Genomic DNA, 269,011 nt, shown 5'->3' with positions numbered 1-269,011 from the left:
TCTCCTGTCTGGATGTGCCTAAGCAGGAGTGGGTGTGGGTGCACAAAGCGGCCAGTGTGTGGTGTGTTGGCGCACACGTGCTCATCAGTGTCTCCTGCCCTGGCTCCTGGCCCAGTCTCTTAAAGTATGCATACCAGGTGCCTTCTGTACTCAGCCTCAGTTTCCTTATCTGCTATACTCCTGGGGTGGGGAACATCAGAAGAGACTCCCTAGCAAGCATGGGTGTTCCCTTTACCACCCTGTCACTATTACTGTGAGCCTGGCATGTCCTACCCAAGCTTGTTTGCTTTGCCTAAGAAGGTTCTCATGACCTCTGGACCCCAAGGACAAGCCCAGGTGAGCCACAGCTCCTGCAGCTTGCAGACACAAAGCCTACCTGTAGGCACTTGTTCTCCATCCCAGGAGAGGGCTGCAGGCTCCCGTTCACACTGGGCTGCAAGGGCAGGGGGCATATGAAAGTGTCCTAACAGAAGCCAGGCTAAGTGCCCTAACCCAGGGGCCCTCAGGGCCCTCATGGGGCCCAGCCCCCACACCTGGCAGACCTGTAAGCCTGGCTGGGCTAGACCGCCCCACCCACACACTGGCCAGGCAGGCTGGGATGGAGGTCCCACCTGCCCCTGGGGGCCTGTTCCTGCAGCCAGGGCAGCCTGAGACACACTGGTTCTTCTGTGTACACAGGCAGCCCCCAACCCGCAGCCTCCCTCCCTCTCCCAGCAAATTCCTGCCTCCTTCCTCATCCCTCATCTGGATCCTTACTCTCTCTCACACCTCCTGCCCTATGAGACAGAAAAGCCCTGATTATTAAGCTTGGGGGTGGGGATGACTTAGAAGGTTTATAGGTCAGGGGTGTTGGGGGTTAAGTTTGGGGGAGCCAGTGAATTCCCACAAAAGTCATCTGCAAGATTTTTGCTTGTGTGTGCATTTTTTCTCATTTAATCCTCCCTCAAAATCATGGCATAATAATTTAACTCTTGAAACAGGCTAATGGGATGACTTCCCCCCTGGAGCTGGAGGGACTCTGCTGGGAGTGTAGTTCAGCAGGTGGGGTGCTGGCCTCACATACAGGAAGCTCTGCACTCTAGTGTCGGTACCCTATAAAATGGGCATGGGGGCACACTTGTCATTCCAGATCTTGGGAGGTAGGGGCAGGAGGATTACAAGTTCAAGGTCATCTTTGGCTATATAAATTTGGGGAGAGCTGAAGAGATGGCTCAGCAGTTGAGAGCACTGGCTGCTCTTCCAATTCAATTCCCAGCACCCATGTGGCAGCTCACAACTGTCTGTCATTCCAATTCCAGGGGATCTGACATTCTCACACAGACTTACATGCAGGCAGAACACTGATGAACATAAAATAAAACATTTAAAAAAAAAAGAATTGTGGTCAGCTTGGACTCCATGAAACCCTACCTAGGACGAGGCTGATGGTGCACACCTTGTACTCAGGCGCCAGAGGCAGAGGCAGAGGCAGAGGCAGAGGCAGAGGCAGAGGCAGATAGGTTTCTGTGAGTTCTAGGCTAGTCTGGTCAACACAGAGAGTTCCAGGCCAATCAAAACTACATAGCAAGACCCTGTCTCAAAAGCAAAACTAAACTAAACTAAACATGGAGATACTAAGGTGGTTCAGTGTCTAAAGGACCTTGTCACCAAGTCTGACAACTTGAGCTTAGTACCAAGACCCCACATAGTAAAGCCCAGCGAAAATGTAGTTTTAAATATTTTTGTTTTCTTTATTTTTAATTATGTGTGTGTGCATGCATGCAAGTGCCCACAGTACTCCAGGTCCTCTGCAAAAACAAGTATATACTGCCTACTAAAGGTTACCTCTGGCCGGGTGGTGGTGCACACCTTTAATACCAGCACTCAGGAGGCAGAGGCAGGCAGATCTCTGTGAGTTCGAGACCAGTCTGGTCTACAAGAGCTAGTTCCAGGACAGTCTCCAAAGCCACAAAGAAACCCTGTCTCGAAAAAACAAAAGAAAACAAAACACAAAACCAAATAAACAAATTTTACCTCTGCTGGCACATTGTCAGGGGAAAGCTTCCTGGAGGGATGGAGGCAGAGCAGATGCTGGAATGATGGTTGGTAAGAGTCATAGTCACAAAGAACATTCCAAACAAGGGACCTAGAAGGGCAGAGCCCTGGGGCAGGAGTGAGCCCTACAGGAGAAGGACTCAGAGCCCTGGGGCAGGAGTGAGCCCTACAGGAGAAGGAATTTAAAAGGAGCTCCCAGGCCAGGAACATGCCTTTGATCTCTCAGCACTGGGAAGGCAGAGGCAGGTGGATCTGAGTCTGAGGCCAGCCTGGTTTACAGAGAGAGTTCTAGGACAACCATGGCTACACGGAGAAACCCTGTTTAAAACTCCCTCTTCCCCCAAAAAGGAGCTCCCATGTTTGCTATCTCTGATGATCTCATAGTGTCTCCGGTGACTGTCTCAGTCTTCCTCTAGCCTGGAAAACACAAGACGATGTATCTGCTGGGCATGTAGGGGAGCTGAGGCAGAGGATCACTTGAGGCACGAGTTCCAGACAGTCTGTAAAAAAAGACTCAAAAAAAAAAAAAAAGAAAAGAAGAAGCTAGGTGACTAGCTGTGGTATACACCAGTAATCTCAACCTAGGGTAGTTGAGGCAGGAGCATTGCTAAGAGTTGGAAACTAGCCTACCATACATAGTGATAGTCTGTCTCAAGAAAAAAAAGAGGGGTGGGAGAGAGAAGAGGAAGATGATTTATACATGGAAGAGAGAGAGGGGAGAGAATTTGCCTGCCATTAGGGAATTCCTGGATCCCATCACAGCAACCCCCAAACCCAGCGTACGGTAGTGAAATAAGGGCTAGAGGGGCCGGAGTTCAAGGCCGTCCTTGGTGACTGAGGCCAGCTTTTGAGACTCCAGATCCTGTCAAAACGAAAGAGGAAGAGAGAGAGAAACAGAGACAGAAAGACAGAGGGGTCCTGCAACACACCCTAACTTCATTCCAGTCTGCCAAGAGCATCAGACAGGAGGAGAAACTGTTCCAGTCAAAAGGAATCTGAGGAGACTTGACTATGTGACATGTGGGCCTGTGAGTATGGCCCAGCTTAGCCTGTTTGTGGCCCCAGGTTTCACACAAAACCCATTTCGGATCCAAGGTGGGCCCTGAAATAGAAAAGGGGCATTTTTGGGAAAACAGAGACAATCAAAGCAATGAGTGGACTTGAGCTTATAATGCAGAGTTAAAAGTAAAATTAATATAATGCTTCCTTATCCTTTTTTGGGTTTTTTGTTTGTTTGTTTTTTATCAAGACAGGGTTTCTCTGTGTAGCTTTGGAGCCTGTCCTGGAATTAGGTCTTGTAGACCAGACTGGTCTCTAACACACAGAGATCCACCTCTCTCTGCCTCCCGAGTCCTGGAATTAAAGGCATGAGCCACCACTGCCCAGCTGCTTCCTTAATTCTTTTTTTTTTAATTATTTATTATGTATCAGATCTCAGTATAGATGGTTGTGAGCCACCATGTGGTTGCTGGGAATTGAACTCAGGATCTCAACAGTCAGTGCTCTTAATCTCTGAGCCATCTTTCCAGCCCCATGCTTCCTTAATTCTTAAAAATTGGGTTTTTATTTGTTTAGCATGTGTGTCTCTCAAAGGACTGCTTGGAGAAGTCAGTTCTCTCCTTCCACCATGTGGCTCTTGGGGATCAAACAGAAGTCATCGGGATTGGGGACAAGACCTGCAAGCTGTCCTCTTCCCTCCTCTGACCGCCACACCTGTGTGGCAGCATACACACCCGCACTCATGAATACAAGCTCTCTAACAATAAATAAAAATCTTAAAGTACTCTATAGTATGAGGAGTGTGTTTTGTTGGGAGAGCCTCTAAACTGCCAGGGAGCTGGGGTGGAGCTCAGAAGACTAGCATCTGCCTAGAATCCACCCCTGAGACACTGGGGGCGGGGCTCAGCAGTGGAACGCTGACCTAGCACGTATGAGGCCCCAGGTTCAATCCTTTAGCACAACGAGGGGAGGCAAGGAAGGGGGTGTGGCGACCAAACGTGAGCTAGTGACAGAGACCAGCTGAGCATCTGCTCCAGGAGTACCCATGTACACCTATGAGCTTCGAATTGGCCCTAAGGGACCCACCATTTCTAAGACATTCCTACGGGTACCCAGGGAACCACACAGGCTCCATTAAGGAGGCCAACCTTAGGGTGTGGTTTTAGGGCCAGAAAGAATGCAGGGACTCAGCATTGACAGAACTTGCCAATGAATGTACACAGGAGGGCAGGAGTGGGAGGGTGGGGGTGGGGCCTTGAAAATACATGGGATCTCTCTGCCTTTCACAACTAGGAAGCTGAAGATCCCAGGGACAGAGATGGGAACACTTGATGAGGGCCTGGATGAGGACGGCTAGTGTCACTTTGCACGAATTCAGTTTCAGGTCTCCAAAGGATATCAAGGAGGCCAGAAGTTTGTAACATACAGATACAATGACTAGTAAACCACCAGAAACTGGGTCCTGTTCAGTTTTTTTGTTTTGCTTTTGTTTTTTGGGTTTTTGTTGTTTTGTTTTGTTTTTTGACAGGGTCTCTCTGCATCTCTACATAGCCATGACTGTCCTGGTACTCTCTGTAGACCAGGCTGGCCTCAAACTCAGAGATCTGCCTGCCTCTGGAGTACCGGGATTAAAGGCGGGCACCACCACCCAGCTTATTTATATGTGAGATGGGGCGTTACAATGTAGCTCTTGCTGGCCTAGAACTAACTGTGTAGATCAGGGGACCTCAAACTTAGAGACATCCACCTGCCCCTGTTGCCCAAGTGTTGGGTTATGTCATCAAATTTATTATATTTTTTAGGTATATGAGTATTTTGTCTGCATGGATGTCTGCCCCCCACTTGTATGCAGTGCCTAATGAGACCAGAAGACATTGTTGGATACCCTGGAACTAGAGTTACAGATGGTTATGAGCTTCTCCTTTGGGGGCTGGGAACCGAAGCCCAGTCCTCTGAAGAGCGGCCAGTGCTCTTAACTGCTGAGCCATCTCTCCAGCCCACATTCCCCTTGTTGTGGGTCTTAGTTAGGGTTTCTCTTGCTGCAATGAAATACCACAACCAACAAGCAAGTTGGAAAGAAAAGGGTTCATCTGCCTTACACTTCTACATTGCTGTCTGTCACTGAAGGAAGCCAGGAAAGGAACACAAAGAGGGCAGGGACCTAGACACTGGAGCTGATGCAGAAGCAATAGAAGGATGCTGACTTGTTCATCATGGACTGCTCAGCCTGCTTTCTTTCTTTCTTTTCTTTTCTTTGGTTTTTCAAGACAGGGTTTCTCTGTATTGTTTTGGACACTCTCCTGGAACTCGCTTTGTAGACCAGGCTGGTCTCGAACTCACAGAGAACCGCCTGCCTCAGTCTCCTGAGTGCTGGGATTAAAGGCGTGCGCCACCAACGCCCAGCACAGCCTGCTTTCTAACAGAACCCAGGACCAACAGCCCAAGGATGGCCACACACACAATGGGTTGGTCCCTCCCCCATCAACCACTAGTTAAAAAAATGGCCTCTAGGCTTGCCTACAGCCTGATCTTCCGAAGGCATTTTCTTAATTGAAGTTCCCTCCTCTCAAATGACCATAGCTTATGTCAAGTTGACACAAAACTATCCAGCCCAGAGATACAAAATCATGTGGGATTTGGAATGACCCAAGACACCTGTCAGTAAGTGAATGAACAAGGAAATTATGTAGCATTCAGTGCTAGAAAGAAGAGAATGGAGGTGGGTGGTAGCGACACAGGTGGATCTCTGTGAGTTCGAGGCCAGCCTGGTCTACACAGTGAGTTCCAAGACAGCCGGGGGTATGTGGAGAGACCCTGCCTCAACACACAAAACAAAACAAAAAGTGAGTGGGCCTACAAGGGGGCTCAGTGGGTAAAGGCACCTGCCACCAAACTGGTAATCAGAGTTCAGTCCCTGGCACCACATGGTGGTAGAAGAGAACCGATTCCTGCAGACGGTCTTCTGACCCCAGTACACAGGCACCATGACACCTTCCCACGCCCCCCAAAACAATTTTTTTAAAGAAGTGACCCATGACCAGGTAAGGTGGCACATGACTATCATCCCAGAATTGCAGAAGCTGAGGCAGGGGGATCATGAGTTCAGGGCCACCAGGGCTACATAGCAACACTTGGTCTCGGAATAATAATAGGGTAGAAAGACAGCCCAGTTGGTAAAGTGCTTGCCTTTACCTCCCAAATGCTAGGATTACAGGTGTGCACCGCCACAGTGTGCTTACAGGCTGTTGCAGATGGAATGCACAGCTTCTGCCTACTAAGCCAGGGCTCTATTGAACTGATCTGGGTCCCTAGCCTGACTTGAGAGCTTTGAGACAGGGTCTCATGCACTCAAAGCTAACCTCGAACTTCCTGTCCTTCTGCTTCTGCTTCTCCAGGGCTGGGGTGACAGGTGAGTGCCACCACACCTGATTTATGTGGTGCCGGGGATTGAACCCAGGGCTTTGGGTACGCTAGTCAAGCATTCTACCAGCTGAGCCATGTCCTTGGCCTGAGTTTAGTTTTTGAGGCAGTGTCATGCTATATGCTCAGGCTGATCTCAACTCATTTTGTAGCTCCGGCTAGCCACAAATTCCCCCAACTCCCCCTCTTCTACTTCAGCCTCAAGAGCGAGCAATTGGGCATAGTGGCACACACCCTTAATCCCATCACTCAGAAGGGAGAGAGAGAGAGAGAGAGAGAGAGAGAGAGAGAGAGAGAGAGATTGATTCCATGATTCCAGACCTGTCTCCTGTAGACTAGAAACTATTTCTAGATGCTTGATTTTCTTTCTTTCTTTCTTCCCTTCTTTCTTTCTTTGTTTCTTTCTTTCTGAACAGGGTTTATCTGTGTAGCCCTGGATGTTCTTGAACTCACTCTTGTAGACCAGGCTGGCCTTGAACTCATAGATATCCACCTACCTCTGTTTCCCAAGTGCTAGGATTAAAGACGTGTGCCACCGCTAACCAGCTCTAGACGATTCTTAATGGGGTGCAAATGGATGTTCAACTGTGCTTGCAAAGCAGTGATAACAAGGAAGAAAAATCTGTACATGCTCAGTGCAGCATCCGTGGGATCAGCGGGCACAGGGGTAACAGGATCTGGAGCATCCATGGACACAGGAGTAACAGCATCTGTGGGATCCGTGGACACGGGTAATCTCTAAAGGGAAAGGTGATCTGAAAGGCTACTCACTCTGGCTGGGGTGAGTCCAGCTGGTGTATACCAAGAACTGGATTCTACCCTAGGGCCACACAGCACCAGCATGGTGGCTACATGTCTGTCATCTAAAAACTCAATTAATGGAGGCACAAGAGTTAGGAGTTCAAAGTCATTCTCAGATACACCAGAAAAGATAGGATAGCCTGGGCTTCACGAGATCCTATGTCTATATAATAAGAGAGCTGGAGAGTTGGTTCAGTGAGTAAAGTGCTTGCTATAAAAGCATGAGGACCTGAGTTTGAGTCCCAGAGCCCACGTGGAAAAGGAAAAGGAAGGTGTGGTGACATGTGCTTCTAATCTCAGTACTGGGAAGACAGAGACAAGCAGATTGGTAGGGCTTATGGGCCAACTAGTATAACATAACTGGCAAGTTCCAGACCAGCAAGAGAGCATCTCAAAACACAAGATAGGACAGGCAAGATGGCTCAGGGGGTAAAGGTGCCTGCCACCAAGACTACCAATCTGAGTTTGATCCCTGGGACTCATATGGTAGAAGGAGGAAACTGACTCCTGCAACTTTTAATCTAACTTCTGGACATGCGCACATATATAAATAAGTAAGCTGTAATAAAAGATTAAAAATGGCTGGGTGGTGGTTGCACACGCCTTTGATCCCAGCACTCAAGAGGCAGAGGCAGGAGGATCTCTGTAAGTTCAAGGCCAGCCTTGTCAAAAAAACAAGTTCCAGGACAGGCTCCACAGCTACACAGAGTAACCCTGTCTCCACAAACAAAAAGATTAAAAACAAGGAAGATGGAGTCCTGAGGAATGACACCTGAAGTTGGCTTCATCCGTGTTTGCATGCACGTACACACACAAATATGTAAAATAAGCATACATACATGTAGTGGACATACTACTGAAATACTGTCAACCAACGCATCCTTGTTTATCAATATACCCAATAATTTCACCTGGTTTCTCTCATGGACACAAATACCTTTGTGCCCCTCATACACACATATGCTCACACACACACACACACCCGTACTCACACACATGTATTCTGTGTGTCATGCTCATGCATATTGTCAATCCTGGAACAGCTCAGGCAGGGTACGGCACTCCCCTGGTGTGTCCTTGGTCATTTGTGTGTCCTTGATGAGAAGAAACATTTTGTCCTCTTCAACGCTTTCTCTAGCTCCATTCCTCTGGTGGGAGGAGGTGTCTGGGCAGAAAAAAGCAAGCAGTGACTTAGTAACTGTGGAAAAAAGCAAGGTCAAGGGCTGTGGCTCAGTAAAGCATTGCCTAGCCCCACACGAAGCCTGGGTTCCATCACCACAGACCTACATAAATCCAGCTGTGGTGGTGCACACCTGTCAGTCAGCATGGCACTCAGACGTGGAGACAGAACACTGGAAGTTCAAGGTCACCCTCCAGAGTATAGCAAATCTGGGGTCAGCCTGGGGGTCGGGGAGATGAGAGTGCAAATTCCCCTGAAGTCTGATGGCCCCTCCTAGTCTTCTCTCCATCCCATTAGCACCCTCCTTTTCTCCCCGAACCTGTTCTCTCCGGCTTCACTTTCTGACCTTCTACATCTCCCTTCTCTCCCCCAAAATGAACGTCCTCTGGGGATTTTCTAAAACATATTTATTTTATGTGTACTCGTGAGTGTCTAAGTGTATATGTATAGGCTGCCTGTGTTCGAGAGCCTATGGAGGTGAGGAGAGCACTGAATCCCTGCAACTGGACGTACAGACGGTTGTAAGCAGCCACCTGCGTGCTCTGGAAAAGCAGCCGGTGCTCCCAACCATCAAATGTCTCTCCAGCCCTCTGTTGCAATCAGATATTTAAAAAAAAAAAAAGGAACCTTCAACACCAGAGAGTCCAAAGCCTAAGCCAGGGCTCAAAGAGCCGGGTCTGTCTTTGGTTTCTTCCTTGAACAGGAAGCTCACTACCGAGAGACCCGGTCTGTTAGGAGTCCGCTAGCTACAAAGTTCTGCCTTTGGCAGAATCATGAGTAGAATGGTTGACGTTTGTGGAGTCTGTTTCTGAGCTGTGGTAGTCAGATTAACTGTCAGTTTGGCACAATCTAGAATCACCTGGTGTCCTGGCGTCAGTGTCTCCCCAAACCCCATCAATGTGATAAACTGGAGTTATCACAGAGGATAGAGGCACAATTGAGAAAATACTCGCGTAAGAGTGTCCTGCAGGCTAGCCTGTGGGGGCATTTTCTTATTTAGTGATTCACATGGGTGGGTGGGTCCAGCGCACAGACCTCTTGCTTGCACTTATGTGTATCATACATACACACACACACACACACACACACACACACACGTGCATAATGAGTACCTGACTAAAAGCAACTAAAGGAAGGAGAGATTTATTTGGATTCACAGCTCAAGAGCACAGTCAATTGTGGGGGCGAAAGTGGGTGGTGGGAGTGGACAGATTGCACCCATACTGGGGTTTAGCTCCACTTCTCCTTTTTATTCCACCAGGGACCCCAGCCCATGGGTCAGTGCCACCTGGGTTCAAAGTGGCTCTTCACAGCCCAGCTAACTCAGTCTAGAAACTCCCTTACAGACGTGCCCAGAGATTTTACCTCCTAGACCCTGTCAAATTGGCAGTATTAACCCTGTACTCCCTTCCGTTCTTTCTGCCTAGTAGTTTGTCCCAGTAACATGAAAGTAACTAATACACTGTTATCTCCTTCTGTGGAGGGGCACATGGGGGCCCTGAACTCAGGCTGCAGACCTGGCAGCAAACTGCTCTCCCTGCTGATCCAGCTCGCTGACCCCACTGTGTAGACTCACAGAGCATGTACTATGTGCTGTGAGCTAGGGATAAAGGCAGACAAGAAGGCAGATCCCATCCCATCATCACAGAGTCTGCATTCTAGGGACACAGTCACAATTATCAGTGTTGGGAAGAGAAGGGGACTTAAGAACAGCCAGGTCATCCATACAACACAGCAAGAGGATGGTAAATTTGGGGCCAACCTGAACTACATAGTGAGAGCCTTTGTCAAAGGAACAAGTAGGAAAAGATGTCTCGGGCTGGGAAAGTGGTTCAGTCCATGAAGTATCTGTTACAGAAGTGTAACAACCTGAGGTGGATCCTCAGCACCCATATGAAAGCCTACTGCTAGCCATGGTGGTAGGGCAGACTTTGATCCCACACTCAGGAGGCAAAGGCAGGCAGATCTCTGTGAGTTCAAGGCTAGCCTGGTGTACTGAGTGAGTTCCAGGACAGCCAGAACTTGAAAAACAAACAAAAAATAAAAAAAAAGAAGAAAGAAAAAGAAGATTTAAACAACAACAAGGAAAATGACTCCTGAGGAGCTATACCTAGGTGGTCTCTACACACACACACACACACACACACACACACACACACACACACACACACACACGAGTACACATGAACACACATATACATGAGCATACACAATATATGTGTATGCTCACACACATACAAGTGCCGCTCACACACACACTAATGAGTACACATGAACACACACATGCATGAGCATACATAAAAAAGCACACACATACAAGCACACACACATACTCATGAGTACACATGAACAAATACATACAAGCATACACAAACATGAGCACATACATATAAGTTCACATACACACACACTCAACACTCTTGTTGCACGGAGGTAAATAAGCCGTCATGCAAAAAAAAATCACCACTTATGAATATGAACAGACAAGAAGCAGAAACTATGAGGCAGGGAGGCTCACATGGTAGATTGCTGCAGTAATGACTCCCAGTGTGTCCACACCTTTGGGGAGTGTCGTGTGGTTCCCCACCCCCCACCACCTCACCCTCGTCCCATCCCCCCTAGTCCTGCATCCACCCCCCAGGACCAATCACCTTAGAACCAATATAAAAACATCACAGAAGCAGAGGGTTGGAAAGCATTTGCACACTACAGTGAGACATTAAAGTGAGGCAGGGGATGGAGGGCTGCAGAATGGCTCAGCTAGTTAAAAACAAACACACAAACTAAGAAGGCAAAGGCAGGCTGCTGCCAAGCCTGATAACCCAGATCCCTGGGATCCACATGGTGAGAGAGAACTGACTGCTGCAAGCTGTCCTCTGCATCACACACACACACACACACACACACACACACACACACACACACACTAAATAAATAAAGGTTGTGAACTAATATAAAAAGTGAATTGCTTTACTTTTTGGTGACTGGGTCTCACTATGCAGCCCTGGCTATCCTGGAACTTGCTGTATAAACCAGGTTGGCCTTGGACTCATAGAGATCTACCTGCCTCTGCCTCCTAAGCCTTAGAAATACAGTCATTTCTCTGCCGATTAAAGAATGAAAGGGCAGGAAATTCTCTAGCACAGCAGATGGCATGGGGAAATCTCCAGCACTGGAAACAGCAGACAGACCGACTCAGCAGTGAGTCAGGCTTGAGGCAACACACACAAGCAGGGACACAGGAGAGAAGGATGGAGAGGCCCCAAATTCCAGCCTCTCCTGGGAGGGCTGGGCTTGCGAAATCCCTGAAGGGTCTTCCTGCCTGATTTAGGGTTGGTCAGTTTGAAGGAAGACAGGCTGGCTGATTGGTCCACAACCGTTGCTCCTGTCCTGCACAGGCCTTGAGTTTTTTGACCCAGCCCAGCAGCAGCAGCAGCAGCAGGGTCCTGCTGGCCAGAGACAAAAGCCCGAGGGGCCTTTGTTTTAAGCTGCTAGGCTTTTGTCTCGGGTCAGTAGGGTGAGGAAGAAGCTGACATCTTGGAAACTTGCCACCTTTACTACCTAGCCCTGGCTCCTCTCCCTATCTGCTGTTTATCAGGGAGTCTGTCTAATTCCTAGTCTTTCTTTAGGATTAAAAGGTGTTCAAACCACACCCAGCCCCATTATTTTTTTTAGAAGCCAAACAAAAAGTGTGTGTGTGGGGGGGGGTTCAAGACAGGTTTTCTCTGTGTAGTCCTGGCTGTCCTCGAACTTACAGAGATCTGCCTGTCCCTGCCTCCCAAGGGCTGGGATTAAAGAGTACGCCACCAAGTCCCACACGGAATAGGTTTTATCTTGTGTGTTTTCCTGTGAAAGTAGGCATGCACAGCACATGCCATGGTCTCTCTCTCTCTCTCTCTCTCTCTCTCTCTCTCTCTCTCTCTCTCTCTCTCTCTCTCTCTCTCTCTCTCTCTCTGTGTGTGTGTGTGTGTGTGTGTGTAGGGCAGATACTAATTTTGTGGAGTCCGTTTTCTCCTACCATCAGTTCTAGGGATTGAACTCAGGTCCTCACACTTAGGTGACAAGCGCTTTACCCACGGAGCCATCTCTCCAGCCCTAAATTTGGGGGGGGCAGGCAGGGTCTCATGTAGCCTAGGCTGGCCTCCAAGTCACTAAGGGTGACCTTCAACTTCTCATCCCCCTGCTTCTACCTCCTGAGTGCTGTAGTTTGTGGCTGTTTGATTGCGGAGGGGTAATGTGCTTGTGATGGAACCTTCACACATCCTCGACATGCTCTGTGTCCTCCGTAGCACGTCAGCTCTCCTGTCTAATAGTTTCCACCTGTGCTACAAAACAAGGCCTTCCACCCATGGCTGGAGGTGCCGTTAAACTTTTCCAGAACAACTTAGCCAAGTGTTCCGAGCACTACAATGAAACCACTCAACTGTGAGCTGCTGTTTTCAAGTTCAGTGCTTGTTTTTCCTAAGAACGGGAACAGAGGAACCGAAAGAATGGCCTCACTCATGTGTTTCGGTAGCACCTTGACGGGAATGGGAAGCAATTCCCAAGGGCTTGGGGCTGTGGCTCAGTTGGTAGAGCGCTGGCCTAGCCCGCAAGGAGACCTGGGTATTGGATAAGCCAGGCATAGTGGTGCTGTGGTCCCAGCACTTACGGGGTGGAAGCTAGAGATTCAGAAGTTCAACATCACCCTAGGTAAACAGGACTCTCAAAGAGCAGTCACTGCAAAGGTCTGATGCCCTGAGCTCAACACTCATGAACCATAGTGAAAGGAGAGCAAACTCCCATAAATTGTTACCTGACTTTCACGCACTTGCTGCTGCACAGATATCCCCCAAAGAAATCAATGTAATGAGTTTTTTTTAAAGGAAGTAGGGAGGAAGACAGGGAAAGAGGGGGAAGAGAGAGAGAGGGAGGAAGGGAGGGAGGGAGGGAGGGAGGGAGGGAGGGAGGGAGGGAGGGGGGAGGGAGGGAAAAGAAGTTGGTGTGTATGGTATACACCTGTGATTCTAGAATTCCAGAGGTTGAGGCAGGAGGATCTCAAATTCAAGGTCATCCCAAGCAACATATTAAGAACCCACTGGAGCTGGGAGGTGGTAGCACACACATTCAATCCCAGCATTTGGGAGGCAAAGGCAGGCAGATCTCTGAGTTCAAGGCCAGCCTTTTCCACCAAGTGTTCCAGGACAGCCAGGGCTACACAGAGAAACCCTGTCTTCAAACAAAACAAAACAAAAACCTACCTGAAAGAGAGAAGAGCAGGACGGGAAGGAGGAAGAGAAATCTCCACCCCAATTTCATTTAAGAAAGTGAAACACTAAAAACAACCCTGGCGAAGACTGAGGTCACAAGCTCAATATTTCACCTCAATAACAAGACACCTCCTGGGGCTCTACACGTTCTCCTAGATAGTGAACAACCTCGTTCTGAAAGGGGCAAAGAGGATGGCAGTGAAACTGCAGACTTCCCTCCTTAGACGCCCCTCCTGCGGTTAAGTTAGCACACCTGGCGCTGGCGAGCCCAGCACAGGGAGTTCACTGCAGCGAGCTCTGCATGCTCGGACCTCATTCACAGTCCTCACCTCTGCAATCCACCCAGACTCGATGTCCCTGCAGCTTCCTTTCCCACAGAACAATATGCTGACTAATATTTCCATGTCAGTAAATACAGGTCTGCCCTGTTCTCCCCATAACCCCTATGCTGTCCCCACACTTCTATGTGGACAGCCACTGGAAGAAGACAGCTGACTGACCTCTGGCCTCCACAAGCACTCACACATACCTGCACACACTCATGCAACCTACACACATACCTGCACACACTCATGCAACCTACACACATACCTGCACACACTCATGCAACCTACACACATACCTGCACACACTCATGCAACCTACACACACACACCAAGACAGATAACTCCTGAACGAGGGCACCCAAGGCTGACCTCTGGCCTCCGTACACACACGTGCCTGCCTCTACATACATTTCCCATATATACATACCCACACATACCTACATGCACACACATACACACAGACCAGATTTGAAAATGATTGTCATCTTCTGGTTCAATAGCTTTTTTTAACCCAATTCTCAGTAAGGCTGGATTTGTTAATATTTTTAGCTTTTTCCCAAATTAAGGAGTCAGAATAAAATGTGTGAGAGTGTTACTGAAGAGGGACACTCGGCTATCTGTGAGTTGCTTTTAAGATTCTAGAACCTGGGCTCATCCAAAGCAGTGTTATTCAGTGCTAAAAGTCAGTGATCTATCGTCGGATGTTGGGGAGGGAGGATGGGCACTCAAGGTCAGCCTGGACTACAAGAATCCCTGTGTTAAAAAAGAGGAGAGGGATACGTGGCTGAGATGGCAGAGTACTTGACTAGCACCTGTGAAGGCCCGGTTTCAGTTCTCAACACCATTCACTGACTGGTGGCACAGGACATGTGGAGACAGGCAGACCTGAGTTGGGTGCCTAGCACCCATGTGGAAAGCTGGATTACATTTGAAACTCCAGTGCTGGAGCAGCAGAGAGAGGTGAGCAGGACTCCCTGGGACTCACTGGACAACCAGCCTAGCGTACTGGGGTCCCAATGAGATCATGTCTTAAAAAGAGAAAGGAAAGGAAAAGAAAAGAAATCGGGTGTTGGTGCTGCATGCCTTTAATCCCAGCACTTGGGAGGCAGAGGCAGGCAGATCTCTGTGAGTTCCAGGCCAGTCTGATCTACAGAGTAAGTGCCAGGATAGACTCCAAAGCTACAGAGAAACCCTGTCTCAAAAAAACCAAAACCAAACCAAACCAAACAAACCAACAAACCAGGTAGGCCAGACTCTTGGCATGCACCTTCTTTTTTTTAATTTATTTTTTTGAAGATTTTATTTATTTATTATGTATACAACATTCTGCCTCCATGTATGCCTGCAGGCCAGAAGAGGGCACCAGATCTCATGATAGATGGTTGTGAGCCACCATGTGGTTGCTGGGACTGAACTCAGGACTCCTGGAAGAGCTCTTAACCTCTGAGCCATCTCTCCAGCTCCCAGCATGCACCCAAAGTCCCAGCATCCCAGAGGTAGAGGCAGGAGGATCTCTGTGAGTTCAAAACTTGCATAATGAGCTCTGGACATGCAGGTCTACCCAGAGAACAGGTCTCAAAACAAAAACAAAAGAACAACAAAGAGGTCCAGGAGGAGGAGTGGCACCTGAGGTTGATCTCTGTTTTCGAAGAAGAGAGAGGTTGGAGGGGGACGAAGGAAAAGGAAATAACGGAATCATACAATTTAAAACATTAAGTCCTTTAAAAGCTGTAATGTCTCCAGCTCTGAGGTCTGGTGTCACTCGGGCCTCTGGATCTGTTTCTGTCTCTCAGACAGAGTAAGAACAACACCTACCACATAGGGTGAAGGCTGAGATATACAATCCACCGCGACTCTTAACAACGGTAGAGCCCAAGGCATAGCTCAGTGGTGCAGTGCTTGCCTGCTGTGTGTAAGGTGCTGGGTTCTACCCCCTTATATAGTTAAATTAAAATGTTTCCAAGCAGGACAGAACTAAAACGGTACAAATATCCCCTGCATGTCTTCTTTCTCTGGCATGTTTTACAGTCCTCCAGCTTTTCCTTTCACAGGGCTGAGTTTCAGTAACAGCAAAATCAGAATGTTAAAATCAAGAGGCCTGCAAGATGGGTCAACTAGGAAAGGGGCTTACCACCGAGTTTGACAACCTGAGGTCAACCTGTGATACCCACATATGAAAGGTGAGAACCGATCCCTGTAAGTTGTCCTCTGACCTTAGAATGTGTGCAGGCCCACACATACAGTAAATAAGTTTGTCTTGTTTTTTGAGATGAGGTCTCTCTATGTGCCCCTGACTGTCCTGGAACTCACTGTGTAGACCAGGCAGACTTCAAACTCAGAGATATCACTGCCTCTATCTCCTGAGTGCTGGGATTAAGGGCACATGCCACCACCAATAAATAAGATTTTTAATATACAAAAGAATGTTTAAATTAAGGGCAGAGCAAGAGGATGGATATGAAAAAATAGAATAGCCTGTTAGCTGAAGTTTTTGTTTTGTTTTAAGAAAGGGTCTTAAACTGTGTAGCGTGGGCCAAGCCTTTAATCCCAACACCGGGGGAGGCAGAGGCAGGAGGATCTCTGAGACCAGCCTGTCTACAGAGTGAGTTCTAGGTTGGCCAGGGCTATACAGAGAAGGGGGGGAAGGGAGGGATGGAGAGAGGGAGGGAGGGAGGGAGGGAGGAGGAAAGGGGCTTACATATCCCAAGCAGGCCTTGAACTCCCTATGTACCTGAGGATGACCTTGAACTTCTGATCTTTCTGTCTCTACCTTCAGGTGCTAGAGTGACATTTGTGCATCACTGTTCCTGGTTTATGCAGGGCTAGGGATGGATCTGAGGACCTTCTGCATGCTAGGAAGCACTTCAGCAATGGGCCTCATCCTCAACTCCTTCCTTCCTTCCTTTCTTCTTTTATTCTTGAGACAAGGTCTTACTACCTCTGCTTCCTGAGAGCTGTAATGATCTCAAATCATTTTTGTTTTGTTTTATTTGGTTTTTTTGTTGTTGTTGTTTTGGTTTTTCGAGACAGGATTTCTCTGTATTGCTTTGGAGGCTGTCCTGGAACTCACTCTGTAGACCAGGCTGGCTTCAAACTCACAGAGATCCACCTGCCTCTGCCTCCCGAGTGCTGGGATTAAAGGCATGCGCCACCATTGCCCGGTCAGGTCTCAAATCTTCTATCACTGTTCTTCAGTCTCTTGGGTGCCCTGCCCGATCCTGTGTCTCCAGATGTGCCCCCACAGCTGCTACTTTTGTTTCGCTTGTTTTGTAAGCTTATTTTAACTACACAGCAGTTTCATAATAACTTTTCTCCCCTCCTCTCCTGCCTCCAATAAAATAAAATCAAGGAGATACCCAGTTCTTTCATATTAATTCTTACAATTTCCATTTCCAGAAAGCTGCATCCTTCCAGCTGGATCACTGAACACTGCAATGGGAGCCCCCTAGTGGCAGAAAATGAAGGAAGACGTTGGTAAAGCAATAGTATAGTCCCTCCCAACTGCGGAGCCTATGGTCCCCAACAATGACCAGCATGGCAACATATCTCAAAGGGTGCTGCAACAGTGACACAACTTCCCCGAGTCAGGTGAGATCATGGATTTTTTTTTTTGAGGCAGGGTTTCTCTGTAGCTTTGGAGTCTATCCTAGAACTCTCTCAATAGGCCAGTCTGACCTCAAACTCAGAGATCCACCTGCCTCTGCCTCCCAAGTGCTGCCACCACTGCCAAGCCCAAAAGTCTTCTTTTAACCTCCACACTTGTGTGCGCTAGTGTGCATACATGAGCGCACACACATTAAAATAAGTACCAAATATAAATGATCCACACAGAAGTCAACTGTGAAGAATGAGCTTGCTTCAAGGCAAGGAGACAGGACTGGTAAGAACAGAGAAGTTACTTTAGATAGTGGCCTTGGGGGCTGCAGGGGTGACCATTGGTGACAGAGTTATTTATATACATAGAGAAGAGAGATTAGGGAACTTTAACAGTGCTGGTGAAATTCTCAGATCTCAGGTGGTGAAGGCTAGAAGATTAAGAGGGGTTCAAGACCAGGCTGGAGAGATGGCTCACTCAGTAGTTAACAGCAGCACTGGCTGCTCTTCCAGGTGGCCTGAATATGATTCCCAGCACCCACATGTAAGCTCACAGCCATGTAGAACTCCAGGTCCAGGGACTCTGATGCCCTCTTCTGGTCTCTGAAGGCAAAGAGAGACATGCAGGCCAAACACCCATAAACATAAGGTGAAATTAAAATACATAAAGTACAAAGAAAGGGTGCTGATGGGATCGGAACAGCAAGAGAAAAAAAGACGCTAGGTTATTAGGGTGGAGGCAATACCATGTGGCATAGCTTGGACTGAATTTTCATTTTCTAAAAATAATTTGTTTTGTATGTAGCAGTGTTTTGCCTGCATCTAAGTCTGTGCACTGTGTGCATGCAGAAGCCAGCCAAGGCCAGAAGAAGGCATCTGAACCCCTGGAATTGAAGTTAGAGGTAGTAATTAGCCAGTGTGTGCTGGGAATTGAACCCAGATTCTCTTTGAGAGCAACAGGACTCTTAGCCACTGGGCTAGCTCCCAGGCCCTCTGACTTTTCATTTTCATCTACTTCCTCACCCCCGAATCCAGTGGGGTTCAGAGGCAACAGCAGAGGTCTCAGCAGCGGTTCAGATTGCACTCCTGCTGTCCATGGTCCTGATGTGCTAGGCCCCCCCCCCCCCCCGCCCCTGTAGGTTGGAAGTCATCCAAACGTCCTTCAGTGGGTAATGGGTAAATATGATGTGGTCCAGTCACATGATGGAATATCACTCAGCTCTAAAAAATGAAGGAAAAGTGAAACATGTTCCATTCTAAACAGATGGAAACCCTGATGCTTGGTGACTAAGCCAGACTCGAAGGGACGCACCCAGGAGGATTCTATACACAGAAGGTCCTCAGAGTTGTCAGACCTACAGACAGGAAATCTGGTGCTGGGTACCAGGATCTGGGGAGGACATGGAGATTAATGGGAACAGAGATTCAGCTTGGAAAGATGAGCAGGTTCTGGAAATGGATGATGGAGAAGGTTGCACAATTCAAATGTAGTGAATGTTGCTAAACTTTACATTTCAAGCATGGTTAAGAGGCCGGAGAAATGGCTCAGCAGTTAAAAGCATTTGATGCTTCTGCTGGCTTCTTTGTCAACTTGACGCAAACCTAGACACACCTGGAAAGAAGGAATCTCAGTTGAGGGCTCGCCTCTATCACATGGGCTTGTGGGCAAGCCTACAGCACATTTTTGTTAATTGATGTAGGAAGGCCCAGTCCAGCCATGCCTCACCCAGATAGGTGGGCCTGTATAAAAGCAAACTGAGGAATCCGTGAAGAACAGGCCTGTAAAGCAGTGATCCTCCATGGTCTCTGCCTCTGTCCCTGCCTCCAGGGTCCTGCTCCGACATCCCTAGTGATAGAGTGTGACCTAAGGGTTGTGAGATGACACAAACCCTTTTCTTCCCAAGCTGCATTATCAGGTGTTTATCACAGTGACAGAAACAATGTCTTGCAGTTCAGTTCCTGAGTTCAGTTCCCAGAACCCATGTGGTTCAGGTTACAATCGCCTGTAACTCCAGCTCAAAGGGGGGGGGTCTACCACCCTTTTATGGACTCTTCGGTTACCTGAATGCATGAACATTTACTCCCACACAGACATATGCACGTAAGTAAAAATATGAATACATCTCTTTTAGAAAGATTAAGATAGGGGCCGGAAAAATGACTCAGTCAGCAAATGAAGGTGCCTGCAGCCAAGTCTGATGGCCCAAGTTTCACCCCCAGCCCCACAGGTGAAAAGATAGAACTAACGAAAAGCCAAACCAGGGCCAAAACCAGCACTATGTGAGAACCGACAGGCAGTAAGGGGAGACAAATGGCCCTGGCCCCAGGGCAACCAACCCAAAAAGTTAGAAACAACTTTTATGGGCACAAATGGTACAAGAGATAAACCCCTGGAAAGTCCCCAACCCCCCTAGACTCTGCAGCCAGTCAGCTTCGAACCCGAACCCCTAACTCTATTCTTTGATCTTTGCCTTTGCAAATCCCTCGCTTACAAGGCTCGGGGCCTACTCCTGTGGCTGCTGTGCCAGTTTGTGAGACGGGGTCCCTGCCTAGGCTTGAATTTAATAAAGAAACCTTGTGCGTTTACATTCGGTGAGTCGGCTCCTTAGTGGTCTCTCTGGAGGTCTTGTGGACTGGGCATAACACTAACCCCTGAGACTGCTTCTACACACAGATCATAGCTTGCACACAGCCCCAGCACAATAAATGAAAACGAATACGTTTTTTAAAGAGACAGTTAAGGGCTGGAGAGATGGCTCAGAGGTTAAGAGCACTGACTGCTCTTCCAGGGGTCCTGAGTTCAATTCCCAGCAACCACATGGTGGCTCACAACCATCTACAATTCAATCTGGTGTCCTCTTCTGGCATGTAGGCAGAACACTGTATATGTAACAAATAAATCTTTAAAAAAAATAAAGAGACAGTTAAGATGGTACGTTTAGGGCTGCCCAGATGGATCAGCAGGTTAGGAGCGTTGCTGTACTAGCATAGGACTTGGATTAAAATCCCCAGAAACCATGAAAGACGTGGGGAAGGGGCAATGGAACACGTGTAACCCCAGTACTAAGGAAGTGGAGTAGGAGAATTGCTGGAGCTTACTGGCCACCAGCCTAGTCTCATGTTCCATGAGAGACCCTGTTTCAAGAAAATGGGGCAAAGAGCAATAAAGTAGGACATCGTGTGTCCTCCTGTGGCCTCTGTATGTGCACAAGCACCACAAGTGCAAACACACACACACACACAGCTGGATGGACACACACACACACAGACAGACAGCTGGATGGACACACACACACACACACACACACACACTCACACACACACACACACACACACACAGTTAATTTGATGCACTGTGTATTTTCCAAGGTCTTTCACCAGCCGGTGGCAAGGCCTTGACCTGAGTGTCAAGGGACCCAGGTCCAGGCTGTGGTCCTATACAAGTAATATCCGATGAGGCCTGTGCCATAGCCCCAAGAAATTTGTGGTTTCAGTGTGAAATGCCCCCTAGGCCCATGTAGGAATACTTGATCTCCAGTGGATGGCACTGTTTATCCAATTGTGGAAGCTAGGAGGAAGGGAGTCCCTGGAGAGGACCCTGAGGGCTTGGTTTTTTTTCGAGGTTTATTTATGTATTATGCATACTGTGTTCTGCCTGCATGTATGTCTGCAGGCCAGAAGAAAGATGGTTGTGAGCCACCATGTGGTTGCTGGGAATTGAACTCAGACCTCTGGAAGAGCAGTCGGTGTTCTTAACCTCTGAGCCATCTCTCCATCCCTGAGGGCTTGGTTTTTTAATTTTAACTTTATTTCCTGTGCATTGGTGTGAAGGTATCAGATCCTGGGGAACTGGAGTTAGACGTGGGAATTGAACCTGGGTCCTCTGGAAGAGCAGCCAGCGCTCTTAACTGCTGAGCCACCTCTCAGCCCCCACCTTGAGTTGTTTTTTTGTTGTTGTTTTGGTTTTTTATCTCAACCTTATTTCCTGCCCCCTCCCTGCTTCCTGACTATGGATACAATGTGACAAGCCAATCTTCCACCACTCGATGGACTATATGCTCTGAAATGGAAATCACCCCCAACTCCCCTCCCTCACAGGAGCAACTAAAACCTCTAGAGCTCTACAGTCACTTTCCATGGCTACCTGTTAGAGGTCAGGCTGGGAACCCATCTTGCGCCCAAGGCAGTCTGGCTCCATGGCCTAAGCTGGAACAGTAAGCAGGAATCTCAAATATCAGGGTTCGTGGGGACAGGCTCATTTTGGGTAGCCATTTCTGAGCACACAGGAGGAATCATGCTTAGGAGTCACATTTAAGAAACAAAAAAACAAGAAACATTTTCTTTTTGACTGGTAGGGTTGAAACTCGGGGCCTTGCTCATCGCAGAGCAATGCCCTCAGACCCTCACTGGGGGTTGGCTCTAGGCAGGCTCTGTACTGCTGTAGACCTACCCTCTTGACTTTTTATCTCAGTATAAGGTTTCAATAAGGTACCTAGGCTGCCCTTGAGCTCCCGCTGGAGTCCAGCCTGGTTTTGCTCTTGTGACTCCCTGAATCAGCCTCCTGAGTATCTGGGGATGACAGGCCTTCACCACCAGGCTAGGCTGCAAGGAAACTTCCAGACAGCCCTGTGTATACCCATGTCTTGAGCAGAGGTGGCAATCTATCCTTTAGGGTTTAGTTTGTAGTATATACCGTCACATAGAGCCCCTGAACACAGTAGGACTAGCTGAGGTGCAGTGCATAGGCCGTGGGAACTTTTTATGTTTCACTTTGTGTAAGTGTGTATGAGAGGCAACAGGCACACAAGAGTGCAGAAACAGGGGCTAGAGAGATAGCTCAGAGGTTAAGCACACTGCTTGCTCTTCCAGAGGTCCTGAGTTCAATTCCCAGCAACCAACATGGTGACTTACAACCATCTATAGTGAGATCTGGCGCCCTCTTTCTGGCGAGCTGACATACGTGCAGGCAGAACACTATGTACATAATACTTAAAAGAAAAAAAAAAAAGAGTATAGAAACAGTAGGAGGACAGAAAATGCCACCAGATCTCCAGGAGCTGGAGTCAACCAGTTGTGAGCCACTAGGAGTCTAACTCTGATCCTCTGCGAGAGCAATGCCCTCTGTGCCCCTTCAGTGGCTGTGGGGATTTAATAGGAGTAAGGGGTGCCTGAGACACCCTGACAGCATCCACAAGTCAGGCAAGAAGAACCAGCTTGTCTAGAGCCAGCATGCAGAGGACTCACAATCAGTTGTCACTACAGTGGGATGAGCTACAGGCCCTTCAGGCTCAGCTCTGCATACTGAGTGCAGTGTGGTGAGGAGCCCCTGAAACACAAAGACGGACCCAGCTGCTTCCAAAGGGGTGATAGTTTATTAGGGGTTAGGTAACATAGTTGGTCAATGGTCATCAGTGCAGTTCTGCCCTCCCCTCGGGGACAGGGCATGTCAGTCCAGTGTGTGGGCCTTGGAGCCAAGGGGGAGGGGCCCAGGGCGTGTCACAGTATAGCAGCAGGAATATAAGAGTGTGAGCTCCCCCTCAGGCCCACCCACAACCTGGTCCAGGAACAGGGCTCCCCTGGCGAGGTCCCCAGGCGTCTGCTACTGAGCTGGGGTCTCCTGAGGCAGAAAGCGTCGCTGCCGAAGCATGGACTTCTCCTCCTCCTGTAGGGACAGACGATTTATGTGTGTTACCCAGACTGGGTGAATGCCACCCACTTTGTGACATCTACATGATAGCCCCCAAATAGACCTGTCCAACCCTCACCACTCAAAATCAGTCTCATCTCAGGCCTTGCTTGGTAAATGTCACCTTAGAAACAACCAGTTTGTGCATCATGACACACTGCCTGGTCCAGGGACAAACACACGGTGGCAGTTCGTTTTATTGTCAACTTGACACAACCTGGAATACCCTGGGAATGGAGGGTCTCCACAAGGGAGTGTCTAAATCAAGTTGTCCTAGAAGCACGTGGTGGGGGTGTCTTTATTAAGTTAATTGTCTCGGGTGGCACCACTCCCTACTCAGGGCTGTAGCATGGGGAGGGGGGCTAAGTGCAGGCGCGCATACACCTATTGCACGCCCAATGTCACCTGTTCTCTCAAACTCCTGCCTCCCTGTCTCCCCTGCAAAGATTAAATGCAGCCTTGAATTGTGAGATAGATAAACCCTTTCTCACCTGAGCTGCTTTGAAACGTATTTTGTCATAGTAATAGATACGAAACCAGTGTAGGTTTGGTCTGTCAGTCCCAAAACATGAATCCCCACATCTTCAAACTTGTGTTCCCATGTCACCCGCATCCCCACTCTCCCCAACCCCTCATAGCCAAGACTTTAGTCGGTTCTCTTCCATCAGTGGCTGGGGACTTCAGGGGTGCTTGGACTGTCCATTCTTACCACCTCTGAGGCAGTGCTAGGGCTGGCGCCCTCGGGGGAGCCCCCTTCATCCCTTGAGCACTCAGGTCCTGCTTCTTCCTCATACTCAGTCAAGCAATCCGACTCCTCCCCTGGATAGGAAGCGCAGGGCAGGGTAAGGAGACATGGACTGTGGTATTTGCAGTTATGCATGCTCCCTCATCTCCAGGCCTAGAACTCTCAAGGGTCCCTTCAGCCCCTCACCATCAGCACAGCCATCGGAGACGTAGCTTGTTGGGGGCTCAATCCGGGACACGATCTCAGCCAAGTCAGTGAAGCCAGAGCTTGGGAAGGCGAGTATCTGTGGGGTGGGGGTGGGTGAGGCTTTGGAAGTGCGGACAGTCTGAGAGTCTTAAGAGCTCAGAGGGGACCCTGAGGTGGTGCCTAAGACCAAGGGGCTCAGTAAAACCCAGGGATGTACTGGATCATCTGAGGTTTCCAGAATACAGGGGCTTGGGGTTCTGGAATCTCTGAATAAGATTGGCCTTAGCAAAAGCATCATGAGCTTACATCTGCACGGCGGCTCTCATTAAGGTCTGTAGACCGCCGGTCTGTGAGCATTTTCTCAATGACTTCCCCACGGGTCCAGCCTCCAAACACAGCCTTCCCATATTGGTAGCCCACATCCTGTAAGAAACAATGAGGCTGGCTGGGACTATGCATGACATCATTTCCTGCCCCAGCATCTAGACACAGACAGCTTCCTGCAATATGCCCATTATGTGCTTGACTTCCGGGAGAGCAGGCACCTGGCTTGAATCTATTTCAGAGTGACATGCAGCACGCCTCCCCACAGATTTCTAGTTGGTATCCCTGTCAGACATTACCAACCACTCTCTCCACAGTCTTTCCCCCTCAGCCCCATGTGGTATTTCAAGTGCCAAGTGACACAGATGGTAACATGCAAAATCATTTTCAAGGTCTGCAAATAAGCAGTATATCTGTGAATAGTGTCATGTCCCATGTCCACAACAGACATTAGTGTATTATGGTACATGCTTCCAGTGATTACAGAGGGATATCAGACATTTTAACGTGGGGCCTCTCCATGGGCATCAACTGCTGACCAGTTTCAGGTCATGCCACATCCCTCTCCAGATCTATGGCAGACATTACTAACTGGCCGTTGCTTTCATTCTCCATGCATTAGAGATGGCACTGGAAACCGCCACACAGCGCTTCAGGCGGTGCTGCTGGCACACGACAAACGTAGCCAAACCCAGAGCACACACCGCCATATCCACATTGTGTCTACCGCAGACGTGACCGTTCAATCACCGATCTACTTCCCACAGCCCACCTACTCACATAGATCTGGTCGAACTTTCCAAAGTCCATGGTCTTGAAGCAGTCAATGGATGGGCGCAGGTACTCGCAATAGGAGCTGGACTTGACAACTTCCAGCTGCCGCACACAGGACACATACGCCAAGCGGGACTGGATCTCAGCCATGTCTGGAACCTTCACCTTGTCTGCCCACGGGTTTAGCCGTTTCCACAGCAACCACCAGCCAGACAGGCTGTCCCCATAGGTGCTGAGATCTGTCTCGTCCTGGCTTCCCACATCAATGGCAATGACAGTTTTGGCTCCCATGCTGCGGGCGATGTCCGCTGTGGAGCCAAGATGTCAGCAGCCTCTCCCAACAGGGGCCCAGCAGGGCAGGGATGCCCAATCCAGTCCCACAGATACCAAAATACAATACAGGGGAGGGGGGTGTGGAAGGATGCATGCAAACATCACGGTGTCATGCAAATGACATGGAATTTATGCAAATGAAGCCAAGAGAAGCTGGTCCAGTGAGAATGGCAGTTCCGTCTGTGTACTCCAAAGACTGTGTTGTAGCCAATCCCAGCCCAAGGAAATACTTGTCTATTCAACTTTGTGTGGCTATCCTTGAGTTTCTGTTTCTGGGTACGCATGTCACCCGCACATGCCTGATCACAGCCCTCTTGTCTGAGTCCCTGCGGGAAGCAGTAGGTCTGCCTGTTGCCTGCATTTCTCCCTAGGCCTGTCTGAATATGTACCGGCAAATGTCCATCTGTGTGTGCTGTGTGCAATGCTGGAGGTCAACACTGTGTGTCTTCCTCTACCACTTGGCACCTTAAAAATTAAAGAGATTAGGCTGGGTAGTAGTGATGCATGTCTTTAATCCCAGCACTCAGGAGGCAGAGGCAGGTGAATCTGTGTAAGTTCAAGGCCAGCCTGGTCTACAGACTGAATTCCAGGTCAGCTAGGGCTACACAGAAAAACCAGGGGTGTGTGTGTGTGTGTGTGTGTGTGTGTGTGTGTGTGTGTGTGTGTGTGTGTGTGAATGTGCATCTGCCTGTGTTTATGTGCATCTTTTGTGTACAATGCTCAGAGCCAGAGAGGCATTGGGAGACCCAGGAGACGGAGTTTCAGGCAGTTGTGAGGATGTGGGTGCTGAGAACAGAATCCAGGTCCTCTGCAGGAGCCGTGCGCATTCTTAACTGCCAAGCCGTCTATCCAGCCCTGTGCCTTCTTTATTGAGTCAGGCTGTCCCACTGGAGCTCATCCACTCCACTAGATTAGCCGGCTGGCAAGCCCTGGGAACGCCTCCTGTCTGCTCCACCCCACAGTGCCAGGGTTATGGATGCTCACCACTGAGTCCATCTCTTTTATGTGGGTGCTGGGACAGAGCTCAGGTTATTACATTTGTGTCATCAACAGAGCCATCTTCCCAGCTTGTATGTGTCTGCACATCCAAGTGTGCTGGTCTCCTGTAGGTCTGTTAACAGGTGCTCCACCTGATGGCTGTGGCAGAATTTATACGCCTACACACTTACAGCCCTGGCCACTGTTAACATGTGCTCCATGTGAGGTGTGGCAGAGTTTATATATCTACACACAGCACTGGCCACTGTTAACATGTGCTCCATGTGAGGTGTGGCAGAATTTACATGTCTACACACAGCACTGGCCACTGCTAACATGTGCTCCACGTGAGGGTTGTGACAGAGTTTATATGTCTACACACAGCACTGGCCAACTCTGCAAAAGACCATGAGAAATGCATTCAGCTGTGCCCTGAGTTTTCACTCCTGCTGCCGTAATACGACAGAAACTACAGATAAGAGATTGTGGGGCACGGCTATCCCAATAAAACCTTATTTTAAGGCAGGCTCACACCCATAACCCCGGCACTTGAGAGGTGGATGTAGGAAGATTGTAAGTTCAAGATCACCCTCAGCTGTGTTGAGGGCCAGTTTGGTTTTTTTTTTTTTCCTTCTTCAGTTTAGGTTTAACAACAGCAACAAGAAGAAGCAGCAGGACCAGTGAGATGGCTCAGCAGGTAGGGTACTTATTAAACCATGATGACCAGAGTTCAACCCCCAAGGACCCACATGATGGAACGAGAGAACTAACTCCTGTGAGAAGTTGTCCTCTGGCCTCCACATATGCTGTGGTATGTGCATGCATGCACACATAGAAAATAAATAATATGTAATTATTGAAAAAATCCTTTATTCATAAAGTCAAACACAGGCCCAGATGCACACTGTGTGCTATAGCTGGCTATCTCCTGGTCTGAGGAAGAGGGAGAGGGAGAGGGGGAGGGGGAGGAAGAGAGAAAAGGGGGAGGAGGGGAGAGAGAGAGAGAGAGAGAGAGAGAGAGAAATCTGGGGCTGGCATGTGAGTTTTTGATTTGGTTTGGTTTTTCTAGATAAGGTTTCTCTGTGTAGCCCTGGCTGTCCTGGAGCTCACTCTGAGACCCGCCGGCCTCTGCCTCCTGGGTGCTGGGATTAAAGGCGTGCACCGCCACCGCCACCACCGGGCCAGAGAGTGGGTTCACTTTTAGAGCTGCCCACTCATCCACTTCCCGTTGCACTCGTGAAGTCAGTGGACACACTGGGGATGCAGCTCAGGTAGCACCGTGTCTCTATGTAGCCCTGGCTGTCCTGGAACTCTACAGACCAGGCTGGCTTCAAACTCAGATATCTACCTGCCTCTGTCTCCCAAGAGTATCACCACTGCCAGGCAATCTTGAACTTCTTATCATCCTGCCTCCACCTTCCAAGTGCTGGGATCAGAGGTGTGTGCTACCATGCCTGGTATGTGTACTTCTCAAATGTTCATGTTACTGTCCACATATACTCACACATCCGTTTGTATGCATGAGTCTAAGCATGCATGTGACAGTCTGTATCCCTGTGTAGGCTGTGTGTGTCCGCCCGAGCTCACCCATCTACATGCACCGGCCCCTTCAAGTCTGCATGTGCAGGAGTCAGCGTGGGCATGAGCCTGTGACAAATGTCCATGCAGATGTGAGTGGGCAGCCACTTGCCTGGCAGGTTGTTGATGTAGCCACCATCCATGAGCAGGTGCCCATCCTTCGGGTCGCACAGCGGGGGCAGGTAGCCTGAGAGCGTCATGCTGGCACGCACATACCGCCACAGGGAGCCTGCCCGGTGGGATACACAGACACAGACACGCACAGACACGCTCAGACACACTTGGAGGCCCGGCCAGCCCGTGGGCTCGCTGACCTGGAACGTTGTTAACATAACACCCGTCCACCAGCAGGTGCCCGTCCTTGGGGTCGCAGAGCGGGGGCAGGTAGGGACAGTAGGAGGCACTGGCCCGGACGTAACGCCACACGCAGCCTGTGGGGGATGGTGGGAGGGGGTGAGGTGCCCAACAAGCCTCCCAGCTCCCCACCCCTGAAAACGGACATACCTGGGGCCTTCGGGACGTTAGTGGGTGATGGTTAGTGGTCGGTGGACGGGCCCAGGTGGACGGTCACTTGTGTTAACAACGTCCCAGATGCTCAGCTGCCCCTCCCCTACAGCCCACCCCCACCCAGCTGGCCAGCAAGGTTGTAGCAGAGCCAGGCAGGATGCTACCCACCATCTTTGTGGACACGCATGGCCGAGGCAGTAATGTCTGTGGTCACATTGAAGTAAGGCAGCCACAAGTCCTGAGAAGGGGAAAAACTGAGGTAGAAGGGGGTCGAAAACCCATGAGAAGAGACAGGCAGGGCCAGGTGCGGGGGATGGACATACCTCAATTTGCTTATCCTGGAAGACACGGTGGATGCTCCGGTTAAAGGCGGAGCCAGTAAACATGGAGGTGACAGGGTACGTGAGGTCCAGTACAGGCTCCATTACAGAAGTCATGCTCTATGGATCAAGTTCTCAGAATGAGCTGCTTAGAATCACAGAGCAGTGCTCCAGGACCAGTCAGGCACACACAGGGGTTGTGACTGTCACTCGGTACCATGATTGCTCTAGCTGGGTTTGGGGATTAGAGTCACTGGCTAAGAAGGCACAGAAGGGTCATCCCAGGTCCCAGTGATATTTCCATGAGGATCTAGGCAGAATCTCCAGAGCAACACTGCTCCCACTACCAGATCAGGCTATGGCATCATCACAGGTCTCCCTGCACTTCTGGGAGGCTGCAGCCCCATCTCCTTACATCCACAAAACACACCTTGGCCCATTCCCGGGCTCGCTGTTTGGTACGGCTGGCGCTGCGTTCCTCCGCATACAGGGCCCCGATGAAGGAACCGATGGACGTGCCACCCACAAGGTCGACTGGCACCCCTGCCTCCTCCAATGCCTTCAGCACCCCAATATGCGAGCAGCCTCTGCAGAATGGGGGGTCCAGTCACAAACTGGGGCTCTGCTAGGACCGGCCCCCAGGAAGTCTCCTGCTTCCACTTCCCCTCCTGGCAAAGAACACCGTGGCCAGCTACCAGGTGGTAGGGTCTCTCCCGAGTAATGAGCCTCACCCACTGGGCATCCTGGCCTTCCCCTTAGGATGCCCCAGCAAAGAAGCTGTGTCTGTGAATAAACCCCGCCTCTCACCTGGCTCCGCCTCCACCCAGCACCAGGGCAATAGTGTTTCCAGTGAGCACCCGTGCTAAGCGGGAGAAGTCGCTGTGCCGGTCTGCACGCCTGGAGAAAACCTTCTCATACAGCTCATGCTGGGATCCAAGAGAGAATGAAGACACATTAGACTCAGGTACAGCACCAGGTCCAGGGGATCACTCGGGCACAGGCTGATTTTTGCCACCAATCCTCCCTCCCCCTTGGGCCAGACTGGCTCAGCTCCCTAAGTCCTGCTTCTAGTCAGAAGAGGGTGGCCTCCTAGGGGCTCTCTCAAGACCCTGCCAGAGCCCTGGCCCCCTGGGGAGCAGTCTGTATACCCAGATGAGACTTGGCCACCAAACTTCACCCACAGGCAGAAGAGTGCGTAACATCAAACTATGCCCACAGGTGAACGGGTGCCTCCCCAAACCCCAGTGGGAAGCGGCAGAGGGCATGCTGCTTAAGGGCCCTTCTCCAAGCCATGCCCAAACCTCAACTTCAGACAGAAGGGCAGTTCCCCTCAAGGCCTAGTGCTGTTGGAAGGGAAGCAGCCCCCAAACTATACCTGCAGGAAGAAGGTGTGCCTCCCAGGGCTCTTATTTGTGCCCCACCCAAGCCCCACCCCTAGGAGGTGGGAGTCCTCCTCCAGGTCCCAGCCCTCACCAGTTTGGCTGGGCTGCGGCGTGAGAAGAGGCGGCGGGGGCAGCGCAGGTGCAGGTGCCCTGAGCACCAGCTGCGCATGTTCAGCCACTCCACGGTGCGCGTGGGGCCTGGGCCCTCCTCCCGGTGTAGCAAAACCAGCTGCTTCAAGGCACGCACGGCAGTGTTCTCCAGCATCTGCTCCAGCTGTGGAAAATAGACACAGGTGGACGTCACTGATACCTTCCTACCCTCACCTGGCCAAACTCAGCTCCGTCACAGAACATGTGAAGAGCATACATGACCTCATACAGGCACAGAGGGGCAACAGATCAGATCCTGAGGGGAGGATGGGAGGGGGGTTATTACTGTACATGGTCTCCAGACCTGACCGACGGTGGGTTCCTGGTCACCCAGGCCCACGATGAGGATGCAGTCAGCCTGGCGTAGACAACGCACGGTCCAGGGAGTCAGCGATGTATCGGTCTGGTAGAGCACAATGCGATGGGCATCTTCCTGCTGGGCCAGCCATCCTGACAACCGGAATTCTTGAATGCTGGGATGAGACAGTGTGTATCATCTTGGAGCTGGCCTGGAATCCCACAACCTCTCCCAATATACAGATAGGTGTAATTCTACTGCTGGGAAAGTTAAATAATCCCAGATCCCAGCAATTAAAGTTCATGCCAAAGCAGGGATGGGGGTGTGTGTGCAGAAATGGGGACTCAGGTATTGCAAGGGCACAAAGTATGTTTATTTTCACATATTTGTTTTGCATTACTTTGATATGTGACACCATCTACAAAATGCCAAAAACCATGTGACCAAATGATAATAATAATAATAATAATTAAGTATGTCTTGAGACACTCATAGCTATGAGAGCTGCATATGGCCCCTGGGTTTCTGGTTTGACACCCCTACTACAAAGAGGGATTTGCCCATATTGTCTCCCTACTGACTCACAGATGGGACACCTTGTTCAGAAGCCTAGCTTTCCAACCCAATCTGAAAGAATCTCCAATATATACCTTCCACCCTTCCAGCCCCAACCCCCAAAGCCCCACACACCTATCCAGTGCTGAAGCCCCCAGGCGTGCCCGAATGATGTCACTGTTTAGGAGGAGTGTGGGACCTAGAGGTAGTTGAGGAATGGAAGTCAGGAGCCTAGTTCAACATTTGGGAGGCCTCTCCTCGAACAGATACTTGCCATCCACCGCTGTGGCTTAGGATCCTTTTCCATCCCACCCACCGGGGTACATCCACTAACTAGGGATGACGGGTGTGTACAGACATGGTCCCGCTGGACACACTCCCCCTCACCAATGGCTTGCAGAGCATGCTGAAGTTCCAGAGTAAAGGCCATCATGGGCACCTCAGCACACACGGGGAGGATGGCCACAGTGGACAGATTGCTGGCTGGGTTGGTCAGTTCCGAGTGTTGAGGGACACTGAGCCCAGAGCCTGTTGAAACACCAACAGCAGGCTGGCTGAGCAACTCCGTTTGGAGAAGTAGATGCCCCCCCCCTCCTATCTCTACTTTATCTCCCTTCTCCATCTCTTTTCCACTGCCTCTTCTTGCCCCAGTCCCCGCCCCATGCCGCCTCTACTTCCTCTTCATCCTCTACCTTCTCCTCTATCCCTGCTCGTTGTCCCCTAGCCTACAGCCCCTCGCTGCTCTGAGCTATGAAAGCACCATAATGAGGCCATGGCTGTAGTACCTAACATACAAGTCCACCCTTGGGTATTTCCTGTTAAGACGTGGCCAGTACCCTTTACCTTTAGTCTTTTTTTTTTTTTTACGAGACAGGGTTTCTCTGTATTGTTTTGGAGGCTATCGGTCCAGCCTGGCCTCGAACTCAGAGAGATCCGCCTGCCTCTGCCTCCCGAGTGCTGGGATTAAAGGTGTGCGCCACTACCACCCGGCTACCTTTGGTCTTAATCTCAGTGAGACCCAAAATACAATTTTTTCCCCTCAGAGTTTTTTTAATTATTATTTTAATTTTAAATAGCTTGTTTCACATGTCAATCCCAGTTCCCTCTCCCTCCCCTCCTCCCGCACCCCCACCATCGCCCCTAGCCTCCCACCCTATCCCCCAAAATGCAATTTAAAAAAAAAGATTTATTTATTTATTATGAATACAACAGCCTGCCTCCATGTCTGTCTGCATGCCAGAAGAGGGCACCAGATCTCATTATAGATGGCTGGGAATTGAACTCGGGACCTCTGGAAGAGCAGTCCGTGCTCTTAACCTCTGAGCCATCTCTCCAGCCCCCCCCAATATGCAATTTTGTTGCTGCTGTTCTTTTCTGAGACAGGGTCTCATGCAGATGAGAATGACCTAGACATCCTGCCTCCTTCCTTCAACCCCCAAGTGCTGGGATACCAGACATGTGCTACTATCATGCAATGGTAGAACCACTTGGGTTCATTCCCATTCTGACTTGGGCTTCTGTGTCCAACATCCAGCTAGACAAGACTATTGTTTTGATTCATCTATGGCTTCCCTGTTTCTCAGCTAAAGACTAGATGGAGATGTCACTCCTATCCCTTGCCCAGGTCTCACGTCATACTTTACCTGCTGGTTGGTTCTTCTCTCCCATATAACAACCTAGTGAGCTCAAATGCTTTCCAAGGCCCTTTGCTCCTGACCCCATCTCTCCCTCTCAAGTTGTACCAAACCCTGGACTGCGGCTATAGGTCAGTTGGTGGAGTGCTTGGATTAGCATGCACAACACTGAGTTCCCTCCACAGCGCCACATAACCCTGATGTGGTGGCATGTGCTTGTCATCTAAGCACTCAGAAGGTGGAGGCAGAGACAGGGGTGGTGGTGGGGGATAATATCTCTGTGAGTTCCAGGCCAGCCTGGTCTACAGAGCGAGTTCCAGGGCAGCATCCAAAGCAATACTGAGAAACCCTGTCTCAAAAAACCAAACCAAACCAAACCAACATAAAAAAACAAAAAAAAAAGGTGGAGGCAGAAACATCTTAAATTGAAGGTTATCTTTGGCTATACAGTGAGCTCAAGCCCAGCCTGGGCAACATGAGACCCTGTCTCAAATCAAAACAAAACCTCCAAGCCACCAAACCTTGTGTGGACGTACCTACTTCCTCCCCACATCTAGCAAGGCTCAGCCCACAGTCCTCAGAAACTGCGCTTCCCCCCTTCTTTCTCGCCCACTCTCAGCCTGCAGCCCTGCATAATTACCTTGCTTTGTTTCCCTCCCTGCACTTACCAGCTCCTGACACTGGGATCCTTGTGTGTATTGTTTAATTATGTCTTTCCTACCTACATGACCTTGATTCCCTGAATGTCAAGGCTTACGTGGGGAAAAGGTTAGCATACATGTGGAGGCTCAGGCCCATTTTGTGTCATGGCTAAAACAGTCTGCATTGTCTAGCTCACGGAAACCACACTCCAGTACCTAGAACCACAATTCTAGCAAGCCAGTTTGACTTCAGAAGCCATTTAACAATGTGCCCCTAGTGCCATACGCCATAAGCTCTCACTATTATATTTTGATTCTTTCCCAGGATGCTCAGGTTGTCTATTGGGACCAGGAACCAACCTCCCTCCTGAAGAATCCAGCCCCATGGACCTAAGAGATGGCTAGCAGGTAAACTGTTGCTTCGACAGGAGGATCTCTGTGAGTTTGAGTTCAGCCTGTTCTACATACAGAGCAAGTTCCAGGGCAGGCTCCAAAGTTACACTGAGAAACCCTGTTGCTTTGAAGCCTACCAGCCTACCTTAAGCCCCTGGACCCAAATGGTGGAAGGTAGAACACTGATTCCTCTGATCTTCACACATGTTCAGACACGCACACACGTATGTACACACACGATAACAAAGTGTATTACTTACTTAAAAAAACAAATCTGCCCATTAGCATATTTTACACCAATCAACAAGCTGCCGGGAAACAAGGACTACATTTCCCAGGATACACTAGATGCCGGTGTGGCAAAGGCAGGCCCCATTGGGACAACTTCTGGTCCCAATCCCGCCCCCAGCAAGATTTATAGTCAAATTCGGTTTCCCATCACGCCGTTTGATGGAATGCTCTGGGCACACCAGCCCTAAATCCTCCAGTATTCCCCGGGGTTGGCAAACTCACCTGGAAAGGGTCCTTGCAACTGCTGTAGATTGCCCAGAATCTTCTGACTCAGCAGATGAATAAGGCGGGTCACAACCTGAAGCAGGGTTGGGGAAGGGCAAGGAGAATGGTGTTGTGTGAGGCAGACAGAAGGGACCCACCTTTGCTTCCTTCACCAGGGAGACTAGAAACCCTGTTACTTGGGCTGCACCCCGACTAGGGCAGCCTGGCACGCAGAGACCCCGCCCCTGCTCTCCACCTCCCCAACCAGGAGATGCACCTGTGGGTACCGACGTTTGATGTGGCCTAAGGTGCCCTCCGGGAGCTTGGCCAGCTCTGTGTCTCGCACAGCGTGCACAGTGGTGGCTCGTGGCTGGCGGGTCAGAGCCTCCACCTGGGATACAAAATAAGAGAATTCACCACAGATGATAATGGGGACCTGAGAAGGCGTTCGGAGGGTGGAGCTCAGACTCCTCACCCACTGGGACTGATTGATCCCGACTCGCAAGAACGAGCCAGGGAAGCCGCCTGGGTTGGGGCTGAAGTTGGGGATGCATTCTCCGCTTCCATCGTAATACCCGGATGATGTGCATTTAGGTGAAGGGCTGGCTATGCTTGGAGACAGATAGGGGCTGCCCTTACCACGCCGATGAGATCCCCGCGGCCGTATTCCCCCACGAGCTCCTTCTTGCCACTGCCTCGTTGGATGACACTGCGGAGACGCCCATTGAGCACAATGTAGGTGCAGTCTGAGCGGTCACCCTGCCTGGGGAGGATGAAGAGTAGAGAGTCAGGCAAAACTGCAGGCAGGGGCTGAGCACTGCGGTGGGATCGGGACGGTACCTGTAGAGCGCGCGACCAGCTTCCACAGCTGTCCAGTCGATGGCAAAGTCCATCTGGCGCACGAAGGGGGACATCCTTGCAGCCACCGTGTGTGCTGCGCTCAGCACCACACTGGGCTGTGCACGCATGATCCTGCATGCAAAAAGAAGGGGTGTGTAGAACCAGGCTCTCTTAGAACACGTTTAAAGGGGTGTCGGCTTGGGAGTTAAGCAGGATGGATTCGCACCTGCCCTAGAAGGGGTTGGGAGGCCCAATCTGGGGGCTCCTTCCTACCTTCTAGAAATGGAGTGGGGGAATGAGGTCTTGATCTCTCCCCGCTTAGAAAAAAATAATTGGACTGGGGTCATCCAGGTGCCAGGCCCAGCCCAATCCCAGCCTTACTCGTAGAAGTCAGATTTGGAGATCCGCAGGAAGGTACAATCTCTCTGGGCTCGGAGTGTGAAGATGAGGGGTTCCCCAGTGAGCACGGCTAGCTGCCCCACCAGCTCCCCTGGCTGTGCCACAAACAGGCACACTTCCTCGGCCTTGTCAATCATGCGCTGGTACACATGCAGGCAGCCCCAGAGCACGAAGTGCAGGCTCACATCCTGTTGGGACAGAGGTCGGGTGATGAGATGAGCAGCCACAGCACCTCTCCTCTAACTCAGGCTAGTGTACCTCACAGGAAAGCTTAAAGAAGAGTGAAGAAAAGGCTGGGGATATAGCTACTGGGGCCCAGCTTCCATCCCCAGCACCACATACAGACATGATGGTGCACCCTATAATCCCTGGAAGCAAGGCAGAATGCATGTGGAGGAAGGAGGGTTCAAGGTCACCCCTGACTACAGAGCAAGTCGGAGCCCACCCTGGGCTCTTTGAGACCTTGTCTCAACAACACAAGAAAAAGAGAAAGAGAAAAAAGCCAGCCAGCCAGCCAAATGTGCCTCACAATTCTAGCTATGGTGAGGCTGAGGCAGGAAGACAGCTTGGGTGTGAAGGCAGCCAGAGCTACACAGTAAGGCCCTGGAACAAGACGGACTGCAGTACAACAGATAAGGAGGTAGCCAGGCCTTGGTGGAGTACACCTTTAATCCCAGCACTCAGGAGGCAGAGGCAGGCGGATCTCTGTGAGTTCGAGGCTAGCATGGTCTACCAGGTTCCAGGACAACCTCCAAAGCAATACAGAGAAACTCTGTCTTGAAAACCAAACCAAACCAAACCAACAACAAAACCAAACAGATAAGGAGGTAGCACAGTTGGTATAGTGCCTATTTAGCATGTGATAGCCCCAAATTCAATTCCCACCACCACATGAACTGGTCCCAGCCCTCAGGTGGAGGCTGAATGTCAGCCTCAGCTACAAACCCAGTTCAAGACCAGCCTGGGACATGTGAAACACACTCGTAATTTAAAGTGTAGCTCACTAAAGCACTGTACTTGTCTACCGAAGATGGAGCCTAGACTAGAGTTCTATCCCGCCTCGGACAAACAGGTGCCCCAGTGCATATCAGTGATCCCCACACTCAGAGAATGCAGAAGAAGTAGGGAATGTGAGAGACTCAGTCTTTTTTTTTTTTTTTTTTTTTTTTTTTGGTGTCCAACATAATTGTTCCCAGGGACAGCTTGTGGATACCAAAACTCACGATGCCTTCACCTGCACAAATGACTGTCAATTTGGATAGAGCCTGTACACACTACACACTCTCCTGTAGACTTTAAACTATTTTTAGAGCCTGTACACACTACACTCTCCTGTAGACTTTAAACTATTTTTAGAGCCTGTACACACTACACACTCTCCTGTAGACTTTAAACTATTTTTAGAGCCTGTACACACTACACACTCTCCTGTAGACTTTAAACTATTTTTAGGCACTACTTATACTGTCTAATACCATATAAATGTTGCTCTGTGGTATTGCTTAGGAAATATTATACCTGTCCATACAGACACACTAGTCTTAGACCTACCTATGTTTTATATATATGTATATATTTTTTTTAACATAGGCTCCCACTATTACTTGCCTGGCCTGGAATGGCTATGTAGACCTGGCTGGCCTTGAACTCTAGAAATCCACCTATCTCTGTCCCCCGAGTGTTGAGATTAAAGGAGCATACCACCATGTCCAGTCTTTTTTTTAAAGATGTGTTTTTGTTTTATGTGGTAAGTGTTCTGTTTCCCTGTAGATATGTGTGCCATGTGCCTGCCTGGTGCCTCCAGAGTCCAGAAGAGGGCAATGGATCCCTGGATCTTGAATTACAGGCAGTTCTGAGTGTGTGGGTGCTGGGTGTTCAATCTGTGTCCTCTGTGTAAGGAATCAGGCGTTAATGCTGGCCTGCCCCGTCACCTGACAGAATGCACTCAGGCAGTACCCTGGTCGGCCCAGGGTTCCATGAGTACTAATCTGCACTCAGGTGCAAAGGACCCCTTTAAAAGACAGACCCCGCCCACTTACACTCTTTTTGCTCTCTCACTCTCTTGTTCTCTCACCCTTTGTCCCCCCTCTCCCCCCCTCTTGCTCCCCCCACCCCTGTTAATAAACTCCCCGTGGTTAACGAATCTCTTGGTTCATGTTCCATCGTGATTGCACGCTCTAACTGAAACAAAAGAACAACACTCTGGACAGCAGCAAGTGCTCCTGAGCCATCTCTCCAGACACACTAAGTACATTCCCAGTCCTTGTTGGTTGAATTCTGCAGGTAGGATGATCCTATGTATGTATCTACATCAGGATCTGCACCAAGGACAGGCATTGCTAGTGGATCACCAAACTTTTAGGCCAGATTAAGGCCCACGAATTCCTTACAAAAGAAACCCAGCAGGAGGCTGCAAAAACACAGAGCCAGGCCTGAGGTAGATGACTGTAATGCCAGCATTTGAGAGGTAGAGAAAGGAGGATGAGTTCAAGGCCACTCTCAGCCAGATAGGGAGTTCAAGGCCAGCCTGGGCAATGTGAGATCCTGCCTCATAAAAATAAAGCAGACACATTTACGGAGACAGAAAGATTAGTGATTGCCAGGCCCTGGGTGGGAGGTTAACAGCTAAGGAGAGCTTTCCAAGGTGATGACATGCTTTAAAATTGATCCTGCAACTCAGTAAAACATACACTTTGCATAGGCAACAGTACGAGTCATGGACTACTATTCCACAATGGGATCCCCCTTGAGAAGACCCTCTTGGGGCTTTTGCAGTGGCTCAGGGTGAAGGCACCTGCTCCCAAGCTTGACAGTCAAATCCAACCCGTGCCCCACATAATGGAAGGAAAAAACTGACTTCCAAAAGCTGTCCTCTGACCAACACCCATGCTTGTGGTATGCATGCCCACGTATATACCCAGGTTAAGAAAAAAAAGAATAACAACTTTAAAGCAATAGGTCCCCTTTGTGTTCTCGTAACTACTCCATTTGATCCCCCACTGCTTTTGTTTCCTGCCTGGAGCAACTCCTTTCTACCTCAAGACATTTTAAAGCAGTTCTCTTGTTTCACACCCCTCCCTCAAGTGCGAGGACACAAACAGGCCTTGAGTCAGGTGTGGTGCTGAGGTCAGCACTCAGGAGGCAGAGGCAAGTGGGGCTCCAGGTCAGGGCCCCCTGAACTGCACAGTCGATTCCAGGTTAGCCTGGTCTACGTGAGACCTCCCAAAAGGAAAAGTAGGGACAGGCAAGACGGCTCCGATGGCAAACGTACTTGTTGCCAAGCCTGACAACTTGAGTTCAATCCCAGGTCTCAAGAATGGGTTCCCCCAAGCTGTCCATTTCATTCATGCACGCACACACACACACACACACACACACACACACACACACACACACACACACACATACATACGGAATAAAAAGAAAAAGCTATCCCTGGCCATTCAGAAACTAGGCGGTGTCCCCCCAGGACTTTTGCACAACTCGCTATCTAGACTGACCTTTCCTCCATCTACACTTAACTCATTGCTCCATCCTTCTTCCTTCTTTTCGGGTGGTCACATCCTTAGAGACACTGCCCTGTTTAAGCCAGTCTTTGTAGTGCCAAGAATGTGACCTTTGTAGCTCTAAGCCCTAGGAGTTTACAAGGGTTCATGTGCTCCTTTGAGTGACAGTCATCAGAACTGCCCGTTTACCAAAGGCATACAGATTTTTCCCCCTTCCTGTCTAGCAAGCAGGACAGGATCCTGGACGTGCCACACGTTCAGTAAATGGTCGATCCTCTCTTTTGCGGTTAGCTTGAGCCGTCAGACACATCCCAGCCCCACCCTTCTATAAAAGAGGAACTGAAACCACCTAGAGATGGGAAGAGCTTTCTCTGTCCATCACAGCAGCCCGTCTGATACCAGACAAAGCACCAAGAGTGATGAGGGGGCAAGATGAAGCATACACACATGCATATTCCCAGCTAGTGCTTGGACTACATGTAGGCATTATTGAAATCACGCTGTGGAGTGTTACTAGGTTGGGAGAGTGTGTGTGTACACGCAGGTATATGTGTGCATATGAAAGCCAGAGGGACAGCCTTGAGTGTTGCTCCTCAGGTGCTGTCCATCTTCTTTCTGCTTTGTTTGAGACAGGGTCTCACTATGTATCCCTGGCTGGCCTAGAATTTGCTGTGTAGATCAGGCTGGTCTCAAACACACAGATATCTATCTGCTTCCATCTCCAGAATGCATTTGCCCCTTAACCTGCCTCAATTGTGGGTTTTTTTGTTTTGTTTTGTTTTTCGAGACAGGGTTTCTCTGTATTGTTTTGGAGGCTGTCCTGGAACTCGCTCTGTAAACCAGGCTGGCCTCGAACTCACAGAGATTCGCCTGCCTCTGCCTCCCGAGTGCTGAGATTAAAGGTGTGCGCTACCAACGCCCGGCTCAATTGTGTTTTTTTTGTTGTTGTTTGTTTTGTGGTTTCTTTTTTTTCTTCCCCCAGACAGGGTTTTGCTGTGTAGCTTTGGAGTCTGTCCTGGCACTCGCTCTGTGGACCAGGCTGGCCTTGAACTCACAGAGATCCACTTGCCTCTGCCTCCTGAGGCATGCACACCACCACTTGGCTTCAATTGTGTTTTGAGACAAGGTTTAACCCGGTGCTTGCTTAGCTTAGGCTGAGTGGCTAACAAGCCCCAGGTCTCCTGCTGTCTCAGCCTCACCTCTGCTGAAGTTACAAGGAATACCCTGGTTTTTTCATGTGGGTGCTGGTGACTTGAACTCTCGTCCTTGGGCTTGCACAGCAAGTACTTTTACCTACTGAGCTGTCATGATTGCCAGTTCTAGATTAGGAACTTTTCTTTTTTGGCCAGTTTTTCCAGACAGGGTTTCTCTGTGTAGCCCTGGCTGTCCTGGAACTCGCTCTGTAGACCAGACAGGGTGGCCTCACAGAGATACGCCTGCTTCTGCCTCCAAGTGCTGAGATTACAGGAGTTTACCACCACCACCAGGGAAGCTTAGGAAACTTTTAGTGCAGGAATTCTCGGGACCTGGAGCATGCTAATGAATTCATTCAGGATTTCCAAGAAAGGATAAAACAGCATTTCTCAAAACCTGTTTAGATACATCCATTGTTATAGTATGGACTGAGTGTTCCTTATCCAAAGTGCTTGGGACTAGAAGTGTTTTGTATTTTGAAATTCTGCCCTCTGGACTTTGGAATGTTTGCAGAAGTAAAATGAGGCATCTTGATTGCAGGATGCAGGTCTAAACAGATGTCATTTTTGACTCATATACATCTTATATGTATAACCTAAGGCTAATTCTTTTTAGTTTAGTTGGTTTTTTTTTTAATTGGTTTTTTGAGACAGGGTTTCTCTGTTGTAGCTTTGGAGCCTGTCCTGGAATTGCTCTGTAGACCAGGCTGGTCTTGAACTCAGAGATCCACCTGTCTCTGCCTCCCGGATGCTGGGATTAAAGACATGTACCACCACTGCCCGGCCTAATCTTTCTTTCTTTCTTTTTTAAGAAATGGCCTTATGTAGTGTAAACTGCCCTCAAACTCTCTATGTAGTTGAGGAGTACTTTGAATGCTCCCAATCCTCCTGTCTCTACCTTCCCAGTGCTGGGATTACAGGCAAATACCACTATACCTTACCATGTCCTGCATTCCAGTGTGGGAATATGAGTTTTAGGGATCAAACTCATGTGCTTGTGCTTGCAAAGCACACACCTTACCAACTAAACCTCCTTCCAAACCCCTTAAAGGTTAACTTCATGTACTATTTTTACTGCTTCTTGTTTGAGTGCACTCTGTCTCAGGAAAGGTGTGGACTTCACTGCTTACATCATGATGACACAGGGTTTTAGATCTGGGAGCACTGTGCACTGGAGATTTTCCATTTTAGATGCTGATTACACCTTAGAAACAGTGCAGAAAACTCACTTGGGAAGGTGCTGTGTACAGCAGGGTTTCTCAATGTGGGCACTACTGACACTTTAGTCTGGATGACTCCTTGCACAGCCTGGGGATTCTGTATCCTGGTCTCGGGGCCACACATACACTTCCCAAGTCATAGCAATAAAAAATGTGGCATTTGTGGGAGGGCACTAGCAAGATGGCTCAGTGGCTAAGAATGCATATTGCTACTGTAGAGGGCCATGTTTGCTTCCTAGCACCAATGCTGAGTACAACCACAACTGCCCACAACTCCAGCTCCAGATTCGATGCCTCTGGACTCCACAGTCACCTGTGCTCACATGCAAATACCAACACACATAATTTTAAAAGTTAAAAAAAAATTTTGACACAGGGCGTGGTGTGGTGGTTTGAAAGAAAATGGCTCCAAAAGGGAGTGGCGCTATTAGGAGGTGTGGCCTTGTTGGAGTAGGTGTGGCCTTGTTAGAGGAAGTGTGCCATTGTGGGGGTAGGCTTTCAGGTCTCCTAAGCTTAAGCTATGCCAGGTGAGACAGTTCACTTCCTGTTGCCTGTGTATCAAGATGTAGACCTCTTAGTTCTTTCTCCATCACCATGTCTGCCTGAATGCTGCCATGATGATAATGGACTAAGCCTCTGAAACTGTAAACCAACCTAATTAAGAGTTTTCCTTTATAAGAGTTGCCTTGGTCATGGTGTGTTTTCACAGCAACAGAAACCCTATAGAGTAAGACACAGGGTCTTCCTATGTAGATCATGCTGGCCTCACACTCATAGAAATCCACCTGCCTCTGCCTCCAGAGTGCTGGAACAAAAGTTGTGTACTGCTAACACCCAGTTAAAATATGTATATTCATTTTTAAAATGCTGGAGGGGGGAGGGGTGGCTTAGTGGTAGAACACTTGCCTAGCATGTTCAAAGGCCCTGGGTTATATCTCTAACACACACACACACACACACACACACACACACACACACACACACACACACACACACAATTTCTTTTTAAATAAGCGCCAACGCCTAGAGAATAATTGAGAGGTTAAAAGCACTGGCTGCTCTTGCTGAAGATCTGGGTTCAGTTCTCAGTACCCACATTAGGCAGTTTACAGTCATCTGTAACTCCAGATCCAGGGGCTCTGTTGCTCTCTTCTGGCCTTCACAGGCACTGCACACACATGGTGTATACACATACATGCAGGCAAAACACTCAAACACATAAAAAGAAATAAGACTAACCAGGCAGTGGTGGTGCACACCTTTAATCCCAGTACTTGGGAGGCAGAGGCAGGTGGATCTCTGTGAGTTCGAGGCCAGCCTGGTCTACAGAGTGAGTGCTAGGACAGCCTCCAAAGCTACACAGAGAAACCCTGTCTGGAAACACCCCCCCCAAAAAAGCACTGGTATGAAATGTTAGAGATAGGCAGAGCAACACAGCTATGCCCAACAAAGCCAAGAAGACAAATAGAGCAAAGCCTCCTGCAGGGACTACAAACCAAGATCTTTCTGCAGACCAGGGCTGGGTTCAATTCAACCATCTTCCTGATCAGCCAAGCCTGGTGGTGGGGGGTTGGGGGTGGCTCGGCCAGCAGCTGTGTCTCTGCACTTCCTCAGCTCATCCACCCCGGGGCCACACAAGACTGACATCAGCCTCATCTGACTTCCTCTCCTCAAAGGAGCCTGCACCTGCTGTGAGCAGCCAAGGGGAAGGTAGAACGCCCCCATCAAGTGACGGGACCTCTTAACTATCACTAGGGTGCACACTCCACCTGACCCCCACCTCCAGCCCAGGTTCTCAGCGCCTGGACCCCATTGCTGCCTTCAACTGTCACTAGAGATGCGCTGGGCTGCAAACAAGCCCCTGCAAAGCTTTTCCTGAGCTGTCACATTTGCACTGCTGCAAGGAGCTGATGGGTTCTGCTTATCATCTCCCTGCCCACAGACGGAGGAAGCCAAGGACTTTCTAGACTCTTTGCCTAGAGTCACACAAGGAACTGGAGACAAAGTGTGGGTATCAACTCTGGAGCTGAGAACTGGCTCAGCTGTTACAGCATTTGCTGCTAAAGTGTGACAGTCGGAGTCCAGACCCCTAGGACCTACAGTCACGTCAGGTGGGTGTGGCAGACCACTTGCCATTCCAGCCTAAGGGGAAGACTGGATCCCCAGCACAAGCTAGCCAGAGACTGAGGGTACTGGTCAACTCTAGGTTAGATGAGAGATGTGGATGGAGGATAATTTCTGACAGCAACCATGAGCCTTTAAATTCATATATCCACGTACACATGCATGCATTCATACATGAATCCACACAAATGAAAAAGTATGCGTACGCACACACACACACAGGAAAACTGAAAAACAAAAACCAAAACCAAAAAGGAATGTAGATTTCAAGCCTCGCTCATTCACTGCAGATTTCCCTCCTCCACATCTGAATATAAGATCCTAGTCTCACAGCTTCTTCCCGTGGTGGGCCTCAGATTCCCCATACAGAGGATGGGGGGATGGGGAGGCTCTAAAATGGTGCCTCAGACTTACACGGGAACCACCCTGCAAGCCTGTCAATCAATGGAGGCAACAGAAGCAATGCAGGTAGAGCTGGCGTGTTGCTCAGTGGCGAAGCACTTGCTGTGAGGTGCTGGGTTCTATCCTCAGGCCCAAATTACTACAACTAGTCGCAATAATTATAAAGATGAGTAAAAGACCAACCTAGCTCCATGCCACAACCATGGCTGTCACAATTGATGACTGTACCCTTCCTTTGTATCCTTCTCAGCACAGGTGAGAATTTATGGTCTCCGGGTCAATTTTACTTACACACACACACACACACACACACACACACACACACACACACACTCTTTTTTGTGTGTGTGGTTTTTCAAGATAGGGTTTTTCTGTGTAACAATGCTGGCTGTCCTGGAACTCACTTTGTAGACCAGGCTGGCCTTGAACTCACTAAGATCTGCCTGCCTCTGCCTCCCAAGTGCTGGTATTAAAGGCGTGCGCCACTACTGCCCTGCTGGTAAGAAATTATGCTCAGTTTATGTTGTGCTGGGTGTGAAACCCAAAGCTTTGAGCAAGCTAGGAGAGTACTGTTCCAATTGAGCCATATCCCCAGCCCTATTCCTACCTACTTAATAAGCACCTAACCTAGCAGGCAGTTACCAAGGTTGGAAGCAGGACAGAACATGGAGGTACATCACAGAATCATGGAGGCCACAAGAGGAGAGAGTTAGAGGCTGGGAACCACAGAGGAACTCCAGGAGAAAAAGTTCAGGGACTGGGGGTGAAGGCTTGGTAGGTCAGTTGGACTTGCAGTGAAAGTAGATGGTGGAGATCATAAAACCCAAGGGTAGGTCATACATGGTGGCGCACACCTTAAATCCCAGCAGTCAGGGGGCAGAGGTGGATTTCTGCGAGTTCGAGGCCAGCCTGGTCTACATAGCGAGTTCCAGGCCAGCCAGGGCTACACAGTGAGACCCTGTCTCAAAACAATACAATACAAACTTCCCAGGGTAGGAGGCTAAAAACACAGATAAAGGTCAGGGATCAGAGGTCAAAGGAAGAGCTCTGGTGCCACAGGTCAAGGGTCAGGCTTACCTGGTCTCCTTGGCGGGCTATGATGGTGCCGGCTTTGGCATGATGTAGCAAGACTCTGCTGTTCAGTAGAGAGGGGTCCTGGGAAGGGAGGGGAGTTGAGATGGACCCAGTCAGGCATGTCCCCTGGCTCCCTCATACCCTGCCCCCTCCACACTCTGCCCACCTCAATCCTCATCAGCTTGGCTAGCTCTCTCTTCGCAGCCTCAAAGATGCTGCTCGTCTGGCGGCCCTGGTAGGGCCCAAAGGGACAGCCACCGGTGGCTGACTCATCTTCACAGTAGCTGTATTCACAGGCCCCGGCCGGCTGCTCCCGGAGCTCCTGAGTGGGGGTCTGTGTAAGGCAGGAGGACCTGTAACTTCCTGCGAGCCTCCCAATTGACCTTTCAAATGACTCACCCACTGGCCAAGGCCAGAGTTCTGAAAGGGGGGGCTGTGGTGAGACAGGAGTAAAGACAGGGCCTCACCCTAGCGGATGCTGTCTGAGGTCCCCCAGATGCCTCTTCTTGAAGGGAAACAGATATCCGGCCACGCTCATAGGCCATGTCAAAGTCAGAACGAGGGCCTCCTTGCAAGCCTATATGCATGGAGGAGAGGCAATAAAGCCAATATGCTGGGGTGGAGCTCAATGAAGTGTCTGCCTAGAGTGTGTAAGGTCCTGGTGTCCACCCTCAGGCACAAAGCTAATAAGTAAACAAATCAGTTAGTAACCATATCTATAACCAACCTTAATTCCATGCTAAAGCTGCAACCATGACAGACATGACTAATAGATAACCACACTTTACCCCTGAATCTTTCCTGACACAGTTGGCAGGAGAATGATCTTAGAACGTACCCACCAAAGTAAGAACCAAGGAAATAGGATCTATATGCCCATTTTGTAGGTAGGAAAACAAAATCAGGACTGAAAAGCGGCATGTCCTGGATTCAAATTTAGGCCCCTTGGACAGTCCTTTCCATACCATCCGCCCCTTACTCCCCCCCACCAGGCCTCCGAACCTGAGATGTCTACTGGCATGGAGATGCATCGGCTCAGCAGAGGGGCTGAGGGGGCTTCTAGGGATGTGGGCTTCACAGGATCCCCTGGGGAGACAAACGCTCAGGATCAATTTAAACCTGCAAAACCAGGCTCAGTGAGTAAGGGCTTGGGGCAGCAAGTTCTAGGCCCTGGACTCACAAGGTAGAAGAGAGAACTAACTCCTTCCTGCAAATTGTTCTCTGACCTCCACTGCTTGCTATGGCATGTGTGCACCCCCCGAAAATAAATACATATAAAAAAATACACAAAACTGAGGGACTGAAGAGCACAGAGGCCAGAGATGGGGCTGAATGGGCTCAAGTCCTTGGCTGGGAAGAGCTGTAAGGAGTAGCCCTGGTACCTGCTGGTCCAGGCAGTGGGGCTCCGGTGGGGTCAGGGGGCCGGCCAGAGGTCTCCTTTGAGGCATCCTCAGTACCTGAGGTGCTGACTACCCGTTTAGAGCCACGGACAGGGCTGGTGCGGGTTGGGAGGCCAGGGCTGGGGAACAGGCGTAGGGGCTGGATCTCCTGGGGTAGAGGAGAAGAGAGAAATTTACAGCATGTCTAGGTGTCCCCCAGTGTGTCCCCACATCCTCTTGTGCGTGCGTCCGACTCACATGGCTGAAGAGCTCATTGGTCAGACCCAGGTAATTGTGAAGCGCCAGGAAGGTGACTCTCTGTAGCCTCACCATGATGATCTGCAGGGGTGGGGGCAGGGAGCAGGAGAGGGGCGTGGTCAGGCGAGTGAGCAGTCAGCATCCGCAGCCTCCATGGAGGTCTGCTGCTCAGTAGTGATAAGCACCAAGTACGCCTATCCACCAAGCACTGGTGCCTGGGACAGGTGGGGCGGGGTGCTCTGCCACCCACGGAGGCCGTGAAGGGCCAGCTGACCTGCACCACTCGCACCAAACTCTCAGGGTACTTGGTGAAGACCGCGGAGAAGGCTTCCACCGGGAGTCTCAGCACTGTAGAGTCCCGGGCAGCCCTAGCTGACACAGTCCGCTGGGGATGCTGGTGACCCTGGGGAACACACACGTGGGAAGAAGAGGTAAAATCAAGACGTGTGAGGCCATACCGCTCCTTGCACCCTTCCTGGTGCCAGTGACCATGAGTACCATCAGAGCCAGTGAGGTGGGGCCTCCCACCTTTCTACCCCGCCCGGGACTGTCACTCACGGTGATGACGTCAAGGATGCTCAGGAGGCTGTTGACGCTGTCTCCAGGGACCACTTCCTTCACCACACACTCCTTCCCGTCCTGAGACACAGGGGCCACTGACCAGTGCCAGCCTCCTCCCAGTGGCTGCCACGCGATGTCACATCCAACTAACCGAATTCCTAACCTCCTAACCAGTTGTTTCCTGCATGTCACTCCCTGCCCATCTGTGTGAACCTCCCCAAATGGTCACTCTGATAGTTTTATAGCACTAGAATGAGAACTCAGAGCCCTGCACATACCAAGCGAGTACTCATCAGGGAGCACCTCACTGGAGGATTCTAGGAAGGGGCTCCACCACTGAGCCACGCCTGCTGTCCCTCACCAGGCAAAGGCTCTACCATTGAGCTCTACACTAAGCCACCATTAACCTGACTTCTGACTACACATCCCCCCAAAACAGTGTCTAACTCCAGGAGAAATGCCCAGCACCCACCCTCCCACAATGGCTCCCCGAGATCCACTCACAGGCCCTGGCAGACAGAGTTCCAGTAGTCCATCTTGAACCACGTAGATGCTGGCATCTGGCTGCCCAGGCCGGAAGACGTAGTCCCCCTGCCCAAGACGCTGGAAAACCATGTGCCGACAGAGCTCCAGGAAGAGCGGCTTCTCGAAGTGACCCAGCACCCTACAGGGGGCATCGAGGGAGGGATGGAGGAGGTCAAAGCAGCCACGGCTCTGCAGGAACCTCAGAACAGCCACACCCCAACACTTACCGAACATTCTTGAGCATGTAGAGCACCTCAGAGGGCAGATGGGAATTGGCCAGGTCGCCTTCTGTGAGGTCAGCCTCCAATACCGAAGGCGGGGGTTCCTTGCGCTGTAGGGTCGGAGTCTCCTTCTGGATACGCAAGATTCTGATGGGAGGAGGGGTTAGAGCGGTGGTTCTCAACCTTCCTAATGTGCAACCCTTTAAGACAGTTCCTCATGTCGTAGTGATCCCCCAACCGTAAAATTATTTTCATTGCTACTTCATGACTGCAATTTTGCTACTGGTATGAATTGCAATGGAAATGTCTGTGCTTTCTGGTGGTCTTAGGAGGCCCCTGTGAAAGGGCAGTGTGACCCCCCCAAGGGATTGCCACCCACAGTCTGAGAACTGCTGGCCCAGGTGCCCATTTACTCCTTCCCTCTGGTTTATGCAGAGCAGATTAAGCTCACTGCCCAGATCAGGCCCTCTACTCACTTTTTATCATTAAAGTTTTATTAGCACACTGCATGTTAATTCATTCATGTATTACTTATTACCTTCTCACTTCAAAGGCTGAGTTGAATAGCCTACATAGAGACTGTATATACCCCATAAAGCCTAAAATGTTTGCTATATATCCTTTTACAGAGTAAACAAATGGTGTCAACTTCAGAGACACCTCCCTTACTCCCCAACCCCATCATAGGGCTCTGGAATGGACCTTCTAGTTTCTCAGGAGTTTACTTTATTCATTCACAAATTCACACATATATCTAACATATTTTAATTATACCCTCCATTACCCTCCTTAACCTTCTCTTCTTTCTGCCAAACCCCTTCTTTTTTGGGAAGTCCCTTTCCTACTTTTGTGGGTGTCTTGTCTGCTTTTGTGGCCCACTGCTTTAATTAAGGGGTGCCTGCATGAGCATGAGTTGGGGGTTATTTACTTGAACAAAGGCAACTTCCCAGTGCCTACACCATTGAGGACTATGGCTCAGAGCAATCACTGATGGCCCATACCTCCTCAGGGAGGGGTGGAGACTCATGAACCCCTCCCTCTGGACTCTGTAGTGTCAATGACACACTCCTGATGGCAATCTGAGATCAGGCTGAAGGCAGAAAGAACACTGTATTTGTCACTGAAGTTTATAGAGTCCTGAAAGGGACTTGGACATGAGCATACTCTAAAGACCCCAGATGTAGACTTCTGTTCTCTGTAAAAACCCTTCAGGCTTGTTTTCTTTCTTTCTTTCTTTTTTTTCTTTTTCCCGGAAGCAGGGGGTCAGGGAGATGGCTCAGTTGATAGTACTTGTTGTACAAGCATGAGAGCATAAGTTTAATCCCCAACACCACTTAAGAAGTCAAGGAGGGCCGGGCATTGGTGGAGCACACCTTTAATCCCAGCACTCAGGAGGCAGAGGTAGGCAGATCTCTGTGAGTTCTAGACCAGCCTGGTCTCCAGAGCTAGTTCCAAGACAGCCTCCAAAACAATACAGAGAAACTCTGTCTCAAAAAACAAAACAAAACAAAACAAAAAACGAAGTCAAGGAGGATCATGCATCCATGTGCCCGAGATCTCGGGGTAGGTGGCAGCGGAGACAAGCAGATCTCTAGGCTACCTGGCCAGCAGTCTAGCCAAAGGCATGAGCTGCAAGTTCAGTGAGAGACCTGTCTCAAGGGAATAGGGCAGAGAGCAATCGGGCAGGACATCTGATGTTCCCCTCTGTCACCCTCACTTGGTACACACATCACACATACCTTTAATTAATTACTCAATTAATTAAAAAGAAAAGGCAGGGAAGCGAAAGAGAATGAAAGCAAGAAAACAAAGCAAAAGAATGAGGAAAATAAAAGGCCCATGAGAGAGCATCCTCTTAGGTCGTAATGAATGAACTCCACTATAGCTTTTCTGATGGAGACAGATGCCCGAGCTAGCCCTCTTCCAGTGTAGAGAATTCAGTTAGAGCCGTCTGCTAAGAACTTGGGGGAAACTCCTGTGAGTCACAGAGGCTGTGGGGCAGGCCCCTTTATTAGCACAACAGTCTTGAGATAGACCCTCTCATACGAGTTAAATTTAGTGATGCAGAGAAACCCAGATAGAACTCTTCTGTTTTGTTGGTATTTTTAGATAGTATCTCTCATGTAGCCCAAGCTGGCTCCAAACTTGGTTAAGGAGCCAGTGCTAACCTTGAACTGCCAATCTTACTGACTCCACCTCTTGTATATAGAGACAGCAGGTGTGCACCACACCATACCAGGCTCAGATAGAATTCTTCTATCAAGGAGATCTTACACAAGTCTTTCCCTGGCTCAGAGTTCTGAGATAATCATCCTGAACTCACAAAGACACCAGGGTAGATTCTTACCAGTATGTAGTTACCACAGACAATCCATGGTGCAGAAAAAATAGATACCTGCGTGTGTGTGTGTGTGTGTGTGTGTGTGTGTGTGTGTGTGTGTGTAGGCCAAAAGAGAACCTTTGCTCCTTAGATACTAGTCACCTTGTTTGTTTGAGACAGGGTCTCACAGTCTCACCAAGCAGGCCGTGTTGGCCAGTCAGGGAGACCCAGGGACCTGCCTGTGTCCACCTCCCCAGTGCTGAGATGACAAGTGAGCTACCATCTACCATACCCAGCCTGTTTTTTTTTCTTTTTTCTTTTTAATGTGGGTCCTAAGGATCACACATAGATACTGACGCTTGCAAGGCAAGTATTTTACCTACACAAGCCATCTCCTCCAGCCTGATCATAACAAACTAGACACAAACAGCCCTTCTACCAAAATCAGAGAAAGCCCTGTAATACCATGACTTGTCACAAAGTTCAAGGAGTCTCCCCCACCCCCAATTTTAAATACATCCTGAGAAAGACCTTCAGGTAGACCTCCTGGTGCAAGAAGATCCCAGAACCATTTCTCTGAAAGAGCCTTCTCAAAGACACTGACAAACCCTGAGATAACTTTCCTATGTTTCTTTTCTTTTCTCTCTCTCTCTCTCTCTCTCTCTCTCTCTCTCTCTCTCTCTCTCTCTCTCTCTCTCTCTCTCTCTCTTTTTTTGTTTTTTTGAGACAGGGTTTCTCTTTGTAGCCCTGGCTGTCCCAAACTCACTCTGTAGACCAGGCTGGCCTCCAACTCACAGAGATCCGCCTGCCTCTACCTCCCAAGTGCTGGGATTAAAGGCGTGCACACACCACCGCCTGACAGGTATTATTTTCTTAAAGATTATAGCTTATATTTGTTTATCTATTGTGTACGTATAGGTCAGAGGACAACTTGCATGACTCAGTTCTCTCCTTGCCCCATGGGGGTTCCGGGAATGGAGCTCATGTCTTCAGACTCGGCAGCAAGTGCCGTTACCCACTGTGCCATCTTGAAGGCAAACATAACGGGCACAGGCCTGTCGTTCCAGTTACTCACAAGGCTGAGACAGAGGATCACAAGGTCAAGGCCTGCCTGGGCTACAGAGAAAACTCAAGATAAACCTGGATAACTTGTTTTCAAACAAACAAACGAAAAAGTATAGGACTTGAGTTTGGCTCACTGGTAACCCAGTCTCTGAGTTTTATACTGTGCACCACAAAGCAAATTAAATAAGCTCAATAAAACCGAAAAGGAGGGCCAGCAAGACGGCTCGTGGGTAAAGGTACTTTCTGCCAAGCCTTATAACCTCAGTTCAATCCCTGGGATTCACATGGTAGAAGGAGACAACCAATTGTTATGCAGCTATGACATGTGCACTCCACATATAAACACATACATAATAAATAAACAAATTTTAAGTAATGAAAATTTTAAGTAAAGCAGGGGCTAGGGATATAGTTCAGTGGTAGAATGCTTGCTGCAAGAATAAATGAATGAAATGAATGAATGAGGATGTAGCTTAGTTGGTAGAGTGCTTGCCTGGCATGCACAAAGCCTTGAGTTTAGGTCCCTGAACCACATAAACCAGGCACGGTGACACATACCTACAATCCCAACACAAAGGAGAACCGGGAGTCAATGTTAGTCTTGACTGTATACAAAGTTCCAGGCCAGCCTGGGCTAAATGAGACCTTGTCCCAAAAACCACACCAAACCCAAGCAAACAAAACACACACACACACACACACACACACACACACACACACACACACACACACTACATAAGACAGCTCACAGGGGAAAAGAACTATCCAGGGTGAACAACACAGACAACTCAAGAGAGACTCTCTCCTAGAGAACAGAATCATGAAAAAGGCCCTCCAGCTAGCCACGCAAACTTCTGAGATAACTGCAATAAGACACCTTGAAGAAACTCTCTAGGCAAGACACCAGGTGTAGATACCTAAACATATGGCAGATAGCCTTCAGGGACAGGGGAACATTATTGAAACAAGTCTCAAGCCACAAGCGTGCCCACATCGTAAGCATCTTGTCTGGGTTAGCAGAACTCTGAGATAGTCCCTGCCAAGTGAGAACCTCGCGATGGCCCTCTGATGTGGGACATCCCAAGACAGTCCATACGTTTAAATAACTCTGAGGTACAGGGGTGAGTTGACCCCTGTCCAGCACTTGATATTATACCCAGTGGCAGCCTTACTTCTTGGCAATGTTAAGCATCTTCAGTTTCTTCTTCATGCGGGGCCGGGAAGTGGTGGAGACTGATGTGTCCACCAGGGAAGAAGTGGATTGTGATACCTGGGAGAATTAAGAATATGAGGTCAACTGGAGAAACAGGAAGGGCAGATCCAAGAGGATCTTAATAAAGGCAGAGGTGTTCACTAATAAGTGTAAATAGGAAAAGGGCCTGGTCTCTGTAGTCAGCCAGGCCAGCAGGAGGTCCTGGAACTCACCTTCCGCATAATCTTCCGGCCATAGAAAAGCACTTTGTCCCGCTTCCGGAACCGATACCTTGGGCCCTCCGGGGCTGGAGTTTCTGGGGGTAGGTGGGAGGGAAGGGAGGGAGCTTTGAGCTCTGCGAAGGCTCCAGCAAATTCCCCGCCCCGCAGCTTGGGCTCTCCGGGTATTGGAGCTCCCCCTCCATCCCTACAGCCTTCCCCCAGAGGGGCCCTTCGAATCCTCACTCTGCACCCGCAGCCTCCGCACCACCAAGAGGATGAGCACAGCGGTGACCAGCACCGCCACTCCGGCCCCGATCATCACGCCCAGCACCTGCGGAACGAACGGCACAGGCTGGGCACCGCATATCCGTCTCGCTAAGCCCTCCTCCAGGGCCTTTCGAATCACCTCTGCCCCGGAGGAGGTCGTGTTCAGCTCATGACTCGGTGTCCCCATCTGCAGAATGGGTCACTGCCGGTTCCCTTCCCACCCCCCCACGAGGGGGAGCGACGGACTCTTCCCTGAGGCTAGGTGTCCCGCGATGCATGCCGGGAAACGTAGTTTCGCCTGCACATACATTCTCGAAGAGAGAATCGCGCGGCGCACAGCAAGCCCGCCGGGAGTTGTAGTCCGGTGCACAAATTCCCCAACCCTTACCATTCCAGTTTGCAGTGGCGCCTCCATTGGTTGTTTCGGACTTGGTAGCAGGTCTGATAGCCTGCAGTCCTGGAAATCGAGGAGCAGAAGGGACCAGAGCGAGACGTCAATCAAGCCTACCCAGCTCGGCCCACAGGCTCTTCCCCCATCTCTTCTCACAAGCCACACCCCCTAGATACCTTTGGCCTGGATGACATCTCCATTCGCCGGGGTTGGGGTGGGACCGGCTAGAGAGGTTGCTGCTGGACAGAGGGATGGGGACGAATTGACCTCCCAGTCTGGATCTAGGGGTGAGACCAGCCCCCAGCTCTTTGTCTGACCCTCTTCACTTACACATAAGGCCGACCAGACTCCCCAACATATTCATCTGCACGCTATGGTAAACCGGTAGTGGTCCTGGCCCTCACAGTTACATGGCAGGTGGCTTAGGCCATGGTCTCTTCTGAAAGTGGTTCGTTCCTTCCTTAGCCTTGGCTTTCCGTAGGTCTGACTAGTCTTGATTAACCAACCCTTAGGCTGGACGCCCTCCTACACCCGGTAAAAACTTGATGTCCCATTCGAGGAAAAACCAGGACTCGACTCGTAAGCGACAATTGGACTCTGAGCTCCTGACTCAAGCCTGCCCTATCGAGGAATCTGGAAGCTGGGGCGTTGACTCTCTTGGAAAAAAGACCCCAAAGCCCTCGGGGTGGGATGAACTCCCAAAGTGTTATAAGCTTGCAGATTTAACTGTCACGAAACAGGAAAGCCACCGCGCGGAGCATCCCTGGGATTATTGGAATGATGCAGGAGGTGTAACCAGGGACGCCGGAATTAGGGTCGGGTAAGAGGGGGCGGCGCACTGGAAAGTTACTGAGAGATTTGGAGGTATTTAACTACTAACGAAAAGTCTAGGTGTTTCGGGGAGCACCTGAGCTTCCTGGAAGATACTGAGGGAAGATGGAATGCTACCGGGACTCTTCTGGGACGCTGGAGATTTTTTGATATCTTAGACTATTAATGGGAATTTAAGGGGATCGCAGAGCACTGAGATGTTACCTGGAAAATTGTTAAATCGACTAATCCCGTTCCGTACTCCAAGACGCACCTGGCTACCGAAGCGGAAACACCGGGGCAAGGAACTCAGGAATGGGGGTGGGGTGGGAGCATCAGAAAGTCGGGACCTACCCGGAATCAGAGGACAAATCGATTCGGGGCAAAGCTGAAGCTCTCTAACGGCCCTCGAAGGGACACCCTTGCTCGGTCGAAGGAAACTCGGATCACCCAGGAGCTGCAACCAGTGTCCACCCAGCGTTGGCCAACACCCCGAGTTTTCCGTCCGCAGCCGCAGACGCGGCACCTTTAAATTATTCCACTGCAGAGCACGCCCCAGCTCCGCCTCCCGCCATGCTTGGAAGGTCGCACTGCGCCAGCCATGCCAAGTGTGGCAGTCTCTTAAAGGAGCTGATTGTGGTGTGAGGGCTGCCCCTCCCACTACAAATTAAATCATCACATTTATGTTCCCTTTTATTTAACAGCCATCCTACATGCCCTCCCTTCCCCAGTGTCTAATTCGACCAGCCTGAGACATCACTAGGCCTGTCAGAAGCAATCTTTAAAAGCAAATTCTTTTTTTTTTTTAAGATTTATTTATTATGTATACAGTGTTCTGCCTGCATGTATGCCTGCAGGCCAGAAGAGGGCACCAGATCTCATTACAGATGGCTTTGAGCCACCATGTGGTTGCTGGGAATTGAACTCAGGACCTCTGGAAGAGCAGGTAGTGCTCTTGACCACTGAGCCCTCTCTCCAGCGTGCCCCTCCCCCTGAAAAGCAAATTCTAAAAATAAATAAGCTGGGGTCTCAGGAGTACAGGGGATAAAGTCTAGTGGTGATCATCTTGCAATCAGTTTACCAGCAGTGAATGGTCCTCTGGGGAGTCCCTGGAAGAGAGAAGTGGAAGGAAGCGGCATTGGATCTCTCCGGCACACGCTCCTTCCCCTAGGGTCTATCAATCCACAACCCAGTCCTGGGCTCCAACCTTCCACAGCAGCAGAGCAGGCTGCAAGCTGAGCCACTTCCGCGACGGAACTTGCCAGATGTGGGACTATCCTGGCACTGTTCAATGTAGATCTGGAGCTCACTCTTCTCTGTGCCAGTGCCTCCCGGGTGCTGGGGAGAGATGACCCCTGGGCATGAAAGCTGGTCCTGACCTCCAAAGCTCTTAAGGTCCAGTCAACTGGGTGTCCCACTTTTCTCTGATGTGACCACCCTGGGTCTCCCTTCTGGACCCCTGCCTTGTGGCTTGCTTCACTGTAGAACCCTTTCCCATTCCTGGATGTGGCCACAGGTCTCAGGTTTATTGGTTTAGTGCCCTCTACTGCAGACCAGGAGCCTAGACTGGGTACTTAGCAATCTCTCTTATGAGCTGAAACAAGGTAACTCAGGGGCCTGAACTACATCCAAGGGTGCTGCATGTGTATGATATCTGAGTGCTCCAGCAAGACTCAAGGTGGCTGCCTGGGGCCTGGGTGACAGTAATATACCTGTGGGCGGCTATAGATCATCCATGTGGGAAAGCCTGCCTACAGCTGCTACCAGTGACAATACGGGGCAGGGTCCCAGGAAAGTCTCCCCACGACTTCTGGACCACCACTACTGCTCCAAGCCCTTTCTGGCTGCCAGGTCTTTGGATCTACAAGTACATTCTCCCTTGGGCTCCCGTCTCTCCAATCTAGAAATCTTAAGTGATGAGGGAAATGCTCTAAGCAGCCATCTAGTCACAATGACTTTGAATACTTAGGTATATTTGTGTGTGTGTGTGTGTGTGTGTGTGTGTGTGTGTGTGTGTGTGTGTGTGTGTGTGTGTGTTTAGCTCCTGTGCCTTCTGGGGTGTTTTTAAAAAAAAGGCAGTTGTCCTGTAGGCTGTGGGAGGCTGACTGAGAGGACAAGAACACTTATGTAGGGTGGCAGGGACGCAGGATTCACACTCAGAAAACATGTCTTAAGGAGTGTGGAGTGCACTGGGTATCAAGTGATCACTGTCTATCTAGCGCTAATGGGGACTATGACCAGTACATGGGTTACTAGCCACCAGCAATAGGTATAATGGAAGCACAGAAGGTTCCAGAAGGACCCTGATGTAGGTGGGTATTAGGGTAGGTCTGGAAAAGCTTCTAAGCCTGGAGAAGTGATTGCAGAGCATTCAGGAAGCACTGGGTGAGGTAGTAAGCATCCACCTAGAAGCCCAGCACTCAGGTGGCAGAAGCAGAAGGACAGAAGTTCAAGGTCATCCTCCAAGGAAAGCTCTTAACAGGCCTGTAAGATGGTTCAGAGAGTAAATAAAAGTGTTTGCCTGCCAGGCGGTGGTGGCGCACGCCTTTAATCCCAGCACTCGGGAGGCAGAGGCAGGCGGATCTCTGTGAGTTCGAGGCCAGGCTGGACCGACAGCCTCCAAAACAATACAGAGAAACCCTGTTTCATAAAACCAAAAAAAAAAAAGTGTTTGCCACCAAACCTGATGACTCCACATGGTGGAAAGAGAGAACTGACTTCCACAAAATGTTCTCTGATCTCCAAACACTGTGTTGTGTACAACCCCACCCACCCCAAATAAGCAAGTGTTTAAAAGAGATCATACAGGAGAGGGAGGAGGCCCGTGGGATGGCTCAGGAGGTAAAAGCACTCAAGTCTGGGTCTATGATCCATGTGCTGAAAGTAGAGAACTAATTCCAGCAGGGTGTCCTCTCCCTCCACACATGTAACAAGATGTGTGTGCACGTGGATGCACACACACACACACACACACACACACACACACACACACACACACACACACACACACTAAAATGCACGTTTTGGTTCCCTGGCAGGACTGCAGGAAGCTGTCCTTTCCTGCCATCCAGCTGAATCAGCTGTGGTATGTTCCAGGTTTCTTTCAGAATGACCCCGACAACACCAACTACCCTTAAACCCAGTTCCAGCCCACTCTCTCCTTGAACTTCTTAAAGCCTCTGGGTCTTTCCTGCTCCACCTTCTGTGACCCCAGGACAACTCTGTGAAGCTCAGGGCTTAAAACGTTCAGGGAGGGCGAGGGAAACAGGGTTTCCAGGGAGGAGGTAAAGGCGGCTGACCTTGATGGTGTCATAGGCGCCGGTGATGAGAGCAATGAAGAGGCTCAGCACCATGTAGATGAAGAGGCTGATGAAGGAGTAGAGGTAGAGCTGGGAGAAGAGCCACACCAGGCTACTGCGACCCTGCTGGGCCTGCATGGCTGCGAATGTCACAAACATGTCGTCCCCGTTGATGAGCGAAAATAGACACTCGGAGACCATGGACAGCGAGCGGAACTGTAGGCAGACAGGTAGGGTAAGAGGATAGGTGTGGCCGGAGGTAGTCAGGCTCACCAGGGGTCAGCGGGCAGAATGACTGGCAACTGGGCCATCTGAGGGTCATATCAGAAAGTCACACCCAGGGACTGGTTCCTCAAGAGTCGAAGGGGCTGTTAGATGGAGTAACTCAAGTCCAGTCACCAGTGACCACAAGAATGACCAAGTCACAGGGCCAATGTCAGGATCATTGAGGGTCACAGGGCACAGAATACAAAACTGCTTCAAGGTGCAGGAGTGGCTCAGCTGGTAAAGCATGAGATCCCAAGTTTGATCCCCAGCATCTACATAAGAAGCCGGGCGTGGAAGTGTGTCTGTTACCCCAGCACCGGGGAGGTGCAGCCACGAGCATCCCTTGGCGCTCAGAGTCAGATCATTGATCCTGATCATAGGCTACAGGCCAATTAGACCCCATCTCAAAAGAAAAACCAAGGTGTGGCTGGGCATGACGACACATGCCTTTACTCCCAGCATTCTGGAGACAGAAGCATACATGTCTGGGAGTTTGAGGCCAGTTTGGTTTATATGGTGAGTTCCAGGACAGTCAGAGTTACACTGTGAGACCTTGTCTCCAAAACAAAACTATTGGGTGAATAACTTTTTAGAAATGACAGCAAAAGCTGACCTCTGGCTTCCCCATACATGTGCATACGCACACAGTACATGTACATATGCACTCACATACAGGAACACATTTACTTACACAAACAAAAAATAAATAAAACCTAAAAGTCTGTAGACCAGAGGTCAAGGTGGGTCTTTCAGGTCCTTTGGTCAACAACTAAGAGACCAGAGGTTGGGAGGGGTGTGGGAGCCTTGGGCCCTTTGAGGGTAGTTCACAAATACCCGCAGCACCCAGCAGCCCATATACCTTCACGTGGTAGGGTCCCAGGACAATCCAGCCACAGAAGCAATAGCCTAGGTAGATGACGGCCACACAGCAGCAGAAACGCATCACACTGGGCAGTGCCACACGGAGCGTGGCAATCAGGATCTGCAGAGGGGAAAGGGACCGCAGTGAAGGCAATGGCCACAACCTAACTAACCTCTCAGATGGAAGGGAGGACCTCACCAATGTGGCCAGAGGGGCTGCTGAGAGCTTAGATAGGGCAGGACCCACCTGGGAGGAGCCTAGGACATACCACAGCTGGACTCAGCTGGAAGGACAGGTATGGACAGGCTCCCGTGGTCCTGCCCAGGTACAAAGACGAGTGTGTCTGTGGTAGGTGGGTATAAGAAAGAGATTTGTGGTTTGGAGAGTGCCTAGTATGCACAGGGCCTTGAGTTTGACCCCTGGTACTACATAAAAGCAAGTGGAATGGCATACAGCTGTCATTCTACCACTTGGGAGGTGGAAAGCAGGAGGATCAGGTGCTCATTACCCTTAGCTATGCAGCAAGCCCAGCCTGGGCTACACAAGACCTTGTGTTAAAAAAATTTTTTTAAAGCTGGGCAGTAGTGGTGCAAGCCTGTAATCCCAGCACTCATGGAGGCAGAGGCAGGCAAATATCTTGAGTTCAAGGCCAACTTCTAAAATAGCCAGGGCTACATAGAGAAGCTCTGTCTTGAAACACCAAGAACTAAAACTAAAAAATAAGCTGGGTGGTGGTGGTGTTCACCTTTAATCCCAGAACTCTGTGAGTTCGAGGCTGCCTGATCTACAGAGAGTTCTAGGACAGCCAGGACTACACAGAGAAACCCTGCCTCAAAAAATTTAAAAAAATGAAGTAAATAAAGGAAGAATAAAGAGGCTTGTGGTGGGTCACAGATTGGCAGGAATTAGTGACTGCTCTGTGAGCTTGGGTTTGAGAGGCTTGGAGCAGATAATACCCGGGCAGCTCAGGGGCAGAGGACTCACGTTGTACTTGTGGAAAAAAGTCAGGTAGCGGATGACACCAACCCAGACGAGCAAAGTGGAGGTACCCAAGAGGATGCTGCAGACATCATAGCTGGCTAGGTTCTGTGGGAAGGAGTGAAGGATCAGCCCATGGGCATACACCACCTGGAGGGAAGTGGTCCCCAAACAGGCATAAAAAAAATGGAGACAGAGAGACACAGGGTCCCGAGATCAGGGCACTGGCAGGACTCATACCTTTGCCTCAATGCCGATCTTCATGACAGTCCCCGAGATGGTAAGCACATCACTGGTAACCAGCAGTATGTACCAGCCATTGACGAACTCCAGCCGTTCCCACAGGCTGATTTCCCGACCCCGCCGCCGCCATATGAATGCAACAAACTCCTATGGGAGGAGCCCAGGTGAGGGTCTGTCTAGAAACCACTAGGCCAACACCCCCACCACAGCCCCAGGGCTGGGCAAGGCGGGCACCAGCGCTCGTGACACCAGGGCCTCACGTTCTGCAGCAGGAAGCCACGTAGCAGTGAGCGGGCACACAACAAGAAAGACAGGGAGCAGGTGAGGATGACCACCACATCAAATAGAAGCCGGAAGCTGTTGTCTCCTGCAGGAAGGAGGGTTGTCCCATCAAAACTCACATGGGGCCATGAGAGGCTGGGGCTAGGGGCTGGACCAGGGGAGCAGTCCTGGAGGAGAAGGTGAGGGTGTGGGTACATCTGGTTTAGAGGGTTAGACTTAGAGGTTCCCTAGCATGGAGTGTCAAAATTCCTTATGAACACTGGCATGGAGCACACTTTTTTTGTAGTGCTAAGCCAAGTACTCTACCAGGATCTCATATATCCCAGGCTGACTTCAAACTTACTATGTAGCCAAGGTTGGTCTTGAATTCAGCCTCCAGAGTACTGGGATTACAGGAAAACTAATTAAAAAAATTTTTTTCAAAGCACTGAGAATTGAACATAGGGTCTCATATCTGCTAGGAATTACACTGCTACTAAGCTACATCTCATTTTGCTTTGTTTTATTTTGAGACAGGGTCTTGCGTAGCCCAGGGTTACTAGGACTTTACTACATAGACAAGGATGAACTTCAACTCCTAATCCTTGTGCTGTGAGTATAGGAAGATATTTACTTATGTATTTATCTGCAGTACTGGCGACTAAACCTAAGGCCTTGAGCATGCTAGGCAACCGTTGTACCGCCGGGCTACATCCCCAGCCATCACTTTACTCTCTGTTTTAAGGCTGCCTTTGAACTCGCTCTGTACCCAGTACCCCAAGCAGATTTTGACTCTGTGATCCTCCTCCATCAACCTCCTAAATAGCTGGGATCACAGGCCAGGCTCCTTGTAAAGGTCTTGACTGGGCCCAGGATACTCCCAGGCAGGAAAAGGCACGTGATCGACACCAGTGCTCACAGACAAGGCATGGAAGGTACTATAGGAGGCCCAGGAAACACTCGGGAGGAAGGGTAGCGTTGTTCTGGGGTGGTGAAGGGTCTGAGGGTAGGAGGATTTACCATGTCTGGAGACACTGGGGTGTTTACACTCCTGGATGTGGGTCTGGGTCTCCAAGCGGATAGGGATTCGCCCACTGTGCGCTTTATTGTCAAAGGTGATCTGAACAGGTAAGGGCAGAGTAAGCCTGAGCAGCCCCAAGCATCAACTCCCAGCCCCCATGACAGATGGTCCAGGTCCTAGGCTCTACCCCATCACTCTCACACCATGTTGCCCCTTAACCAGGGAGTCCGGAGGACCGCCCGCTGGCTCACCAGCACACTGAAGGTATAACAGTCTGGGATCTCATTGTTGATGAGGCTCTGCAGGTTAATTGTCTTCAGCTGGAAGTGGATGGTGACGTTGATCAGCCTATTAGGGGAGGCTTGGGTGAGCGGCAGGGGCGCAATGTCACTCCTATCCTGGGCTGACTTTGCAGCTACCAGGGGAAACAGCTGACTCAGCTGCCCATCGGGTCACTGTGTGGTGGCCTCACACCCCGCCGACTCCATGGAAGTGGCCTCAGATGGATGTCTGGACTTGACACCTCCACCCGCCCCACCTTCAGCTGGACCCTTGAGCCCCTCAGGAAATCAGCCCCCTCAAAAGGAAAGGGCAATACTTGTGGAATTTCAGCGTGAGGTTCTTGTAACTGATGCTGCTATCCAAGAGATCCAAGTCCTCACTGGGGATGTCGGGGGGTCTGTCAGGAGGGTCCACCTGGATACAGTCTGAAGACAGGTAGTCACAGAAAGAACTCAGGGAGCAGGGGAGGCCCAGGTCCTGAGTCTCCCAGAGTCTCCCACAGTCCTGTCAGGTTTTCGTCACTCTTTCATGCTTTATTGCTTTTTTCCAGCACTAGGGATCAAGCCTAGAATTTGTATGCTGGGCCAGAGTCCACCAGAGCTACACCTCCAGCCCTTCCCTTCACACCTAACCTTTTGCTGCCTCCACCCAAACCAGGGTGTGATCTACCTCATGCTCTGTAGTGACCACAGCATTCCACAGGCCCTCAAAAGCTTAGAGGGTAGAAGGTATTAAAAACAACGCCTGGCTCTTCCCGTGGCATGCACTCCACTAAGCATGCTGCACATGTCAAATTATGCAATCTGATCACACAGACGGATGGCTGACAAGGTCAGGGTTTTAGATCTTTCTTTCTGCTTCTCTATTTTCCTCCCCCCCCTCCCCGCCTTGCCTTTAGTCTCTGACTGGGGGATTCTAGGCAGGCTCTCTATTGCTGAGCTCTCTAGCCCAGAAGTCAGGTTTTAATCCTGGAAACCTAAACTCCCCAAAGTTAGACCTTGCCCTGGCTACTCACCAGTGACTACCCTTGGGTCAATGTCAAAGGTGTCATTGGCTGGGTCCACATGGCCACGGTGGTAGTACCGCTGGCAGAGAGCCAGAGCCGAGCCATTGGCCCAAGGGCCACCCCCACCACGGACATAGGCATACCGGCCCAGGGATATGTCAGGCAGTATCAGGTACTGTGGGTAGAGGAGAAGAGGGTCTATCAGGCCCACCTGTTCCGTATGGTACTCCCCTAACCTTCTCACACCTGCTCACTATACCTGGTCCACAGCATAGAAGATGGCTTGGTAGAGCTGTTCCCGTGTGTAGGCAGCAAAGGTGTCATCCGCCCCATCAGAGTAGCCCAGCAGGAAGAGATGTCGGAAGGCAATAGTGTTCTCTTCCCGGAATGTCACCACCAGCTGGTTGCTGAGCCCAAAGAGAATGAGCTGCCAAGAAGAAGCTAGAGGTTGGCCCTGAGAGTACAACTCAGGAAGGCCCAGGTAAAGGAAGAAGGAAAAGAGAATCCAAGATATGTCCCCTGGGCTGAGACAAGGCCCTGGCGGCACTGCAGAGGGGAGCCTGTAACTTGTTATTCAAAGATAACCTTGACCCCTGATCCCCCTGGATCTACCTCCCGTGTTGGGACGACAGTGTCCACCACACCCGGCTTATGCAGTACTGGGGATGAAACCTAGGGCTCCATGCGCACCAGGCAAACGTTCTACCAGTTGAAACACATTCCCAGTTGCTTTAGGGTTTCTATCGTGATGAAACACCATGACCAAAGCAACCTGGGGAGGAAAGGGTTTGCTTGGCTTACACTTCCACATCATAATCCCTCATTGATGAAAGTCAGGACAGGAGCTCAAACAGAGCAAGGACCTGGAGGCACGGGCTGACGCAGAGGCCATGGAGGGTGCTGCTTACTGACTTGCTCCCCATGGCTTGCTCAGCTGCTTTCTTGTAGAACCGAGGACCACCAGCCAAGGGAGGGAACCACCCACAGTGGGCTGGGCCCTCCCTCAATGATCATGAATTAAGAAAATGCTCAAGAGGCTTATTTACAACCAGATCTTACGATTGCCTTTTCTCAATTGGGGTTCCCTCCTATCCGCTGACTCTAGCTTGTGTCAAGTCATATAAAAACCAGCCTACATACTAGCTCCTTGTACTTTTCCTTTTCTGCCTTGAGTAACGCAGTCCTCTTCACTTCTCACTCCTGAAATTCCATGCTACACTCATCAAAGCATCCCCAATGCACAGCACAAGGTGGGTACTAGTACGTGAATGGTCAGCATATGTTTACTGATTGACAGGTAGTGTGCTAAACTCAAGCCTCCAAGATAGGTACCATTGGTCTACTTTGTGATCTATTTTTGCTGAGAGGAGATCAAGATAGCATCAGATTTGACTACCTAGAGCTCATCTACCCAGAGCTCAGCCACAGGGTGACTTCACACAATTCTTAACCTGTGTGAGCCTCAAGGGCATTTGGGTATACAGTGGAGGGAAGAGTGTGGCCATGTGGCCAGTGCTTCTGGGAAGCTACAAGGAGTTATTGAGCACAAATCTTAGACTCCTTCCTAACTGGTCAATACCCCTGTCATTGTCATGTGACAGCAAGGGGTCATTTTTTTTTTTTTTTTTTTTTTTTGGTTTTTACGAGACAGGGTTTCTCTGTATTGTTTTGGAGGCTATCGGTCCAGCCCGGCCTCGAACTCACAGAGATCCGCCTGCCTCTGCCTCCCGAGTGCTGGGATTAAAGGCGAGACAGGGTTTCTCTGTATTGTTTTGGAGGCTGTCCTGGAACTCGCTCGGTAGACCAGGCTTGGTCTTGAACTCACAGAGATCCTCTGCCTCTACCTCCCAGGTGCTGGGATTAAAGGCATGCGCCACCACCACCCAGCAGCAAGGGGTCTTTCTAAGACTAGAACAGTAGCAACGGTGGCATTTGGCAGAAACCCTGCCTGGCTGGTCTTACCTGCACAGTGACCACCAAGATCTTGACCACCTGTAGCATAAGCTTGCAGGGCTTACGACCTTTGGCCCGGAACTTGTCACAGGGGCTCATAAAGAAGTACTTGAGGCGTCGGCGAAGGTCTTCATCTTCTGGGGGTGTTGTTGGGGCTGGTGAAGTTCCCACCTGGGACCCATACCCAGGATTGGGGGTCAGCAGCCGCTCAGTCTCTAAAAGAATGGGAAAAGACAGTAGAAGATCAGGGATGGACAGTGCCCTCTGCTTCCTTTCCCACGAATCCTACAGGCAAGGACAGACACAGAAGAAAAAACGACAGCTTGGACCTGGAGGACGGCTCAGCAAGTAAGGTCTCTGTCATTAAGTCTGACAACCTGCATTTGGTCCTCTGAACCCACATGGTGGAAAGGAGAGAACCCAGAAACTCATGCACACACATACACAATAAGGAAGTGTCATAAAGAATATTTTAAGAAGAAAGAAAATCCAGGATTGGGATATAGCTCAGCTGGGAGAGGGCTTGCCTAGATGCATGAAGCTCTGAGTCTGATCCCACAGAAAAGAAATTGCGCACGGTGGTGCACATCTGAAACCCCAGCTCTCGGGAGCTAGACGCAGGAGGGTCAGGAGATCAAGTCCATCTCTGGCCACACAGTAAGTTTGAGGTCAGCTTGACCTACACAAGACCCTGGTAGGAAAGGAAGGGCAAGTGCAGAAGGGGAGCAGGCACAAACTCACAATTCCAACAATGGCAAGTTGAGGCAGGAGGATTACAAGTTCTAGGCCAGCACGGGCCACACAGTGAGAGAAAGAAAAAGGACCCTGGCATGCCACATGCCTACAATTCTAGCACTTGGGAGGTAGAAGGAGGATGAGGAGTTCAAGGTCCTTCTCAGTCTGGGATTCTGTCTCAAGGAGAAAGAAAGGGTTGGGGAGTGCAGTAGACAGTAAGATAGCTCAGAGAGTGAAGATGTTCGCTACCAAGCTTGACGATCTAAATTTAATCTCCTCAACCTCATCTTCCAAATGAAGCAACAATCACCCTCCATAAACTGAGAACTCAATCCTCAGACAGTCTTTATCTCAGAGCCTGGACTGAGGCTAGCCAGACAAATCCACCAGTCTTCTTGTGTGTTTGGGGGGGGGAAGGACCAGCTTGGGCTGGGCTGGCTTCTTGGAGGGTTTGGCAAGACCCACACGCTTATCCCAACTCTAGCCTACAAGTAATTAGCATAGAGCAGAGCCCACATTCCATTGTTCTCAGGACAAATGCCTCAAGAATAACCTTTGAACCCATTAAAAAGCAGCCCATCCCAGGCTACTAGTCTGGCCCTAACAATAATAAAGGTTGGTATGATTCATGTCTGTAAAGCCAGCACTCAGAGGCGAAAGTTCAAGGTTTGCCTGAACTACATACGGAAACACAGGCCAGCTTGGCTTAGAGTCTGACTCAGAAGAACCCCATACGGGCTGGCAAGGTGACTCACTAAGTAGGTAAAGGTGCTTGCTGCCAAGCCTGATGACCTGAGTTCAATCCCTGGGGCCCACAGGATGGAAGGAGAGGACCAACTCCTACAGGTTGTCCTCCGCAGTCAGCTAACTCACTTATCAGTCTTCAGGGGATCACACAGCCAAAAGTCAAATTACAGCCCCAGTCCACTTCCCCAACTCTTCCAGGAACTGGAAATTAAAACCATCTACCCCTAAGGCTGAGATCCTGAAACTGCTTTGAGAACCCTGCCAGATCCAGCAGGGAAAAGCCCATTCTTCCGTGCACAGCTAGGTCTGAGCATAGCTAGGTCACAGCCCGGTGCTCACACTGCAAGGCAAACACTTGGGAGCTGCAGGCAGGAGAGCTGTTGAGTTGCAGGCCTGTGTGGAAGAACCAACTCTGAACACAAGAACAAAATTCCCAGGTGGTAGCAACTGCTGGAGTCCCAGCCAGTCCTGGTACCTGGTAGCCTAGAATTGTCTCTAACAGCCTAGTCACCTCCACTGGAAGACCTTTCAGGTCTCGGTCGGTCTTTCTCATACTCTCTCTAAGGAAAAAAATGAAACAAAACAAATGAACAACAACAACAAACAGATGTAGCCTGGTGGTGGTGGTGGTGGCGCACGTCTTTAATCCCAGCACTCAGGAGGCAGAGGCAGGTGGATCTCTGTGAGTTTGAGGCCAGCCTGATCTATAGAGCTTCCAGGACAGCCAGGGCTACCCAGAGCAACCATGTCTTGAAAAACAAACAACAAACAGATATAGCCCAGGTGGCTTCAAACTCATTAGAATTGAAGATGGCCTTGCGGGGCGGTGGTGGCGCACGCCTTTAATCCCAGCACTCGGGAGGCAGAGGCAGGCGGATCTCTGTGAGTTCGAGGCCAGGCTGGACCAACAGTTTCCAAAACGATACAGAGAAACTCTGTCTCATAAAAACCAAAAAAAAAAAAAAAAGAATTGAAGATGGCCTTAAACTCTGATTCTCCTGCCTCCACTTCCCAAATGCTGGAATTACAGGCATGCCTCCGCTCCTTGGCTTTCACCCTCTACGTGACAAAGCCATGTAGATCCCCCCCCCTTTAAGACAGGGTGTCGTGCTCACTTTGGCAGCATATACTAAAATTGGAATGCTACAGAGAAGATTAGCATGCTCCTACACAAGGATGACATGCAAATTTGTGAGGCGTTTCATATTAAAAACAAAACAAAAAAGACAGGATGTCACTGGCTAGCTTGAACTCACAGAGATCTACCTGCCTTTGCCTCTTAGGCCTGAGTATTGGGATCAAAGGCATAAACAATCAGGCCTGATGAAAACAAATTATTCTATTTGTGGCGCTGGGGATGGGACTGCTTGTACATGCTATACAAGCACTCTATCTGTGAGCCATTCTTTCAGTCCTAAAGCTGCCAGGATGAAGCTGGCCCATGTACCACCTGTGGTTCCTCAGGTTTGAGCCTGGCTCCTCCCTGCTTTGTCTAGGCGAGCTTGTTTACAAGCTAGTAGGGAGGAAAGCCAGAGAGGCAGGCTGTAACTCCCTAGCTAAGAGCACAGCTAACCCATCCCAGGCACTACTGGCCAGGATTCCCACAGGAGCGTCTGCACCAGTACACAGTACAAGAGATTCCACCCCAGATTTCCCCATTACAGGCCTGGAATCATACAACTGTTCAGTTTAGGAAGGCAAGACTGCACAGGCTATGAGGAGCTGTAATTTGAATTAGTTCCCTAGACTCATGAAGGCCATCCTTTGACTCTCTTCCTGCCTGCATTTAGGGAACCCGAGCATTAGAATCTGGCTGTCAGAAGCAAGCTGCCTTGGAACTCATGTGAAAGTTACTGAGTTCCAGCAAACTGAGCAACTGGAACTTTGGCTACAGCTGGGGACACAGCTCAGTGGCAGTGTGCTTGCCTAGTAAGCACGGCCCTAGGTTCAATCCAGAAGGAGGAAGCAGAAGAGGAGGGGGAAGACTTGTTTAGGCCTGTAATCCCAGCGCTCAGAGGCTGAGGAAGGAGGATCGCACATTTAAGTCTGGTGTGATGGCGCACTCCTGTGACTCCAGCGGTCTGGAGGTAGAGGATGGAAGATGTCAGAGTTCCAGGCTACCGGGAAAGCCCGTCTTAAAACAGGTTCAAGTCTGGCCTACAGAATACATCACTGATCCCAAACGAATCAAAACAACCACTAACAAAATCCTTGGGTTTCAAATACTGTCCTAATGGGGATGCTGGCAGTGGGCCTGCTGCCTGCCTGGGCTCACAAACTCTGAGCAGAGACTAGGTTGGGGAGGGCAACAGTCATAGGTCATATACAACTTGGAAAGAAATGCTCCAGAATAGCAAAACCATCCATGGTGACACACTCGAAGAATCCCAGCACAATCGAGGTGGAGTTATCAGGAGTCCTGTTGTCTGAAGCTGGAGAAACATGTCCATCCACAGTTCAAGTTCTCCCGACTATCTGCCTCTCTCTAATAAGGCAACTAAGTTTCTACTGGCCTTCAGGATGACAAAAAAAAAAAAAATGTTCTCTGCCAGAGGTTTGAAAGGCTGGTGCCCACCCACTGCTCTAGAAACCATTTGTCCATGTCTCCTCCATAGTGCAGCTAAGAAGTCGGAGCAGACTTTAGGGGAGAAAACTGAGAGCTTAGTATCAGAGGTTGGGGAAGACAGTGTCTACCCACCACCCAATCCTAGGAGCTGTGCACTGCTTGAGACCAAGCGAAGCTGGCACCCATCTACTCCCTGGGTTTTGGGTACTAGGCAACTCTCCACCTGAAGTTAGAGATGCTGGTACCTACCCACCACCCGGGTTCCCAAGGGGACTCTGAAGAACTTCAGAACTGGAAACTGGGAGCCCATCGCTCAGGATCTATGAGCCTTCTGCCATTCTATCCCCCAGGGAGCAGATGAGAAGTCCGCACTGGACTTGACGAACGGGATGCTGGGCGCTCACCACCCAAGGTCGGGGATGTCGATGCGCACCCGCTGCCCAGGTTCTAGGAGGCATCTGTCAACCTCTCTCCCATAGGAACGCAGAGAAGTCCTCACTGAACTTCAGAACCTTAAGTTGGATGCTCCCCGCCCAAGGTCAGATATGTCAATAACCACCCGACACCCAGATTCTAGGATCTGTGGAAGCTCTCCGTCTAAGGTTGGAGATACTGGTGCCCACCCGCCGCCCAGGTTCCAGAAGCCGAACGCCCATTTCTCCCGCACTGGGCTTGAGGAGCGGAAGGTTGGGTGCTGGAAGGCTGGGTGCTAGCCGTCCGAGGTCGAGGAGCCGGGCGCGCCCTCCCGCCGCCCGCGCTCACCTGAGCCGCGCCGGCCCGCCGCGGTGGCCATGGCCGCACGGTGAGCGCGGGACGCGGGCGGGTCCCAGCGCGCGCCGCGGTCACTGCGGCCTCGCTCCCTCCCGGCGCCGCTTCAAACCCGGTCGCATCAGCTGACATGCGCTGCGGTCACGTGAGCAGGGAGCCTGAGCGGAACACGTGACGAATTCTGACCCAGCCTAGGGAGCCAGGGCAGAGCGTCTAAACCCCCCCCCCCGCAGTGCGCATGCGCCCCCTCCCACTGGTGACTCACGTGCAAAGAGCATTCGCGCGGTCCTAGCACCGACCTGGAAGACTAACAAAAAAGGTCTGGGAGGCATGCTAGCTGCTAGTGTGTGGTAGGGGGTGGTTCCGATCGGGCTCCGCGTCAACCTTGTTGCCCTCCATGGTGTCTGTGATGACCCTACGTCCTAAGCTGAGAGTATCATTTCCTCTACTCCCAGAAACCTTTTCTGTCTCCCATGCAGGCTACAAACTGTATTTCCTAAGCCAAATAGAAGCATTTTTCTAGCAGCCAAAAGACATCGGCCCTTTGTTCACTATTCCAACAGCCTCAGTCCTGCCTTTTCCTGCCAGCCTCCGCCTACGAGCAGCGTGAAGGACCTCCAAAGAATTTCTGTCTTTTAGAACCTCCTAGTGGCTTCCTACAGCTTTGCAATGACCAGAAAACTTCCCGCTTAAATAGTCTCCTTACCCTACCATTCATCTCTTTATGACCTCAGGGCATTGGCGATCTTGCTGCTTGGAACTCGATAGATTCCGCAAAGCAGGTAATTCGAGTTTAAATCTAAGCACTTCTAACCTTCCCAGAGTACCTTAAACTCTGTGATCTATTTCATTTTATTATTAATAATAATCAAAATTTCCTTGCCAGGCATGGTGGTGCACACCTTTAACCCCTGGCAGAGGCAGGAGGATCTCTGAGTTCAAGGTCAGCCTGGTCTACAAAGGTAGTTCCAAGACAGCCAGGGACCCCTGTCTTGAAAAAACAAAAACAAAAATTTCTCCTTTTAAAATGGGAGTCACCCACAGTTACCTGCCCCTCAGCTGTACAAAGGATTAAATGAGAAAATTCAAGACCATTTTCCAGTGCTGGTAGAGTGCTTGTTCAGCCTACACAAACCGGGTCACTCCTCAGCACTTAAAAAACAAGGCACGACAGCCCATGCAGTCAGTAAGACTGGTAAGCATAACAATACTTTCTCAAAAGCCAGACATGGAGGCTGGGAGATGGCTCAGTGGCCCAAGTGCTTGTCATGCCAGCATGAAGATCTGAAGTCAGATCCCTAGACTACATGTAAAAACCATGGCCTAGTACTATACTCCCAGCACTGGGGAGGCGGAGATGAGAGGACCCTGGGGCCTGGGGCCAGCCAGTCTAGCCAGTCTGTGAGCTCCAGGATAAAACAGATGAGGGACTGGAGAGATGGCTTAGCAGTTAGAAGCACTGGGTCCTACAGAGGACTAGAGTCCAATTCCCAGCACCCACATGGCAGCTCACGACCATCTGTAACTCCAATTCCAGTAGATACTGACCTCCATACTCTCCAGTTGTGGTGCTCACTTACCTGAAAGCAAAACACAGGCACTTGCATCCACACCTACAATTAGCGCGTGTGTGTGCGCACACACACACACACACACACACACACACATAATCAGGCATGTTTGGTCATGTAGAGGATGGATTTTGAGACCAGCTAGGTCTGTGTAGTGATATCCTACCCCTGACACTAACACACACACACATATTCCCCCGCCCCCACTCAGGAAAAGGGATCTCTCCATCTAAATCAGAAAGCTTGCTATGCTGTAGAATGTTCCACCCTCTGTACTTAGCTCTGAAATATTTCTAAATGAGAAGTGTCCAAGCTTCGATGGTCTTGCCTCCTGCTGAGGCCTCAATGAGTGTTAGAAGTTTATTTGGGCATGATGGTTTGCAGCTGTGATGCCAGCACCCAGGAAACTGAGGCAATCCTGGACCACATCAAGTTCCAGGCCGTCCAGGGGTACAAAATGAGAGAAGAGACGGTTCAGTTGTTAATCACATGGCGGTTCACAACTGCCCGTAGCTGCAGTTCCAGAGCATCCAGCACCACTCTGGCCTCCCTGGGCACCAGGAATTCACTCGATGCACTTGCACATCAGCAAAACACTCATACACATGAAATAAAATTTTTAAATAAAATCAAACAGGCTGGTGGATGGATCACCAGGTAAAAGCACTCGATGCCAGCCCTGATGAGTTTAGTTCCCAGAGCCTTCATGGTATTAGAACCAACTCCTGAAAGCTATCTGACCTCCACACAAAATGAATGTACTTTATAAGTATATAAAAGACGGCTCGGTGGTTAAGAACACTTATTGCTCTTACAGAGGACCTGGGTTCAATTCCCAGCACCCAGATCATGGTTCATAACCATCTGTAACCCCAGTTCCAGGGGATCCAATGCCCCCCTCTTCCTGACTGTGTGGGCACTCTATGCACATGGTACACAGATATCCATGCAGGCAAAACATTTATACACGTCAAGTAAAAACCAATATTTTAAGATAAAAGACAATCACCAAGTGATAGCCTAACTTTTTGTGACAGTCTCACGACACAGCCCAATCCTCCAGCTACTGTCTCCAGAGTGCTGGGATGGCAGGCCCACACCTCTACACAGGCTAACAAACAGGCAACCACATAGGTGTGCAGCATGGATATGTCACCTCTAATCCTCCAGTGGCGTTTCCAGGGCAAGGAGGCTAGCTCAAGGATCCAATGGATTGTCTTTAATGCCCTTCAGTAGCTTCCATGGTCAGCCCACTACAACATCAGCATGCCAGAAATTCCGGCGCCGGAAAACACCCACAGAGGTTGAGTGACCTGACCACAGTGGCCAGACCCAGGAGAGCAGAGACATGAGTGGGAAAGACGCTGTGTGGGGCCTTGTATGGGCAGCTAGGAAATCTAGAGGGTGTGACTACACAGGTCTCGCTGGCTCTGACCACACCCTCCACCCCTACCGGCAGTTGGAGAAATCGCAAAAGGCAAGCAACGACACAGAGTCAGGAGGCAGGAGGATTTTACTATGAATATAGCACACTTTCTCCAAACCCCCACAGATGCCAGTGACGGCTTTATCCATCAGGCCCCAGCAATGCCCCTTCCTCCTTTGCCCACTTGGGACTCTCTCCAGTTGCAAGGGTTGAGCTGGGACTGTCATGAATGGGAGAGCAGGGGTCAGTTTGGGGCTTGCGGCTGGGGTCAAGACTGGGGACAAGATCGGGGTTAGGACTGGGATCAGATTCTTGGTCAGGACTGGGTACCACATCAGGGTCAGCATCATGGCCTGGCTTAGGGTCAGAAGATAGAACAATGTCAGGACTCCCACTCGCAATAGATCCCGAGTGGGCCTGGAGGATGGGATTTCGGAGGGAACCCAGCACAGAAGTAGGGTCAGGACTTCGGGCAGAGCTGGCACCAGAGCTGAAGTCCAGGCCAGATTCCAGCACAGAAACTGCTTCAGGACCCAGGAAAGAGATCTGCCCTGGCCTCATCAAAGATACTGGACTCAAGCCAGACCCGAGACCCAGCCCAGCTGCTGCAGCAGCGGCTGCTGCAGCGGCCGCAGCTGCAGCTCCCTCATGCACCCGCTTATGCTTGGTGAGGCTGGAGGCTTGGCCAAAGGCCTTGCCACAGAGCTGACAACGATAGGGGCGCTCTCCAGAATGCACGTGGAGGTGTTGCAGGAGTGCCGAGCTCTGCCCAAAGGCCTTGGAGCAGTGTGGGCAGGCATAAGGTCGCTCACCGGTGTGGATGCGGAGGTGGTGCTGCAAGTTGGAGCTCTGCCCAAAGGCCTTGCCACAGTGGGGACAGCGGTAGGGACGCTCAGCCGTGTGGGTGCGCTGATGCTGGAGCAAGGCTGAGCTCTGCCCGAAAGCCTTGCCGCACTGCGGGCACGGGTAGGGACGCTCACCAGTGTGGGTGCGCAGGTGTTTAAGCAGCGCAGAGCCCTGCCCAAAGCCCTTGGCACACACCGGGCACTTGTGGGGACGAGGGCCGCCGTGTGTGCGCAGGTGCTGGGCCAGCAACGAGCCATGACCAAAAGCCTTGCCACACACAGGACAGTGGTGTGGCTTCTCCCCGCTGTGGCTGCTGCGATGCTTGAGTAGCGTGGACCGCCAGCCGAAGGCCTTGCCACAGGCAGCACACTGGTAGGGCCTCGCACCCGTGTGGATGCCTCGATGTTGGGCCAGTGTGGCGCCGTGGCTGAATGACTTGCCACAGTCGGGACAGCGATAAGGCTTCTCTCCACTGTGGGTGCGTCGGTGCTGGCTCAACCCAGAGCTTCGACGGAAGGCTCGCCCACAATCGGGACAGGAGAAGGGCCGAGGTGGACTGGCAGGGGCGGGAATCACCTCTGGGCTGGTGGCCAAGATTTCAGGCGTGGCAGTGAAGCCAGAGGGAAGGGAATCCACATCTGGGGCAGCCGGGCTGAGGGTGTCATTACTTGGGTCGAGAACCAGGGGCACCGGGCCAATGACATCAGGATCAAGGTCGAAACTTGAAGACATGGGATCCAGATCTTGGGAACCCGAGTCTGGCTTTCCCAAAATGGATCGTGGAGCTTCTTCTGCCTCAGGGTCCGGATCTTCAAAAATAGCGTCCCCATCTTCTGAGACAGTATTGAGGTCTTCCGGCTCTGGCTCGGGGCTTTCAGAAACAGGGTCTGGATTTTTGGGACTGGGGTCCAGGTCTTCTGGGTCTGAATGAAGGTCTCCATAAAGTGGCCTAAGGCTCTTGTGGCTCGGGTTCCTAACCAGGACTGAGCGCCTCATCCTAGAAGTAGAACTGCTTGCGGCTTCTGGACCAGAATCTGCAGTAGGAGCACAGGAGGTTGGTGGAGGAAGGTGCTGGGGAAGGAAGGGAGAGGGGCCTGGCCATGCCACACAAAAGTCCCTGTGAACCACATACAGATTTTGTCCCTGTCTTTACCCACAGGAAGAGTCCTAACTGGTGTCCTAGCCAGGGTTTAGAATAGAGGGACCACCAGCGGGACACCCTGGGACACTCCCTTCTCAACTTAAACCTGGATGGGATAAGAGGCCACTTTAGATCTTGTTTTTTAAATAGGGTCTTGTGCAGCCTGGGTTGTCTTTCAACTTGTTAGATAATCAAGGATGCCCTTAAATGTCTTATCCTCCTGTCTCAGCCTCCTGAGTGCAGAGTTATGGACTGTGTGCACAACATTCAGCGTATGCAGTATTGGGATTCAAACCCAGGGTTTCCTGCATGCTGGGTGATCTCCAGCCCCATCCTGAGCTCTCGTGGAGGGCAGGTTGGGTCTCATGGGAGACAGTTCTAAGGCCAGACACCCTTAACCGGGGGTAAAAGGGAGTCAGGGTTCTTTGTTCCTCGTGAGGTCACGTCTGAATTCTTGCCCCACCTTGGAAAGTTCCCTGGGGGAGAGGGGGAACTTGTGTGGGATGTCCTGGAGAAATAGAATGGGCACAGGGAGGGCTGCGATGGTAATGGTAGCTGATGCCCCTTCTGTGTGTGTCAAGTGAAAAGGGCAGGGGCCCTCGTTTGCTTCCAGGGAAGAATTCTAGACCTCACAGCTTGGGTGGGATATATTCTCTCCTAGACAGAAGGGCCTAGAAGATCTTTGATGTCTACTCCCTAAACTAGAGGACATGAGAGAGGGTAGCAGCTCAGTGCACACCTGTCATCCCAGCATTTGTGATGCTAAGGTCGGAAGATCTGCACAATTCAAGGACAGCCTGGGCTACAAAATAACATACAGTTTTCAAAATTAAGTAGAGTGCATTCATGGGCCTCTCCTGGGGAAGAGGGTGCCAGGGTCACTAAGAACTCCACAGTCAGAAAGGTGGAGAGAGCACTTGATAGATCTATTTTCCAGTTGGCTAGAAGACTGCAAATTTACAGCCTGTGAAAACAACAGCTAGGACACTGTGGGTGGGGGTAACAGCGAGAACTGGGGCAGGGGCAGAAAAGGGGAGAGGAGGAATGTCTCCAGGGAAGGGAATTCCGGAGTCACAGACTCCATGATTAGGCTATGGAGACTGACTGCGTTAGGGGAAAGGCTAGAGGGGACAGAATGGGCGAAAGAAATACAGCTGTACCTTGAGGCTGAGGGAACTCTTTGTTTGTTGGACTGGGCTTTGGGCGATTAAGGAGACCTACCAGGCCCCAAGCTCATTCACAGGAGACAGTACACAGAGGGGGGCTGAGTTCCCCCAACAACTTCTCTATCCAGGCCCTACTGTTGGAGATTAGTGGCCAATACTCCCAGGTGTCGTCCCAGGTTTCTGGGAGACAAGGGACTTTTAGATTGCTTTCGAAGGAAGCAGCCTCATGAACTCCAATCGTAGATGGAAACTTCCATCTCTTGGATGGTAAGTGGGAAGGCAGGTGCACCCCATTGTACCCTCTTGGGAAATCCTCTTGGGAGAACGGGTTTCAAAGAACTCCCAAGACTGGGAGGTGCGAGATAACAATAAATGGGATTTTTTTTTTCCTGGGATCCTTGAGGTAATTCTACACCCTCCCTCCTACACACACACACACACACACACACACACACACACACACACACACACACACAATGGAGTAACAGGCCCAAAGTCCCACATCGGAAGAACAATACCCCAGGCTTCTCTTGGTTTCCAGAAAGAAAGCATACTCCCATCACCTCCTGAAGCAAGGAGGCATCCTGCATTGCAGGACCCCAGAACTAGCAGGAGCCTCCACCCATCCCAATCTCAGGCTCACTGTGGGGAGCTTGGGGGTCGTCCCGGGGGTGGCGGGATAAACGCACTAGGCCTGAGCTCCTCGGGACCCCCCTTTCACCGCGTCTGCCACCTTGATGTCCCAGTTCGAGAGCTGGTACCATGCACTCAGCGAGGGGTGCATATAAGTAGCCCGGAGCCGCGCCCCGCACCCTGCTCTAGGGTGGGGGCCTCCTTCCAGCCACCTCCCCCTTTTGCCCAACCTTCCCCAATCCGGCCCGATTCGCTCTCGGGGTCACTCACCCGATGCCCCTCGCCCCTGCCCGGCCTGGCTGCACCCGCGCTGGCCAGCCGGCGTCTCCCCGCCCCGGGCTTGCAGGAAACCCCACCGCCCGCCAGCCCCGCCAGCGGCCCCCTCGGCCCAGCGGCCCCGCCAGGCGCTCCCGGGGAGCGAGAGGGGCCGGCCGAGGGCCGCTGCGGGAGCTGCTGGGACTTGTAGTTCGCCCGCGCCCTCGGCGGCCGGCGCCATCGCTGCCCCCGCCCCCCGGGCCAAGCCTTTGTCCCGACCAGGGCCACCCGGGTCGGCGCGCGTCCAGCCTTTGTCTGCGCCCTGCCAGCCCGCGCCACCCTGGCACGACCCTTCCATTCACCCATTTGCCTCTTTCGGCCCCTTCTCTGACTCTGATCTTGACTCTCTCCATTTGTATCCCTGTCTCCATCTCCATCTGTACATCTCTCTTCCATTCTGTCCTCTTCGTCTCTTTTGCCTCCAGCCCCTTAAAATTTTATTTGATTTAGTGTGTATGCGCGCTGTGTTGTGTCTGGGGATGTCAGAGGACAATTTGCAGGAGTCGGTTCTCTCTTTCCACCCTATAGGGACGGTGTACTTGTAGCTGAATCCTTTCTCTAGTTCTTTCTTTCTGTGTCCCTACCAGAATCTCTTTTTCCTTTCAATTTCTTTGCCTCTGATCCCGGTCCTTTTCTCAGCCTCTGCCCTCTTTTGTCTCTGTCGACCTCTGTCTTGGCCTTTTGCCCATTTCTCTATCTTGGTTCAAACAACGGCTATCATGAGGAGTCTTTGAGAAGCCTTGCAATTTAAAAACGGATCTGTATTATCTCAAAAAGTTCAGGGCTATCAAAAGGGCTTGTGGTGAGATTGGTGCGGTTAGAGAGGTGACCCAGTCCATGAACTGCTTGTTGCAGAGCAGCTTGGTGACCTGACTTCAGACCTCTGGCGCTCGCTCGTGTGGAAAGGCACCTGTAATACTAGAGTTGAGATGGCTGAAACAGGAGGATCCAGGCGCTCACTGGCCAGCCAGTCTAGCCAAATCAGTGAGTTCGGGTGTCAACAGGGTGGTTCAGTGGGTGAAGGCACTTGCCCAAAGGCCAAGGACCCGAGTTTGATTACCTAGGACCCATCCACAGGGTGGAGGAGAGAACTGTCTCCTACAAGTTGTCCTTTGACCCTCACATACAAGCTACGTATACCCCACCACCTAAGTAAATTAAAAATGTAGTTTAAGAAAATCATGATAGTTGGGCTGTGGTAGCACACGCCTTTAATCCCAGCACTTGGGAGGCAGAGGCAGGTGGACCTCTGAGTTTGAGGCCAGCCTGGTCTACAGAGTGAGTTCCAAGACAGCCAGGGCTACACAGAGAAACCTTGTCTCAAAAACAACAACAACAACAAAACTAACAAAACAAAACAAAACCCCGGCGTGGTGATGCATACCTTTAATCCCAGCATCTCTGTGAGTTCAAGGCCAGCCTGGTCTACAAAGTGAGTTCCAGGACAGCTAGGACTATTATATAGAGAAACCCTATCTCGAAAAACCAAGAACCCAAAACAAACAACCCACACACACAGATAAATAAATTCAAGATAAATACATAAAAAGGTGGGGAACAACTGAGGAAGACACCTGAAGCCAACCTCCGTCCTCTACATACATGTGTGCAGGTCCCCACCCCCACACATGCAGAATCCCTTACTATTAGGTAACCTTTCCATCCCCTGCCCCCAGTAGTAAAGTCTGACACTTCCATCTGCTCAGCCTCCAATTCTAATCGCAGTTCAAGAAGCCGATGCCAGGGCTGGTATCAGGAACACTGACACATTCTGTTAGCCAGGGTTGAGGAGGGCTCTAGACCAAACATAGAAGCGCCTCCCTCCACCCCAGAGGGAATGAAAACAAGCCCTGGGCAGCTGGCAGCTGGACCCGGACATTCTTGCCTGAGCATAAACAATGGCCATGGACTGAAACAAATGGTACAGCAAGGCCACTCTGTCCATGTCTGAACTAAGATTGACACAAGAATAGGCTGCAACCGGAACAATGACCACAATCCCTTTTCTCCATAACACAAATGACTGACCCTCTCTGCCAGCTACAGCCCACACTCCACTTTCAACCCTCCTACATCTCTGAGAAAAAAGTTCTGGAATCCCAGCGACAGACTGCATCAACCTAACTGCTTCAATTTTCCCTAAAGCCACCCAGCACAAGTCCATGCCCAGCCCCCAAGAAACCTCCCAACACTCTCTGCTAAAGAGCATCCTTGGGATCTTTCTTACTGAACACAGAAGCTAGTCTCCTTCCCTCCTTTTTTCCCCTCCCTCTCTCTACAAGGTCCTATGTAGCTCAGGTTGACCTCAAATTCACTATGTAGCTGAGGAAGGCTACCCTGGGGTAAATGAGATCCTTTTTTAAAAATACAGAAACAAAACAGACAAAAAGAAACTAAAACAAAATGTCCCCAAGCAAAAACCAAAATAAAAGGAATCACCTTGGGGAAGAAAAGGATATTGAGATGTGGAGATCTCTCCTTCCGTCATATTCCATCTCAGGGTGGAGCTCAAGTCGCCCCAGGTGGCCACAAGTTGGACCTGCTGGGCCAACTCACTGGCCCCTCCAGTGAGTTGTTGTCTTTTGTTTTTGTTTTGTTTGTTTGGGTTTTCTGAGACAGGGTTTTTCTGTAGCTTTGGAGGCTGTCCTGGAACTCCTATCAGTAGACCAGGCTAGCCTTGGACTCACTGAAATCTGCCTGCCTCTGCCTCACGAGTGCTGGGAGTACAGGCGTGCACCACCACTGCTCAGCTTCAGTGAGGTCTTGAAAGACATAAGCTTCTTGCACACTTTCTTTGCCAAAGAAGAGATTGTTTCTTCTCCATGTGAAATTCGAGAACTGAATTCTCCATCCGCACTAAACGAGGAAGGTAATGGGGTAGAGATAAAACTGGGATGATCAGAGATAACCTAGGGGGGTTCTAGATGCCTCTTTCTGCTGACATATTAAACACTCCCAATCCACAGAGCCCAAGCATCCCTTTCGGGAGTCAGAGCTCACTCCAGGCTTTTATTTACCTTTCAGTTAGGTTACGACTTTAAACTAGATGAATGGTGGGGGCAAATGTAGGACTGTTGCTAGGAGACAGGATCCAGCAATATAAGACCCTAGATGGAAAAGATTGTGGTATGGCCAGGCATGGTGGTGTACACCTTTAACCCCAGCACTCAGAAGGCAAAAGCACACAGATCTTTATCAGTTCAAGACTGACCAGATCTACTCAGTGAGTTCTAGGCCAGCCAAGGCTATATTATATAGTGAGATCCTTTCTTCAAACAAACAAACGAAAAACAAAACAACAGAAAAATAAAACAGCATTGTGTTGAGAGCCAGAAGGATGGCTTAGTGGGTTAAGGTGCTTGATGTCAAGCCTGAGTTTAACCTCCCCCATCACCCACATTGCAGAGTGAGAAAATCAACTCCTACAAGCTTTCTTCTGACCTTTACCCAAGCAACAGGACCCAGGTGCCCCACAGCAACCTGTACTAAGTAAATGAATGTTTTAAAAAATCAGTAAAACTTTAAAATGTCTGGCATGCTGGTGCCCACCTTTAATTCTAGCACTTGGGAAACAGAGGCAGGAAGATCTCTATGGATGTGAGAGCATCCTGGTCTTCATAGAGAATTCCAAGCTAGCCAGGCTACATAGTGAGAGGCTGTCTCCAAAAGAAAGGGGTGGTGGTGCCCTGAAGAGATGGCTCAGCAGTTAAATGCTCTGGTTGCTCTTATAGAGGACCAGAGTTCAATTCCTGAGAGTTCACCAATGCCTGGAATTCTAGTTCCAGAGGAGAGGATGCCCTTTTCTGGATTCTGTGAACATAGCAGACACACATAAATAAAATAGTTTTAAAATTAAAAACAATTTGACCCCTGAAGAAGTCTAGATTGATACTGTCTCTGGAGCCCCTGGTCTCCACCACACTCAACATTCCTGCCCAATGCCTTTGTCCAATACTAGCCATCTTCTCTTTTTTGTGTTAACTACCTTAAAGATTTAAAAAAAAGGTTTACTTATTTTTTTGTGTATTGGTGTTTTGTCTGCATATGTGTCTGTACTCCACATAGAAGCAAGTGCCATAGGACCCAGAAGAGGACATCAGATCTGGAGTTATGGACAATTGGTTTAGGTGCACATGGGCACTGGGAATTGAACCCAGGTCCTCTGGAAGAAGTCAGTATTCTTAACTGCCAAACCATCTCTCCTACCTGACTTTTAATTTTTTTTTTTGAATCAGGGTTTCTTTGTGTAGCCCTGGCTGTCCTGGAACTCATTCTGTAGCCCAGGCTGGCCTCGAACTCACAGAGATCCACCTGCCTCTGCCTCCTGAGTGCTGGGATTAAAGGAGTGCACCACCAACACCTGGTGATTTTCACTTTTTTATTTTTATTTTTTCTGAGACAGGATTATTCTGTGTCTTTGGAGGCTGCTCTGGAACTAGTACTTGTAGACCAGGCTGGACTCGAACTCACAGAGATCCAGCTGCCTCTGCCTCTGAGTGCTGGGATTAAAGGAGTGCACCACCACCACCTGGTGATTTTTACTTTTTAATTACGTGCATATCTCTGTGAGCTTGTGTGGGTGAGTTCAATGCACTCTGAAGCTAGAGCACTGGGGTCTGACTCACAGGTGGGTGTGAGCCACTGGACATGGATGTTGGGAACGGAACTCTGGTTATCTGCAAGAGCAGCCAGTGCTCTTGACCCTCTCCAGACCCACTATTCGTATACTGTCTCATTCAAACATCAGAAGAGCTGGGTGGTGCAAGTCTTTAATCCCAGCACTCAGGAGGTACAGGCAGGTGGATCTCTGAGTTCGAGGCCAGCCTTGTGTAAAGAGTGAGTTCCAGGACAGCCAGAGCTACACAGAGAAACCCTGTCTTGAAAACAACAGCAAACCGTCATTAAGAGCTGTAAAACTGGTACCCAAAGTGTAGCTCGGGAGGCTCAAGCTCTCCATCCTCTTGCCTGAGTCTCCAGATGTGCTTCACCACACACAGCTGCTCAGGTGTCTTGATTACGTCATTGTCTCCAGTACAACCCTCAGCATTGGGTACTTGTCTAATCACTATGGGAAAACATCTGATAGAAGCTCACAGTTTGGGGACGTGGAGATGGCCCAGCATTAAGAGCATAAGCTGCTCTTCCAGAAGACTGGGATTTAAATCCCACAATTTACATAGTGGCCCACAACTGTCTGTAACTCTACCTCCAGGGGATCCAATGTCCTCTGGCTTCCATGGGCACCAGGCCTGGGTATGCAGACATACATGTAGGCAAAACACCCACACACTCTGGAAGAAAAAAGAAAACCTCACAGTTGGAGGGTACAGTTCATCATGGTGGGATGTCCAGGTGACAGGAGCTAAGGCAGCTGGTCACGTGACCTCCACAGTTGGAAGGTGGCCCTCAGTGACGACTGCTGGTGCTTAGGCCATTTTCCCTTTGTTCTTCGGGCTGGAACCCTAGTCCATGAGATTGCGCCACCGACATTTAGGGTCTTCTCGCCTTAATTGACCTAATCTCGAAACTCTCGGGTAACATGCTTAGGGATTTGTTTCCACGATTATTCTCAATCCTGTCCAGGGCAGCCAAGACGGTTCAGTCAATAAAGGTCTCACCACAAAGCTTGGTCCTTGGAGGCCTGAGATCAATTCCCCGGAACTCATGTGGTGAAAGGAGAGAGCCAATTTTGTAAGTTGCCTCCTGACATCCCTCCCCCACTGTGGCACGCCCATGATCGAGCCCATACACAAACAAATCAATGTAACAAAAAGCAAAGATAAAGCCTGTCAAGTTGACAATCAAGTGGTATTTATTGCTGGCTCAGGCAGGGGTACATAGGGATCTGGGGACCCTGAGGGTCTACTCTCTGTCCCCAGCAGCCAAATTTTTGGGGCGTGCCCAGTGGTACATGGCTCTCCTGAATGTTACTTAGCTTCAGTACCAGCGGGCCCTGGTACTTGAAAGGAAACTGGTCTTGATACTGGGTGGAGAAGAAGCGCTGTCCACCCAGCGGGGGCTCTATGTGGCTGTATTTGCACTGTGAAGTCAAGGTAGGAGGTCTGTCAGACAGCCTTGCGGCTGCTCACCCATCCTGGCCACCTCTAGACCTCTCTGGGGAGGACACTGGATGGTGAGAAGGGGCTCAGCATGGTGGTCATTGTACCCTGTGTCAAGGACCTAAGTTCCATCCCTGGGGCCCACGGTAGAAAAGAGCTGACTGCTGCCCTCTGACCTCCCCATGTATACCATGGCATGTGTGTGCTCATGCATACGCACACAGGCACAGACACATACACACACAGACACAGACACACACAGACACAGGCACAGACACACACACACACACACAGAGAGTGAGACAGACACACACAGACACAGGCACACACACACACACCCCACTAAAATAAAACACCATAAAACCACTGGGGGCTGCAGCACTGGCTGCTGCTCTTCCAGACGTTCTGAGTTCAATTCCCACAACCACATGGTGGCTCACAACCATCTATAGTGAGATCTGGTGGGTGCCCTCTTCTGTCGTGCAGGCACACATGCAGACAGAACACTGTATATAAAATAAATTAAAAACAATTTTTAAATAGTCCCTAGAATGACCCTAGGATTGTGGACAGTCCTAGGTGTCCTCTGTGTAAACCCTTCTTTAGGGATTTAAACCCTGTCTAGTGATAAATGTATCTGAATTGGTGTGGATCTGAGAGTGGGGAGAAACTAGGGATAACCTTGAAGCTGGGTGGTCATTAACTTGGCCCCTAAATTCTGAATGGTGGTGCATGCCTGCAGCCTCAGCATTGGGGAGGTGGAGGCAGGCGTTCTCTCAAGAAAAAAAAAAGACTTTTAGTTTGATCCTCAGCACTGACAAAGTTACTTCCGTCCCAGGTTGCCCCTCGCCAGCTTGACTGTGATCTGAGACTGGAGTTAACATTACTTTGAGGGGTTGTTGATGAGGGTATGCATCCGGTTCCTAGGGCTCACCTTCTGCAACAATTCTTCTGTCATGGTGGCTCGAACTTTTCCATGCGGCTTCATCATCTTTTGGTTCGTGGTTAAAAGATCTAATTCTGGAGATTTGGGTTTGGGGAAAGTTGGGGGGCAGAGGAAATGAAGGAAGCAGGATATGAGGGATTAAGGGTGGTAGGTTCAGTGCTCAGGCACCTATGTGGAGTGTGGGTGGGATCAAACCAGAGGCATCTGGAGGGTGGGGCCAGGAAGGGCACTGTGCAGAGCTAGAGTCTGACAGAGAAGGGCTTAGAGATGGATGAGGAAGAAGAAGAAAGGGGGAGGGCTGGCTCCACTCTGTGAGTTCGAGGCCAGCCTGTTCTACAGAGAGAGTTCTAGGACAGCCTCCAAAAGCTACACGGAGAAACCCTGTCTCAAAAAACAAAAAAGAGAGTTTTGCTTTAATCCCAGCACTCGGGAGGCAGAGGCTGGCAGATCTCTGAGTTCGAGGCCAGCCTGGTCTACAGAGCGAGTGCCAGGGCAGGCTCCAAAACAATACAGAGAAACCCTGTCTCGAGAAAACAAAAACAAAAACAAAAAGAAAAAACAAAGTGGGAAGGGTCTTGGCCAGACTATAGGATTGAAATTACCATAGTGCAGGAGATGAGAGCTGTCAGCCCAAGGGAAGAGTTAATTCGATGTAGGTGGTGGTAGGCACTTTGAGGGGCAGAACTTTGGGAGGGAGCGGGGCTTCAGGAAGGGGAGGGACTTTGGGACATGGGCGGGACTTCCAGGGAGCTGTGAATCTTAAGAGATGGGCAGCAGGTCTTTGGAGATGGGGTGAGGCTCTCAGTTACAAGAAAAGTTTCCAGACATAAGAAGCACGCCTTTAATTCCAGCACTCAGGAGACAGAGGCTGGTGGGTCTCTGAGTTCAAGGTCATTCTGGTCTAAAAAGCTAGTTCCAGGAAAGCCAAGGCTACACAAAGAAACCATGGCGGGGAGGGGGCAAAGGAGGGGGAGAGAAGCAAGTATTTGGAGGTGGGGATGGGCTCCTAGAGGCGGAGCTTTTAGTTATGGGTAGGGCCCATAGGAACATGAGCAGGGGACTTCAGGGATGGGCAGATGTGTAGGGATGAAGAGGGAACCGGAGCTGGGGGGGAGTGGGTGTGGATGTGGGTGTGGGTGGGCTTTTAGTACTGGTGCGGTGCTTTCAGATGTGGGAGGGGCTTTAAGAATGGGGCGGTGTTTTCAGCAATGGACAGGGCTTCGAGGGACTGAGGAAGGTCTTTAGAGCGGAAGGAGGGGACTGGTTGCAAGGCGGGCTTCAGGGAAGGACAGACAGGTTTTGGGTGAGGTGAGACTTTCCAGGAACCAGGGCAGACCTTTGGGAATGGGGCAGGGCTCTCAGGGATGGGTAGGTCACACTCACCACCTGTGCCCTCAGGCAAGCTACTCTGCAACAAAGAAAAGTTAAAAACTCTCCGTCTTCTTTTGGTATCTGGAGGGCGGTAGTCTGAGCTCATGGAGGTTTTGAAGAAGTCTCGGAACAGCCTTGCTTCTCCCAGGGTTACGTGATCCTTCAGTTTCTCGTGGGACGCATGTCGTCTTGGAGGCTGAGTCACAGGAGGCGACTGTAGGAATGAATACAAGTTTCTAGGGATCTCCAGTCCCGGGGCTCCAGCACTGAGAGCCAGTGGTGCTGCTTGGATAGCTCCCACCCTCTGAGTTCCAGATGAGCTTTGATTTAATTCGGTTATTGTATTTTACAGACAGAAACATTGAGGTTGATATTGGTGTGTGTGTGTGCGTGTGTGTGTGTGTGTGTGTGTGTGCGTGTGTGTGTGTGTGTGTGTGTGTGTGTGTGTGTGTGTGTGTGAAACCCAGGACCTGAGGTCTACACTGAACTGCACCTCTTGCTCTGCCTTTGAGACCCTCCCCCTCTCACCCCCCCTCCCCGCTGAGGGCACACTGGCACCTTCTCCCTCTTCCTGCTGACCTCACCATAGAAGAACTTTGTGGAGGTATCAAGGCTGCCAGGGCCAGGGCACCAGTTTCCTTTCATGATGTGCGACTCCGGGGTCTTATCGTGGTGAAGAACAAAAGGTTCTGCCAGGGGAGGGGTGCGTCTGTGTTGAGCAGCCGAGACAACGTCGCAAAGGGAACTCAAGTACACACACAGTGGGCTCTCACCTGGCTCTCGGGGGTAGAAGTGTTTGTTCATGGTGGTCCTGTCATGGAACAGGCTGTCTCCAGGACTAATGCTCACCTTGTGAATGCGGGCTGCAGTCTGGGCCTTGTCATACCTCAGGCAAAGTAAGATAGGGTCAAGGTAGGTCCTCAGAGTCTCAGGAAAAGCGATAGGGACGGTGAGCCATGGTTGAGCCTGGGGTGGGCTAGCTAATTAATATTTGTATACATGTTTCAGACTACGTAGCCCTGGCTGGCCTGGAACTCACAGAGATTTGCCTGCTCCTGCCTTGGGAGTTGTATTGGTTAGTTTTTGTCAACTCAACACAAATTAGAATTACCTGGAAAGAGATACATTCAACTGAGGAATTGTCTGCATAAAATTGGCCTGTGGTGCCTGTCTGTGGGGCATTTTCTTCATTAATGATTGATGTGGGAAGGGCTGGGCCCCTGAGGGTGGTGCTCTGGGCTGACGATCCTGGGTTGTATAAAAAAGTAGGCTGAGCTAGCCCTGGTGAACAAACCAGTAAGCAGTACATCTCCATGGTCTCTGTTTTAGTTTCTGCCTCTAGGTTCCTTCTTGAGTTCCCTTGACTTCCCTCAATGATGGCCTGTAATCTATAAACCAATACTTTCCTTCCAAAGTTGCTTTTGGCCTCTGTGCTTATCAGAGCCACAGAAAGTTGGACAGGAGTGCCAGGATTCAAGGCCTGTGCCACTATACTCAGTCTTATTTATTTATTTTTGTTTTTGGAGACAGGGTTTCTCTATGTAATCCTGGCTGCCCTGAAACTCACTTTGTAGACCAGGCTGGCCTGCCTCTGCCTCCTGAGTTCTGGGACTAAAGGCATACGCCCCTACCACCACCTGGCTATTTTTAAAGATTATTGTTTTGTGTGTATGAGTGTTTACCTGTATATATGTAAGTGTACCGCATGCTTCTAGTGTTCCTGGCAGCCATGAAAGCCAGAAGATCTCCCAGAACTAGGGTTACAGTTAGGAGACACCACATGTGTACAAAGAATCAAATTTGGGTCCTCTGCAAAAACAGCAAGTACTCTTAACTGCCGAGCCATCTCTCCAGCCCTTATTTAATTAATTAATTTTATTTGAGACAGGGTCTTAGTATGTAGCCTTGGCTGGCCCAGAACTATGTAGACCGGCTGGCTTCAACCTCACATTGAACCATCATTCTCTGCTTTTATTATTTTTTTTTTTTATGTGCACGGGTATTTTGTCTGCATGTGTATCTTCACACCAAATTCATGCCTGGTGTCTAAGGAGATAAGAAAAAGGTGTCAGATTGGGCTGGAGAGATGGCTCAGAGATTAAGAGCACTATCTGCTCTTCCAGAAGACCTGAGTTCAATTCCCAGCAACCACATGGTGGCTCACAACCATCTGTAATGAGATCTGGTGCTCTCTTCTGGCATCTAAGCAGAACAGTGTACACATGATAAGTAAATAAATCTTTTTTTAAAAAGGTGTCAGATCCTTGGAACTGGAGCTATAAACAGTTGTGAGTCACCATGTGGGTGCTGGGAATCAAAGTTGGGTCCTCTGGAAAAGCAGTTCCCTCCCTTTTCAAGACAGAGTTTCTTTGTGTGACCCTGGCTGTCCCTGGAAGTCACTCCTGCAGACCAAACTAGCCTCAAACTCAGAGATCAGCCTGTCTTTACCTCTCTAGTTTTTTCTTAAGATTTATATCTTATTTTTACTTTATATGTATGTACATGTGCTACGTGTGTGGGTCCTGGTAGAACTAGAAGAGGGCATTGGGTTCCCTAGAACTGGAGTTACAGGCTGTGAGCCGCCATGTGAGCACTGAGAACCAACAAGTGCTCAACTGTGGAAACACCTTTCCTTCTTTATTTTGGTGTGTGTGCTGGTATACCTTGTGTGTGTATATGGAGTGTGTGCGAGTGTGAGCCTGGCTTTGCCTGGCTGTGTGTGTGTGTTCAAGCATGAGCCTGGCTGCTCATGTGTGTGTAAGCGTGAGTCTGGCTGTGTGTGTATAAGTGTGAGCCTGGCTGTGTGTGTATAAGCGTGAGTCTGTGTGTGTATAAGTGTGAGCCTGGCTGTGTGTGTGCAAGCATGAACCTGGCTGTGTGTGTATAAGCGTGATCCTGGCTGTGTGTGTGTGCAAGCGTGAACCTGGCTGTGTGTGTGCAAGCGTGAGCCTGGCTGTGTGTGTGCAAGCGTGAACCTGGCTGTGTGTGTGCAAGCGTGAGCCTGGCTGTGTGTGTGTATACTTGTGTTGGTCCCATGGTGCTCAAGTGGCAGTCAGAGGATTGCTTATGGAAATCAGTTCCCTTCTTTCACTACGTAGACCCTGGGGACTGGACTCAGGTCATCAGGCTTGGTGGCAAGCACCTTTATCCATTGAGCTGTCTCACTGGCCGGTACCTTATTCTTTTGAGACAAGAGTCTCACTGAACCTGGAGTTAGACTGGCAGCTGACACGCCCCAGGGATCTCCCTGTCTCACAACACCGTGAGGATGACAAGCACATGGCCATGGCCACCTTTTTAGGTCAGTGCTGAGGATTTGAACTCAGGTCCTCATGCTCATACAGCAAACACTTTAGCCTTCCACGGGGTGCTTTCGTAGGCAATGTGGCACTGTAGTGGAGCTTGGATGGGATGTTTTCAAGGCAAGCAGGAGTTCCAGAGCCCCGTGTGATTCACCCACGCACACTGTGGAAAGCCTACTGTGGGCAGACTGTGGCCTTTTGTACCTGTGTGGCGGCAACTCCTGAGGCTCGTACATCTGTTTCATGTATGAGCAAAGGTCGCTGTAGCCCACCCTGCAGTCTCCCAGGTTGACACTGGAGGAGGCCTGTGGGCAAAGGAGGGTGAAGAGGTCAGAGCCACCCTAGCTGCCATGCAAGCCCCCCCCCCAGCAAAGCCAGAGCCTCCCTGCTTTACCCTTTTGCACATCAAGGCAGGCGGGCCTGGGAGGGCCTGGAACTGATTCTTGTAGGAGGTGCCTTCCTGTCCCTTGTAATTCCACTTCAGGGTGTTGGGGCCCCCTAAGGAAGAAGAATGGGGGATGGGGAGGAGACTAGGACTGATTTTCTCTGCAGCCTGAAGGCCACCTGGGATTCTATCCATAGGAAGGTAGGCTGAGCAGCCCAGAGCATTCTACGCTGAAGGAACTCTGCAAACTATCACCAAAAATAATTAAAAAAAAAAAAAAGAGCTGTTGAGATGGGTTGGTGGGTCAAGTCTGATGACCTGCGTTAGATCCTCCAGTTTCATACGGTGAAAGCAAAACGTCTCCTGCAAGCTGTCCTCTGACCTGCATACTTGAGTCCTGGAACATGTACACATGCATATAAACACAATAAATGTAGGGGGAAAAAACTAGGGAGTTGGAGAGATGGCTCATTGGTTAAGAACACTGGCTACCCTTCCAGAGGTCCTGAGTTCAGTTCCCAGCAACCACATAGTGTCTCACAACCATCTGTAATGAGCTCTGATGCTGTCCTCTTCTGGCATGAAGGATCTATGTGTAGATGTACAAAATAAATAAATATTTAAAAAAATCTACCAAGTATTGAGACAGGCCCTAAGCTAAGTCCATTCCCCTCCACTGCCCTCTCTCTTTCCCTCCCCCAGTCCCTCCCTCTTTTCTTCTCCTCCCTCCTCCTCTGAGATGGGGTCCCATGTAGTTCAGGCTGGCTTCAAACTTTTTACATAGTTGAAGATGGCCTTGAACTTGCTTCTGCCTCCCTGCAGTGCTGGCTTTACAGGTTTGGCTACTATGCCTGGACTCCTTCCTTCCTTCTTCTATATTCTGTTGTTTCGGGTGGTTTTATGTGTGCATGGTGAGACAGTATTTTGGTCAGTAGTCCTAGCTGCTTAGGATCACTCAGTTCTCAGCCTTCTGAGTACTGGAGTCATAGACCCAGCTCGGGCTGGGGACTTGGTATTCATCTGATACCCTTGAGGCCCAGAGACTCGAAGCCACCTGATAGAAATGAGGAGCACAGTAGCTGGACAGTGGAAGATCACTTGCCTGGAGTGTCTGAGACCCCGAATTCAGTCCCCAACAGGAAAAAGAAAAGGCCGGGGAGACACAGCAAAACACTTGTCTCACAATCATGAAGACCTGGGTTAGGATCTCCAGAATCCACCTAAAACGTCAGGAGTGGAGGCCCAAGGTGGGAACCTCAGCACTTGCCGGCCACCAGCACAGCCTAAGGAGGATGGTCCTGGCCAGTGACATGACCCGAGAAGCTGGCTCTGGCTCAGGTCCCCTCTCCCATTGGAGACCTGAGCATGTATGTACTAAATGTTCTCCATAGGCCCTCATCCAAGGGTGGACTGTGCCCCCAACTCTGTGACAAGGAGGGAAGAAAATGGCGAAACAATCCAAGAGTGACTACATCATGTCTTTGAGAACAGCCAATCCCAGCAGACGTTACTCTTGCTCATCCCATGATGGAAAAGCCCCTGTAGTAGGAAAGGGAAGGAATTCAGCCCTGGGAAGCTAAGGACAGAAAGACAGCTCAGCCAGGAACTCCACCTGCCGGCCTCAGCTTCCACAGTCAGTCCCCGTGTCGTTGGCCCCACCTCCGGCCAGTAGACCAGGCCATCCTGGAGTTTGCTGTGCAGAACAGGCTGGCCTAGAACTCACAGAGATCCATCTGCCTCTGCCTCCTGAGTGCTGGGATTAAAGGCATGCACCACCGTGATGTCAGTTCCTGCTGCATGAACACCTGTTCTATGTCATTTCTACCTAATGCTGGTTTTTCTTTTACTTGGAAACCTCACCTATGAGGACAGCCTCGCAGCTTTGCCTGGGCCTGTTTTAGTCAGGAGCACTGGGGCTCCCACAGGTGGTCTCTGCCGGATGCTCTGAGCTCCCAATATGAGGATTTTTAATAGAGAAGGCTACTTTCTACTGTGTCGTCACTTGCTTTTTCTCTGTTATCCTGGCTTGCTAAATGACACTAGTAAACTCCCTCATTCAAAACTAAAAAGCATGGTTATCATAGCTCCTTCTCTTGACCCACAAAACACCCTTTCAAAATAAAAAATGGAAGATGCCCCAGCTATGATACTCAAGGTCATCCTCTAAGTTACAAAACTGTACCCAAACACACACAAGAAACTAGAAACCCAAAGCACAACTCAAAGGGAGTCCTCTTAGTGACTGCAACTACAACTGCACTGGAGTCATTGCCAGACAATCCCCCTCCCCGCAAAAAAGTAGAACATCGTACACACTAGGCCAGAGTTCTGCCCCTGGGGTATATTCTCAACCCCTATTATTTGGGGAACCCCACCAAGTCACCCAGACTAGACTTGAACTCATGCTGTAGCCATGGCTGGTCTTGAACTTCTGTCTCAGCCTCTGAAGTGCTATGATTACAGGCATGCACAGCGTTTTGTTATAGTGGTGTGTGTGTGTGTGTGTGTGTGTGTGTGTGTGTGTGTGTTGTGCAGGTCTGAGAACTTGGAGGAATCAGTCCTCCTCTTCTACCATGTGGGTCCTAGGGATTGAACTCAGGTCATCAAGCTTTGCTGCAAGTGCCTTTCCACAGTGAGCTAGCTGCCTCACAGTTTCTGGAACCTATGTTTTCTTGATATTTGGAACTGGCTGATTCTTTTGTGGGGTAGTGCTTCACTGTACATGGTAGGATCTGGGGAGTAAGCCAAGAATTTGCAACAGTTCCTTCCCCTAGTTCCTGAATGCTAGCCTTACAACTGTGAACCACCATTCACACTGTGGTGTTTTTGTTTTGTGTGGTCATGTGTACATGGGTACATGAGAATGTATGTGCATGTGAAGGCCAGAGGTTAATATCAGGTGTCTTCCTCAATTGCTCTCCAACTTACATTTTGAGATAGGGTCTCTCACTGAATATGGAGCTCTCTGATTTAGTTAGACTGTCCAGCAAATGAGGAGGGGTGTGTGTGCGTGGGTGTGCCCGTGATCCTCCTGTCTCTTTCTCCCAAGCGTGCATTGCCCTACCTGACTCTAACATAGGTGGGTGGACCTCGGGTTCTCATGCTTGCATATCAACAGTGTACTGACTGAGTCATCTCCCGAGCCTTGAACTCACTATGTAGCTGAACTCCTGATCTTCCTGCCTTGCCTTCGGCAGGTGTTGGCCACCATGCCTACTTTATACAGTGCTGAGGTCGCATACCAGGGCTTCATGAGTGAACACTCTTAACAAGTGAACCACATCCTCAGCCCTAGCATCTTTGGTCTCTACTGGTTGGCAACTAGAAGCGTTTTCCTCTGCAAGATGACAAGTGGCCATGGGCGGGAGTGGGGGGTGCTTTGAGGAGTCCCTGAGCATCCTTAGGTGCTCGAGGTCAGGGCGCGCGCTCACCCAGGTGGCTGCTGGGCACACGGGGCTGAGGCGCGGTGTCGTGTGGCAGATAGTGTGCCTGGTACGAGGTGGGAGGGATGCGCAGATGCTCCCTGTCGCCTGAGGGCACCGAATCGCGGTCGAAGTTGAGGCGCGCGCCTCGGATGTCCTCGCGGGCGTCCGGCGGGAGCTCAGGCCAGCGGTAGGCGGTACGTGCGGTGGACAGGTTGAGGCCAGGACGCGCGTCCGCGTGCACGTGCAGGTTGCTGATCTGCATGGATCTCGCGCGCTCCATTGTGCTCTCCCGCAGCTCGTCCAGCGACTGCAACTCGGGCGGCGGAGAGAACGCGCGGCGCACCTCGGACACGCGCTTCTGGGCGGCCCAGCGCCCTTCCCTTTGGAAGACTGTGGGGTGCGGTGGCGAAGCTGGGCGCTGCGCCGGGGTGATGCCGGAATAGGCCGGGAAGTCCCGGTGCGTCGTGCACTGCATAGTGCCGTCGTGCAGCCGCAGATCGGGGCCCAGAGAGAAGTGGGAGGCCTTGAGGAACGCCCGGGACACCGGGCACACGGGCATGGTGAGGCCTTGGCGCCACCTGCGAGGGTCGAAGACAAAGGCCTAAGCTTGTGACTACCGACTCCTCCACCCTAGGACAATGCTGCCTTTCAGTCCTTGGCCTGACCCCAGGAAGAGGAAAGAGGCAGTCTCCTCTTCTGTGTAGGGAGTATTGTGGTACTGTGCCTGCTAGTTTTATGTCAGACACAAGCTAGAACCCTTTTAGAAGAGGAAAAGTCAGTTGAGAAAATGCTCCACTAAACTGACCTGTGGCACATTTTCTTCACTGATGATTGATGTGGGAGAGCCAATCGACTGTGGGTGGGGCCATCCCTGGGCAGGTTCTATAAGGCTGAGAAGGCCATGTGGAGCAAAGCAGTAATCAACATTCCTCCATGGCCTCTGCATCAGCTCCTGCCTCCAGGGTTCTGCCTTGAGTTCCTGCTCTTGACTTCCCGGGATGATGGATGAAAAGCTGTAAGATGAAGTAAACCCTTTCCTCCCCAACTTGGTTTGGATTGCGGTATTTCATCACAGCAATAAAAACCCGGACATCAGTTAGCAAAAGTGGTCAGAACCCTCAGCGTTCATTAGTTGATGATGGGTCTGGAGACCACATACATGCACGAATGGCTATTGAAACACTGTGATGGCCAGTGAATCTGACATCACGTAGGGAGGCAAACCTCCAGGCAGGCCTGCAAGGAAGGGATGGTGTTGGAGGTTAATTGGGGTAAGAATTGACCCTGAGCTGGGTCCTGGACTGTACAAATCAGTAGTTCTCAACCTATGGGCCGCCCCTCTTTGGGGGTCAAATTATCCTTTCCCAGAGGTCCCCTAAGAACCATCAGAAAACACAGAGATTTACATTACCATTCATAACAGCAAAATTACAGTTTTGAAGTAGCAACAAAAATAATTTTGTGGCTGCAGGCCACCATATGAAGTACTAAGGGTTGCAGCACCAGGAAGATTGAGAACCTCTGGTATAAATGCTGAAGTCAGCTGAGCACAAGCATGGGTAGCTTTGCTTGTTGAGTGCAGATGTCATGTGATCAGCTGCTCAGGCACCTTCTGCCTTCAGTGTTAGACAGCACTCCGCTGCTCAGCCAGCTGGGACTTGGAACAGAGCTGCCTCTGCCATCTTCCCTGATGCTCCGTAGAGACCCTGTCCACTGACATTCCTGGCTTCCATGTTCACCTCCTCCAGAAAGCCCTCCCTGATTTCAGGCTGCTATGTGATCACATTGAACTCTTTAAAAAGCATACATTAGCTGGGTGGTGGTGGCGGTGGTGGTGCACGTCTTTAACCCCAGTACTTGGGAGGCAGAGGCATTCAGATCTCTGTGAGTTTGAGGTCAGCCTGGTTTATGGAGTAAGTTCCAGGACAGGTTCCAAAGCTACACAGAGAAACTGTGTCTTGAAAAACAAAACAACAACAACAACAACAACAAAAACAAAAAAGGGAAAGAAAGGAAGGAAGGAAGGAAAGAAAAAGCATACATTAGGTGCTTGATTCTGCAGCACATGAAAATAAACACTGGCAGAATGCTTGCCCAGCATGCTTTGGGTTAGAGCCCCAGACTGCATAAGCCAGGTGTGGAGGTACAGGCCTGTCACACCAGCAATCTAAAGGCAGGGGCTGGAGGATTAGAAATTCAAGGTCATTCTTATCTGCTTAGAGAACTGAAGGTTAGACTGGACTATGCCAGGTCTCAAAAAGAAAACAAAACAAGAGCTGAAGATTGATCAGTCCATGAATTTGATATCCACCACCTTTGTTAGGTAGCTCTTATAACCCCAACATTGGGGTGGCAGAGACGGCGATTCCTGGGACTCACTGGTATCCAGCCTAACTAAATCAATGAGCTCTGAGCCAGTGAGAGATTGTGTCTCAAGGCAATTTTGAGAATGACACCTGAGCTGTCCTCTAGCCCACACACACACACACACACACACACACACACACACACACACACACACACACACGGAGTTGGCTTTGTGTCAGTGATCCCAGAATTTAGAAAGTAGAGTCAGGAGAATGAGAAGTTCAGGCTCAAATCTGAGTGTAAGCTGAGATGAACCTGGGTCAATGAATGAATGAATGAATGAAATAAGGGACACTGAACTGCAGCCAGCTGGTAGTGTTTGCCTAGCTTGCATAAAGACCTGGTTTCATCCCTAGCATGGCACATACCAATCATGGCAATCCACCAATAATCCCAAAATGGGGAAGTGAAGGACGGATGATCAGAAATTCATGGTCACCCTGACTGCACAGCAAGTTGGAGGCCAACCTAGGCTACCTGCAATCCCTGCCTCAGGTTAGAGCTTCAGCTTAGAGGTTGAGTGTATGCCTAGAATATATGAGATCTGTGGTTCAGTCCCTAATACTGAGGGGCTCAGGGACAGAAACACAGACATACCTCACTGTGTTAATGAATCTTAAACTAAGCACTCTTCTGGTCCCTCAGACACCCTCTGGCCCTGGTCATTCCGGGAGATGGTCTTCTGGTTCTTTCTAAGAGGTAGTCTAGCCCAGCTCATTGTGACATCATGACCTCAAGAGTTCTCCCAGACAATGCTGTCACAAACGTGCCTGCTACCTGTGGGGGCAGCTTGGAAGACTTGAGGTTGAAATCTGTCAGAGACTCAGGCATGAATTTGAGCCTTCAGAGCCTCAGTTTTGTGATCTGGGAAATAGGATGGATAATAGAAGAAGCTGTGTATCCAGGGCTATTATTTTTAAAGTTTTTCTTTCCTCTCTATCTTGACACTGAACACGGGGACTAATGTCCTTCAGTTACCAGCCTTTCTTGTCATTACGGGGCTCACAGACTGCCAAAGAACCTTTTTAAAATTTAATTCCTTTTGAAAAACTAGTTATTATTGGTTTTAGAGACAGGGCTTCTCTGTGTAGCCCTGACTGTCCCAGAACTCACTCTGTTGACCAGGCTGGTCTCAACTCACACATCAGCCTGCCTCTGCCTCCTGAATGCTAAGATTAAAGGTGTGCACCACCTCTGCTGGGCTGTAACTGTTTAAAAATTAGATTTTGTGAGGGTTAGCATTAATTTTCAACTTAATTGACACAACCTAGAATCACTTGTGAAGAGTCTCAGTGAGAAGCTGCGTAGATCCAGTTGACCTGTGTATATGTCTGTACCGATTGTCTTAAGTAATCAATGTGGAAAGACTCAGTCTACTGCGGGTGGCAACATCCCCTAGACAGGGTCCTGGAATGTATAATAGAGTGTGGAAAAACCAATGAGCACATTGGGCAAGAAAGTGAGCAGCCACACATTTAATTCTCTCCTCTGTCAACTGCAGATGCAATGGTAGTAGCAGTATGAAGCTCCTGTGTTACCTTCACAATAACGGACAGTAGCCTGGAACTGTGGGCTGAAAAACACCCCTTCTCCCCTAAGTTTTTTTTTTTTCAGAGCATTTAAACCACAGCAATATGAATGGAACAAGAACACATTTATTTGTATATATTTGGGTGTGTTCCATGGTGGTCTGTGGCTATCAGGGAACAATTTTTGGGAGTCCTCTCCTTATACCATATGGATCCTGGGGATTAGACTATACATGGGTTGTCAGACTTGGTGGCAAGTGTCTTCCCTCTCTGCACCATCTCGCCAGATCCTCTTTATTTTCGAGACAGGTCTCATATAGCTCAGGCTGCTCTCCAACTTGTCATATAATCAAGAATGACTTTGTACTGATTCTCCTGCTTCTACCTCCTCAGTGCTGGGATGACAGATGGGCACCACCATGTCCACTTTGCTAGGGATGGGACTGAACCCAGGGCTTGATAAAAGCTAAGCAAACACTCTACCAACAGAGCTACTGTCCCAGTCCCCCAAGCTACCTTTTAAATGGATGTTTCCCTACTACCCAAACTACCCAAAGGTTGCTTGGAAACATACCCTTGATTAAATGAATTCTAATTTGACTTGTCACTCTGTGTGTGTGTGTGTGTGTGTGTTTGCACGTGCACATGCTAGGGTGTTTTAGAAATTATGTAGAGGATTTGTTTTGTTCTAGTTTTGCCTAGAATTTTTTTCTTTCTTTTTTTCCATTGCTGTGGATGGAACCCAGATTCTCTGCTGGTAAACCAGGCATGATGGTAAATGTGCCTATAATTCCAGCATTGTAATATCAACAGAGTTAGGAGGAGTCACCACAAGTTCGAGACCAGTCTGGTCTACATAGTGACACCTTGTCTTAAAAAAACAAAAAAGTGATGTGTGGGGGCAAGATGGCTCAGCAGGTAAGGGCACTGCCAGCAAGTCTGATGACCTGAGTTTGATCCTGGGGCCCCACAGGGTAGAAGGAGATGAATGAACCCTGAAAGTTGTCAGGTGTTCACAAATACATCATGGGATGCATGCATTTCAGTGTATGTAAATTATGCTTCAATAATGCCTGTTAGAAAGAGAACACACACACACACACACACACGAGTGTGCGAGAGAGAGAGAGAGAGAGAGAGAGAGAGACAGAGAGAGACAGAGAGAGACAGAGAGAGAGAGAGAGAGAGAGAGAGAGGGAGAGAGAGGTCTTTTTTTTTTTTTTTTTTTTTTAGTTGAAGGCCAGGCTCGTGTTGCATGTCTTTAATCCCCGAATTCAGGAGGTGGGTGAAGCAGAAGTAGGTGGCTCTCTGTGAGTCTGAGACAGCCTTGTCTAGATAGAGGGTTTCAGGCTAGCCAGAGCTACTTAATGAGACCCTGTCTGAAAAAGTAAAAGTTGAAGCTATAATGAACACCAAAGCCATTTGGATGGTTTTCTTCTCACAAAAGCAGCTGCAGCCAATTGTGGCTTTTGTCCCCTGGGTTGAGGCCAGCTCAACCCACCCCAGGGCTTTGGTCCAGCCAGTCAGACACAAACATTTCCTCCTCGTTCTCTGCTTGCTGGAAATGCAGGCTTTGGAGGGCAGGTCTCAGGCTGGAGTGGAGGGCAGGTCTCAGGCTGGGGTTGGGGGGCAGGTCTCAGGCTGGGGTGGAGGGCAGATTTCAGGTTGGGGTGGGGGTAGAAAAGGGGGTACAGCTCACCAATAAAACACATGAAGCTCAGTGTTCTTGAGTCACTGAATTGTTTATGGAAGAACCACAAAGAAACGAAGCGGGGATGAAGCTGTGATGGGTACAGGCTATCAGTTTCTCTCACAAACTAGGAACAGGGGTGTGGGGTTTGTGAGGTGGCTTACGTGCTGGTCCCCAAGCCTGGTGATTGAGTTAGATCCTTAGGATCCTTGTGGTGGAAGGAGAGGACCACCTGAATGTTGTCACACAGCTGCCTGCACGCCCACCCACCGACACACACAATAAATAAATGAAAAAGAACAGAGGGCTGGCCCCTCCCATCTGTGCTCAGCTTTGCACACTGCCTGTGTTTAGAGACACGATAACAGAGTGGCCTTGTCTCATGTGGGCATTCTGTGTTGGGGAGGAGGACAATGGCTGGAGACCAGCAGTGATTGCCAGACTGTGCCTGGCAACTCCAAGGCCAACTAGGAAGGCCAGGGCAGCCTAAGTATTTTCTCAAAGGTCAGTCAAGCACAATTCTTCCCCAGCTGGTTGGTAGTTGCTGGGAGAGCCAGGCATGGCCTGCAAAACTCAAAGCTGTGTCTCAGGGTGGAGAATGGCAGCAGTGTGTGTGTGTGTGTGTGTGTGTGTGTGTGTGTGTGTGTGTGTGTGTGTGTGTGTGTGCAGAGAGCCTGGCTGCATGCAGGGAGTTCAGAGAAAAGCATCATTCAGACACAAGCCATTGGGGAGAACACATATTCAAGGGATCTAGCTTTCTGGATGGAGTAAGACCCTGTCACAAATAAGTAAACAACCACAAAAATCCCAGAGTCACGTGTAGTTGTACACACCTGCCATCCCGGCTCTTGGGGAGTAGGGACAAGACGAGGCCATCCTCAGCTGCATAGCAGGTTCCAGTATAGCCTGTCTCAGTGGCTGGGGAGGTGGCTTGGTGGATAGAGAGCTGGCTATGCAAGTCTAAGAAGCCTAGTTCAAACCTCTGGACTCGTATTTAAAAAGCTGGGTGCAGTGGCACACTTATAGTTCCAGCACCAGGGAGGCAGAGACATGGGGACTCTTGGGTGAGTTCCAGGCCAGTGAGAGACCCTATCTCAAAAGTAAAGTGGAAGACATTGCTGTCTGGGCTCTACATGCCTATGCACACATGGGTATGCCCACTCACTGTGGCTCAACCCCCCCCCCCCAAAACCAGCTAAGGAGGAAAGCAAATGCCAGGGAATGTTCAGAAGTGTGAACCGAAATGCCACAAGATGATGGCATTTAGGCAGAGACCCAAGCACCACAGATGTGAGGTGAGACCCTGTTTCAAACATGTAAGTGGGTAAGAAGTTTAAGAAAATATGGAGAGGAGGTCAGGGCAGACACCATCTAGGTAGCTAGAGAAAGCATTCCAGGCAGGGGGAACAATGGTGCGAAGGCCCTCAGGAGGAAAGATGGTTCTACCCCCAGCAGCACAGAGGAAAAAGATGTGTTTAGCGGGGGAGGGAAGGGGAGAGAGGAATAGAGGTTGAAATGGGCAGGAGATGCCTTTCAAAAGTCAATCAATTATTCAGGAAGAAAAATGCAACCTGGGACCACTTCACCTCTCCTAGGCTGGCTGTTGCAACAGATAAGAGGCTGCAAAGGCACTGGTGAGGCTCCCGTCCCAGCGCTGTGTGGATGGAGATGGGGAAGCTAGCACAGTCTGGCCATTCCTCAGAAAAGGAGCCAGTGAGAAAGCTCGATAACTCAACCTCACCACGTTCGACTTGAGTGAAACTGTCCCTCTGTTCTAGTCCACGGCTTCCCTCTTCCAGCTGAGCCCCACCCCAGCCTCCTACCCAATAAGCTTTACTAACCAGCCTTTGTCTATCCTTTCTCCACCCACTCATACGTCACCTCCCCGAGAGACTCTCCTTGTCACTTGAAGAGTACTGTCCTTGGGGCTGGTTGGGAATGTGGCTCAGGCGGTAGGCAGAACATGAGCTTGTCATGCACAAAGGCAGGGCTCCACCCCAGCGCTGCGCAAGCAGGACTTGGCGGCGCACACCTGTCATCCCAACACTCTGGAGGTGGAGGCAAAAGGATCGGAATCCAAGGCCAGTTTAGGCTACAAAGTCAGTTGGAGGCCACCCTGAATTGCGTAAGATCCTGTGTGACAACACTCAAAATACCTGTGTCGTACCCTCTACCTCTGCCCCAATAAACCCCATGTTAAGTTAAACCCTCCTTTGCCATCTCCAGGTGGATATGGGTCAAGCGCCTTTATGTGATCACCTTTGTCCTTCCTGGAAGAGAGAAATCTTTGTATGTTTTGTTCTCTCTCTCTCTCTCTCTCTCTCTCTCTCTCTCTCTCTCTCTCTCTCTCTCTCTCTCACACACACACACACACACACAGTTTGTCCCTTCCACCATGTTAGTCCCAGGAATGGAGCTCATGTCATCATGCTTGGTCCACAAGTACCTCTATCCATTGAGCCATCCTGCTGGCCCTATATAGGTCTTTTTTTTCTGTTTATTGTTAGTTTTTTTCTGAGATAGGGTCTCTTTCTATGCAGTCCTGGCTATCCTGGAGCTCCCTATGTAGATCTGACTGGCCTAGAACTCACTGAGACCCTCTGCCTCCTGAATGCTGGGATTGAAGGTGCAGGTCACCACGCCCGGCTCATTTTCTTCTAATGATGCCTTGTAGCCCTACAGATGCCTTGCAGCCTTGTGTGACATGCCTGCCATTCCAGCACTTGGGAAAGTCAGGAATTTAGTGTCAGCCTTAGTACATAGTGAGTTCGAGGACAGCTGGAGCTACATATGGTCCTAAAAAGACAAGAAAAGAAGAGAAAAAAGATCTGAAAGCCAAATAACGAAACAACCTCAAAGAAAATGAAAATCAAAATCCTTATGAGAGTACACTGGTCACACATACTACAAGCTGACAAAGCAGGCCACAAGCGCTGCCCAATTTTAAAGAGAAATCCCTTTTGTGTGGGTCTGATACATGCTTTTGCTTGTTTTTTTTTTTTTTCAGTGTGGACAATAAGTTAATTTTGAAACATTTTGTTTGCGGAGTTGCCTAAGCAGCCAAGGAGCGGATTGCAACAGGCTGGGAAGGTCATTCTGGGTGCCTGGGGGCAGGGAGTACAGGGTTAGCAGCAATACCATTTGCACACTGGGTTCAGGTTAGCTCCCCGGACTGGGACAAAGGGCCGCAGTGCGCCTGCGCCAGCCTTCCACCCTTTCCGGAAGGAGTTTCGATCCGCCCCGGGTGACGTCACGACCGAGTTGCCATGGCGCTGCTGAACAGTCTGGCTTCCTCGCTGGAGTCTTACAGGGGCCGGGACCGCCTGGTGAGAGGAGGCTTGGGTCCGTGCTGGGTCGGAGTGACCTGGAGTTTGGCCAGAACTCAGAGATGGGGAAACAGGCCAGAGAGGGGTTCCGGTATCGGTCCAAGACACCCCAAGACCAAGTTCTCAGCACAAAGATTCATTTGCCCCAGGAAGACAAAGCGACAGAGAATAAGAGACAAAGACAGGAGCTAGAGGCCGAAAGAGAACAAGGACGAGAGAGGGGCAAGAGAGAGGGGCAGGGGTATTTTGTCCCAGAGGGGGACAAAGATCTGCTTCTGGATAGAGAGGAGATAGACGTGACCCGTAGACAAATGGCAGTTTCTAGGGGTAAAAGGGAAAACCCCTTGTTAGGGTGAAGCGTTCGATTTTAATTGGACATGTTAATTAGGGTAGCCAAAGGGAGCTTTTGGTTGCTGGACTTCAGTACTTTGAAGCTGAACTTTGGTAGTCAGCCTCGGGAGGAGGAAGTGGCCAAATAAAGGAATAGACCTTGGGTGCTGGCTTTGGGAATGTATTCTAGTGATTTTTAGCAAGGCAGAGGCTTGCCAGCTAGTCCCTTCAGGTCCATGTCTCTGTGGATCCCAGATTGATTACATCGTCATCTTGTGTTGGACATTTGGGGTCAAACCTGCCAATCCAGCCCTGCTGAATCAAATAATGACCAAGATCTCACCAGTGTTCTTGAATTGCTCTGAGCAGCCTCAAATCGGGTTTAGCACATTGCTTCCTCTGTAGCTGAACATTTATGTTATGACAGAATCGCCTCCAGTCGGGCACTTGGCTTATTTCAGCCAAATGTGGCCAGACTTCCAGAACCGAACCATGGTGACTCTGAATGAAATCCACTGTCTGGACATTGAGATCGCTTCTTGGATGAACAGGCAAACCAATCAGATCCCTGTATGCACATTTAACAGTTGCCTAGTCACTATGTATGTCTGAGCTGCTGCAGACATCTCACGTGGGGATTTTGGATGTTGCAGCTGAAATATTTTGGTAATAGTAAAATTCCCTCCACATGAGCATTTTGGTTGATCCACATAGGCTTCTGAGGTCAGTTGTAGCTTTCCTGGCCAGCTCCTTATAAGGAGGCAGACATTACTGGTGGCTTCATGTTTAAGTTCAACCCAATAACAGTGTTCACCATTACAGCCAGGCTGAAAAGAGGTTATAATCAAAACAATATATGACGCAATAGGAACAAGGCCTCGCTGGAGCTCACTGTATCCCAGGTTGGTGTCTTACATGGGATCCTCCTACCTCAGCCTCCCAAGTTGCTGGGGTTACAGGTGTGCACCACCACACACAGCTTAAAACCAGCAATTTCTGGCAAGCAAATGAAATAATAAAAGAGCTGGGTCTGTAGCCCAGTGCTTTCCTAGCGTAGACAAAGCCTTGAGGTCCATCCTCAGCACTGTAGAAACCAGGTATGTTGGCACAAACCTGTGATCTCAGCAATCAGCAGGAAGATCAGTTCAAGGCCAGCCTGGGCTACATGATACTCTGCTTCAAAAACAAACGAAACTTAGATACAAGGGTGGTGAGCCCTCTGAATCTCAATGATCTAAGTCTCTTGCTTAATGCCTTCCTTCTCTCTAAAAGTATTTGCAACAAATTACTGTTTTGTCTTTTACACTGCTCTTTCAGTCCTGCTAAGGGCTTTGGCTGGAACACGAAGGGCAAATATGTTTCCTTTCAGTCGGATGCCCCTGCCTGTGGACAAAGGGGAACCCAAGAGGCAGAAATAGTTTTGTTTTCTTTGTCCCTGTCATTTCTTTTTTTTTTTTTCTGTTTTGGTTTTTCGAGACAGGGTTTCTCTTTGTAGTCTTGGCTGTCCTGGAACTCACTCTGTAGACCAGGCTGGCCTTGAACTCACAGACATCTGCCTGCCTCTGCCTCCCGAGTGCTGGGGTTAAAGGTGTGTGCCACCACTGCCTGCTGTCCCTGTCATTTCAACCATTGGTGACACAAGATAGCACTCCTGTGGGATTCTCCATGGCAACTCTCCTTTTCTTCCCTCCTCTCTTCTCTTGTTATGTAGCCCAGGCTGGCCTTGAACTCTCTTGTCTCCCTGCCTCAGCTCTCCTGGCACTGGGATGACAGGTGTGCTCACCACACCTGACTGTAGCGCTTTCTGTATTTTGATGTCAAGCTCTCCTCTAAACCTCTTCAGAGCCTGGGGTGTTGGCAGAGTGTTTGTCTAGCATGCAGGAGGCCTTGGATTCTGTCCCTGGCACTGTGTATTCCAAATATGTTGCACACCTCTCATTCTCGCACTTAGAAGGTAGAAGCAGGAGGATCAGGAATTCTAATCATGATCACAGACAGTGTCTGCCCAGCCTGGGCTACATGAGACCTTGTTTCAAACTGACAACAACTACAATAAAGTTACATCTTAGAAAGAAAGAGAGAGGGAGGGAAGGAGAGAGGGAGGGAGGGAGAGAAAGAGAGAGAGACAGAGAGAGACAGAGAAACAGAGAGAGATGGAGAGACTGAGAGACTGACAGTTTTTAGCCAGGTAAAGTGCTTCATGCCTGTTTTTACAGCACTGGGGATGCTGAGGCAGGGGGATGACAGTGACTTGCTAGGCTGTGTGGTGAGTGAGACCCAGCCTCAGCAAGCCAAATAAGGAAACAAAAAATGCAAACACAAACTTTCAGTTTGGGATGGAAGTTTGTTGACTCTTAGAACTTGTTTTTGTTTTGAGACACGGTCTCATTCAGTAGCCTACACTGGCTGTGAACTTGTGGGTGATCCTCCTGCCTCAGTCTCTCAAGTTCTGAGAAATGTAGGCCCGAGCCACCATGCCTGGCAACTCTTAGAACCCTTTCCGGGTTCCATCCTAAAGGGCCCATGGCTGGGCGTGTGGTGGGGATTGCAGTTCAGTCCATGACTGGGACTGTGGTAACTGCTTCTGGTCTCCCACAGATCCGGACACTGGGGTATTGCTGCCAGCTTGTCGGCGGGGTCCTAGTGGAACAATGTCCCAGCAGGTCTGAAATGGGAAAGCGCTTGCTGGTGGTGTCAGCCCAGCTCAGCCACTGCAGGACTGTTTTGCGACTCTTTGATGACCCGGCCATGTTTGTCTACACTAAGCAGTATGGCCTGGGGACAGAGGTAACAGGGTTAATGGGGCTGTAGGGAGAGGGGATTAGACCTTCCCAAGGAGCCAGGAGCAGTGACTTCTGTGGGTGTTTTAAGGGTTTCTCATTGGGTGACTTTAGTTTTTATGGCAGCATTGGCCATGGAACTGGGGCCTTGTGTGTTATTTAAGCACCTTAACTGCCCAGCCACATGCAGTGCCCCTCGGTGGGGGTTTCTAGGCCAGAGCTCTGCTGTTGAGCCACAGCCCCACCCTCAGCAGGTAAAATTTCTTACCATCCAGACTCCATCACCTGAGTTTAGGTATCCCACACTGGAGCGCTCACAGCTGTCTGTAACTCCATCTCTGCAGAATCCCACACTCTCTTCTGGCCTCCAAAGGCACGTATACTCATGTGTATATAACACACACACACACACACACATACACATACACACACACACACAGTTCAAGGTCATCCTGGGCTACATAATGAGTTTGAGACCACCTGGGACATGTGAGACCCTGTCTTTAAGGTAAAATTCCTGGGGCCAGGCAGATGGCCCAGCAGTAAGAGTGCTTAGTCAGGAGGATGAGAGTGGGTTCCCAGCACCCGTGTGCAGCAGCAGCTCAGAAATGCCTCGACCTCCAGCTTCAAGGGATCTTATGCTGTTCTGACCTCAGGGTACTGCACACACACTCACGTGCGCATACACACACACACACACACACACCAAAACAAATAAGTAAAAATTAAATAATAGCAACAGCAAACCTTTGATGTCTATCCCAGCTCAGGGCTGGTGTGGGGCTTTTTTTTTTTTTTTTTTTTCTTTTTAGAGACAGGGTTTTTTTCTGTGTAGCTTTGGAGGCTGTCCTGGAACTCTTTCTGTATTCCAGGCTGGTCTCAAACTCACAGAGATCCACCTGCCTCTGCCTCCTGAGTGCTGGAATTAAAGGTGTAAGCCACCACTGCCCGGCTGGCTTGAGGTTTTGACAGCTCTCCGGGGAATTTCATTGCCTGAATTGAGACCCAGTGAGTGTCCAATGAGCCAAGGAAGCCAGGCCTGTATGGGCCCCCTAGCTCTCTTCTTGTACAACTGTTAGAGATGGGCTGTGCTGCCCAGACTCTGCTTATGGGGACGTCTTGTGGCCCAGAATGGCACCATCCTCAATCAGGCAGTGGGGAGTCTGACTTGCAGGCCTGTCCCCACCTCTTGGTTTCACAGGAGGAGGACATCTTCATCCGGTGCTTGTCTGTCCTGAGTAACATGGCTGACCAGCTGTACTATCCATGTGAGCATATCGCCTGGGCTGCCGATGCCAAGGTCCTCCAGGTGGACGCTACTCGGTGGTGGACACTGAGTACAGCCCTCTGGGTTCTCTCTCTACTCCTTGGAGTTATCAGGTACGTGACATCTGCCAGAGGGGACACCTGAGGTTCCCAAGTAGTGTTACCTCAGCAATAAGGGGTGCCAACCCTTACATATTTCTTTAGGAGGTTCAAAGGAGAGGGCAAGTCTTCACGTATTGGAGTTTCCTTCTTTAATTTTTAAGAAAATTTTTATGTGTATGTGTGTTTTGCCTGCACACGCCTGTGCACCAAGGGTGCAGTGCCCACGGAAGCTAGAAGAGGATGGCAGGTCCCCTGGAACTGGAGCTACAGACAGCTGTGAGCTGCAGTATGGGTGCTGGGAACAGAACCCAGAACCCAGGTCCTTTGCCAGAGCAGCCAGTGTCTCAGCTGCTGAGGGTGTCTGCAGACCTCCCTCCAGCCCATTTGACCTTGGGTGTTTGTTTTCAGTAAGGTAACTACTGTAATAGTTAGGCACAGATGTGCTGTTTAAAACAACACAGATCTGCTCCTCACAATGCTGGAGGTCAGAGACTTCCAGTCAATTTCACAGGATTAAGTCCAGGTGGGGCAAGATTGGTCCTTTCCTGGAGGCCCCACAGCGTTTCCATTTCTGCCTTTTTTTCAGTGTCTAGAGGGTCCACATCCCTTTGCTTGTGGCCCATCCTCCTTCAAAGCTAGCACAGCAGAGTCTTAGTGTGTCTCTCTGCTTCCGATCCCTGCCCCATCTTTCCTGTCTCTCTCTCTCTCTCTCTCTCTTAAAAGATGTATTATTTTTGAGAGCCTTTAAATATTTTGTTTTTAATTATGCTCATGGATTCATGCATAGGAGTGTAGTCCCTGTGCCAGAAGAGGGTGCTGGGTCTCTGATGTTGGAGTTACTGGTAGCTGTGAACCACCATGAGTGCTGGGAACGCATCCACTCTCTGTAAGAGCAGTACACTTCCTTCTGACCATCACTAGTCCGACAAAAATGAGTTTATTCATTGTGTTTGTGTGTGATGTGGTGTGTGTCTGTGCAGAAGCCAGTTGGGAACATAGAATGTTCCCTGCCATTATTTTTGCCTTTTCCTTTGGGGGGGTGTCCTGGTCTGAACCCAGAGCTTGTGTTTTGGCTAGTTTGGCAGCCAGTAAACCTCAGTGACCCTCCGTTTCTCCTTCCCTTCCTCAGCCCTGGGATTACTGGAGTGTGCAGGACCATGTCCAGCTTGTCATGTGGGTGTTGGGATCTGAACTCAAGTCCTAGTGGTTGTATGTAAGTGCTCTTAACCACAGAGCCATCTCCCTTGCTCCTCCTTGCTTTTCTTTTTAACTTTTTATTATTATTATTTTTTATGCCTGTATGTGTGAGAGGGCATGTGTGAACGTGTGGAGGCCAGAAGTCAACCTCACATGTTATGACTCAGTCATTCCCCTTTAACTTTTTTTAATTAAAATTTTTTCGTTGTTTGTATGTGGGAGCATGTGTACACTGTAGTGTACACGTGGAGTTCACAGGCCCATTTGGGTTCTGGGGATCGAACTCAGGTCCTTAGCTTGGTTACAAGCACCTTTCTTGCTGAGCCATCTTGTTGGCCCTCTTTTTTTTTTTTTTTTCCTATTCTTACTGGCCTGAGCCTTACTCACTTAGCTAACTAAGCTGGCTGCCCAGTGAGTACCAGGTCCCCTCAGCACTGATTTTTTTTAAGAGTTATGTCTACAGGCCTTTTTTATATATATACATTTATTTACTTCATTTATTTTTGTGTGTTTGTGTATGTGCCATGGCCCATGTATTGAGGTCAGAGAACAAATTTGGGTGGTGCCTTCCTTTTACCATGTGGATGCTGGGATCCAACTTAGAGCACCAGGCTTGGCTGCAAGGGCCTTACCCACTGAGCCATCTTGCCAGCTCCTCCTTTTACTTTTTGTTGTTGTTGGTTTGTTTGTTTTTTGGAGATAAGGTTTTTCTGTGTAGCACCTGCTGTCCTGGAACTTACTCTGTAGACCAGGCTGGCCTCTAACTTACAGAGATCCACCTGCCCCTGCCTCCAAGGCATGTGCCCCCACCCCCAGCTTCATTTTACTTTTTATTTATTAAGTATCCCCTCCTGCTTCAATCTCCCAGAAGCTGGGATGACAGGCCTGTGCCACCAGGCCTGGCTCTGGTAATTCCTTTCCAGCCTTTGGATGTGTGCTCCTCCCCATGCTTGGACTGTATCCAGATGTCCTTTCCTGACTATGGTTTCTTGCTGACCTCAGCTGACCTCCGAGGTTCCATCCAGCTTGCTGTCTCCACATGCACACTGTTGGCTGTGTCCCGGCACTGGGCAGCTCCGCAGCGTGGTCTGTCCTGGTGGGATCTGGGGGAAGGGATGAGTTCCTGGGCTTGGAGTGTGGTTCCTGAGCACACATTGCATAAACTGGTGGTGGTGGTGCCCGCCATCCCAGAACTCAGGAGGCAGAGGCAAGAGGATCAGAAGTTCAAGGTCATCCTACACAGCAGGTTCAAGGCCAGCCTGGGCTACAGGAGAATCTGCTGTAAAACACTAAAAGCAACTCAAGGAGGAAAGGGTTTATCTGGCTTATACTTCCAGGTCACACTCTGTCATTGAGGGAAGTCAAAGCAGGAACTCAGGGCAGAGAACCATGGAGGAACATTGTCTGCTGGCCCGCTTGAGGTGCCATGACCTGCATCGTTTGGGAGGTGGAGGGAATGGAGAAAGGACAGTGGCACTAAAGAAGTGACAGAGACTTGGGTCCATGTGCAGGAAAGCTGGGACTCTGGTCTATATAGTGAGTTTCAGGGAAGCCAGGTTTTTACATAGTGAGATCCTGTCTCAGAAACAAAACCAACAACTACCACCCCCACCATCCCATCCCCCAACCTCCCCACCAACCCCATCAGGACCACCCCCTCCCCAACAACAACAGAGTAAAGAAAGAGAAAAGCTGAGGTCAGGCAGGGTGTGTGCTTTTCTAATGGGGAGTGGTGGCACCCACACTGCTGCACCCAGGAACCTCAGTTTATTATGTGCAGCATGGGGTGGAGGGGTCAGACGGTCTCAGAAGGAAATGTCTGTAGGCAGCGCCTCAGACTAAACAGCTTGAGGAGGAAGCTGCAGTTGCTGGAACTAGTTGTTTTTTTTTTTTTTTTTTTTTCGAGACAGGGTTTCTCTGTATTGTTTTGGAGCCTGTCCTGGAATCAGCTCTGTAGACCAGGCTGGCTTCCAACTCACAGAGATCCACCTGCCTCTGCCTCCCGAGTGCTGGGATTAAAGGCGTGTGCCACCACTGCCCAGCTGCAGTTGCTAGTTTTTTGTTATTTTATTTGGCTTTTCGAGACAGGGTTTCTCTGTGTGACAGCCCTGGCTGTCCTAGAACTCACTTTGTAGACCTCTGCCTGCCTCTGTGCTGGGATTAAAGGTGTGCGCCACCACCGCCCAGCAGCTGCCAGTCTTTGTACACACTGTCAGTCACTGGCACTCAGATCCTCTAGGGAACCTTTGCCATCCTCACTCTTCGGGGAGGCTTTGCCACTCCCATGGGTCCAAGGCATTGGAGGTCCTGATAGGGACGAGCCCTAATCAACACTAAACGTGTACTCAAGGCTCCTCTCACTCCCCCACTCCCTATGGACCCCTCCCACCCCCAGATATGCCCATAGGCTAAGCTGATCCTCCATCGAGGCTTTTCTCTCAGATGACTCTAGGCTGACTCAGTTTGACAGAACCCCAGCCTTCGCCCCTAAAAGCGACAAGTATCTCTTCTTCAACGCACAGCTAGTCTGAAGCTCTGTGAAGGAGGCTGCAAGCGGGACGACTGCTGGCCGAGTACGGGGGATGGCTGGTCTCAGAGTTCCCTAGGCCGAGGGCAGTAGAGGCTTGCTGCCGCAGCTGCTTTAGAGAGCTGGCCCCTCCATCCCCAGCTTGCCATGCTGCTCGGCACAGGCACAGGGTATTCCCATGGTCTCCTGTATTGCAGGTCCCTGTGGACAGCATTGAAGCTAAGACAGAAGCTGTGGAACCCCACAGGCGCCTTCACCAGGTACCACGTCCTAATCTCTCCTGCAGTTGCCCAGAGTGGCCACCTCTGCTGGCCTTTGCAGGGCTAATGTGGGAACCCTTTCCCTAAAGGTTGTAATAGATGTCTGCCATCCTTCATGGGACACTGGTGTCAAACTAAAGTATGGTTTAGTCAATTCCAACTTGCAGAACCAAACAGAGTGGGGGGAGTGTGGATTACCCCAAACAGCGGTATCATTGGAAAGTCTCACCCCAGCATGGGTGACAACTTCCTCATAGTTGCATAGCACCTCCATCCAATTAGGGTGGAATTGCATACAGCAGAGTCAGAAGGAAGTGACTAGAACGTCAGATGAGTCTCTGGTGACCCTCCCCACCTCTCTATATATCAAAGTCTGTTAGGTTCAGGGGATGAACTACTACAAAAGTACGTGTGTGTGTGTGTGTGTGTGTGTGTGTGTGTGTGTGTGTGTGTGTGTGTGTGTGTGTGTGTGTGGTCAAACAACATTGCTTTAGCCTCTGGGTGGAAAGTAGTGCCTTTCCCAGGTAGGGAACAGGCTTGCTGGAGTGAGGACTACAGGCTGAGCCTTCATGGCTGCATCCATGACAAGGATGGGTTACATGAAGTTGAGGCCAGTGGTCATAACCCCTATACTCCATGTCCAGGGCCTGGAAAGAAGGTATGGAATTGAGGCTATGGGCCATTCTGTGCTTGCTCCTTTCTGGGTGTCACAGGAAGGGCAGGCAGTGAGTGGCTCCTTTCCCTTTCTCTCTCACAGCCAGCTGCCCAGAAGCAAGCGGAGGGCCATGGAGGCAAGGATGTGGTCAGAGGTCTTAACTCTACTCAGCAACCTGGCTGACCTGGCGAATGCTGTGCACTGGCTGCCCCAAGGTGTCCTGTGGGCTGGCCACTTCCCTCCTTGGTTGGTGGGCCTCATGGGTACCATCTCCTCCCTCCTCAGCATGTATCAGGCCGCCAGGGCTGGCGGCACAGCTGAGGCAGACAGCTCTAGATGAGGCCCTAGAGTGGCAGGTAGAAGACACTGTGGTTGTCAACTAAAGGCTCCGATTCCCAGAGTGGAAGCCACTGGCCAGAGGTGCATCCACAGCTGTGCACTCCAGTAGCTGTCCCCCGGATGGGGTGGGAAAAGGGCCGACAGATCTCAGTCCCAGCTAGGGTTTCGGGGAAGCTGCTCCTTTGGGAAGTGGGGAGTACACGAGGAGGACCCCAGGACTCCCAGAGCCAAGGCCAGGCTTGCCAAGTCCCAGGAGGACTCTGCTAGAACCTCGCGCTTGATGGCATGCCTGCAGGTGGATGGGAGAGACGTGCCCTGCCTCAAGTGCTGGGCTTTGGGGAAGCTGGAATACTGGAGTGCCTATTAAACATCTTGGTGTGGTGCCAGTCTGTGTGTGACATGATTAGTCACTCTCTGGCCGTCCCTCCTCTAGGCCTGAGTCACACGGTTTGCACAAACAGGTGCATGAACGGTAAGTGGGAAACTGCTCATCTCTAGTCCATCCCTCAGGACTCCCTCAGCCTACTGACCTCTCAGTATCTGACTGACCTCTGCCCAATGGGCCCAGGCCTGGGAGAATGTTCTCTACTTCCTGCAGTCCTGGGAGGGAAACTGTAGGTAGGTTGCTGCCTCCAGGAAAGCCACACCTAAACGAGAGACCAATCATGTGAGTCATGGCATCTTACTGTATCAAGGGCCACAGAGGGCCTATTTAAGCTGGGGCCAGGCCATGCTTCTGACCTCTCTGAAGAAATGCGTGGATTTGTGTCCTGTATCAAAGAGACTCTAGTGGGTGGAGCCTTTTTTTAAAGGTTTACATTTGTGTTACTTTAGTGTATGTGTTACTATTTCCATGAGTGAGTGGTGGGGATTGGCTTGGCGGCAAGCACCTTTACCCATGGAGCCGTCTTACCAGCCTGCATGTAGGACTTTTAATCTGGAAGCCAAGGATGACATTTGGGAGGTGGTGGCCCAGCCTGGGAGACCAGACACAGCTGCCTTTGGACTGCATATGATGCCAACCTTTTGTGTGCATATGCATATATATATAATCTATATATTATATATAATATATAGATTATATATATATATATATATTTTTTTTTTTTGGTTTTCGAGACAGGGTTTCTCTGTGTAGCCTCCCAAGTGCTGGGATTAAAGGTGTGTGCCACCACTGCCTGGCTGTGTACATAAAGATTTATTATGTGCGCAGAGTTTTGCTCACATGTATGCCTGCAGGCCAGAAGAGATCACTGGATCTCATTAAGGATTGTTGTGTATTGAACGCATGCTCTCAGAAGAGCAGCCAGTGCTCTTAACCTGAGCCATCTATCTCTCCAGCCATTGTGTGCGTGTTTTGAGACAGCCTTGCTACATAGCTCAGGCTTCCCAAGTGCAGAACTTTCTTTTCCTTCCCTTTCCTCCCAATTTTCTTTTCCTTGCTCTCCCCTCACCCTGCCTCCAGTTCTTGGTTCTAGGGATGGATGAGCCAAGCCCTACTGTCAAGATACAATGGCCCCTAACTCCACGCTTTGGTGCTAGCTAAAAGTCCAAGAAACTTTGGTTTTACAGAGAAGACAGATGTTTGTGAGCCACTGGGAAGCTGGGACCACTTGGGGTTGTGGGGTATGTGAGGAACCCCGGCATAGCGCTCCAACCTTTCACTGGGATGCTGGGACTACTTGGGGTTGTGGGTACGTGAGGAACTCCAGCATAGCGCGCCAACCTTTCACGTGTGGAGCGCCTGCAGGGTTCATGGCTGGGCCAGGAGCACGCTCTTGTCCTTGTGGCGCTCACTCCTGCTCCAGCTATCACAGGCATCATGGTGGCATCCTGGTACCGGTTCCCCACCTGAGCCCATGCCCTCGGAGCAGTGGCTCACCTAGTCAGGTACCAGGGGCCAAGAGTGAGGTCCATTAACCACATGTGGTACAGACACGGAACAAAAGGACAGACACTTCCAGAAGAGCTGAGCTGTCCCGTGGTCTGGATGGGGATGGAGCTAAGATCTAAAAAGTACTAGCCTAGTCCCCCGCCACTGAGCTGCAGCCCCCACCGTTGCTTATTTATTCTTTCTGTGCTTGAGACAAGGCTTCATGTGAGCCAGGTTGCTTGAAACTTTTATTTATTTTCTTGAGACAGGGTCCTATGTAGTCTTGACTGGCCTCATACTCAGAGGTCTGCCTGCCTATACCTCCCGAGTGCTGGCATTAAAGGTGTGTGCCACCATAACTGACTAAACTTTTATTTTTCAAGAAAAGACTTGTGTATGTGCCCTTGTGTATATATGTGTACCGTATACCTAAGAGGTTGGATGCCCTAGAACTGGAGTGACAGATGGTTTAGAGCCACCATGGGAACCAAATCCAGGTCCTGTCTGAGAGCAGCCAGTGCTCTTAAACACTGAACTCTCTGTCCAGCTCCAAGCCCTTAAACACAAACATGCACGTGTGAAACAGGCATGTGGAGAGGCTAGAGGACAACCTCAGGTTCTAGCAGCTTCCATTGCTGTGTACACTAGGCTAGCTGACCAGTGCATTTCCAGGGATTTCAGAGGCATGCTTCCATGTGGGACTTGTGACCTGGGTTCAGGCCCTCACACTTACATTTACCCGCTGGGCCATCTCCCCCGCCTCGCCTCACATTTCTGACCCTTTACACCCACCTCCTAAGTGTACCACCGTGCCAAACTGGAGACAGAATTTAGGGTTCCACGTATGCAAGGCAAGCTGACCCACATCCACGTGCCCACACCCACAGCACCAACTCGGCCTTCTACATTCATGCTCCCTGTCACCACAATCTCAGCAGGCGACAGCTTCCTGCTGCTCACCCGCCACCCCAAAGAAGGTCTGCCTCAGCCTCAGGTCCTTTGGATACTTTTATTGCTAGAATCTGGTCATATGTTCTAGGGTGATTCCAGAGTACCCCGTGGCCAGGATGCTCTGCCATCACTGTGAAAATAATCACGGGGTAGACAAAGATCACAGTCACAATGGACAAGGGATGCCACTCAGTCTCACCGGCTTGACAAAGGAGATCCGCCAGGAGGAGCCCCCAGCTGCTGGTGACAGACACACTGATGCTCTGCTGTGTGCAGTACACAGCTGAGGTACAGCTGGCCGCCAGGCAGGGATGTGATAAACCCTTCCCAGGGCCAAGTGGAAATCATTGGAACTTCTAAGTCCAAAAAAATCATGGTGTCTAGGGTGGGGCCAGGGCATGTGAGCTGATGGAGAGCCCCCCTCTCAGGGGCGGGGTCCTGGAATGTTCTTTTCACAGAGTGGGAACTTAAAAGTCAGCTTTCCTGAAGTGCTCTGACATACCTCAGTACAAAACCCACAAAACACTTGATAGCAACATGGCACAGATGAGGCCTGGTAGACAGAGTACTCGGGATACAAGACAGAGATGGACCAGGCCCACAGCTTTCTTGGCTCTTTGAAGTCATCAGGTACCACAACTTTCAGCACCCTGTTGTCCACCAGCTTCTGCACTCTTGGTCACCACACCCATCGTCACCTCCTAAGCCAATGGGTGCCTTGGGAACAAGACCAGACCAGCTGCTGACCATTCTCTAGCCTTTGTGGCAGGACACTGAAGGGACCAGGGAAAACCTGCTCATTTCACAGGGATCAAACACTGTCTGTCTGGGATATGTTCTGTCCTACTGGACCCGGTCAGGGTTCTGTGTCTCGGATGGATGGATGGATGGGAGGACAGGCAGGTGCCCCTCCAGAGGCAGAGTAGAGAAAAACACGCCCCCCTACTACAAGGAGTGACAGCTGGCTGTCCCTCTTCAGATTGATTTCTGAACCTACAGACCCAGTCCATTGCTCCATGGGCTGCCCAAGCTGCCCCAACCATGTGGCCCTCTGTGGCCAGCATCAACTGCTGCTTTAGAAGAGAGGAGTCCCTGGACTCTGGGTGATTCTAGGGCCTTCTGGTGCCTGACTCAGCTCAATCCAGAGACTTCTTGGGGTTATGGAACCTGTCCCTGAGCCAGTGTCGTCTTAGACCTACCTGTTCTTGTGTCCTGGCTCCCCAGCTCTGTGCTGTCTACCTCAGGGTTTAAAAGTCTGTGGTTAGCTGGGGTTCGACTTTCAGTTTAAAAGAACTTTGTTTACATGTACATACATAAAAAGGTTCAAGAGGCTACCCAGACTTTACCATTAATTCTACAGAGAGCTGTGAGACCCGACACCAACAGGGCAACCTCGGATGAGCAACTGCCTGGGGTGCTCAGGCAGGGGAGGGGGTGGCCGGAGAGAAAGTCACCCATGGGATCCCCAGAGACAAAGGGTTATCAGGACAGGAGATCTGCTCTTGGGCCATGGCCCCCTCAGAAGAAGATGACATCTTCCTTGCCAACTTCATCCTTGGCGGTGAGTGGTGTGGTTGGCAGTGAGGGGGATGGGGATGCAGGTGGCAGGGACGTGCTTCCGGACTTGAAGAAGGCCTCAGGGGGTGTGGCAGCTGGGGCCGGGCTTGGGAGGCAGGGGTCTGGAAGAGAGGTGGGGCACACTGGTGTCAGAAGTCACCACAAGCAGTGGGTGGCCCTAATGCCCAGTGGCTGGGCTTACCTGGGGCAGGTGCAGATCCATGGGTGGCAGGCAGGATGGGACTCAGTGACCGGCGGTTTCGTGATGAATTTTCATCCTTGCTTATGAACTTGCTGAGAAGCAGCGGCTGCTTCAGGTCGAAGGATGCTGGAAGGGGGAAGGTACCTGAGCTGGACTTGGCCATCTGGGTGGGAAGTGGGCCTACCCCCTACCTGCCACTTCCCTGTGGGCAGCCAGATAAGCACTTTGAAAGGTGGCACAGAATCACTCAATGTTGGGATAGGAGAAGGGTGTGGCTTCCAAGCAAACACCCTTTCCCCATAATCAATAGGACATGGATTCTGCTTATGGAGAAGGTCCCATAACACCCTCTGTGTCAACAGGAGATAGGGAATCTAAGGAGGAGGGACACAGATACTGGGTACAGCCCTAGTGCCTGTCCTGTGACCCGGCTGTGAGGTTAAGTAAATGGGCATGGTGATTAGTTTTGTCAAAGACACAGCCTGGGACAAAGGGCTGTGTCTACACAGAAGGATTGTCTACATCAGGCTGACCAGTGGGCATGTCTGTGGGGGATTGTCTTGTTTGCCTTAATCAGTGTGATGACCCAGCCTGAAAGGGGGTTCTATCGTTCTGGATAAGAATGAGAAAGCTGACTGGGTTCTAGTCAAACATGCATCCGTTTCTGTGCTCTTGACTGTGACGTGACCGGCTGTCTCAAGTGCTTGCCGCCTTGACTCCTCACAATGGTGGCCTGACACAGGAACTGTGAGCTAAAACACACCATTTCTCTACGCTGCTTTTTGTCAGGGTGTTTCACCACAGCAACAGAACGCAGCTGGAGCAATGGACATCTGCTTTCTTGCCACGCTGCTTGCCCATGCTGGTGCCTGGTTAGCTGTCCCCCTTGTCTGAGGTCTGTCAGTTCTGCGGCTGGGACAGAGGACTCCATCGGGAGGGGTGTGCTTTTTCTCTAGATGCTATAGGGGTCCTGATTTGGGACTTCTAATGAGGCTCAAGTAACATCTCACCAGCTTCTCCCAGGACCCTTCCACAGGGGTTTTTGAACTTTGGGGGTGGGGGTGCAACTCACCTGAGCTCTCCCAACGCTGGGAGCCCCTGCTCTTGCTGCTCTTGTCCTTGCCACCCTTGGTGGAGGCAGCCAGCTTGGTGGGGATCTGCTGCTGCACAGCTGTCTGCCTCTGAATCTGGTTGGTGGCACTGAGCAGCTGGATAGGCACATCACTCTTGGCTTGCCGGCTCTCAGCAGGGACACTGTCCCAGCGGGCCATCTCAGGTCGCTCTACGTACTCAGGCCCTGTGCCAGGCAGTAGCATGCTTCCTTGGGTCCCTGGTGCTTTGGCTAGGGCCAAGCGTCCCTCCAGTCCGTCCCCATTGGAACTGGGAGGGTGGCTTGTGGGCTGGGCCTGAAAGTAACAGAAGACACAGCCTGTTGCTGCTGAATCTTCCCAGCCCTCTGGTGGCTCTGGCGTGGGGAGGACCAAACACTGCTGGTAAGTGCTGAGAGACGGTGGTGCGCCCACCCCGCTCTGGATCCAGGTCACAGCTGGGAAGGTGTATCTGTGTTCTGCAGAGCACTGCTTCAGTCTAAAGTGCTTCTGGTGACGTACGATTCATGAAACACACAGTACACGCACACCCATGCTCACACTGAGTCACAGGTCCATGCTTTCTCTCTCTCACACAATTTATTTGGGCTACTCACAGAAACTTTTCTGGAGACAAGGTTTCTCTGTGTAGCCCCTGGCTATCCTAGAACTCTATGTAGACCAGGCTGGTCTCGAACTCAGAGATTCCCCTCTGCCTCCTGAGAGCTGGAATTATAGGAATGTGCTCCTTTTAACAGCACCTGTCCCCTTGCCCCAAGCAGGGTATTACGTAGCCCAAGTGACCTAGAACTTGCTAGGTGGCCAAAGATGATGTAATTCTCCTGCCTCCACCCCTTAAATGCTAGGATGACAGGCCTGTGTCACTACGTTTTTGTTTTTTGTTTTTTTTTTTTTGAGGCAGGGTTTTCTCTGTGTAGCCTTGGCTGTCCTGGAACTCGCTCTGTAGACTAGACTGGCCTTGAATGCAGATATTCTCCTGCCTCTGCCACGAAGAGTGTTGGGATTAAAGGCTAAAGACACGTGCCACCACTGCCCAGTTTTTTTTTTTAATGCAGTGCCGGGGTTGGAAACGGACTTCCTGCACGCTGGACAAGCACTAAACCAAGCCACATTTCCAGCTTAGCCGTCTGGCCACACAGGCCCGCTCACCTCTGCCAGCCCCTCTGGGGGCAGTGCCCCCGGTGCAGTGTTCTGTTTCTTGAACCTGCGCAGCAGCTCCAGGCGCTCACGTTCTCTGTCTACTGCTCGCTGGGCCTCGCGTAGACGCTCCAGGTCGTGCTGGTAGGCCTGGCGCTGCCGCTCTAGCTCCGTGCGCTCCTGGTCCAGGCGCTCACGCAGCTGGCGTGCCTCGCCCTCTCGCTCCTGCAGTCTCGCACCTGCCAGCTCCAGTTCCTGCTGCTGGCGCGCACGTTCCCGCTCCCAGCGCTGCTGCTCCTGGCGCAGCTGGCTCTGGAGCTTTTCCACGCCTGCGCGCTCCTCGCGCTGCTTCTCAAAGTTGCGCTGGCGCTCTTGCTCTAGCAGCAGGCTCCCACGGGTTGATTGCAGTCGGAAGTGCTTCTCGCGCTCCTGGATGGCCACTCGCTGCATCTCCACATAGCTGTCTTGTTGGGCGATGACCGCCTAGGCACAGGGACAGGGAGAGGCCGATGAGAGTCATGCCCGTGACTAGACCAGCCAACCAGCGAAGGGCAAGGGCAGCCCGTCCCCTCCCTGATGCTGCAGGTACCTGGAGACTAAGAAGCAGCTGAGACAGTGTCTGGACCCGGTGGACCAGCTGCAGAGAGAAAGCCAAATTGGTCTACCTGATTACGGTACACAGGGCACGTGGGCATGCCATCCCTGGGGGAGATGGACCAGGGGCGGTACCTCTGACTCCAGAACAGTGGGCAGACATGAGCTACTCTCTGTGCTGGGCATCTCCACCTGTAAAGAAGATGACAGTATCAAATGGGACTGGCCCAAACTACCACAGCTTCCTATGGGAGGAGACATGTTCTTGGTATGGGAAAAAGGACCCAGGGCTGGGTTGTGTACTGTATGCCCATCTGAGACTCTGGAAAATGAAGGTCTGGGGAAGCCTGGGAGGCGGGTGGGTGCCTGATGTCCAGCTCTACAGTAGGGTGGGCTTGGAAGTGAAGCTTTATGTGGCCACGATAGGGGCAGGTGAGGTGGCCTTAGCCTCTGGAAACCTCGGCAACCATGAGCAGGTGTTGGGTGTACTGAGTCAAAGGAGAAATGCCAGGAATGTGGACAGAAGTTACTACACACTCTGGATAGCATGTGGTTCACCAATGTAGCCTTTTGGCCTGTAGAAGTGAAGCAACTAACGTTGTGCCCATTCTCTCCCCTGCCTCCCTCCCGAGTCACTGTGTCTGTCCCCAGGGGTCTGCAGGATTAACAGGACAAGGCTGTCTGTACCCAGGCAGTCACTTACCGTCTGAGGTGATTCCTCACAGCCACTGGGGGTGTGGCTGTCACAGGGTTTGGAGTCTGGGTTGCTAGCAGGCCCCTGCCAGTCTTGGGGCCTGAGGTCGTTGCTGCACATCTTCTTTTTAAAGCTGCCACCTAGAGATCCCAAATGGACCACAGAGGGTGCAATGAATCCCACAGGGTCAGGGATTCCTCCTCTTCACCCAGACCCTAAGTGTAATAAATACAGGCTAGGGAGCTCCCGGAGGCTGGCTGCAGAGCCCTGGTCCACCGGCACCCAGAGGGCTAAGGGCTATTTTCAGGAATTACAATGCTGGAGAAACAGCTCAGCTGTTAAAGGCTAAGACTCACAACTAGAAACTGAAGGAATCCCACCGTACAGAATACTGGATCTGCTACTCATGAGCTTCCTGAGGCACAGACTCAGAGCTAGGTGACGTACTTACTTTTGCTGGGGCTGCCCACACTGTCATAGCCACCAAAGGTCTCAGCCCTCCGAGGTAGGCCTGCAGAGACACCTCCATCCTCTACTTGGCCACTGGTGCTGCCCAGCTGCCGGCAGATCAGGCTCTGGATGCCCTCGACTGTGGGGAAGAGGTGGGGTCATGAGTTAACGGGCAGTGCGGGTTATGCCAGGGGCAGCAGGGAGTCCAGACCTGAGCCAGGAGCAAGTGTGGCAGCGAGTACTGGCATGACAGGTATACACTGTTACCTCGGCTTAGACGGAGCTGGGAATAGAACTCAGTGCTAGGCAAGCACTCTAACAACAGAGCCCTGTCCCGAGCCGTCATCCTCAGCGTCTAAGGGACAGGCCAAGAAAAGCGGGCAGCTTGAAAACAACCCATCTAGGAGGCAGGCTCCCTAAGTTCAGGAACTTCTGAAGGGTGGCATGTTAAGACTCAGGAAGTCAACAATGCACAAATCTCAGGAAGTCCCTGAAAATTACCAGAAGTTACATAAACAGAAAGGTCGGCTGGGGAAAAGAGACTCTACCTGTCCAGCCAACTTCGCCTGCAAGTCATGAAGGGAGCTCTAGGGTCCCAGGGTTCATTAGTTGTCACCTAAGCTGGGGCGGCTTTCAGTGATGCAGCTACCTTTAAGTTGTAAGTAATCCCTCATTCCTGCTTGTAAGTGACCCCAACAAACTTACTGATTCATCTAGTAGGACTGGTGTTATTGCTACTTTGGTCTGTCATCAGTTCCCTATCTGGCGTGAAGATGTATGGGATCATGTCTCCTCAAAAAAAAAAAATGACACAACATATAGAGAGGAGCCATATGGGCTCTGTGACTTTTCTCTCCAGCTCCTCAGGGTACCTGCTGCAATCTAGGCCCCAAGCCAGTCACTACCTAGGTCTAGTAGTAAACACATAATGTTAAATGAGAGCAGGACAGGAAGGCTGCCCACGGGGGTAAGGTGGTCTACAAACCCTTCAGTGACCCTCTACCATTCTAAAATCTCTAGCCAGGTAAAGAGGCGAGGAGAACATTCCTAATCCATGTACCAGATTTGTGAGTGTCATCGGAGGCCGAGAACACGGGCCTCAGGAGACAGGTGGAGGGCAGTGCAGATATGACTGCAGGGAGCAAGACACCCACCGGGTCTACGTTAAGCTGTGCGGCAAGGGGTTGAGGGTCTGACTGGCTGATGGAAGAGCCACTAAACACAGGCCGCCCATCCTGCTGGACACACAGGCCTGCTGACTGCAATGGTGTTGTTAGGAGCTCCTGTATCACTGAAGGCTCCCCTTACCAGGTCTAGCCTTGAGGCTGGCAGAGCGATCTCTGCATGGTCAGGGTAGAAGGTGTGTGGAGATAGCAGGTTATATGTACCCAGTGGTTTACACCAAGGCTGTTAATGCCTGGCAGCCCGCTAGAGCTAGAGGTGGTATTCTGGTCCAAGTTTAAGGTGCATTTCTGGACTCCAGAAGTCCCTCAAAATGTCTCAAAGAGTATATGCATTTTGCTAAGGACATTATTGGGGGCTGTCCCAGAAAAGGAGGATCTTTATCAGGGAATTTTATTTTACCAAGAAAATTTAGATTGCATTTTCCTTATTTACTTATTGTGTGTGACTGCACACCTGTGACAGTCAGAGGACAATTTGCATGAGTTGGTTCTCTCCTCCTAGCATGTGGATCTCTAGGACTGAACTCAGGCTGTCATGCATGGAGGTTAGCAACCTTACCTGCTGGCCATTTCTTAGGCCCAAGCTTTGTATTTTTCCCCCCTGAAGACAAATCTTTCACGTATCCCAGACTAGCTTCAGATTCATTATGGAGCTAAGGATGACCTTGAACTTCTGGTCCCCCTGCCTCAGTCTCCCAAGTGCTGGGATTCTAGGGTTTCCCACATATTAGCGAGCACTATACCGAGCCACAGCCCTAACCATTAGTCAACTTTAGACCTCTGGGGTTAACCAGGCCACCCAGGGAATGCAGAGAAAGTGCTTAAAGGATCTGGGTGTAGCTTAGTTGTAGAGCTCTTGCATATGCTGGGTTCCCTGAATCACAAAAAGCAAAATGACCATGATCCTGGGCCTGGTTCTGGTCCCCCATGCAGCCCACCCTTACAATATCCTAACATACTACAGTGGGGTGGCTGACTTACTCTCGCTCATGGCTGATCTAAGAATCTGCTCCCCTCGAAGGGTCTCAGAGGGGTCCCCGCCTCCTCGGAAGAGGCCTCGGCAGTGAGCTGACTCCTCCAAGCCACTCAGCTCAGCCATCTCCAGGTAGATCTGCTGCTTCTCCAGAAGGCTCTGGGCGATCATCTGGTCCTTCAGGCTCAGTCGCTCTACAGAGGACGCAGAAGTGGTAGTCAGCCTCAGAGATGTGCCCTGGAGCCAGATTGTGAGGGGGAGCCCCATTGACCTGTAGCCTCAAAGGCACACCCCCAGCTTCCCTGCGACACCCTAGCTTCACAACGTGGTTCTGTCCTCTCGACTCCTCCTCACATTCCCACCAGGAACACCAAAAGGGCAGGAAAGGATAAACAGGCAGGAGTCGGGAAGACAGAACCTTGAGAGACAATAGACTTTTTTAATGAAAAAATTTCACTACATCTGTTTGTGTAGGTGTGGGCACATGCATGTGGAGGTCAGAGGACAACTTGCAGGAGCTGATTCTTTCCATTCTGTAGAATCTGGGTACTGAGCTTGGGTCATCAGGCTTGACAGCCAACTGTCTACCCACTGAGTCATCTTTCCAGTCCAGGGTTTTTGTTTTTTAAGATTTGCTGGAAGTGGTGGTGCATGCCTTCAATCCCAGAACTTGGGAGGCAGAGCCAGGAGGATATCTGATCTACATAGTGAGTTCTAGGACATCAGGACTACAGAGAACAAGGTTCTGTCTCAAAATAAAACCAAAAACACCCCCCCAAAAACAAACAAAGGCAACCCATGCTTATTTGTGTATATGAGTGCACATGAATGTACTTGGGTGTGACATCTGTGTGCATGCATGCGGGCCAGAAGATGACGCTAGGCGTCCTTCTCTATCATTCTCCATTTCATTTGAGGCAGAGCCTCTCTTCAAACCTGGGGCTCTATTTTCTCAGCTATGCTAAGTCAGCAAATCCTGGCAATCCTCCTGTCTCTGCACTTCTCAGACCTTGGGTTACAGGTGTTCATAGGACATCTGGCTTGTTATGTTGGGGCTGGGTCTGAACTCTGGCCCACATGGTCATGCAGTGAGTGTTCTTAGTGGCTGAACCATCTCTCCAGCCCGTTTTGTTTTGTTTGTTTGTTGAGACAGAATTTTGCTCTTCCCCAGGCTGGAGATCCCCGACTTGGCCTCCCAAGTACATGAATTATAGATGTGACCTACCTTAAAAGTTAAATTTTTAAAATTTTATGTTAGAAAACCAAGGTGTTTTTTTATTAATTAATTAATTAATATATATGAGCACTCTATCTGTATGTATGCCTTTATGCCAGAAGAGGGCATCAGATCCAATACAGATGGCTGTGAGCTACCATGTGGTTGCTGGGAATTGAACTCAGGTTCTCTGGAAGAGTAGTCAGTGCTCTTAATCACTGAGCCATCTCTCCAGCCCCCTAATAAACAACTTTGTTTTGTTTTTGTTTTTCGAGACAGGGTTTCCCTGTGTAGCTTTGGAGCCTGTCCTGGAACTTGCTCTTGTATACCAGGCTGGTTTCCAACTCACAGAAATCTGCCTGCTTCTGCCACCCAAGTGCTGGGATTAAAGGCGTGCGCCACCAATGCCCGGCTCGAGGGCTTGTTTTTAAACTTATTTCCTTTTTTGTGTATTCCATGGCAAGCATGCCATGGAATGGTTTGTTTTTAAATAATTGTTTCCTTACTTGTGTGCTACGTGGCAAGCATGCCATGGATTGCATGTGGTGGTTAGAGGACAGCGTGCAGTTGTTGGTTCTCTTTCTTTCACGTCAGGACCAGGAACTGAAACTGGGTTGTCAGGCTTGGTGGCAAGCTACCATTACATGATGAACCATTCTGTCAGGGTTGTTATTAACTAATGAATTTCTTGATGTTGAGACTCTTGGTTCACCTGGCCATAGTTGTATGACAAAGGCTGGCTCTGAATTCCCATCAATCCTCTCACCCCAGTCTCAGTTTATAAATCTTGGGGCTAGTGAGATGGCTCAGTGGTTACGAACACTTGTTGTTCTTGCAGAGGACCCAGATTTGATTCCTAGCATCCACAGGGTGGCCACAACTGCCTGTAACTCCTCTTCTGGCTTGTGCATGTATTGCATGCATGTGGTGTGTAGTCACACATGCAGGCGAATGTCCACTGCCCATACCCAAAATTAAAAACAACAAGGAACCCTGTTTCTTTTGAGAAAAGGGTTTCTTTCTTTCCTCTGAGAAGCCCTGGCTGCCCTGGAACTCACTGTGTAGACCAGGCTTGTCTTCAACGCAGAGATCCCCCGCCTCTGCCTTCTGAGTGCTGGTACTAAAGGCATGTGTCATGATACCCAGCTCCATTTACTTATTTTTTTATTGTGCTGTTTTATTTTTAATCATTTAGTCACTCACTCAACTCATTCATCTATTTATTTATTTTTGAGGCAGTCTTTAGCTCTGGCTAGATTTGCTCACCACATAGCTGAAGATGACCTTGAACTCCTGACACATATCTCTGTGTATGTGGTGCTACGGCTGGAACCCATGGGCCTCATGCAAGCTGGTCAACCCATCCTGCCTTCAGAGCTGTATCCCTGAACTGAACTCTTGAAGTGGGTGAACCTTATAGTATGTGCATTAAACCTCAGTGAAGTGGCGTAAACTTGACGCGGGTCTACGGGTTACAAAGGGACCTGACCACATGCTCTTACCTTGGAAGTCCCGGAGTCTCATGGTGCGGGCTTCAGTCATCTTTCTTTCCTCAGTCTCACTGAAAGGGCCCTCCTCCTCGTCAGGACAGCTGCAGGGAAAGGGGACAGCTGCCATCAGTGCCCTGACATCAGTGCTGCTGAGCATTCTTTTTCTTTTCCCCACACTGGCAAGAAGGCTTGGGGGAAAATGGAGCCCAGATCTACAAGATTGTCTCAGCAGAACAGGCAGAGTGACAGAGGACATCTGACACCCTCTCTGGTCTCGGTGCCTGAGTTCAATCCCCAGGAATGATTGAGAATGATTGAGCCCCACCTTCACAGGCATGCCATGGCATCACCTTTTCCCCAATAAAGAAATGTAACTGAAAAAGATTACTGAGCCAGGTCCTGTATAGCTATGAAAGGCCTCTTCCACCGACCTACATCCCCCTGCGCTGCTGATTTTGTTGTTGTTGCTGATGTTGTTTTTCATGACAGTTTCTCTGTGTAGCCCTGGCTGTCCTCAAACTCAAGAGATCCACCTGCTTCTGTCTCTTGAGTGCTGGGATTAAAGGTGTGTAAACAAACAACAAGGCATCATGCATCCCAGGCTAGACCTGTATCTACTCTGGTCAAGAATGACTTTGGATTTCTGATCCTCCTGCCTCTACTACATCAAGTGCTTGGGTAATGGGCAGGCACAATCACAACCAGTTTATATGGTGCTGGGCCTTGGACTGAGGGCTCTGTGCATGCTGGGTAAGCACACTACCAAGTCACAGCCCTAGGTTCTGTACTCTGCTTTTATGAGAGACTTAGCTTGGAGGAAGAGGAGACAGAAAGCCAAAAAGGGTCAGGGCTTAGCCAGAACTTGTGATCCTCCTGCCTCAGCTTCCTGATATAGGGGGTATAGCACCACATTCCACTTCATACACAAGTTTTTATTTCTTTACATATCGATAAGTTTAATTTATATGTATGTGTACACAATGCCATGTATGTGCGGGTAGTGGGGCCCAGAAAAAGGCATCAGATCCCCGGAATTGGAATTATAGACAGTTGTGAACCACACTATGTGGTTGCTAGGAACTTAACTCGGGTCCTCTGCAGAAGCAGTAAGCACTGCTAAGCACTGAGCCATTTCTCTAGCCCCTCATGCACTGGCTTTAAGTGCCCAGCTGTGACATGGAGGAGGCAGTCAGTACACAGCTTTCTTGCAGGTGATTGGCAGACACTGGAGGCTGTGGACCACTCAGAGTTGAAGTTCCTGAGTGTGGTGGGAATGTGGATCAGGAGGCTGGTGGCTGGACTACTTCCCATGCACCCCCTCCCCACCCATCACCCAGACTCTGATTCAGGTGGATGGAAGAAAGTAGGCACTGGGCTGGGGTCTTGAGAGGGTACAACCTGTTCCAGCAAGGCTGGTCTCAGACTGCTTATCTGAGTAGCCCACAGTAAAGGCCTACTTTAGGACTGCCTGGCCCCTCATGCACCATATACAGAGATAGCCATGCTTTCTTAGCGCTGTGACAGGCTGGCCACTGTTAGAAGGAGCAGGAACAGCCTCCGTTAGTTCACTTATGAGAAGTGATTTCCTCAGGTGACTGGGTGGCTCAGTTGGTAGGGAACTCGTGAAGCTTGGGCCCCCATCCCTGGCACTGTATAAACTGGGTACAGTGGTGCATAACAACTTTTATCCCAGCACCTGGCAGGTGAAGGCAGGAAGATTAAAAAGGATCATTCTTGGCTGCATAGTGAGTTGGAAGCCAGCATGGGCTGCATGAGATTGTTTCTCAGAATCATACACCAACCAACCAACCAACCAACCAACCAACCAACCAACCAACCAACCAACCAACCAACCAACCAACCAAGGGATCTGTCTGGGAGGTCAAAGTCAGAAGAGAATAGCTTCTCAATCTAAGAGCATGAAGTGAGCATGAGCAGGAAGAGCCAGCCTGAGGAGGCAGGAGACCGTGGGCTCACCTCTCCACGGCTCGGCGGATGTGGGCCATCCAGGTGTTCCTGTCTTCTTTGGAACTGGTATAGATCTCATACATCTCTGGCCCTTGCATGGAGGCACTGATCAGAAACATGGCCTTCTCCTCATTGGCCACCTCTCTCACAATGAGCTTTTGCAGAGAGATGACAGGCGGCTTTGAGTCCTGTATGGGGAAGGTGATGGAAACTTAACGGCTGTCCTGCTATATGCGAACAATACTGGACTGCTGCCCCACTCACTCCCAGCATACATATGCACTCACTGGGAGACAGATGATCATGGCTGTTGTTCCTCAGGTGTGTGGTTTCTCATTGGCCTGAAGTTCACCAAGCAGACAGTCCAGAACCTGCCTCCCTAACGCAGGCATACAAGTGTGTGCCACCACACCCTACGTTTTTATGTGGGTTCTGGGGAGTGAACTCAGGTTCCGTCTTCAGGCCAGTCAGCACAAAGCAGAAATGTTTGACTAATTGGAGACCATCTAACTGATATCCTAGTATACTTTTTAATGCCCTTTAAGGCCTTGAACTGACTGTGAGACCCTGCTGGCCTCAAGCTTACGGCGATCCTGCCTCAGCCTTCAGCTGTGTATCACCACGTCCAGCAAAGGGCATAGCTCTTTTTTTGTCATTAATATTTTTAACATTTTGGTTGGGTGGTGGCGGCACACACCTTTAATCCCAATGATCAGGAGGGAGAGGCAGACGGATCTCTGTGAGTTTGAAACCAGCCTGGTGTACAGAGCGATTTCCAGGACAGGCTCCAAAGCCACAGAGAGATCTGTGGACAGCTTGTGGGAGTTGGTTCTCTCCTACCATGGAGGGTTCTGGGCACTGAACTTGGTCATCAAGCTTGGCAGCAAGCCCCTTTACCCATGGAGTCACCCACTGGCCCCAAAAGCACTACATGTCAAGTAGTGCTCTGAGTTAGATTGTCCAGACCCTGTTAAATTGGGGTTAAGTCCAAGTACCTCAGAACGTGATGGTGTGTAGAGACAGGTCTTTAAAGATATAATTATGCTAAGTAAGATTTGTATTTCTAGTGGTCCAACTCAATAGAAATGGTATCCTTATAGGACTGTAAGACTAGGCTAGGTGGGGAAATCACAGGCTTGTCACCCCAACACTTAGGACTTGAAGGTAGAAAGTTCACAAGTTCAAGGCTGGCCTCAGCTAAACAGTGAGTTCCAGGCCAACATGGGCCGTATGAGGTCCTGAATTTACAAATACTGAGATGACAGATGTGTGCAATGCAGCCCAGCTTGGGTGGCTTTTCTTTATTGTGTGTGCTTTTCTGCATAAGAACTCCTGAAGATATCAGCACTGGGTGACTGTGGTTGTCTTTCCCCTGCATTTCTGGGGACTAAGACAGGCTACCCTATGTCTCACCTGTAACACAGTATCTGGGGTACACAAGTGATCCCCCTGGAGAAATCGCAAAAAGAGGCAGGAGGACAAGAGGGTCTAGGAAGATGACGGTGTTTGTGGGTTTCCTGAAAGCTTTGGGCCCAAATGGCTCAAGTTTATTAGTGTCCCACAGTCTCCTGATACGAGAGGGGGGCATACAGAAATCACAGTGACATCTATGTCCTGCAGTGTGCTGGGCTAAAGAGGGGATAGTGTTTGTGACAAAACAGTCTGACCCAGTTTATGGAAAAGAGTGACAAGGGATGGGAGAATTCCTGAGGTGCTTTGGATCAACAGATGGAATCTTCCACCTCAAGGGTTTCTTTCTGTCCTATAAAACACTAAGTCCCTGGCCTTGACCTGTCGTATCCATGCCCCCCCCCCCGGCAGACTGCTGTCTTTCGTTCTGATTAAAAGACAATCTACATTGGGAGAGGTCAGGGTCCTCTTATGTTCATATCACCTCCATCAGTCCTGATCTAACATTTTGTGCTGAAAATGCAGGAGGTGTTTTGGGGTCCCACACCATACTCTTTCCTTCTCTGGGCCACCTTTCCTAACTCCCCTTACCCATCTCTCTTATTTTTCTGACGCCCATTCCATGGAACGCATGGCTACTCAGGGGCCAGGCTTACTTCTTACCTAAGGACAACCGACCTCAGTGTCCCCCTTGAGACCTTCCCATCTGATACCCTTCAATGAGAACCAGAGTCACACCAGGGATCAAGACAGGTTCTCATTCTCTGTACATTCTAGTCCTGTCCACTGGCTGGAACCTTCTGGAAGGATCAAGAGACAGGGTGCCTCTCAGTCTGTTTTCCTCTCCATGTCTCGTCTTGGATGTCCCCTCTACGGGGCCCACCACCGCACGGTCCCAGCGAGTAGACCCGGGAAGACATCAGACACCTACCACAGAAGCAAACACGTATCTCTGATCCTTTTCTTGCAGCAGCAACAGCACGTCAGTCAAGAGGACAGCAAGGACGTCTGCAGAGAGCAGCACAGGAGGAGGTCTTAGAGGTCACATGCCCAAAAGGACTCGAGACAGCTTAAGCACCAGGATGCTTCAGCCTCTTGTTCCTGGAGTTCCCAGTCTAGCTCACCCCTTCCCACAAAGTCCCCAAGTTTTGACATTCAGAGACCTGGATGTCAGAGGCTCCCACTCAAGCTAGAATTCCCATGTGCCGCTGCTCAGTTCTTCACAGAGATCCCCCTGCCTCTGCCTTAATGGTGTGTACTGGTACTGCCTGGCAAGGATTTATTTTTAACTATGTGTGTGTGGTTTCTCTGTGTGGTTCTGTACATGTACAGTGACTACAGGTGCTGGATATTCCTGGAGCTGGAGTTACAGGCAGCTGTAAGCTGCCCAGTGTGGGTTCTGGGAACTGAATTTAGACTTCTTTACAAGAGCAGCAGGTATGCTTAAAGGCTGTGCCATCTTTCTAGCCCCTCATTTACTGCTGTTACTGTTTGTATATGTGGGCTCATGTGTGATGGTATATATGTTCATGCAGTGTACACACATTTGTGTGGGTATGCTTGTTCATGTGTGTGTGTACACCCGTATGTGTGTATGTATTTTCATGAGTGTGTTCATGCCTATGCAAGTATCTGCTCACACACTAGGGGTTGATACGGAATGTCTTCCGTGATCACTCCCTGTTTGTTTGTTTATTTATTTATTTTTTGATGTGTGTGTATGGCACGCAGGGGAAATGGGCTGGGAAGGGAGGGAGGTGTGTGTATAACCTGGTGTGTATGTGAAGGTTGGAGGACAAGTTGTGCAAGTTGGTTCTATTCCACCACATGTGGGTCACAGGCACCTAACTCAGGTTGCTAGGCCTGGCAACAAATACCAGTGCATAGTGAGCCATCTTGCTAGCCCTCCACCTGACTTTTTGGACAGAATTTTTTTTTTTAATTTGGTTTTCTGAGACAGGTATTCTCTGTGGCTTTGAAGGCTGTCCTGGAACTAGCTCTTGTAGACCAGGTGGGTCTGGAACTCACAGAGGTCCACCTGCCTCTGCCTCCTGAGTGCTGGGGTTAAAGGCTTGTGCCATCACCACCCAGCTAGACAGGGTTTCTAAACTAGGGTTAAACTAGTGCAACCAGCACTAGGGTTACAGGCATGCATCACCATGCCTGGCTGGGGATCCAGCTCAGCAAGTACTTTACCCGAGTCATCTTTCAAGCCTCTAGGGGGTTTCTTTGTTAAAATGGACTTCTCTTTCTGTCCCAGGTTATATCATTTCCTGCTGCAAAGATGCAGGCAGGGCTGGCCTCAGCCCCCTTGACTCCCAGTCCTGCTTGGTGCCTATCCCTGTGTGAACATCTCTCAAATGAGACTTTTACACAAGTGTTGTAGGGAAGCCTCTTTTTTGAGGCAGGGTTTCATGGTTCCTACTCTGCTCTGTAGCTGAGATGGCCCTGAATCCCCAATCCTTTTGCTTCTACTTCACGTTTACTTGGTGCTGTGCATGGGAACCATGCATGCTAGGCAAGCACTTAACAACTGACTATAGCCCCGTCCCTGGGAGAGCCATCTCTGATGCTCTCATCTAATTAAATACTCGCCCTCCAGCCGGTTCTCTGTATGCCACTGGTTTCTTTGAACCGGAAAACATTCAAGTGTTGCAAGTTTGGTCTTGTTCCCATCATTCATCTTGGTGCCAATTCAAGATGGAATATCAATCCAAGGCAGAGACCACCACAATCAACTCTAACACAGCAACCAGAACTCCAAGGTTGTGTCATGTAGAGCCCACGTGACACCCACCAGAGGTGGCCAGAGGCGGAAATCTACCTTTCAGGCGCCCTGATGTGGACTTCCAGCACAAGGTGCCTTCCAGGTGGAGCTGGCGCTGCAGCATGTCCTCCTTGCGGAAGGTGAGGCCATTCTTGAGTCTGCTGGATGACTTCAGGTCCACCTTGCCTGCGATGTCCCTGAGGCGCTGGCCCTTCTCATACTCGCTGACTCTGGCATCCACTTGTGAGATGATGTCTTTGATGAGGGTCAGGGCCTGGTTCAGGTCTTTGTAGTCCTCAGTGCCAGCTGTCACACGTAAGCAGAGGTAGCAATGTTTGTGTGCCATGCTCACAAACAACCGGCGGGGTTGTGCTACGTCTGGATAGGATCTATGAGGTGCATTCCCTAGGGCCGGGGCCACTGCTTAGAGGTCTTTTCAGAACTCTCTGCCAACTGTCATTTCTGAGATGAAATGGTTCTCCAAAATTAATAATAGCCCAGGGTTTAATGAACACAGTTTGTTTCTGTTTGTATTATCTCTCGAGACAGGATCTCTGTAGCCCTGGTTGGTCTCAAACTTACTATAGGGAAAGACTTGAACTCCTGATGCTTCTGTCCCCTACCTCCCAGCTCTAGGCCTGCAATACCACACTTGACAATGTTTTTTGTTTGTTTGTTTGTTTTGTGACATGGCATGGTCTCTCCACATGTCCTGGCTGTCCTGGAACTCACAGAATTCCACCTGTCTCTGCCCTGGGTGCTGGAACTAAAGGAGTGCACCACCCCACCCAGTCTTTGCATTTTCTTCATTAAAACACAGTCTTGTTCTGTAGCCCTGGCGAGCCTGGAATTCAGCGTGGATCAGACTGGCCTCAATCTTGCAGAAGATCCTCCTATCTACACCTGCTGCTACCATGCTTGGCTTAGAATGGGGGTCAAATGGCACAAACTACCCAACACACCAAACCCACTCCTATCATTACTAGAGACAGATTCCCCTCAAGTCTTTAACTCTTCATAAAATGCCTCCTTCCACTTTCTGTTTCAATCAGCAGAAGGCCCTACCTCCTGAAAGACACAGTAGAGAAACGTGCTATTTTCTCATGACCCACATCTACCAGGGATGTGAAGGGGTGGTCATCGCGCCTGCCCCCATGAGCAGCTGGCTTGCTACACGGCCATTCTACTGTGTTCTCTGTGGCTATCAGCATGCATCCTTTTATTCTTTGTTTTACTTTGGAAGCATGTGTATCTTCCTGCCTACCTGTTGTACACTTTCTTCTGAATTGAAATATTTTATCTAGGAGGGAAGTTATTAAGACACAGGAAGTAAACAACTCACAAGTCTCAGTAAGTTCCTGAAAAAAATCACCGTAGTTATATAGCAGGTCTCCCTAAGATTATAAAAGCAGTAAGAATTGCTGAGGCAAGGGCACACTCCAATTTGTATAGTTGCCTGTAAATTCTGTAGAGAAATGCCGGGTTCCAGCTCTTTTGAGTTCTAATCCAGGCCATTGTGGCTTTTGGTGATACAGTTGCCTTCAAGCCACCCCTATTCCTGTGCTTTATCCATGCTCTTAAGTAACCTCAATAAAACCATTGGTTCATCAAGTTGTCCTTTGATGGTAGGTCACATTGGTCTGTTGCCAGTTCCGAATCCCTATCTGGGATGAACAGACATTTGTTAATGTCTCCCCAGGAGAAGTGTTATCTTATGTGTATAGGTATTTGTCCCATGTATGTCTGTGCACCCTAAGTGTAGTGCCTATGGAGGACAGAAGAGGGCACCAGATTTCCCGGGAACTCATGCTGTGTATGGTTGTGAGACACCGTGTGTGCTAGGGCTTAAGCCCAGGTCTCTGAAAGAGCAACTGTGCTCTCAAATGGATGGGTCATCTCTCCAGTCCCAGAAATCATTTCTTAATAACTCAGGAATCTTGTTCTCATCTAGTTCATTCTAGTTTACAGATACTGACCTGGGACCTGTCATGGCCCAGCCTTTGCTAAGGGCAAAGGTTCACCCAGCTCCTGTCCTCATGCTGACTGCCTGGCACCCAGCATAAGGGGAACGTGGCCAGTCCATTGACGAACTCCAGCGCATGTGGACTGAGCCAGCCCTGCACCCTGACCACAAATGTAGCAGAGTGTGTTCCCACCTTCTGTGTTCTGGATGATGCGCTCCACTAGTACTGGGTACTTGGTTATACGCTGTGTGACCAGAAGGATACACTCCTGAACTCCCAGTCGTCGCACAATGGAGAAGTTGCCAATTTTCTGTGAAATGGAAAATAAGTAGCTTGTGTTAATTTCTTTTTCTCTCTTCGTCCTTCTTTTATTTTTGGGTGTTTTTGAGACAGACAGGGTCTCTCCACGTGACCATGGCTGTCCTGGAACTCATACAGATCTGCCATAGACCAAACACTTTATTTGGGTCTAAATGGCCGTGGGACCAGGTGGGGCAGAAACATCGGTCTACATGCACACATACACATAAATATAAAAGCTGAGTAAGATAGGATGGCCCTATAATCTCAGCACTTCAAAGGCATCGGGCTACATAGTGAGTTCAAGCATAGATAACCCGGGCTACCTTAGAAACTGCTTCAAAATAAACAAAGACGACGAACAGAACAAGAAAACAAACTAACAAGAAAGGAAGACAGAATCAGCTATGGACTGATTTGAGGAACACGAATTGGGTATCCAGTATGTGTATACATTTGTGTACACACACACACACACACACACACACACACACACACACACGCCCTCATCCTTGATCTTGACTGATAGCTAATGTCCCAGAACCCTCCAAAACCAGCGTGGGTATTATTTGTTCCAAATTTGGCTCTCTAGTCACTTGTGATTTACACACTTATCTTTTTTTTTTTTTTTTTTTTTTTTTTTTTTTTGGTTTTTCGAGACAGGGTTTCTCTGTGGCTTTGGAGGCTGTCCTGGAACTAGCTCTTGTAGACCAGGCTGGCCTCGAACTCACAGAGATCCGCCTGCCTCTGCCTCCCAAGTGCTGGGATTAAAGGCGTGCGCCACCAACACCCAGCTACACACTTATCTTTTAACTAGAACCAAAGTGGTCATTTGACCTGTTTCTTGGTGGCTCTTAGAGTGGCTCCCTGCACTCTGCCAAGCATGCTGAATATGCAGGGTTGCTGCCACTACTCCTGTGAGTTGGGAATGTGTCAGCAAAGGTCAACAGCTACCTTTTTATTTTTATTCCATTTTATTTTATATGCATTTGTCTGCATTCATTGTAGGGAAAAAGAGCCAGCCAAAGAAACACACCCTGAGCAGAGCCAAAGAAACACACTTTGACACTGCAACCAGAACCAAAGAAATACACGCTGACCTTGAAATCAGTGCCAAAGAAACACACTTTGCTCCTGGAATCGAGCCAGTGAAAGAAATGCACCCTGGCCCTAAAACTAGAGCCAAAAGGCTAAAAAGGACCAGTGAAAGAAACACACTTTGGCCCTGAAGCCAGAACCAAATCTGACCCTAACCCTGTGTAGAAACTAGATAATCCCTGAGCAGGAGATTAAAATCTGACCCCACTCTGGAAGCCCTATATAAACCTGTGTCTGTTCAGTGTGTGGCTCTTTGCACTACCCACTCTTCTGGATTCTTCCCTCCCAATAAACCCCTTGGATGAGCTTTGGGTGAAGATCTTCTTTTGCAGTGGAGCAGAGACAACCCTGGGTAGATCAGAAAGAGCAGAGCAAGCAGAGCTATAACACTTTTGCTGGGGGAAAAATCTTCCCTTTGTAGAAGACGTCACACTCTGCTCTCCACTCTCTGGGAGCAGAGCTGAACTGTGGCAACTTCGCCCGGAAAACCTCCTACAGGAGCAAAACTGCTATACTGGGCAAACATCCCCAGCTGGAAGACCCTCTCCTGCCAGAGCAGAGCTGATACACTGGAAAGCCTTTCCCTGAGGCAAGGTTGTAAGCAGCTAAGCTTACTGTGGCCTGTGGTGGTCCTTGGCTCTCGAGCCCAGAATACCTTTCCATCTGAGCTGTGTAACACTCAGTATTCTGTGACTCCCAAGTGCAGAATACATGTCCCATCCCAATCCACCCAAAACTCTTACATTCATGTCTATGTGAGGGTGTTGGATCCCCTGGAACTGGAGTTACAGACAGCTGTGAGCTTCCATGTGGGTGCTGGGAATTGAACCTGAGTCCTCTGGAGGAACAGCCAGTGCTCTTAATGGCTGAGCCATCTCTAGCTCCCCACTCCCTTTTAAAGTAGGGTCATATGTAGCTCAGGCTGGCCTTGTACTCTCCATGTAGCTTAGGATGACCTGGAACCTCTAATCTTCCTGCTTCTGTGTTCTTAGTTCTGGATGACAAGTATGCAGCAAACATACCTGGTATGTGGTGCAGGGATGGAACCCAGGGCTTTTGTGTGTGATAAGCAAACACTATCAACTGAGCTACATTCTCAGCCCCAACCCAGAGAGCTCTCGTAAGCTTACCAGAGCGTCACCGAGAAGCTTCCAGAGTCCCTGCGTATAGCTTTCAAAGCTCTCCCCTCACTACTGCCTCTGTCCCACCATCCTTCCCTCCTCTTTTCTCTCTTCCCCTCCTTCCTTTTCTGTCTCTCTTGTGAGAAAGGGTCTCGTGTAGCTCAGGTTGGTCTCAAACTCCCTATGCAGCTGAGGAGGACTTTGAACTCCTGATCCTCCTGCCTCTACCTACTAAGTGCTGAGATGAACAGTGTATCTCACTTTTTTGTTTTTTAGTGTTTTTGTTCATTTTTTTACGCCTGTTTACTTAGTTTTGTTTATGTGCCTGTGTGGAAGTTAGAGGATGAGTTTCAGAATCAGGTCTCTCCATCAGGTGGTCATCAGGCTTGACAACAGCGAGCACCTTTATCCCCTAAGCTGTCTTGACAGCCTTGCGGAGGGTCATAGAGACCAGCAAAAGGAGAAAGGTTTAGAGAATGCATACCTCATAGAACTCTAAGAAACTGGCATAGCTCTGGAGGGTGCTTCCCTGGGTGGGACAATACCTCAAAGGGCCCACATGGCAGGGTGTCATGGTACATGCCTGTAATTCTAGCTGGAGGCCAACCAGAAATATATACTGGTCTCAAAGGTAATGACTGGGGACACGTGGCTAAGTAGGGGTTCCATTCCTAGCAACACATAAACTGATTGTGGCGATGCAGTCCTGTCACCCAAATACCAGGAGGCAGAGACAGGAGGATCCAGAATTCAGGGTCATCCTTTGCCTCACAGAGAGTTGATAGTCAGTATGGACTCCACGAGACCCTGTCAGCAAATGAATGAGTACAAGAGTGAGGTGGCATGGCGGTACACCCCTGAAATCAGAACTCGGGAAGCTGAGGCAGGAGGACCTGCAAACTTGAAGCCAGACTAGGAGGCACAGCAAGACCCTGTCTCAAGAAAACAAACCAAGGGTCTGGGATGTGGTTCAGGGGGTCATGGCTTGCCACCCAAGCATCGGGAATGATGTTTGGATAGTTGGCACCCATGTAAAGCCAGGTGTGACAGTGCATGTCTGCAAACACTGTACTCTTGAAGGGGGTGGGGGTAAGAAACAGGAGAACCCCAGAAGCTGCAGGTCAGCTAGTCTGGTGGTGAACAATAGAGCTGATATCTCAACAAAGTAGGAGGCAAGAACCGACACCCAAGGTTATCCCTCTGCCTGCCACAGACATGGCATGGCATCACAGCACATGTGTGTCCATACAAACACTACCACACATCGCATAGCCACAACTCACACACACACACAAAACACCAAGCTTTTTGTTTTCTGTTTACCTTGATTAAGTTTTGAAACTTCTTGCTCTGCTGCAGCAGTAACTTGTAGTGACTGACAGCGTCATTGTGGCCACTACAGAATACACCGTATTTCTCTTTCATTCTCTCTCCGGTTTCCCCTGAGAACTGACAGGGAAAGGGAATGGAAAAATTAGCCGCACATGGCCTGTGAGTGCTGCCAGTGTTCCCATTTAGCTCATCTGGTTGTGCTGAGAACCGGATTTTTCCTGAATGGTTCCTCTCAGCACCTCCCCGGTGCCTCAACGCAAGCATAAGGAGGTAAGAGAGCTGTTTTGAGCCCTGCCTGTCCCCACTCTCCAGGTGGCCTATTCTGTTGCTATGGATTAAGTGAGTCCTAAAAGTAAAATCTCCCTTTCATATTCATCTTCTGCAATGATCATAGAGAGATTTCTTACATTTTTAGTGCAGGTTTTTTTTCTGAGATCCACATGGTGGAAGGAGAGGATCAACACTGACTTCCTCAAGTAAGCATGTCACATGCACAACCACCCACATAACAGCTGATCTAGGGTGTGTAATGGTGGAGGACACCTGACATCTACCTCTGGCCTCAACAGGCACCTGCACTGACATGCAGATACTACAGCAGCTGGGGCTGCAGATGTGACTCAGTAAAGCATCTGCATGACACAATCCCCAGCCTTGCGTAAACTGGTGTACAGACACGGGTAATCCCAGCACTCAGGAAGGGGGAGTCAAGAGAATGGGTTCAAAGATTAAACCACGTGCGCTACCTCAGGTCCTGCCTGAACCTCCTCCTGTTCCCCCACAAAACTCAGCAAAATACCAACCAAGGAAACAAAATCAGAAGGTTTTACTTGGTTTTTACTTTTGAGATGGGTTCTCTAGTCCCAGGATAAACTTCAACTTGCTGTGCAGGTGAGGATGACGGACTCCTGATCCTCCCAAGCGGATTATAAGTAGGAACCACTCCACCCAGGTTCTATGCAGTGCAGAGGATGGTGCTCTATCAACTGAGGCAGATCCCTAGCCCAAAATGCGATTCTGAACAGTGTTTAGATGTGTTCGATTGCCACCCCAGCCTCAGTGTTCCTAGGACACCAGCAGGCTGAACAAGAGCTGGCACTGAACCATGTGCTTTATAGGATGGTGGGTATGTGATAACCAGAGCCACCATCTTATCAGAAAGAAGGAAGACGGGGTGGGCAGAGGTGCTACCCATCCTGGGCAGTACCTACCTGCTGGACCAGGACATCCCCGATCTTCTGGATGACGTAATTGCGATCACTGCCCTCCTCCAGGAACTCCTGCCGGCGCTCCTTGAGGCGGGCAAGGAAGTGACTGTGCATTTCCAGGAGGTCATCAGCACACGGGAATAGGCGGCTGACTGCTGGGCCGCTGAACTGCAGCTCCTCCTGCAGGGCTCTGGAGTACACTTTCAGCATGATCTTGAGTGTGCGCACATGGTGTGCCTCTGTCTGCATCAGTTCTGCAGGGACAGAGGCATGGGAAGGTACACCTGGCTCCCAGGGTACTCACAGCTGCTGCAGGCCTGCTGCGGTTGGACTGACCCTGCCTGCTCTCTGCCTAAGTCTCATCCTTATGCGCATACACACACGCGCACAAACACACAAACACACACACACACACACACAACACACACACACCCTCCCTCTCTCCCTTTTCTGGTATATACACATATTTATGTATATGAGTGCATAGGAAGGTAGCCACAGTTACTTCACAAACAACAACAAAATGAACAACAGGAAAGAGGAAAGAGTCTTGGGGCTGTGGACGTAGCTATGTAGGTGAGAATGTTTGCCTAGTGTGCATAAGGCCCTGGAGTCCACCCTCAACACCTCAGAAAAACTGGATATAGCATTGTATTATTGAAGTTCCAGTATGTGGAAGGTAGAGGCGGCCAAGTCACGAGTTCAAGGTCATCCTCCCTTCAGTGCCGCTAGGGGGTGGGAGCACAACTGACCCCTAAACTTGCTGTGCTGCCTACGCTGGCTTTGGCTCAGATGCCTTCCTTCCTGCCTTAGTGACAACAGGTGCATCCCATCACACTTGGCCTTGTGGCCTTCCTTAATTAGAAGTCTCCCCTCCCTAAACTGCTATGTGAGTCTGAAGTCAAAGGAGCTTGAAAGAAAGTATTTAGGGAGGAGCTGTGGAACATCCACATCCCAGAAGTCTGGCCTTGAGGTTAGGGAGGCCATGATGAAGAACGTCTAGCCTTGGTAGGGGTGAAACTTGTGCATCTCTGTGTGTGTAACCAAACATAGACCTAATACACCAATGTCTGGGGTCCATTCGCGTGTTACATGTAACTTAACCTCCATGTTATTAAGAGCATGGCTGTAGGAGTGCTTGCCTTTCATGAACACAGACTTGGGCGCACCCCCACCCCAGCATGCCATAAACCAGATATGGTGGCCCAGGCCTGTCATCCCAAAACTCTGGAAGTGAAGGCAGGAGGATCAGAAGTTTAAGGTCGACTTTGCCCAGTTACAAGGCAAGTTTCAGACTAGCCTGGGCTACATCTGCAGAGCTGATGCAGACAGAGGCGCACCATGCCTAAAAGAACCCTGCCTAAAACAAAACAAAACAAACAAACAAACAAAAAAAAACCCTAACAAAAACAGTGAGTCAGGTAAGCAGAATCTTCACAGATGGGAAAATCTTTATAGATTAGGATCCTGGGCTGGCAGGATGGCTCGGGGATTAAAGGCACTCTACATAAAGTTGGTGACTTCACATGTTATGCACACACATGGCTCAGGGACACCATGGAAGGGCAGAAGGACTACGAGAGCCTGAGGACCAGGCCAACCGCTGCATGATGGTCTTTGGACAGAACAGGGATGCTACACCAGTGAAATCTCAACAACAGGGCTACCTGCACAGGACCTGAAAGACCACACACCAGCGCACATGGAGGAAGATTTCACAGGGCTCCATTAGTAGATGAAGGCCTACAGTCAATGGCTGGCCAAGGAGGGAGAACCATTTCAGTGCCCACCCCTCTCCAGGGATAAGACCCCAATCCTAAGGGGCCAGCCCTAAATACATGTACACAGGGGCAATGCTTACTGGACTCAGTAGGTGACACACACACACACATACATACACACACACATAGTAGGTGATATATACACACATATATATTGTATATTATGTATATATCAGAAGAGGTCAGGAATTTGAGAGCAGGTGGTTGGTGGGGCACTGGAGGAGTTGGAGGAGAGAGGAAGGAATGAAAATAATATAAATACAGTATACTCAGATATGAAATCCTCAAATTAAAAAACAAAAACAGTAAAAAAAAACAATAAATCAAGGTTAGAGATGCAACCAATGGCTGGCAGGTGCTCCAGATCTGAAGTTAACACACAAGAGAGGTTCCTGTCCCTCAAAGGATTTGAAGGCAGGGTAGGAAGGCAACATATAAGACCGGGAAGCTGGTTTTCACTAAATTCTGAGTCTGTGTCCCATCTTGGACTTCTCAGTCTCTAGAACTTAGTGAGCAATAAACTTCTGTTTGAACACCACCCTGCTGATGACATTCTGTCCTAGCAGCCCAAACAGACGGAGACAGTCAGCAACAAGGTAAGAATGAGTCAGTCCTGGGCACTTGGCCAGGCAGGTTTGCAGGGACCTGTGCTAACAAAGCCTCCCTGGTACAACAGGTAGGGCTGTCCCAGGGGAGGGGCAGGTGGGGCAGATTACAGGGTCTCCCGAGAGGCTGGCTAAACAGCTCCGACTCTTAGGTGGAATTAGGGAAGGAAAAAAAAATTAATGGGGCTGGGATGAAGCACAGTCAGTCAAGTGTTTGCTTAGCATGCACAGAGGCCTGGGTTCCATTCCCAGCCCTGCAGAAACCAGGTGGGGGGTGGTTCGTGTCTGTAATCCCAAGTACTTGCAAGTAGAAGACTTTTAAGGTTATCTGAGGTTACGTGGTAAGTTTGAGGCTATGAGACTATTTCAAAAACAAAACAAAACAGGACTGGCTCAGTGGGCAAAGGTGTTTGCTGCCAAACCTGATGACCTGAATTGGATCTCTGTGTCCTACATGGTAGAGAGAACTGACTCTTCCAAGTTGTAGTCTAGCCCCCATGTGGGGCTCTGACGCTCGCGCTCTCTCTCTCTCTCTCTCTCTCTCTCTCTCTCTCTCTCTCTCTCTCTCTCTCTCTCTCTCTCTCTCTCAAGAATGCAAAGAGAAGAGTTAAAGAGAGGGCTGGCATGGCGGCACAGGCGTTAGACACCTTACCATATAGGACGTCCTGTCTTTTTACCACCTCCTTCTTTTGTTTCTTGGCATACGCTAAATCCACAGAGAGGCTCCAGGACTCAGCCTCAAATTCATGGGCATCTGATTCGATCTCACACCTCAGTGAGGCAGTGTAAGGATCTGGGGGAAAGACAGAAGGTTGTTGATAAGGCTGGTACTTGCCACATCTTCCTGTCCCCTTCATGGACATGCTGAAACCTCTGGCCTTTCCCTGTAGGGTCGGGGCCACGTGGCATCCCTGGGAGAACAGAGAGGGTTGACCATACCTTCTATGAAAACAGACTCGGCATTCGAGGATGTGAGTGATAGAGAGTCATCTGCTGTCTGCTTCAATTTTAAAAACACGGAGTCGGCTTCATCCATGTCTCCAGCGGCTGGTCTGAGTGGAAATGGTCGTAATGTTTATTTTACAAAAAGAAATGAGGGTCAGTGAAAGGCTTCTACGCCTGAGTTCAATCCCTGGGACCCACACAGAGAGAACTGATTTCACAAGGATGTCTTTGAACTGCCACGTGTGCCGAGTGCAGTGTGCAGCTGAAACAGGCATGCATGGCTTGGAATACGGAAAGCAAATGATTGTTGCTTCTAATTAGATGACTGTTGGGCTAGGGACAGAGTGCAAAGTCAGAGCGTTTGCTCAGGATACTCAAGGCTCTGGATCCCACCCTTAGCAAGGGGGAGCGAAGAAGGGAGAGAATCGGAGAAACAGAATTTGGAATTCTAAGTGGGTCCTCAGAGGGACCACATTAGGAGAAAAACCTATGTTCCAGACCCAAGTGTGGACTTGGGTTAGGTTGGTTCTGCGTATGCGCTGGTGGTTCAATTGTAAAAATGTGCTGTGCTGATCTAACAACAGAGGCAAGCGTAGCTGTGTGTGCCTAGAGAAGGCTGGGGAAGGAGTTTGGAGATTCTGCTACTTGCTCACGCTTTCCTGGAAATGTAGAACTATTCTAGCAGTTGGGGGTGTGGCCCAGTGGCAGAACGCTTGCTCAACGATTGATGACATAGGAAGATGTCTCAGTAAGTCTGCATGCAGAATGCGCGGCGTGCACTTCCTTTACTAGAGACCGCAGGGTTCCCCCTAATGACTTACAAGAGACGCGGCCTCAAAGCAATATGAAGCAGGAGAGATACTTTATAGCGGGAAGAGAAAATCAGCCCCTTTCCCCAGAATCATCAGCGAACATGACCATATGCCGTGGCTCTAACTCAGTGCTGCTAGTCTGATATCAACAGGACCATCTTGACATCCTGTGAAGCCACATGAGGCATGACACTGAGCTGTAAGACCATAAGCATGTCCTGGGGATAGGAAGAAGCCCTGCCTAGGGATGCCAACTCAGTATATTAGGCAAACTGCCACTACCTGTGACTGAACATAGTCAATGATACATACATCAGTTTTACAAAAAGAAAATGTGTATACTGGGCTAGTGAGTTAGCTCAGTGAGTAAAGGTGCTTGCCTACAAGACCAATGATCTGAGTTCAATCCCTGGGTCCCTAACAGTGGAAGGAGAGGACCAACTCCTGAAAGTTGTCCGTTGACCCCCAGATGTCTGCTGGCACACATGCTCCTTTACAAGCACCCTACAAACACAAATAAGTAAATGCAATCTAAAATGAAAAGTTCAAGGTCATCTTTAGCTAGGCTGTGAGTTCTGGGCCAGCCTGGGTCGTAAGACTGAGCACTGATGAGATGATGATGGTGATGATGATAAATTTTAAACTCATGGATTCAGAAAGCATTTATTAATGGGTCATCAACCATGGGACACAAGTAAAGGAGTTTCTTTTCCCACCCTGTGAGTGTTACATGCCAGCAGGAGGGAACCCCCCCCCGCAGCTTACCCAAGTCGTACCCCAGAACCGGCTGGGCTCGGTGCTAGCTGGGGACCCCCTTTCTGAGAGACGGTCATGCCGACATTCCTGGAAGGAGCTGGGCTGCTGCCATCAGACAGGAGTGCGCTCCGAGGGTGCTCCTTGAGGGAGGCTGCAACAGAGGCGAACACAGAGTTGGTGCTGAGAAAGTGGGCAGGGTAGCGGAGGTCGCCTGTCCTGAAGCCTCGTTCCGCCTGGGGCTTCAGCACCGACAGAATCTTGGAGGTCAAAAGCTCATTATCCAAGAAGACATTCTCGCTCCATTTCCTGGGGAAAGAGCCGTAGAAAGACAGCTCAGGGCGGCCAGGGAGGGTGCCCCGCCTGTCACCGCCCTTGGAATGTGTGGTCCCCATGCTGGCGACCTGGTGCTGTACCCAGACTGTGCCTGGCTGTTTTTGATGCCTTGGGCGGGATCCTTCTAGAAAACAAAGCTGCGTCTTCGCTTGCTGTATTGGCTGGAGCAGTGAGCTGGTGTGCTGGAAATTGGTTCCCACTGTGACTGTTTGGTGTGGAAACTGCACAGAATTTTCTCTTTCAGTAAAACAATTAAAAAAAAAAAGGAACAACTCTGCTTGCTCTTTGCAGGGGGCAACAGCAGAGGACAGCCTGTGTTCACGGCAAAAAATTTACCGTCAGGAGCTGTGCACTTGGCTTGTTTGGCACAGACACTACACACAGGATGATAATTAATCTGAGATTGGATGTCAGGATAACACCCAGACCCACAGACCTGAAGGCATGATGCTGATTTAGCTGGCCGTGCTCATGAGCCCTGGTGTAAAGAGTACACCTGAGGCTCCGTATTTTGTTTTGTGGACCCGCCCAACATACAGAGTTCTGAACTGTCACTCCAATTGTTACTTCTAGGATCTGTACGGAGGATACATGTGCTTACTGAGGGAAACGTTTCCCACGGACTGAAAGAAAATTGCTTAAAAAAAAAAAAATCAGTGCCGGGAAGGGAAGCCAGTGCCGGGAATGGAATCCTAGACAGTAAGTATACATGCTAGGCAGGTGCTGTACTATGAACCACACCCTAATTCCTCACTGGAAGATTCTAGGCAAGTGTTCCACCTTGATCGGAGCACGCTCACCCCAGCCCCCTGGGGAATCTGGGCAGCCACTCTACCCCTGAGCCACCCTCCCCCAGGATTGGCTCCATGTGCTCAGATAGCAGAAGACCCTTGCTGGGTGCCGCCCCAGTCTCAACTTCTCAGCCTCCAAAAACACTGGCCAGACAGTTCACATTCCCTCCACCCCAGCCCAAGTTCCCAGCATTTTGTTAAAACAGCAACAAACATATTAAGAAGATGTTGGAAATTCCCCGACAGGGCCAGGGAGGAAGCTTATAAATTAAGGTATAGATCACTATCCTGCTATAAACATTTTCAATTAATTTAGTCTTAATTTTAAAAAGTGCTTGCTTGCTTGCTTGCTTGAGGCAGGGTATCTCTGTGCAGCCCTGGTTGCCCTGAAACTAGTTAGGTAGCTGAGAGCAACTTCCTATTTCTGAAAGTGCTGCCTCCATCTCCTGAGCGCCATGCCAGGACCACAGCTGTGCACCTGTACATCTTTTACTGGGTGCTGGACATGGAAACCAGGGATTCCTGTGTACCAGGCGAGTGGTCTTCCAACTGAGCCACCTCCCTACCCCTCATAACATTCACTATTTACAACAGTCCAGCATGGCGGGGATGTCACCCACCCTGCCTCAGATGTTCTGATGTCATGTTAGTATATGTCTAACAACTGTTATTATGGTGGATGATGGCTACCTAGATGCCATCCACACACAAATACCCATTTACAAATAAAAAATAATAATTGGAAGTGGCTCAGGTCCGGGCAGGTATTTCCTGCTATTCATACACCATACCAAACCCCACCCAGGCAATGATGATTTAAACACACAAATATGGGACAAACCTGAATGGTGGCCTCTGCCCGGGGCCTCTTATCATGGCTAGCTGCTCCTATGAACTAAGGTATGAGCCAAAGTTGCACAGATTCTGCTCTCATGCTATCCAGACAAGAGAAAGTATAGATACCATCTAGGAATGTTCAGCTCCAAAGAATTTAAACAAATATTATTTATGGTGGGCCTTGGGGAAATATACCTATAATCGGAACATTGGGAAGGACAAGACAGAAGGATCATGAATTTAAGGTCAGCCTGTCTCAAAAACAAAAGATGACTAATGGTTAAGAGTGCTTGCTGTTCTTGCAGAAGACCCAGGTTCAGCTCCCAGCACCCACATGGCAGCTCACAATCACCTGTGACTCTAGTGTCAAGAGACCTGAAATAGTCCTCAGGCTTCCTTGAACACCACCATGTACCTGTACACGTGTGCAAGCACACATATACACATAAAGTACACTGCATGTATTTGAGACAGGGTTTCTCTGTAGCTTTGGAACCTGTCCTGGAACTCGGTTTGTAGACCAAGCTGGCCTCGAACTCACAGACATCCAACTGCCTCTGCCTCTTGAGTGCTGGAATTAAAAGCGTGACCTACCACTGCCCAGCTTTTTTTAAAAAAATTATTTTTTGAGACAGGATTTCTCTGTGTAATGGGCCCACCTGTCTTGGAACTCACTCTGTAGACCAGGCTGGCCTCAAACTCACAGAGATCTGTCTCCCAAGTGCTGGGACTAAAGGTGTGCACCACCACAACCAGCACAAACTGTCCTTGCAGACAACCTTCCCCCATCAGTTAAAAATATTACAACAAACTAAACAAACAAAAAAGCCTAAGACAGAGGGCTAGGGTCATAGCTTGACAGCAGAGTGCTTACCTGGCATGTTCAAGGCCCTGCTTTCATGCCTAGCCTTTACAAGGGTAAACAGCTGCCTTGGAGGTCACTGAGGATAGATTCCAAGTCCTACTTCTCTGGTAACACCAGAAAGGGAAAACCCGTCTTAAAAATTTTAAAACAAAGCTCCATTAAGATAAAGCTATTTCAGCCAGGTAGTGGCAATGCACACCTTTAATCCCAGCACTCAGAAGGCAGGCAGAGGCAGGCAGATCTCTATGAGTTCGAGGCCAGTCTAGTCTACAGAGCCAGTTCCAGGTCAGGCTCCAAAGCTACATAGAGAAACCCTGTCCTGAAAAACTAAAACAAAACAAAAAGATAAAGGTACTTCTTCCTGTTCACGCCAGAAAAGAATCTAAGTTCTTCCTCTGGCCCTGAGAGGAGACCTAAGCCACCCCAAATGTCACAAACTATTATCTTCTTTGAAGGGTTAAGCCAGCTCTTCCTGTCACTCACCTGGCTGGAGTTCATTCTACAGAAGAAAGACTAATTGTGTCCTTAATGAGATGATGTGCTCATCCCTTCAAGGAGCCCCTCCCTCTGCACAGCTGCCAGCAGAGTTTTGAGTCCTCCGAAAAGTTAAGCATTTTTTGTTCTGTTTCCTTCCCTTGGGCTCTCGAGCATGCTTTCCCGGTTGCTCTGGGTCTTTTCAGTTTTCCTCTGAAACCCTCCTCTCCCTCCACCATGCAGTGGCTTGCTGACCTTCATTGCAAAGGGAATGATGTTCTCTCTTTCTCTCCTCCATCCTCCTACCAAGGTTCATCTGCTCCGACAGTTCCCCCTCAAACTCTAAAGATGTGTGTGTGTGTGTGTGTGTGTGTGAGAGAGAGAGAGAGAGAGAGAGAGAGAGAGAGAGAGAGAGAGAGAGAGAGAGAGAGAGAGAGAGAGAGAGAGAGAGAGAGAGAGAGAGAGAGAGAGCACTATTTAAGGAGGCCAGAAGAGAGCAGTGCCCTGGTGCTGGACTTACAGGATGTTGAGAGCTGCCCATTGTGTACAGGGAACTGAACTCAGGCCCTCTCCGAGAGCAGTAAGCAACCTAAACCACTGAGCCTTCTCTTCAGTTCCTATTTTCCTCAAAATAAACTGTCTTTGACACAGCAACTTCTCAGTCAGCCAGACCACATAGTGGGACCCTGTCACAAACAATCCCAAACAAAAACTATCAACAATGCTAAAAGTACTGTAGCACACTTAAATGATCTTTATATAATTTATAAAGCAATGTAATGTGCTTGTGCTTTTAAAATGTTTTTTTAAAATGCACATCAGTGTTTTGCCCACATGTGCATCTGCATACCAAGTTCATGCTAGTACCTGTGGAGGTCAGAGGAGGCTATCAGATCCTCTGGAAATAGAGCTATAGAAGGCTGTGAGTCACCATGTGGGTGCTGAGACCCAAACCCTAGTCCTCTCAAGAGCAATCTGAGCTAGTTCTCTAGTCCCAGTGCTTGTGTCTCATGGTGAATAGGTGCAGGCAGACTCTCTGTAATGTTTGTACCCATGGAAGTAAACTATGAGCCAGGAGCCCCGCCTTAAACAGTTACACGAATTGTGCTTTTTACTCTTTTTGTTTTTGAGACAGGGTTTCTTCATATAGCCCTGGCTGTCCTGGAACTCACTCTGTAGACCAGGCTGGCCTCCAAGTCACAGAGATCCACCTGTCCCTGCCTCCCGAGTGCTGGGATTATTAAAGGGTATGCACCACCATCACCTAGCTCATTCTGGGTTTTTGATGCTTCGGATACTTTGCAATTTACAGATCCTGGTAGGACCATCCCTCTTAAATGCCAAGGCTAGCTAATCATCCCATGAGACAATGAAAGGTTCACATGTAGCCATGAGACGGCTCATTGAGCAAACACATATGCTGCAGATCAAGGTGATCCCTGAGCTCCACATAAGAATCAACTACAGAAATTTGTCCTTTGACTTTCACAACATGCTGTTGTGTGGCACGTATGCCCACAAATAATAAATGTAAACTAAAAAATAAAGATGCCCATATCTCTCTCATACGGAAAGCAATCAATTCATAAGTCAACACCCATAGACAGTCTGCATGGCTATGGATCGTCAGCATACTCTAAAATCTACCTCATACTCTTGCTGCTCCTTCAGCCACAACAAACTCCTCCATGATGCTTGGCTTTAATCCTCCACTGACACAACCTACAGTCACCTGGGAAGTCTCAATGAGGAATGTCTACACAGCACTGGCCTGTGGGTGTGTTTGTGGGGGGTCATCTTAATGAAGTTACCACACGCAGGAAGGTCCAGCCTACCTCAAACAATACTATTCCCAGGCAGGGGTCCTGAACTGTGTGAGAGCGCAGTCAGCATGTGAGCCTGCCTGCAGTCATGTCCCTCCACTGTCGACTGCAGACGCTAGCTGTGGGAAGTTCCTGCCTTGACTTCCCAGGACACAGCGGTGGAATGCAATCCTGCACTGTAAACTGAAGCAAATCCCTTTCTCCCCTAAGAAGCTTATCACAGCAACAGAGATAAAACACCTCCCTCTCTAAGTTGCTTCTGTTAGGGTTTTGACAGGAATGAGAGTAGCCATTAACTCCGGGGTCTCACTCTGTTGTCAGTCTGACTTGAAATTCCATGTTGGCTTAGACAAGGCAATCCTCCTGCTTCAGCCTCTTGATACCATTACAGCCTGGAGCCACCACTGGTTCCACCGCCTTCTTTCCCGGCTGTTTCCACACTCCAGACCAAATTCCATCTGCTCTATCACCTCAAAGCCAGGGAGGTACAAGACTGTAAGGGAGTGATTCTCAACCTTCCTAATGCTGCGACCTTTTGATGCTGTGGTGACCTCCTTGCCACTTCATATCTGTAATTTTGCTACTGCTAAGAATTGTAATGTAAATGTCGGTGCTTTCTGATGGTCTTAGGAGACCCCTGTGACAGGGCTGTTCGACCCCTAGAGGGATCTCAACCCACAGGCTGAAAACTGCTGCGGTAAGGGGCCTAAGGCTGCTGAGATGATTGACACTTATCAATCACAGTCCCATCCACTCTTGTTCCTTCCTCCAGAAGCCACCCTGGAAGACTATCTATATTTCCCCTTTGCCTTCTGACTAACCAGGGGCTCCTAGTGGGCCCCACATGCAGTACTGTGTTGCCTGCTTCTAGACAACTGTGAGCTAAACTTCTCTTGTGGCAGTGTCTTATCATACCTTATTCAAACAGGTCCAAGCCACCCTTCACACACCAGTGGCTCAGGGGCCTGGAGGTCTGCCTGTTGGGACAAGTGAAGCCACACATCTCTGTCTCTCCTTTAGATAACACACACTGTGCTGCACAGATTGGAACTGTGTGGTGCTTGGGAAAACATTGTAAACTGTTTGGGGCAATGGCACAGTGGGTTAAGAGTACGTGTGTGAAGAAAGCAAGAGAACCCAGTGCAATCACCAGCATTCTGTAAAAACCATGCATGTCTGGAACCTATGTTGCTATGTGAAGACAGCAAGAGCCTAGCCAGACATATTAGGCTAGCCAAAACAATAAGCTTCTAGTTCAGGGAGAGTCTGCATCTCAAAACCACAGTGGAGGGGCTGGAGAGTCTCAGCAGTCTGGAGATTGGCTGCTCTTCCAGAGGACCCAGGTTAGATTACCCCATCCAAATGGGAGGTAACAACCATTTGTAGCTCCAGCTCCAAAGTCTGATGCCTACTTCTGGCCTCCACAGGCACTGAGCACATGTGATACACAGACACAGCCATCTGTAACTCCAGTTCCAGAGAATCTGACACCTTCTTCTAGCCCCCATAGGCTTCTGTATGTAAGTGGTACACATACAGACAGAGGCAAACACTTATGCACATAAAAATAAGTATCATTACAAAATGAGGTGGAAAACAACTGAGGAAGGCACTGGATGTTGCCCTCTGGCTCCTGCATGCACAAACACAGGTACCACACCCACACACAGACGTGTGCATATGCCCCCCCCCCACAAATGCTGTAAGCATCTCTAGGAAGTATGTGTTAAAGCAACACAATATGAACTGCCCATAGCAATGCAGTTTGTGGGAGTCAGTAGTGAAAACTTCTCAATCATCTCCCAACCTACTGTTCAATGGATGGCCCCAGCATGTCCAATGCAGCCATGGAAATATTATCCAGTTTTGAAGAAACAGAGTCAGGCTCTGTAGGAAAGTTAGGTCCACACCCAGACCCAGCCAAAAGGTTCAGTGGGGAAAAGTGACTGATGCATAAGCCTGACAACCAGAGTCTGTTAAAAAAAAAAAGCTGATCTGGTGATGGTGACAGCTCAATGGTCAAGAGCTTATACTGTTCCTACATAGGACCTGAATTTGGTTCCCAGCACCCACACAGGGTAATTCACAACCATTTGTAACTCCAGATCCAGGACATCTAGCCTCCTCAGGCACACACATGCATGTACACACATCCATGCACATTCACACAGTTTCAAATAAAATAAACCTAAAAACAAAAGTTGGATGTGACGCATTTGTAATTTCAACAATCCTGTAGAAGATGGGCAGTGGAAGCTTGCAGGTTAGCTAGCCTGGAGTATGAAGCAGAAACAGGAGAAACTCTGCTTTGATAAGCTGGGCATGTGCCCACGCCAATATAACAAATAATAAAAACAAATACTTAGAAATCCAACCCAAAAGACCAATCCACTGACAGGAAATGTCCAGGCTGGGCAAAGGACAGGAGCATAACTATGAGTGGACTGGTGGGTATGGAGTCTTCTTTGGGAGGTTTTGTTTCCTTCTGATCTTGAACAGGGTCTCATGTATTCCAGGTGGGTATCAAACTTACTTTGTATCTCAGGATGGCCCTGAATTCCCTGATCTTCCTGCCTCTGCCTCCCCAGTAGTGGGATAACAGATGTGCACCACACACTCAGTTTATGAGCCGCTGGGGATGGAATCCAGGGCCTGATGGACGCTAAGGAGGTGCTCTACCCATTGCACTACATTCCCAAGCCTCCTTTGGGAGTTCTAAATTTGATTATGGACACCGTAAACATATTAAAAGCCTCTGGGCTGCATACTTACTGATCGACTGGTGTGGTAGCTATGTGAACTGTGCCTCAATAAAACTGCTAGGCAAACACACACACACACACACACACACACACACACACACACACACAGAGCTGTGTGGAAGCTACCAGCTTTCTGATTTGAAGATCACCATTCCATCTGCATTAGTCATTCTGCCCTTGACTTTGAGGTAGGAAAACATCTCCAGATGCCTGCTTTCCTAAAGAAGACAGGCAAGGTGGGAAGGAAGGGCAATGGGTAGGGCTGGGACCTGGCCACAAATGGAAATTTAGCCTGTTGCTGCCCAACACTACCTGTGAAGTCATAAAAAGACAACTTGGGGACTGGGAAGTTGCTCGTTGCTATAATACTTGCCTAGCATGCAAGCAGCCCTAGGTTCAACCCCTACCATTGAGTAACCCAGCATGGTGGTACCTGCCTGTAATCCATCCCCACTCAGGAGGTGGCAAGTAGATCATGAGTTCAAGGTTATCATCTGCTAAACAGCAAACTGGAGACCCATCCTAGGCTAAGAGACCCCTTCTCAACAGTTGGAAAGAGCTGATGTGGACCTGCAACCCTGCAGGTCTTGCCTAGCAATCACAAAGTGCTGGGCTTGATTTCCAGCACTGGGAGGGGAAAGCAAGTCACTCTGGAGTTCAATTAGCACTGTCTGCTCTCCCCGCCAAGAGGTGTGATTGATCTGCCTGCACCTGGTGGCTATAGCACTTGTGTGACACAAAGCCGTTTCTGCAAGGGACCCAGAGAGGAGCCACTAGTGAAAAAGACAAGTTCTTTGTACACAGGGGATAAGAAAATCCAATCATTCTCTGGAAGATACAATAGGCTGTTTTCCAGATGATTTAAAAATTTGTGTGTATGCGCACATACCATGACATGCGTATGGCGGTCAGAAGACAAGTGATGGGAGTTAATTCCTTCCTTCTACCATGTGGGTCCTGGAGAACTGGTCATTAACCTTTGTGGCAAGAACTTTACCCACTGGGCTATCTCGCTGGCCATGAAGATTTTTTTCTTTCTGTTTTTTCAAATGTATGTGTGTGGATGCTTTGCCTGTGCACTATTTGCATGCCTGGTACCCAAAGAGGCCAGAAGACAGCATCAGATCCTTTGGAACTGGAGATGGCCATGAGCTGCCATGTGGGTACTAAGAATTGAACCTGGGTCATCTAGAAGAGCAACCAGTGCTCTTAACTGCTGAGCCATAAGAGACTATCTCTAAATATTTTTCCTCCCTCCCTCCCTCCCTCCCTCCCTCCCTCTCTCTCTCTCTCTCTCTCTCTGAGATTGGTTCTCACTACTATTGTAGCCCTGGTTAGCTGGAAATTCACTAAGGCTCAGCTGTCTTCTGGCCTCTTTGGGTACCAGGCACATACATAGTACATAGGCAAAGCATCCTTCTTCATGGTCAGCAAGACAGCCCATCGGGTAAAGTTCTTGCCACAAAGGTTAATGACCAGTTCTCCAGGACCCACATGGTAGAAGGAAGACCAGCTGGCCTTAGACTCACAGAGATATGCCTGCTTCCTCCTCCTGGGGTGTGCTGCCATTCCTGGCTACATTTTTCTTTAGGAAAAAGTTCTTTCTTTCACATTTATTTGGTGTGTGTGTGCACTCGTGGGGGTTGGTGGTGTGGTGTGGTGATGTAACACTAGGAAAACTGATCCCTCCGCAGAGGCAGCACTGACATCCTATTCTGTCAACTACTCTTCGGGAAGATTCCTGTTCCAGGCGGAAAGTGCTCCCTGGCTCTGGAGAGTTCTAGCAGGTGTTTGCTTGCGCTAACTCAAGTGCTCAAGACACAATTAAGAGCGAAATCGGATGCAGAGTCAAGTTTGCAATTCACAGTTCCTGCCGTTTCTGCCGCCTGAGGATCGACTAGATCGATGAGAGCAGGGAGCTCATTGATTTTCCTGCCGTGCCTTGTTCTGATGTTGCAGAGTCAAGACAGTATGAAAAGAATAAAGTACGCGGATGGGAGGGATAACCTGCTCAGCGCCACACGTCAGGGGGCACAGCAAAATTAAAAGGACATCTTGTAGCTTGGAAGGCAAGTATGAGTCAGAGTATATGCCCCTAACCCTGGTACAGTTACCCTCCATGCTTGCAGACTGTGTGCAGTCGCAGACTTTAGGGATTTTAGATGGAAAATACGGGGGAAACTGTTTCTTTAATTTAAAAAATTCTTTTTGGGAAATGTATTTAATTTTTTAAGATTTATATTTTTATTTCTGCTTATATGTATGTGTATATGCATGCGGCATACTGGCCCTCAAGCTTCAGGGTCATCCCCCTGTCTCTGCCTCCCCCACTTCACTGTAGGAGTGTTCCACTGCATTCAGCTTTTTCCATAGGCACCAGGGATTGGAACTCAGGGCCTCATGCTTGCATAGCAAGCACGTTACCCACTAAGCCACCTTCCTGCCCAGAGACTGGCTTCTGTGCCAGTTCTTGGTGACCTTTATTCTAGTCACCATCTCCAATATGTTGTAAAAATTATGCATGTGGCATTCACATTGTATCAGGGGTTAGACATCATTACAGAATACAATTTATAGGAGAGACTAGGGGGATGGTGACTGAGTAAGAATGGACCAGACTGCTGCTCAGGCCACAGTACCCGCCCCAGGTGGCTCCTCCCCTCTCTGATGCCTATGGGCAGCCCCCGAGATACTGTCTGCGAATCGCTGTAACAGACTTCATGCTGCCAGGTTTTCTCACCTGGGGAAGTGAATTACATCAAAGCGGGCATCTGTGGCCATACATTCACCATCTCACTCCCTTCCCCGTCCCCTGCCAGGGAATCAGAGCTCCTGTTGCAGACTGGGGCTGTGAAACCTCCCCCTCAGAAAGGTATGAGACTCCCACGTCTGCCATAGGGAAAGCAGACAAGGGATTTCCTCCCAAGGCCTTCACCATGCAGTCTCTAGGAGAGCCCCACCCCCACCCCCGCATGCTGCAGTCTGCCATTGATAGCTCTTCTAATAAACTTCTTACACAAAACACTCTGTCTCAGTGTCCCTCTTGGACCTGCACCTGAGACTTTTCAACAGGATGCTGAACCTAGCCTGTGTGTGTGTGTGTATGTGTGCACGTGTGCATGCACACACAAGTATGCCAATGAAGTCTATAGGAGGATCTGTGTAGAGCCTATGTAAATACTATACCACGACATCTAAGGAACTCCAGTGTCCAGGGAGAGTCCTGAGACCAATTCCTCCAAGAGTCAGCTATACCCTCAGTACCTCAGTAACTGCAACAAAATGTATATGATTCCTGTTCCCAACCACCATGCCAAACTCAAAAACATCATTAAAAAAAAAATCTGTGGGGCTGGTGGGAGACTCAGTGGGTAAACAACCTTACTGCCAGGCCTGATCACCAAGCTTCTATCTTGGGGACCCATCCAGTAGAAGGAGAGAACTGACTCCTGCATGTGGGGTGTGGCAAAATGCCCCCCACTCAACACAAACAAATAAGTAAATAAATAAAGCAAGCAAGCAAGCAATTTTTTTGAAAATTGTAGTTGGACCTAGTAGTACAGGCCTGTCACCTCTGCTACTTGGGAGGCTGAGGTATGATAATTGCAAGTTCAAGGACAGCCTGGGCAACTTAGTGAGACTCTGTTTCACAGGGTTAAAAAAAATCCAAAACAAATCTGTTGGTAAGGTGGTTGAGGCAAGAGGATCATATTTCAAGATAATCTTCAGCCATGTATGGAGTCTGAGGCCAGCCTGAGCTAAAGAGATCCTGTCTGAAAATCCTCACCAAACAAAAATTTAAAATAGCTAAGAGGGCTAGGTAAGTGTTTTATTGTGCAAGCACGAGGACCTGAGTTCCACGTCCAGAACTCCAGGAAAAGGGTAAGGCATGGCGGCACACAGAGATAAGCTGACTTCGGGGTCCTCTGGCCAGCCAGTCTAGCCTGACTGTTGAGCTCCAAGCTAATGAGCCTTTAATGATACCTGTTCTGCCCTCCATACACATATATGTTCATGTACACCTACATACGTGTGGGTGTCAGCAACGAGTACTTTGCAAAAACAGATCCACGTGAATACAGCAGAGTTTCACTTCTTTCCTTGGGAACTTCATGATATTTTACACATTTTTTTCCTTTATTTTTTGCAGTGCTGGGTATTGGACCAGGGGCCTCAGACAAGCATTATACTACTAAGCCGCATCTCGTCACGAGCTTGTTTGTCTACTTTTATCTGTCTATCTTATCTACCCACCCACTCCCCCATCCTTCCATCTTTTTGAGGACACTGTGTACCATGTGGCCGAGGCTGGCTTCAAACCCATGGCCTTTTCCTTCCAGCCTCCCCGAGTGCTGGGGTGACGGGCATGCTGAGACAGCCACTGGGCAGCTGGGCGATTTCACAGTGTCCTGGGTGATCACACCTGAATTCCTAACTCATCCCCGAGGGATGCCTAGTGCAGTGCCCTAGGGACTGCCCAAAGCCCTGCTTTCCCCGAGTCTGGGTGAGAACAAAGCAAGGCTTTACTTATAAAGGCTATGGAAGATGCCAAGCAGAGGAAATGGAACATGGGGAGAGAAGTTAAAGCAGCCTTGTTTTGTGTGTGTGTACATTCACTGTGCTGCACACGTGGAGGTCAGAGGTCTTTTCACTACATGGGCCCTGGGGATCAAACTCAAGCTGCTGAGCTTGGTGGCAAGCACCTTTATTCCCTGAGCCATCTTGTGTTTTGAGATAAGGTGTTGCTACGAAGTGCAGGCTGGTCTTAAACTTGCAGATGAATGGATGCCTCTTCTCCTGCTGCCACCCCCTGCCCAGGGCTAGGGTTACAGGTACCAGTCACCACTTCCACCCCATCTGACCTGACACAGGAGAGCACTCTCAAATAAATACTGAACACAGTGAATGTGTCTGTGGCCTGCCCTCCACCTTAACACTGAGTGCCAGGATGCCCTACACATCACTGAAAACAAAAGCTACAAAGCTGTTCATTACATAGAAATAGCTCTGCCGTCATGTGCGGTCTGCCATTGTGTGATGACGATTTAGTCAGTGACAGTATCCAGACAGTGACTCCATAGATAAGATTATCTAGTGACTCTGCAGTTATCTTAGTTTATGTTAGCACGGTGCTCACATGGTGATGAAACCGACAGTGTATTAGTCTGATTCATTTCTTTCTTTTTCAAGACAGGGTTTCTCTATAGCATTGGAGCCTGTTCTGGAATTTACTCTGTAGACCTGACTGGCCTGGAACTCACAGAGATCCGCCTGCCTCTGCCTCCCAAGTGCTGGGATTAAAGGCGTGCACTACCACTGCTCGGCTCTGACTCTTATCTTAGAACATATCACCATCACTGAGTAACATGTGGCTATTTATAGCTATGTGATAGACAGGTACCCCAAAAGCTTAATTTGATTCACTTTTTACCCCCTTAGGCTGTAGCCCAGGCTAGCCTCAATCTCACTATGTAGTCAAGGATAACCTTAATTTGAGATCTTCCTACCCCCGCCTCTTGAGTGCTGGGGTGACAGGTGTGCACCATCATGCCCAGTTTGAATGGGACTGGGGATGGCACTCAAGGCTTCCTGCACTCCTCGCATTGCATCTCCAACCTCCTGAAATACTATGCTTTGAATTTTTTCCGGGGAAGATTGTTAGTGGAAGTTCCCAGAGAAGGTGAGATGGTGCATCTCACACTCATGCCCAGACAGCCGACTCTTCCTAGTCTAGTCTTGCCTGCCTCACAGTCAAGCTATCTAATTTCAGGGAATATCATGAGGGTAGGCCACTCTCTGTGTTCACAGTTACGACTGCTGGTGGGGCACTGGGCTGCAGATGTTCAGTATTTATTCTGCAGACATCTACTAAGCTCTGTGAGATGCTGAGGAAACCTGTTCCTCCCAGTACGGGGGACCTGAACCCAACCTTAGTATGTATGAAACGATTCCCCACTCTGGAGACTCCATTCTCTGCATTTCATTGACTGGCTCTCACTGTGTAGTCCAGGCTGATCTCAAACTAGTGGCAACCAAACAATTAAGGATAAGCTTTCTAATTTTTTTTTCTAGTTTTCCTAGGACTTCCGTCCAACTATGTGGACCTCACTATGTCAGAGGCATGAGCTCCAGGGCTGGGATGCCCATGGGGAAGATATTGCCTCTTCTTGTACTGCCAAGCAAGGATTAGTCTGCCTTCTACTGATGAAAGGGCTCTAGGGCTGTCCCTGGTCACTTAGTCCACGGCAAGGACTTTTTGTGTGGCCTGTTAGCAAGCTGCTGGCTAGCAGATTTCTTCTGAGCACTGCACTGACTGGAGAATAAGAACTGGAAAGATTAACATATGAAACAAACGAGCTGGAGAGTGGCCTGAAAGCCCTTCTCTACTTGAGTGTCAGGTAAGGAACAGAGCATAGACAATCAGAATCTCTCCGTATTCACTTCTATTCTATTATGAATGTTTGCCTGCATGTGTGTATATATATATGCCACATGCATGCCTGGTGCCTGGAGCTGGCTGCAGGCTGCCCCACAGGTGCTGATAACCATACCTGGGCCCCCTGACTGACAGCAGCAAATGTTCTTAGCTCTTAATAGCCCTGCTTTCTTTTGTCAAAAAATTGTATGACACTTTGAAATACATTTTGTGGGAGTGGACACATCAGTGTGTCCTACCACATGGAACGGGTTGAACTCCGGGGGTCAGGTTTGGTGGATGCACCCTGACTGCTAAGCTGTGTTGCCAGGCCCCTTCCTGCCCCCTTTGCAAGGCAGCCCCAGAACAATGCTGAAAACTGGATGTTATTACAAGGACCCTGGCCTCAAAGAGGATGAAGGAAGCTCTTCTGTAGGGCACTGGCGGGGGCTGCAGGCATCCAGGTATACCTGTCTGTATTGTAAGGACTACCGCTACCTCAAGGGTTATTATCTGCAGTGGGGCTTTAAGTTTCTCTGCTAGGAACCAAACACAAGGCCTTTTTCGTGTTAGGTTAGAGCTCTGCCAACTGAGCTATACGCCAAGCTCTTTTTTTTCCTAACCTAACTCTCACTTTTATTTAATGATATGCTGCTTAATCATTAGTTCATTATCCACTATGTGGTGTGTGCCCGTGTGTGCAGTAAAAGGCCAGAGGAGGACATCAGGTGTCCTGTGTTATCACTCTCCAACTTACTCAGCTGAGACACAGTCTCTTAGTGAACTTTGAGCTACGCCAAGGTTCACCAAATCCCAGCAATCCTCCTGTCTCCACCCTGCAAATTCTGGGATCACAGGAGTGTGCACACAGCCATACCTGGCTTCCCCCATGGGTGCTGAGGATGCAAACACAGATCCTTAGCTTGTGCAAGTGCTCGTACCCCCAGAATCCCCAGCCCCCGTGTCCAGGCTAATCCTGATTGTTAGTGTGACTGCCAGATAAACCAGCAAGCCAAGGTTGGTCAGTTTCCTGAGTGAACTAGCTAAGTGTGGAGCACTGGCCCTGACTGTGGGCAGCAGCAGCCCACAGGCGGAGGCTCCCTGCAGGAAGAAAAGGAAAAGGGGAAAGCCATTCACTCGGCCCCACAAAGTACTCCAACTCTAACACAGCTGCTGATGGCTGCAAACAGCCAAATGGTCTCTGAACACTTGGTGCCCCTGGCCAACCCCTCTCCTCTCCTTCCCTCATGAACTTTTGACTTAAAAGTCAGGTTGGTCCCCTCAACCAGCATCTCTGTGATGCACAAATTTGGAGTAATAAGAAACAGGCAGAAAGGCAGGATGCAGATGGCCAAATCTCTTTATGCTGACTCAATGTCTTGCACATGGCCTACACAAACTTTTTAAAGGGATTTTTATGATTTTTTAATTACATGTGTGACAGTGTGGGAATGTGTATGTGAAATGCTAGTGCCTGCAGAGAGGTATGGGATCACCTGGATTGCAATTCCAGGCAGTTGTGAGCTTCCAACCACAGGTGCTGGGAACCTAACTCAGGTCATCTGCAAGGATGTTCCTAACCACTAAGTCATCTCTCCAACCCTATCCAGCTTTAAAACAGAAAACTCATTTCTTTTTGCACTTTTAGTATAAAGCATGGACCCCAGGGCCTCACTAATGTGAACAAAAGTCCTAATGCTAGAGATCTATCCCAACCCACCCTTACTGTTCTTAACACCTTCAAAGTTTTATGGTAGTGACAAGAATACTGCTGAGTCACACCTACAGCCCAACTTTGGTATGTCTAAGCAGGGGCAGTTGCACCACTGAGCCACGCCTCCTGCCCCTCCCTGGTGGAGTCTAGACTGATGCTCTCAGACTGAGCCACACCCACAACCCTCTCACTGTTGGATTCTTGTAGCGCCTCTAAACTACACCACACAGTCTAACAAAGCATTTTTCTAAATTGATATCCAACATTATGCTCAAGGGTTTCATGCTATTGTTACAAAATACTTAAGAAAATCAATTTAAAAGGGGGTTAGGTCTATTTCACCTCCCAGTCCACAGTTGCTAGGCTCTGTTATAACATGGGATATCATGGCAAAAGTGTGTGGCAGCCAAGGCCTCTTACCTAATGGCAACTAGGAAGCAGAGAAAAGAAAGGATCTGGTTCCAATAAATACCCCTACCAATGGCAAGCCACAGTGACATAACTTCCTCCTCTCCTGGTGCTCCATCCTGAAAGAATTCCACTCCTTCCCAATAGCTCCACAGGCCAGGGACACAGTCAACACATGGACTGTAGGTGGCATTCAATATCAAATCAACAGCAAACAGCAAATACTTACCATAAAGCATGCATGCTCTTCCTTCTTTCTTTTCCTTCTTTCTTTTCCTTCCTTCCTTCCTTCCTTCCTTCCTTCCTTCCTTCCATCCATCGACAGATTCTCCTAGCTATGTAGATCAGGCTGACCTCAAACTCAGAGTTCCACCTGTCTCTCCCTCCTGAGTGCTGAGATTAAAGATGTGTGCTATCACATTCAGCGTGTTTATTTATTTAGCGGTTTATTTATTTAGTGTACGTGCCCAGACATAGGTGGAAGAGTCAGGGGACAACTCAAGGGAGTTGGTTCTTTCCACAAACTCAGGTCATTAGGTTTGATAGCAAGTGCCTTTACCCTCTGGAGCTGTCTCACCAGCCATTACTGTGCAGGCCAGGCTTCCCTTGAACCCTGGATTCTCCTGCCTCAATCTCTCTAGTACTGAGATGACAGGTATGTGCCACCACGCCCTGCAGGTCTCTCAATGTCTACTACCCACAGCTGTATTCTTGCTTAATAAAGATAAGAAGTAACTAAGGCAAATGGCTACGGGTGACTCATCTGAGAAGGAGTCAGGGCAGAAACCAGCTGGCTGCCCATGTTGTCAGTACTGCAGGGCTGGGACTGTGAATAAGCTCCCCATCTGGAAAGACTCTGGTTTGATAAGAAATGGTCCTTAGGAAATACCACCGAGGGTCCTGAAGAATGCCACCCCTTTCCCTGAAACCCAAGTTCCCTGACTTCGTTTTTTATTTGTCTTTTGCAGTACCAGGGGTTAAAGCCTGGGCCCTGCACAGGCTGGATATGCATTCTATCACCTGGCCCATCCTTCTCTGTTGATAGCACGAAATGAACTGAATATTAAGTTTAAAAGAAATTAAATAGCGGCTGGAGAGATAGTTTAATGAGTATGGTTGTGCAAGCATCATGACTCGGTGTGGATCCCCAGTGCCCACATAAAAGCTGGGCCCAGCAAGCAGGTTGTCGTGGTGCACTCCTTTAATCCCAGCACTTGGGAGGCAGAGGAAGGTGGATCTCCGTGAGTTCAAGGCCAGCCTGGTCTACAGAGTGAGTTCTAAGACAACTAACTAGTCTCAAAACAAAACAAAAAGAGCTGGACCCAGCAACACTCAGCACTGGGAAACAGAGCAGTGGATTCCCAAAACCCCCTGGCTGGCCATTCTAACTAATTAGTTACATGTTTAGTGAGAGACTTTTATCTCAAAGAAATAAGGCAGAGGGCCAGCAAGATAGCTCAGCAGATAAGGGGGATTGCCACAAAGCCTGGTGACCTGAGTTTGATCCCTGGAACCCACATGGTAGAAGGAGATAACTGACTTCTGCAAGTTGTCCTTTGACCTCTATAGGTGTACCATGGCATGTGCACAGACATACACATTAAATAAATGTTAAAAAAAATTTCAGGTTGGGAGCTGGAGACATGCATGACTCAGCAGTTAAAAGCACTGGCTGCTTCTCCAGAGGACACAGGTTTGATTCCCAGCACCCACACAGCAGTTCACATCTATCTGCAACTCCAGTTCCAAGAGATCTGGTGCTGCCTTCGCACCTTTGCAAGCACCAGACACACAAGTGTTGCACAGACACACACAGGTAAGACACCCATACACTGCAAAATGAGAGAAAAACAAGACTGCAAGGTGGCTTCAGTTTTTTTCTCCTTTTTCCTCTTTCCCTCTCATGCTCTCTCCTTATCCTTTTTTTTCCCTTCCCCTCATATAGCCCAGGCTGCCCTCCAACTCCCTATGTACTAGAAAACGGCCTTAACCTCCTGCCACCATCCTCCGAGTACAGGGATCTCAGGTGCTTTTGCAGCATGAGACCTGGTTTGTGCAGCATTGAGGAGAGCTCAGGGCCCCACACATGTGAAAAGAGCACTGTACCACTGAGTTCCAGCTCCAGCCTTTCCACTTTCCACTCTTTTTTGGGGGGGAGGGCGGTTTGAACTTGTTCTGTAGACCAGGCTGGTCTTGAACTCACAGAGATCCCCCTGCCTCTGCCTCCTGAGTGCTGGGATCAAAGGTGTGCGCCACCACCACCACCACCACCCAGCATCTACTCTTTCTTTAATGAGACAGGGTCTCTTGTAGCCCAGGCTGGCATCCAGCTTCCTTTGCAGCCAAGAATGACCCTGAACTTCTGAACCCTCAGCCTCTACCTCTTAGATCATTAACTTGACATGATCCTCCTGCCTCAGCCACTCCAGTACTGGAATCACAGGTGTGTACCATCACACTTAGCTTGGTAAGTTAGTTTTCAAATGACTTGCTTCTACTGAGTTCTCCACAACTGTGCTAAAACCTAAAACTTTTAGAATACCAAGATGTGGCAAGTGGACAATCTCACACCTAGCCTGAAGTGATGGGCCACACTCAAAACAGATGTGTGCAAAATCAAGAAAAAAATGACAGCCCAAAATTATCTTCAAATGGCCTAGCAAGATGGCTCAGTGTGCAAAGGCTTTTGCTGGCAATCAAAGCCCAATAGCCTAACCCAAAGAGGTAGAGAGAAGGCCCCTGCAAGTTCCTCCACACACATTGTCTCTCAAAATAATACATTATCAGCTGGGCGGTGGTGGCGCACGCCTTTAATCCCGGCACTCGGGAGGCAGAGGCAGGCGGATCTCTGTGAGTTCGAGGCCAGGCTGGACCGATAGCCTCCAAAACAATACAGAGAAACCCTGTCTCGAAAAACCAAAAAAAAAAAAAAAAAAAAAAAACAACAAAAAAAAAACCAAAAAAAAAACCATTATCTTCAAGCCATGCAGATGAGGTATAGATGAAATGTGAATGAATTTTGTGTTTATATCTGGGTCTTAATTCAAGGTGGTCCATTTGCATATGCAAATATTCCCAAATTAAGGGAAATAATCTAAAACCTGAAGCACTTCTGGTCCCAAGCATTTGGGATTAGGGAAATGCAGCAGTATAAATACCCTCAGGGCTGGGTGGCTCAGTGGGTAGAGTGCTTGCCTAACAATGCTCTCAAGCCCTGGGTTCACCCTCAGCACTGATAAAGAGCAGAATCAGCTTCTTTCCCCAAGTTTAGAGAGGTAGATTCAGGTACATGCGAGTTTTCCAGAAATGTAACCTGAAAAACTACTTCACAGCCAGGCAGTGTTGGTGCATGCCTTTAGTCCCAGTCCTTGGGAGGCAGAGGCAGGCAGATCTCTGAGTTTGAGGTCAGCCTGGCCTACAAAGTGAGTTCCAGGACAGCCAGGAATACACAGAGAAACCCTGTCTCAAAAAACAAAACAAAACTTACCTCAGGTTGGACATGGTGGCACACACCTTTAATTTCAGGACTGGGGAGGCAGAAGCACAGGCAGGTGAATTTCTGTCAAGTTTGAGGCCAGCCTGGGCTACATAGAGAGTTCTAGAACAGTCAGGGCTATATAGAGAAATCCTATCTCAAAACGAACAAGAAAACTATATTTATTTATATATTTTAAGTGTGTGTGCATGCACACACATAGTGGGTATGCACGTGGAAGTCAGGCAGAGTTGATGCTCCCCTACTATGTGGGTCCTGAGGCTTGGACTCAGGTTGTCAGGCTTGGCAGCAAACACCTTCACCCACTGAGCCAGCACAAGCCCCAACATAGGCTTTGGGGGCAAGCAAAATGGGCTTGTATGAATGTCATTCTCCTAGTCAGTGACTTGCCCTGCCCCCTCCTGAGCCTGCTCAGCTAGCTGGAGTCTTACTAAGACCAAAGGAGGAGTCCAGTCAGTGTCTGAAGATGCAGCCAGGTCCTCCTCTGCTGGCTCCCTTGTCCCCAAACCTACTGCCTAAGCAGTTAGCCCCTGAAGTGGTCCCTGGCACTTTGCAGAGTGCAGATGAGACTAGGTGGACGGGCTCCATACAATCCACAGGACCTCAAGGCATCCCCAAGGAGAACTGGGGCTCAGCTCTGCAGGCCCAGGCTACCTGAGTACCACCTCCCCGCCAAGGTCCACCTACAAATCTGCCCAGAGTTAAAATATCTCTGAGGAATAACAGTATGGCAAGAGAATGATACGGGATCACAGCCCAGGAGAGCCCAGGTGACCGATGGATGGCCCAGTACAGCCCACAGTGACCAAAGGAACCTGGAATGTCTTAAGTCCTTTCACCTAAGAAAGATGTCACAGGGTCATTAGCACTGGGTTTTGCAGTATGAGTAAGAGGTTGTTAGGAGAATAGGAGGAAGGGGAACCACATTCCAGAAGAGGACAATGGGAAAGGGGAAGAGGAGAGAAAGGAATGAAGGAAGGTATAGCAAGTAGAAGTTAGTTGTGAGTGGGTGGCATGGGCTGGGACAGCAGGGCTGGGCATATGGTTCATTCTTTTGTGCTTTTACTTCCGGCACCGGGTATGAATGGAGAGGCAAGATGGAACCTGCATTTCACAGAGGGAATGTGACAGGCAGGCCAGTAATTAAAGGGACAGAGCAGGAAACTAGTCTGGTCATCCGCATTCCAGATGACAAGTTCTTTAAGGAAGTCACTGGGGGGATGCAGATGATGGAGGGGTATGATCTAGGTCACCAAGGCAGGAGCTGGAGAAGGGAGAGTCGAGGAGAAGCCTAGACAATGCAGGGGTCAGCCAGACCCTGACGACAACGCTGAAGAATGGTGTTTGCTGAAAGCCGGCAAACACTGGGATGGAACCCAGAACCTCATGCATGCAAGGCAGGTTCTCTACACCCTGATGCCCACCAGGATCTCCATTCAAGCCACGCCCCTAGCTCCACAGTGGGGGATTCTATGTAGCGGTTCCACCCAAGCCACACTCCCGACCCCCTCACCAGGTAGGGAGGTTTTACCCTTGAACTGTGTGCCCAGCTCCTGTCCCACTGTCATGACTACTGAAGGACAAAGGGTGCCCCTGGAAGGTGGGGGGGGGGTGTTGTTCCACGGCCTGCATTCCCCGGGCAGTCCATCGCAGCCTCTTAGCTCTAACACTAGCAGTGCTGGGGCTGGGAAGACCTCACTAGGAGTTGAGTGCAGGACTGACTCCACCGGCTGCTTTACACCCAGCTCCAGCTTGCTGGCCTCAGGCACCTCTAACGTTGCCAGGAGTTTTCGGATCTTGGCCTGCCACATGTAGGTAGCTCAGGCCCCTCCAGTAGTCTCTGGCCTCCAGGTTTGATAGGGTTTCCTTCCCTCATCATCTCTCTACACGGCATAGTAAGCAAAGGTTTAACTGGCCCATGCAGAAGTCTAGTCCAGGCGGCCTCCTTTCAGGATGGTCCTAGTAGGCAGTTTCATCCATCCTGTTACTGGCCCGGCTAGAGGCCAGTCAGCTCAGAACAGTTTCAGTAGCCCTGTGCACGCCGCTTATGGTACCCAAGAACATGGTTTGGGAGCCAAGCATATTTCCACACACATGTGGCCAAACTGGCTTCCATGGCTGGTGGATTCCATGTTCCAAAGCGGGTAGGAGGCTGAGGTGACGGGGCTTTTCCATGAGGATTCTGAGGCTCAAGCCTTTACTGTCACGGTCATCACTGTCATCAGAGCATCAAGATGTCTCAGTAGGCAAAGGCGCTTGCTGCTAAGCCCAATGACCTGAGTTTAATCCTCAGGAGTACATGTGGTAGAAGGAAAAGAACCCACTTTTGCATGTCATCCCCTGAAGTTCACACACACACTGTGACACCCTCCTCACTGGTTCCGGTTTGCCTTTTAAACTGTACGTTAGGGGCTGGACAGATGGCTCAGGGGCTAACGTACTTTCTGTGCAAGCATGAAGACCTGCATCCCACATCCAAGTACAAAGCCAGGTGTGGCAGTGTGAGCTGGGGTGGGGAGGGTCAGAGGCAGGAGGATTTCTGAAGTTTGCCAGCTGCTCAGCCAGCTTTAGCACCAGTGAGAAATCCTGTTTCAGGAAAAGAAAGCGGACAGGGATAGAACAGGGCGCCTTATGTCCTCTCCAGGCCTCCATGTTCACAGCTGGGTCCATGCACTTGTGTGCACATGCACACGAACACGAGTACACACATGCACATACACATGCATACCCACACTCACATACCAAAAATAAATGGCACTCTGTCATATGTGCAATTTACATTGTGTGTGCATGTGAGACATCAAAATCAAAAGAGGACTTCACAAGGGAGGAGAGGTTCTAAAGGGAGGAGGAGATGGTAACAGGGTAAGAATTACATCACAGTTTCTCTCACACACAGAGAGAAACAAAAAAACCTGCCAGATGTGCCGGAGGATGGCTCAATGGACAGGACATTTACCATAAAAGCACGAAGGCCAGTGTGGATCCCCTGACCCACATAAAGGCTGGGCAGGCGCACCTGGAGAGCTGACATGGGACCCCCATGTTGACTATAACTGTGACACCAGTCAACTCAGTGAGCTGAAGCTACAGTGACACACCTCAATAGAGTGAGAGTGTGTGTGTGTGTGTGTGTGTGTGTGTGTGTGTGTGTGTAGGGGTTAATGTCAACCTGAGGCCTCTACATGCATATGCACACATGTATGTTACACACATGTGAACATGCAAAAAGGCACATCTCTCTCTCTAAATGCATGCATGTACACATATACACACATGGGTGAGATAGCTCATTGTGTAAAGGTGCTTGCCACTGAGCCTGAAGACTGGAGTTCTATCACTGTATCCCACAAAGTGGGTGGCCTGCTAAGTTGTTCTCTGACCATGACCACCACCACTACCACACACACACACACACACACACACACTAAAAATAATAAAAAGTAGGTAGGCACAGTGGTATATGCCTAGTATCACAGTGCTTGGGAGGAATAGACAGAACAGGTTTCAGCCTAGCCTGGTTAACCTAGAGAGCTTCAGGCTAGTTTGAGAACCTGTCTCAAATAAAAATAAAAACAACAGTCAAAAAATATCAAGATCTGGGCATGGTGGTATATTCCCATAATCCCAGTTCCCATGAGCTGATATAGAAGAATGGCCAATCTATGCTAGGCAGTAAGTTCAAGGCCAACCTGGCCTACATGTGACCCTTTCTCAAAACACATCCAACAGGAGGGGGGACTATTTGGGAGGATGAAGATGGTGGGATGAGAGAGTCCTAGGAGACTAAATATGCACAATGCTCAACAGTATTATATACAAACATCAATGGAATATCTACTACTTTTGTATGCTAACAAAATATTAGGAAGTTATTCAGTTAATAACAAAATAGGAAATATTATTATATATTAATGGAGCTTCAAAAGTACTACTCATGCTCTGGGACATTTTAAACTTCATTATTCATAGTGTAGTAAGTAAAATAAAGGGTATTTGAACACAAGAAGGGGGGAACCCTTCACTCGAACCCTAACCCAAGCCCTTCAAGCCTAACAGTTCTCACAGGACCCACATGGTAGAAGGAAACACATACATACACACAGATAAGGGAGGGGGAGTCAGAGAAGAGTCAGGGGGACAGATACAGACCAATCAACCACCCTATTAAGGGTGAGATTGACTGCCATCCAGAAGAAATGGCCTTTGTGTGTGCCCTGGAAGAGGGGCGTGCATCACATGTATGCATGACACAAGATCAAGATGAAGGGGATTGAGGAGGTCAAGCAGCTAGGTGAGTTGCCTCACTGTTAACAGATCTGCAGGGTGGGGCTGGCCCTCCACAGCCCAGGCTTGTCCTACAGGTCACTTCCTCCCAAGGGTTCCAATTTCACACACTGTCTGGTATGGGGTAGAGAGACATTCAGACACAGAGTTAGGTGCATGCCTGTCATCCCAGCCCATAGGAGGCTGAGGCAGGAGGATTCTGAGCTGGTGGCCAGTCTGGGCTATAGAGTGAGCTCAAGGGCAGCCTGTGCTAAAGATTCTGCCTCAACACACCCACCCCACCCACTGAAAGACCCACTTGAGTTTCATAGCTACTCAAACAGCATGTGCTTCTGACCGTACAAAGCCAGAGGCTGGGCCAGTAGAATGGCTAAGTAGGTAAAGGCACTTGCTGCCAAGCCTTAAGACGTGTACTTGAATCCCAGCACTCGGGAGGCAGAGGCAGGCGGATCTCTGTGAGTTCGAGACCAGCCTGGACTACCAAGCGAGTTCCAGGACAGCCTCCAAAGCCACAGAGAAACCCTGTCTCGAAAAACAAAAAATAAAAAAATAAAAAATAAAATAAAATGACCCCTAAGCCAGGCATGTCAGGACACGGTGCTGGAGCTGAGAGTGCTACACCTTGCAGGCAACAGGAAGTTGACTGAGACACTGGGTGCTATCGTCACACAAGTGTCATGGATGTGCATGCATTTTCTCTTTCTCTCTCCCTTACCGCTCCCTTAAGTAAGTGTAAAAAACTTAAAAAGCAGGAGCTGGCTCAGTGGCTCAGCAGTTAACAGGACTTGTTATTCTTAGAGAGGACGAGGGTTTGGTGCCCAGCACCTAGGAGGTGGTTCACAACCATCTAGCTCCAGGGAACCTGGACCTGACCTCCTTGGCACCAGGCATGCACCTGGTACACACACACATATGCAAACAAACATTGCTCGTACACTGTGGTAGTTTGAATGTCATTGGTCCCCATAATCTCACAGGGAGTGGCACTATTAGGGGGTGTGGTTTTGTTGGAATAGTTGTGGCCTTGTTAGAGGAAGTGTGTCACTGTGGGTGCAGGCTCTGAGGGTTTTCTATGCTCAGGATAGCACCCAGTGTCTCAGTCAACTTCCTGTTGCCTGCAAGGTGTAGCGCTCTCAGCTCCAGCACCGTGTCTGCCTGCATGCCCCCATGCTTCCCGCCATGATGATAATGGACTGACCTTTGAAGCTGTAAGCCAGCAACCCTAACTAAAAGTTTTCTTTGTAAGACTTGCTGTGGCCATGGTGTCTCTTCACAGCAGTGAAAACCCTAAGGCATACACATAAAAAGAAATGTTTACATCTTTAAAATAAACAGAGCAATAACAAAAACAAAACACACCTCTGCTGGGCAGTGGTGGCGCACACCTTTAATTCCAGCACCTAGGAGGCAGAAGCCTGTGGATCTCTGTGAGTTCAAGGCCTGTCTGGTCTACAGAGCCTTCCCTACACTGGGAAACCCATCTCAAAATTACAAAAAAACAAACAAACAAAGCAAGCCAGATGTTGAACTATGAGGGTCCTAGCAACCGCCCCCCCCTTTCAGGTGGGCATCACAGAAGTACAGCTGCCTGCTTTTCTTCTGGGTATCTGTGTATATGTAGCCCAGGTTGGTCCTGAACCCTCTATGTAGCCCAGATGACTTTGAACTTCTGACCTCCTGTTCTCACCTCCCAAGCACTAGGATTACAGGTGTACCACCACACCCAGCTTATGTGGGGCTGAGGGTGGAACCAGCAGCTTTGTGCCTGAAGTCCCAGTCCCTTCTGGGAATCTTTTGTTTGTTTCCATTTCTTTCTGAGACAGAGCCTGACATTGGCCATGCTGGCCTTAAACTCACTATGTAGCCAACGATGACCCTGAACTTTTTTTGATCCTCCTGCCTCTACCTGCAGAGAGCTGGGGTGACAGGTGAACATTGGCATGTGTGGTTTCTGCTTTTGTTGTACTGGTCATCAGTCTTTTAAAAGGTTATGTCAGCTCAACTGGTTACTCAGAAATCAAAACTGGGCAGTAAGGTGGCTAGATGGGTACAGGTGCTGCCTCCAAACCTGACCCCATGAGCTCTATCTTCAGGACCCACATGGTGGAAGGAGAGAAGTGACCCTTGCAAGTTGTCCTCTCATTACAGCTAACTAAATAAATAAATACAATAAAATATTTAAAAATAAAGTCTTTGTGTCTAGAAATAGTTTTCATGAAAGTTGTTGGTTCTGACAAGATATGTTCAGCACACAGCAAAGCTTCCAAATAAAGGAGGGTGTGTGTGTGGAAAAATGGATCAACAGTGAAGAGCACTGACTGCCCTTGCAGAGGACTTGGGTTCAGTTCCCAGCACCCATACTGTGTGGTTCACAACTGCTACAACCTCAGTTCCAGGAATCTGACCCCCTCTTCTGGCCTCCACCGGTACTACATGTATATGGCACATACACATATGTTCAGGCAAACAGTCACAGGTAAAAACATATCTTAAGACAGAATCAAACTTCATGAGTGAGCTAAAGAGTAGTGTGTCAGCTGAAGGGTCAGGAGGACAGAGGAAATCAAACACTTGAAGAAGTCAGAGAGTTGCTTTCTTTCAGAGACTAGAAAATCACTTTGTCCTAGGTGGCAGCGAGACAGGAGCTGTGGACACAAGATGCCCTTCTCCCTGGGGGACCTGTTTCCTTTGATGATTTTAGAAATGAGTCCTTTCACTCATTCCATTTCTAAAAAAAAAATACATCAAATGGAGTCAGGGCAGGGGAACCCCGGGAGGATGCCACGGGAGGGGGGCTCCGGACTGAACTTCCAAAGGTAGGTCAATCTTTCCAAAGCAGGGAGTAGAACAACTCTTTAGCCTGGTGGAGGGTCAGCAAGATGGCATAGCAGGTAAGGCAGCTTGCAGCCATGCCCAACAAATGAGTCTGATCCCCAGGACTGACATAGTGGAGCTAGAGAACTAACTCTCCCAAGCTGTCCTTTGACCCCACATATGCACCCCCCATAAATAAATAACCTGGTAGTACCTGAACTCCAAGCAGAAAAAGGATCTCTGGAGGGAAGGGCAGATCTACACCACCACTCACCGTCTGAGACCCGCAGTCTCCTAATCTGTGGCCTTCACCACATTTTACAAAGCCACACACACAGCCTAGAGACAGAACTGTAGGCAGACCCAGGCTAGGGACCAGAGACATGACTGGGTGGGAGAGTGCTTGTGGTACAAGCTTGAGGACCACAGTCTGGATTCCAGGCACCCACACAAAAAGCCAGGGTGGGAGTGTGCACCTGTAACTCCAGCTTTGGAGCAGTGGAGACAGGCAGAGATCCCGAGGGTTAGCTGGCCACCCAGTCTAGCCAAACCAGAGAGTTCCAGGTTCAGTGAAAGACCAGGACTCAACAGAAGTGAAAGGTGACTGAGAAGGACTCTTGGCATTGAAGTCTAGGCTGCACGTTTGTGTGTGTGGATGTGTGAGTACCAGCATGCACTTTCCTGCATGTGTGCACACATACCTCCCCTCCCCCACTCACCCTTACCACAAGTGCTGACAGACTATGATCCATGGGTCAGACACTTGAATTTGTAAATAATCTTTTTATTGGAACAAGGCCACACCCCCTCAGTTACATATAATCTGCAGCTGCTTTGGAGTAGCTGTCCTCGGTCTAAAACATTTACTACCTGACTCTTTTTCCTAATTATTGTTTGATCAATTCCACCTCATTTCCCTCTTCCTCTATTGCAACTCATTTATCCCCACCACCAACTTCGTGTGTGTGTGTGTGTGTGTGTGTGTGTGTGTGTGTGTGTGTGTGTGTGTGTGTGTACCCATGGAGTACTCTTACTATTACCAGTATGTACCTGGGTGACTGGAGCCTCTCAGGGACCACAGGGACCTTCCAGGGGAGCCTCTCAGGGACCACAACCCTCAAGAAAATCAACTCTCCTTCCCCGGGCAGCCACCAATTAACAGTAACTTCTCAGCTAAGGGTGAGACTCCAGGAGCCCCTCCCTGCCCATACTCTGTCTGACTTGATCATGTGCATAGTATGGGTTTTTGCAGAAGCAGTTTGCTAGTTCCTCTACTGTAACTAATTAGCTTGTTCTGGAAGGAGGGCCAATTTCTACCATCAAAAAAATGTACCAGGGATCACCACGAGGGAACACCCATTATTATGCTTGACAGCAGACGGGATTAGAACGAAGGAAGTGCAGAGGGGATTAACTACGGGAATCATCACTGAGTTCCAGAGCACTAAACATGCAAACATTTTAGCTTCCCTACAAGCCTAAGGAGGTCAGCTATAATGGCTTAGAAGCTAAGGGCATTACTGCTCTTGTAGAGATCCTGGGGTCAATTACTAGCATCCACACAAATGCTCACAACTGTGGATAACTCCAGTCCCAGGGCAGCCGATGCCCTCTTCTGACCTCCACAGGCACAAGGCACAAGTGTGCATAGACGCACTCATACACATAAAATAAAATTTAATATTAACATTTGAGAAAAACTTTATTTTTATGTTATGTGCACTGGTGTTTTGCCTGCCTGTATGTGTGAAGGTGTCAGATCCCCTGGAACTGGAGTTACAGACAGTTGTGAGCTGCCATGTGGGTGCTGGGAACTGAACCCCAGTACTCTGGAAAAGCAGTCAGTGCTCTTGACCACTGAGCCATCTCTCCAGTCCCAAATATTAAAATTTTTAAAAGAAACTTTTAACTTAAAAGAATCCAGCTAGCCGGGCGTTGGTGGCGCACGCCTTTAATCCCAGCACTTGGGAGGCAGAGGCAGGCGGATCTCTGTGAGTTTGAGGCCAGCCTGGTCTACAAGAGCTAGTTCCAGGACAGCCTCCAAAGCCACAGAGAAACCCTGTCTCGAAAAAAAAAAAAAAAAAAAAAAAAAGAATCCAGCTATAAACCATTCACATAAGTCAGCAGGGGGCAGGCAAGATGGCTCAGTGAGTAAAGACTGTGGCCAAGTCTGACCACTTGAGTATTTGATCTTGAGGCCCAGGACTCACAAGGTGGAGGAGAGAACTGACTGGCAAGTTGTCATCTGACCTCCACACAAACACCCCATACAAAATAAATAAATAAAAACACAATAAAATTTAAAATGTAAGTCGGCAGCCAGTTCCTAAGGTAGGAAAATTCCAGCACCTAGCAAAGGCCTTCATTAGTATTCCTTTTACAACTACAATGGCGTGAGCTTGAATATATTTTAACATATCCAGGTATCAAGGTCAGGCTGCAAGCTGCCTGTGACAAGGGCGATGGTGGAAGGGATATTTTCTTCCTCCCACTTTTGTCTCTAAAGATATAGGGTCTTGTTGTGTTCCCCAAGTGGGGTCCCACATCTTGGCTCAAGTGATCTTGCCTCAGTCTATGAATGGGTGGGAGCCACCATGTCTGGTTGATTTTTTATTTGGTTAACAGTGATATTTGGTTGTTTTCTGTTTCCATTTTCACATGTGTGTATGGGTGGGTGGATATGTGTATATATGCATGTGTGCGCCCCTGTGAGCAAGCACGTGGAGGCTTGGGGTTGATAACGGGAATCATACTCAATCACTCTTCCACACGACTCATCGAGGCAGAGTCTCCCATCAAGCCTGAGCTCAGCAGCACGGATAGCCATCTAACTCTAGGGACCCTCAAACTCTGCCTTCAGAGGCCAAGCTCACAGGTATGCTGCCAATCTTGCATTTATGTGGGCTCTGGGTCTGAAGATGATCAAACTCTCTAACCACTGAGCTGCATCCCAGCCTCTAAGGTGGTAACTGAACACATGGGGGGCTGGAAGAACCATAAACAGCAGGGATAATACTTGACAGACTACACCATTTATTTATTTGTTTGCCTGATTATTTATTTATCGAGGCAGATTCACACGTAGCACAGGACGGCTGAAGCTATCTTGAACTCCTGATCCTCCAGCCTCTACCAGTTCCTTTCCTTCTAATATATTCAGTCTTGAATTCACCAATTGCCATCAGTTTTATACTTAACATATTTGTGTGTGTGTGCACGCGCCACAGTATGCATGTGAAGGCCAGAAGACAACATGAAGGAGTTGAATCTTTCCTCCCTCCAAAGTCCCAGACTCAAACTCAGGTTGTCGGGGCTGGCAACAAGCACCTTTATCCAATGAGCTATCTCGATGCCTCAACCACCATCAGTTTTAAAATGTTTTCATCACACCAAAGACACCTACAAGCTTACTTAGTTGTGACTCCCCCAGCCACTGGCAAGTACAAATTCACTCTGTCCGTGGGAAATGCCCACTCTGGACACTTCAAGCTCATTCATGGATAAGCGCTTTCTTTTCCTTGCAAAATAGTAGTTCACCATATGGATGGGCTACATAGATCAGACCAGCATGGACATTCAGTTTATCTCCATTACTGAGCCTTTATGAACAATCCTAGGAACATCTGTGCAGATGGACCCTGGCTTGCAAGTTTGTATTATGATTTTTCAACTTTATGACTGTATAAAATCAATACCCATCCATCCAATAGAAACTATCCTAGGAGATGGCTTGGTGGATAAAGGTGCTTGCTGCACAAACATAATTCCTGGGACCTACATATGATGGAAGGAGAAAACTGACATCACGAAGTTGTCCTCTGATCTCCACCTGAGTGCCATGGTAGACACATCCCCTCCCCGCCAACACTCCCCCATGAATAAGTAAAAAAGAAACTACACTATGCTGCTTGCTAGATGTATTACAATGTATTTTTTTCTTTTGTTTACACTAGGATGCTAGGACCTCATGGCCATAAAGCAGGCACTGTACCACTGATTCTACAAACACAGCAGAACCGTTTTTTTACTTTTTTATTTTGAGACAGTCTCAGTAGGTTGCCCAAGGTGACCTCAAACTTACCCTGTAGCCTAGGAAGGCCTTGACTTTATGCTCCTCCTGTTTCAGCTTCTCGAGTAGTTGGAATGGTGCACCTGTGCCACCAGACCAGGCTTTATTTACTTACTTAAAACTGTATCTTACAGGGTAAAGGCATTTGCTCCCAAACCTGGCAAGCTGAGTTCAATCCCCAGTACTAACATGGTAGGAGAGGACCAATTTCCCCAAGTTGTTGTCTGCTGACCATGTACACATGTCCACACACTATATATACAAATGTATACACCCCTACACACACACACACACACACACACACACACACACACAATGCATGCAGTGAAAAACTTTAAAAAATAGCTCACAAAGTAACACGTTTAAGACATTTTCATACTTAACTTTGTCCAATCTCTACCCCACTTTCTCCAATATACCCTTCCACCCTCAATATTCCCCCTTCCACGTCCATTATCTTATGTGCGATTCTATTGTCTTCCCCATTTCACGGGCCCCTTTCTAGTTTTCCACCTAGATAATATATATATTTAAGAATTAGAAGAAAGGAACCACATATTCGATAAAACATGGTATTAGTGAGGAATGGGCCCAGCTTTAAATTGCATTTTCAACTTCTGATAGTTCCTCAGGACACTATCTCACCAGAAATCAAAGACCACGCCCCAAAACATTTCTGTGTGCGCGCACACACCCAGGTTCATGAGTGGAGGACGGAAGATGAGGTTGGGTGCCCTACTGGGGTCAGAGTTTCTCACTGAACCTGGGATCCAGCAAGCCCAGCCTTTATCCACCACTCTACTAGGTGTGTGTACCTAGTTTTTTGTTTGATACAGGGTCTCACTATGTAGCTCTTATAGGCCTTGAACTCACCTGGAAGAACCAGCTGGCCTCAAACTCAGAGACCACCCCCAACACCCCATCCCCAGAGTGCTAGGACTAAAGGTGTGCACAAACACAAGCACTCTTGGCTTCTGTTTGTTTTGGTTTTTCCATGCAAGTGCTAGTTTCTTCACTCAGGTTCTCATGCTTACACAACAAGCAACCCGCCTAGCCCTTCTTGTAGCCTTGTCCAGGATGAGACACCTCACTCTAGGTTTAACCTCAAGATTGTCAGTCAGTTTTCCCAAAGCAACTGCAGCCTTCTAAATTCCTACCGAGAGGATAGAAGGGTCACCATCCCTCTATCCGGCACCTGCCCTCCTCTCTTTTTCTCCTCTGCCTAGAAGGATGGGATCTGCAGCCTATACTTGCCAGGCAACCAGTATAGAACAGAGCATGCTCACAAGTCCCCATCTCTTCCAAATTTCAGTTAGCACTTCCTGGGCCACATAACCTAAGCTCCCTTGCTGCAAAACCAAGGAGGCTCAATGGTTTTGCTCTACATCTGCAGAGCAACAGTGAAAAATCACTGAGTGGTGTATTTTAAAGGTAACTTTATGGCATATGACTTGTATCACCATGAAGCTGTCACACAAAAAGAGTAAAAGATCCTAACCAAACTGACATATTGAAAATGTAACCATACACTATTTCTTAAATGTACTGTCAGAACCTTTAGAATCCCCCCCACCCCTTGAAAGATATAATACAAGTCAATGTATCTGTTAGTAATACTTTGTTTTTCTAGCCTGGGTCCCTTGGAGCCTAAGACAGCTTCAAACTCACTGTGCAGTCACCTCGCCTCTGTTTGGAGTACTGGAGTCCTAGGCTTGCACCACCACACCCTGGCTTACACAGAGCTGGGGACGGAACCTGGGTTTTGTGCTCAGCACAAGCACTCACGAAACGCACCACATTCCTGTTGAGCCAAACATCTTATACTTAACTGAAGAGGTGACTCTATTTACTCACGAAGGCAGAGAAGCCAGCTTAATTCGGTTTACTCACAACCGGATTTGAATGAGAAAGAGGCCGAGTGACATCGAGACTGCTGCAGGGGTGACACACCAAGATCCAGGGAGGACATTGTTTTAAAGCTTTCCTCACTCTGCTAGCTGCATTCCTCTCCGAAAAATCAACTCCTCCCGGTCCCTCCAGAGCTGCCCCTGAACTGTCTTGCACCTGGTGAGAGGGTTTTTTCCCCCCACAATGTAGCCAGCTCTAGGTTCCTTTCAGCAAGGAAGGCGTTTACTTAACAAGTAACAAAGAAATAAGATGGGCTAGGTCTTAGACAGGATTTGGAGTTTTAAGTAATTTAAGGCAGCTGGAAGTGAAAATTGCTGGAAAGGCACAGAAGAAATGGGAACATGACCCAGGATGGGAGAAATGAAGGAGACGTTGATAGGAGATCAGAACTATGTTAAACTCGTGGTAGATAAACACAGGGCGGCACAGCTGCTCACCACAGCCAGGGTGCCTGGGGTGGGTAAGCGGTACAAGTGGCCAAATTGCTACTGTGTGACAAGAATGTAAATTACACCCAGCTATGCAAGAAACTGCCCATGGGCCACTTCAGTAGGGAAAGTCCAGAGCCATTCACCAGTGAACTTAAAGACATCACAGAACCTCTGAATTCCTCTACTTGGTGACATTGAAAATAGAAACAACCTGGGTGCCCAGCCCTTGAGAAGTTGGGTTCAAGGCCAGCCTGGGATGGGGTAAGACTCTAGCTGTGCCCGTTTGTGAAGGGTGGAAAGACGGAACCCACTTCACAAATGGACATAAGGGGCTGGGTAAGTGGCTTTTTTCTACGCAAGGAACTGGGTTCAAGTCTCGACATAATGATATAAAACAAAACAAACGTTTACTCTTTACAAGATAAATCCTTTTTTGTTTTAGAAGTCCTCGTCCCTACCCCAGAGAAGGGCTTAGGAACCAACAAGAGTAACAACAGGGACAAGTTTAAATCCTGATCCAATCCAAATCATCCAGACACCCAACTCCCCTGAACTCACCGACAATCTAGGATTGCAGGTGAGATGGCTCAGTGGACAAAAGTATTTGGCAGCACAAGCCTCGTAACCCTAGTTCGAATCCCAGACTCACATAGAAGTGGAAAGAGAATCTACTCCAAAGTCGTCCTCTGGCCTCCGGCACCCGCACTCACACACATGACGCACACACACCAGTCCTCCGGGTCTGGAAGCGGGTCCATATGCACAGGTTATATAACAGTTGAGCGCCGACCATATGTCAGACTCTCCACTAAATCCCTTTTACGTTTTACCTCACTGAACCCACATCTAGTCCTTACTCTCATTTTAACGAGAAGACTGAGACTTGGTGATGTTACATGTCGCAGAGAGGATAGAACTGGGACCAGAACCCTAGGTCTGATGAGACAGAGACGTCTCTCCCTACAGTTCAGACGCCTGCAAAAACAAAGAAAAAAAAACACCTAACCCCTTCATCTTCAAATCGCCCTCCCTCATCAAGCTGTGTGCACGCTCCCAGCAAGAAATGGAAAGGCCCTTGAACGCTGCAGCCCCGGATTCCAACGCCCTCAAAACAGAGAAGAGACGGAGGAGGGAGACGCGCTGCTTCTGTGATAAACTTGGAAGAACTTTCCCCCCTCCTGGTCAGCCGTTTCTTCCACCAGGCTACAGGTAATTAAAAGAGAAGATAAGGAGAGGACAGCAACAACAAAACGCTCAATTTGGCTGCGAGCAATCAAAGTTGCAGCGCACCTGCTGAGTTCTCAGCCCGGAAGGAATCTCGAAAGCAAGAAACGAAACACTCCCGGTTTGCACGCAAACGCTCGCAGGCAAGGGTGTCAAGATTTCCGGAGGACCTAAAGTGGTGCAAGGGATTGCTGTGGGGGTCACTCCACCCTTGACCCGGCCCTGGTGTCCCCAAGCTAGGAGCAAAGAGCTGCACTTTATTGAGTGGCTTTTCTCTCTCCTTTCCAGGAAAGGTGGCCGCAGCGTCCACGGCGCTGGGACAGGGTTGTTGGGTATGGTCTGCACCACTGTACCCCACATTCTCCACTTGGAAACCCCTTGTATGAAGAGGTCACCTGCACGGGAGGCGTGAACGGCTCTGAGGTACCTTTGGGAGTGTGCTGTCTAGCAAATAGTTCCCAAAGGGTCCCCGTCCCCGGTTCCTGCGCCGCGAAATTCGCCCCGGCCCCCTCACCTCCGCAGGGTCCCTCACAGGCCGCTCTCTGCCCTGCTGGCTCCTGGGTCGCTCCCACAGCCTCCGCCCGGCCTCCCAGGAGCCGGAAGCGGTGTGCTATGCGAGATCAAGCTGCGCGTGCGTAGGCCGTCCCCAGGGGGCGGGGTCCGGAAGGGGGCAGGGCCTCGCCAAGAGGTGACTCCTCCAGGCACCTGGGACTTTGGGACTTTGCACTTGGCTGGGTCTATCGTTTTTATCAACCTCAGCCCTCAACATGCGTGTGTACCGGTACACCCAACACTCGTGCACACATGTGCCCACACACGTGCAGACACACGTACACATCACACGCACAAACGCCTAGAAAACAGGAAAAAGAACAGAAAGCAAAAGAGTTACCACGAAAATCCCCGTGTCGGGGTGGGCACACTTGCCAAAGCAAACAAAGGTGGGAGTTTTCTTCGTTGAGGCTCAATTTCCTCGTCTATGAAGGAGATGGAAAGGTAGATGAGGGCACCTCACAAGGAGTTAGGTGTTTGCCACAAAAAATGCTCAGCACGCCGGGCGGTGGTGGCGCACGCCTTTAATCCCAGCACTCGGGAAGCAGAGGCAGGCGGATCTCTATGAGTTCGAGGCTGGGCTGGACCGACAGCCTCCAAAACAATACAGAGAAACCCTGTCTCGTAAAACCAAAAAAAAAAAAAAAAAAAAAAAAAAAAAGTGCTCAGCACAACAAAGCTGGCCCTTGCTGCTATCTGCACAAAATCTCCAGGATCACAACCTTCCATTCAGGAAATTGGAGGTTGCAGAAACTGTTGACCACCAAGAATGTATTTGTTGGGGTTTGCTTATCAACTGGCTCTGGTAGGCCACCCCTGTCAATCTGCTTTGCTCACTGTTGGATTGTCTAGCTCAAGGATAAGCCGTTTCTCTAAAGAACTCTCCCAGAAAACAGTTCCGGCTCTGCCGAACATTCTGTAAATGACTCACTTCTACCATTGTTTCCTAAATGCAGCAGCAGGCAATCTGTACAGAAAGGGAGGCTGAAGATGTAGCTCAGTAAGTAGAGTGCTTGCCTAACATGCATGAAACCCTTGGTTCCACACCCAGCACCACATACACTGACTGTGGTGATGCATGACCGTAATCCCAGAAGAACTGGAAGTTTGGGTCATCTTTAGCTACATAGCAAGTTTGAAACTTGAGGGCAGCCTGGGCTATGTGAGACCCTTTCTGAAAGAAAAAAGTGGGGAAGGGAGAGAGAAAGGGTGATGGGGAGGCCACTGGGTGGAGGGAGAAGAGGAAGAAAGGAGAGAAGAAAAAGAAACCATGACATCACACCTACTCAAAAGTAGGAAGACAGCAAGTTCAAAGTCTTCCTGGACTACTGAGTGAGTTCAAGGGCAGCCTGGATAACTAAATAAGAGTCTGTTTCAAAAAGTAAAAAGAAGGCTGGAGGTGTGTCTCAGAGGTAGGGTACCTGCCTAGAATCCCCCAGTAAGATACTGGGGGCAAGGTACAGCACAATACTGGCTTATGTGTTGTGTCTCCTTGGTCTCATCACCATTACAATGAATAGTAATAGCCACAGGCAGAACACCCATAGTTATTTAATTAGGAAAATGACACTTTGAAAGAAGAGGAGGACAGGATGATGAAGAAAAGCCTGTCACTCAGGTGTTCTGGAGGCTCCAGGTCTGTTGTTCTTACTTCAAAGTCTATGCACACCCTACGGCCTCCTAGCAGTCTCAGATAACTGGTTCTCACCTGGGGATACTCTGCCCAGCACTAACACAAGAGATTTGACAATGTTTGGAGACTTTTTGCCACAACATTAGGCTAGGCAGGTACTGTTAGTGCCTAGTGGATTGAGGTCATTGTTGTAAGAGTTACTTGGCCCCCAAGGTCAATGTCCTGTACTTGAACCTTGGACTTGCCTGAGTCTTGATTATAAATACTCTGTGGTTTGAATTCTTGCTATAAACTGTATTCTCTCTCTCTCTCTCTCTCTCTCTCTCTCTCTCTCTCTCTCTCTCTCTCTCTCTCTCTCTCTCTCTCAAACAAGATAGGTTGGCCTTGAATTCTATCTAGCCTACTTCAGTGTTGAACTTCTGATACTCCTACCTCTCCACCTCCTGAGTTCTGGGAGAATCAGACCATGGCTCAGTAAAGAAGCTTGCCACCAAGCCTGATCACCTGAATTCTATCCCCGGAACCCACATGGTGCCAGAAGAGAACTGAGAACTGACCTCTGTACACACACACACACACACACACACACACACACACACACACACACACCAAACAGAAAACAAAAATAAACAAAATGCAACTCAAACAAACGTCAAGCCCTTCCACATGTGGTCTTAACTCACAATGAGCTTCATAATATACTAGGTTGAGTCCCTACTCCAAAGTGATGATGGGTCCTTAAAGGAGGGGAGATTGGAGTCTGACCTGATGACACAATCAGTAAAGTCACTGTTCTTGGGAGCACAAGGACCTAAGTTCAGTCCTCCAGAACCCATGTAAAATAATAAATAAATAAAGATGCACGCGGGGCACAGTGCTTGTAATCCCACTAGGCAGAGAGAGATAGGAGGACCCCTGGGGCTTTCAGGCAACAGCAAGTTCCAGGTTTTGTGAAGACCTTGTCTCAAAAAATGGAGAGTGACAGAGGGAAATACCCAGAATTAATCACTAGCCTCTGCACGTGTGTGAACACATGTGCATACATGTCCCTGCATGTACCTGTGCACACATCACACGTAAAACAAGATGGAATGGCACATAAGGTAGGACTGCCAAGACTGTCCTTTGGCGTATATACATGAACACCTATCAGTGCACACAGGAACAAACACACACAAGACATAAAGATAAAAGAGAAGAGTTTGGGACCCCAATGTGCACATCAGGAGAACATTGCAGGATGATGCTGTCACAAGCTGTAGCGCTACCAGAAGCCAGAAGAAACCTGACTTCCTGTACATACCTTGACCTTGGCCAGCCAGGTCCCAGAACTGTGACGGAATACATTTCTGAGATTTTAGCCAGTAAGTGCCAGGCATTTTGCCACCACATCAGATAAATACCTGCATGAGTCGAGGTCCTGCTGGATTTTTACGAGGCCAAAGCTGAGTTAGGGAGCTTAGTCTCCATCCTCAGTGACTGACTGGTCCCTCTGCTTCTCTCCAGGTGGCTGCGGACGCACGCTCACACCGGTGAGAGTGAAATAGAGCCAGAATGTACCAGAGAGAATGGAGGGACACACGGAAGAAAGAGGGCTGACACCCTCACTGGGTGGATAGATGGGGCTGGACTCACCTGAACTCAGCAAAGGTTTGCCGCACAGAGGACAGTTAGAATGGCCCAAGAAGGTTCCTCGAACCAGCTGGTGCCCATTGACACACTCCCGCCTCCCTGGAGCATCCTGGGTCTTATCCTTTAGGTGTGCAGGGCTCTTCCCCTGCATGAGACAATGATGGATCTCAGGACATCTTCTGCGTGGTGTGGTGTAAGCCCCTCAATACACACGAGTGGCCAGGCCCCGCCCTGAGGACCGCCAAGCACCAGGTTCCACCCACAACACACTCTCACTGCTCTCATGGCTGGACCCAGCCCCTGCCCTACAGAGTAAAAACGCGCAAGCTCTGGACTTGAACTTCCATCAATCTGCACCCTGGAAATAGCCACCCCCAGCCCCCACAAGAAATCCTGTATAAACCCTGCCTTCTGTTCAGTGCTTCTCACCTGAGCAGAGACAGCCACCCTCCTGGGTTTTCCCCACATCTCTTGTGTGAGGTTTGTTGTGGGGTGTGACTTTGTGGTATTCCTTGGCTCCCGCCTGCCGAGATACCTTTCCCTTCAGAGCTGTAACATTTCACATCTGGCCCTTTCATGTCCTCCACCTCCCTGTATCCAGTTCTGGCTTGAATCCCAGGGTTCCTTTGTCAAGGCGACCTTACCTAGCTGGACAAAGAAGAGAGAGTCCCCCGGGTTCCAGCTCAACCCCTCACCTTCTCCTTCTGCCTGGTGACCCTGCTTCGGAGGGAGCTCAAACTGCGCTTCACTCTGGTGCTCTTGTCTGTCTTCTCGTTCTTGCCAGGACCATCCTCACTCCTAGAGGGTGGGAAGGAGGTGACAAAGGGCTCCAGGCCATTCTGAGGCAACTCTGGGAGGTGCTCCAGGAATCTGTCTACCCCTTGATGTGACCTGTTTGGAGTTCCCAATTCCCTATTGTTCCTTCCCTTTTTTCCTTCTCCTCTTCCCCTTCATCCCCCCTCCCCTCACTCTGCAGTCAGTCCTTGAACCCGTGATCATCCTGTCTCAACCTTTGCTCTCCAGGTGAAGTCAGCTCTTAGGGGACTTGGTGTGAAAGTCCTACTGTAGCCACCAATGGCAGCTTGTGCTTACTCAGACAAGAACTCAAACCAGGTGAGGCTGGAGTGGGCTCCTCCAGGGCTGGTGGACATGTGAGCTCGCTGACGGGCCCTGTAGGAGCAGAGGAGGACAGACATCTAGGTTCCCAGGCAGCTCAGTCCTTATCCTTTATTTCTGCATCCCCAGGGCTTCAGGCGCATCCTGTGGATCCTGTCGGGGGCCCATGACAGCAGGCTGTCCAGCAGAGGGCGGTGGTACTGTGTCTTGGACCAACCAGCATGTCAGGAAAGTTTTCTGACAGATTTTAGGAGACAGACGCCTTTTCTCCTTTGCTTCATTCTCTGTTAGGGTTCCTTCTTCATCTCTGCATCCTCCTCTTCAGCATCCTCCCCTTCCTCCTCTTTTTCCTTTTCTTCCTCCTCCCCCTGGCCCCCTCCCTGTCTCATTCTTAACCTCCTCCTTCCGTCCTTCCTTCTCCTCCTTCCTTGGCAGAGTCTCACTACATAGCTCAAGTTAGCCTTAAACTCACAGTCTTCGTGCTTCATCGGTCTCCCAAAAGTTGGGGTGGCAGGCAAGTATCATCACAACTTCCTTCTCTCTACCAGATCCCTGTGACTACTCCTCCTATGCCCATTCTCATCCCCTCACACCCCTCTCCTCCAGGGTAAATACCCCCCTGTTTCCCCCTAACTGCCCCCTGTCTGTCTTCTCCCTAGCCTTCATACCTGCTCCCTTCCCACTTACCCATGGTACTGTCGAAGTTCCTGAAGGACTTGTTGCACTATCAACCTAGGGAAGGGTGGATTATAAACATATGCGCCATGACCAGACCCTAAGGCCCCATGCACACCCTAACTGGGTGCCCTGAAGACCCCATGGAGTCTTCCTCCTGGGCAAAGGCTTGTTTGGGAGAGAAGCCCCATTATGTGAGACAAAGCCAGATTAGGCTAGCATGGTCAATTACTTTTAAAAAAAATTGGGGAGGGGGTTTGAAACAAGGTCTCATGTGTTTCAGGCTGACCTTCAACTTACAATCAGCTGAGGATGGTTTGACCTCTTCCTACTTTCCTGCCTCCACCCACTGAGTGCTGGGATGACAGGTAGACACTACCTCATGCCTGGTCTATGTAGTACTAGGGATGGAACCCAGTGCATGCGAGGTGAGCCCTCTACCAAATGAGCCCCAGCCCCAGCCATGGCTGCTCACAGGCAGCAGTCACATTCTCTGGCCCAGCCTCTACCCGCCTCCCCCTACCCAGTCCGCTGGGCACTCCTGCCTGCTGTGGGGCAAGCCCTCTACCCGCCTCCCCCCACCCAGTCAGCTGGGCACTCCTGTCTGTCGTGGGACAGACACTCACACATGGTCTGGTTCCACGTGATCCTTTTCCAGGCTCTCCAGCACAGGTGGTTCAAGGCCTAGAATCAGCCCCCAGCACAGGGGCCATGGGAATGAGCAAGGGTCCGGCGCTACACCTGCCTACACCAGCCCCGGAAGCACAAGAGGCTGAACATATTAACACTAGCAGTCTCTCAGGGAGGAGAGACAGGAAGAAGCCCTGGACCAGGGACTGTCTTGACGTGTCTATGCAAACTTAGCAGACTCTCCCAGGCACCCCCAGGAGCCACACTCACTGTTCCTTCTTTCAGAGGAAAGGCAAGGAGGCTCAGACCCACTCAAAAAGCAGGATTTGTATGAGTGACAACAGAGAAGTGTAGTCTTTGGATAGAGATTCAAAGACAAAGAGGGAAATAGAGTCAGAGCTGGAGAGGGAGGGAGGGAGAGTGAAAGAGGGCAAAAGAGAGGATGTAGAGAAGAGAGAGGTGGAGAGAACAATGGGGAGGGGAGAGAGGAAAGAAGGGGAGAGGGAAGGAGGGAGGGGCAAAGAGGGGCGGGGCAGAAGATGGCTCAGCAGGTAGAGGCGCTTGCTACCCTGGACTCACACAGTGGGAGGAAAGAATCAACTCCACATGTGTGCTGTGTATATGCACATTCTTCTCAACACATCACACACACATTATTAATAATAGTAAGAATAAAATAAAAAAGGAGGAAAGGAGAGAGACGGAGAGAGAGAGGGAGGCACAGAGAGGAGGAGGAAGCTGAGTACCCACAGACAGGCAGATGGCAGACATTGGAGGCCACAGCCTCTTCTGGACCCATCAGGCTGCCCACTTCCTTCCCCAGTGACGCCGTGGTCCCTCCATAGCTCCTGTCATCCCCGGGGCCCAGTTGGGGCGCCACCCATGGAGTGCTTCCCTGTCTCAGCCAGGCCTGGCTACCTTGCACAGGTGCTGGGGACTCCTCTGAGCCAGAAGCCAGTTCCAGACAGCTGATCTCCTCACAGGACACAGGCACTGACTTGGATCTTAGCCTTTTCTCAGGGCTGCTACAATCCTGTGGGGGGGAACAGGATTAATTGCTCTGCCCCAGGTCAGGGGCACCCTGGGGTACTACACTTCTTCCCCCACCTCCAACTGCCAGCCACATCAGGGCCTTTATGCAATCAGACTGTGAGTCTTTCCCAGAACCCTGAGTTATATTTGAGGCTGTGGTAACTCAAATCCATATGAATGGAAATCCCCCCAACCATGGGTCATGTTTAGGGACAAAGGTGTCCGGGACACAGGCAATACATTCCCCAGGTGTCTGAGACACATTCTCCCTGGATGCAGCCCCCAACCATGTTTTCCTTCCATTGAAAGCTGCACCCTAGGTTTGGATTCTCTGTGCCTGACTGGGGCTTCAGACAAGGGAACAGGCTCTCTCTCCTTCCCCTAGCCCACTGGTAACACTTATGGCCAAGATTCTCATTCTCTCTCTCTCTCTCTCTCTCTCTCTCTCTCTCTCTCTCTCTCTCTCTCTGTCTCTCTCTGTCTGTCTCTCTCTGTCTCTCTCTGTCTCTGTCTCTGTCTCTCTCTGTCTCTCTGTCTCTCTGTCTCTCTGTCTCTCTGTCTCTCTCTCTCTCTCTGTCTCTCTCTCTCTCTCTCTCTCGTGTGTGCACACACACATGCACATGCACACACATGCTTGTGTGCACATGAAGAGAGCAGAGAACTGTGGGAGGTATTCCTCAAAGTGCAACTACCAGTTTTGTTTCAGAGAAGATTGCTCACTGACCTTGTAAATTAGGCTGTGCTGGTCAGCGGGTGAGTCCCAGGGGCCCTCCATGCCTCTGCCTTCACAAGGCTGGGATTACAAGCATGCCTCACCACAGCTGGCTTTTTCTACGTGGGTCCTGGGTATCCAACTCAGAGCCTTGTGCTTGTAAAGCAGACACTTTTCTGATGGTGCTGTCTTTCCAGTCCCATGAGTCTCCTTTGATGGGAACATGTCTATCTTAAGAGAAGACCCTTTGATCCTGGGGTAGTGCCAGATGTGGCTATGGTGTGTCCTATCTGAAACTCAGGTTGGAGTTGAATCCCCATTGTGGGGTATTAAGGGGATGGAAATCTAACCATCTGACTCTAGACATAGTCCTTGGGGAGGAGACTAGGGTTGCATTAATGCTGTTTAGGCTGGAACACCCTTGGGTGCAATTTTTTGTGTGTGTGACAGGCTTTCACTGAGTAGCCTTGGCTACTTGCAGCTCACTCTGTAGACCAGTTTGATCTGGTCTCAAATTCAGAGGTCCACCTACTTCTGCCTCCTGAGTGCTGGGATTAAAGGTGTACACCACCATGCCCATCCCACCTTTAAAGATTGTGTATGTAAACTGGGCCATGGTGGTACACACCTTTAATCCCAGCACTCAGGAGGCAGAGGTAGGAGGATTTCTGAGTTTGAGGTCAGCTTGGGCTGCAGAGAGAGTTCCACGACAGCCAGGGTCACACAGAGAAACTTCAACTTATTCACGTACAGTGCATGTATGTGCTTGTGTAGCTACGTGTGTGGAGGCCAGAGGTCAATACTGAGTGTTTTCCTCACCGTTCATCTTATACTTAAAATTTTAATTAATTAATTTGTGTTTTTTGTGTGTATAGGTGTGTGTTTGTATTTATATGTGTGTATAGGTGTGTGTATTAGTAGGTGTGTAGAAGCATGCGCTTGTATTCATATGTGTGTAGAGGTGTGTGTTTGTATTTGTAGGTATGTAGAGGTGTGTATTTGTATGGGTGTAGTGGTGTGGGTTTGTATTCATAGGTGTGTAGAGGTGTGGGCATGGTTACATGTGGAGGTTAGAGGACAATTGGGATTGAATTTAAGTGATCAGGAGAGGTGGCACGTGCCTTTACTCCCTGGGCCTTCTCACTAGCCCTCCACTTGATTTTTATGTATTTATTTACTTTTGGAGGCAGCATTTCTCACTGAGTGTCACTGAGTCTGGATTCATCAGCTGGGCTACGTCAGCTGACCAGTGAGCTCCAGGGATCACGTCTCACCCCTGCCCATGCCCCTTCTTTTTTTTTTTTTTTTTTTTTTTTTTTTGGTTTTTCGAGACAGGGTTTCACTGTGGCTTTTGGAGGCTGTCCTGGAACTCTCTCGGTAGACCAGGCTGGTCTCGAACTCACAGTGATCCGCCTGCCTCTGCCTCCCGAGTGCTGGGATTAAAGGCGTGCGCCACCAACGCCCGGCTTGCCTGTGCCCCTTCTGACACAGGGCCTCTCTATATTGTCCTAGCTATCCCGGAAGTCACTATATAGACTGGCTTTGAATTCACAGAGATCTGTCAACCTCTGGCCCCAAATGCCAGAATTAAAGGCATACTCCATCATGTCCATGCCCAGCTTCCTTAGCAGAAGTCCACTAGAAAGCCTGTCTCAAAAGATGGACGGCACTGAGGAATGACATCCAAGGTTATTCTCTGGTTTCCCACCCTCTTTCCACCCTACATGCTCCAACATGAACATGTGTGTGCTTGAGTGTACTCTCATGCACACATATATGCACACACCCATGCATGCACAAGATGGTAGACGGACACTCCCTGTCTGCTGCTTTGTAATGTACTGAACCTCTAAGGACCACCAGATGAGAAAGTCATCACCAAACACAACCCTTGACCTTGGACAACTAAAACAAACCTCTTTTTTCTATAATACACCTAGCCTGTGGTATTGTTGCACACACACACACACACACACACACACTATCGCAAATATGTCAGGGCCCAGAGATGTCACAGCCACGGGCCAAATTAGGGAGATCCCTCTTCCTGCCCTCACAGTGACCAGTGACTCCTGCTAGCTATGGGGGAGGTGCTCCCTCCCACCCATCACACTGGCATCGAAGCCCAGAGGGGTGCCTGATGGGTTTGTCCTTCTGTGTATATGTTTCTCTTACTGATTGATGAATAAAACACTGTGTGTCTAGTGGCCAGGCAGGAAGGATAGGCTGGGCTACCAGAGGAGGAGAATTCTGGGAAGTGTACATACAGAGGAGTTTCAATGTGAGACTGGGAAGAGAGGAACGTGAGGCATTCTCCAGCAAGCCAAGACCATGTGGAAATACATAGATTAATAGTAATGGGTCAATAATTAAGACAGCGTGAGCCAATAAGAAGCCCTAGTCACTGGCCAACAGTTTAATAATTAATATAGTGTCTCTGTGTGTTCATTTGGGGCAAGGCAGCTGTGGAACTGGGTGGAAAATCCCATAACAGGTGCCTACTGTGGGGATTGGCATAGGTTCTGCCTACCTTACTTGAGGGGTCTGCTGGGATCTCATTGTCAGGTAAGCATACTTGGGTCCAAGACTTCTGCCCCTCTCCAGACAGATTCAGAGCAAGGCTAGCCAGAGTCCGGGGAAGACAGGCTCCTTCGTCTACCGTGGAGGCATCAAGGCTAAGCCTGAGGGAAGAGCAGATATTGGAGCTTTAGTGGATGGTATCCACCCGGCCATGGCTTTAGGGACCCAGAGGCAGGAGGGAACTCACAGGGATGTTTCCAGGTCAGGGAGAGGGGAGGGGCACACAAAGGGCTCCAAATCTCCCAGTATCAGGGGAGTCTGCATCTTCAGGGAGATTCCCCCCCTTTCTCTTTTTTCTATGATAGTTTCCTTTCTTCCTCCCTCTCTCACTTCTTCCTTCTCCCCTCCCCTTCAGTATTGAGGGTGGAACCCAGGGCCTCACGCATACATGCCAGGTAAGCACTCTACCATAAATCTACGCCCCTTGGGAGGAGTTGAGGCACACCCAGTGTAGGGTGGGGGTGACCAGCGTCCCTCTACTTTTGATGCTGCTACTGTGGTGGCCACTCATCTGTGTTTTGATCATATGTGAGTCTGTAGCATGCAGGTTGGGGGCAAATTTTGTGTAAACACCCCACCGCTTACAGGCCATCAGGCATGGGTTTAACAGGGTTGAGTGTGAAGCAAGTAGGTCCTGTGTGTACACATATGTGCGTTTGCATGAGCAGGAATCTACACACGTATGCTCACGTATGTTTGTGAGAGCACATATTTGGGCTGCCTCTAGCAGTGCAGGCACTTCGCTGGCCTTGTGTGGTGTGTTTGTGAGTGCAGGAAACTGCACATACAGGTTCACACATGTTGAAGCTTCCCCTTCGGAGGGAAGGGGAACCCTCAGAAACTCACAAGAAAGCTCAAGAACCTGATGTTGTATGAGACCTTCACACATAGTTGCTGGGAGAGAAGACACTCTTTGGTGGAGCTGCCTGCAAGTTGTGCAGGGAGGCCCAGCCATGCAGCTGTTGTGAGTCAGTTGGCATTCATGATGGAGCTGCTTTATATATATGTAGTTTATTTTTATTTTATTTGCATTGGTGTTTTTCCTGTATGTATGTCTGTGTGGGGGAGTCAGATCTTGGAGTTGCAGGCAGTTGTGAACTGCCATGTGGGGGCTGGGAATTGAACCCAGGTCCTCTGGAAGAACAGTCAGTGCTCTTAGCCACTGGGCTATCTCTCCAGCCCCACAAGGCTGCTTCTGAGTTATGTACACTCAAGTAATTAATGCCTCATCCAAACTCCTGTAAGCAACTCCAATGAAGTCAGTTCTCTGAGGTGGACTTGGATGGACTGTCACTGGTGCCCTATCCGGGGTGAAGAGATGTTTGTTTACATCTCCTCAGCAAAAGTCACACAGCTGGGTAACAGGCGGGACCGCACTATGTCCTGAGAACTGGCTGTGGTCCCTCAGATTCCTGCCCTGTGGCATCCCGGAAGGTGCCAGTGGTGGTGGTGGTGGGGGCTGACCTTCGACAACTCTCTGAGCAACTCCGTGGCCTCTCCCAGCTTCGTCTCTGAGGCAGGGCTGGGTTTGCTGCATCGCTTGAGCCGAGGGTCTCTCTTCTGGCTTCTTTTCTGGGGGTCTCAGGATCCATAGCCACTTCAGACTGATGGTGGTCAGAAGGGGCCCCTAAGCCCAGATCCCGGAGGTACTCGCTGCCCTGAAGGGCTCCCATGTCCAAGCTGAAGTCTTCTGTGCTCTCGCTAAGGTGCCTTGGGAGACCATCTTCCTGTGGGTTGGGAAAAGAGGCTGTTGGTCAAGGGGTCCCTGGACTCAAGTGCCCACCCCTCAGCACACAGCTGGGCTCATCTTCCTCTTGTCCAATGGGACCTATCTCTGCTGTGGTATGTTGTGGTGGTTTGACTGGAAATGGCTTTCCATCTTGCTTTGGTCCAGTATTTCCTCATTATGCTCCCTTTCCTTCTTTTAGAATGGTGATGCATATTCTGTGCCATTGCATGTTGGAAGCATGTGATCTGCCTTTTTGGTTTCTATTTTATAGGGGTTTTTGGTTTTACAGGAGGTTATAGTTAGACTGCCACGAGTCTCAGAAGAGACCAGACTTGTAAACAATGTTGAGACTGATAGACTATGGGGACTTTTGAAGTTGGACTAAATACATTTTACATTATAGTCTGACTATCAGCCTATGGTAGTTTGAATAAGAATGGCCTCCTCATATGTTTGAATGCTTAGTCACCAGGGAGTGGAAACAGTTGAAAGGATTAAAAAGATCAGGAGGTGTGGCCTTGTTGGAGGAAGTGTGTCACTGGGGGCGGGCTTTGAGGTTTCAAATAAGTCCAGAGTCTGTCTCTGCTACCATGATGATAATGGACTAAACCTCCAAAACTGTAAACAAGTCAGTTAAATGTTTCTTTTATGAGCTACCTTGGTCATGGTGTCTCTTCACAGCAATAGAACAGTGGTAGGACATATGCCTAGCCTGGGCTCAAGGCTTCATTTCCCTGAAAGTCTTCCATGATGAATCTCTGTGCTTCTTAGCCAGAGCCACACATCACTTGGCTGTATGCAGAGGCCACATTTTACTAGTGTGTGAGCGTGAGCGTGAGTGTGAGTGTGTTCCTCTCTGTGGAGGAACAGTGCCCATGTGTATGTGTGTGTAAAGGTTAGAGTGTCAATCCTGTGTAGCCTTCCTCAGGGTCTTAGTTTCATTTCCTGTTGCTGTAATAAAATTCTCTGTCTAATCAACTTCAGGGAGAAAGGGTTTATTTGGCTGGCAGTTCCAGGTTGTAGGGATGGTACCACCTCATGTCAGTTTCCCTCCTCAGCAATTACAGTCACCACAAGAGGCTAACCCAGTGTAGACAACCCTTTATGAAGTCTCTGTTCCCAATGTTTCTACACTGTGTCAATTAGACAATCAAAAATAACTGTCCACCTTGGTTTTTGAGACAAGGTCTGTCAGAGACCTAAAACGTACCCATTTGTCCATGCTGGTTGGCTAATGAGATCTGTCACCCCTCTCAATACTGAGATTACAGTTTATGCTACTACTCCAGGCTGTTCTGGTTTTGTTTGTTGGGTTTCTGTTTTTTCCCCTTTTCTTTCTTTCTTTCCTTCTTTCTTTCTTCCTTCCTTCCTTCCTTCCTTCCTTCCTTTCTTTTTTTGAAACAGGGTTTCTCTGTGTAATAGAGACCTGGCTCTTCTGGAACTCACTCTGTAGACCAGGCTGATCTTGTACTCACAGAAATCCACCTGCCTCTGCCTCTGCCTCCAGAGTGCTGGGACTAAGGTGTGTACCACTACCATCCGGCCAAGCTGGTCTGTTTTATGCTGTCTCCTGGTATTGAACTCAGGTCCTCATCTTGCACTATACCAGTGAGCCATCTTCCCAGCCCAGACTACATTTTGTTTATTTGTCTTTTGGCTCTTGTAGGTAGTTGCCAAGGACAGGGTCACACAGATCTCTTTCAATGTTTTTCTTTGTTTTGTTTCTTAGACAGAGCTTTGCTGGACTCCTCTGTCCTAGTGGCCCCCATGCTGGGATTACAGCCAAGGAGTACCCCAACTGAATCTGACTCTACTTTCAATTATTATATCATCTTTTACATTTATTTGTTTTATCGTGTGTGCTTCTATATCAGAGGACAACTTGTAGGAGTCTGATTTCTTCTTCTACCATGTGAGTCCTGGGAACGGAACTCAGGTCATCAGGGGTTGGTGGCATGTTCCCCTACCTACTGGGCCATCTTGCTGGCCCTATTTTCAGTTCTTTTACACATATACCTGGAAGCAATATTACTACCTTTTAAAGTGGTTCTCTGTTTAAGCTTTATGGAGGTGAGGGACTAGGGAAGCACTCTATCACTGAGCTACGTGTGTGTGTGTGTGTGTGTGTGTGTGTGTATTCACCTGTATGTGCACATGTTTGGGTGTCTTTGTCTATCACTCTCCACCTTAGTTTTGGTGACACAGGGTCTGTCACTGAACTAGAGCTCATGGTTTGGGCTAGGCTGGTTGGGCAGTGATCTCCCTGTTTCTTCCTCCACCCCAAGTACAGGAATTTTAGATATACACCATCATGCCTGGCTTTTTATGTGGATTCTGGGATTTGAACTCAGGTCCTCATGTTTGTACAGCAAGAACAGCTTTAAAAACTGAACCCACTCCCCAGCCCACTCCTTCCCCGTCCTTAAATGCCAAATCCAATTTTCAGTCGGTCTCTTTCTAAATGTGTGGCTGTGGCTGGACCAGAGCGACCTTGCGCTTGCTTTCCTGAGCCATTGGCTGCAGTCTCCTTTCAGATCTCGCTCTCCCCTAGATTGCTCTATTCTTGTTCCTGAAGTCTGGACAACCTCGTGTGGACTCCTGTCTTTTTCACCATTGCTTCCCCACAAGGTTTCCTACTATCTCTGCTTTTCATCTTCCCATAAATATAAACACGTCAGGATGGGCTCTGGGCTGGTGCTGGCTCCCTCCTTTTCCAGTGTCTGGCCTCTCTCATCCCAGGCAGAGGTGGGAGCCTGGCCAGAGCTTGGGAGGAGGGTTCTGGGAATCTAAAGCACAGCCTGTCCCAGCTTCTAGCCAGCAGGCACCCTGGAAGAAGGGAAAGCCCTACCCCTCCTTTGCCTGGAAGCTGCAACACTTTTTCAGACTCATTTCCCTGGGTGAGAAAAGATGGGAGCCCGTCCGCTGGGGGCCTTCCCAGAGACCTAATTAAACAGTGTGTTCCAGGCCTGACACCCTGCAAGAGGATCTAGGAAATCTCTGCTCCTGCTCCCCAGACTCTGGGAGCCTTGGGTTGTGCCCCCCCCCATCCTCCCACCCAAACACACTACATTTCTGCTCAGTCTACATAGAGGTAAAACATCCTAGGCTTCCCTTGGGCTACCACATGCTCGCTCATAGTGTACACAGACACACTTTGTTTCTGCAGTGCTGTGGGTGGGACCCAAGACCTTGAGCATGCTAGACAAGTCCCTCTGTGACTGAGCCACACCCCCAGCCCCTCATGGGGAGCTCTAGGCGGCACTTCCTGCTCAATCCACAATTTACTCCTCACTTTGGAACTGGTAGGCAGTCCCTCTGCCTTTGAGCCACACCTCCAATTCTTGGGTGTTTTTTTTTTTTTTTTAAGAAAGGTCTTACCATTAGGCACAGACTAGTTTGAAACTTGAGATTCTCCTGTCTGCATTTTCCAAATCATAAGTAGGTTTTTATTTTTAAAATGTAAATACTTATTTCATAAGCTTTTAGAGATAGCTCATCCAAACAACTTCAACTATACAATGTCTCTGCTCCTATTTTGCCATGCAACAAAGTGTCCGAGTTTCAACAAACTCGCCAATCAAAGCTGAAGAGTCTTCATCTGCAAACCAAAGTCTGAAGGCTCCAAAAACAGTTGAGCCCTGACATGCTAATGCAAGTGGAAAATTCCTCATGTGACAGATCACAATCAAAATGTGGTGATGGGCACCAGAAAAATGTCTTGCAAGTTAAAGCATTCACTGCCTAGCCTGACAACCTGAGTTTGGCCCCTGAGAACCACAAGTGTGACACTGGAACAGAATACATAAAAAAAACATTAAAAAATGAAAAATAAAACAAAACAGACTAGAGGGGAGACTCAGCAGTTAGAAGCAAGCATTGCTGTCACAGAGGACCTGAGTTCAGTGGTCATCACCTATATGCTGCCAGAACACAACTGCACACAGTGCACACTAGCCTGGGACTCCAGCTACGAAAGATCTGTTGCCCCCTGTTGGCCTCTGTAGTTACTGCAATCATGTGCACAAACCTGCACCCATATAGGCTTAATTTAAAAGTACCCCCCAACACACACGCGCACACACACACACACAGAGAGAGAGAGAGAGACAGAGACAGAGACAGAGACACAAAGTAGATGAAAAACATTCAGATCATGTGTATTAACTATACATGAGATATCAGTGAATCCAAGATCTAGATGAGGTTCCATCCCCATTTCATTAGGTATACACAAATATTCCCAACCTGGAAAAGTCAACAGTCAGGGCTGGGAGACAGTCCTGTTGGTAAAGTACTTTCTCAACAAGAATGAGAATCTGAGTTTGATTCCCAGCATCCACATAAAAGTAAAAAAAAAAAAATCTATAACCTTATCGACTGGGAAGGGCAGGGACAGGGTCTCTAGACAGCCACCAAAGTCCGCTCAAATCCTCTTGGGTTCAGTGACAGATCCTGTCTCAAAAAATAAGGTGGAAAACAATTGAGGAGTATAGTCAATGTTGACCTCTAGTGGAGTGATTTCAATAGGAATGGCCTCCCAGTGTTTGAATGATTGGCCTATAGGGAGTAGAATTATTAGGAAGGGTGACCTTGTTGGACTAAGTATGGCCTTGTTGTAGGCAGTGTGTCACTTGGGGGCCAGCTTTGAGGTCTCATAGATGCTCAAGCTATGCCCAGTGTGGGACAGTTCACTTCTGCTGCCACGATGATCAAACATAGGACTCTCAGCTCCTTCTGAACCATGTCTCACCATGACGATAATGGACAGAACCTCTGAAACTATAAGACAGCCCCAATTAAATGCTTTCCTTTTTAAGAGTTGCCATGGTTATGGTGTCTCTCCACAGCAATAGAAACCCTAAGACAGAAGTTAGTACCAAGAGTTGTAATAGCTGGTTTTGTGTGTCAACTGGACCCGGTCATCAGAGAGAAAGGAACCTCAATTGGGGAAATGCCCCCATGAGACCAGCTTTAAGGTATTTTCCCAATTAGTGATTAAAGGGGAAGGGCCCATCCCATTGTGGGTAGTGCCATCCCTGGGCTGGTGGTCCTGGGTTCTATAAGAAAAACAGGCTGAGCAAGCCATGAGGAGCAAGCCAGGAAGCAGCACCCTTTCATGATCTCTGCATCAGCTCTTTCCTCCAGGTTCCTGTCCTGTTTGGGTTCCTGTCCTGACTTCCTTCAGTGATGAACAGCAATGTGGAAGTGTCAGCCAAATAAACCCTTTCCTCCCCAACGTGCTTTTGGTTGTGGTGCTTCGTGGCAGCAGTTTAAATTCTAAGACATTGGAACCAGCATAGTGGGGGCATTGCTGTGACAGATCTGACTATGTTTTTGGGAGGATTGAGGGAGGACTTTGGAACTCTGGCCTAGAAGAGCGGTTGAGTGATAAGAGCTCTGTGGGATCTGGGAAGATAAGAATGTTGACAGCCATGCAGAGGATGGAGGCCTGTCTTGTGAGGTTTCAGAGGGAAGTTTAAACATTCTAGCAGGGCCATTTGTTATTTTGAATTAATATCCTATGGTTCTGGTTAGCTGGGGCTAAAGAATCAGCTGTGATTAACAAGATACCAGAACTACTAAAGCAAAACTTGGCTTTGCTGGGATACTGGATGCTGGTTGGCTGGAGCTAAGAAATTAGTAGTGGTTAAGAAGAGAACAGCACTTGGTAGTGGTGGTGCATGCCTTTAATCCCAGAACTTAGGAGGCAGAGGCAGATGGATCTCTGTGAGTCTGAGGTCAGCCTGGTCTACAGAGCGAGTTCCAGGACAGTCTCCGAGAGAGAGAGAGAGAGAGAGAGAGAGAGAGAGAGAGAGAGAGAGAGAGAGAGAGAGACAGACAGACAGACAGAGACAGAGACAGAGACAGAGGGACAGAAACAGAGACAGAGACAGAGACAGAAAACCACATCATTGAGGTGAAAGTTGAAATCTGGGAAGTGTTTCCTGAAAGCACAGAGAAGCTGGGTTCCAGAGATGATCAATGTTGTTAAAATGTCTAGGTTTACCCAGTAACGAGACACGAACCGTGACTCAATGATCCCAAGTGGAGTTTATTGGTAGACAGGGAGGGAAAGGGGGGTGAGAGGTAACCAACCCCTGCAGAGCTGAGAGAGAGAAAAGATATGAGAGAGAGAGAGAGAGAGAGAGAGAGAGAGAGAGAGAGATGAGAGTAAGAGAGGAGATGACAGTAAAAGAGTAAGAGAGAGTAAAAGAGTAGGAGAGTGTAAGCAGGCAGGGGTCAGTCCTTTAAAGGGGTCCTTTGCACCTGCATGGTTCTCACAGAACTCTGGGCTGGCCAGAGTGCTGCCTGAGTGCATCCTGCCAGGTAACAGGGCAGGCCAGCGCAATGCCTGAACCTTTCAGTCAAGGTTGTACTTCACGCTGGCAGCCAGATTTGGTCATGTGTAAGAGTCACCCAGGTGGTACTGCTTTTGAAGGCTGAAGGGGTCACAGAGAGCAACTGAGGCTGGGCACTGCGAGAGGCCAGGAGATGCCACTGGTGAAGGTGCAGCCTTGGTGGCAGTTGAAGGCCAAGGACTGAAGGCTCATGTGAAGCTGAGCTTGGCACCATGGAAAGAGCCTCTGTGAGGCTGTTGGTGAAAGTGCAGCTTAGTAGCAGCAGAAGACCCCGGTGTGTTGGAGATGCCCGTACCACGGATGACCAGCAGCAGCAGCAGCAGTGGAGTGGAGCCAGCCAGAACCTAGACAGCTGTGTGTGTGGCGGAGGGCACAGCTGGAGAAGTGACCCAAGCCCTTTGGAAGAGCCTGGGAGATTGGGAGTGGATCCCAGTCTTTGGAAGGGTGAAATTTGGTTTCGCTTTTATTTGACTGTGACTGTGCCTTGATTTTTCCCTCTTGAAATAAGAAAGTACTTTACTGGAGCCCCCAGTTGAGAGATTTTGCATTTGAAAAAACTTTGTATTTTAAAAGAGATTGGCAGACTGGAGAGATAGATCAGAGGTTAAGAGCACTGGCTGCTCTTCCAGAGGTCCTGAGTTCAATTCCCAGCAACCACATGGTGGCTCACAACCATGTGTCATAAGATCTGGTGATCTCTTCTGGCCTGACATACAGGCAGAATATTGTATACATAATAAATAAAAATCTTTAAGAAAAAGAGATTGGCTATTTTAAAGGGATTGAAATTTTAATGTGTTTGAACTTGTAAAGACTGTAGGACTTTTAAAGTTACTTATGTTTTTAATGTGAGATCGTGGGGATGAATAAGAAAGGAAGGGTTGTGGCTTGATAGTGATAGTGTCAACTTGACACACAAACATCTGGCATCCACATGCATGGATGTACATCCACATAGATGCATGCACATATACACACAAATCTAAAAACCACACGTGGCGCCTCATACAAGACTCTGTATCAGCAAAGCCTCACACATGCCCAGAAGTCATGCCTGGTGGTACATATCTAAAGTCTCAGCACCTGGGAGGTGGAAGCAGGAAGATTAGGAGTTCAAGGCCCTCTTTGGTTACTTAGTGAGTCTGAGGCCAACCCTGCTCAGAGAATCAAGAAAACAGGGGACCAGTGTTCATACTCTCAAATATACCTAAAAACAGCTCCACTGTAATCCCAATATTCGGGGGTGGGGTGGAGTGCAGAGACAGACAATCCCCAGAGCAAGACAGCTAGCAGAGATGGTAAGCCTCGGGTTCAGTGAGATACCCTGCCTCAATATGTAAGGTTACAAATGATTGAAGAAGACACCCATCATCAACGCACACACACACACACACACACACACACACACACACACACTCACACACTCACTCACACACACCGGAACAAAGAAAAGTAGTCCCCGCAGTTTTGAGTAGGTGCACTTAGCTTGCTCTGTGTGGGCGCTGGGTTGAATCTGGAGTGTGGCCTGCTAGTGCATGCCCTTCCACTGACCTACATCCCAGCACCCTTTAGCTTTTTCTTTCTTTTAAGACAGGCGTGTGATGCTTGGTTTTAATTGCCACCCTGACAACTGAGAAGGACTCGGAGGAGAGCCTCAGTGAGGAAGTGGGTTGGCCTGAAGGTGTGTCTGTGGGGATCATCTTAATGTCAGTTACTTGATGTGGGAAGACCCAGCTTACTGGGGATGACATAGCTCTTTAGGCAGAGTAGAGACACTGAAATGAGGACAAACAAGAAAGCAAGTGTCCTTGCTAGTTTTGATTGTCAGCTCGTCACAGCCTGAAGTCGACTTGGAAGACAGAGCTTCCATTGAGGAATAGTCCAGAATGGTCTGCAGCCATACCTGTGAGAGATTAACTTGACTGATGGGTGTGAGAGGGCCCAGCCCACTGTGGGCAGCACTGTTCCTAGGAACATGGACACACACACACACACACACACACACACACACCACATATCTGACTTCTTTATGCACCCAAACACATACATATATGCCATATACATTCCACATATAGACACAACACACTCGCACGCATGCATACATACACAAAAACACATGTACACATACACACATACAGGCATTCAGGCACACACATACATGTACACAAGCATGGGTACAGGAAGAAAGGAAGATTGGTTGGGGTTGGCACAGCCTCCTCCCACCCTCACTCACAAGGCTGAGTGTTCATCTGTGCCCTATATTTTTCTACCACCATGTCATCTATCCCTCTGCTCATGTCCCAGAAGAGAGAGAGAGAGAGATGTGGAGAGGCCCTGATCCTTCAGGGGCCAGGACTACATTACAGTCTTAGTACCATACTAATTTCTTCTGGTCTCTCTCATGTGGGTCAGTTCTTGAGTCTCTGTGTCCCCCTTGTACAAATGAAGGGAGCAGACAGACAAATAGTAGTATTATTTAGTCATGACAGTCCTAGCTTCATTTCTGTCATTGTGATAAAACACCCCAACAAAAAAGTAACTAAGGGGGGAAAGGGATTGTTTTAACTCACAGTTCCAGGTCTGTAACACAATTAATAAAAACCCCAGGGACAGATATTGGGGTTCAAGCTGGAGATCAGAGAAAGCAAATCACTCAGCCACTAGCTATTATTTCTACCTCAGCCCAAAATGGGTGATCCTGTCTCCAAAAATCCTCAGAGTGCAGTTCTGACTGCACTGCTCTCCACCAAGCCTCAGACTGCAATCCTCTCAGTTCCCGTCTCCTCCTGCCTTATGTTCCTCTCTCTGCCCAGTCATATCGCTCCTGTCTCCACACCGCTGGAATTAAACTTTGTGAGAGCTCTGTTTCTCTTTTAGACTGGATCAATTTCATGTAGCTCAGTGTGACCTTGAACTAACAGAGATCCATCTGCCTCTGTCTCCCCAGTGCTGGGATTAAAGGTGTGTGCCTCCACTGCCTGGCTCTGTGGCTGTGGCTAGCTTTGCATTTTGATCCCCAGTAGCTTTATTCGATCATAAACAATATATAGCCACGCAGGTCATAGTCTATCACAGGCACAGAGTCACAGTGACATCACATCCACAGTTGAGAGCAGAAAGGAACGAATGAATGAATGTTTGCATGTTTGCTGCTAGCACCATTTCTTCACCCTTATACAGCCCCATGGGAATGGTGCCACCTTTAGTGGACTGTGTCTTTCCACACCAGTTAACTTTGCTCTTTCAGACAGGGTTTCATGTGTAGCCCTGGCTGTCCTAGAACAAGCTCTGTAGTTAGTTTCAGGCTGGCCTGATCCACCTGTCTCTGCCAACTGAGTGCTGGGAGTGTGTGTGTGTGTGTGTGTGTGTGTGTGTGTGTGTGTGTGTGTGTGTGTGTGTGTGGTATGTAGGTACCGGTGGAAGCCAGAAGAGGGCATTAGATCAGATCCCCTGTAGCTGTAGTTACAGTCAGCTGGGAGCTGTAGGATATGAGTGCTGGGATCTGAATTAGGCCATCTCTCCAGCCCCATCAGCTAACTCAATTGAGACAACAATTCCTCCACAGTCATGCCTACAGCCCAACCCAGTACAGGCAGTCTCTACTTAGACTGTCTTGCATGGTGACTCTAGGTTGGCAAAGACAGCTAGCTCTCCTTAGTTGACTAGACATGGGCAATTGCCACTGAGATAGGTAATATTAACAGTCAACCTGACCATTATAGAATCATCTGGGAGGTGGGCCTCTGAACATGCATGTAAGGGACTGTATTTTTTAAAAGTTAATTTTTTATTGCTTAAGAATTTCATACATGTATACAATATGTTTTGATTAAGTCCATGCCCCAATCTTTTCCCTCCAATTCCTCCTCTATCCCTACCACTACTCTTCTCTCCCAACCTAATGTGTCCCCACCCCTGCCTGAGTCCACTTACTACTGTGGCCAGTGTGCTCAGGGGTGTGTGACCATCTACCAGACCACAGGCAGCCTCTAGGGTGCATCACTGAAGAAAACTGGCTCTCCTTCCTCCAGCAGCCACCAGTTGCTAATAGCCTCTCAGCTAGCTGTGCGGGGCTTCCTGAGCCCTCCACCGTGCATGCTGGGATTTTGGATTTTGCTGCCTTCATCTTATGAGGGTCTTGTACCACTGTGAGTTCATGTGTGCAACGACCCTGTCAAGTCACACACTATTTTGTTGAAGACATCCATTACTTCTGGCTCTTACAATAAATGTTTCTGTCCCCCCTCCTGAGGTGTCCCTGAGCCTCAGAGGGAGGGAGTATGGTGCAGATGGATTATTTTAGTTGGGTTACTTGAGCTGGGAAGACCCATCTTAACCATTGATGGGACTGTTCCCGGATGCTGGACTCTTACAGGTGGAGAGAGGCTGAGCACCAGCCTATTACTCCACTTTCCTGAGGGTGACCGCCTCAAGTTCCTGCTGCCTTGACAGCCCTGCCATGATGGAATGTGTTCTTGAACTGTGAGCTAAATTAAACCCTCTCTGCCTCTTGGCGTTTGTCAGTGTACTTTGTCACAGCAAGAGGAAACAACTCTAAGACAGGTGCCCAGGTGCCCTATGCTAGGGGACTGCCAGCTATGGGTCCTATGCCTGAATTGCATCCTTCTGGAATGACAGCTGAAGTGGTGATTTGCTGTGGCTTGGGCGTGGTTCGTGTCCACAGGGATCACATATTAGAAACTTGGTTCCCAGAGTAGCACTATTCGGTTGAGCTTTTAAGAAGTGGAGCCTGTGCCAAGCACTAGGCAGGCAGAGCCATGCAGATCTTTGTGAGTTACAGACCAGCCTTGCCTATGCAGTGAGTGCCAAGCTAGTCAAGGATACACAGTGAGATACTGTCTCAAAAAAAAGTTTGGCAGTATTGGGAGATCATTGAAACAATTGGGAATGTTCCTTGGGAAAAGACTGTAGACCCCGGACTCTCTGGCTCCAACTGTGTGTGTGTGTGTTTGTGTGTGTGTGTGTTTTTGTGTGTGTGTATGTGTGCATGTGTGCACATGTGTATATGTGCAAGCCAGGGACAACCTGGGAGCTTCACTTCGTTAATTCTGAGACGGAGTCTCTCACTGGCCAGAGCTCAACAAGTAACCTGGGCTGGCCAGGGAGACGTGGGGTCCACTTGTCTCCACTTCCCTAAAGCTCCATTACTGGGAGAGTCTCAGAATCTCCCCCACAATGCCATGGTGCCATGGTGCATGTGTGAAGGTCAGAGGGCAACTTGTAGGAGTCAGCTCTCTTCCTTATACATCATAGATTCTGGGGATTGAACTCTGGTCATCAGGTTGGGTGTGTGTGTGTGTGTGTGTGTGTGTGTGTGTGTGAAGTTTGCCATGGTACTTGTGTAGAGTCCAGAGGACAACTTGTTGGAGTCAGTTCTCTCCTTCTACCATGGGGGTCCTAGGGATCAGACTTGGCAGACAGTGCCTTTACCCATTGAATCCTCTCACTAGCTCATATCCTGCTTTATTTATTTATTTATTTATTTATTCACTTGATGTGGGCTCTGGGACTCAAACTCAGGTCCTCATGCTTACAAGGCAAGTACTTTACAGATGGTGACATACTCCAGCCCGTTTCACTTCTTGTTTTGAGATGCAATCTTTCCTTTCCACACAAGTCCTGGTACGAACTGCTGTAGTCTAAATATGAGTTTTCTCCAGCTGAGGTCTGTGCTAACAGCTTGATCCTCAAGTTCCCATCACTTCAGTTTCAGAGGGATGGCAAGAACTCCCTTGGATGCCACACAGATATATTAACAGCATGTACAGAAATGGCCACTATGCTTGTTAACAGCATGTACAAAAATAGCCACCACAGCTTTCTCCCCTGGATGTTTACGGCCTTAAGACTGCTCCCCTGAAGGAATTTCTCCTGTTGAGACTAGCTAAGTCTATCTCCCTGATCAGCTGTGTACCATAAACCCCGCCTCCTTGTGTGTCCGTGTGTAACAACCTTGCCCCCATCAGGCTGTATACAGTGACCACATCTCTGTTCAACTCTATAACAACCATGCTGAGACTGGAGGATGGGTGCTGTGGCTTCTTCACCCAAGAGCCCAGAACACCCATCCCAGCTTTTCTGCTCCCTACACTAGCTGGTGACTTCTGGGAGAGTGAGAGATGCTGGCTCAGAAAACAACGTAGATGTCCTCGGTTTGCATGCACACATATGCACACACAAACACAAGCACACATATGCACACGAACACACATGCACATGCACACGCACACACATGCACACGCACAACATGCACATGCACACACATGCATATGCACATGCACACACGTGCACAAGCACATGCACACACATGCAATGCACTCACATGCACACACATGCACATGCACGCACATGCACACACATGCACATGCACACACAAACACACACACATACACACACATACACATGCACACACAAGCACATGCACACACACATACACATGTACACACAAGCACATGCACACACAAGCACATGCACATACATACACATGCACACACAAGCATATGCACAGAGGAAACATGCTTTAAAAAACCTGGGTGCTTCCCTTTGCAGTGTACCTTGACTCAAGTATTCTGCTATATTAATAGAAAATGGACTAATATATGAATATACACTGGACTCAAGTATTCTGTTATATTAATGGAAAATGAACTAATGTATATTATACACATATATACTGGACTCAGGTATTCTATTATATTAATGGAAAATGAACTAACACACCAGATGAACTCCGTTAGAATCAGCTCTCTGGGGGAATCAACGGTTGCTATTTGTCCCTCCAGAGCTGGAGTGGAATTGTATTCATGGTGTCACTCCTTGTTCTCTTCTCTCTTAGGACTACCCTGCTGTATACTTCACCTCTACCCTAGTGTTGTTTTCCTTAAGTAGCATGCTGGGACTTTTCATGAGGACCATTGTCAAGCTAAGCCCCAGCCAAGCCCAGGTGGGCTCTGTGACATAATGCTCCACAAGTGCCCAGTAAAACATGTCACTAAGTGAAGTACTTGCTGCCATCATGATCATCAGCTCCTATCCATCTCAGCCACCTGGCACCTGCCTGGTCATCCTCCATGGGGGAGAAGAAGTCTGGATTCTCAGGTCTCCAGTGTCCACGGCTACCCTTGGTGGCTGAGGCTGCATCTCCAGAGTCCAAGGGCTGTGCACATGACTTGGGCTCAGAGCCTGTAGAGAAAGAGGAATAACAGAATCAGGACTAAATCAGGAGGACAGAGGAAGCTTGGATTCTGTACCCATCACTGCTTGCCCTGACAGCCATGTGGTGGCTGATATTGTCAACTTGACAGGATCTCAAATCACCAGGAAGACAAGCTTCTAGGCATGCTGTGAGAGATGATCTTAATTGGGTTAACAGAGACAAAAAGACCTGCCCACTCTGGGTGGCGCCATTCTGTAGGCTGTGGCCCTGGGCTAACGAAAAGGAGAAAGTGAGCCCAGCACCAGTATTCATTGCTCTCTGCTTCCTGACTGCAGTAGCAATGTGACCAGTCGCCACACACTCCTGCCATTGTGCCTTCTCTGTCATGGTGGACTGCACCCTGGAGCTGTGAGCCACAGTAAACCCTTCCCTTTCAAAGGTGCTATTGTAAGGTATTTTCTCACAGCAGTGAGACAAGTGACTGAGACAAATGGAGATGGTGAGAAAGAGCTGAGGTGGAAAAGATCTTAAGTGACCTTCAAACCAACATACCACCTCTTCCCTAACCTTTGCCGGTAGAAGACATTTCTAGTCAACCACAGACGAAGCTCCTTCCTACTGAATTGTTTGCTCGTAAGAACCTGAGTGGATTCATGATGAAACTAGCTCTGGCAAAAAGTCCTCTCTGGAAAGCTGGTGTCAGGTTGGGTACTAATTCCAGTGCCACAGACTGGTGCTCATCCGGCTGTCATCTTCTGAGCCTCGACCTCCTGTCATAGGTTGACCTCTAGTCCTGGTGTCACCTTGGTGTCGTATGCTAATCTCTCATCCTGCTGTCACATGCTGAACCATGATCGTGGTGTCATAGATGAGTCTCACCCTGCTATCGTGAGTTGAGCCCTGACCCTGATATCACAGATGATGTTAATTTCCTTTTCCGATGCTGTGATAAAATATCCTGACGAGGAACCTAAGGGAGAAGGGTTCACGCTAGCTCACTGTTAAAGCTTCAGTCAAGGCAGCAATGCTAGAAGCAGAGAGCAGTAGTGTTTAGCTCATCCTCTACATGTATACAGTATGGTCCTCTAAGGCTAGGCAATGGTGTCACCTGTTCTTAGGTTGGGTCTTCCTACATCAATTAACCCAACCTGATAGGTGTGCCCAGATACCGACCTCCCAGGTGATACCGATTCTGTAAGGTTGATACTAACACTGCCCGTCACACAGGATAAGTCCCACCCTAGTGCCAAAGACTAAGCCACGATCTTGGCATCGTAAAGCAGGTCTCATTTTGCCGTCAGGTTTAGTGCTGACTCAAAATGCTGTAGGCTGAGTCCCCATCCTGGGATCATACACCAAGTCATTCATTGTCTTGGTGTCACAGGAATGAGCTCTATCCTGGTCACATAGTCTTGGTCATACAACATGCCTCATCCCATTATCACTAGGTACCAATCCCAGGGTCATAGACTGAGCCCATTCGGGCATCACCTGTCATATGAGCTTGCTGTCAGGGTGAGTGCTGATGATAGCCTCACAGGCTAAGCGCTCATCCTGGAGGACCGATCACCGCCTCGATGCCTAAGCCAGTGATGAGAGCTCACTGTACAGTTTTTTATTCTCCTATCCTCACAGTATCTCTATGATACCTCATTTTATAGAGAGGAGCAGAGTAAGAGAGGCACACTGACTTCACCAGAGTCTCACGAAACAGGTACAAGGCAGAGCTGGCATAAACCTAGGTATTTCAGGTTCAGATAAGGGTTCAGGCTGGGGCAGATGGCTCAGTCAGTCCATGCCTGCCATGCAAGTGTGAGGAGCTGCACTTGGATGCCCAGCACACCCAGGTGCACCTGCACATGTCTGTTACCCCAGCACCAGGGGAGTGGAGACAGGCAGATTCTCCATGCTCATTGGCCAGGCTAGCAGAGATAGTGAGCTCTTGGTTCAGTGAGAGATCAGGTGCTGAAAACTAAGGTAGAAGGATGGTACAGTGGCTAAGAGCACTGGCTGATCAGCTAGAAGACCTGACTTCAATTCCCAGAACCCACATGGCAGCTAACAACTGTAACTCCAGTCCCAGGAGATACAGTGCTCTCTTCTGGCCTGTGTAGGAACTGCACTCACATGGTACACAGACACACAATCAGGCAAGTACTCCTACACATATAAATAAATAAAATAAAAAATTAAGGAATACAGTAGAGAGAGATTAAGGAATATGTCTGACATCAACCTCTGGCCTCCACACGCACACAAACATGATACATAACACCTACCCAAACACACACACACACACACACACATACACACACACACATACACACACACACATACACACACACATACACACACCCACCCAAACACACACACACATACACACACATACACACACACATACACACATACACACACACATACACACACACACCCAAACACACACACACACACACATACACATACACACATATACACCGAGAGAGAGAGAGAGAGACAGAGAGAGAGAGAGAGAGAGAGAGAGAGAGAGAGAGAGAGAGAGAGAGAGAGAGAGAGAGAGAGAGAATGTCACAACTGCCAGGCCATCCTGCGCTCTGCTGGATTGGGAGGAGACTGTCTGTATATTTTCTGATGAACAGATAGAAAGGTGGATAAGTGAATGGAAGAGTATGCGAATGACTGAATAGATGATAGATGGCTGGATAGTTGGTTTGGCTGCTTGATAAGCGACTGAATAGAGCTTATGGATGGAAAGATAAGTAGATACCTAAGTGGAAGGGTAAGTGGATAGTTGATGGGCGATGGAGTAGGACTGGAGAGATGGATACGAAAATGGCTGCCTGAATGGTTAACAGTCAGACAGCTGGTTGGATGGAAGAGAGGAAGGATGGGCAGATGGAGGTAAAGTGACTGGAGGGATGAACTGAAGGAAGGATGGAAAGATGGACAGACAGACGGTGGGGTGGCACACTGGCTAGATGCCAGGCTGGCTGGTTGGGGGGATGGCTGCACGGGGAATGCTTGGATAGATGGGTGGACAGTTGGGCATGTGGGTGGATTAGCTAGATGGAGAAATGACGGGACAGTGCACAGATACGACAGTGTGCGGGGCGGAGAGGGCTGCAGGCAGAAGTGGGTAAGCTGAGGCAGAGAGGCCGGGCACAAAGGGACAGGGAAGTCACAGAACACTGCATTTCCACTGGCGGCAGAATGAGGGAACAAATTGTGGCCAGAAGCAGCTGAGGGGAGAGGGCAGAGCGTCCCTCTGTCCTGCGGGTGGGGCACAGCTGGTCTCATTCATGTCTCAAGTTTTGCCTGGCTCTGCAATCCAGCCTCATTGTTTCCCTGGGAGATTCTCCGAGGGACCCAGACAGTCAGTTGCAGAGTTTTAAAGAGGCACAGAAAAGCCCTTCTTAGTGCTGGGGTAAAAGCATTTGCTGCCTGAATACAAGGATAAGAGTTCAAAACCCCAGTATCTGTGAAAAAAGCCACAGGCGGCCACAGGTGCTTGCAATCCCATGGCTTTGCGGCTAGATGAGACAGGTGGATAGAGGCCTGTGCATGCACGTAGTTTCTCTCTCTCTCTCTGTCTCTCTGTCTCTCTCTGTCTCTCTCTGTCTCTCTGACACACACACACACACACACACACACACACACACACACACACACACACTTTAGTACTAAAGAGAGACCAGAGAAACAGCAGGGTAAAGGGGTCACTGCGGCTGACAAAGCTAGAGGAGTCACGGCTGGGCAGGGAGGGCACTCAGGCCCCTGGCTCTTCTCTAATGAGCAGCCTCCCAGCCTAGGTTCAGGTCCAGGGCAGCAGCACCCTCCCCCACCAGCCCCTGTGGCCTCAGCCATAAAAGGGTGTAACAGTCACTGTCAGCGCTTACGGTTCACTCCCCCACCTGCCGGCCTACAAATCATAATCCCAAACTGCCTGAACCCAAAACTGGGGTGCGCTGGATAGCCAGGATCCAAGACCCAGGCCACAGGAGGACCCCTTAGTGACCCATGCCCTGCGTGCAAATTCTCCCAGTTTGCCACTACAGGTGGGTTTAGTGCCCTCCCCAGGCTCCGAGGCTGCCCACATGGGCATCTCTGCTTAATAGCAGAATCCATCATGAAGGCAGGCCCAGTTCTGAATGGGTTTCCAATTTCAGCTCCTCTGATACCTTCTTGCTGTGTGAGCTTGAGCAAGTTGTTCAACCTCTCTGAGCCCAACTTCATTCACCGTCACTAGTGGGCAGTAATTTCCCTCTTAATGACTAATCTTTGATTGCACCCCAGTTCCCAGGCCACCCCCCTCCCTCCAACCCCAGTCACAGACTCTGGGTCCCCTCCCCGTGCCTCCCCCCGGGCCCCCCCCCCCCGTCTGCTTTCCAGTTCCAGCACAGTGCCTGGCACACGTGACGAGCCTTCAAAGGAGTGTGTGAATTGAATGAGCTAGTGAACCCTCATGTGGGCCATCCCCGTGTCAGGAAAACTCTGAGCAAGGCTTGGCTCCTGAAGGTGACCAGGATAGACAGAGGTGTGGCTAGGAGGGGAGCTACGGGTAGGGGGAGGCCAAAAAAACCAAGGGTGCTGTGACAGCATGGCCATTTCCTGTCACATCCATTTGGTTATCCTCAAGGGTAGCCCAGTGGGTAGAGCTCTTGCCTGGCATGGCCAAAGCTCTGGGCTCCGCCCCTAGCATTACACAGCACTGGTGTAGTCACCCACGCCTGTCATCTCAACACTGGGGAGGTAGAGGCACAAGGATGAGGAACGAAAGGTCAGCCTTGACTACATAGTGCATTTGAGGCCAGCCTGGGTTGCATGAGATGCTGTCTCAAAGGGAAGGGAGGGAGGGAGGGAGAAAGCAGGGAAGGATGTCTTCATAAGGAGTGCTCATGCAAGCCACAGGTGATGTAATGCTAGCACCTAATCCCTACATAGTTAAACCAAGGTCCTGGCTACCCTAGAACAAACGTGAACCTGTGTGTGTGTGTGCTCGAGTGTGTTCATGCATGCTCGAATAAGTGTGCGTGTCTCAGGGAGATGCATGTTTCAGAATCTACAATCTCCTCCTTTTCTTTTCTTTTATGAGATGGAATTTCATGGAGTCCCGCTGGCCTTGAATTCAACGGTATAGCCTAGGATGACCTTAAACTCTCAATCCACCTGCTTCTACCTCCCGAGAGCTCAGAAGACTGACATATACCAACATACCGGGGATGGAGTTCAGGGCTTGAGACAAGCTAGGCAAGCACCCTCCTAACTGAGCTACATCCCAGCCCCCTTAAATACCCCCATTTAAAATAGATGCCTTACAGATTCACTTGTCCTACAGGAACCAATGGCTCTAGGAACCCACGTTAAGTTACCAAGCTCCCCCAAGGGAGTTCATCAGTCGGTGATATGGTGGATTTTCCTGCTCTAAGTTTCCTCCAGAGCCTTGAGGAGATGTTTCCTCTAAGAAAAGAGGAAGCCCCAATGTTCCTGAAGGTCCTTGGTGCTCTGGGAAAATTTGGGGGTCAAGGACTCTGAGAACTAATTGGGCAAAGCCTGTACACCAACTAAGGAAAAACTCCTGTGAGGACGGAGGTAAGCCAGTGATTGGGGGTTTCTGCCTGAGTGACGGTTCGCTCCTTGCCTCCTTACCTCGCTTAAAGGCCCATCTCTTCAGCCACAGCTTGGAGAGCGCCGGCCACGAGTGGTTGAGCGCAGAGTCGGCCATGGGTACCTCATGCATTCGAGTAGAGTGTCTAGCTCACCCGGAGGGAGCTGAAGCTTAGACTGGGGATCCCTGCCAGAACCGGGCTGCCAGCAAGAGGGGCGGAGACTGCCGCCAAGGTCTGCCAGAGACATCAGCTGATGGGAGTCTGGGCTGGAGGAGGAGAGCTGGGCTTTTGCATCAGTGGAGAGGGGCAGATCGTGGGCTACAGACAAGGCAGGGCCCAGTATCTTCTTGTGTCCTTCAGCCCAGATCCAGGGGGCTGCTTACCCCGACTCGAGACATTCCTGAGAGAAAATAAGCTCACCCTGCATCCCGAGAGCTTGGCCATGTCGGCCTGTCTGTCTCTGTGTGCTTCTGCGCTCATGTGTTTGACAGGCCAAGTATTTATTTACATAGATAATACGAATATTCTCTATCGCATAGAGAATGTATGCACGTGCACACTTATTTAGTTTCATGATTACGTGTTCAAAGGCGAGTCTTGTATATGGTGTATGTGTGTGTAAGTTCGTGTTCTTACTTATATATGCACTGGAAGGTCAGATGTCAACCTCAGAGTCATCCCCGAGGAGCAATATTCATGCTCTTTGTGAGACAGTGTCTCTTATTGGAGCAGAACTCTCCCATTAGACACTGGCTGGCTAGTGTGCCCTGGTGGTCTGCCTGTCTCTGACTCCCCAGAGCTGGCATTATAAGTGCTGTACACCACAATGCTCAGTTTTCTTTGTGTGCATTCTGGGGCCCAAACTCAAGCCTTCATGATTGCAAAGCCAGCACTTTACCAGCAAAGTCATCTCCTATAGCCCTAGATATTTTTTTAAATGTGTTTTTTTTAAACAAAAACCCACTTTGTTCTAATTAACTCACAATTTAAAAGATCATACAGTTGGTTTAAGTGAGCCACTGAAACACCTACCCTATGCCACATTTTGTGCACCTCAGGGAGCTCCTGTGTTGTCAGAAGAGTGATTTCAAAATGTGTGTGCGTGCGCGCACGTGCTCGAGAGTGTGTGTGTGTGTATGTATGTGTGTGCACACACACTATAGGATAGGATCTGCATGTGAGGAGAATGTGGGTTTTTGTTGTTGTTTGTTTTCTGTTTTCTTTCGGATAAGAATGTGAGTAGCCCAGATTGACCTGGAATTCACTGTGTAGTTGAGGATGACCTTGAACTCCTGACCTTCCTGAGATGACAGGAGTGCTTCACCACGCCTGCTGTATGCAATGCTATCAACAGAACCTGGGGCCTCCTTCATGCTAGGCAAATCCCCTACCACCGGAGCCACATCTCTAGCCCTATTTCTGACTTTCTTGAGACACAAACTCAAGTACCCCAGGCTGGTTAGAATTGTTCCGTAGCCCAGGATGACCTTGAACTCCTTTCTCCCCATGGCTGGGATTACAGGTATGCACCACCATGCCCGGATCAAGGGCAAGCCTTGAGTTTCAGCTTGCGTACATGGACCCACATCTGCCATCAAGGTGGAGCCACGTGTGGTTGTACACACCAGGACTCGGCATTCTGGAGGGGGAGGCAGGAGCATCAACTGCTCAAGGCTAAAATGGACTGAAAATTTTATTCAGCCGAAAAGAATGGAATTAGAACGTTCATAGGACAGTGGGTGGGGACTGAAGATAAGTATGCTGAAATACAGCAGACTCTGGAAGAGAAATGTTGCACGTTTCTTTCACAGGCTCGACCTAGAGTTAAATATGTGTTTATGCTTATGTGTATGTAGGGCATGACGATACAAAGAGAGGTTACACAGAGTTGGAGGCCAGCCTGGGCTACATGAAACTGTCAGAGAGAGAGGGAGAGAGAGAGGAACAGTATGGGGAAAGAATGAAGTCTAAAGCAAGGCAATGGGGGAAATCGAGAGAGTTATTTGCACATCTCTGCATGTATAGAAGACGTGGGGCCTGTTTGGAAGGAGGGAGGGAGGGGGTCAAGCTAGAGAAGAGAATGGATTGGGAGGGCATGGAGATACAAATAAAGCAGCACGTGTATGTTGGAAAAGTTTACAGTGCACTCCTTTTCTTTGTATGATAACAAAAAATAATAAAACAGAATAAATAAATAGAATAGGTGGTTTTGGACGCCTTTGTAACACCCACGTGTAGGTCCATGAAAGCTTGCTCTCCGCCACGCAGGTGCTGCCCCCTGGTGGTAGAAGCCCCGCATTCGCCTTCGTTTTGAACGTCCCTGAACCGTTAGCTCCGCCCGCTTAGTTCAGGACACTCAGGAGCCCACAGAAGGGCAAACTCATCTCACGCAGCCGCTCCCGCTTCATAATAAAATGCTGTACAGTCTATGAAACTTGGGGACTACGGTACCGAAAGCAAATCCCAGAATGGTGGTGTGGCCATACTATTTCCCACCACCGTAATTGTAAACCCGGGAGTGTCTATGTTCCTGTCCCCACCCACGGCGAGACCAAATCAGAGACAAGACTCTGAACTCCTCGCTCACTCTCCAGCACCTAAATGGTCCCTAAGGTCTCTCCCTGATCTTCTCTGTGTCCTGTGTGAACACTGTCTTCTCTCCCTGGGAGGAAAGGAAGGAGGGAGGGTTGGGGAGGGAACCAGAAGAGCGACACGATCGACACCAGGAGAGAACAGCTCCTTTGAGTACTCAAAGCCCCTCCTTAACTGACTGGACTGTGGTCCAAGCATCCCATGTGTGATGGCTTCTTCAACAGCAATCATTTTCTCTATGTAGCCCTGATTGTCCTGGAATTCCCTCTGTAGACCAGGTTGGACTCGAACACACATGCCTGCCTCTGCCTCCTGAGTGCTGGGCTCAAAGGTGTTCGCCACCACCACCCAACAAACTTAATCCCTTCTAAAATGGTTAAATATTTCCATAAAGCATCCCTCACTCGTTCCCTATGTGGTGCTTTCTGTGCAGTTCAATAAAAACAGAGAAAGCACTTTGTTAGTGACACACACAGACACAGGGACAGATTCACAGGACAGCATTCAGTCAGGCACAGATTCAGACTCACACAACCAAGAGTCAGGAGACATGGAAGACAGAAGGAAGAGAAGTAGAGAATTCAAATCTGACCGCTTGGTAAAATTACTCCAGAGGGGAGTGCTCAAATTCATTTCACTTAGTTCAGTTCTTATTAATTTCTTAATTTTGCACCGATGCATTATTTGTGACTCTTGAGAACTGAATCCCTTTGCCAACGGAGTGCCACTGCAGTCCACCTACATTCTGATGCCCTAAGTGGCACGCCTGAAACCACGGCGATACCTACCCCATACAAACTTTTTCCTCTACCTATATGCCTATGATAAAGTTCAGTTTATCAGTTAGACATCATCAGAATCAACAACTATAGTCAGTAGTAAAATAGGACAATTAATGCTGAGTGTGGTGGTGCATGGCTATAATCTCAGCACTTGGGAGACTGAGGCAGGAGGATCTGGAGGAGTCTGAGGCCAGACTGTTTCAAAAAGACAAAACATGAGCTGGTAAGATGACTCTTGCCCCCAAGCCTGAGGACCTCTGGAACCCACACAGTGGAAGGAAAGAACTGAATTCCCCAAATTGTTCCTAACCTCCATGTGTGTGAATATGCATGCATGAGTGTGTGGTTTTTTTGTGTGTATGTGTGTGTTATGCGTGCATGAGTGTATGTGTTTTGTATGATGTGTGTATGACTGTGTTTTGTGTGGTGTGTGTGTGTGCATGAGTATGTGTGTGTGTATGTTTGTGTGTGAGTTTGTGCACATGCACTACTCTCCCAGAGGATCTGAGTTTGATTCCTAGCATCATCACCAGGTAGCTTATAACCACCCCTAACTTTATCTCCAGAGAATCCAACTTCCTTCCTTTCCTGGCTTCTGAGGGCACCTTGAACTAATGTGCTCCCACACCCCACATAAATAAAATAAAATAAATCTTAAAAATCAACAACCCAGGGCTGGCAAGTTGGCTCTGCAGGGGAAAGTGCTTGCTGTCAAATCTGACAATCTGAGTTTTATTCTCAGGACCCACGTGGTGGAAGGAGAAAACTGATTTCTGCAGGTTGTCCTCTGCACTCCACACACATGCATGCATGCATGCGACGCCACACGTGCACACCTGATCTCCACACACATGCACATGTGTGTCAGTACACACGCACACCTGCTCTCCACACACACGCACATGTGTGTCAGTACACACACACCTACTCTCCACAAACATGCACTTATTAAATGTAATTAAAAGCAAATTTTAAAATGAACGAATAAATAAAATAAAACTCAAACAAAAACAGCAAAGAGACAGAAGCAAATGATCACACCAGGCAGTAATAATAAAGATGTCAACGTCTTTCAGATCCTTTGTGCTGTGTAGATCTTCAGACCTAGGCTGACAGTTGGTAAAGGAAACTGAAAACCTCAGAGAAACAGGGATAGTGGGACTAGCTGAGAGATGGGTACTTCATGAACCTTTCTTTTTTAAAAAAAGGACTTCTTTCTTCTTATTTTATGGGTGTGTTCTTCCTACATGTATGTATGTTTACCACATGTGCACTTGGCATGCAGTGCCCTCGGAGGTCAGAAGTGGGCGTCGGACTCTCTGGACCTGGAGTCACAGGCTGTTGTGAGCCACTGAACTGAATCTTGGTACTCCACAAGAGTATCAGGAGTTCTTAACCACTGAGCCATCGCTCCAGCCCCACTGGGCTTTCTTTGCAGATACAACACAGGAAGAGTCTGTGACATACACATGTTTTATGGGTGGGGACAGCTCCGGAAGCAAGGCTTCACCACAAGAACACAGAACAAAGGAAAAGGCGGGGTCCAGGCTGTTTTCTGAGCTGCTTCAACGCACCAGGGACCAAGCTCAAAGACCTCACGTGCGTGTGACCTCAGGATCTTTCCCTCACACAGGTGCTCAGAGGCCCAGAGAGGTCATGCAAGGACCTGTGGTCACACAGCAGTGGCAGTGCTAGGATTCAAATACATGCCTATCCAAAATGACATGCCAGCACCCACTGCAGGACCGAGCACAAGCACATTCCCAGCTCTGGAATTCCGAGATAGTTCAGCACAGATTCACTGAGGAGTTTGCAGTTAACTCTGTGTATTCGATGCACGTGTACGTGCTGGTGTGTGCACAAGTGTGAATACACGTGGAGGCGGGAGGCTGGCATCATCTTCCACAATTGCTTTCCTCCCCATTTAAAAATTAAACCAATCAATTGATGTGTGTGTGTGTGTGTGTGTGTGTGTGTGTGTGTGTGTGTGTGTGTGTGTGTGTGTGGGTCCTGGGGATAGAACTCAGGTCATCAGGCTTAGCCTCAGGCTCCTTCATCTGCACAGCCCTGTTTCCAGCCCCACCTTACTTTTGAGACAGGCTCTCACTGAGCTTGAAGCTCACTAAGGCAGCTCCACTGGTAGGTGGTCTAGCTCCACCTCCACAGTCCTGGGATACCAGGCCTGCACCACCACGCTCAATATTTTTCTACGAGTGTAGGAACCTAGATCCCTACGAAACCTCCCCAGGCTCTGAAGTCAAATTCAAGACCCATGAAGAGGCCTTTCTTACAGTCACAAGAAAGGTGCTCCACCGTGGGCACAACTCCCCCTTTCCCTACTTTGTAGAAGTAGGGTGACTCTCTTGCAGGGCCAGCCCCGTGGGTGTGACATTTGAAGCCTGCCTCTCACCTAACTCACCACCTCCAACAGAGTGGTCAGCTCTAAACCTACTTCAAGCATGCTTGGTTGCTTGAAGTCAACCAAGAACATTAGGGGCTGAAGATGCTGCTGGTCTGGATGGGCCTGGTACAGGGCATAGCGTGCCTCCCCTCCCCCCCCCTGTGCTCAAACAGCTGCTACGGGAGGTTCCTCAAGCGGAGCCATGAGGGGAGCCATCAGTAACTCCCCAAAGCTAAGAGCCCACAGCTGGAGGACTGATGGGTCAAGGGTGTCTCCCTGTGCGAGACCTGGAAAGATCTGCAGTTCAGCAGATGTCAGCCTTAAGTTTGCTTAGCAAGCTGGATTCTCCTAGCTTGTAAGAGGAGGCTGAATGGACCCCTGGAACCAATGCCTTGCGAGGTGAGGAGGTTAAACTAGGGTGTGGGGTACGTACCCATGCCTGTCATCCCAGAACTGGGAGGCACTGGGAGGCAAACCTGGACTGCGTGGCGAAACCCATACTCAAAAGCAAAGCAAAACAGAACAAGATAAAACATGGGCACCTGGTGAAGGGAAGATTAAACTTCCTCCCTCATCCCTGTCCCCCTGGCCCCACACAGCTTTTGCTTACAAAGGGCCCTCCAGACTCCAGCATGGGTCTCCTCTAGACCAGGCAGCCTTTGAAGCCCCTGTGAAACTGAGGATGACTTTAAGCTCCTGATCCTTCTGCCTCTACCGCAGGTGATGTCTGGCAGGCATGCAAACCCCAGCTTTGATTAGCGCAGTGCTGGGAATGAAACTCGGTGCTTTGACCATGCCAAGCAAGCACACCACCTACTAAGCTATGCCCCCTGCACCTTCCAGGGTCATTTTAGGACTACTCATCTCTGCAGAGCAGACACGAGGGACAATCGGCTGTCCCACTCTCTCATGGTCATGACCTGGTTGCTGGTACTCAATATGTCTGCTGCCTTGAGGGCTCGCAGACCCACTACTGCCTTGTCCCAAAGCGCCCATCTGTCCACCCACCACTCCTCAGGACGCTCACTCACCCACTGGATCCCGATTCTTGCTGAAGCAGGTGGTAATCCTTGTTAACAGCTCTTGCAGCCCCCATGTCAGACAGCCAGGGCTGCCAGGGCCACATGGGCCAGGCTAACCACAGGGTGGCTCAACTTTGCCCAATTTCCTCTTTCTCAACCAACCGTTTTTTGTTTTTATTTTTTTGTTATTGTCTCCACCAGTTTTATGCAGTGGGCAGCAGCCTGAGGGGTTTGCAAGGAAGGCAGAACACAGACAGGGGTGTGTTGTGAGAATCAGGAGTGCACCCTTGACTTGCACCTGCTGTAGGTGTCACGGGGAAGTAGACAGGCAAGAGGGCAGGTTCAGCCCACTGAGCCCCCACCCAACAGCTTCCTGTGGAGGCAGCTGCTGAGGAGGAACAGGGTGTGGGGGCCTCACCCTAACACATGGGTACACAAACAGAGACACATGAGACATGCAAGTCACATGTCTCCAGAGAGACACACACCAGAAGACACATGGAGACAGAAGAGTGTGTGTGTATGTGTGTGTGTGTGTGTCCATATTGTGGAACTGGGTGCTTGATGGTAAATATCTGACAGTTATCATTCTTTTTTTTTTTTGAGACAGGGTTTCTCTGTATTGTTTTGGAGGCTATCTTGGAACTCCCTGTGTAGACCAGGCTGGCCTCGAACTCACAGAGATCCGCCTGCCTCTGCCTCCCGAGTGCTGGGATTAAAGACGTGTGCTACCAGCGCCCGGCTGACAGCTATCATTCTGATTGGCATCTGCCCATTCTTCTGGTGTAAACTCTGTCACCATGGTTGACTCCAGTCCTTCCACTAATGTACCGTCACCAGAGCTGTTAGGTTAGAGCCTGAACCTTTGGAGTGCCTAACAAACCAGCTCCAGAAACCCACCCTCAGGAACTCAACCATGGGCGGAGGAAATAGCTCACTGGGTTAAGTGTTTGCCCTGCAAGCAAGAGGTCCTGATTTCAGATCCCCTCCACACATAACTAAAAGCCAGATGTGGCAAGGGCACCTGTGACAGTCCCGGCACTGAACTGGCAGAGAAGAGGATCCCTGGGGAGGGCAGGTCAACCAGCCCACCCCAGTGAGCTCCAGGTTCAGTGAGAGACCTTGTCTTCTTAAAATCTAAAGTGGGGCCGGGCACTCCAATTCCAGCACTCGGGAGGCAGAGGCAGGCAGCTCTCAGTGAGTCCAGGCCAGCTCAGTCTCCAAAGCAAGTTCCAGGCCACCTGGGGTAAACAAACCACAGAGAAAAAGAAGAAAAAGCAGATTTATTCCATGTGGCTTCTCTGGGAAGAGGAGCAAAGAGACCCCTGCCTCCGAGTCCATCGTCAGAGTCCTGACATTCGAAGAGAAGGCAGGAGGTACCCAGGGGGCTGGAGAGATGGCTCTGTGGTTAGGAGGACCTGATGCTCTTCTAGAGGACCTGAGCTTGTTTCGGGACACCCACATTGGGTGGCTCATAACTTCCTGTGATATGGCTAAGCAGATGAAGGTGGTTGCAGCCAAGCCTGATAATCTCAGTTCGATTCCCCCTCCCACATTGGTAGAAGGAGAGAAGGGACTCCTGCAAGCTTTCCTCTGACCCCCGCAGGTGTTATAAGAGCTAGTCAGAAACAAGCCTAAGCTAAGGCCGAGTTTTCATAATTAGTAATAAGTCTCCATGTTGTTATTTGGGAGCTTTTACTTTTTTGCCTGCTTTCCCTCACTCTCACTGGCAAGTTCATCTACCCTGTTGCTGAGACATTGCTTCCCTGGTATGAGAACTGACTTTGGGATACCGACTGAAGGCCAGCAGGAGGACTCTATCCAAGAATCCTCCAGGACTCCAGCACCAGATTGGGACCACTGAGACCAGTCTTGACTGAACAAATAACACCTACTTGGCCTTTGCATCAGGAGACATCCACTATCAGGCTACCCAGGCCATAACCTACTCTCATAAGACTCGTGTGTGTGTGTGTGTGTGTGTGTGTGTGTGTGTGTGTGTGTGTGTGCATTTCCATTCATCCTATCATATCTGTTCCTTTAGAGAATCTGACTAATACAGCCCTATTCTGAGTTACTCCATGTTGTATAAAACAGTGGTTTTTCAAGCTTTGCCTTGTCCTGGGAGACTCCATTTTACAAGGGAAGATGGGAGCCCACCCAACCCAGCCTCTGAAACTGACCAGCTTCAAATGACCTTGGAATGGGGACCACAGCTCAGCTCCTATCTGCTTCCTGATGTCCTTCTTGACCCTGTGGACACGCATCTGTACAGTCTCCACTCAGCCTCTCTGATCCTGTCACGTAAATTAGTCTGGAGGGGAACCTTGTTCCAGGACAACTCCAGTTCCCAGACACCCTTCATATAAGTAACTGCTCCCCAGAGGGGTTCTGCCTCGTTTCCTCCAGGAGGTGCTTCTGCTGAGAAACAGACCAGCCACAGGCCATGCTGTGATGGAACCGTCCACACCAGTGCAGCAGACTGGGATTCCTTTCAGAGACAGCCCCGTGGACAAGGGGCCTGAGGACGAAAGAATGATTGTGGATTATGGGAAACCTATTGGTCTTACCTTAAATACTGGTCATGTGTAGACTTCCCCTTGAAAGGGGCAGAGAAAAGGGGGATCCTACAGTGGGACAAGGAGTTAAAGCCACAATGGGCCTTTGGTTAGGGAGAACCAGGGAGGAATAATACGGGAACTGACATAGAAAAGCCCTTCTTGGCTGGCTATGCTCACAATCAAGCCAGTTTGTTAATGCTGCAGTAGGGATAAGCAGCCAAACCCTGACTGATTAGCTACACGTGCTAAAAGTATGTGCTAATTATGCAGACTTAACAAACTAGACATATTAAAGCATCACATGGGGGTTGAGGTATGGCTTAGTGGGGGGCAGGGAGTGCGGCTCAGCCACCTGTGTCATGGAATATTTGCTTACACTGTAAAGATGTGTCTCTGCCTAAGGCACTGTCTGATTGGTTTAGTAAAGAGTTAAATGGCCAGTAGCTAAGCAGGAGAGGATACACAGGGCTTCTGGGCAGAGAGAGAAACTGGAAGGAGGAATCAAGGCCAGCAGATTCTGCCAGCAGACTTGGAGTAAGTCAGTGCCATGCTAAGTGATAACCAAGTCACGTGACAGAACGTAGATGAAAAATATGGGTTAATTAAGTTACAAAAGTTATCTGGGGAAAAGACTAAGCTAAGGACAAGCTTTCATAACTAATAATAAGTCTCCGTGTCATTATTTGGGGCCTGGCGATCCAAAGATAGTCCGACAAGAAAGCTCCAAGACACCAACTAAGGAGACAAGCAATAGTGAAAAGCGGGGAAGGGCATTTGCACATTGTATCCACATTTGGAAGAAGAACAAGTTAGGAGGTCCAGTGACCCCAGTGCCATCTCCCGGGTTCTGACAGCAAAGGGTTGAAGAGCTAAGCAGCCCTGGTCAAGGTGCCTTCCTGCTCATCATTACCCCCTTACTGTCTCAGCTATGGTCTCTCCTGCAGGGGCTGTCACATGTTGTCAGCCTGAGGGATCTCTTCCAGGGATACCAGTTCTCTAGACTGGCCCAGGGTTTCAGCCTTTCTCTTCCCTCAACAGGAGATTACTGGGAAATCTTGTGGGGGTGTGTCCTTGTTCCACTAAGAGGAGGAGTACAGGTATCTCTCATTGGAATACCGGCCTCCTCAGGCTAGGGGGATGGCTCAGTCAATGAAGTGCTGCCGTGCAAGCATGGAGGCTTAAGTTGGACCTTTAGCACACACATAAAAATCCTGGCATGATGGTGTGCGTTTCTCATACCAGGACAGGCAGGTCCCTGGAGTTTGCTAGTCAACCAGTTTAGCTGAATCATGTGTGTGTGAGCCCTGGGTCCCACCGAGGCTTGAGAAATGACATTTGAGGTTGAGTTCTGGCCTCCAAGCACACAGGTCCTCTCTCTCTCTCTCTCTCTCTCTCTCTCTGTCTCTCTCTCTCTGTCTCTCTCTCTCTCTCTCTCTCTCTCTGTCTCTCTCTCTCTCTCTCTCTCTCTGTCTCTCTCTCTCTGTCTCTCTCTCTCTCTCACATACACACTGGTGGGACATCTGTCCCTGTGTCGGTTATCATGTGAGCCTCTTAAAGTCACAGATGCTTGGTCCTGGAGGCAGCTCAACACAAACACCATTACAGTATTTCAAACTTGTCTCCAGGGACACACAGGGGACTGTCCAGAAAAACTAAAACAACTCTCACATGCACGAACGCACGCACGTGGGAGGCTTCAGGAGACACAGCAATGCACAGATTTGCATGTACACATTGTGTGATTATTTATTCAATGAAACAGCCAATTTTTTAAAAAATTTTTGAGACTGGGTCTAATGCATCCCAGGCAGGCCTCCAACTCTCTCTGTATCTGAGGATGACGGAGTTTCTGATCTTCCTACCTCTACCTCCTGAGTGCTGAGATGACAGGTGTGCACCACCTCGTCCCGTTTTCTTCAGACGCCAGTGCTTCATGCCTGCTAGGCAAGCAAGCCCTCCATTCCCAGCCTGCAACATGTGCTCGGTAACCCCACTTGTTCTGGGCTCTGTCTGTTGAACAAGGTAGATGACCTGAAGAAGATCACAGGTCCGTGGGGGAGGCAAACCCGGACCCAGGGAACGGACTGGGGCAGCCCAGGCATGGTGTGGAAGGCTTTGGCAGGAAGTGCACAGGGTGAAGGGACACAGGCTGGGCCAGGAAGGCTGTTGCCTCAGCCTGGAAGGGCGGGAGAGGCCATTTGAGCTGAGACCTGAAGGCTGTCAAGAAGCTAAACTTTCTGGGAAAAGTCAACCGGGAGCAGGATGTGGGTGGGACAGAGGCTGGGAGGAAAGACAGCCCAGAGGCCGGAGTTCAAGCCACATAGAAAGTGAGTGCGGCTGTGTGTGGCTGTAGCCCCAGCACGGGGGGCGTGGCCAGCTGATCAATCTGAAATGCTGAAGTCCGGCTTCAGTGAGAGATGGGAGACAGCTCTGTGGGTAAGGGCTCTTGCACACAAGCCTCACAACTGTTGTCACATCTCCAGGACCCACAGGGTGGGAGGAGAGAAGAACCAACTCCTACAAACGACCCCCTGGAAATCCGTAAGTGTGTTGTGCACAGGTGTGCATGTACACCACAAACACACATACAATAAATGTAATAAAAGTTTATTTTTGTAAAGTAGAGGTTGGTGGAGGAAGGTACTGGAATACTAGAATCCTGCTCCTGTTCACACCAGAGCCTGCAGCCTCCCCCCACTCCTAAATCACAACATCCTGCTGAGACCTTGCCTGTGAGTCTCTAGCTAGAGGCTTCCCAGTGCCAGGGTTCCCATCTTTTGCCACCCCCCTCCCCTGAAGGGAGGGACTGGCTACAGGCTCCTGTTGTAACCCCACTTAGAGAGCTATGGGAAGGAACTCTGCCACACGAGCCTGACACCCCTCTCCACCCCACTCCACAGTGTCTGTCTGTGGGCTGGGCCTCCTCTGCACCCACCACGGGTGTCATGCTGTGCTGGCTGGTACAGGAGACCAGGCAGGCAGGCAGGCAGGCAGGCAGGCAGGGTGGTACAGGCCTTAATGGAGAAGCCAAGGCAAATTGACCTTTGACATAGTAAGACCCAGACTCAGAATTACCCCCCACCCCCGTGACTTCCCACAAAACAACAAAAAACCCACCTATCCCAGCGAACAACCCACCACCACATACACCCCATGACCTCTCACCCATAACAATAAAACACCCACGCCACACAGTCACAACAACGAATGGCCCCAAACAACAACAAAAACCAACCAAATAAACTCCCAGGCATTGGGAGATTTGGGACAGTGACGGCTCAGTGGTGAAGGTGTCACTGTCAATCCTGAGACCTGAGTTCTCTCCCTGGGTCCCTCATGTGGAAAGCAGAGAACAAACTCCTTTAAATTATCTTCTGACCTCCATATTCATGCGGTGACATGTACGCCTGCCCCAACAAATAATCAATGGACATAAATAATATTTTTACAATGAGATACAAATGTTAAAAATAAAGTGAAAAGTAAGTAAACCTCCTGTGCACACACACACACACATATTATACACACTCACATATTAATTGAGGGAAATAATCTTTGTTTGGTCTTTAAGCGTTATCATTAATACCACTGTTAGGTACAGAGTCTACTTATGTAGTACAAGGTGGCCTCAGTCTCCCGCTCTCCTCCATCCACTTCTCTAGAGTTGCTATGACAGGCCTGCACCCCCAGTCCTCAGCTGGGGAAATGACTGCAACAATTATTGCGGTAAACAGCAACAACAATAACAAGTAAATGTCACTCCCTTTCAGCTTTTTTGGAGAGTTTGGATTAAGGGCTCAGAGCTTACCGTTTTTAAAGATGATTTGGGTGGGTAGGGTGGCTCAGTGAGTAAGGACACTTGCTGCCAAGCCTGATGATCTGGTTTGACTCCTGGGACTCACTTGGTAGAAGGAAAGACCAACTCTCGTATGTTGTCCTCTGACCTCCATATGTGCACATGCATGCACACAAATTAATTAAAAATGCAATGAATAAAAGAATTTAAAACAATGATTAGAGTTGGGCGGTGGTGGCCGATGCCTTTAATCCCAGCACTTGGGAGGATTTAATCCCAGCATCTTTGTGAGTTTGAGACCAGCCTGGTCTACAAGAGATAGTTCCAGGACAGCCTCCAAAGCCACAGAGAAACCCTGTCTTGGAAAAAAAAAACAAAAACAAACAAACAAACACAACAAAAAAAATCACCAATGATTAGAGAGGTGTGTGTGCAAGCCACATTTCAAAGTTGGACAACTTCCTCTGTTGCCCTTCCCTTCCCTTTTGGAGACAGGGTCTCCCACTGAATCCAGCACTCAGGGATTGACTAGACTGGCTGGCTAGTGAACTCAGGGTCCTCTTGTTTCTGACTGTCCTCCGTATGCTGTCCTTGGAGTACCGGGGTTACAGATGCACACAACCATTCCTAACTTTCCATATAGGCACTGGAGATTCGAACTCAAGTCTTCATACTTGCAGGGGAAGCAATTTATTCACTGGGCCATCACACCAGACCCCTCCCCCACCAACACACACATTAATAATCCTTGTTGTAACTGCTGTATACGGACCACTGTCCTGTGACTTCTCTGGGCAGCCTTGTTCCTAGCCAGAAGGCTTAGATAATGAAGAAAACTCACAAGTTGGTAAGAAAATGCAGGAAACATGGGTTTCATCCCTGGGACCCCATCAACCAGGCACGGTGAGTCACACCTGACATCTGCACTTGGGATACAGCATCGAGAGGATATAGTGTTTGAGGTCAGCCTGGGCTACGTGGCGTCCCGTCTTAAGGAAGGGAAAACATGAAGAGGAGGAGGAGGAGGCAATGTAAGTAAAAAGCAGTGAGATCATCAACAAGTGTGTCTAGGAAAAGCGCTGCTAACTGCCAAACAGCTCTGAAATGGAGTCGAGGGAGCTCAGAGTTAGGTCTCGGTCGTAAGGGGCTGCTGACGCCACACCAGAAAGCACGGAGACATGGATTATCATCTCGTTTTGTAGCTGAAATTAGATGGGAATTTAGAAAATTCATCTGTGAAAATTACATGTTTAATTTGCACATGATTTTCCACACATTGTCATAAGATATGTAAAAAAGCACTGGGGGCCAGGGAGACAGCTCCCTGGAGAAAGGTGACTGACCGCCTTGATGTAGGGTGACCTGAGTTCAGTGCATGGGGCTGCATGGCAGAAGGGAGAATGGTCCTCTGACCTCCACAGACATACAATTGCACCAGCACCCACCCACCACACCCCTGCATAAAATAATAGTGGGACAAAATTGAAAACGAGACCCCCAAAACCACTGGACTGGAGAGATGGCTCAGCGGGCAAGTCACTTGCCATTCAGCCTAATGACCTGAGTTCAGATTCCCAGAACCTGTAAAAGCCAAACAGGGCAGGGGGCATCTGCAGTCCTCGGCCTCCTACTGTGAAATGGGAGGCAGAGGCAGGAGGGTCCCTGGAAGCCCCAGATAGCTGCCAGACAGTGGCAAACTAGAGACACAGGGAACCTCAGAGACACTCAAGACTCCCCAAGACCAAGTTCTCAGTAGGAAGGAGATTTATTTGCCCCAGTGGGACAGAGAATAAGAGACAAAGACAGGAGCTAGAGGATGAAGGAGAAGGGGAAGGGAACAAGGGAGAGGGGGAGGGGTATTTGTCCAGGAGGGGGACAAAGGACTGCTTTTGGATAGACAGAGACAGACGTAGTCCATAGGCAAATGGCAGTTTATAAGAGTAAAAGGAGAAACCTGTGTTAGGATGAGGTGTTTAATTTTAATTGGGCATGTTAATTAGGTGAGCCTAAGGGGGCTTTTGATTGCTGAACTGGACCTTGGTAGTCAGCCCTAGGATGAGGAAGTGGTCAAATAAGGGGACAGACCTTGGCTAGCTTTAGGAAAATAATCTAATGGTTTTTAGCAAGGCAGAGGGAATGGGGGAGAAGGGCAAGGCCTGCCAGAGTCATGTTTGCCAGGCCCAGGCTGGGGTCCCTTCAAGAGATTGGCACCCTATCCCCTGACCTCCACGAACAATACACACAGTACATGTGTGCCTTCACTCACATAGACATTCACCTCTCTCTCTCTCTCTCTCTCTCTCTCTCTCTCTCTCTCTCTCTGACACACACACACACACACACACACACAGATTTCATATACAAAGGAAAGCATGCGACACTTGTCTTTCTAAATAGGTCTTACTTTGCTTTCCAGTTCCATTCATTGGTCTACAAAGGACAAATCCACCCCTCTTCATATCTGAATGGATATGCACTCTATTTTCTTTATACGTGCATTGTTGATGGACAGCTAGCCTGATTCTATCTCCTAGCTTTGGTGAATAGCACAGCAACAAACATTGCTCCAGTTTTCTCTTTGCTGCTGTGAGAAGCACAGTGACCCAAAAGATCTTGGGGAGGAGAAGGCTAATTTCCTCTCACAGGTTACAGTCCACGATGGAGTGAAGCTGAGGCAGGAACTGAAACAGAGGGCACGGGGAGTGCTGCTTCCTGCTTTGCTTCTCATGGAACCCAGGACCTCCTGCCCAGGCATGGTACTGCCCACAGTCGCCTGGGACCTCCACATCAACCAGCAGAGAAAATGCCCCACGGACTCAGTCGCAGGTCAGCCTGATGGAGGCAAGTCTTCAGCTGAACTTCCTTCTTCCCAGGTGTGTCTGGCTGACAACCAGGGTTAGCCATCGCACACACGGATGTACAAGTATCTGTGCAATATGGCGCACACGTGTGTGAATGTATGCCAGTTTGTGCGCACTTGTGTGAAGTGGCCACCAGAGGGCATTGAGTGTCCCCCTTTCTGGCTCCCTGCTCATTCCTTTGAGGTAGGGTCCAGGAAGGACATAGTTGGGTCACAAGGCAGTGCCATTTTCAGCCCTCTGAGGGTCTCACACTGACCTCCCAGCAGCTGCAACAGTTTACATTCCCACACACAGCGGATAAAGGACCTTTCCCCCAACTTCAAGGCTGCTTTCCTAGGTCAGAGAGTTACTTGAGGTTGGGGACATGCCTTCAGGCTGAGGACTCGCCCCACCCCCTCTGCTGTTCCTGGACTATCAGGGAAACCACAGAAGACTCCAGAGCCTCAACAGGAAAACCATGTCTTAATATAACTGGAAACTTAATGTCCCCATAACTCAATGTCTACGACTTAAAGCCACTTGAAAGGCTGCTTATGAGTTGTTTGAGGGCCGTGTGTAGCTTATGCCTTGTGACTGTCTCGAGAGGCAGGTCTAGGTGGCACCATTTTTGAGAAGAGGAAGCTGAGAATGTGTGAGGATGGCTCTGTGGCATGTTGTTTCCTGGAGGCTGCAGTGGTAGGTCACCTCAGAGACTGTCCTCGTTAGGGTGACTGTTGCTGTGATAAACACCATGACCAAAGGCAGCTTGGGAAGGAGAGGGTTAATTCCAGCTTGCAGTTCCACTGAGGAAGTCAGGCAGAAACTGATGCAGAGGCCGTGGAGGGGTGCTGCTTTCTGGCTGGCTTCCCAAGGCTAGCTCAGCCTGCTTTTGTGTAGCACCCAGAACCACCTGCCCAGGGGTGGTGACCTGAACCCATGGGAATAAAGGCCCCGAATGGCGAGATGTCAAGGGAGAAGACCCGAGATGAGAAATAAAGAAGACAGATATCTGAGACTGAAAGATGTGAGTGATCTGATGACTTACACCACACAAGCTTGTTAAGCGGCGTGGCATCTTTTCTACTATTTGCAGGGGGAGTTTGGGCCAAGGTCATCCGAAAGCTAGGTCAAGCAGTATTGGCAAAGAGAACATAGGGTACCTCAGACACTGGTAACCACAGCTCCTCAGGGGAGAAAGCCTGGTTCCCAGGAACTGAACCCTTACGTCCTTTGAGGCTTGGGCCCAACAGCCCAGCGCCCCACAGCCAGGCCTAGCCATGTCTGCCTTTCATCAAGACCTCTGAGAAAAGCCCTGGATCAGTCTGACTCCCAACAGGGTAGCACTGCCCAGAAAAGGGTCCTCCCACATCAGTGATCAATCAAATAAACACACCACAGGCTTGCCCACAGGCCAAACCGTGGGGACATTTTCTCAGCCAAAATCCCCTTTTCCCAAACGACTCTAGCTTGTGTCAAGTTGACATAAAACTAGTCAGCACGGAGACCTTCGCTGTTAAGAATGTATTGGTGGTACATGCCTTCAGTTCTGGTACCCGGGTGGTAGAGGCGGATGGAGCTCTGTGTGTTTGAGGTCAGCCAGGGCTGTATAGTGAGATCCTGTCATAAACAAACAAACAAACAAAAAACGTATGGAGAGGAGCGGGAGATGCAGCCCAGAGTGTTTGTCTGGCATGCACAAAGCTCCAGTACCACCCTCAGCGCAGCACACCTGGAGTTCCAGCACTTGAGGATGGAGGCAGGAGGTCAGAAGTTCAAGATCACCCTCAGCTATATAATGGGTTTGTGGCCGCCTGGGTTACGCGAGACCCTGCAACAAATTCACTGAGAGAGAAAGGCTGTGGCTGGGTGTGCTGGCCACAGTGGCTGGGAGCCTTTGTCACTGTCTCTCATTGCTTTTCCCATTGCTGTGGACTTGTGAAGTTGGAGCCGGAGGTGTGTTCCGTGCACCACCGCCCTTCTCCTCCCTTCTCTCCTCTCCTCCCTCCGTCCCTCCCCTTTCTTCCTCCCTCCTCCCCTCTTCTCCATTCTCTCTACCCCTCTATTAGTCAGGGTCTTGAGGAACAGAACGGATAGAATGAATATATGTCCATGTCAATGCCGATACAGATATGTAGGGGGATTTATTAGAATGACTTTCGGGCTGTGGTCCAGCTAGTCCAACAATGGCCGTCTACCAAGGGAAGGTCTAAGAGTTCAGTCCGTGAGGCTGGATGTCTCAGCGGCTCTTTGGCGTACGCTTGCATCTGAAAGAAGGAGGCTCTAAACCAGCGAAGGAACGGACTTGCCAGCAAGGGCAGGCAAAGAGCAAGGGATTCCTTCTTCCGCGTCCTTCATATAGACTGCCAACCAGAAGGTGTGGCCCAGATTTAAGGTGTGTCTTCCCACTTCAAATGTTTCAGTCAAAAACAACCCCTCACAGGGGTACCCAGTCTCTTGGATTTTCCTTAATTCCAGATGGAGTCAAGTTGACAGCCTAGAGTCAGCCCCACTCCTCCCCTGCCCTCTTGGCTGTCCCTCATCTGTCCCCTCCCCCTCTCTCTCTTCTTCCTCTTCCTCTGCCCCTCAGATGGGGCATTGCTTTGTAGCACAAATTGGCCTCCAATTGTTGGGCTCATTGACATAGATAAGGCTTGGCATTCAGAAGCACTGACTGAAATTTTCAGGCTCTTGTGTCCCAGGACAAAAAAACAAAAAACAAAACAAAACAAAACAAAACAAAAAAAAAAAAACCAAACTTTACAGGATCACATGGTTAGGATAGCTTCAGGTAATTAAGGAAGGGAATGCACTCTTCAGGATGGGAAGGGCCAGGGACCTGAGGGAAAAGCTCTGCTCAGAAATGCTGTGCCACCCCTTGGAGTTTCTTTTTTTCACTTGTATAAAGCTCAGGGAAGGACTTCAGGCTCTCTCTCTCTCTCTCTCTCTCTCTCTCTCTCTCTCTCTCTCTCTCTCTCTCTCTCTCTCTGCCTACTGGTTTCCTTCCTCTGATAACCTTGATGCTGCTGTCTGGGTCTCTGCTCTCCTGCTACAGTGGTCACAGGGGACGACAGTACAGAAGTGTGTCACTGCCCCAACTCCTCACTCTCTCATTCTTCACTAGGCTTCTCTAGATTTAAAAATCACATTGTGTGTGTGTGTGTGTGTGTGGTGTGAGTGTGTGTATGTGGTGTGAGTGTGTGTGTGTGTGTGTGTGTGCATCCCGAGGCATATGTAAGTGTTAAGGTCAGAGGACAGTGTGGGGGAAGCTGGTTCTTTCCTCCCCTTATGTGGGATGCAGACGCCGTGAGGGAGCATGGCGGCAGTTTCATTCAGGGCTGGGGTGCAGCTCAGCTGTAGCTTACTTGCTTGGCACACAGACAGCTCTGGCGTTGATCTTGGCTAAGAAAAAAACCAAACCCAAACCCAAAAAACAACAAAGAAACAAAGCAAACAAACAAAAAAGACAAGGAAAGAAAGAAAAAAGTAACTGGGAAAAAATGGCAGCAGTGAGCTCCCTGATACCAGGGTGACTCGGATCCTTTTGGTTTCTGGATTCCAACCCTGTGCAGAAGCTGCTGTGGCAAACACTCAGTTCTCACCTCAAAATGGAGAAGAGACAGCTGCTTAGTTTGAAGCCAGTATGTGTGACAATGGCCTGGGGAACATCGATTTGGGTCCCCTCAAACACCATGTACGAATGAGATAGAAATTTCATGAACTTTTTACAGTAACAGATCAATACAGTAATGAATCACTGTGCTTTTCAAACACCTTGGTTTAACAGGTAAGTTAACCCAAGACAGGAAGATCTCTGCTGCAGATGCTGTGGGAAAAGCCCTTGGATTGGTGGGAACCTAGGGTTTTGTTAGTTGATACCTACGGAAAGATTTTTACCTCCTTAGACAGGATGTTAGGTACAGCACAGAGAGGGGCATGGAGTGGCTATCTAGCGAGCTAGACATTGCCCAAGACAAGTTGTAATTAGCTCTGGACCTCTAGCATTCCAACCTCTCCACATGACTGAAATTCTAATGGGCCAATCAGCCTTTGCAAGCACAGCTGCTTCCCATGGGTTCTCAGTCACGATACGCCCTGTTGGTCACATCATATCTTGTGTGCGTACTAAAGGGAATACTACTTATTAAATATTATAACATCATATCCACACAACTAGGAAGGCTCATCCCTAGGATCTGATATGGATGAGGCTGAGTTGTGGGCAGGGAGGCAGTCTTCAGGAGAGAGGAGCAGCTGAGGCCACTAAGAAAGAAACCTCTGATCACATAACAACTATTAGCCATCACGATCCATTTCTGAGTTCCCATGTTCTTTTGTACTCTATACCTGATGTAACAGTTACAGGTGTTATATAATAGGATTATTATGTTATTAAAATAGTCAAGAACACTGTCTGAGCTAATGGAGTGAAGATACATGGAGGCAACATGCTTTTTATTTATTTATTTTTTGTTTTCTGAGACAGGGTTTCTCTGTATTACTTTGGAGGTTGTCTTGGAACTCACTTGTAGACCAGGCTGGCCTTGAACTCACAGAGATCTGCCTGCTTCTGCCTCCAGAGTGCTGGGATTAAAGGTGTACACCACCAATGCCTGGCTGTGAAACATGCATTTTAAATAGCCAAAATTTGCATATTTACAAAAGCTAGATTGACCGTGTATTTCCCCTGTACTTATAGTTATTTGTACTTTATGAATTGTCTCATGCCTATTTGGAAGATTTAGAAGTCTATTTTCTTAAAAATTTATATTTTCTTTAAACTTCTTTTTAGGTTTATTTTATCTTATGTGTGTGTATGTTTTGCTGCATGTGTTTCTGTGCACCTCCTGAGTGCACTACCCTCAGAAGCAGGAAGAGGGCATCACATCCCCTGGAACTGGACTTACGATTGTGAGTTGCCCTAGCTGGGAATCAAACCTGGATCTTTTGCAAAAGCAACTAGTGCTCTAAAAAGTTGAGCCATCTCTATAGGCCTCTGGTTTTAGTTCCTCTTTTGTCCAGTTTGCTCTTGTGGCCATAATGTCAAATGGACTGGCTACCTGTTACTCTAGGAAAGATTGGTAGTCACTATTCAGATAATCTTAGTTCTTCTTTGTGGACACAGACATGATGTGTCTTACTGCACTGGTAGAACAGCAGATTCAGTTTGGATAGTGAATGAAAAGCCATGTTATAGAAGAAATTAAATAGCAATATAGTATTTTTTAAAAATTTCATTTAACAAATTATTTTATGTACCAAGTATTAATAATATGGATAGAAACAAGAGTCCAGACTCATTAGGGATCACAATTTTATAGTCTCTGTAGGCATAACTAAATCTTGCTTTTGAATGTTTAGAAATGAAAATGGGCGCTAGAGAGATGGCTCAGTGGTGGCCCAGGCTTGGTTCTGGTTCATAGCGCCTGCATGGTGGCTTACAAGCATCTGTAACTCCAGTTCTAGGAGATTCAACACTCTCCTCCACCTTCTGAGGGCCGAGCACATAGTGGTGCACAGACATGCTTGGAGGCTGACACTCATGTACATAAAATAAAAACAAAAGTAAAAAGAGGAGTGACATGGGCATGGGATAACAGGAGCCAGTGCTGTAGTATTGCCCACTTCCTTCTAATTAGAAAAATATGAATATTGGGGAGTTTTGTTTTTTATTTTGTGTTTTTAAGACAGGTTCTGGCCAGGTGACCTTGGTTGGCCTAGAACTCACTATGTAGACCAGGCTGGCCTCAAACACATAGGGTTCTACCTGTCTCTGCCTCCTGAGTGCTGAGATTAAAGGCATGTGCCAACATATCAGAATAGTCATTGTTTAATTGATTTTCAATTAAATCATGGACACCTTAGATACTAATTTAATCAAGGAGCATCAGTACCTGAGATATAAGACAAATGCTGCTCTTATCAAAGACCAGTGTCTTTGTATAATCTGTATAGGAAGGGTTGACCCAAAATCTTTGGGCATCTCTAGCTAGAGCAATGAAATAAAAGTTTGCTTGTTCAGCATCTAAGTATGCAATGGCACCTCTGTAGTGTTTAATTTGTTGTGTATTCATAATAATATAATTGATTAGGCTATATATAAATTATATTATACTATATATTATTATATGACATATATGATTAAAATATACAGTATTCTGCATGTTATAATATATTATCTATAATCTATATAAGGTTATATAAGATATATATCAACAAAAAAGCTTGTTTTTAGAGGAAAAGCTCGAAAGAATTGTATTTAAAATATAGTTACCCCAGATGAGAGTTTCCTTTGGAAGATTTAGAATATATTTTTGTCAATTTAAAAATGAGATTAAAGACATCAAAATTATACTAAATGAGGAAGAAAATCTAAAACAAAGAAAGTGAAAACTCATGAATGTTTTAAACATGAAAACTATTTTTGGATAAGGAAGAGGTTCTGATTGAATAAACAACAAAAACATGTTTAATGAAAGAACATAACCTCATGTGTAACTTCATCAAAATTTTGTCTCTTAGGAATGTGCCAGGTGAAATGTTAATTATCATACAGACTTTTAACAGTCCAATTATCGTAAGTGTGAAGTCAACGTTCACTTGGAGCTGAAGCTGGGCGTGGCCCAGCGTTTCTGAGGTCCACGCGGATATGCTCTCACGTGCAGCTGTGTTTGGTATGAGACAGTTCGTCACCTGAACTTGGCGGTGAGAAGTATCTGGTTACTTTTTCTTCTGTCAGAACAGAGTCTGATGTGATGTTTTCTCCTTATTATTTGAGGAAGACTAATTTATAATAGCATATGTTGTTTAGTAGAAAGAGCCCATATGGTTTTTGTTTCATTTTTTATAGGCTGTCAAGTACTTACTTTATGTGGAGATGATGGAAATTTTCCAAAAGGAACACATCTTTTATTTATTCTTTTGAGATTTTATTTTATGAGTATGAGTGTTTGCTTGCATGTATTAGTCTGTATATCACATGTGTGCAATGTCAGAGAGTGCCAGGTGTTGGCCCTCCTGGAAATGGAGTTACAGATAGTCTTGTACCACTATGTGGGTGCTGGGAATCGGATCTAGGTTCTCAGGAAGAGCATCCAGTGCTCTTACCCACTGAGCCATCTCTCCAGGCCCCAAAAGGGGTAAATCTTAAAGCCAAAGCTATAGTTAATTTTGATAATTTATTAGTGTTATTTGTTTATCTAAAATGCTTAATTTTATAGATGGATTTAAAAACTCATCCAGTTTTGAGTTCCCCAGTCAGCATATAACTTAGTAGGGACACCCAAATAAGAACAAATTTCTAAGCAGAACTTCTCCCTTGGTAAAGGCAATGACTGCCCAACAAGTTTTACCCAATGGGAAAACAAATAAAACATTTAAAAATAAAATCTAATCACAGGTTTTAAAAGTTCATTTAGTAAAGAGCAGTGCAAAGCTCTTGTTTTAAAGCCATTTTAAAACATCGCTTAGCCGGGCGGTGGTGGAACACGCCTTTAATCCCAGCACTCGGGAGGCAGAGGCAGGCGGATCTCTGTGAGTTCGAGGCCAGGCTAGACCGACAGCCTCCAAAACAACACAGAGAAACCTTGTCTCGTAAAACCAAAAACAAAAAATCACTTAAAAAGCAATGTTGTGAGCAGACAGTGGTCACCTCCAGTAATCCCACTCAATGAGAGTAAAGACTGCCACCCAAGTTCTTGGGTCAAATTATGCAAGATTTATTTTCTGTCAGACAGGGCTATCTCCCTAAAGTGGGTTTCAGAAAATAGCATTGAACATAGGAAGAAGTGGGGCGTATATAGTTCCCCCAACTGCAGCGCTAGTCAGTTTCCAGGAACTTTTGGTTATGTAGGAACTTGGCGGGACATCTTACCTTGTCAGAGTGGAGGTCGTGGTGTAGGGTGTGGAACATGTCACATCCCAGAAAATGGGTCAAGACCTGGTCAAATCCAAATCTTGCAGAAAACAGGAATTTATTTTGATCTTGTAACAAGATGGCTTTTAATCTTAAGATGGAGTTGGGCTGGTCCATCAGTCTCAGTTACTGAGTCTTCAACTTCAGTAAGAGCCATTACCTTAAACTCATCTTAGTTATAAACAGCTTCTGTAAGTTTTATTTTTACAATCTTTCTAAAACTTAAATCTTGTTGTGGCCGCACATTTGGGGGCCATCTGTGGTGACCCACATTCTGGGTATCATCTGTTGGGTCCAGCCGACCCATATGGTCCATACCTGAGAGAGGGGGGTGTAGATTGAGGAAAGAAATAAGAAAGAGACAGAGATAGAGTTGGGAGGGCACCTAGTGAATACTAGGATCGGTCCCAAGTTTATTATTCAAAGCTCTTATATACTCCAATCAAAAGGGGGGAAGGCAAAAGACTTCCTTAGCCAGGTACAAAGAACAAGCAAGTGTAATTACCTCTCATACCCAAAACATCAGGTAAATGATGGGGGATGTCCTTCTGTATATGTATTTCTCTTATTGGGTGATGAATAAAACACTGGTCAGTAGCCAGGCAGGAAGGATAGGTGGGGCTATCAGACCAGGAGAATGCTGGGGAGAAGAAGGCAGAGAGAGGACGCCTAGAGACGCCAAGCTGCCAAAGGAGTAACATGCTGGATTACAGGGAAGCCACAGCCTCATTGCAATGCATAGATGAATAGAAATGGGTTAATAATTAAGACAGAGTTAGTCAATAAGAAACCTGAGCCATTGGCCAAATAGCTTATAATTAATACGTCTCTGTGTGCTTATTGGGGGCTAATTGGCTGTGGGGACCAGGTGGGACAGAAACCTCCACCTACAGGTAACTATACCCTAAACCAGATATCCTGTTGTCAAGATGAGACATCCATTAGCTACACATTAGGCCAGATATCCTGTTGTTAAGGCAAGACGCACAATAGCCACAACTTAGGCCAAACATTCTGTGGATTTAACCTTGGAGGAGCAATAATGGGCTCAGACTATCTGACCTTAAGTCATGATGAACTGAGCCACTTCTATGAGCCCCAACAAAATCTTAATTTAGTCTGACCTTGTTCTCATCTGTTTTTATCCCAGAATAATCTCCATCTCATTCTTCAAAGTCCTTTCTCATTCAAAAGTGCTTTTCTTTAACCTTCTTTTAAAAAAACAAATCTTATACCTATAACATTTATATCTTCTTTTTAAAAACTTGATGTATTTGCTTTTATCTTTATCACTTTAATGAAATTTAGAAAATAATTTTAATAAGATAATTTTAAATGAAAACCTAGAAAGCTGTATTTAAAACATAGAAAACATCTATGTGGTATCTTAAATAATTTTTTCTTTTTCTTTACTCTTCTCTCATGCAATACATCCCAACTGCAACCTTCCCTCCCTCTGATCCTCCCCGTTCCACAGTATCTTAAATATTTAACAGTTATATTTTTGAAAAAAAATTTAGATTATTTGTCACAGATTTAAGACATGTTGAAATTGTTTTTCTCTTAACAAAAAGCATTCACTTCTCATTAGGGTTTGAGACACTGGAAGGAGGAAAAGTGTGATCTTGTATTGGAGTCACCTGTTTGTCTTAGGTATGCTAATCATTTAACAAGTCTTTACCTAAAATACTTTATCTTTGTTTAAAACTAAAACCAGCCAGTCAGGATGACTCATACCTTTAATCCCAGCACTTGAGAGGCAGAGGCCATTAGATCTCTGAGATAAAGGCCAGTCTGGCCTACATAGTGAGTTCTGGGATATCCAGGACCTCATAGTGAGACCCTGTCTCAAAAACAAAACAAAAAACTAAAAAGAGGGATAGATAATTATCCCAAATATATTATAATGTTATGCATTAAGATTATCTTTAAACTTTAAGATGCTTTTGTAAGTCTTGAAGCAGACTTAAAAAATAGCAATTAAAAATTGTTTAGCATTGTTTCTTATATAGTCCTAGTAAAGATATGAATCTGGAAAACTCTGTTTGCTAATTTGAAAGAGGCAGTCATTGAAAATATCCTCAATGGGCTGGAAAGATGTTTCAGAGGTTAAGAGCACTGACTGCTCTTCTAGAGGTCCTGAGTTCAATTCCCAGCACCACATTGTGGCTCACAACCATCTATAATGGGATCTGGTGCCCTCTTCTGGCCTGCAGGAATACATGCAGGAGGAAGGATATATACATAATAAATAAATAAATAAATAAATCTTTTTTTTAAAAAAGAAAATATTCTTAAGTCTTTCAAATTCTTGTGTTTGTACATACGCTCATGTACAAGAACCTCTCAGACCTTGGAATGAAGGGATTTGCAGCTCAGAGCAAAGCAATTATCCAGCAAAAAACATTGCACCTGGAGCAGGAGTACATATCTCATAAATTAATCAATATCCTAGAGCAATAGAGACCATGTAGAACTGAGACAGGGACCAAGGAAATAGCATCATGACAAGAACTTTTGTACACATGAAACCATACGTAAGATAGACTTTTTTTTGAGACAGGGTCTCTCTACACAGCCCTGTGTAGGGAGATTCTCTGTCCTGCCAGCCAGCTCCCAAATAACCACACAGGGACTTATTATTGACTATAAATGCTCTTATTACTTGATTTAACCATTTCTATTAATTTGCATGCTGCCACATGGCTCGTGGCTTGCTTCCTCATTCTCCACACGTCTTGCTCCCTCTTGGTCTGACTGGTCACTTTTCCCTCCTTTTTCCCAGCATTCTTCCTCTCAGTACGGCTCTCCCTTAACTTCTTTCTGTCTAGCTCTTGGCCAGTTGACTCTACTAAACCAATGAAAGCAAAACATCTTCATGGTATGTAAAAGGATTATTCCACAACATTTCTCCCTTTTGTCTAGTTAAAAAGGAAGGTTTTAACTTTAACATAGTAAAATTATATACAACAAAACCATTATCAGGTGAGAATTATAGTGATTCCTTCAACAAAGCCATACCTGCTCCAACAAAGCCATACCTCCTAATAGTGCATTCCTCATAAATAAATAGTTACTTATCTAAACTTCCTAGCAGCTTGGTTTTGCACAGTTAGCAAAGACATAGGCAGTTAGACACAGATATTTTTTTCTTTTTTAAAATTAAAATTAAAAATAAGATTGCTTCTCATGTCAATCCCAGCTCCCTCACCCTCTCCTCCTCCCCCTGCTCCCCCCAATTCCCACTACACTCCCCAGGGAGGGTGAGGCCCTCCATGGGGGGATCTCCAAAGTCTGTCATATCAGGGCAGGGCCTAGGCCCTCTCCCACGTTAGACACACATCTTAAATCAGCTTTTGTTATAAAGTTCTGAGTAGTTCAGTGTATTCTAAATCAGAGTTGGATCACATAAATCAGAGTTGTAGCAACATTTACACTAATCCAAAATAATTTTTTGTGAAAGCTTGTCTGCTTCCATCTTCTTCTTCCTATTATTATTGTTATTATTATTATTTTATGTCTGTTTTGCCTGCATGTATGTGAGTGTCTGAGATTGTCAAATACCCTGGAGCTAGATTTACAGACAGTTGTGAGCTGTGATGTGGGTGCTTGGAATTGATCCCAGGTCCTCTGGAAGAACAGCCAGTGTTCTTAACCGCTGAGCCATCTGTCCAACCACCTCCACATCTAAAATATCTGAAACTTGTTGCTTCCTTAGTCTAAAGGGAGACACAATCATAAACAGAGAGTTTATTAGGACTAAGAAGTTTTATCAATGTTGCTTTATGCCACCACATGGTCATGTGAAGATGGTGGTGTCATCTGGCATGCACTCTTTAACCTTAGTAATGAAGGCTGCCAGTCATGTGGCTGCCTACATCCTGATAAGATCACCAGCCAGGATGGAGGAGAACCACATGGTTGCTATTTAAAAACATCTGCTTGCCTAATTGATCTATTTTTTTTAAGGAGGGTTGAATTCAAGTTATATACACATATATACACAGAATTGAATCTGAGTTACATACACACATACACATAGAATTGACTCCAAGTTATATACACACCCTAAACAAGGGTTAAATACACACATATATCCATAAATAGATTTTTAAAAACTTATTTATGTATTATGCAGTGTTCTGTCTGCATATATACCTGCAGGCCAGAAGAGGGCATCAGATCTCAGTACAGATGGTTGTGAGCCACCATGCAGTTGCTGGGAATTGAACTCACAACCTCTGGAAGAGCAGCCAGTGCTTTTAACCTCTGAGCCATCTCTCCATGTCCCCATAAATAGATTTTTAATTATAAAATTTTTGCTATAACTTTAAAGCCAAATTTTGTTACAGATTTGAAGATTTTTTAAAACAGTCATAGCCAATGAACAACTTACAAATCCTGAGATAAGAGTATACAGCATAATCATAAGAAATTTATTTGAACTGGGTGGTGGTGGGACACATCTTTAATCCCAACACTTGGGAGGCAGAGGCAGGCCGATCTCAGGGAGTTTGAGTTCGAGGCCAGCCTGGTTTACAAAGTGATTTCCAGGACAGCCAGCACTGTTACACAGAGAAACCCTGTGTTGAAGAACCAAAAAAAAAAATGGATGGATGGAAAAGAAATTTTTTGAGAGCAGAGCACAGAGAAGTCACAGAGATAAAAGATTTTTAAGAGTGGAAAGTGCTCTTCCTGTAAGCGACTTGAGGTAACCTGTGAAGATGGTTCGATATTCTCTTGACCCAGAAAACCCTACAAAATCATGCAAGTCAAGAGGTTCAAATCTCTGGGTTCACTTTAAGAATACCCGTGACACTTCCCAGGCCATCAAGGGTGTACATATCCGAAAAGCCACCAAATACCTGAAGGATGTCACTTTGAAGAAGCAGTGTGTGCCATTCCGGCGGTACAATGGTGGAGTCCGCAGGTGCGCCCAGGCCAAACAGTGGGGCTGGACACAGGGTCGGTGGCCAAAAATGAGTGCTGAACTTTTGCTGCACATGCTTAAAAATGCAGAGAGTAATGCTGAGCTTAAGGGTCTAGATGTAATTCTCTGGTCACCGAACACATCCAAGTGAACAAAGCACCTAAGATTCTTCGAGGAACTTACAGAGCTCATGGCTGGATTAACCCATACTTGAGCACCCCTCCACCCCCCCCCACCCCCCACCCCCCACCCCCCCCCCCGCCACATCGAGATGATCCTCACGGAGAAGGAACAGATTGTCTCAAAGCCAGAATAGGAGGTTGCACAAAAGAAAAAGATATCCCAGAAGAAACTCAAGAAACAAAAACTTACAGCACGGGAGAAAATTCAGCATAAAATAAATGCAGATAAAAGTAAAAAAAAAAAAGCGTGGAAAGTAGAACCTTAGAGATACCAGACTTTGTGATCATTTGTTTGTATGGTGGCAAAGGTTGTAATAATCTAGGAGAATTTGGAAATCAAGCATGCCCTTTTTTGGGCCATTGATCTGTACTGAGGCCAAGCTGCTGTAGTAAAATCAAGTTCACGGAGGAAGAGAGAAAGGGTTGCAAAACAGAAGACCATGTGGGTGTGTCCCTATAAGTTCCAAGAGGGATCTGAGAGCCAAAGGTACAGGACTGCAGGCAAGAGAGTCCAGGGAATGGGGAGCAGTAAGTACCTTTAGTAGAGAGGCCAATTGGATGTAGAAGGGCAGCGTCTGAGAGAAAGTTGTCCACATGGTGGGAGACCCAAGGGAGGAGAAGCCAGGACAAGGAGGTGATCAGTTAAGGGACAAGGAGAAGCAAACCACCAGGAACTGAGAAGCACATAGAGCAGCTCCCAGGGGGAGGCGAGGAAATGTGCTAAGTATAGACGCAGGATGGCACAAAGAGAGACAGATAGGTAGCTTCAGAAGGGAGGAAGCAAGGAAACCAGGAAAGTGTCTCAGGCTGCCACAGAGGGGACTGCAGCTCCTAGAGGAAGTGGAGAGAAAGCTGGGAGAGCAGGAGAGACGGGAGGTGTCCACTTGGGTGCAGCAGGCTGAAGGAGCCAGAGAACACATAGGTGCCCACGTGGAGGGCAGCAGGGGCCAGAAGGAAAAGGGGGCTGAAGAATCAGACTCTAGAATTTGGAATCAATTCACAAACAAGTGATGCGAATATACCTCAGAAGAATTAGACGGCAGCTTGGTTTGGGGAGGACGTCACAGGGGTAACAAGTGTGGGGGGGTGAGCACGCTGCAGTTGGCCTGTTCCTTGGCTTCCACCAGGCACTCCTGCAGGGTCTGGCTCCAGTTCCCACTTTGCAACAAACTTGCAGATCCATCAGCCTGAAAATTTAAAAGAAATAGGGAATGAGGAATCCTTTTCCATTCTCCCATCACTTGGAGGCTGCATTTGCATTGGTTGTCTAAGGGAAACTGAGGACAGATATGACTGCAAGGACACATAAGTTTAGAGGTCCCTAAGTGGGACCCTAGGTGAAGAGATCAGAGGTTCTCAAAGAGGCCAAGTGGGGAACCAGGAGATATGGATAACAACATTCCCATAGGTGGGGGGTGGGGGTGAAGAACCAAGACCTGAAATCAAAGACGTCCCAAGGACTCAAGAGGAGCAAAAGAGGAAGCCACAGGCTGTTCAGTCGGTCATCTTCTCGCTGGTGGGGGATCTGGCAGAGCTAAAAAGTCTGTGACATGACGCCTCATACCAGGACTTTCAAAGGAAGCCTAAAGGTGAAAACCAAGCTCAGAAATTGAAGCTTTACCCAAGGGAAATGGTCAGAGGAGGGCTCAGACCTCTGAGAGTCAACTGTAGCCTTGAAGATGGTAGCTGGGGGTACCACTGCCTCCAATACCAGAGGGATGCTGGAGTTTCTACCGCCACTCCATTGGACACTCCCTCAGATTCAAGGAAGCCTTTACAAACAAAGGGAAAACTTACTGGTTGTAGCTGCTGAAGGGTGTCCGGTGACTGTTGAGTCAGAAGGCAAATCTGTTTCAGGTGAACTGGAGATAAGGGATAGGGTCCCAATGTGGCCTAGACCTCCAAGGGGTGTGTGTGCACGTCATTGGCACAATGTAAGGTTTCATGCTGTGGAGGACCTTGGAGGAGAAGAGGTGCAGACATCACACCTCACAACAGATCTCACACAGGGATTTATTGGGGGTGGAGTGGGGGAAGGAGAAGGCTGCCTTGGAGTGGAGACAAGAGACAGACACAGGCAGACAAACAGACAGACAGAAAAACAGTGATATGATGGAGAGGACTATTTAAAGGGTATGTGTGTTGCATTTAGTGCCTGGTGATGACATGACTGCAGGCTGAGTTGCTGGAGGCTGGCTGGGGCTCTCAATCAGTGGTCTTTCTCCTCACATCTGTGAGATTAACATCATCTTTAAGGTATGAAAGTGTCTTTAGAAACATGCAAGATTGAAAGGTGCAGTTTGCCATTCAGACTTAAGGGAATATCCTCCTCCTCTTTTTTAAAGCTAATAATGGCTGCAAGGAAGATGCTTTTACTGAGGAAAATGTTTTTCTCAATGCTACTTTAGACCAAAGCTTGTGTTTGTGTCTAAAAGAAAAAGGAAATATGTCAATCTGCTATATGGCTTCTTCCTGCATCTAGCAATGCTGCTCGTTTTTTGTTGTTGTTGTTGTTGTTGTTTTTGTTTTGTTTTTGTTTTTTTTTTCGAGACAGGCTTTCTCTGTATTGTTTTGGAGCCTGTCCTGGAACTCGCTCGGTAGACCAGGCTTGGTCTCGAACTCATAGAGATCCTCCTGCCTCTGCCTCCCAAGTGCTGGGATTAAAGGCGTGGGCCACCACCGCCCGGCTTGCTGCTCAGTTTTTTTTTTTTATCTTTGATCTGGCAACACAAACCTATCCCATATATCCACTACCCAGTATTTGGCCATTACTAATGCCCAAATAACCATTCTATTCCTCTAGGCATCCCTAGAGGCCCTCGGACCAGAAACATTTTTGTCCAGAGTAAAGTTCAAAGACACTGATACACACGGCAGCTGTTTTACCTAACAGCTGTGAGAAAACTTTAAAACATTAGAATTCAGCTCCTTCTCAGAACATCATAGAGGAAGGAAGTCAGTAGAGAGATGCCCCTGGCTAAGCCATTGTCTCTGCAGAGCTGTCTCTGGCTAAGCCATTGTCTGTGTGGAGGGCTGGCTTTGCAGACTGCATGAAGAGACAGGAGGGAAAGCAGGAAGCAGAGGATGTTGGGAGAAGAAGAAACATAGAAATGGTTGCTCCTACCCTGCTATGTTGGGGAGATCACTTTCCACTGGGTCTCAGCTGTTCTCTTGGAGGCTAGAGACTGTCACACTGTTCCATATGATCCTGTGGGACCAAAACAGGAGCAATATACCTTGCAAATCAATGGAAGATCAAAGCAGGAAAAATATACTTTGCAGGTTAAGGTTTCTGCTTGCAGTTAAAGATCAAGTTCCTGTTTGTCCTGTGTTAAACCCTTGCAAGTTAAGGTTTCTACTTGTTTTATGTTTTGGTTTTGTTTTTTTGTTTTATGAGACAGGGTTTCTCTGTATTGTTTTTGAGGCTGTCGGTCCAGCCCGGCCTCGAACTCACAGAGATCTGCCTGCCTCTGCCTCCCGAGTGCTGGGATTAAAGGTGTGCGCCACCACCGCCCGGCTTAAGGTTTCTATTTGTAATTAAGACTAAGTTTCTGTTTCTTAGGTCTAATGTAAACAATAAAACACATTTTTCAACCTACACTAAGCTTGAGACTCCATTCACATGATGTATGTTGCTATTTATGGAATAAGGACCAGTGTGATACAGCACACGCCATGGAGAGCAGGTTATCCATAGTTTATTATAGCGAGACTGAAAGGGGGGAGGCAGACAGGACAGAGAGAGAGAGAGGAAGGTGAGAAAGATGAGAGAGTAAGAGAGATGATGAGAGCGAGAGAAGATGAAAATGATGAGAAAAAGAGAAAGACGAGAGTAAGAGAGGGCGGAGTGGGCAGGGGTCAGTCATTTAAAGGGGTCCTTTGCACCTGCGTGCAGACTGGTTCTCATGGAGCTCTGGGCTGACCAGAGTGCTGCCTGAGTGCATTCTGCCAGGTAGCAGGGCAGGCCAGCGTAATGCCTGAACCTTTCAATGTGTATCCTGGCGCTTGTTCCCTTCCTTTCATTGTACCTTTCTAGCCAAGTACAACAGCCAACTCTCACCCCTGTGAACACCTTCTGTCTCCCGTAAGAGGGACCTCAAGAGGCAGGCAGGGGCCACTCTCTGAAATCCCAACTTAGGGTAAGACCGCTGGCTGTTCAGTCCTGGTTGCACCCCAAAATACATCTTGCCTTAATCGGACAATCACGGATTTGGTAGCTTTCCTTGTGATCCTCAGATTTAACAAGGCAGGCATTTTCTATTTTCTATCTCAATTAAAGCAGGTTGCTCATACATTAGTTTTTGTTTTCTTTCTGTCTGGATTCTCCACCTGTAAAGGAGAAGCTTTTTCCTTGTGAGGGAGCCGTTCCGCCAACCTGGTTCTAGTGCCGCATCAGTCCCAAATAAACACACAGGAGGCTATATTAATTATGAAGCTGTTGGCCTTGCTTGTCTCTTACTGGCTAGCTCTGACTTAAGTAATTACCCCATAATTGTTAATCTAAGTATTTCTCTTACCGGAGAATAGTTCCGGGCTTCCTACCTCCATGGCATTACATCTTGACTCTGTGTTTCTCCTTCCCAGAGTTCTCCTGGACTCCTAGTCCCTCCTATCTAGATTCCCTATAGGCCAGACAGTGCTTTATTGACAAATGCACAGGACCTCCCCAACATCCACCCTTTCCCCCTTTTCTTTGTCGGTGTACTCTTTTGTGCAACATTGATAGTATTCTTTTTTCCAGCATCCCCTGTGCCCTGTCTAGGTGAACAGATGGAACTGGGATAAGTGGTGCTGATGGAGCCATCCAGACTCGGGAAGACGCATGCCACATCTTCTCTCCTCTGTGGGTCTCAGCTTGGAAGCGCTTGGAAGCTTTAGGCGTGTGTAGCCTGGGATTCCCGTGGAGGCCAGGAGAGCAGGCGGTGGGTGGGAGCATGAGGAGAAAGAGCTTAAGTAGGGCTAGGAGATATTTTTAATGAATCGACTAGTTAACTAATTAATGCGTGTGTCTGTGGGTGTGTGACATCACGTGTGTTAGGTCAGAGGACAACTTGTAGGAGTCAGTTCTGTTCTTCCACCATGCGGGTCCCCAGGGGTGGAACTCAGGCTGTTGGCCTTGGTGGCAAGCGCCTTTATGCCGCAGGCAGACCCAATTGGGGCCCCTCAACCTGGGGAGAATCAAGGATCCGGCACTCAGGTGGGCAAAGAGTCGGCGAGTGACAAGCAGACACGAACACAAGAGAGTGCTGAGTCTAAGTGTAATTTCTCAAAGCATGCATCAGACTTCTATAATCATTACATGAGGAAGTAAGGGAGTTAATCTTGTACATATTACAAGGTACATAGAAGTCAGCAAAGTCGACACTTAAGGCATATCATAAGACTAGAAGTTCAAAATAGAAAAGTTAATTTTGTATATATGTCAAGGTACATTGAAGTCAGCAAAATCGACACGTAAGGCACATCATGAGACTAGAAAATCAAATACATAAGAACTAGCAGTAGCCAGACAGTGGTTACAACATGATAACATCAACTCTGTCTGAGATCAGCCTATTTTTAGAATTACTTCCCCTGTCTTATGGGCATATGCACCCCAGTCATAGTCCCAATTCTTGGTCCAGTGCTTAACCTACCTACCATTGGCCTGCCTTCTCTAACTTTCTGATTATACTATTTTGCTGTGCCTTGGATAATAGACACCAAGGGGGTCTAGCTCTAGCAAGCCATTCCATGAAATTCAGGGTGTAGTACAGCATATGTCCCCCTCCTATATTTACCCACCTATTACCTTTTTCATCCTAAATTCCAGGAAGGGGAGCAGCCATTGTCCTAAACATTTGAGGAAATTCCCTATTTACTGGAGGAGCCCACCACCGGCCCCTGATTTTGTTAGTTCTGTTTCTGGCAAGGAAATTGGAAGAACATCAGTGGTGGCCAGGGGAGGAACATCCAATTTTACTGGACCTTCAATCAGATTGGACCCTTGAGGCACACTTATTCCTACAAAAGAAATTAATACCAAAAAAGATAGGATACAGAAACATCCACCAGTTATTGCTAGAACAAATCTGGAACACATCTTTGATATGGGATGCCAGGGACATCCAGGAGACCAGTTTCCATGAAACTTTTGCCTCAGGCCTGCGACCAAGTTTTTAGACTTGTCATGCAGACACCACTGGAGTAGGTGTGGCACCTTTATACTCATTTCCCACGTCAAGATTTATTTTATCATTTGTCTATGCTAGAAGAGATGAGGGCAGGGGTCACCTATGTCTTGCTTCCAGAATGAGCCATGAAGTGTTATCAGCAAGTCCCTGATACCCGATCATCCTGCAAAGTACCTTGTATACAGTACATAGCTGTCATACCTAGTTTGGGAGATACAGAACCATATTATTGTTATTGTAGTTAGAGAGAAGATAGCCCAGGGTGGCCTTGAACTCTCATTAAAGGTAAAAATGACTTTGAACTCCTGATCTTCCTGTCTCTACCTCCCAAGTACTGGGAAAGCAAATCTCTGTTAGCTTCTGGGAATCGCCTCTATCAAATTGTTCTGTGGGGATGTGAGGAGGTTTCTTAACTGCTAATTGATGTTGGGCGCGGAGGGAGTAGCTTACTCTTGAGGTGGTATCATTCCTAGACAGGAGGTCTTTGTATAAGAGAGCAGGCTGAGCAAGCCAAAGGAAGTAAACCAGTAAGCGGTGTTCCTCTACGGGTTCTGTTCCAAAGTCCTGCCCTGGTTTTTGTCAGTGATGGACTGTGTCCTGGTTGTATAAGCCCAACAAACCCTTTCCTTCCTAAGTTGCTTTGGATGTTGTGTTTAACATCAGCAGGAAGCACATGGGAACAAGAGGTATGTATGCACCTAGTGTATACGGTGCTGAGGCAGAGCCCAGGGATGGATAGGCTAGCACTCCACAAACTGAGCCACATCTCTAGCCCAGAGCTCTAGGTTTGCACTGCACAGAAATAGGAAACCCTGGAAGGTTTCTGAAGAGGAATGCCAAAGTTGGGGCTTTGGATTTGAAATCTTCCTCTGGCTGGGCATGGGAGAATGTTAAGAAAGATAGTGGGATCCTGGAGGCAGAGATGATGGGATGCTGGGGGTGAGGGTGGGCACAGTAACTATCCTGACAAGAGCTAGAGAGCTAGAGATGCTGACGCTATCTGACTACTGGAACAATGGACCCAGAGAAGTCAAATTTTCTTAGGAATTCCATACTGAGGAAGGACGGCTGAAGCCCTGGGGCAGCCAGAGGAGAGCTGGTCTCACTGGAAGAGATTTCCGAACCTTCTAAATCCATAGGGAGAGGTTTCACATGCTTCTTTATTATTTGTGTGTTTGTGGTGAGCGTGGGTTTCTATTGCTGTAAAGAGACACCATGATCAAGGCAACTCTTATTAAGGAGAACACTTAACTGAGGTGATGGCTTACAGTGTCCGAGCTTTAGTCCATTGACATCATGGTAGGACACGGCAGTGTGCAGGCAGACACGGTGCTTGAGAAGGAGCTGAGAGTTCTGCATCTTGACCTGAAGGCAACAGGAAGTGCTCTGTGACACTGGGCATGGCTTGAGCATATATGAGACCTCAAAGTCTAGCTTTACAGTGACACACTTCTTTTAACAAGACCACAACTACTCCAACAAGGCCACACCTCCTAATAGTGCCACTTTCTTTGGGGACCATTCTCTTTCAAACCACCACAGGCGGATTGGTCAGAGACAATTTGTGGAGTTGGTTCTCTCCTTCTACCTTTATGTGGGTTCTGAGGCTTGAACACGGGTCATCAGGGTTTTGCTACAAGCACCTTCACCCACTAAGCCATCTCCCCAGTCCAGATTACACACTTTTCTGATAACTTGTTAAACTACCTTGCAAGAGACTAGAGCCTAGACAGACAATGATGGGTTAATGATGGGCAGGACCCTACCTGGACCAGGTTTTCTCTGTTTCTCTTCCCAATGTGGTCTCACTGAATAAATCACTTTTCTCTGTTTTTCATTTTTGCCCTCCACCAATCTCCGAGTGTGTGTGTGTGTGTGTGTGTGTGTGTGTGTGTTTAAGACAACTTCAAGTATCACCCCCACCCCCCCACCCCCAGAAAGGCTGTCTATCTCCTTTGAGACAAGTTGTCACTTGGCGTGAGGCTCACTGATCAGGCTATGCTGGCTGTCTGGCAGGCCCGGGGACCCTCCTGACCCTCCTTAGCATTGAGAATACAAGTGTGCACCACCCATGGCATTTTTATGTGGTTTCTGGGGCTCAAACTCAGGTCCTCATACTTGTAGGGCATGTGCTTTCTGACCACGCCATTCTTCCACCCCTCGTTCGTCTCCTTAGTTGGAGTCCTGGGCATCAGGGGCTGAGATTATCATCCTTTTGGGGGTGTCAGAGCCCAGGCTTATGTCCTAAAGGCTCCAGCAACAGTGTTACTGTCACCTAGGGGAGGAGCAGCAGTCTAGATATATGAAGAGGAAAAAAGGACAGAATACACAGATACTCGGCACCCAGTCAGGGCTGGGGACGTAGCTCCGTTGGTGCAATGCTGCCTCACACGCAGGAGGCCCTGGGTCTACACATGAAGCATTGCATAAACTGGGCATGGGGTGCACATCTGTCATCCTAGCACTCGGGAGAAGACAGAAGGATCAGAAATTCAAGGCCAGCCTTGGTTCTGTAACAGGCAGTGTGAGCCAGATTTTGTGTATCTTTGAGGTGTGCGATTGAGGATATTGCCTGGCTCTCTGCCCGGTTACCCACGGACGCAGCCAAGGAAGGGATACTTTCTAGGGTCAGCAATTTGGACCCCCTGGCCTCAGTTCCCACCATCCTTTGGGAGTAGCTCCCTATCCATTTCCTGACATTTGCACTTCCTGTACCTGGAATTTTCCAGCCACTTCTCTGGTCTTTCTGGGAAGGTCCCTGTAGGTCTCCACCCCAGCAGCTAGTTCACAGGAATGACCTGCGCTGATGGCTTTCCTTTTCCTCTGTGTGTGCCAGGGGCTCTGGGAACTCTGAAGGAAGGGCATGATGTCCAGGGACAGGGAGGTCTCAGATGTGAAGGTCTCTATTGCAAGGTTCCCACAGACTCAGAATCCAGCCATCTGCCTGCAAGAGTGAGCTCTTGAAGGCCAAGAGGCACTGGGGGTTGGGATATCCCAGGACTGCAGTGGGGGCTGGGATATCTTAGTGATCTGGTCACTGGGAGAGCATGTGACTTTGCTGGAATGCCATCTCCATTCAGAAGCACCCCTCAGGGGTCTTTGTCTCTCTGCTATTCTCTAAGCCTTCTTTGATTCTCTTTTTGTATTTGTCTTTATTTTTTTTCCCATTTAGGGAATCATTTTATTTTTCCCACTTGAGTCATGTGTTAGGGGCATGACGTTTTCTAGGAGGATAGAGTGGGTGGAATGCATGTATACCAGAAGGAGATTTACTAGGTAGGCTTACATGATGTGGGCCTTCACACTGGAGAAGCTGAGAACTCAGTAGTTGTTCAGGCTACAAGCTTGCCTCAATCCTAAGGCCTAGACAATACTGGGAGAACTGCAGTCTTCAGTCCATGTTGGAAGAAGTTGGGTTCTGCTGCCAGGGTGGAGTGCAGCTGTGTGACAGTGAATTGCCAGTGAGGGCTGAAGCGGAGCTGAGAGCAGAACTTGGGGCTGTAGAGGAACCCAGTACCCACCTGTAGCCAGTCCCAGGGGAATCTGATGCCCCCTTCTGGCCTCTGTGGACACTGGCACATACACAGTGCGCATCCCCAAACACAGACACAGACACACAGACAGCCCCCCACACACAAATGAAATAAAATAAAACAATCTTAAAGAAAAGAAGGAAGAGAGAGCACTACCCCTGCCTTAATCCCTGAGGTTTTGATTATGTCACCTGATACAGCAAAAAGGGCTTGGAAGGTATGATTGAGGATCTTAAAACAGAGAGTGTTTCCCAGGGGGCACCCAAGGTTGTGGAGGTGCTTGTGGGGAGGGAGGAGGGTCAGGGTCAGGCTCAGTTAGCAGGTGATGTGAGGGTGGGAGCAGGGATGAGATTGCAGTTTGAGGGTACTAGACTGCTTGGTTATGGCCGTGGGGGTGTAGCACCAACATTCACAAGTATAGCTAGAGACATACCTAGAGACATAGGCTCATAGATCCAGGCAAGGGTAGAGATGCAGGTGCCCAGATAGTGATGAACCTGGTGTCCAGAGAGGTCTAAGGCAAATGTGCTTATGTCTATCAGTACTTAGAGACTTGTGTATGTATCTATGTATCATCATAATCATCTATCATCTATAGATGATATGATGATAATTCATTCAGTCTATGAATTATTAATCAATACATCCATGAAATCTATTTTTATCAATCTATTGTCTTTTTCTTTCTTCTTACCACTATTATTTCCCTCTCTCTGTGATGTCTCTGTGTGATGTGTCTGTGTGAATGTTGGAACATGTGATGGTCAGGTGACAACTTTCAAGAATGGGTTTTCTTTTCTGTTGTGTGTTCCAGGGATCAAAACAAAATCAACAGGCTTGTGTATCAAGAGTCCTTATCTGATGAAATGTCTTGTCAGTAGCTTCTTCTTACTCATGCCTCCACCCAATTTATTATCTATCTATCTATCTATCTATCTATCTATCTATCTATCTATCATCTTCCTATTTATCTATGATCTACTAAATTGTCCACCAAGTCAATGTGCTTATCTATTCATCTATCCCATCTTTTTCTTTAATTTATCTCCTTATTTCCTAAAGTGTTTTGAATGGGTTTCTTTCTTTTCTCTTGATCCTCTTCCTCCTCTCTCCCTCTCCTCCTCTTTCTCTTCTTCCTCTTGGTTGTTCCTTTTCCAAATGTAGCTATTGTGGAAGATAGAGTGTGTTGTTTTATAGTGCCTGGGCTGGGAGAATACAAAGACAGTGTTGAAGTCCTGCTGCTTTTCTGGTGTGTGTGTGTGTGTGTGTGTGTATGTGTGTGTGTGTGTGTGTGTGTGTGTATGTGTGTGTGACCCTGAGTTGCATCAGGGAAAAATCACACCATACCTAAAGTCCAAGGGACTTCTCAAGTTCATCCTTCCAGGATGCGATGATGACTCTCAAGCTCACCCTTCTAGGATCCTGCAATGATTCCCACCTTTCAGAACCCAGTCTCAACAACTGTCAAATTTACAAAGTATGGCTTTGTTCCAATCCTGGAGTTAGTGGTTATGAATGGCATTTTATATGTTTCTCTTTACAAACAGGACCCACTATACTGCAGCCCCATGCAATGGGACTTCAACTGTGGGCTGTTCTTCTGGGGTCTCTCCACTTACTGACACATCTATTCCCTGCTCTCCTTTCTGTCCCCACATCTTCTCATTCTCCAGACCTTGAGTTAAGTTACTCCTGACAAAGTGCCCCATCTCCTGCAACAGGCTCCCACCTTTAATTGTCACATCATTAAATTCCATTTTCTTTCCTGGGTTTTTGTGTTTATTCCTCCTCCTCTCTTCCTTGGCCTCCTATTCCATCTTCCTCCTCCAGCTCCTTGCTTGTTTGCTTGAGACAGGGTTTCTCTGTGCAGCTGTGACTGTCCTGAACTCCCTCTGTACACCAGGCTGGCCTCGAACTCACAGAGATCCGCCTGCCTCTGCCTCCTGAGTGCTGAGAATAAAGGCGTGCGCCACCAACACCACCCGGCCCTCCTCCTGTCCTTTATCTCTTCCATCTTTTCCCCATCTCCTCCTCTATTTCCTTCTCCCTCCTTATACTCCATCTCTTCCTCATCTCTCTATCTCCGTCTTTATTTTCTCCTCCTTTCTCCTCCCATCTCCTCCTCTTTGATGAGTCCTCCTTCACCCCGTCTCTCTCCATCTTTTTTCTCCTTCATCTCCTCCACCTCCTCCTCCTGCTCCATATCCTTCCCCAGCTCCTCCTCCTCCTCCAGTGTTCACAATACCCTTAGTCACAAGAGCTAAAAGATGAAGACAGCACAAACACCCACTGATAGAAGAGCAGATAAACAAAGTGTGCTGTATGTGTGTGACAGCCTCAAGCAGGAAGGGCCAGCAGTTCTTCTGATACTGCTTCAAAATGGCTGAGCTTCGGGGACACAGTGCTCAGTAAACAGGGCATCCATAAGAGAACACACATCACATGATTCCACACATAGGAGGTCCCTAAGTCACCAGAACCGTAGAAACAGGAAGTAGAATGGCTGGCGGGGGATGGGGAGAGATGAGGAGTTAGTGCTGAAAGGACACAGAGCTTCAATTTAGGAAGCTGAGAGAGTTCTGAGAGTTCTGGAGATGGGAAGTCTTGGTGGCTGTACACCCGTGTGAATGTATCTAATGCCACTGAATCCTAAATGTCTAACTTAAAATTTTATTCAAAAGTCTTTTTGTTTTTCATTTGCTCTTGACAATTTAATACATGTCTATTTTGATATGCATGCAAATGTATCTTGATCATATCCACAGCAGTTTCCTTCTCCCAGTGTCATTTGCACCCCCCCAACATGTCCCTCTCCTTCTGAGTGCTCTCACTTGGAAACCCATCAGACTCAATTACGCTTCCTCTTGCTGGAGTGTTGGACCATCTTGCTGGTTCAGTGTTGCCCAGGTAAGTTCATGAGTGCAGTGCCCATTGAAAGATGTCTGCACCCGATAAGCCTCTCTGCCGATGCAGCAATCCAAATCAGACCAAATCAGACAGAATTACAAAAAGCCCATGCTTAATGGATATAGCACTCCCGGATGGCCTTCCAGTCCCCCCAGAGAGAAGTCTGAAAAGAGAGACCGGAAACCCACGAGTCTGTTTTCTGGGGGACAGTTTAAATACCCTGTGGGAGTGGTCTTGAGCATCTCTGGGAGAGGGGTCACCATTTGGCGGCCTTTCTGAGATGCATCAGGGTTTGGAGGGAGAGGGGGTGAAGCTCCCACCCAAACATCCCATACTCTTTGTGTATTTGGATGTCAGGGCCTGGGTTGAAGCTTCCACTGGAACATCCGTGTCTGGAAGACAGCATTTGACAGCATTCCTCCCATCCTCTTGCTCTTACAGGTGAAGTTTGCTTACTTCCTGAGTCTCCAGAGCCTCCTCTTTCTTCCTGGAGAAATGTTTCGATTTGGAGAAACTTCTACAGGATAGGAATCTGCAGGAGATGATGCCTCTGTGGAGAAAGTAGGTCCCTGAGGTGCTCCTTGGGGCTTTGTAACTAGTCACACTTCCTGCTCTCAGCTCTTCTGAGGGTGCCTCCTGCTTTCACCGCCAACCCATCTCTCCTGCTCAGGTATCTTCCGAGACACCATAGTTCTTTCTAGAACCGCAAATCAAAGTAGGCCTCTTCTCCTTTAAGTTGCTTTTGTCAAGAGTGTTTTTATCACAGCATCAGGGAAGGAAGCAAAGACAGGACAGACAGACAGGAATGTGAGAAGATGATCCCGATCAATTATCTCAGATTAATTATCTCAAATGACTCACCCTGCGAGTAGAAAGCATTTCCCAGCATCCTCACTAGCAGACTTTTGCTTTGATGAACATAAAGCTGTCCTCAGTGAGAATGTGTTTGAACACAGCCTGTGGAAATGCAATGCTCCATGTGATCAGGATGGCTAGTGACTAATGGGAGAGTAGCAGCTACAGTTTGCATGTGCCTAGCAAAGTCATGATTTGCATCCCAGGAGAGAAGAAAGAGGGTTCTCACAGTAATCAGAGTGTACAATTGAAACTGGTAACTTATGTCTACCTATTTCCATCTAGCTCTCGATCATCACGGCTGTACGCAACTGAAATGACAGACGTGAAATTACAGATTGAAGGCAGCCACACAAGTCTTTCTTTGATCTGCCAATGAGTTTTACTTAAAGCATCTCTTGGGTTGGGGATGTTGCTCACATAGTTGCCAGTCAAAAAGGGATGAAGAGCCAGGGGCATTCTAGGCAGGAGTGCCACCAGTGTGACAGAATGCACAAATAGATGGATAGATCTTAATTTGTAATAATGTACTTGTGATGTTGAGTCAGCTTCAAACTACATGAAGACAGAGAACGTTTGTTTCCCAGTGCTAACTTTAGGACCAGGTTTCCCCTGTCGCTGTCGGGGGAAAGCCACAGGTTAATCACTGCCTTTCAAATACAGAAAACAGAAGCCCAGGATGGTGGTGTCTGCCTGGCATCTCGGCATTTGGGGGGGGGGGGGGCTGAAGCAGGAGGATCAGACATTCAAGGCTAGCTCAGCTACACAGCAAGTTTTATGACAGTCTGTGCTTAAACCCACAACAATAAACAAGCAAATGCATTGTTGAATAAATAATTAATTGTTAAGCTAAAACTAAATATACCAAAATCCAAGCCAGGCATGTCTGTGTGTCTATCATCTTGGTGGTCATGAGGATAAGAAGTTCATGGCCATCCTCGGCTTTACAACAAGTTTGCCTCCTTTTTGTGATTTCATATGAAATTATCGTGTAAAATTCTCAATGACTTAAGCTATTTATATATATGTATATATATACGTATATAATGGGCTAGAGAGACGACTCAGTGGTTAAGAGTACTGACTGCTCTCCTAGGTGACTGGGGTTCCTTCACAGCATCCACACGACTCTCACAACTGTCTGTAACTACAGTCCCAGGAAATCTAGTGTTTTCTTCTGGCATCTGTGGGCACTGGGTACAATCGTGGGGCATAGACATACATGCATGCAAAACACTCATATATTAAAGGGAGAGGGAAAGAGAGAGAGAGAAAGAGAGGAAGGGAGGGAGGGAGGGAGGGAGGGAGGGAAGGAAGGAAGGAAGGAAGGAAGGAAGGAAGGAAGGAAGAAAATGATTGAAGGCTCTCTGGCAATTATGTGTTTTGCAGAACTATTCTGGACCAAAACCTTATTGTCCCATTTTGGTTTTGTGGTGTTGTTGCAGTATAATTGGCACACAACAAACTGTGTACTGTCTACAATTTGATGAGTTTTGATGCTTTGATTCATCGGTGCCCAGAGTCTGTTCTGTAACTCCCCTTGTCCATTTGCCTGTCCAAATCACCAAACACCACCGAGTCACCATTTTCTAGTATTTTACATAGATTCAGTCGGAGACTAGAGAGATGGCTCAGCAGTTAAGAACGTGTACTTCTCTCTTTGAGGAACTGAGCTCAATTCCCAGCACCCACATGACATCTCATAATCACCTGTAACTCAAACTCCTGGGAACCTGAAGCCCTCTTGTGGCCATTGTGAGCACTGTGCTTATGAGCACAAGTGCCCCACCCCACACAAATAAGCATGCCTTAAATTCAATCAAACCACATGTGCTGTTTCTTGTTCAACTATGTCTTAAGGCATAGATAATATGGCTTGTGGCCATGTTCCAATATAACTTTTAAAAAAGCATGGTGATAGGCATGCATCTCACTTACTAGAGTACTTGCCTAGAATGTATGAAGCCCTGGGTTCTCCTCCCGAGACCACATAAGCCAGGCTCCTGTGGTCATCTTGGTGTACAGCAGAACAGCAGAACTTGATCCATCTCACTGCATCTTTGCTTTTATTGATCAATATCATCCCATCTCCTACCTATGAGCCCTATAAACTCTACACGTCTGTTTGTTTTGTTAGGACAGGGTTCCCTCTAAACCAAGCTGGGCTTGAACTCACAGAGATGCCTGCCTCTACTTCCTGAGTGCTAGGATTAAAGGTGTGTGCCATCACACTCAGTTCAGTGTGAATGTCTGTTGTGCCAGCACTGGGGAGGTGGATGCAGGAGGATCAGGAGTTCAAGGTCATCCTCATCTACATAGCAAGTTTCATGTCCAGCTAGCTTTGAATACACAAGACCCTGCCCCCACAAACACACACACACACACACACACACACACACACACACACACACTGGAATACTTAGGTTCTCAGAAGATTCCATCAATTTTCTACCATGGATGTCTCTGAAGGACATTGAAATAAGCCAGACATTAAGAACGAATACCCCATGACTTCACTTGCCACACCAGTGTGAGGACCAGATTCCAGATGATCACCATCCACGTAACATCTGGTGGATGTGGTAAGTCACCGGTGACCCCAGCACCTGTGTCAGTGAACTTCAAGTTCAGTGGGAAACCTTGCCTCGGTAGATAAAGATGGAGAGCAATTGAGAAAGGCACCCAAAGTCCAACATGTACCCACACATATCAACACACATATACACAGGCATGTACACCACTCCCAGCACACACACATATATACCAGTACAGAAAAGTCGGGTGGGGGCTTGCAGGGTTATGGGTAGCAGATGGAGTGATATTGACCAATGGGAATAAAGCAGTAGCTTGATGGATCAAGTTCTGTTGTTCTACTGTACACCAAGATGACCACGGGGACTGGTTCAGAGATTAAGAGCGCTGGGTGCTCTTCCAAAGGACCTGAGTTCAGTTCCCAGCACCCACATCAGGCAGCTTACCTGTAACTCCAGCTCTAGGGGATCCAATGCCCTCTCTGGCCTCCTCAGGCACTTGCATACACTTGGCATGCATGTGTGTGCACACGCAGGAGTCACAAAAATGTCTTTAAAGGGGGATAGGAGTAGGGAGGAAAGGGCATAATATGATGCGTTCCATGAGAGTAGGGCTTCTCAGGCTTTAATTTTTTTGTATCAAATTTTAATTTATTTTTGTGTGTAGCTCTGTGGATGAGAGGGGGTGTTTCTATGTTCTATAGTGTGTGTGTGTGTGTGTGTGTGTGTGTGTGTGTGTAGGGCAGAGGATGACTTTTGGGAGTTGGTTCTCTCCTACCACGGGGGTCCTGGAGATCAAACCCAGGCTATTTGACTGGGCAGCAATCACCTTGACTCACTGAGCCACCTTAACAGCCTGGCTTCCCACCTGGTGTTTGGGGTTGGGTGATGACTTTTTCTTTTTTTTAAACTTTTGGTTAATCTATTTTATGCAGTTTTAAAACACATTTTTGACATGTAAAAATGAATTGACATTATGTATGTGTATGATGTAATGTGTCCATACAAGCACATACTGTGAAATGGTCAGATGAGAAACATTAGAAGATTCATCACTCCAGGTATTCACTATTTCTTCTGCCTTTTCTTGCAGCAGCCTCTGGAGTACTAGGGTTTCAGGCATGCTCCACCATGCTTGGCTGTTCTCTGTCTCCCTCTCTTCCTCTATGTCTCCTTCCCTCTCCCCTTTCTTCCCTCCTTTGATATAAGGCTTATTTTTATTACTCCCACCAGCATGTGTGTATTGAGTGGGTGTATACGTGTTTGTGGTTGTGTGTGTGTGTATGTGTGTGTGTGTTGAATGTAGGCACATGAGTGCAGGCATCTTAGGGTTTCTGTTGCTGAGAAGAGACACCATGACCATGGCCACTCATAACATTTCATTGGGGCTGGCTTGCAGTTTGAGAGGTTTAGACCGTTATCATCATTGTGGGCAGGAAACATGGCAGCTTGCAGATAGACTTCGGATCAAGACGTGGAACTCTCAGCTCTTCCAGCAGCACTGGCATCTAGAAAGCCCCAGACATTCTCCTGCCTCCTCCCTCACAGGTGTGGGGTTACAGGCGCACTGCGGCTTCAATTGGCTTGCTGGAGATTTGAACTCAGTTTCTCAGCTAGGGCATCAAGGGCTCTTACCTACTGGGCCATCTCCATGGTCCCTTAGTTGTTTCTTGTTCCTTATTTTACAGATGAGCTTGAGATAATCAGAGGTGGAGCTGCCTAGCCCATGATCTGAAGGCGGTAGCATTGGGGACGCAGCAAGGGGTGACGCGAAGGAGAAAGGCTGGTCCCAGATCCAGACAGGCAGGAGTGAAGGCCGCGAGGCGAGTGAGCAGAGATCGAGTAGGAGTGTGAGTAGTGGAATCGATCCTGTGGCCTTTCTTCCTCTTTAGATGGGAAGGGGGGCACTAGCTGGGTGTATCTGAGGCAGCCGTGGGACGGGGTGCGCACCTTTCCTGGAACCGAGGGTGGAAAAGTGTGAATCCGGTTATGGATGTGCGAGGGGTGCAGTTGATGGGTAACTGGGGAAAGAATATTCTCAGATTTGGAGGTTCCCTGCGTATGTGGAGCTGCTGAGCCACAGATGTTCTTGGTGACTGGAAAGCTTTGTGGGCTTCCTGCGACCTGTGACGGACCGGGTCCGCAGAATGGAGGCTGGGAGGTGCAGGGTTGGAGACAGAGTGAAGTCTGACTGTCACCTTTGGGGGTGGAGGAAGAGGCTGAGGAGCTGGGGTAGGAGAGTTTATTAGGGTGAAGAGTGAGTGTTGGATGGATGTGGCGAGACTGCAAGTCTTGGTACTGTGAGCAGGCGTGCGAGCCATGCAGGGGCCCATACTGCCTGTGCCCTCCTTTACAATACCCACAGGCCCTTTCTAGTCTCCTGGCTTTTGTAGGCAGTCCAGGTTAAACCCATAAAACTAAGGTGACAAATTAGGATCCACACTGGAAGGATGTGTGGTGTTCGTCTCTGTGGATCTGGGTTAAGCTCTCTTGAAATTACTGCTTCTAGATCCATGCATTAGCCTGCAAATCTGTCTGTCTGTCTGTCTGTCTACCTACCTACCTACCTACCTACCTACCTACCTATCTATCTATCTATCTATCTATCTATCTATCTATCTATCTTCCTTCCTTCCTTTCTCTCTCCCTTCCTTCCTTCCTTCCTTCCGTCCATCCGTCCGACCGTGCGTGCGTGCGTGCGTGCATGTGTGAGTGTGTGTGTGTGTGTGTGTGTGGGTGTGTTTCTTTGTGTAGTCCTGTCTGTCCTGGAACTAGCTTTATAGATCAGGCTGGCTTCGAACTCATAGAGATCCTCCTGCCTTTGCTTTGAGAATGCTGGGATTAGAGGCATGTGTTTGCTTGGCCCATAGGGAGTGGCACTATTAGGAGACGTGACCTTGTTGGAGTAGGTGTGGCCCTGCTGGAGGAAGTGTCACCGTGGAGGTGGCCTTTGAGGTCTTTTCAAGCTAGGCCTCCTGTGGCAGTCTCCTTCTGCTGCCTGTCAGTCAAGATGTGGACCTCTCAGCAACTCCAGCACCGTGTCTGCCTTTGTACGGCCATGCTAAACGTTTTCCTTTATGAGAGTTGCCGTGCTCATGGTGTCTCTTCACAGCAACAGAACACTGACTAAGACACTACTTATTGTGACTAGAGTGTCACTGAGCATGAGTGAACAAGAGTCTCCGGTGGGATGTAAAGAACAGTGGCCATGTACCCAGGAGCGCTGGATCATGTGGTAGATCTCTTTCTGGCTTTCCGAGGAGCCACCACTCAGAGGGCTCACTGGTGGCTGCCTCAGTCTGCATGGCTATCAGAAGTAAGTGTCCCTCTCTCCATACATCCATGCCACCATCCTCTTTTCTGTCCTTTTTGTTATTGTTTTGTTTTTATGTTTGAGACAGGGTCTCACTATGTGGCTCTGGCTGTTGTGGAACTCACGCTGTAGACCCAGCTGGTCTTGAACTCTCAGAGATCTGCCTACCTCCTAAGGACTGGGATTAAAGGTGTGCCTGTCTACACCTGGCTGATGTTTAGCTTCTTGATCTTAGCCTTTTTGGCTGGGGTGAGATGGACTCCCGAAACAGCTTTATGCAAACTTCCACAGTGACAACTCAGTTTCTTAGAGGCAGAGTAAAATACAATGTGTTTTTATGATGTTGATGTTTTCTTTTGTCTTTTTTCTCCCCATCCGGCAGTGGCTACAGAAGGGTGTGAGTGCACACCAGACTTCCTGCCATTATACCCACTGGACAAACACATCCAGCTAAGGTCTCCCCACTGTTGATATGTCATAGGGCTCTTTCTTGGCCCTCCTCCCCAACAATCTTTTCATTACTTTTAGAAAATCAGATAGAGCTGCTTTATTTTGTTCATGGCCCTCCTTGCTGACTGAATTGTCTGTATAACTTCCTTTGCACACATGTTTACTGCCTGTTTCCCAGCTTTAGCGGGTCTGATCTGCAGGAATCCTGCACCTCTAAGCAGTTGTGGCACTCACTGAGAGTCAGAGGCAGGGAGTTGATGTCCGACTACCTTCTCCCCCTTAGCTGCAATAGCATTATCTAAACGTGTCCTTGTGCTGCCACTGCTGGCGGATTAACTTGGCCGGGGCGATGGTGAATCAATTAAGAGTGCTAAAAGATGGCTCAGAGGTTAAGAGCACTGGTTTGCTCTTCCAGAGGTCCTGAGTTCAATTCCCAGCAACCACATGGTGGCTCACGGCCATCTATAATGAGATCTGGTGTCCTCTTCTGACATGCAGACATACATGGAGGCAGGATGTCGTATTCATAATAAATAAGTCTTTAAAAAAAAAGAAAGAGTGCTTACTGCCCTTGCAGAGGACCAGTGTGTTTGCTTCCCGGTGTCCACACAACTGCCTCTAACTCCAGTACCAGGGGATCAGATGCCTTCCAGACCCCAAGGGCACTGCACACAGACAGCACATATAAACACACAAAGGCACAGACACATACATGTAAATAAAAAATAAACATTTTTAAAAAAGCAAAATAGATAGATAAGAACAGGATGCTCACTTGGTAGCTTCATCCTCATAGCTTCTCTGTTAGACTTGACATGACTGTGGCACACACCAACTCACAGCTGTCGTGGCTACCTGCATAAGACCCGTACAAAGTCAAGCCAGTTAAAATCCCAGCATGGAAGGAGGGCTCCTGAGGGAATACCCTTATCAGAGGGGCCTATTGGCAATTGATGGCCGCCATGGAAGGGGGACTCACTCTCCTCTGGGGATGTGGCTGCTGGGAGGTGGCCCCACACCCATGCACATAAGGGCAGGGCTAATTGGACCCAGGGAGTTATTTCTAACAATTTAAATAAAAAGACATGAAATTGGAAGGGTAGAGGTCCTAGGGGAGATGGAGGGAGGTAATGATGGAAGGCTGTGATCAGAACACACTGTATAGGGGCTGTACGGATGATTCAGCATCTAAGGCTTCCTGCTGCTCTTGCAGACAGAGGACTTGAGTTCAGTTCCCAGCATTAGTGTTGCACAGCCACAAGTGCTTACAATTCTAGCTTCAGGGGCTCTGACACCCTCTTCTGGACTCTGTGAGTACTGCACTCATGTGTGCAAACTCACACATGGGCCAAAGTACAAAAAATACTTTGAATAAATTATAACATTTCAAAAATAAAACACTATTTATAAAAAGAATAACAGCTTTTCCAAAGTTGCTCTTTCTTAAACAAACATATAAGCAAAGAGCCCTGTCTTAATTTCTAAGACTTTTTTTGGAGTATACCGGGTTCCCTTGTGTGATACCTAATATTGACTGTCAGCTTGACAGGATCTAGGCATATCTGTGAGAGGCTGTCTTAATTAGGTTAAGTGAGGTAGGGAAACCCAGATTAACTGAGGGAAGCCCCATTCCTTGGACTCGAGTCTCAGTGCATGGAGCGGGGTAAGTGAGTTGAGCCTTCATTGCTCTCTGCTTCCTGACGGCAGATTCAATGTGACCAGTCGCCTCATACTCCTGCCATCTTGACATCTGGGCCACGAGAGACTGTCCCCTTCCAACTGTGAGCCAAAATAACCCTTCCTTCCTTACATTGTTTTGGTCAGGTATTTTTTATCACAGTGATGACAAAAGTGGCTAATATAGTTGAGAAAGGAGAATAAAAGGTGTAAATCTGTTCACCACTGGGGGCGGTGTTCTGAGGGGATCATCCAGGGCATGATGGCTGAGATGGATGGCTGACTTGTCTGAACCTTTAGGCATGTCTTCGCAGGATTAGCTCAGGTTGGTTAGAGTCTGGTATGGAAGTGAGGGATTATCTAGACTATGTTAGTTGAGGTGAGAACACCTGTGTTGGTCATTTTTCCATTGACTTGATGAAATACTGTGACCAAAGGCAACATAAGGAAGTAAGTATTTATTCTGGCTTATGGTTCCAGAGCAATTGAATCCTTCCTGGCTGGGAAGGCATAGCAGTAAGAAAAGGAAACTTACTGGCTGATCACATTTCATCTACACACAGAACTCAGAGAGAAAGAGAGAGAGAGAGAGAGAGAGAGAGAGAGACAGAGAGAGAGAGAGACACAGAGAGAGAGAGAGAGAGAGAGAGAGAGAGAGAGAGAGAGAGAGAGAGAGAGAGAGATTAAGAAGCAGACTGAGGCTTTAAACACTCAATGCCCTACTCCAGTGATGTACCACTTCCAGCAAGTCTCTACCACCTAAGGGTTCCATAACCTCCCAAAACAGTGCCTTCAGTTGGGGACTAAGTGTCCAATACATGGCCTATGGGTACATTTCTCATTCAAACCACAACACAGCTCAGCCAAGCAGAAAGGAGAAAGGGAGCTGAGCAGTAGCATCCGTCTGTCTCTTCTATCTCCTGAAAGTTGATGCAATGTGCCCAGCTGCCTCCCTTACCTGACACAGCTCCTGCCGTGTTTTCCCTTCACAACAGAACGGTCCCTTCCAACTGAGAGCCAGGATAAAATCCTTCCTCCCTTAAGTTGCTTTTGTCACAGCATCACAACAAGACAGGAGTTTTCGATGTGGGAGGTGCAGGCAGGCAGTGGAAAGCCAAGTGTTAGCGAAGGAAGAAGATTCAGTAAGATGTTGCAGGTTTTGAGTATGGAGAGCTGATCCACAAGCCAAGGGAAAGAGTCGAGGCCCTCATGCATGATCAAAGTTGTTTAGAGCTCTTTGGAGTTCACAGAAAAGTTGGTTAGAAATGACACCAAGTTCTTTCTGCCTATCTTCCTTCCTTTCTCTCCTCTCTTATCTTTATTTTAAAACATTTGTTTACTTTGTTATTTTTATGGGTGTATTTTTGGGCCTGTGTGACTTTATGTGACTGCAGAGGCCAGAAAGCACATTGTATCCGTTGGAACTGGAGTTATGGGTGGTTGTGAGCCAGTCAATGTGGATTCTGGGAACTAAACCCAGGTTCTATGCAGAAACGTAACCATGAAGTCATCTTTTTACCTCCTTGTTTTTTTTTTCCTTTTAAAAATCGTTATTGTTATTTTGAGGCTGGTTCTCACTATGTGGCCCCAGATGTCCGGGAATTCCATATATGAACCAGGCTGGCCTTGAACTCCCAGAGACTTGCCTGCCTCTACCTCCTGAGTGTTGGGATCAAAGGCGTGTGCCATCATGGTAGGCTCAACTGTACACATATTACTGTGTGTATGCATCATGTACATGTGAAGACAAGTGTTAAAGAACATGTGTGGAGGTCAGAGGAAAACTTGGTAGAGTTGGTTCTTTCCTTCCACTTTGTGTCCTGGGAACTGAACTCAGGTCACCAGGACTGCAGGGCAAGTGTTTTACTAGCTGAGTCACCTCACTGACACTCTTCCCTTTCCCCCACTTTAACACTTGGTAGCAGGTGACATTGTTACACTTAGGAGCAGGTGACATTATTACACTTAGGAGCAGGTGACATTGTTACACTTAGGAGCAGGTGACATTGTTACATTTAGGAGCAGGTGACATTGTTACACTTAGGAGCAGGTGACATTGTTACACTCAATGCACCCTGAACCATTATTACTAACTAAAACCCCTAATAGCTCCCACCTGGGTTAATCATCTGCTTTTTCACTCTGTGGATTCTTTGAAAAAGACTTATTCATTTGCATGTGTGTGTGCCTGTATTATTTTATGTGCACCACAAGAATGGGGGTGCCCACAGGGGGCAGGCGAGGGTGTCAAATCCCTTGGAACTGGAATGGCAGGCGGTTGTGAACCACCTGTTGTGGGTGCTGGGAACCAAACTCAGGTCCTCTACAGGAGTAGAAAGTGCTGTAAACCACTGAGCCATCTCTACAGGCTCAGTACTTTAATTTTTTAAAAGACATAGTCTTAGTAGCTCAGGCTGGCCTCAACCTCACTGTGTAGCCCAGGATGGCTTTGAATTTTCCTGCTCTTCCTTCCTCCACTTCATGGATCCTGGAATATTCTGTATGGTTCAGACAATGATCCACAGTAGCTGTGCTTTAGGTTTTATGTGAGTATATAACAAACGATGTAAAAGGAAAAATAGCAAGCAGCAGATAGACAGAAGAACACATAGATAACAGATCCTCAAACTAGGCTCTCACAACCTCCAGCAGAAACCGACTGAGGAAGTCGAGGCCGTCATCTGGAGTTCCTGACTGAGCTGTCTGTCCATAGCTAAGTTTCCCAGGCCTGAACGCCCAGCCTCTCTCCCACTGTAGGCATTTTTGTAGCATCTGATAAACACTAGTGACCCCTGTGGGAAATAGTTCACCTTCCAGATGTTCTCAAGGACACGGCGATTTTACTCTTGGGATGTTTTGCTGAGTTAGGGTCTCAATCCACCTTCAGTGAGGAAGCTTAGAGGATAGTCTCAGTCAGGGTGCTTGGGTCTGAGTGGGATAGGGGCACCATGCTTCCGGAGCCATCATCTCAGAAAGCTCAAATAATGTATGACAGTTTACCAATATGGCATTCATCCCATGGGATTGTAAATGCATCTACCGTACTCAGCTTACTATGCATTTTGATAATGCATAGTGACATGCAACCACTGTGAATCCACAAAGAATATAATTTTCCTGTTCTAATATTCCCACATGTGGTAAGGATATGATGGTTGTGTGGTGAATGCCTTCAGCATCTGCACCCAGGAGGCTGAAGCAGGAGGACCACAGACTTGAGGCCAGTCTTGCTACAGAATGGAACCTTGTACCAGAAAAGCAGACCAAATAAAAGCATGGCTGGGGGAGATAGTCCAGTTAGTTCAATATCCAGAACATATGTAAAAAAGCCAGCACCTGTAATCCCAGACCTGGAGAGGCAGAGGCAGGATCCCTGCGGATCAGTAGCATGCAGCGTAGCCTGTGTGGTGAGCTCCAGACCATTGAGCGACCCTGTCTCAAAAAGTAGAAGTGGGGTTCTGGGGAGGGGGCTCAGTGGGTAAAGGTGCTCGCTGCTCTTGTGGGAGACCTGAGTTTATTTCCAAGCCCTCATTGAACGTTTGGGAGATTACAAAGCAATTTTGACGAGCAATTTTAATTTGTTGTCCCTTTAACAACTGAGCTCATGCTTATCATGACAGCACTTGGGAGTCTAAGGTATGAGGACCAGAAGTTCAAAGCTAGACTCAGCTGCATAACTGGTTGGAAGACAAGTTGGATTATGTAATATCTGTTTTTAAACAAATGAAACAAACAATATCATCAAGAACAACAAAAAACCCTTAAAACCAAAAGTTAAAATGCAAGCATAGCTAGTTTTTTAAATTCATTTTTTTGAGATTATAATATAATTAATTCTATTTTCCCCTTTCCTTTCCTCCCTCCAAATCCTCCCATATATCCCCCTTTCTACTCTCCTTTAAATTCATGGTCTGTTTTTTCAGTTATTACATGCATGTATGTACATGTGTACACATATGTATTCCTAAATATAGCCAGTTGCACATGTATAATGCGCGTGTTTTCAGGGCTGACCGCTTGATACTGAATAACTGATTGCTGTGCTCTTCCCTGGGGAGGACCACCTTCTCCTGCTCCCAGCTTTCCTTGGTTGCCTGTAGGCTTTTGTGTAGGACTGAAGCCTCATGTTGTTTTCCTGTCCAGTTCAAACGTAGCTAGTTTTACAATCACAGGGCACCTTGTAGAGCTCTTCCCATGCTGGCACGTTTGTAACTGGATTAAGAAGTGGAAGAGGGGTGGGGTCAGTACTGGGAAGTCCAGGTCGCTGTCCCAGTGAGGGATATCAGTGTTGTCAATGTCCTGTGACCAACGGGGAAGGAGAGGAGGAGGAAGGGAAAGGAGAGGAGAAAGACAAGCAGGCTGATGTCTCAGGCCTCACTTACTTGGAGGTGTGTGTTTGCTTGGACTTACCAACCAGGGCTCCAAGAGCATGTCCAAGATTGCTGTGGCTTTGAGGGATCCAGTGTGGCTCCAGCCCCTTGACCTTGTCTGGTGGCTTTGTCCCGGGGCCTGTGCATCTGTACTTGACTCCTGGCTTCCAGGGATTTTCCAGCCTTTCGTCTGAGTCCAAGGTTGTACCTTTGGCATATTTCCTGTGTGCTGGGCCCTCAGTTTTGCTCATGGTTCCTCTAAGTGTGGTCCCATTTTCAGACAAGGTCACTGGAAGGGAGGTGTGGGTCAGGACAGTGAAAGGTCCCTAACTCCCCACTTGTCAGAAACCACAGAGCAGGGGTGGAAATGAGGGAGGAGGAGGAGACTGCTTCTCACTGGGTAACAGGAATAGAGAAGCAGAGAGACAACCTGTACTTAGTGTCATCTTGCCTGGCTGTGGGCCCAAGCCTGACTGGTTCCCTGTTCTGTAGGACTCTTTCTTTTCTTCTTCATAGCTGCATAGTGCTCCCTGGCCTATAAGCATCTTGGCCTTTGTGTCAGCTTCCTGGTGAGGGATGGTGAAGCCTCTTTCCAGCCATACTTCCCGACAATTTCAGATGCACTGGATTGTGGGACACCTTTGTAGAAGGTAGGAGGGGTGATGATGGGATGGTGTGTGGCCAAGTGCCAGCCACGTGGCCCTTATCTTGGCCATGGCAGAAGTTCATGGCTAGGCTTCGAACAGCTCAGAATTCTTCCTCAATGTGACCCTGTCCCATGTCAGTGTGGCAGTGCTTTGTCTATCCTATGCTCAGATCCTCCCAGCTCCTCCCACAGTCAGAGCAACACAAGGTCCATGGAAGCCCACACGGCTCTGACACCTACCTGCTTACCTTTCCTCTGCCCTCACCTTGCTCACCCCTCACCCATGGGTCCTGGCTGCCTGTGGGACTGTCTAGCTCATCTTCATCCAAATGTTTTGTATTGTATATATGTACAGTACATTCTTACACATGCATATCTCTCTCTGTGAGTGTGTGTGTGTGTGTGTGTGTGTGTGTGTGTGTGTGTGTGTGTGTGTATACAGAGGCCAGAGGAGATGCTGGGTGCCCTGTCCGTTTCTTACTTATTCCCCTGAGACAGGTCTCTCATTGATCCTGGAGCTGGGCTGACAGCCGAGCGCAGTGAGTGCCACAGTGTACTCATGGAGGCCGGAGGAGATCTTTCAGGCATTGATTCTCCTCCTGCCGTGTGGGCCCCTGGGCACAAAGTCAGGTCGTTGGAGTTGGTGGCAATTGCCCTAACCACTGAGCTATCTCACCAGTCTGGTTTCCTGGAATTGCTTTGATAAAGCACACCACAATGTGAGTTCTCACACAGCTTTGTTTTCTCTTGGAAACAGCTCCTTGGTCCACTTTGCTCATTATCTGGAGGCACTTCCCCTTATCAACTTGGGAACACTTCACATTGCACAGGTCTGAATTTCCTTTGCAGCAGGCTTAATGAACGCTCTCTGCCTAGGGCCCTGATTGGCTTTTTTTTTTTAATGGTGGCAATTTTCTTTTCTCCCCCCCTTCTTCCTCTCTCTCCTAACAAACCAAACCTAAAAACATTACAGGAAGCAATATTTGAGCTGAATGAGCATAGCAAAGAGAGTGAGGAAAGAAATACAAAGCCATAATTATTAAAGCACAAAGTGCCAGTGAGAACACACGCGAAAACAGCAACATGGTGACAACTGACACATGCACTTCATTAACAACTTTAAATATCAAAGGTCTCAATACTCCAGTTAAAAGATGCCTGGATCCAGAAACAAAACCCATTCATCTGCTGTCTACAAGAAACACATCTTAGCTTTGAAGACCAGCACTGCCTTGAAGTAAGAGGATGGACAAAAACACTCCATCCAAATAGGACCCAGAAGCGAGCAGGCATTGCTATCCTAATATCTGACAAAACAGACTCCAAGCTAAAACTTGTCAGAAGAGCTGAAGAGGGTCACTTCATTCTAACCAAGGGGACAGTTAACCCAGAAGATATTACTGTCCTAAACATATATGCACCAAACTCTAGAATGCCCAAATTCATTTTCAAAAAGTATCATTTTTATTCTGCAGTAACTGCAGAAAACAGGAAATAAAACAGAACCACTCTTAGGATTGGGGTTTGGGAGCAAAAAGGGGGGGATAGCAGAGTACAGGTGATCTGATAGGAGAAATGGGAAAAGGGGGTTCCTTGGGGAGGTAAATACAGAAGAGGGCAAAGGAATGGTAGGACACACGTGATCTGATAGGGGAAGTAGGAAAAGGGGGGCCTCTTCAGTGAGGCCAGAGGGAGGTCAATGTAGAAGGAGGGAGAAATATAAAATAACAGTAAATATGTCTGAAAGAGTGATAAGGAATCATAACATTAACTCTACTTAATGAAAACCATATAATACACACAATCCTGTGTATAAATATACACCTATAGTTTAGATGACATTTTTCCTGTCAACTGACAGTGCTCCCTCCAAGCCCTAAAACCCCAGCTAGCAGAAAGTCCAGTACCAAGCATGAGAAGACCTCTTTGAGATTTTTGATCAGAGCTGTGCAAGAGACTCCCAAACCATTCAACCTATTGCAGATTACCCTTGGTTGCTCCCTAGAGTTAGAAGATAAATCCCTGTTGCTGAAGAGACCGTGCACTTCAGATACAGAGTCCAGAGGCCTCTGAGCTGGAACTGTCCTGAATGCCTTCTCCCCAAGGACTAGTTTTCATGGTATCAGAAGGCACAGTGCGAACTCCAAAGAGAAGAGGCCATCAACAGTCCCATCCAGCTATGGAGCCTGTGAACCACAGCAACCAGCATGGCAGGATAGACTTAAAAGTGCGGTAGTGGCACACATACCTTGGTGGCAACCAACAGCTCTCTTATTGGACTTAAGTCTTGCTTAACAAGAGGGAGACTGTGCTGGAAACCTACCCAACTACTCAGTACTGGTGAATTCATGGTTACAGGAAGAGACTCTGCAACCATTACTTTACTAAACCAACATAATCCCTAACAACAATCTACAAGCATTTGTCATTGTAAGTGTCATCTTCAACCCTTACCAAGGAGACTTCTTTTTGCAACAGATAGAAACCATTACAGAAAACCACAACCAATCAAAATGCAGAGTTGAGGCGTCCAGTCACAATGGATGCATCTACAAGGTACCCAAGGCTCAGGGGATATTGTGGAAAGGGATAGGGGAAGATTGTAAGAGTCAGATCAGGGAGTTTGTGGTGATATTGTGCCTCCTGGGAATGTCAGAGGCTGCACCTATAAAGTCTCACCAACACGACTGCATAAATGTGAGCAGAACAGACAATAGACATGCCACATGGATGGGGTGGAGTCCTCAAGGCCCCAACACTCCCCAAAAGAACTATAGGCAACTTAGGAATGCCAGCGTGGGAGAAATTGTCTTCTCCAGGGTTATTCCTGAGAATAAGCATGTGAATAGCACTGTTCAGGCTGAGTGGGTTATGTTTGTGAACTGATGTGTATATGCATATATGAGTATGCATATATATGTCGATGTGTATGCATATATAGATGCATGTAGCAACAATTAAAAGCAACAGAGGCAATGAATTTGGAAGAGAGCAAGGAGGGGTTCATAGGAGTGCTTGGAGGTAGTAGATAGAGGGGAGAAATGCTGTGATTGTATTATACTCTCAAAAGTGAAAACATACACATAAGAAAGATATAGAGACAACATGAAGTTGGTGGTGTAGAGGTTTGGATGAGAATGTCCCTCTCCCCTACCCCCAAGGCTAATATGTTTTTGCTTGTTCTTCAGTCAGTGGAACTGTTTGGAAAGGATTAGAAGGTTTGGCCTTATTGAGGTGTGCCATTGGAGTAGGCTTAGGGGTTTAAAAGGCCCCATTCATCTCTGCTTTGTGGTTATTGTCTCAACATGTATGCTTCCAGCTAAAACACCAGACACCCAGTTATTCAGGAGACCAAGGTAAAAGGACCACAAATTCAAAGCTAGCCTGGCTACAGAGTGAGTTCAAGGCCAGCCTGAGTAACTTAGTGAGGTCCTCATTAAAAAAAAAGATGGCAGACTACTTGCCCACCATGTACAAGGTACTGTGTTCAATGTGCAAAAACAAACAAGCAAAACCACAAATATATGAATAAATAAATAAAAATAAAAGTAGATATATTGAGTGAACTATGAAAATGTACTTATACATCCCACCCAGAAGTATGGACAAGGAATCTACATCAATTAAGATAAAAATTAAAATGCCACTTAACTGATGAAAGCACATGCCACTCACACCCAGTGACCTGAGTTGGATCCCGGAATCCATTTCAAGGTGGAGGGAGAGAACTGACCCCACAATATTGCCCTCAGACCACTGCATGCATGATGTGTGACACACACACACACACACACACACACACACACACACACACACACACACATCCCACTTACAATAACGTTTATAAAACAAACCTTCCCAAGGATCCAAAATGAAAATTTAAAGCTAAGAATGCTGGGCCGACACACCATGCACACACACCAACAATGATAATAGTAAAAAATAAGGAACGCTGTGTCTGAACTGGGGACATGGCTTAGTCAGCAAAACGTTTTCCTTGCAAGAATGAGGACCTGAGTGCAATCCCCAGGACCCGCTGCACAGGTGTAGTGGCATTTGCTTCTGACTCCATGGGTTAGGAGGTGGAGACAGGAGGATCTTTGGGGTTTGCTGGCCAGCCAGCCTAGCTGTCTGGACAAATTCCAAGCCAAGTGAAAAATCCTGCCTCAGAAAACAGAAGAGTTGATGGTTTTTAAGGAATGAATGACACCTAAGGTTAACTTCTGGCCCCACATGCATGTTCACAAAATTGTGCACACCAGGAATAATACACACACACAAGGAGATAGCTCTCAAATGGCACCAAGGATGTTTGATAAATTCTCAAGAAATCGTATTATTTTATGTGTACACATATATGTAAATATATATACTGATACAGCACACACAGGCACACACAGATACACACTCAAGAGGCAGAGACCATGTAACAACAATCCTGGTAGCAGGCACTAGAAACCTCCATTTGAGTTGTTAGTCAGGGGAGTCTAAGTAATTCCCCCAAACAGTATGTGTTATTGCTGTTGCCCTTGGTTACCTCAGAGAGATTGAAGCCAAGTCTCTCTTACTGAAAGCACTGCCTACTTAGGACACAAGACTTGGAAAATTCAAGCTTGATTTGACCTGCAAGTCTTCTTCCTGCAGTCTAGGTTTCATCATACCCAAAGGTGTTATGGAAGCTGCTAAGAAGCAGGGGCAACCAATAGTCCTATCCAACTGTGAAATCAATGAATTACAACAGGCATGGTGAGCTACCCCTAAATGTGCAACAGTGGCATTCATGTCTTGACAGTAACCAGCAGTTGTCTGATTAGAAGTAAGGACAGAAGTCATGCCTGGTGCTGGAAACACTCAGTCAACTATTTGGGGCTAGTGCGGTACGGATCTAAGAAGGGAGTCTATTATCAGGACTTTGCTAGACAAGTATAATTCCTAAGCACACTATAAGACTTACCCCACTAGTAAGTGTAACGTTCACCCTTCATCGAAGAAGCGTGTCTTCACGGTAAACAGAGAGCATTACAGAAAACCAAATGAAGCTGTAATACACAAACAGAATTGTGTGGGGCTCAGCCCTAACGGATACACGTACAACACAAACCCTGTGCCTAAGGCTCAGGGATGATCAAGAAAGAAAGAGTAGAAAGACTGTAAAAGCCAGAAGACCAGGAAGTCTGCTGTGAGACTGTATCTTCAAGAGGTGCCAAGTAAGTCGCATACCCTTGATACTTCAGCAATACGACTGCCCAAACAAGACCCGAACCAGGAGTTACCAATAGACATGCTAACTTGAAAGGGGCAAGCTCATGGTAAACCCCCAGACAAAGCACCATAGACAACTGATGACTGCTGAGAGCGGGAGGCTGGCCCTTCCTCAGGGATGAGTCCCCTAATGGGTTACCCAGTCTGAAAGCACACCCACTCAAGCCACACTAAATGGGCACAGTGGGTCATACGCATGCATGCAT

At 48.7% G+C, this 269,011-nt stretch overlaps 6 protein-coding genes and 1 non-coding gene across 22 annotated transcripts; 2 read left to right on the top strand and 5 right to left on the bottom strand.

The window, feature by feature from the left end:
- Positions 1-22,956: 22,956 nt before the first annotated feature.
- On the bottom strand, positions 22,957-55,086 carry Pnpla6 (patatin like phospholipase domain containing 6). Of its 9 annotated transcripts, none has more exons than XM_040731088.1 (35): positions 54,905-55,086; positions 53,917-53,979; positions 53,738-53,806; positions 53,326-53,413; positions 53,095-53,177; positions 52,842-52,939; positions 48,291-48,431; positions 48,043-48,202; positions 47,536-47,616; positions 47,252-47,380; positions 46,978-47,058; positions 46,723-46,888; positions 46,343-46,426; positions 45,808-45,917; positions 45,507-45,662; positions 45,344-45,421; positions 35,804-36,009; positions 35,423-35,554; positions 35,222-35,345; positions 34,860-34,973; positions 34,601-34,676; positions 31,807-31,947; positions 31,555-31,618; positions 30,871-31,039; positions 30,508-30,690; positions 29,842-29,960; positions 29,465-29,621; positions 29,038-29,154; positions 28,883-28,952; positions 28,522-28,638; positions 25,325-25,626; positions 24,527-24,643; positions 24,221-24,317; positions 23,999-24,108; positions 22,957-23,265 (listed from the first exon to the last, which is right to left on the bottom strand). In XM_040731088.1, the coding sequence occupies exons 2-35, from the start codon at positions 53,938-53,940 to the stop codon at positions 23,203-23,205; spliced, it is 4,026 nt and encodes a 1,341-aa protein (XP_040587022.1). In that variant the 5' UTR covers positions 53,941-53,979; positions 54,905-55,086; the 3' UTR covers positions 22,957-23,202. The 9 variants fall into 9 exon arrangements, with proteins under 9 accessions (XP_040587022.1, XP_040587021.1, XP_040587019.1 ...); XM_040731087.1 differs by lacking the exon at positions 28,522-28,638 and adding an exon at positions 28,320-28,436 and having other exon boundaries at positions 54,905-55,084; XM_040731085.1 differs by lacking the exon at positions 28,522-28,638 and adding an exon at positions 28,320-28,436 and having other exon boundaries at positions 45,507-45,674; positions 54,905-55,083.
- A 306-nt stretch (positions 55,087-55,392) lies between these two features.
- Positions 55,393-69,831, bottom strand: Mcoln1 (mucolipin TRP cation channel 1). Of its 4 annotated transcripts, none has more exons than XM_040731091.1 (15): positions 69,804-69,831; positions 64,732-64,937; positions 63,029-63,196; positions 62,779-62,944; positions 62,080-62,188; positions 61,733-61,829; positions 61,481-61,580; positions 60,460-60,566; positions 60,197-60,346; positions 59,963-60,064; positions 59,247-59,321; positions 58,976-59,098; positions 57,850-58,065; positions 55,758-55,888; positions 55,393-55,659 (listed from the first exon to the last, which is right to left on the bottom strand). In XM_040731091.1, the coding sequence occupies exons 1-15, from the start codon at positions 69,814-69,816 to the stop codon at positions 55,623-55,625; spliced, it is 1,800 nt and encodes a 599-aa protein (XP_040587025.1). In that variant the 5' UTR covers positions 69,817-69,831; the 3' UTR covers positions 55,393-55,622. The 4 variants fall into 4 exon arrangements, with proteins under 4 accessions (XP_040587025.1, XP_040587026.1, XP_040587027.1 ...); XM_040731092.1 differs by lacking the exon at positions 69,804-69,831 and adding an exon at positions 69,533-69,672; XM_040731093.1 differs by lacking the exon at positions 59,247-59,321 and having other exon boundaries at positions 55,394-55,659.
- LOC121134084 lies at positions 67,314-67,415 on the top strand. The gene has a single exon (XR_005871112.1). It is a non-coding gene; the product is annotated as a U6 spliceosomal RNA (small nuclear RNA).
- Positions 69,832-72,604: 2,773 nt separating the features above from the next.
- Positions 72,605-76,725, bottom strand: Znf358 (zinc finger protein 358). Its single transcript, XM_005085255.4, has 2 exons — positions 76,592-76,725; positions 72,605-74,415 (listed from the first exon to the last, which is right to left on the bottom strand). Exon 2 carries the CDS (start codon positions 74,375-74,377, stop codon positions 72,677-72,679), a length of 1,701 nt encoding a protein of 566 aa, XP_005085312.2. The 5' UTR covers positions 74,378-74,415; positions 76,592-76,725; the 3' UTR covers positions 72,605-72,676.
- A 5,700-nt stretch (positions 76,726-82,425) lies between these two features.
- Tex45 (testis expressed 45) lies at positions 82,426-95,189 on the bottom strand. Of its 2 annotated transcripts, none has more exons than XM_021236104.2 (9): positions 95,089-95,189; positions 92,131-92,702; positions 88,709-88,812; positions 88,519-88,619; positions 85,786-85,898; positions 85,592-85,701; positions 85,025-85,226; positions 83,630-83,715; positions 82,426-82,676 (listed from the first exon to the last, which is right to left on the bottom strand). In XM_021236104.2, the coding sequence occupies exons 2-9, from the start codon at positions 92,681-92,683 to the stop codon at positions 82,449-82,451; spliced, it is 1,497 nt and encodes a 498-aa protein (XP_021091763.1). In that variant the 5' UTR covers positions 92,684-92,702; positions 95,089-95,189; the 3' UTR covers positions 82,426-82,448. The 2 variants fall into 2 exon arrangements, with proteins under 2 accessions (XP_021091763.1, XP_040587566.1); XM_040731632.1 differs by lacking the exon at positions 95,089-95,189 and adding an exon at positions 92,930-93,012.
- Positions 95,190-100,918: 5,729 nt separating this feature from the next.
- Pex11g (peroxisomal biogenesis factor 11 gamma) lies at positions 100,919-110,878 on the top strand. Of its 2 annotated transcripts, XM_021236101.2 has the most exons (6): positions 101,022-101,036; positions 102,189-102,268; positions 103,965-104,153; positions 105,348-105,526; positions 109,436-109,498; positions 110,256-110,878. In XM_021236101.2, exons 3-6 carry the CDS (start codon positions 104,037-104,039, stop codon positions 110,491-110,493), a joined length of 597 nt encoding a protein of 198 aa, XP_021091760.1. In that variant the 5' UTR covers positions 101,022-101,036; positions 102,189-102,268; positions 103,965-104,036; the 3' UTR covers positions 110,494-110,878. The 2 variants fall into 2 exon arrangements, with proteins under 2 accessions (XP_005085374.1, XP_021091760.1); XM_005085317.4 differs by lacking the exon at positions 102,189-102,268 and having other exon boundaries at positions 100,919-101,036.
- Positions 110,879-113,360: 2,482 nt separating this feature from the next.
- Arhgef18 (Rho/Rac guanine nucleotide exchange factor 18) lies at positions 113,361-215,170 on the bottom strand. Of its 3 annotated transcripts, none has more exons than XM_013124647.3 (29): positions 214,877-215,170; positions 202,369-202,493; positions 188,667-188,929; positions 187,153-187,303; positions 183,797-183,911; positions 182,875-182,932; positions 182,261-182,305; positions 181,550-181,627; positions 181,153-181,255; positions 180,461-180,602; positions 141,999-142,140; positions 140,416-140,528; positions 140,129-140,269; positions 137,094-137,344; positions 135,874-135,999; positions 132,224-132,341; positions 130,125-130,373; positions 128,232-128,308; positions 125,900-126,078; positions 123,935-124,023; positions 121,225-121,410; positions 119,061-119,198; positions 118,619-118,749; positions 118,051-118,107; positions 117,911-117,958; positions 117,334-117,804; positions 116,148-116,481; positions 115,076-115,201; positions 113,361-114,995 (listed from the first exon to the last, which is right to left on the bottom strand). In XM_013124647.3, exons 2-29 carry the CDS (start codon positions 202,381-202,383, stop codon positions 114,835-114,837), a joined length of 4,107 nt encoding a protein of 1,368 aa, XP_012980101.2. In that variant the 5' UTR covers positions 202,384-202,493; positions 214,877-215,170; the 3' UTR covers positions 113,361-114,834. The 3 variants fall into 3 exon arrangements, with proteins under 3 accessions (XP_012980101.2, XP_040587069.1, XP_005085309.1); XM_040731135.1 differs by lacking the exon at positions 214,877-215,170 and adding an exon at positions 208,111-208,218; XM_005085252.4 differs by lacking the exons at positions 180,461-180,602; positions 181,153-181,255; positions 181,550-181,627; ... (5 more) ...; positions 202,369-202,493; positions 214,877-215,170 and adding an exon at positions 177,155-177,270.
- Positions 215,171-269,011: the final 53,841 nt, after the last annotated feature.

Source organism: Mesocricetus auratus, unplaced genomic scaffold, assembly GCF_017639785.1.
Source record: "Mesocricetus auratus isolate SY011 unplaced genomic scaffold, BCM_Maur_2.0 Super-Scaffold_100025, whole genome shotgun sequence".
NCBI lineage: Eukaryota > Metazoa > Chordata > Mammalia > Rodentia > Cricetidae > Mesocricetus > Mesocricetus auratus.
The sequence above is the reverse complement of the archived record's forward strand: the minus strand, read 5'-3'. Positions and strand labels throughout refer to the sequence as shown.

Excerpts from the sequence above, each read along its gene's own strand:
- Mcoln1 (XM_040731092.1), bottom strand. The coding sequence starts at position 69,563 with ATGGCCACCGCGGCGGGCCGGCGCGGCTCAG. Across the intron at positions 64,938-69,532 it reads GGCGGGCCGGCGCGGCTCAG|AGACTGAGCGGCTGCTGACC; the intron begins GTGAGCGCGGGC and ends CCATTCTTTTAG. Across the intron at positions 55,660-55,757 it reads CTGCTCTGCTGCTGTGGAAG|GGACTCCCCAGAGGACCATT; the intron begins GTTGGAGCCCAG and ends TCTCTCTTCCAG.
- Tex45 (XM_040731632.1), bottom strand. Across the intron at positions 88,813-92,130 it reads TGTGCCCAGCAGCCACCTGG|GGGGCCCCAACACCCTGAAG; the intron begins GTGAGCGCGCGC and ends CTTCTTCCTTAG. Across the intron at positions 85,227-85,591 it reads CAAAGTTCTTCTATGGTGAG|TCGCCTCCTGTGACTCAGCC; the intron begins GTCAGCAGGAAG and ends TCATTCCTACAG.
- Arhgef18 (XM_040731135.1), bottom strand. The coding sequence starts at position 208,201 with ATGCATGAGGTACCCATGGCCGACTCTGCGCTCAACCACTCGTGGCCG. Across the intron at positions 132,342-135,873 it reads AGTTTCAAAACTTAATCAAG|AAAATTGGCAACTTCTCCAT; the intron begins GTAAACAGAAAA and ends TCCATTTCACAG. Across the intron at positions 114,996-115,075 it reads TGGATCTGCACCTGCCCCAG|ACCCCTGCCTCCCAAGCCCG; the intron begins GTAAGCCCAGCC and ends CCTCTCTTCCAG.
- Znf358 (XM_005085255.4), bottom strand. The coding sequence starts at position 74,377 with ATGAGGCGCTCAGTCCTGGTTAGGAACCCGAGCCACAAGAGCCTTAGG.
- Pex11g (XM_005085317.4), top strand. The coding sequence starts at position 100,977 with ATGGCGCTGCTGAACAGTCTGGCTTCCTCGCTGGAGTCTTACAGGGGC. Across the intron at positions 101,037-103,964 it reads ACAGGGGCCGGGACCGCCTG|ATCCGGACACTGGGGTATTG; the intron begins GTGAGAGGAGGC and ends GGTCTCCCACAG. Across the intron at positions 109,499-110,255 it reads CCCACAGGCGCCTTCACCAG|CCAGCTGCCCAGAAGCAAGC; the intron begins GTACCACGTCCT and ends TCTCTCTCACAG.
- Pnpla6 (XM_040731083.1), bottom strand. The coding sequence starts at position 53,536 with ATGGGGACACCGAGTCATGAGCTGAACACGACCTCCTCCGGGGCAGAG. Across the intron at positions 47,617-48,042 it reads AACTCTGTCTGCCAGGGCCT|GACGGGAAGGAGTGTGTGGT; the intron begins GTGAGTGGATCT and ends CCTGTGTCTCAG. Across the intron at positions 35,555-35,803 it reads TCCAAATCTGACTTCTACGA|GATCATGCGTGCACAGCCCA; the intron begins GTAAGGCTGGGA and ends TTTTGCATGCAG.